Raw genomic sequence first — 288,358 nt, forward strand, 5'->3', positions numbered from 1 at the left:
ACACTGTGCATAAAAAGAATAGTCTGAAAATTTTCTTCAGTAAATGACCGAGTGTCTACAGTCAACACCTATTTAGAACACAGAAAAAAATTACTCATCATTTACCTGTATTTTCAGTTCAATCTGAAGAATTTTCAAGAGAAAGAATTTTCTACATTTTTAATCTGAAGAATCTTTAATTTATAAGACAAAGTTGACTACAATTGAAGACTTTTGTTTAATAAACAGTTAGTATTCAGCTTGCTTCATTTCTACATTATGTAAAAAAGGCTTTCATCAATTTCTACCATTTTGTTAGGCCCTCTGATTTTACTGGAAGCTCTGTTTAGAAAGCTATGAATTATAAATTTTCTGCAGTTAACTGTTCCAGTCTGTTACTGTTTTAACAGCCATATTCAGCTGATCATATTAGGTCGACTGATACACACTTTTTCTTATGGTTAATCTACTGTTTTCTGTTCTGTAAAAAGCAGGTTCAGATTTTAATAAGTTTCTTTTCCAAATACAAGGGGAAAAAATGCAGCAATAATAGTTAATTTATATCCTTCTTTATGGGAACTGGGGGCAGTTATATATTCCAGATTATATACAATTAAATTAGGTACTCTTGTGGATAAAAGCAACTCTCAAATACTATGGCTGCTGGTATCTCTATGAGCTTTTTCTTGTCATATTTTCTGTAGACAGTTTTGTTTTACAACAATGGTTTATGATGGTAATTTTCCTGTCATTCTGCAATAAATAAAATGCACCAACTGGTAGATAAGCAAATGCCAATTAAAAATTTTTGCAATAAAACAGTTTCTAAAAAGTGAATCAACTACAAAAATCGGAATTTTTTTTTTTAAAAATACACTCTTTGGTTATTGATGTGACACTATAACTTCTATTTATTTATTTTTTAGTTTACATCATGTAGTTTTCTATATTTACAAGAGATTCATTTAAGAATTAAAAATGAAACTTATAACAGAAATAAAAATGCATTAAACTAATAACACAATGGCATTAGAATTAATCAGTCATTTATATCATTTATGCATTATCTTAAATGGCTCTACCTCAATTAGTTTGGATTAACAAAAGCTCTTATGCAGTGGTCTCAAACTCAAATTGCATATGGGCTGAATGCATGAGCCAAAAGCAACTGACAGGCCACACTTTTTTTTTTAATAAAATGCAATTTTTAAACTAAAGTTTAAATTTCATATACTAAATCTTTACCAAAACATACATAAACAACAACAAGAATAATTGGAAAATGCAATGGAAAAATTTTAATTTATATTTATTTTCTATACATTGTTATTCAAATGCATCAACAACTAAATTTTCAGACTGACATTAATTTCAAATAATTACAACTAATTAAACTGCTAAGTTATGTATTTAAATTGAAAACAGACTGTGAAAGCTTTCCAGATTTTCAGAGAAAACTTACTACACTTAAGATTAAATTAATTCTCTTTCCTTTATTTATTGGATTTTTTCCCCAATAATAATAATAATAATAATAATAATAAACCCATATATTTGTAAGTAAAATAATTATAATCTTCTTACTACGATACAGTGTTGTTTTGATTCTGATAAAGCATATAAGCTTGGGGGGGGGGGGAATGCTGGAAACTATCATCTTCACAGATTGTAGACCTTCATCAGTCAATTGTTTTCTTATTTGGGGCAATGTAAATTACACTCTTTTGGAACCAATACTTCCTTATTACAAACACCACCACAAAATTACATAATTTCTGATTTATCTTAAAAAACACGTCATTCTTTGTCCACTTTTCTTTTAAAGCCATGGTTTGCAATTTAATCCAGTAATTAAAATTACTGTTACAACTTTATTTAGAATCTTAATCCAATAAGATGAATTTTTGTATGAAAGCAACATTAAAAAAAATATGAACAATAAGCAGATACAATGTAGTTCTTGCAACAAGCACCAACTGTACAGGTTTCATAATCCTAAAATTAGTTTGTCTGCATTTATACAGCAATATTAGTTGCACAGCTTTGCATTCAGATGACTCCGAAAGAAAGTATATATCAGAAATTCCAACTTAAAATCAGAAACACCAGAATACTGAAATGACACTAACTATCAGTTGGTGCACTAAATTTACTGATTGCACAGATGTAGGAAGTTCATTTCACCTTATCCTAATCAAATAGTTTTCCATACCACTGACTGTTGAGCTGATGGTCCCAAGTTTGCATCCCAGAGAGGGCATGCATGTTTGTAAGCGTATTGTGTCTTTGCTACAACAAGGCACTCGTACAGAGGAAGTTAAAAGTCTTTCTGAGGAGTTATGGTAGAAGAAGAGGTGTAGAAGACCTTCTGACAGGCCGCCCAGGGTGTTCTCCCTCAGAACTGGGACAGAAACCTAACAGATAGCTAGGAACAGCAGTACCTTAGTCACCTATGATACTGCAGAGCTGCTGTCCTAGCTTCTACCTATACTACACAAACATACAGTGTATGTACTCTATGCTATATATTAACAAAGCTAAAGTCCCAACTTATCCAATCTACCACTATTTCTTTCAACAGCAATTGCACACATAATCTCAACCATACATCTATCTCTCTAAAATTATAAGGAGTATATTAACAACAAATGCACAAATGAAATGTGTTTACAGACCATGTAAAATTGTTTTGAGGGCCACATGCTGACAGTCTGAGACCACTATTCTAATGTATTTAGTTTTTATGTATACAGATATATAAATATCAACAAAGAGTTAAGTTATATTATGCACTCATGGTAAAGAAAGGCACATAAAAAAGACTAGCAAATAGCATACATATGGGTTACAAAGTATAAACAAGCATGCTCAGAATACTGAGTTCAGCCTTTTCATAGGACCGAAGGCAAATGCCCCTTTTATGAGGGCCAGAGGTAAACTGCACCATTATTTAAAATCAGAGTTAAAGCCACTGTCATCTGTAATGAGAAATGGGCAGACATTTTTGGAGTTTCAGCCTGGACTGCATATCTTGAGCAACATCTGATATACCAGCATCAATCTGTCGTATCTTAGGTTCAAACATATTCACCTCTTTGTGAATCAAGCCTGTGCAAAAGAAAGAAAGGCATTTCTCAGGAATATCTTAAAAAACATTCAATCACATATTCATCAAAATACTCATTTATGAAAATCCTTACCTGCCAATATCACAAACGTAAAAAATCAGCAGAGTTGGAGAGAAAAACAAATTTAAACAAATTAGAATGTTTAACCTTTAAGCACACCCCCAAAACAGTTTTTTTTTATACTTATTATAGAAAATATAGTGGTTATACTACAGTAACTACGACTACCAATCTATTTTTGATGACATTGTAGAAAACAGTTCTTATCATTTAGGCACAGCCCATCATTACAGACTATACACTGTATTTGTGCAATGGAGTTGAACATTTGTACTGCATAAACCACATTGTAAAGATGTCCCATATATTGGTACATGTGCTGTTTCTTGTTGGTGAATGTCGGATAGAACAAAATGTCTGTATTTTTTGGGACAAATGTTAACTGAGGTCTTGAATTTTTATTCCAAATTTTTGCAGTGCTATTAATCATACTGCGACAGAAATCCAACAATCTTTCAATCGTAAGGATTGACCTTCACTCTGCATACAGGAAAAGATGTGTGAACTTATAATTGCATTTATATATATATATTTATTGAATACAGTAGTTGACAAAATTTCAAAATTTTTGAAGGCACAAACATCCAGAAAATTATTTAACCAGCACTTGCATAAAATATATGAAAAGCAAAGTTATGGCACTCTACAAGCATTATCACACTAAAAAAAAATTGCCAACATTGATAAAAAAAAAGCTGCATTTTTGTTAAAATTTCTGTTTTATGCCAAAAGACACCATCCTATATTACCAATTTATTCATATGCTTGAGCAAGAAACTTGCCAGATTACATTCTACAGAATTTTGAATAGGTAGTTTCAGTGTTAGACCACCAGGAGTGAAAAGGTTAATATTTATATGAACAAATTGACACATATATACAGTTTAAAAATTTCAGTTTTCAAGTTATTTTCAGTTTGCCTTAAGGGTTGGGTAAAAATAAATCAAAATAATTTGAGCTTGGTATTTTTTCCTTTAACATCACTAAGCGATGTTTCTTTGTGTGTTTACTAGTATGTAACATTCTTTAATTTATAACTTTGTTATGCAGCATATCACAGAAAAATTTTTACGCTAGTAATTTTTATGTTTTCCTATGACAAAAATACATTATTAATGTTCATATGCAGTTTTACTATTTTAGAATTAATGTAATAATCATACAAAAAGATTCATTAAAGTAGAAACATTTTTCATTTTTTAATTATGCATTTAATGTTTTATTACTAGTAATATTACAAAAGATTTGTACAGAACATAATTTTTATTTATTTATTATTATATAAAATACTATTAAGAAAGAAAACGGTATCCATTTGGAGGAAAGTAAGAATGGAAAAGTCACTTCACCATAGCAAAGCAATAATGAAGATTTCAATACCATTTCAAATAATAAAATTTACTATAGTGCTTTTGCAGGAGGTTAATGCAAAATGTGCGCACAGCTTAGTTTTTGTATGAAACAGGAATAAACTCTGACACACACAGCCTAAGACATGGTAAATTTTAATAAGACAAACACTATCAAGATTCTTCATCTTTTATTAGCCGACTACTCTTCTAAAATATTACTCACAATTTACAAATATACTTAAAAAAATAGATTCTGGTTATTTGCATTTTATAGCAGAAAAAGGTAGAATGCAATTTCTAAGGCACATTAAAAACAAAATAAAATAAACTTAGCATTTCATGGAAAACAATGTACAGGTTAACTTTCTAGAAATTGAGCGATATATAAACCCTTGAGTGACATGACCGCCTTTATGTCATTAGATTTTTTTGTCATTTGATATAATATATAAGCTAATATATTAAATTGGCTTATAAATTTGAACTCATTTGTTTGCTTACTTAATGATATAAATATCATCTTAATGAATAGGGGTTTATGAAAACATAAACTAAAGTAAGTAATTATACAAATTTAGGTAAGAAATGCTTAAAATATAGGTCTTCATGAGCAGACACATAATTTTATGCCACTCAAAGGATTAAAACAAATTTTTACTGAAATTTCAGCAATACTTAATTCTTAATAGTATAACACTACATACTGAATACAGAAGGTAAAAATATTACATGACTCCTATTTACAATATTTAAAAACTTAGAGAGCAATAGCATTTCAGTAAGTTTGAAGGCTGTACAAGTAAATGCCACATCCATTTTTTCACCACTATATGCTTAAACAATGCTACATATGTCACATTATGAGCTGAGCAACAATTTACCACAGCTGAAGCAATGACATTTTATCAGCAGAAATGAATTAATAGATAAAACAATAAAAAGCAAAAGAACTTGAGTTTTTGCTGGTACATGCCATTGCAATGCCAGTAATACCATCTTTTCTAGAGTGCTACAGCAATCTTAGATGTTGTTCCAGATTTTCTGGAAACATGACGGAGGCTAAGAGATGGTGATGATAGCTTTTATTTTTTAACTTCAATCCTAATTTCAAACCAAACAGAGCAAGTACATTTCTTCATTGAATCATTTTTAGTAACATTTTTCCTTCAGAAATTTTTTGGGGCAATGCTTGCTTGTCTAGTGTTAATTCTTACTGCATTTTATGCAATGCTTTTAAAAGATTTATAAAGAGATGACAGACACAATCCATTACTTCCATGCATGTCTATTTTGCTAAAAATCAGAAGCATTCCAATTCTCATAGAACAAAACTATACAAGATGGAAAATATATAATGGAAATATAATATGAACAATAACAGAAAAAGTGATGCAATAAAAACTGGGAAATGATTCGAAGAAAGTCACTTGTCTTCTTATGAAGTCTATACCGAGGCAAAAAGAAACTGCAAAGAATACAATCTGTTCAATATTCTTAAATACAGTACACAAAGTGTGTAATCTGGACATCCAATATCTGGAACCTGAATCACCAGCATCTCTCTCTCTCTCTCTCTCTCTCTTTTTTTTTTTTTTTTGAGAACATTTTATAAAATTTAGGAATAGAGAACATAATTAACAGATTCCTACGTATCACCTTCAAACATCAGTTGGCTAGGGAATCACACATAGCCCATGACAATACACTGACTGATGTTAAATGTAACCACACTTTCAGCTCTTAGTGACTCTGGAGGTATGCCTTTAACTAATATATCATTCTCATATCCTTAACAAATTTGATCCAGTTTAATATTTTTTACAGGCTATTATTATTACAGCTATTTTATAAAAGCTCTTTTTACAACCCCCCCCCAAAAAAAGAAGATTCCTTTTAAGTCATGAATGTTTTATTATTTCATAAAAAAAACGATTTTCTATTTTTAATTTTATAATTTATACATGCCATCTTCATAGATTTAAAATCTTGAAAGATTTCAGAAGATGGACTGCAGAACCGACCTAAAAACAAAAACTCCATTTAATTGATTTGTTAGCATTGAAAATATACTTTACTGCCCAAAGATACCAATAGACAGTTGGCAATGAATTGACAGGTACCAGCTGATGTCTAAGTACCAAAATGTAATTTTTTCATCTAGCGATATAAATGATGATATATACAGTAAACACAAATATTTTATATTTAAAAAACACAGCAAACATTACTAAAGCATGCCAAATTTGAGCTATGATCTTTGGCACAATTGTTTTAGCAGAATAACATTTTACAACCTAAACTGGGTGAGCCAGTTCGTCTAAATTCACATTTACAGAAATGGATCTACACTATAACAAAAAATTATAACAAATAAGTTTCACAGAATTGAAATAGATTCTAAGGGGAAGAAAGCCCCCTTAAAAATATATGCCAAAAAAATTAGTGAAAGAACACACACGAACATATAAAAACAACATGCAAAAATCACAATCAAGGTTTAAGATGCACAAATGCTTGTGCAAATACATGCGAAATACACAACTTAAATACAAACATTTAATTAATGCTACGATAAATAAAATAATTAGTAGGAGGGAAAATTTAAATGTGAAATTCCAAACTTTAATTGAACTACAGAACATTAAAGAGAATATTATATACTTAAATATATAAAAAATTGCAAATACATGGCCACTGAAAAAGAATTCCAGGATTATTTAAAATAATTAATAATAATAAACCACCACCACTTTATTCCAAACTCTCAGCACTTCAAAATGATTCTAGTGTTAAGTCAAAAGAATAAAGATTTCAATAAGTGTTGATTTTTCTTCTTCAGAATGATTCTAGTAATGTATTAAAAGAATTAAATCTTGGACAGTAGTGAAATTTCCTTTTTCAAAATGATTTTCACACTGCATCAAAAGAACGAACATGCACTTTATAGAAAATATTACTTTTGGCAAATCTAAGAAAACTAAAATGAGCTAACAAGATTTTTACAAAAAAAATCTTAAAATAGTCTGTTGGTAATGCTATATAGATATGCATATAAATACATTTGCACGGCAGGATTTTTAATTATGAAAACATTAATGGAAACAGCTTAATAAAAACATTTTAAAGACATTATCTTTTGATTTTTTAAAGAGATTATACATCAATTTTCATAATACAGAATACAAATATTTAATATAAAACAAATTGATATAATTTTATTTAAAAAAATACAAACTGTATCATTAAAATAAATATATATTCCATTTTCTGTACATTTTTAAACATTCACAAAACAAGACTGTGGTAGCTGAAGCTGACCAAATGACCTAGAAAGTTGTAGAAATATTCTGCTCTTAAATATTATCTAAAGATGATATGGGGCATAATTTCTATGGTTTTGAATAATATTTGACTCTGCCTGACTTAGAAAGAAATGTACAGAAAACAATTTTGCAAAATATTTTACTGACTGAATATTTTGAGTTAAAGAAATTCGCATTATCAAGAAAAGTATAATTTCTTAATATTTAGTTTATACAGAATATTCAGTTTTGCTTGCCAAAAATTTTCAATTATTAAAATTTATTTTACTTTATTTTATGTTTTAACCCAAACTGAAGATTTTACAAGGAACAAGAAATCCCTCTCTCTCTTTCCTCACAGTACCAAGAACAAGGAATTTCCAAATGTCTAGAATGACTCCTTGTAGCACTAAAAGTCCAATCTCATAATAATGGTTCTCCTCCCATGATGATGATGTGAGGATTGAAAATTGGTGAAAAATTTCATGATTTCCAGTGTCCATAGTGACAGGCTGGAACAATCAACAGGGTATTTTTCAACTGAGTTCAAATAGAAGCTGTATACAAACTACCACAATAAAACTAAAATTACCGAAACTTACTAAAATTTTTGAAACATCTGGAAATTACTTGGATTTGAAACACGATACAAATTATTTTGGATGCTGTCTATCAACATTAAGATATTCAAATGAGTAATTAAATGATGATGATTAAATGATTCATTTTTCTTTTTGAAGTTATAGATAAAGTTATACAAAATAAAGACAAATTTTAAGATATGTGAATATTTTAAGTTGAAACTGAGTAATATTGAATGACATATTCGGTTGACTAATACTATTTCTAAACTGAAATATTTGTTTTAAATTTATCACTGTATTAGGATATTTGAATATAAAATTCCAAGAATTGTTTATCGTTTATTTAATGAAAGTTTTTGTTAAATTCTTTCAAAAAACTCAGTAATAAAAATGAGCAAAGCTTTAAGACTTGATGTATGATTTTGAAGCGTATATAGATTGACTGGCTCAAGAAAAACAGCATTAAATACAGATATACTCAATCTATATCATGACAATGTTTGATAAAGAAGCCAATGTTCATAGATTATCATGACACATTTCTTGATTTAAAAATAAAAATAGAAAGATGAAATGAATAAATTTAATGAAATATCCATCAACTACTACGATTAATAACATTCGAATCTCACTTCAATATATTTAAAATTTTAGGAATTCATTATTGAAATCTCAGCATTCTTTTTCAATGACTCATACAGACAATTGTGTATCTACAGTTTTAAATTAGTTAAGAAAAATTACAAAAATTTCCCACTACAATGAAATAATTCTCTCCCATGTATATTAAAAAATTCAGACAAAATTACACAGTATTCTTTCACTCGGTTAGAAAAGACTGAAATAGTCTTGTTGCGAATTATGTGAGAGAGGAACATTTCATGATGCCAGACAGCATATAGCCAGTCAAACAAACAAGACAGATATTGTAGTGTGCTAATGCAGAATGAATGATCATCCAACTTCTCATGTTATGAATTTGAGTAAATCTTCATTCAATCGGAGGAGGTTTGAATGTCTGTACTTCTTCATACACTAATCCTAAAGATAGAAGATAAAAAAAAAAGAAAAAGAAAAATCTCAGTCAAGGGTAATTCCACGCTATATTGCAAATACTGGTAATGCTATAAATCCACACAATTTATACCAACATACAGAAAGAAAGAAAAAAAAAAAGAATTTAATTTCTTATTCATTCAAATAAATAATACAAATATTTCAGGTTTTCTTTCTTTCCTTTTCTAAATGAAACATTAGAAAAAGGTAAAAGTACTTTACAATATAAAAAGGAGATTAAAAAATAATACTGACATAGTTTTCATATAGAGTACTGTACATAGATAACTTATAAACCTAATGGCAATTTGGTTTAATAGTAATTTTGAAAACTAGGTATTACATAGCAAAATTCCCTATAAAGTATCATTTTTAATAATATACCAGAAGTTAGTACAAATTACTTTATTTGTACAACGTGGAATTAACCTCAATCAAAAATAAAATAAACATACGGAAATTTGCACAATTTTAAATACTAATATATTTTTGTACATTATATTTTTAGGTAATAACATAAGATATAAACCTAAGGTTTTTAGACACCTTGAAAGGCTTGAAATACTATCATAAATTAAAACATTTTAAGAATGATTCATTGATGGCTTATTCAATATGAAACCCAAAATAAGACTCTTAAATACAAAGAGGTATTTAAAAAGCACACAGTCACAAAAGCAAAAATTCTACATTAAAAAATGTATTATCATTTTTCTCGACCTAATTTTTGAAACACATACGAAATATTTCTTTCAATTTACTTTTCTGATTTACATTAATGCAGCGAACAGAGTCTAATGGAGAGTATGATAAATAATGCTTTTAGGTAGAAACAGTCAAAGGTAACACAGTAAAATTCCTTATAACTGGCAAAGTCAAAATAATGCCACTTTTGAACATCTAAATTTAAATCCAAAAATTAAGCCTATGAGATAAAAAATATGTAATAGACTAACAACCTGAAAACTTAAATGAGAAAAACATTTGTGTTATGTTTCTTTTTATGCTTAGATGTGTGAATTTTGATGATAACATCAAAGACTTTTTGAAACAGTTCACATTGAAAGAAGCCATGTTTATTTTACCTGCAAAAATATTACTTTACATTACTGTAAATTGCACTCTATGACTCTATATTGCACTCTCATGGGCAATGATTTAAATAAACATTCCCTTGCTTTTAAAACACGTCCAGCATATTGTACTTAAGTTATACATTTGGAGAATATAAGTCCAGCAAAAATCCCTTAAGCCGGCAGACATATAAAGTTACGTATATATGTATATATAAGTTATATATTTTTATACATATATTAAGGTTATAAGAAATTCAAAACTTTTAAGTATAATATATCTGGTAATTAAAGAAAAAATAGAAATTCTAAATCATAGTTATGCATTTTAAATATAAATAATCTGTATGATTTTTGATATTATCCCTTTAATAATGGATGACAGATTGAAAAATATGGCCAATAGACTTTGCATGCTGTAACTTTTAAAGACAGCATCACAAAACACGAACAAAGAAAGTTCTAGAAACGTATGCTCAATTGCTCTAAAAAATATTTTATCCAGAATCAGTGAAGTCCCATTTCTGCTGGTTAAGACAGATTCTACTGTATAAAGTATTTCACGAAACTTTTCAGTATGAAAATCAATAATTTCATTCAATTTTTATAACGTTTCATATCCTACATATCAGTGGTCTTAAATTGAGAGCCTGTTGGCTGCATGTGACACCCGAAATAATTTTATGCACCCCACAAATACATTTTCGATTAATTAGATTTATTTTGACAAGAATTTGAAGTAAAAGATTTTAATGGCTCAGAATACAATTTTACATTTGACAGCCCCCTCCCCTAAAACCCTTTTTAAGTTAACATACAGGAAAATCTAGAAATGGAGCTAATTAATTTACAATTCGATATAAATCTTATTCAAAATTTCAAGATACAAATTTTATTAACTTTTATAAGTACTTTTCAAAAGATACATATCCTCTGTTATGAATTTTCACAATAAGAATAATCGTTTTGCTCAGGAGTACATTTAAATGTGAAATTTTTTTTCTGCAATTGAAAATTAATAAGTCTACAAGAAATAGTAGACAGCCAATGAGAATTTTCAATTTATGAGGAAGACACTTTCCAGTAATTTTCCTCCAAGGTTACAAACCTTAGGAAAATCAAAACAAAATGAGGTTTCATTGCTGAAAGGTGTGGTAAGAAAGAAACAAGTTTATAATTGTTGACATATAAGTATTTTTTTCTGCACACATAAAAGAAAAACATAATAAATAAAAGATAGAGAATACATTGCCATTATTTATTTTTAATTTTGTTCCTCTTGAGAAATTTTCATATATTTATTTTTAAGTAAATTATTTAGTGGTTACTTCAATATATTACAATCATTAATAATTATTCTTTGAATAAATACCAAGCTGAAAATTTTAATATTTAGCAGTCAATATGTTTGAATCACAAATTGTGACCAACAAGTATTTCTTGCACATACCAACCTTTAGATTTCAAACAGAAAATAAGTATAAATTTTAATTTTTCTTTCCATCATTTTTATATGTATGTTTAATTAATATGTACTAGTAAATTTTTTTTTTTTTTTAATTTAGTTGACAAAAATCTTTTTTTCCCCCTTAATTGTGGCTCATCAGCTACTTTCAGGCTGTGTATTTGGCCCACATGAAATTCTAGTTTCGGACTACTGCTATATACATTTTACCTTAACTACTCCATTTAGAAACAATTAATGTAAAATAATTTCTGTTTTCTTCAAAATAGTTTGAGTTTTTATTGCCATTTTGGTGGCAACAGCCCTGATGGAAAGAGATAAAATGGCACACTAAAAGCAGTGCAAATATGCAACAATATTATAACAGCTGTCATTTATACTGAATGTGCATTTGACCTCTTAATTTTCAGAACAACTATCACAACAGCAGCCTTTTTTTCTAATTAAAAAATTAGCAGCAATTAAATATTTAAATTATAAATGCAGTCATTTTAAATACTGCTATAGAAACATGCTGATGATACAAAAAGCATACATATTCAAAACAAGCACAGGAATTTTTTTAAAAAAATCTTGCACATAATAAACTGCAAAGGCTGTAATGCCCTGAAAATGAAGTAAAATCCCCAAAAAGAAATACTTTATTTTTGAAGTAAGAAAGGGGATCTAATTCAAATGACAACCCAAATGCTTGTCAAGAGTTGGTGTTTAAAATGCAGAGAGAGAGAGAAAAAATAATTTGCCAAATGAGTACAATTTAAGGACTTTTACAAAAAAATTGCTGACATTGTAAAAAACAAATTTAGTATACAAATACCACAAAACCAAAACAGTTTTTGTAAAAATTAAGATAAATTTATAAAAGTTGGCAGATATGATATTTATGGACAATGTTACAAAATGCAATAGACTGAAAAATTTAATTACTTCCAATCTTCAACTGAAGATTGAAGGTCTGATTTATCAAGGGTAAATAAACAGAATGTTTGTCCAAATCTTTCTATACAGTCAAAAGTCGTTAATTCGGACACCCATAATCCGGAATGATCTATAATCCAGACCTCAAAGCTAAAAACTTTCTGCGCATGTGCCGCGTTAGCACATGCGCACAGGCATTTTACGCGTGCACGTAAGAACTTTACTACTGTGCATATGCGTGTGAGCAAGTGCAGAATACGTTTTCGCCTGCGCGTTTAATGTATAACGGACGGTGTAAGCTAAAATTATCTAATTATCTATTTCAGTTAATGTTAATGATTGCGTTGTTCCTTAATCTTCGAATTGGATCCCGCTTATTATTTTTTGCAGACTGTAAGAGCAATTTTATAAAAGTAAACTTGAACTTTCGATTATGTCAAATAGAATTTCCGATGCTGGAACTTCCAAAGGATCTACAAAACGAAAGTATGTTTCGATGTCCAACAAACAAAAAGTGGAATTGCTGCAAAAAATGGATAAAGACATGAAGAATGTGACAGAGATGTTAGTGAAAACGAAAAAATTTCGATTGACAAGTTAGTCGGTATTCTCGGCACAGCAATTAACGGGACTTGAACAGCGGAACTTTGTAACTGAACAAGAAATTATGTCTGTTTATAGAATTAAAGAGAAAGTATTATCACATAAAACGAAGCAACTTAAACAACTTACATTGAAAGAAATGTTTAATAAAGTAAACAAATAAATATTAAGCTTTTTTTTTTTTTTTTTTTCTAAATTTTAATACCCTTTAGATCATAATTGTTCTTTATTTCATAAATTACAGTTTCATATTTTTAATTTTAGAATTTCTGCATGCCATCTTATGAGATTTAAACTGATGATCTATGATCCGGAAAAGCCGAAGTCCTGCCGAGTCCGGATTAACGACTTTTGACTGTACTATTTAAAACATGTCAAGTTATAAAGATTTTTTCACGAGTTTTTAAATTTCAAAAATACAGTACAAAGTCTGTAATTTGGATATTCATTTTCCGGAATGATCTATAATCCGGACCTCAATGCCACACACTTTTTTTTTTGTATGCTTTACGCATGCGTGTTCAGCACAAAAAACGAAGCAACTTAAACAACTTACATTGAAAGAAATGTTTAATAAAGTAAACAAATAAACATTAAGCCTTTTTTTTTTTTTTTTTTTGTATATTTTGATACCCTTTAGATCATAATTGCTCTTTATTTCATAAATTACAGTTTCATATTTTTGATTGCATAATTTCCGCATGCTATCTTACCAGATTTAAATTGATAATCTATAAATCCGGAAAAACCCCTAATCTGGAATCGCGTATTAAGCTTTTTTTTTTTTTTTTTTGTATATTTTGATACCCTTTAGATCATAATTGCTCTTTATTTCATAAATTACAGTTTCATATTTTTGATTGTATAATTTCCGCATGCTATCTTACCAGATTTAAATTGATGATCTATAAATCCGGAAAAACCCCTAATCCGGAATCGCCAAAGACCCGACGAGTCCGTATTACAGACTTTGTACTGTATATAATTAAAGGCAGAAAAACAGTTGTTTGTGCTTTTCAAAAAGCAAACACTGCATCAATGTCTTGCCAACTGGTATTATTTAGTGAAGTCACAATTTATAACCCAACCTGCATAAAGAATACCTGCTATTGCATTACCACTACATCTGAAGCTAAGGACCTTCCTGCATTACAGCATCCTGTATGTCTTCCACAAGATCCTGTTCATATAAGAACAAATGTTCTCAGGGAGACGAGCCACATGGTGGAGAGCGACTGTTGTATTCTTAACCTGTAACAGGGGAAAATCCTTTCCCTCCATGACCTTCAAAGTGTAACACAACAGAAATAATATGCAGTCTCAAAACAGCACAATCACCAGATAACAATGAAGAAACCTTATTATTGCAGAAGGTGAACAACATGAGGAAGCAATAAGAGTTCCAAAACATACAATCTACATGTTCGGCTTTCAACATTCAAATCCTCATCATCGTGGTCTAAAAAGAAAAGTGTCTCATACTGCTGGTCGGCAGTCTGCGTTGAACCATGGTGTATTAAAGAATAACTTTTTCATCTTTAAGACATTAAGTTTCAGTCCCAAGTCATGTTCAATAAAGATAAAAAAAAATAAAGTTTGAAATGAGATTTATTTCTTTAGAAGTAAAGATTCAAATCTTGGATCATCTTTTCAAAGGAGAAAAAGCATCTCACACTGGAAAAAGTCTTAATTTGAAAGCAGTCTGGACTACATTAAACAGTCTTAACTATTCAGGATCTTCGACATCCACAAAACATGCAGCTTGCCCCTGGATGCCAATAATTGAGAAGATGAAAAAGACATTCAGCATTTGGATGGATGATAGCTGTCAAAAAAGAATTCCATTGGAAGGTAATATTATTTAGAAAAAGCACTCAAAATTTACAAACACCTTAAGGAACATGGAGAATCCTCAGTCAACACTGGGAACAGAATTTAGGAAGAGACTAGGCAGCAGAATTTGAGATCCCAAGAGATTGCATCAAGTGGGAAAACGCCTAGTGCAAACCCTCTGTATGATGCTTTGAGACATACAAGACAAATTTTTTAAACTGTAAAGTTTTCAATTTCTTAATTAATAGAAAATTCCTTTCTATAAATGCCTGTCCATGTGATAAGATTAGAAGCATTTTTGATATTTTCCATGCTTGTGTCTAGTGAAAAGTAGAGAAAATGAAGAGAAGATAAACATGTTAAGAAAAAGACTATAAGAGAAATAAAATATTCGAATAATTATATTTTCATTGTTCTAAAAATTCTCCAAAAAGTAAGAAATTCATCACAAAATTTCTCTAAAATACATCCATTACGTGTTAATACCATGAAGACATTTTTCATTTTGTCACATTTTTCTAGGATCTTCTAGAATCGTGGGTCTCTAAATCTTGCCTTCAAATCCTTCTAAACTGCTACAGTTGCAGTGTGTAAAATCCTAAAGAAAAATTACCCTACAATTCCGTAACAGCAACATGCCAGAAATATTTTGAGAAAAAAAATTTTTTTTTTTTAAATCAGAAAGGGGATAAGAAAAGACTCTTACCATGAAAGAAATTAAAAAGAAAACATTTTTAATTAATTACATCACTATTTTGCTTTTAAGAATTGTTTTGTAAATTGTGCTTTATAGCATTTACTATCTTGTTTGTTTTTTAGATTTGAAATGTAGTATAATAAGTCAACAAAATGGAAAATAATGTCACTTTATCATATGACAGAAAAGAAATATGAATGTTTTACTTTGTTATTTCTTAAATATATTACCATTATTTTAATGAAATTTATTAATGTTACAATGTCTTAGAAAAAGCGAATAATTCCCAGATCTCCAAATTAAAAATCTTCTATAGAACCTGATCTTAAAATCACCAAAATGTTGAGAAGTCAAATTTAGAACAGTTTAATAAAAGAATTCACATCCCCAAAAGTGAAGAGCTCACATCCCCAACAGCTCTTCGTTAGAAAAAATGAAATACAGTCAAAAGTCGTTAATCCGGACTCGTCGGGACTTCGATTCCGGATTATCGATTTTTCCGGATCATAGATCATCAGTTTAAATCTCATAAGATGGCATGCAGAAATTCTAAAATTAAAAATATGAAACCGTAATTTATGAAATAAAGAACAATTATGATCTAAAGGGTATCAAAATTTACAAAAAAAAAAAAAAAAAAAAAAAAAAGCTTAATATTTATTTGTTTACTTTATTAAACATTTCTTTCAATGTAAGTTGTTTAAGTTGCTTCATTTTATGTGATAATACTTTCTCTTTAATTCTATAAACAGACATAATTTCTTGTTCAGTTACAAAGTTCCGCTGTTCAAGTCCCGTTAATTGCTGTGCCGAGAATACCGACTAACTTGTCAATCGAAATTTTTTCGTTTTCACTAACCTCTCTGTCACATTCTTCATGTCTTTATCCATTTTTTGCAGCAATTCCACTTTTTGTTTGTTGGACATCGTAACATACTTTCGTTTTGTAGATACTTTGGAAGTTCCAGCATCGGAAATTCTATTTGACATAATCGAAAGTTCAAGTTTACTTTTATAAAATTGCTCTTACAGTCTGCAAAAAATAATAAGCGGGATCCAATTTGAAGATTATGGAACAACGCAATCATTAACATTAACTGAAATAGATAATTAGATAATTTTAGCTTACACCGTCCGTTATACATTAAACGTGCAGGCGAAATGTATTCTGCACTTGCTCACACGCATGCGCAGTAGTCAAGTTCTTACGCGCACGCATAAAACGCCTGTGCGCATGTGCTAACGCGTCACATGCGCAGAAAGTTTTTAGCTTTGAGGTCCGGATTATGGGTGTCCGAATTAACGACTTTTGACTGTACTTATGTTTCATTTCTTGCCCAGAAACTCGAATAGCCCACCATTTATATTAGAAACAGGAACAAATTTTTTCCCATGAACCCATTTACACAATCATAAGATAACCATATTTGTCAGTGAATCATCAAAAATATTTCTCCAAAGTACTACGGCATAAAGTCCAAGATCCGAACTCATTGGGACATTGGCAATTCCAGATTTGGGATTTTTCTGGATATTAGATCATCAGTTTAAATCTAGTAAGATGGCATGTAGAAATTATAAAATTAAAAATATGAAATCATGATTTATGAAATATTGAAGCAATTATGATCTAAAGGGTATCAAAATTTACCCAAAAAGTTTAATATTTATTTTTTTACTTTATTAAGCATTTTTTCAACGTAAGTTGTTTAAGCTGCTTCATTTTTTGTGCTATTACTTTCTTTTTAATTCTGTAGACAGACATAATTCTTATTCAGTTACAAAGTTCCATTGTTCAAGTCCCTTAATTTCTGTGTCGAAAATTCCTACTAACTTGTCGATTGAATTTTTTTTTTTTTTTCAAAAACCTCTCTGTCACTTTCTTTACTATTGGCAGCTGGCCATAAATTATGCAAGCATACACATCCTCTCGTGATCTTGCAATGCTCTCTCTACACAGAAGACTTTATGCTAAAATATTTAAAAAACTCTTGAATAGTCTTAAATATTCAGCTTTTAAGTTCATTTCTTCATGAAATATTTTGGCTGAAGCCATTTGCATTGGACCCATCAATGGCATATTCTGATGCTATGCTGTCTGACGCATTCAATCATCACTTTGTCATGATTGTCACTTTTAGCATAATGAATTATTTTTCTGTTATTCATTGCGAGTGTGGTGTCGGAATCCACAAAAAAATTCAAAATGCTCCTTTTTTTTTTCTTATGTCATATATTCATTCTTATGTGGCTTTGCAATGCCTACTCTCGCATAATTTTGAGATGAATATGCTGATCCTGTTGCAGCTCCAGAATTAGAAACTCTTTTGGACATAATTGAAAGTTCAAACTTTCATAAAATTGCTTTCATAATAACAGCCTGCAAAAAAATAATAAACTGGATCAAATTAGAAAGTTAAGGAACAGGGCAATCTGCTATATTAACTGATATTCCTTGGAATCAGTAAAGTATAATTTTAGCTAAGCTTAATAATGTCCACTATACATTATTGGCTATGTATCATGAGACTGGCGATGAAAGACAAATTCTTCCGCTAAATTTTGTCTTGCTTCTATTGCGCACTGAAGCAGTTACGCTTGAATTGTACTAATTTAGTTACTTATTATACTTATGCCTATTTTTTGCCCATGCAGTTTATCTGAGTCCTGAATAAATAAATTACTGAGAGATGCATCTTACCAGTTGATGCAGTCTCCACGGGTCCTAAATTCTGCTACCAAGTGCCTCCTTAAGTTCTAAACTTTTGCCACCCCTAAATTTTGGGTCCCAGTGTTTTCCCCTAAATTCTAAAAATTTTGTCACCCCTTAATTTTGTTGCTCGGTGCTTCTTTAAATTCCAAAAAGTTTGTCTTCCCTAAAATCTGCTTCCTGGTGTAGACACATGAGCTCTGGCATAGGTTCTAAATTTATGTGAATAATAAATTAGTTTACTCTTCATTCAAATACCACTAAATGTAACCTTTTGGCCTATGAGTATCATTAACAAAATTCATTTTTAACATCTGGAAATAAATTTTTGTTAAATCTTTCCTCATCAACATTTTTAGCACATTTAATTTAAATCTGTAATCATCACCAACCATTAAGCAATGTCAAACATTTACTATACTCTTTGTTATTTAATTACTAATATAAAAAAAATATTTAGGCATCACTGCATGAGTCATTACTCAAGTTGTCATCATGTGTTGACATACGGTAATGAAAGCAAAATATAATAAGTACTGGTTAGTGTCAGGGATATAAAATATTAGTAGGTGTAATATCAATGATGTTTTTATGCAAAATGTTTCGGTTTGAGATGTATGCCAAGCAAATACGCAGCTATGGAGCCAAATTATTGATCACACAAATTTATGCTAAAATGATCGTTCCTTCAATAACAAGGTATTTTATTTAATGTCAAAGCAAAATTAAGAATTGAGCCTCTCCACATGGTTTTATAATTTTTCTTTCTTTTTTTTGGGGGCGGTCAGAAATCAGATGTGTATGCGTTGAGCATACCAGAAGAAGATAAAAAAGAGAGGGTTGTTGGTGGCTTTGAGGTCCGGATTTTAGATCATTTCAGATATTGGATGTTCAGATCTTGGACTTTATACAGTAATCCATATTTAAAATGGCAGTCATAAAAACACACAGATATCTTAGATGGTTAAAATTAAGGACTATTTGATGATTTTGTCTGAAATTAAAGACGTACCAAAAATCTATTTCAAAAGCCTCGAGACTTTTAAGGACAGTATTAGCTCTGTTAAGTCTTATCTATGTTGTTTGATTAATTTAAATTTGACATAAAATTAATGAGAATTCAATACTTGCAAATTAACGCAACCATCTTGGCACAATCTGGCCATTTTTTACAGATGAAAAAGTAAAAGTTACTTATTGGTTGCAAGATGGTGGCTTTTGTGAGTTTTTTTAAGAAAGACTCCCAAACTGTCAATACTTACTGTATATACATATATGAAAAGAAAACATACTTTAGCAATTTGAAATACAAATTTTAATTATTAAACAAGAATTACATGACACGTTAAAAAAAAATAAAACATCTCCAAATCTTTCTGTGATTTTTTTTTCTTTCTGCTATTCTTCCCAAATATACGGTAACCTGTTTTTGCTTAAAGTAGAGAATTGTAGAGACTTGGCCATCTGCTGCACACATTTCCGTATTGTTCTCTTTCGAGATTTTATGGCAAAATTCAGTATTCTTGCGGAAAGTTTAATACAGTTTTTTCCATTGTTGGCATATTCCGCAAACACATACTTTAAAATTAAGTTTATGGCAAAAAATATGATTTGTTTATAAAAAAAGTGGAATTTGGAATACAGCAAAAAGAACGTATCTGAAAATGGTACATTGTTTATATGAAGGATTACTATGAGTAAGGTTGCCTGAAGAATGTTGGGCAGAGTTTTGTACATTCTGAAAATCTGGTGATTTCTAAGGTAGTTGCGATAACATATAAGTATTGAGAATTCTTAATTTGTCTCGAGCCCAGTTCCCCCCACCAGGAAAAATAAAATGCTGGTGTAAATTTAGATTTTATATAACACATGCTAAACCAAAACCATGAAAATAAAACATACAATAAGGTGAAATATACTTTTTTTATGTAACTTCAAATGAAAAATGGCAAAGTATTACTACAGGGGCTCAAATTCAAATTGCACGTGGGCTGAATGAACAGTTTGAATACGGCTGATGGGCTAAACACTTTTTTTAAACAAAATCATAATTTTTATTAACAAAATAAAAATATTTTATATAAACTCTAAATTTTGTTTACTAAATATTTATTCAAATATACATAATTTATATGTATATTTTAATAAATATTTGTTATACTTTGTTATTCAAATATATTGATAAATAAATATTAAATTTTCAGACATATTTATTGAAAATAATTCTAAATGTTATATTAATCATTAAATAACTTACACTAATTTAAATAAAAATTAACAAACTATGAAAACATTGTAAGTTTTCAGAGAAAATTTACCAAATGGAGAAAAACTTCACAATAATAATGACAACCTAGTCTGTCTCTTATTTATTAAATTTTTCTTCAATACCTAAATAAAAATACATATATTTGTATATAAATTAACTTCATTTCATACTACAAGTTGAAAATCAATGGCATTTTTATTTGAATAAAGTTTGCAGTCTTGGAGAAACATAACTAAGAATTATCTTCATCTCAGATTGTAGATACTCATTGGTTGATTGTGTTCAATTCTTATTAATTTTCAACCATACAAAAAAAAAAAAAAAAAAGAGCTGTCCACATATAAATGTAGTCCCGAAGAAAACAATTATTCTTAGCAAAAAAAAAAAAAAAACTGTCCACATATAAATGTAGTCCCGAAGAAAACAATTATTCTTAGCAAAAAATTTTATAGGCAATCTTGCGTTTTTTTTTCCGGGGGGGGCATGTACGAATAAAAGTTAATGAATGCATCTTCAAATCCTTGAATAAGATTTATAGCACTGTGTAAATTAATCAGCTCTGTTTATAGATTTTCTGTGTATTACTCATGCTTGTTTTTAATGGTAAGAAAAATAATGCTTGAAATAACTAAAATCCTGAAATCTTTACAAAACTGCATTTAAAAAAAAAAAAAAAAAAAAAAGCATCATTGTAATGTATTCACAGGCCATACAAAATTGTTTCTTGGGCCACATGTAGCCGCAAGCCCACCCCCAGACCACTGCTTAATACAATCAGCTCACAGAGATTTAGGGCTTTTCTCAACTGCTTCTACAATCTCCGTGCTATGTGATGTTTCTGAACTTCTTGAATGATGACCCACTAGTATTGTGCTGTTTTTTTAGATTTATTGACCAGTAACCTTATATTGATTCTTGCTATATTTGAATTATGAAATAAAATTACTGACTATCCTTCCTCTACAAATAAATCAATTCTTAATTCTGATCCCAACAAGAATCATTTACTGCACAAACAAAAAAATGCTTTTTTTTTTTTTTTTTTTTAAATCTCAGCAAGGTTAATTTTTTTTGCCAGAAAATAAATCTTTGATGGCTGCAATAAAATGGATCAAGACTTCTGAAATTGTTCTGTTTTATATTTAACACACAGATAGAAAATTTTAATTTTTTTTAATTCTCCCTCGTGCTATTTTCTTTTGGACTTTCAACTGCTCTCTTTACACAAAGAAAGTCCATTAATACAAAAAATATATAAATAAATAAAATAAAAAATAAATACATAACAGAATTAGTTTGAATAATACACAACTAAATCCTAACCAGAATAATTGAGCAAGTTAAAAAGTTGGAAAAAAGAAAGAATGGAAGGGGTTAGAAGTGATCGACTACAACTAAGGGAATTCAACATAAAATGAACATTAAAAAAAAAAAAAAAAAAAAAAAAAAAAAAAAAAATTGAATACTTACGCCTCCATTCAGCAACTGTTAAATCTTTATCTTCAAAGGACTCATCATACGGCTCTGCCGTGGGTTCATCAGACGGATCAGCATATTGAGCTAAGTAGGGATGAGCTAAAGCTTCGGTGGCGGTGGGTCGCTTGTCGGCATCCAATTCTAACATTCGCTCTAACAAATTAATGGCTAGAAATTATGCAGATATTTATTCATTTACTTTTAATTAAACATATACTGTTAAGCTATTAACTTATATTAAGCAATACACAAAGTTTCTATATACACTAAGTAATATATAATAGTTATAGTTGTATAATTGTAATAGTTATAATAATAAGTAACATATAATGAATATATATAAACTGTAAATTTAATGTAATGTAAGTTACTTTTAAAAAACTTAAATACTTATCTCATTTAATTTAAATATTACCTTATACTTTCATATTTAGAAAGAAGTGATTCAGATAACTGGAGTTCTAATTAGGATAATTAAATTTAGAACACATTTAGATTTATTAGGCTTGGAAAGAAACAGTGATTCACATAAGTGAAGTTTCATTGGGCATAAATAAGTTTAGCATAAGTTTAGATTTGACTGGCTTAGAAAGAAGTGCAGATAAATGGAGTTTCAAGAGCATAAAGAAATTTAAAATTAGTTTTACATAATTTAGAAAGAATCTACGATTCAAATACAATAAATTTTGAACATCTTTTCTTACTTAATTTAGAAAGATATGATCAGGGTTCATAGCCACATTTTAGTTCAATGCAATATTTATTAGGAGAATGAGCATTACCTCAACAATGGAAAACAATTAACTTTTTTTTTTTTAAATTTTAAATGACAGTTCAATTTACAGAATTAGTTTACAATGAGAGAAAAAAAACTATGCAGAACTAAACTATATTACAAAATTTACTGATGATATTTCAGCTGAAAATATAGAAAATAAATAATAATAAGCCATATTAATTGTATTCGTTTGGCACCTAATAATAAATACAATTTATTCTTCCACTCATATTAATATTTAAATAATTCAACTTAAATCAAAATTCTGAACATTTTCTAAATTTTCATTCCATAACAGTTTTCCCTTAACATATATCCCAAACAAAGTAATTTAAGTAAAAAAGAGGCACATTTCTGAAATCAGAAGACGGGAAATTGCTTCATGCAGTCATCCTTTAACAGTAAAAGCTTAACTAACCCGCATACTCGGAAATTCCCGAATATTCCGAATAGTAACTGGAAAAAGAGGAGTGGGGGAGATTGTAGCCGTTCTTTAGATTTAAATTTAGGCTAAATAAATGATTTTGACATTTCGATATGTGCATCATATAAAAACAAACGGAACTGAGAAATATTCTGCTTAGAAAGCACAGTAAAACTCTTTTAAGTGTTCATAAACAAATCTCAGACTGAACATCAAAATTAATTATCAATGCAAAATACCGCAAACGTTATTGCGCAATACGTGCGGCGTAATTCTTCCATATGTGATATTACGCAATCGGAATCAACACCTGCTGGTATTCGGAGAATAAAAAACTAAATAAAGGAAAAGAAAGAAACTTACTAATCTGGGGTGTTTCTGATTCTAATTTTCAACACACTGTATTAAATTTCCGGAATAGAATCAATCTTCGCTTGGGTTGGGTAGACCGCAAAAACTTTTAGTCCTATTCAATCCAGATTGGACAGTGACAAAAAAAAGTCTGCTGCTTCAATATTAGAGATTTTGCGGAGAAACTCCCAACCTCCGTACTGTATAATGTATTGGCAAAGAAAATGAAATTATTTTGACTATTCGATTACTTTCCTTTTATTTAAGCCATTCCGAACATTATTCCTTAGAAAGCTAATCTGTGTAAAAACACACCCATTTTTGGAAGTTTATCTATACTTCAGCAGTTACTGCAACTATATTATTACTAGCGAGCTGAAGCCCGCTTTTCATTGTTCAATTTTAATGAGTTCCCATGTTAAATTTCGGCTATATTCGAAAGTTGGACCGAACTACCAGTGTACAGTGATTTTACCTTACAGCGTTACTAACGTACAGTGTCTCACAAAAGTTATGGGACAGTTGTGTTTTACAAGAGGAAACTATAGTAAAATAAATTTAAAAAACATGTAAAAATTTTTTGTGGGTGTGTTTCATACTTAAATTTAGTAACAATTATTACATAACATACATTTTCTCAAAATATTAAAATATTAATTTAATAAAAATACAATTGTTTAGAACGGAGCCAAAAATGGCTCACATAAGTGATGGGACACTTACTTTTCCATCAAATATTTATCCAAAAATTTTAATTTTTAAAAGGTTTTTATATTTTGTTGAATTTCCTTTTACTTTTAAAACATGATTTAATCTTCTTGGGACGGATTCGACTAATTTTTTTGTGATTTTTGGAGTGACTTTACCCCATTCTTCTTGAAGCACTGATTTTAATTGTTGTTTTGAAGAAATGGTGTCATTGCGAATTCTTGATTCCAATTCTTGCCAAATATTCTCTATGGTATTTAAGTCTGGAGATTGTGGTGGTGTTTTTATTATTTCAGGACAGTTATACAGCAGCCAGAGTCTAACATTCAAAGCAGTGTGCTTGGGGTCATTGCCTTGGTAGAATTTAAAATCGTTATGAAAGTTCAATTTTCGTTCTGAAGATTTCAAATTTTGATTTAAAATGTCAATATACTTGTACTGATCCATTACACTGTCAATAAAACCAAGATTACCAACTCCAGCGGACGACATACACCCCCATACCATAACTCCTCCTCCACCATGTTTTACTGTTGGCACCAAGTTCTGTTTGCGAAATTCTTCCCTGGGTTTTCTTCACACCAAGATTCTACAGCCAGAACCAAATATATTAAATTTACTCTCATCAGCAAATATAACTTCATTCTAGTAATCAGAATCCTTATTTATGTTGGATTTTGCGAAAGCCAGTCTGAGGTTTCTATTCTTTTCACGTAAGAAGAATTTTTTCCTGGCTACTCTACTGTGATATCCAGCAGATCGAATTACTCTTCTAATAGTCTCAGGATTAACAATTACTCCATATAATGCTTGTAAATCAGCAGTAACTTTAGGAGCACTCATTCTTAGATTTTTTTTTAATAATTCGAACGATAATTCGCTTTATTCCATTAGATAGCTTTGATGGTCTTCTTTTATCCTGAATCATATGATTCTTTTTATATTGTTTAATGATATTGAAAACTGTTGAATGACTCAAGTTAACTGTTTCAGCAGTTTCTCTAACAGATTTTCCACGTTCAATATGCAAATTAATAACTAATTTTCGAATTTCAGGCAAAGTTTCTTTTCGTTTAGCATTCATGGCTGCACAGAGCTAAAAAACACAAAAATTCCAAAACAAACTGGGCAGAAATACTGCAGACGATTTTATAAATTATTGCCAATTGCTTCTGAGTAAAAATAAAAACAAAAAAAAAAAAAAAAAATATTTTTATTGTAGTACGTAGTAGTATCTAATGGTGTCCCATCACTTATGTGAGCCATTTTTTGATCTGTTCTAAACAATTGTATTTTTATTAAATTAATATTTTGAGAAAATGTATGTTATGTAATAATTGTTACTAAATTTAAGTATGAAACACACCCACAAAAAATTTTTACATTTTTTTAATTAATTTTATTACAGTTTCCTTTTGTAAAGCACGAGTGTCCCATCACTTTTGTGAGACACTGTATGTATCCAGAAGATACTGCATGAATATTACATATGCGTAAAATCACGATAACACACATGCAGCCAACCCGCTCGCCAGGATTCGAAAGTTGCACCGAACTACCAGTGTTAAGAGGATTTGTGCGGGCTGCGCCCGCTTTATTCACGTATGCATCCAGAAAATGCTGCATACATGATACACATGCATAAAATCACGAAAACACCCATGCAGACAACCCTTTCACAAGTATTTGAAAGATAGACTTAACTACCAGGGTTCAATGGCTTTGCGCGGGCTGCGCCTGTAGTATCTGGGTGGGAGGAAAAGAATACCGAATGTACCGGAATTTTCTACCGTTTTCGCAATTCTTTGGCCAATAAAACGACGTGCACCTGTCTGTATTCTCGCGCACACCATAGGTTACGTTAATGCAGAGGAAGGGGGGGAAAAGCAATTTCCGGGAGTATGATTCACCATCTGACGTTGCATATATGGAAGAAAAGTTGTTTATTTAGTTTCGGCTTTGGTACGGGGGAAAATGCGCGTTCATTAAAAACAAAGTATTAAAAGAAGCACTAAAAGCAAAAAATAAGCACTAAAAACAAAAAAAAAAATAAGGGCTCTAAAGAAAAAGTAAGCACCTATAAGGGCCTTTATATTTTATTTTCAAATATAAGGACTTATAAGCACTTGTAAGGACCGCTACGAACCCTGTATGATTCAGATAACTGGAATTTCAACCAACAAAAATTTAAAGCAAGTTGAAGTTTACTTGGCTTAGGAAAGTATCATTTGAATAATTTGAAGTTCTGAACACAGTAGACATAAAAAGGGTTTGAGACAATTTTATTATGTATGATTACCATCAGGATGAGCACCGCTAAATACATCTCTAAAATTCCTTTTCTTCATTACTGGCAATGAACGTATGTAGTTTCGTGCCTAAAAAGGAATAAAAATTACACTTTCCCCATTTTTTTTAAAGTTTTTTTATAAAATGTTATTTGCCATTTAAAATTACAAACAATAATTATTTAATTTATGTCTTATATAAATAAATTAAACTGAGTTTCCTTTTTCAAAATATCACTCTTTAATTAAATTGCTCGTATATTTTTTGCAAAATACATACATGAAATCAAAATTAATTAAAAATTCTTACAAAAGACTAAAAAACATACAAACAAAACTTTTTAAGTCATAGTATTATTTAAATATATTAAATATTAATTAATATTTCTGCCAGATTACTTAGTTGATTGCAAGTTAATTTGCTCTTTCATAACTGACAACAGCAGCTCAAAACAAAGTTAGACAGTACCATTTCAAAAACTGGCATCTTGAAATATATGCTAACCAATCAATGTTCTGATTCATTAGCATATGGTGATTGATACTGCAATATATCACTTTCTCTCTCTCTATATAAAAAAAGACATTTTGCCAAATGAAGAAAAACGTTTATAGTAGTATTAGCCACATGACACAAGAATTAACTACAAGTATGCTAGTATAACTTTTCCATTTTCATTCACATGCAGCATTAAACAGGAAACTAGAAATTACTTTCTACTGTGTGATGCTTAATTTTATAAGCGAGATTTTTGGATGTATACATTACTACAATAAAAATGCCACTTTGTAGATATGGTGGCAAGGAAAACAGCTAATAAGTCTTGGGTCTAGATATGAATCCTGGAAATTTTTTCAGATGTTTGTTAGGATATAGGATTCTTGCCACATAGGGGCACTTAAAAAATTGTGAAGGAGCCAAATCTTCTAGAGCACGGGTTTCCTAAACTATGGGTCGCTGCCCAAATTGGGGTCATGAGACCTGCAGCAGGGTTTGCCAAAAATTTTAGCAATTTTGATAAATTATAATAACTTTGCAATTACCAATTATTTTTACACAATGCATCTGAAAATAGATAAAGATAAGACAATACAGACAAAGAAAAAATGAAAACATTTTGACACAGTTTTTATAACAGAAACGTGCATTTTATTTGCTTTGCACGTGATGCTGTCAATTTGTAAAAGGTCCTGATTTTGCAAGATCTGAGTGTTCTGGTAACACACATGTGCTGGGCCATCTTTGATTTCAACCATCGTGTTCAGCCGTCTCTCCAAAGTCAGAAGGTCAGCCATTGTATGTGGATTGTTTTGATGCCTCTTCACTTCAAATATATATATATATATATATGGCGCTACTGTCCTGATGAAACAAATATTCTGTCTCTTTCGCGATCATTGTTTTGTTCATTTCATCAGCAGTAATTTTATCAGTTATTATCTATTTTAAACAAGCCCCCTTTGTTTTCTCAACAATAATTATTATAAAATATTTTCATGAATTAGGTTGAATTTAGGTAAATGAGATAAAAAACTGAAAACAATGAGTCATCTCCAGTACCTAGCATGAGAGCAGTTAAAATACCAAAGAAATGAAAATATGATGAATCACATTTGAAATTTGGTTTTACTTCATGTAATGATGGAATTTAAAAGACATTATGCTAAATCTGTAAAGAAGTTTTGCCTACAGAAAGCATGAAACATGACAAATTAATGCAGCATCTCGATACAATGCATACTGCACAGGGAAGAATCCCAAAGAATACAGTGAATGACTTTTGAAATTAATTAATTGGAAGTTGATCTGTCAGCACTATCCTTATCTTCAGGGCAGATGTTTTTATTTTATTTGGCTTATAATTCCTTACTAAATGTAGTATTTCATCTCGATGTACTACGTCTTTGATATGATTTAAATCAAATTCCTCGTCATTATAATTCGCTTCCGATAACGAAGAAAGTGACATAGAGGTTATTGAAAACGAAAAAATTTCGCACTTAATAGGAAGTTGATCTGTCAGCACTATCCTTATTTTCAGGGCAGATGTTTTTATTTTACTTGGCTTATAATTCCTTACTAAATGTAGTATTTCATCTTGATGTACTCCGTCTTTGATATGATTTAAATCAAATTCCTCGTCGTTATAATTCGCTTCCAATAACGAAGAAAGTGACACAGAGGTTTTTCAAAACAAAAAAATTTCGATTGACAAATTACTTGGTATTCTCGACACAGCAATTATAGGACTTGAACAGCGGAACTTTGTAACTGAACAAGAAATTATGTCTGTTTATAGAATTAAAGAGAAAGTATTATCACATAAAAAACGAAGAAACTTAAACAATTTACATTGAAAGGAATGTTTAATAAAGTAAACAAATAAATATTAAGCTTTTTTTTTTTTTTTTTTTTTTTTTTTTTTTTTTTTTTTTGTAAATTTTGATACCCTTTAGGTCATAATTGTTCTTTATTTCATAAATTACGGGTTCATATTTTTAATTTTATAATTTCTGCATGCCATCTTACCAGATTTAAACTGATGATCTATAATCCGGAATCACCAAAGTCCTGACGAGTCCGGATTAACGACTTTTGACTGTATCGGGTTTCAGTGTTATTCCTTGTGAAATCAGTATGCCTAAAAAAACATACATTTCTTCTGAACTGGTTAAATGCCACGATTTTATTCTTGATTTTTCGTTTGTAAGGTGTTGATTCATATACTCGTTTACAAAACAGTTAGTTTCAATAACAATATGAAGCACGAGCAGTTTATCAAAAAATAATTCAAAAAAAGATAAATGGGTTTGAAACATCCATTATATATTTTTTTATTCCTGCAACCTACTACAAATGTAAACGAAAACGGAGAACACAGAATAAAAAAAAAAGTTTTACTCAAAAAACACCAGCCAATACGCACAGTCATTACTTTCACTGCTTTAGACACAACCCTCTCTCCAATTTCTCCCCACACTTCTCTGAAATAGTATCCTCCTTCGCATACTTTGTCAAGGTCCTTGTGGTGTTGCATTCCAAAGCTTTGCGAATAATTTTACGGGTAGCAGCGCAAAGCAAATGATACTAGTTTGGAAGGGCATATATATACGCCCGCAGCAGTTAACGCATCGGCTGAGCAAGGTATATATACATGTCCACGGCAGTTAAGGGGTTAATAACTAGGCTCAAAATGAGTCCCAAGTTTGCAATCCACTTAGATGAATCAACTGATATTACCAACTTGGCTCAATTATTAGCACATGTTAGATTTATTTTTGAAGGATGTATTATGAAAAATTTTTGTTTTATCACTCTTTGGGTGAATACACAAGAGGAGAGGACATTTTTGTAAAAGTTGATGAATTTTTTACTGCAGAAAGTTTGCAATAGAAAAATTGTGCCGGCACTTGGACACACATAGTTTAAGCGATGCTTGCTGAAAAAATTGCATTTCTAGCCAAAGTTAAGGATAGTAGTAACAAACATATAACTTTTACTCATTGTTTATGATACATTGAAAGGCCCTGGTGGCCAAGAAATTATCAGTCACCAGATGAGTCAGATGTTGTGCTTCGAGATAGGTGTTAAAGTGGTCAACTTTAGTAAAAGTTGTGCTCTGAACAAAGTCATATTAAAAGTAGTTTGTTTCCAAATCTCTCTAAAGACATTGCTTCTGAATACAAAAGCTTATTATTACATGCTGAGGTATGGTGGCTTTCAATAAGCCACATGTTAAAAAGATTATTAAAATTTAAAAGATGAAGTTCTCAGATCTTTGTCATTATGATCAGATTTTTGCAAAATTTATTCCATAATAAGTTGCAGCTACAAAACTATATTACGAGTGACATATTTGAAAAACTAAATGAACTAAATTTGTCACTTCAAGGACAACATTGCAACATATTCATATTCAAATCAAAAACTTACGCTTTTATTAAGAAAATTACCACATGGAGAACCATGCTGGAAAAAGGATTCATTAGAAACGTTTGTCACAACAAGTGAACTCTTAAGTGAAAATGATGAAACATATCATCAAAAAGATGACTTGTTATAAGTGATATATGAACATCTTCGGTGTCTTGGGAGAAACTTCGAGAAATATTTCCCTTTTCCTTTCAAATCTTAGTGCCAAAGAACTAAAATGGATTGTGAAACCATTCTGAATTAACGTGAAAAATATTATTCATTTGCCATTAAAATCACAAGAAGAATTTACCAAGTTATCAAATGATTCGGGGTTGAAAGGGAATTTTAATATGAAGTCCTTAGAAGATTTTTGGCTAGCAGTTCCAAAAGAATTTTCAACGATTTCAGAAACTGCCATAAACTTTCTTTTACCTTTTCCTACAACATATTTGTGTGAGACATTTTCATCTTTAACCGCCATAAAATCAGTATGTGGATCAAATGAAAAGAATATTGAAGAAGTGCTTCGTCCTGCGGTGAAGACTATTTTGCCAAGATTTGATAATATAATTAAAATTATACAGACACACCCATCCAATAGATACTTAATCCTTGCATATGTGCTGTTAGAAAAAAGTGAGCTTTCTCAGTAGTAGCCTTCTACGTGGCTTCATTTAATGGACAGACTATAGTTAATGTTTGAATTTCCCCAAGTAATTGAATTTATTCTTATTATTGTATTATATTTTTAAGTTTGTTACTTATTTAAAATTTTCACATTGTTTTATGTCTTAATAGTAAAAATTAAAGTTAATGATATAAAACTGCAATAGTATATTATAGTACAAGTGAAGAAACTGGCAGTTTCACTCACGCGTATGTTGGATTTGCATAATGTGCATAGGCTCCCCACACCAGAAAGTTTAAGAAACCCTGCTAAGGTAAAAGTGGGAAACTCTAAGACCTCCCTCCCCCATAAATTATCTATCGAAATTGGGATGAAGCTGGGCAGAGTCATACTGCTCCTTACAAGGTTTCCAAGGTTTTTAACAACACAGTTTAATTTTTAAGTAACCAATATGAGCAATCCTTGCCTTTCGGCTATGAAAAAATTCATGGACCTTATCGAAATGTAAGAGACTGAAGGATCAGAAACAATATATATGTAAAATATAAAAAATACAATGGTTTTGCTCTGCACGAACAGAAAACCTATAATTAACTTTCTGCAATTTTAGGATCTTTCCCTAGGCCAGCACAGAGAACATTCTGGCATGTTACATAACAACTAGTATAAATACAGAGTTTGCGCCACTTTTCGTCAGACTGCTTTCTCTGCTTGCTACTATAACACTTCGCTGCTCCTCGTTCCCATTTTTTCTTTCTTTGAATAGTTATCATGCATATGTAATCTTGGAGAATTTCATTTAAAGTAAAAATGATCAGTGGTGAGTGGAATCAAAACAGCTAACTTCTACTTTGTCGTCATTGGATGCCCCCATACACTCAGCCACAACAATGCCCGGATTCTGATGTAATTATATCATCAAGCTTTGACATTCCGGCGCCTGCCAACCAAAATATTACATACATATACATAAAAACCACATCTGTAAAATCACAGTCATTTAGTGATTCTTCCTTTTTCTATCGGCATGGCAGCCCAAGATGGCCATGATCTTCCTTACAGCCTTCTTCCACTCCGCTCTCCATCTCAGCTATAGTTTTCCAGTTCATAATAAATTACTACAGATAGAGTCTAAACCATCAAATCCAGGGCCTTCCTCTGACCCACTGGTTTAATTACTAAATTAAAGCTTCAAAGCTTATAGGAGAGGGGAGGCATGTCAAGGGCCCTATGGGGGGAACCGAAATAAATGAAAAATGCAATAAAATAGAAAATTAGGCTCGTTTATAGAAACTTTCATAAACTTAATTTCTTTGGTTTCAATAAATAAATTTAGAGGGAAGAAGCAACATTAAATGATACGAATAACATAAAAATAAAGATAATTACTTCAAAATTGAATTAGAATAATCAATGATATTTTAGCAAATATAATTATATTAAATGGTTAGACCGATTACTATTTTTTTTTTATTTTACTGCAAAATGATAAATAAGGCATTTATTAAAAAAAAAAAAAAAAAAAAGTTTAAAAGATTTTGGGGGTAAAATTCTAGTATTCGGTAAGGCCTTGGCACGATTTTGAAAACTGTCGCCAACACCAAAATGACCTGTTTACTGCTCATCATCATGTCCTCAAATTCCGTGTACCGTACATGGAGGTTAGAAGAGAATACATGGAGGTTATTCTAACCAAAGAATGTCTATGTAGAGAAGGAAAGGTTCCATAGACGAAATGCTAGTACACCAAAAGAGGGAAAATTTGCCAAAGGATTTGGCAACAGAACTTGGCGGCCAGAACTTCCCTCTCCGCGATGTGTACAGAAAATTGAGGAACTCGTGTTAAGAAACGTTCTTTAACAAAACGTTTTTTCTTTGACTTTTTGCACTAATTTAAACACGTTTTTTTGCAGAGTGGTTTCCCCCCTTGCTCAAAATAACTAATCCATTAATTAATTTACTTGCACGAAAAAATATTTTCTTTTCCTTTAAAGTTTAAAGAAATTTTAAACGATATTAATTTTATGAACTCTTGATAACGTGACCTTTGAACTTCGACATGGGCTTCGAGCTTTGACGACAGATATTTCGCGCACAGTTGTTTCCCTCTACATTGGAATGAAGACGCTCCCGTTGCAGAAAAGTTTTCCTTCTTAACAATACATATTCTTTGTTTCTGACCTCCATAGTACCATATACTAACACTTGGACTCGATATTATACCCAACTATTGCGAAAAGCAACGTTACCGGTTCATGAATTCAAGCTCTATGACATAATAAATTCTGGACGTGGAAGTGATCTCAGAAGAGAAAACGAAGTAAAGGAGAAGGACAGAAATACCAAGATGAAGGAAGACTGTAGTATCAGACAATTTAAAAATTAGCAATCCCCTTCGCCGGGAATCAAACTGAGGACCTCTGGAATATCGGCCTAGCATGCAGAACCACTACACCATGAAGGCACTGTATACTAGGATTAAACTGATTTTGTTTTATAAGAGAATAAGTATTTTGTTTAGTTCAACATGCACTGCACATGCACATGCGATTCTTGAGGTTACTGGAAAGCAAAGCTGCTGGAAGCCTTTCTAAAAGACAATCTAATTGGAGATGCGAAAATTGGCTTAATGCTAGCTGCCCGAATGACACTTACGCAGTCGAGAAAGTGATCACTTCCAATGTTGATGCAAAATTCACTTTTTTTGGGGGGGGGGATCGCCGTATGATATTCCCTGACCTTTCCAGATTTTGACCAAAATATTTAAATTTCCTGAATTTTTTGGTCAATTTTTGAATTTTCCGCCTTTTTCCGGTTTTCCAGGTAATGTGGCAACCCTTTTTTTTTATTGTGTCTTCTGCTTTTGTTTATTATGTGTAATAGATGCTTTTTTTTTTTTTACAAATATGTATGACAGTGAAATAGATGATTACTTTCCATCATCTTCAGGATCGGATACCTCAGAATATTATATTACGTCAGATAAAAGGATTGCGACTATTCTCTGAAAAATGCTCGATGTTGGGTATGACTTGATATGAAAAACTTGCCTATGCCACCTGCACACTTTCTATTTAGGTATACTGATTTTACAAGGTATAACACTGAAACCTGATATTGCACTTTACTGGTCTAAAAATAAATTGATCAAAAACTCCATTTTAGGTGGTTTTTTTTTTTTTTTTTTTTTTTTAATTTATTATACTTTGACTCTAAACTTTGTATTTTCTTTTTTTTCCTTTTATTCTTTATTTTGTGAAAGTAAACAGTTTTTAGACAGTAAAACTTGCACTTATTTTGCTCCTAATACAAGCATAACTATGTCGGACTGTGTAAAAAAAATGGTGGCATGGGGAGTGAATCTTGTATGTTTTCTGTGACAGTTAAGGGGTTAACACACCTTGTTTGGCTGAATGCTAATTTTACCTTTCTTCAGAAGGTAAAATACTCAAAAGTATTTTTCCATTACTGTAGACTACACTCTTGACATCACATGGTTATATGATGTAGGGCATGTAAATAAAGAAGGCAATCCTGAACATGAGTTCTAAAAAAACTTGCTTGCTGATTCTATTTCATTTTTTCCCCCCTACATAGACTAGACATTTAAGAACTGTTCCAGCTGGTTTATATAGCAATGCTGATAATGTATCAAGTATTTATTCTAACCTAAGAAGTTATCAGGCCATATTTTAGATTGGCTTGGCTCCATTTAAATAAAGTTGTTTTTTTCAGAAAGGATTTGTTAAAACATATTCTGACAAAATCAAAAAAGCAACTTTCACAACAATTATCAAAGCGAATTACAGAAGAGAACATAAGACATGCCATGCTTTATAAGTATAAAAAGAAACTAGTACAGCAAATACAATCAAAAGTGCAGAAGAAATGAATCATAAAAGTATTCTAATATGTGCAAATGTCAATGATGGTTAGGTAAATTTTGACAAAATGACCTTAACTTGAAAGATGCCAGCTGCTGTGGGTACCATATCTTTTCTGATAATATGATGAAAGCTGAAACTAAAAAGAACGTACGAGTTACATGGAACTGTTGAAGAGTTGGCACAGCAGATTAATGCATCATCAATGAAATTTAGAAGAAGCTTGACAAATAGGTTCTAAATGAACTTACAAATGCTAATCACAGAAAATGTGCAAACATCAGCACTGCTTTTGAAACATCTAGTCAATGGTGATAAAAGCTATGCTGTGGTTCGAACCCTGCAAAACTTCACCGAAGGAAAAAATATGATTCTTATGAGATATTTGAAATGGACTTTAAAACTTTATCTAAAAAGTGAATAATTTCTTTAAGAATGGTATAAAAAAACCTGCATAGGAAGAATGATGTAAACTCAAGTGGGGATTATGTGACTGAGCAAATCAGAATGTTGCTTATTCCTTTAAAATCTACTTAAAAATTACTTATGGGATGTCCTACAGCAGTGTATCCCACTGCGCGAGTGAACAGAGCATGGCCTTCATTTGCATTTAAGTTAGTGAGATCCAGTACTGCAGAAATTTTAAATCATTTAATTTAGCAGTGTATCCCACTGTGCGAGTGAACAGAGCATGGCCTTCATTTGCATTTGAAAGAGTTGGCACAGCAGATTGCATTTGAAAGAGTTGCATTTAACTTAGTGAGATCCAGTACTGCAGAAATTTTAGATCATTCTTTATTCTTTCAAAATCAGTTCGGCTTCTTTTTATAATTACATAAACATATATACTCACCTCTTCACTATTAATTTTGTTTAGGAATTCTTCATCAGGTTTACCACACAAAACCATGATGCGTGTTAACTGGTCAATATCTAATGCACTATTAAGGTTATATAAAAATAGCTTAAAGCAAAATATACACATATGCAATTACTTCATTGTATTCAAATGTGGGACAAAGGCATTAATATTAGCATACTTTATGAACATCATATTATTTTAATTCCATACATATATATTATTAATTAAGAGTAAATGAATTTAGCAAAAAAAAAGGGGGGGAGAAGAATCATATCGTTATGCTAGCAATTTTGAACCATGCTTCCTTTTTTTGAAATTATTCTTAAAACCAGCTTAACATGCACCTTTGGACAATGTTCCATAGCTAAACCAGCTTACAACTTCTTGGTGAGAATTTTCTCGTATTGAGAATTCTTTTGCCAGCAAAACATTTACAATGATATTTTCATAACCTTTACATACTATTGTTCAGAATATCTCTTACAAAAATTGACAATTATTACTGAGCTCTTGGGCATGCTATCTTTAATTACTTCCATTCAAGTACTTGCAGAACTGTTCTCAAATATTAAAAAGAAAGTGATGAATGTCATCGACAATTCATTCAGATAATACCATAGAGTTTCCATTTTTTATAACCACATGCAATAGCAAAAATATAACTTTTACAAGCTTTTATATGTATATATTTTATCTTTTGTAAAGTATGCAACTCTTTTGGAATATATTTGAGTTTTCTGAACTGCATTGTTATTTATTTGTGTCTTTGGTGATTACTTTCAATGATTTACTACACGAAAAGAAAAAAAATAACTGTTGGCAAAAAGGTGAACTGAGATAACTGACATGTACCCAATGGACGTGTGCCCACACAATAACCGATATATACCTTTTTCATGTTAGAAGGCAGCAAACAGAAAAATAGTGCACTGCTATCAAAGAAAGAAACTGATGTAAATACACTCATGTCCATAAATTAAGGATAATGCAAAATCAGGCAAAGGAAGAGTTAGAAGCAAAACAAATTTGACTTATTTGTAAAGCTTATTTATTAAACAAAAGGTAAAGAGAAAAAAGATGCTATATGTTTGATATTATTAAAAAAATTAGCGATTTTTTCTCCATGGAGCAAATTATAAAAAAAAAAAAAAAACCTATTCACAAAAAACCAATATTACATGGTTGGTATGATTGCTAATACATTGTATGTCTCCCAGACGATGCAATACAGTCCGTACAATGCCTAGGCATGCTGAGTATCAAATTATCGATTTGATCTGGGGGAATATTACACTACTCAAAAAGCAATGCTCTCCGAAGTTCCGGTAGACATGTAGGAGGAGGTTGCCGGGCTGCAACTCGTCGGTCAAGCATGTCCCACACGTGCTCTAGTGGTTTCAAGTCTATTGAGAATGCTGGCCAGTCCATATGGGTGATATCTTCCAATTAAAGGCATTCGCTTACGATGTTTGCACGGTGAGGACGGGCGTTGTCATCCATAAACACAAATTGTGCGCCCATGGCGCCACGAAACAAACGTACATGTTGTTCCAGAATGACATCCCGATAGATTTGGCTTGTCATGGTTCCAATTTGAACATGCAGGTCAGTTCTGGAACCCAGAATAATTCCACCCCAAATGAGCACTCCTGCACCACCGTAACGGTGTTGTTCAATGATGTTTTCTTGGTGGTAACGGGTACCTGGAGCTCTCCATATGAAAGTCCGGTGAGAATCAGACTGCAAGCTAAACCTGGACTCGTCGGAAAACATCACACAAGCCCACTGTTGTGGTATCCACAATGCATGCTCTCTACTCCAGGCTAACCACAGGCGACAGTGAGTTGCAGTAAGTGGAACGCATCTGACAGGTCTACGAGCATATAGACCAATCTGCCCTAAGCGTCTGTACATGGTCTGCCTTGAAATTGTCGCACCAGTGGCTGAAGAGAGCTGACGAGACGGGTCTAAGGCTGTGCTCCGCCTGTTTTTTTTAACTGCCAAATACCGGTCCTCATTCAGCGTGGTAACTCTGGGGTGACCTGTGCTGTAACGTCTGCTCACATTACCATCATCTTGGAATCGTTGCCAAAGCCTGGAGATGATACTCTGGGCAACTCCAAGTTCGTCTGATACTTCCAGTTGAGTACGCCCACATTCCAGACGGCCGATAATTTTACCACATAAAAAATCATCCAAATGCGTCCTTTGTGTCATATTGTTCGGTTATTGCACTGAAATGCTTATAAAGCGTCTGCGAACAATTTTACTTCTTTGCCTGTATTCCTTATATGTCACTCTCTTACACTCTCGTCATTGTGACGTACCATCCGTGTCATCTGGTTACTTCCTGAAATTTACATATGATTCTTGAAGATGTGTGTAGTGATTTCACAGGTGATATATTTATTTTAGAGTTCGATTTCCGTGTGACTCCGAATTATCCTTAATTTATGGACATGAGTGTAATTCCCATCATTTAGAGAGAAATATGTTACAGACTTAATTATTAGTAAAATAATGTCAATTTAGTGGTAAAAATTTTAGGTATTTTTTTTTTTTTTTTTTGATTTACTGGAAAATTATTTTCTCAGTATTGCAATTCCTAATTACAGCCCTCATAGGAGCACAGAAGTCATTATAATGAGCACTAGCTATATTATTACTTTCAAATTTAGGTAAAATTCATCAAAGTATACCTCTTTAGTCATTATCTTTAAAAGTAAATCATCATCTGGTGTGCCAACTAAAGACATAATTTGAATCAATTGATCGAGGTCTGATATTGGTAAGGAGCAAAATGATTTTAAATAATATGAAAAATTTTGCTTATAATGAAGTAACTATTATTTCTAAAAAATGTCTAATTAAAAAAAAAAATTAAACACAATTTGAATCAATTGATCTACAGCAAGAGTAAAATGGAAGGAAAGAATGACATGATTTAAAGCAATATGAAAAATTATGCATGTAAAAAATGTAAAGTAACATATTTTAAGGAGCATTTTATTATATTTCTAACATCAATTATTGAACATCAGACTAAAACATAACTAATGACATAATTCAGCGTTTCTTGATCTATGGTCCTTGAAACCTGTCCTTGGAGTCTTTCTAAATTCTCCCCCCCCCCAAAAAAAAGACTGAAATTCATATTAACTGCATATATTAAACAATAAATAAAAAGCTTAAAATTTGGAAAATACACATGGTAATTGTCTACCACTTTTTAATCCAAGGTTGAGATTTTATAAACAAAAGCTGATTGAAATAAAAACAAAGTAAATAAATCAAACTGATGTACAGGTCAATCTCAGATTTAAGCTTATGGGCATACATCCAAACATAGAACAGCTGTACAAGAACTGGTAGGCTAAATCCATCTCATTAACCCTTTTGGCGTCCTCTCCTGTCCACGAAAATTTCCCCCCAGCGGCCGTCTGTTTTTCGTAGCGTGTAATGTTGTTTTCTCTGTACATCATAATTTCCGATACATAACTTTCGTAGTGGATGAATGTCAATGAATATTAAGTAAAATTATAACAAAAAAAGCATAATGGAAGAATAATAATATCTCTGCTTATTTCTAAAAGCAGGATAATTTGATAACATCTGATCCAGGCGGTCCACTCCTCCCATCTTGTTGTTGTAATCTTTTACAATTATTGGCTTTTTACAGTTCTTTTCCATGTTCCAACATCAATCATCAAGTTATTATGGACTGTACTCATTAAACGTATATCCTTCTTGTCTTTCCAATTCACAACCACATTTTTTCTCTTTTTCTGCTGAGTAGACGTTGAAGCCATCTCTCAGTGTCTTGTATCTTATGTAAAATGGAGTGAATTTTCATAAAACCCGGGGCAAATTCAATTAAAATTAGAATGCCTGATTAGTGCTACCCTCTAGGAGGTACAATGCAGCAGAACGCTTGAGGTGCATTACAGCCACCCTGCGGAAGTTTCACCTGAACGCGTTAGACGGACGACGAAGAGGTTAATAAGAATACTAATATTTGTTTAATTTTTAGTTCAAAAGATTATTCAAACTATAATAACCTTCAGTTATTAAAATGAGTATAAATTTTCTTCTGTTAACTTAATTATCTAATACCAATATAAAATTAAATAAATTTTGATAAACTTATTTTGAAAATATAAATATGCTGGTAGCTAAAAAATTGCTTCCAAAGGTAAAAAAAAAAGTTAGGTGCACAAGTGTTTTCCACCTTGAAAAAAGTTTGAGAAATGCTGACACAACTGAATCAATTAAGGTCTGGATAACACTAAGCTGGAAAATGATTTTATGTTATATAAAAAAATATAAAGTAACATATATCATTTTTAAAAAATCATCTAATTAGACTTTAATAAAATCACACTCACACTGAATATAGATTAGTAACATTATGTATACGCAATATAAGAAAAGGATACGATCAGTTCCGGGAAACAATGTTTTTGATGTTAACAACTCGGCCATGATGCATCCCACAGACCATATATCAACTGAAATATTTATGACTTTAATATAATAAAAGATAAAAAAATAATCATCTGCTATTTATTATATCACGAGATAAAGAAGTGACTACAATTCATCAGATATCCTTTAACAGTTAATTAAGTTTATTACTGCAAACAAATATTTCTTATCTTTAAAACAAATGAAAATATTATTTCATATTCAAATTTTTTATATGAATTAAAAAGGCTTATAAAGTCTAAAATTAGGTAATTGTATTTTGAAATACATTCCTGCTGGCAACAAAAATAATAATATCTAGCTTTAAGTTCTCATGATAATATGCTGCTAATTACAAAATTTTTATATTTCAGTTAAAAAAAAAAAAAGAACTATGTTCATGTAATGCACATTTAATTTTTGGAAAAATAAAATAGATAAAAATAATGGTATGTTATTAATCTTAATGAATTATCAGCCAGTCTTATCATGAACATGATGGGTGATAACATCTTACATTTACTCATATGTTTCTAAAAAAAATGGCATAAAATCATTCAAAAATATATACAATAAGAGAAAGCTGTTTCTAATCTTTAAATGTAAAAAGAAAAGACTTACCATATGTTATGAATAAATGTTTAATTGCTTTCACAAACATAATAAATAGTGCCATAAATTTTGTTTAATTTTACAGCACAGAAAGACTCATTTAGAATGAGGTATATTCCAATGACCTCAAAGATCACGACTTACACGTACAGCAATAAACAAAAGTAGACGTACAGCAATAAACAAAAGTAGACGAGCTCAGACATCACATGACTAACACATAGCTAATGTAAACAAACAAACAAAACAAAACAAAACAAAAAAGTAACTCTTCTTGATGCAACAACCTCTTCTTCTTTTGCAGAATGTATCATTGTCAAAATGGTTCAAAAAATTACAAAGCACATGTAATAATAGATTAAACTAAATATTGTATTGCAGTCTTGGAAATTATTTTTTGTGGGGTTTATATTAAATTATCTATATTTATAATCAGTTAAAAAAAAAAAAGGGGTAGGGTATTTCACAGGACAAAACTCCTTGTACATAATTTAAATCTGCCCAGCATTTATATTGCATACTAAGAATCAGGAATAAAATGAAATAACACTACAGTGATTATACAGAATTAAATCCATACTATTTAAAATTATTCAGTAATTGCACCAAAATCAAAATGAATGGAATTTTCAGCTGCTTTGGAAATCATTTACAGGGGCCTAGATGACCACTCAGCACGTGCAACCAGGAAAAAAAATCCAATTAACAGCAGCAAATGCTGATGTGCTTACGCAGCAGGACCTTAGTTTCAACCCAAAGTAACTTATCACTTTCAAAGACATGCATCGTCATATTTCCCATTCTTAATAATAGATTGTGCCATAAAATAGCAGCAGCTATGCATGCTAATGTCAGGATGGGACAAACATTAATAGACAAATGATGATAAAATACACTAACAGTAGTCTAATTAGAAAAACACAGAAATTTTCTTCCTAGGAGTTTTATGAAAAATTTACATAATTATTCAAAAATAAATTTTTACCTAAACGGTAATAAACGAGCCCTACTCGTAAGTCAGATTTTTGCTCCAATGCTCATAGATGAAATGAGCTCATTCTTTGAACTAATCCAATGATTTTTAGCATTACAAAAAGGATTATCTAAGTCATAAATTAATCAAATTTACTTGGTATATATTTATTGCTCATTTTAAATGTGCATTATAGCTGGAAATGTCATCAAAGACAAAGCTAAAGCAATTTTTTTGAAGGAGGAATCTGATTCTGAAGTTGAATCTCTTTTGTAAGATAATGGAAGATTCCATAGAGATATTTCTTTTGAAAATTTGGACAATGATTCGAATGGAGAAGAAACTTTTAGCAGTGCAAAATGCCACACTTTGTACCATTCTGAGTTTCAAAGTCAAACAAAAGTGTTTTAGGTAAATAAGTAAATATATATATATATTCATTAAATTGATTAAATAGCATTACATGTCTTAATGATTTGTAAGTTGCTCACACCCAAGTGTTAAGAGGCATCATTAAGATAACAGGAAAGTAGCAAAAGGGAAAACGTGCAAAATATACATCTTCTTATAATAGAATGCAGGCAATTTTTCGCATTATTTATTTAACAATACACCATTACCTACAAATTAGTGCAAAAGTGGTAAAAGTGGGTAGTTAGTGAATTGGTGTCACTAAAATGGATGTACACGCTCATATAAATGTTTTAAATTTTTTAATGAAATATATTTTCTCAACTAATGGATCATACATATGTAGGTAAAAATGAAGTATAAGATTTGAAATTATACAAACTTTATGGATGGGGAAGGAGGGACAAAGAGCAAAAGATATAATGCTCACTTTTGCCATCTTAAAAAATATATATTTTGGCAACAGTGATTTCTTGTTATATTCAAGTAAGGAAAGAAGTTCTAAAAGAGTAGCTTATTAATATTACAGTAGCTTATTAAAATACAATTATCTAACATAAAAAAATGCTATAAAATCCTTCTTCTTATGCTCTATAGTTGATTTCGGGCCAAGGCTGTCTCAGTCAGTATAAAAACATGGTTTTCATTTTCTAATATGTGTATGGATATGACAGTATTAAAATTTTAAATAATGCACCTGCAGAATTATCTTTTAAAACTTAACAAACAAACACTGAAAATAATATTCTCACCTGTCTGATTATAATGCATCCAATTTAGCATAATTTCTGGTGCTCTGTACCATCGTGTGGCAACATAGCCAGTCATTTCAACTTCAGCATGCCTAGCCAAACCAAAATCTAAAATCTAAAATAAGACTTCTCAATGACATACAGCAGCAATACAAAGACATCAAATACCATAAAAAAGAGATCAAAATAATAATGTTACCTTCAATTCACAATCTTCATTGACAGCAATATTACTAGGTTTTAAATCCTAAAAAAAAAAAAAAAAAAAAAAAATATATATATATATATATATATATATATATAACTGGAGATATGAAACAAAAATTCCTGAAGTGTTACAGGAGAATATTAAAATTAATAAACGGGGAACTTTTCAGTTAAGAAGAGAGCATTTGTAGCCAAACCTTAAAACAATAAACAACACTAAAACAAATGAAAAAAGATGGATATATGACTAAAAGAAAACATTACCCAAGATAGTAAATAGAATAATTACCAACTCATATGGATAAAAGCAAAGGGAATAATGGCAAAACATGATGGTCTTCATGAGTTGGTCATTTTAGGGAGAGAGCTGCTTCCATATGAATTTTATTAAAAAAATGTTTTGCCTCTATAGAATATGTACTTAAATCTGATCTAAATCATAACAATAATGCTGACTCCTTCATGAAATCATTATTCATCTTAATCCATTCAAATTCATATGATTTTGCACAAAATTCTTATGTTGTGATCTCTTTGCGTTTTGAAAACATTTATTTGCTTTTCAGGAATATGATTATTATACAATATTTTTAAAATTTACATCTTGCTCTAACAATATTACATATAAGGGGATTCGAATATGACCGGGACTGCTGCTGTCACAAACCACTACCAATGCACAGTGCTGCATGTCTTCGGGTAAGTACAACCACTCCTCCCCAACTTTATCTCCAATACGTGAATTTACATTTTGAAATTTGGCATATTTATTACAAGTGATAACAATGAAAATGTGGTTTACGCACTTTATTAAAATTATTTGAAAGTATGAATGATGACACTTTTTCCGCTCATGGACAATGAAGAAAAAGGATTTGAAAATAGGTTGCTGTAAACTAAGATCGCATAGTGAATTATTCTTGGAGAAAACTGAAAAAAATTTCACCAAGATAAATTTTTGAATTTCTCACCACAAATTACAAAATTCAATATCTTGGCATAATTTGAGTCTGAATTGAAATATGGAAAAAAACTGGTATGTTATTTCAGATAAAGTCTGACTTTTTGTCAAAATACCTATGTTAGAACAAAGCTATATATAAATCTAATATATATCCCAAGTTGTGCTTTCAAGACATGGAAAACGCAATTTGAATTTCATCAATCAACCCAACAGAATGGGAGATATGGAACTTTTTTCTTTCTTTCTTTTTTTAGTGTACATAAATTTCAAATAATATTTTGTCAGTTTAGTAGAAATATCATTGTACATAAAATCATATAACTAGTGACAATGATTTTAAATATTTTTCAATTATACATTTGAAAACACTATGTCAAGGTTTTTGAATAGAGTTAAAAAGTTAAGGCTAATCAAATATATTTTGCTATATTTGTCCAAAAACAAACTACATGCTGTTTCTATCAGATGAAAACATTTATACATTGACAAAGCTGTAACACTGGATTGCATACTAAATGTTTCACAGCACACCACTGAAAATAGTATTTATTGGAGTATTCTGCAAAACTTGATGTTCTGTGAGATATAATGCATACACAAGAAAAGAAAGAACAAATATACACAACTTTCTTTCTGAAATGTTAAAATATGAATGCTAAAAGTTATATATAACTTCTTAGCCTTTTTATTCTGTTTATATGTTCAACTAATATGAATTTTTATTATTATTTTTTTATTTAATATCCTTCACTTTTTGCAGTCATTGCTCAAAAGTAGTAGATTTTTCTTCATCTTATTAACAGTTTGTTTTAAACTGTTAATAAAAAAAAAAATAAAGGTTAATAAAAAAAGGTCTAGTTATTTGTATAATATTGATTAAGTAAGATTTAAAATTTAAATTTTAAACCATATGCATAAATATAATACCAAATTTATACTTTTATAATTATACCTACCAATTATTTAGTTACACAATACTTACAGAATAGCAGGGAATTCTCCAATGTCCCATTTATATAGTCCAGTTTAATTATATATTGTTATAGTTTTTGTATTTATTTAGTTTAGCTATTTTTAGTAGAATTTGCAAATGTGCAATGCAGCATGAGACTTATTTGAAGAGAAAGCTACACAGGAAAAATTAAACACACATCTAACATTCTAATAAGAGGTATCTCATAATTGTACTCTTTTAATATCCAGAAAAATCGAGAAAATACGAGAATTTTCTCGTGCATTTAAAAAGCTTATTGATGCAAAAAACAAAGTTTAAAGTTATAGAAAGTATTTAGCAGAAATAACTATCACAGTAGAAACACCCTAAGGTTATGTATTATGCAGACATGGATGACAAAAGTTTTAAACTTAACCAATTTATTAACAATATATATAGAAATAAAAATACAATAAATAAATTTGATAAATACCAGAAACTTAAAGTTAAGATTGTAACATAATCATTGCCAAAAATTGCACTTAGTTAACTGTTCATTAATCCCCAAGGGTTTTTCTTTTAAGAATATTACACTATTAATGATACAACAAACATATTACCTGTTCTATGAATACTAGCATTCAAAAACTTGCGAAAAACATATCACTGAACAAAAACTACATGATAAACTTGAATTTCACTTGACTAAATAGGTCTATGCTTTTGGCTAAGAAGGCACCTCAAAAAATTAAACCTTGAATATACTTGTGTTTATATATGCCGCTCACCACAGTTGCTCACGGCAAACCACAACTTGAAAAACATAGCCACTAAACCTTAAAAACACTTGTGTTAAAGATGCCGCCCACAAGCAGTTGCTCACAGGAAACCACAAATTGTAATACATCACCGCTTAACCTTGAAAGTGTTAATGATGCCACCCACAGCAGTTATTTACCGGAAACCACAACTTGAAATAAATCGCCGCTTTGCAGAATCCTGGAAAACAAACATGGCTCAGAACTACGGCACTGAAAAGCCACTTAACACTGGACGACACGCATCACAAGAACGTCTCTGAATGTGAGGGGGAACAGCACCCAAAGAGCAATGGAAACAGGAACACCAGAACGATGCAAGATATTTATACATGAAGTAGACATGACGTCATAGCACAGCAGCCAATCAGCTGTCAGCACGACCCTGTTTTCCAGATGACGTAACCTCGAGTTTCGATTTTGCATATTAATAAGGCTGGAACAGTCCATTCGTAATACAAACAGTGGCAGTGAAATTGAAGTAAAAAAAATTGCTATATCTCTTAAAATAGAAACTAAACCTCATGTAAAAGTTAGAATTATTTCAAGGAGAAGAGATGATGCAAAAGTGGTTACAATAAGCCATATTTGCAACACTTATAAAAACCTGGAGGAAAATATCTCAGTTCCAGTTGTTTACTTGCTGTTAATGACTGTAACGAGTTTGTGGTGAAAAAGGATTAGCTTTCTCTGTTTTGAATTAAGTTCTGTTAAACATCTTAGTAGTTTAAAAAAATAACTATTATGAGATACTGCATAAATATCTGAGGAAATTTAAGCATTTTGTTTTATTTGGTGTGATAATTTCACTTTTCATCGGACTTGTGCATTCAATTTATTACGAACCTGGATGCACGTAACACTTTTTGGAGTCAGGAGTAGGATTTCGAATGCCAATTACAAGAGCGATGGAAGAACAATTAAGGCAATTGATAGCAGCCTATGCCTCATTTAAAGAAAAGATGAAATCTGGTCAAGAAAAGATGGAAGCTGGCCAAGCATCCTTTATACAATTCAAGCAATTAATGACTGCATTTGCTGCATTTCAAGAAAAGATGGAAAGGGCTGTCAACTCTGTTAAAGAGGAAGTGAAAGTGCGATAGGAATCTGCCAAAGAAAAAGTTGAAGCTGTTCAAGTATCTGTTTAAGAGGAATGAAAGCAAGTCAAGAGAAAATGAAAAGAGAAATTACCTGTGCAATAGAAAACAAATCTGAGGCTATGGAACACATAATAGACGCTGTTGAAAATAGAGTTGGACACATTGAAGGAAGAGGTTCTTCTGTGAAAAAACAAATAGAAAGAAGAGTTTCTGCCATCCAAAACAACAAATTGATGACAGGGTTTTGGCAGTTGCGAAAGAAGTTGATATTCTAAAGAAGTTCATAAATATGGCAGGGAGCAGTTTATGATGGTTTTCAAATTTTTACCCATACCTGCTCGTTCATCTCTGAAATTATCCACATATGATGGGAAGACCTCCTGGCAAGTATATAAGACACAATTTTCTATAGTGGTGGAAGCGAATGGATGAGATTCCCAAGCTAAAGCCTGTTATCTCACCGCTTCTCTGAGAGCAGAACATTGTGGATATTTTTCAAACTCTTCTAGAAAACCAGAGACTAGACTTCAAAACTCTGTCCGGCGTGTTGTAGCTGCACTTTAGGGAGAAGTGTTTGACAGACTACAGTAGGCTTCAATTAAAATCCCACTAACAGAAGCCCACGGAAACACTCCATAAACTCACCATAGATGTTGAAAGGCTGTCCCATCTCACCTTTTCAGAGTGCCCAACAGAAACAAGGGAAATCCTACTTTACCGACGGCATCCGAGATTCCGAAATACAGAAAGCTCTGCGAATGACGGATGTCAAAGACGTAAAAAGCGCTCTAGTGTACGCCATGAAATTTGAGGCAGCAAGCAACTTGTAGAGATTGCTACGAGTCAGCGGATCAATTAATGGTTCGTTTAGATGATTTATCCAGACAAGTCAATGCTTTGACACGGAGTAGGAGTGAAAACACACTGGTTTAAGGTATTGAAGATGTGGTGCTGAAGGCCACATACAACAGCATTGCAGGACACCCCAGGGTATGGAAAATAAAACGGATGATTTGACAAGACCAGTCAGTGCTTTGAAACAGAGCAGGAGTGAAAAGAAACCAATCCTTAAATGCTGGTACTGTGATGTTGAAGGCCACATACAAAGGAACTGCAGAATACTCCAGAGCACAGAAAATAGGTTAGGTTATTTAATTACGGCAAAGCATCGAGGGCTATCTGCCTAAAGGGAGGGATGCCTTCGTGGAGGACTTTCGAAGGGAAACTGGCTCGTATGCACGTTACACATGGGGAAATCCACGAAAACACCTATGCAGCCAGCACGTTCGCAGGATTCGAACCTCGGACCGAACTACCAGTGTTCAGCGACTTTACCGCTCGGCCGCTGGTAGGCACACAGAAAAATAAGATAGAGAATTTAAACAGACAATTAAATACCATGAGACAGAAAAGGAGTGACAAAAAAACCAAAATGCTGGGAGCTGAAGGTCATGTATGAAGGAACTGCAGAACAACCCAGGGTACGGAAATTAAGACCATTTCCCTGCAATAACACAGAAAACAAATTAATGATCATATCCTGGAGCGGAGTTTGAAGGATAGTGAAAACCCCCGATTTAAAGCGCTCAAGATTTCTGCAGTGAGTGGTAGCAGTAATGGACTATCCATCAATGGGTATATCGATGGAGTTCCTTGCAATATGATCATTGACACAGGAGCTAATGTTAGCATCATCCAGAAAGATTTAGCTCAACAGTCATTTGGACACTATCCTGTAATACCCTCCAGACTGTGTCTAGTGATAAAATCACCATAGATGGGAAGCTAAATGTTAACATCACGTTTGAAAGTGCTGCCTACTAACTATCACACGGCATATGTGGCAGATATTACATATCCCTGCATACTCAGATTGGACGTTTTAAAGAAATACAATTTCTCCTTTGACCTCAAAAACAACAAACTACTTCCAGTATCAGAGGACATAACTATCCATGCTCAGGAGGGATCATCACCTGGAAATGCAGACATCTACTCTGAAAGACCCTGCTCAGAAAGCTGTCGAAATCATACTAGGGTGGAAGAGAAACACCAGACTACCAGCTATTCCCCATCTCAGATGCTCATTGGTCGTGACCTTCGTCTGCCACGTGATCTTTTGTTTGGCTGCCCTCTAGATGCACCTTCATCGCCTGAGGAATACATGCAAGATCTCCAGGCCCGGTTTGAAGCGATGCACGAGAGCGAGTCAACTTGGCGACAGAGAAGATGAAGACCTGATACGACACAAGAGCTACAGGACATCAATTCAATGAAGGAGACAATGTGTGGTTGTGGAACCCTATTCAACAAAAAGGATTCAGTCCTAAATTACAATCACCTGGGAATGGTTCTTATATAGTCCTTTAAACAGACTGACCGACGTCATGGTTCGAATCCGTAAGTCAGCGAACTCTAAACCTAAACTCATTCATTACGACAGGTTGGCTCATTACAATGGTCATAGTACATAGTGTATGTAATTGCAAATAGTATAAGACCATGGTCCTTTTTGTTTCCAAACTTGTAAAATTTATGCATTTACTTGATTTGTATTTAGTATTTGAATTGTTTTAAGTTACTATGGTAATTACTGTTTATGTTGTTTGTTATTGTAATGTAATGTTTATTACTGCATTTACGCCTTAGTTGTAAGTTTGGCTTCCTGTTCAGGGATTGTACCGCCTGGGACATGCAATTGTTGAAAAGGGGGCAGTATTACGGTTTTTGTATTAATTTAGTTTACCTATTTTTAGTAGAATTTGTAATTAAAATTATTTTACACTCCTGTGCAATGCAGCACAAGACTTATTTGAAGAGTCTATGCCGGAAAAATTAAGTACAGAAGCACGCACATCTAACATTTTAATAATAGACATCTCGTAGTTGTACTCTTTTAATATCCAGAAAAATCACAGAAAATATGAGAAATTTCCCATGCATATAAAAAGCTGGAGGGAAACATCTCAGTTCAGTTATTTACTTACTGCTGTTAATGATTGTAGCGAATTTGCAGTGAAATTGGATTAGTTTTCTCTGTTTTGAATTAAGTTCTGTTGAATGTTTTAGTAGATTAAAAAAATAATTATTGTGAGATATTGCACAAATATCTGAGGAAATTTAAGCATTTTGTTTTATTTGCTGTGATAAAAATAAATTTTTATTCACTTTTCATCGGACTTGTGCATTTAATTTATTATGAACCCGTACGCATGTAACAATATTTTGCAATTAAAAATAATTTTTCAGCATGATTAGTGATATTCTGCATGCAAACGAATTTACTTGTAAAGAAACTCAAATTTGTTAAATTCTCCCAATAGCTAATTTACGAGGGTTAAACACAGCCTTTACAAAGACCACTTTCTATATCAAAGATATGAAAACAATTTGTAAACATAAAAATTTACTTACCCTATGAATGATGCCAGCAGAATGAATATACTACAGGGAAAAAAATAATATTTTAAAAAATTACATAAATATAACACAAAATTCTAAAAATAATTGAAAACTTTGCTGACTGAGCATTATGAAAAGAAAGGGAATTTTATGTTCACAGTTGCCACTTCCAGGCTTGATCCAGCAACTCTGGTTTTTGACACAAATCTTTTGGCTTCGGCTTTATGAAACGAATTTCCTGGTTGAATAAAAGTTTTTTTATGCTTGAATTATTTTGTGATTTGATAAATAATTTTTATCTTTTATGATGACACCAGTGACAGTCTTGTAATATCTTTTGCTTGCCTCTGTTTGGAGCTTAATTCATTTCACCTGTTTACTTCATGTAGTAGCTGCAGTGTTTTTCGGCAAATGTGATTGCTAGCATAAGTAATTAAAGTCCCAAAGTAGCATTAACACATGTCGACATTGATAGCTACAGTTAATAGTGAAATTACTCTGCTAGGAGCCATATACAATAAATAACAAACTATACAGTCTCCCACTAAAATATAGGAAATTCTATGACACGAGTAATGCAGAAACAGCAATAATAATATTGAACAGTACTATCCCAGCCATAGAAGTGCTGAGCACACCCAGTATCATGGCATAAAAATATGACAGAGTCACAAACTTCCCATGATCACGGTTTACTGCTCCCCATCCCAAAACATGGATCCAGAGCTTGCCACAATACAGCAGCTTATTAAAGACAATGAGGAGATTCCCGTCTTAGTGAAGGAGACTTTAATGCAAAAAACCTGCTCTGGGGCTACAACACAACAGACCCAAGAGGTCACAAAGTGTGCAAACTGCTAGACTCAGCAAGTCTCATATTATTAAACAAGAAGAGTGATATTCCCACTTTTGTTAAAGCATGTCGGATCTCCTGGATAGATTTAACCCTGTTTCAAAGTGCAGGTATGATTTCAATACAAAACTGGCAGGAAAACTAACTAAACTAGAAAAACTAACGACATGGAGTGACAATTGCAAATTAAAGTTCAGTATAGAAAAAAAGCAACTTGTAAGGATTATGTTAATTTTATTAACAGTTAAATTTTAAATTAAAGTTCCTTTCCTGTCAAATTCTTAACTTCAACTTACTACTGCCGGCCAGAACGTAGTTTTGGAATCTTTCTGAATACTTAATGAGGAGGAGCGGTATTTAAACCGCGAAGTTACTTACAGAGTCAAGAGAGAATCAGAGTTTCTGATTTACGCGCGTCTGCCTTTTGGCCACTCTCAAAGCTGTTATTACGTTTGGCCGTACTTAGGCCCTTGATAAGCTTTGTAGTCAAATAAAGTTAAGGAGCCAACTCAAATTTTAATCTTGATAGCTTCAGCTATATTTCTTTAGTTAATCTTAGTTTTAGTTTAATTCCTAGTCTCTTAAGTTCAAGCCCACATGTCAGCTTTGATTGTACACTCCAAGACGGAGTTTTGTTAAATCTTATTGGAATAATAAAAGGTTAGTTACCCTTCCATCTTGTTGTTTCTTGTCATACGAACTTAAGCAATTATTCGCTAACTCGTTCTTAAGATTCGTTCCTTTCTAAAGTAACTTACACTAGTGAGAATCTTACAAACTTGTTATGTTTCCTAAAGAGCACAAGATCAAAATGAACCCTCCCTGCATCAAATGGCAAGGAGTCCCCCTCAGGTGACAAGATAAAGTACCTAGGCTTCATATTGGACAAAAAGCTAATGTGGGTCTCCCACTTAGGCAGTGTCCGAGAAAAAAACAATGGCATAGTCAATAAGTTGAATAGAATAGTTGACAGTAAATGTTGCCTGAAATGTAAACCGTTGAAAAGAGTTTTACCTGTGAGCTATTGAGCACATGATACTTTATGGTTGTCCAGTTTGAATGACCAACACTGTCAGAGTTTGCCAGAAACTACAACAAATGCAATGCATTGCTCTACGCTAAATTGCCAAGCCTTACTCAACAACCTCTACAGCCATATTCCAAGCACTTGCACATACTCTCCTTCTAGATATCAAAGCCCTAATAGAGAAAACAAAATATCGTCTGTTCCAATGTACGGAAGATGCCATACACTGGTCATATCTTGATTATGCACCAAAGTATCGAATACAGAAGTCATGAAATGCTACATCCAGTGCACTCAATGGACTAAAACAACACTACAAGGTACTCAAACAGAAATCTAGTCGGAGGATTCCAAAGCAGACAGCAGAGTAAAAGTTACTTTTGTAGTTTAGGAAGATACTGACAGTATGAGTGTTTTGCAAGGATTGAACAAGCGAGGCCAACTAGTCGCCCCCCCCACATCGAAACACTACACTAAGTCCTGGCTACTCTTCGGACAAGCCAGAAAATACAGCTAAATTGGGTAAGAGGCCATATGGCCCTGGAAGGAAATGAGAGAGCTGATACCTTAGTAAAAAATGCCATGACAAAAACAGAAATCGATGAAGAAATCCCAGTTTCAGAAGATGTCTGCAAGTGATTAATCAAAGAGGCCTTTATGGCAGATTGGCAAGAAAGATGGAGAAGAAAACACCAAAAGATTTATATTTAATATTTTTTCAGACACCTCCCTCTCAAGGATAAAATACATTCACATCTTCATCCAAGCATGAGCCAACCATGGTCACTTCCCTTCTTACTTACATGTGTTTCTTGCATCGCAACATCAAATGCGGAAGTGGCACCACAGCTTCCGAAGCAGATGCCCTGCACTGCTTGAGATCTTGTCCAGAGACAAAGGAGCATCATTCTAGATTATTCCCTACTAACATCTTGGATGTCACAACTAAACATCTTTTCATCGACTACTAATGTGTAAAAGCTATCCTAGCTATCATGACACAACTCAACACAGGACACTTCATCAAAGGAGAAAAAGATTTACTGTAACAAGCAAAATCTTGGCCAATGTCACGTAAGTGTGTGTGTGTGTATTGAGAATACGGCAAAGCACACTAGGGCTATCTGCCTAAGGGGAAGGATGCCTTTGTGGAGGACTTTCTAAGGGGAACTGGCTCGTATACACGTTACCAATGTCACGTAAGTCAAAAATTCATGTAATGTATATAGTGTAAATACTGTAACCAAATATTAACAACGAGACTTACTAACCTAGCTCGATTATGTTGTAACTGTAACTTTTTTCTTTTGTAAACTGTATTAAATGAAGGACTTAGTCCAAAAAGAGCAAAAATGATTTAGAATGGTGGCCTACTGCATAAAAGATTACTCATGCAATGACAGGGATGATATCCCGAGCCCCTCCTGTCTTCACTAAGAATGGTGGAATGAAGTGTGTAATAACTATTCCTCTATTAGCTATTACATGCTACCATCATACATATATATATATATATATATATATATATATATATATATAAGCCAAGTGCAATTAAAATTAAGTTAAATTTCTTGCTCACATTAATATGAATACAATTAAGTATAATAATGTAATAACAGTTTTATTTAACAATATATAATAATTAACGATTTAACCTTAAAAATAAATTTTGAGGAATACATATTTTTTTATCATTAAATAATTACCACACTCCCAAATATATGTCACTGCTTTCTATAAGAATAAAGCATTTCTCTCCTTTCAGTGCAATATGGCAGCATTCCTAAACTTTTACAATAAAACATGATGGAGAAAAAGCCACCAAAAGTTTGCCGTAATGAATGGCAATGATCATAAAATGTTTTGAAATTTCATTCTCAAAATTATCCAATATCAAATATGCTACTGATTAATTAAAAAAATATACTGCTAATGAATTAATAATTGATAACACCAAAGAAATTATTTATACATATGCATTGCTATTATATTATGTAATACATTATGCTTTTTTGTATCACTTTATTTCTGTGACTATAATTGGTGCTAACATATTTGCAAATATATATGTAATGCTGACAATGAAAAGTAGGCTATCATGAAACCACGAAAGTTGGCGAAGATTCTGCCAATGTTGCACCAATCATACCTGCAGAATTTTGAGGTACACTTTGCAACTCTTGCAATAAAACATTCATTGATTCAGGTGAATGCAATGCACTAAGCAGGCTCTAGCATTCATTAGCACGATCACAGAATAACACGTTAAACAACTTTCAAGCTGTGAGTTTGCTTAGCATGCTTTGATTTATAATAATATTTGTCACTCTCTCTGCACAATCCCCCAAATAGCCAGTGCTGTAGAAATATTCAACCTGTTTTCTTTTCTTTTCTTTTTTTTCTTTTTTTTTTTAATTCTGTAAAAAAGCTTTTTGTTAATTTCTATTATTTTGTTATGCCCTCTGATTTTACCAGAAGCTCTGTTTAGAATGTTACAAATGCAAACTTCCTGCAGATAACTGTTCTAATCTATTACTACTTTAATGCCCAAATCCAGCTATTCAACTATCAAAGAGATGTTGATTCACTTGACCAGCTATAAATGAGGCAGAGTGCAGGCACAAATATGATTCTATAGTCCTTAAACTCATCCCTCCACCCTCCCAAAATGCAAAGAAAGTATACAGCAATTACAGTTAAATTATACTCACATTAAAAAAAATGCAGCTTCTCGGGAATCAATCAGGGTTACATCAAACAAAAGCATGGATAATTTGAGAGTGTTGCAGCACCATACTTATCTTCATAACTGGTGCTAAACTGCCCTGCTCAATAACAGTTTCAGGATGGGCAGGATAATACATTAAGGGGATGTAGGCAAATGTGGCCAAATTGAATGTAACTTTTATCGGTGGATATAAACTAACTATCAAAAACATATTCTTCATCACACATGATGATGGGTGCAATATGCACCCCAGAATTTTACATAGAGTATTTATTACATTTTAGATAATGGATTAGTTAGTAGCACAACAAAGCAAACGGAGTGACATAGTATCTTGACTGCAGGAGAAATGAAACTAAAAAGTGCGCAATTATCCAATATGAAGGCTCACCAAGACAAGGTTTTGGTTCAGGTTAGAAAGGTTTTAGTTCTTGAAAATGTAAGTTTAGGTTCCGAACTAGTTATGCTATCAGCTTTAAGCAACTCATGCAGGATGGACTGATCAAGAAATAACGCAGTTCAATTATTACGATTTTTAGAATAGAGACAGAGAATTAAGGGGTTACCTGTACTTTAAATTATAACTTTGATTTACATTATTTTTTTATCTTATACATACATATGTATGTATGTAAGCTATAAAATATGGGAATTTGGTAATAGCCCTTTTAATCCATTTTAATTTAGATACATTCCCTTCAAAAATCTGTATTGCGTAACTTAAGTCATTAATTCCATGTGCAATGTGAAAGCTCCCTTCCAGTTGCTATTCAGAATTCAAATGAAAGGATTTTGATCTTATTTATAGGTCCTGCTGAAGTGCATATTCACTTTTTTCTTCTCTTCTTGCCTGACTATTTAATATTTCACTATTTTGTTGTCCATTGTTTCAAAACACTATTATGTGCATACAGAATTATGGGGCGCTTTTCACACCCATAGTGATGTGAAGAAATTGTTCTTTAAGAAAAAAAAAAAAATTATGTGTCTCGTTATCAATAAAGTATCCAATTGTCTGCAAGTTTCTTCTTCTATCACACATCCTATTTGTGTGTCAGCCTTATCTATCACCATCCAGCCACAGCTGCAGAGTAAACTGGTACTTTCTCTGGTCAGTCGTCTCATTAAAAATTTAAATCATCACACACATATATATATATGTATAAGGGGTGAAAATAACTGGAGCAATATCTGAGAGGTGGCAAATGTGGTTATGCATATCACTTTATTCAGAAAACTGCCTTTAAAAAGATTTAAAGGACAAAATACAATAACTATAATCAAGTCTGATAAAGGGAATGCTTATGTTAAAAAGGATCAATCATTTAATACAGTTTTTCATAAATTTATTGAGAAATTCTAATATCGGAAGGGATCTCTCCCATCAAAGATCAATTTGTAGCAAACATTTTTTCTAGAAAGGTATACCTGCCAGATGCTTGGAGATAGAAGATATCTCTTTTGTCATCAGTCAATTTCAAATGCAGCAAAATTTTTCTGAACATATATTTCTTACATTAGTTATTTAAATAAACAAAGGAAAAAACATAAAAACAGAATTTAAAACTTTTTATTAACAATACTTACTTTGAAAACCAAAACAGTATTATACCAGAAAAGAAAACACATTTAATTTAACACTGGTGCATGAATCTATCTGCAAAAAATTTTTTGGCATGTGCTATTGCATCATGACGAAATTCCGACAGATGTTCTTTAGACATGAAATGGGAAAAGACTTTTAAATAACTATGATATTTTTATTTCTTCAATTATAATTTGTTTCTGTTATCCAGCTATATACACCAAAGCTACCAACTTTGAAAATGAAATATGAAAATTCTGAAACTTAAAAAACTTAAGGTTTGCATAATGAATAGTGATGCAACTTCAAAAAGACTGGTCACATTGAAAGTCCACTGAAATTTTACTTAAAATCATGTTCTAATACACAATTCATATTACTAAACAAATTATAACATGATTTTTGAAGTAAAACACATTTACATAAACTTTTATTCATCATTCTAACATTAAATTTTACTTTATGCCTTTTTCTCATGTTTTTGTAATTAAAATTTTACACTGATATAATAGACCTTTTGTGGGGGAGGAGTATTTATTTTTACCAGTTAAACATAATGAAAATAAAATTAGCATTTAATATGCATGTAATAGCATAAGCTTCGTTATGTACAAGTTACAGAACTAAAGCAAAACTAAATACTTATCAAGCATTAGTAAAGTCTTCATAAAATGCTTTTACAAATGTAAGGCTGTTTTAAATTTTGGAAAATGAAAGAATAAATGCAGAAAAAAACTGATTTTTAATTTCACTTAGATATGAGATTACTGTTGGTGGAGAAATAATAGGCAAGTACGCCTCTTAATTCACTTTTGTATTTTTTGTTTATTGTTAATAAATAATTTTTTATTACCCTTGTAACCTTTTTCTTGTGGGGGGGGATACATCCTTGTCTATCGTGTTGTAAAAGTGCTGGCAAAATAAAAAGTGAGCACTGTCTACCAGTACAGCTTAACTGAACAAACATAATGGAAAGAAAATCTTTGACAGAGCAATCTACAAGGGATGATCAAATGAAAAGGTACGAAACGACGTAAAAACGTAGCAGTTAAATATTTGCATATTCTGCCATGGAAGAACGTAGCGAGAAATCTTGGGATGCGATTGGAATCTCTGATTGGGATCGGAGCATGCGTGGGCGCCCGCATACGCAGAAGAGAGCAGAGCTCTTATCAAAAGCGGCGTCCAAATGATGCAGCAGTCCGTATGAGGACAGGATGGCGTTCGCGTTGCAAAATTCAACGACTGAGGAGCAGCGAGATGTTATCCGATTTCTGACAGCGGAAGATGAGAAACCGGCAGCTATTCATTGCCGGATGGTGACAGTTTACGGGGAGAAATGTGTCTCTGACAAGTCTGTCAAAAAATGGAATGCCCGTTTTCGTGCAGGCCGTGAGAGTGTGGGTGATGATCCAAGATCAGGCCAGGCAAACACTGTCATCACGAGTGATCTCGACACGGTGGACGACCTAGTGAGAAGTGATCAGCGTGTCACATTGCGAATGGTGAACGTGGATGTCAGCTATGGAACCGTGTGGTCAATTGTTCACGACAGGTTGCGATATCGGAAGGTGTGTGCCGCTTGCGTTCCGAAGCAGCTCACTTCAGCAAAAGGAACTGCATATGGGGCTAACACTGCAACATTTGTTTCGGTAATCAGGAAGACCCCGCTTTCATGGAGCAGATCGTCACAGATGATGAAACCTGGTGCCATCACTACGAGCCCGGGACAGCATGCAGTGGAAGCATGCGTCATCACCTCCCCCAAAGTTCAAAGTCAGCAGGCAAGGTGTTGCTCACGGTCTTTTTCGACATTCAAGGTCGTCCGCTACTTGTAAAATTCTTGAAGAACAGAAAAACCATTACCTCTGTACTGTGAGACACTTCGACACCTACGCAGGTCCATCAAGAACAAAAAAACGGGGCTGCTCACGGAGGGTGTGGTTCTGCTCCATGATAACGCGTGTCCCCACGTCTCAAGAGTCACACACATGGAACTGGCCAAGTTCAAGTGGGAGACTTTGAACCATCCGCCCTACAGTCCGGACATGTTGCCCTGCGATTTCCATGTGTTTGGTCCACTGAAGAAACACCTGAAAGGGAAGCATCTTCAACTCGAACGACATACTCAAGGACGCTGTGAAGGACTGGGTCTCGTCACAGCCACAGGAATTCTGCGGCTTGTTCATCAGTGGGATCGTTGTGCTCAGGCTTATGGTGTATATTTTTTAAAAAGTCTACATTTGTACCCACCGTGTCGTTTTGTACCTTTTCATTTGATCACCCCTTGTATTAACAGCAGGCATGAAATAGTACTCACTTTGATATTTTCAATATGCCCACAACCTCGCAAAACTAAATTAAACTTAAGGGAAAAGTGAAGGAAAACAATCTTTAACAAAACAGTTCTAGAAACAATACTGCAAGCATGACTAAAATTATTCATTTTTGCCTTCACACTTTTAATATGATCACAAATAGGACTTCAAACTAAAGGACAAAAACTTGAACTAAAAACAGTCTAATTAAGCAGTCCTAGTGACTGAATATTACATACATTAGCAAAATTACATTTACTTTCATATCTTTAGTATGAAGATGGAACATTTTTCTGGAAAATACATTAATCTGCAGGTAACATATTTTAACATTTTTATCATAAGAATGCAAGACAGACATTCTTGTCAACTTTATATGAATAAAAATCATATAATTAAAAAAATTAAGATAAAAGTGAATTTTGCAGAGAAAATTTATACTTATCTGAATATCTATACATATTTTGAAACATTTATCATAGAGAGATAAGGGGAAACACAGGAAGAAATGCAGTTATAATTAGAAAATGGAAAATTATACACATGAAATTAATTTTAACACAATCACAACAGCTTTTTTTTTAGCTAAGAAGTAGTTCGGAAACTATGCTGTAAAATATTTATCATTTTGGAGTTCAAAATCAGGATATTCAAAAGTCATCAGATGAAAAATATAGATTTTTAAAATAAAAGAAAAGAAAAGGGAAAATATTAAATTTTTTTTTTTGCAAATGAATCCTAAAATCATTGTAATGTTGTTAAGTTACCATACTTAGTAATATGTAACAAAAGTATTTGTATTCCAAAAATGAAAGAACTTGATTTTGATTTAATAAAGAAGATAAATTTCAGAGGTAACTCAGATGAATGCAGATATGCTGACAAGGTGCACTTTTTTGGCAGCTTAATAAAAAAACTCAAATTGCATTATAAATTAATTAGCACATAAAATTTCAAAACTAGAATTTATTTCACAAATACTACAAATAATTAGTAAAAATTGGCCTATACGGTAAAACAAAAGTTAGAGACACCATGCTATCAACAGGTGTTCTCTCTATTCATTAACCAAAGAACTTGCACCAAAAGAAATTATTACGCAAAGCATCACTTAATTTCAGAACTACTTTTGCACAATCATGGTCTTCAAGAAACAAGGCTATCAAACTCTCTTACTATTTCACCACAAAGTGTGCAAAGAAACCTACCCCATACTAGAATTTGCTCCTAACGAATGGGATCGATTTCTTCAGACACTTCATGGCGATGTCAAAAAAGAATTGGATAGTCTTCCTTCTCAAAGGTCACGGTCCAAACTACAGTACCACTCCTACTAGAGGCACATTATCCATCTGTTCCAGTATCAAAACCTTGGCATGCATTAAATTTTAATTATAGTATGCTGGTACATTTAGCATTAAAAAAATAAAAATATAACACACAATAATAAACATACCTTCAAACCCCGTAAAATCTGGTAAACAAGGAACTGAACATGGTCATTACTCAAGCGCTGAGTTTTGATGATATTATTTAAATCAGCTCCCATTAAGTGAGTAACTAAATATCTACAGAATGGAAAATGCAAATAAATGATTATATAAAACATTTAATCAGTACTTACATATTTTATGAATGCATGTAATAAATAATTTTATGCAATTACAAATCATTATTGTTTTCCTTCTGTAGAAAACTGACACTGGGCCAGATTGGTTTTACTAATATGCAAGTACCATTTAATCTAAAATAATAAGTAAAAATGGGTATTTAGCTAGCCTAGGTTACATTTTAATGCTGATAATTTTTCAGTGTCTAAACATTTTCAATGACATTTCAGCGGCCCTTTCCTATTTATTTTCCGTTAGAGATTCTGGTTCAGTCTACAGAAAATTCTATACGTTATACTCATTTGTCATAATTAATTAAATGCCCAGATGCTTAAGTGAAAAAAAGAAGTGAGCAAAATAGAAAATGCAACTGATTGTCATCTCAAATGTTCTTTTTACAGACAAACTAGATATGAGAAACCGATAAGTATGGCTAAAATGCCACTGCAGATGTTTTGTCACCAAAAAAGTCACAGTAATAATAATAATCAAAACCCCAAAAATGTGAACTTGCATAAATGATAAGTAACAGGAAATGAATTTTATCATCTATTACAGATAGACAGTCTGTCAGTCATCTATTAGAGCTATTAAAATGCACATTAAACAAACTTGAGATTTTACTACAGATAAATACTTCTATAATGAGTTTTAAGGCATAAAAGATTTGGTTTGCTATATTCAATAGCATAAGAAAAATTAATTATCTAAAAAAATGTAAAAATTGACAAATGAATTACAAATGAATTGATTTAGCATTGTCACATTAGCATTCAGTATCAACATACATTAATAATCTTACATTATTAATTACTTAGCATTGAAATTGAAGTTCAGACTCTTTCCTCAAAGCATTTATCTTTATCTAAAACATTGTACGATTTTATGAAAATTAACCAGTTATTATGATTTGAAACTTTATTGTAACTTCTTTTCATAGTCCTCATCAGAATGCAAATTAGTTGTTGAAAATTTAAGATGAAGTTTTGAATGTTTCAGACTTTCTGGCAGCCTCACATTGCAGTTATGTACTATCGACAGCTCTGTCGAAGTTTATTCTGACTTTACGATCTTTTTAGGTGATATTTAAATATGTGTCACTATGATAAGCCAGCTAAGTAATTTATTTTTTGTATAGTCTCTATATCACTTAAATTTAACTTCAGATTATGTTGTTTTAAATACCAACAAGCAGTGAAGTTATATTTTATAGCACAAGTGATACCTTCTGTTAATTTAATGAATTCAATTAAAAGTAATTAAAATAATTCAAATTAATTTTATCTTTTCTAAGACTTTGCCATTATAATTCTAACTAAAGCAAAAACTTGCTTTTTGGTCTAGTAGAGTCCCAAGGACATTAAGCTTCCATACAAACAGTACCCTAGAAAATATTTTTAATTTCTAAAACATACAGTTAATGAAAAAATAATCATTTTCATCACAAAATACATTTGTCAAAGATACACTTATTGAGTATTCTGGTTTTCCAAGAATTGAATGTTACACCTGCTACAAATAGCTTTTGTTTAGAACACAGGAAAATGTTGGGGGGGGAGGGGGAAGAACAGTATTGCAAATATGTTTTCCCTTATTCTAAAAGCCCAAATATAGAGGATTTTGAATGCTAAAAATTTTTCTGTTAAAACTTGAGGAAAAATTATACCCCCCCCCCCCACAAAAATTGCAGTTGAAGATACCAGTAAGTTTATTACACTCAATTTTCACTTTTGCGATTTGCTATAACTGCATAAATAATATTCTAAACATAATTGGGCAGGATTTGACTGTATTCAGACTGACATCAGGATTTGACTCTATTTATAAAATACCGCAATATAAGAAATACAGTTCTTACATATTATCGCAACCACAGGTTGTCAAATTTTCAGAATGTGCTAAACTATAGCAACCATGCGCATACACATTCTTTAGCCAACCATGTTTATAACAATTCTTAAGTCAAGCAATGCCGCCATTTTTTGCATGTATATTTTTCATTGTATTACAAATTCCAACATTTGTTATAGACAAATCGTAATATTTTTTTGCCTTTAACTCGATCTTAAAATATCACTTGTGGAAATAACTAGCAATGGAAACAATTGCAATACGCATGAAGGAATATGATATTTTGCCCCAAAATCGCTAGAGGGAATGATGATGGAATGAGTTTGGTAGTTAACCAGTACACAATGCCACATTTGTGGAATTCTCTAATATTTTTCAAGCAGAAAACAGATAACTGTGTACATGGGCAGAACCACACTAAAAAGACAGAGAAGGATTTCACAAAAAATGCATTTTATTTTATGCATTGTATAATACTTATTTAATAATTAAAATTTACATTTTAAAATGTTTATTTTCCTTTGATATGCTGAAAATGCTTGCTGACTTACGATAACTATCGATAGTTTGGGAATATCTTTAAATAAGTCACGAACTTGTACCCGATAAGTCTTTTTACCTTTTCATTTGTAAATACTGATGAAATGCACCAGTCGCATTAGTACACAAGTATCAGAAATGGTTGTGACAATATATGGATATACAAACAGAGACAAATACTCACACATCTTGAAAATCGTCTAATGTAGTAGAAGGGGTAAACACATCTAAAAGGCCTATGACCTATAATAATTGAAAAATAAATTAACAAATTTCTTTAATAAAAATTTCTTATCATACAATAGAAAGGAAAAGTAACTTTCTACGACATTCCAAATATAAAAATATACTTTTTTGGCATCCTCAAACAAAAAGAATCTTTCCCTAAGGGCTTCAATAAGCTAAGGGTGGAAACAACTGGCTGGTTTTTATTACCCAGACCAGCTGGTTAAACCAGGTTATTTACCCATGTCAGATGGTTTAAGAACGGATTTTTTCATTTAAAATAAATACATTTATTTATTTTTAAATAGTGCAAACCAAAAATGGAAATAGCCTGGAACTGGTCCAGTTAAAATCTGACAGCCCTCTGACTTTTAATTCTTCTTCTACCACAGAGCAGCAGTATTTTTTTTTTTTTTTCCTTCAAGGCAGCTTAAAGCAAACTTCACATATCCCAACAGTTTAATAATTTTCCTAAATATATCCCAAAATTTGGAAACTACTTTCATTCTTGTTAAATTTTTTTAGATTTGATGCCAAAACTTCAAAACTGTTTCCATTTTAGGACAACACATGCCAACCAATTTTCTATCAGATACATGTGGTGAAATTGCTAGTTGGTGATCATTAAACGAAATATAGTATTAAGTCTCAAAATTCAGAATCATAAGGACTTCAGCAATTCTAGATATTTCTAGATTGAAGATCATCAAATTAAGCCTATCAAGATGACATGTGCGCTTGACAACTTGTGGCTTCACTTACTTGTTTAGGTCAGAGAGAAAAATGCTAATCCTCATTACAACTACTAAAGAGTGGTAAGTGTGATCCTAGATCAATACATCAATATATCAATCACTGTATTGTCATTGGATATGATGCCACTTACCTATCAGCAGCTGTTTGAATGTGACATGCAGGAATGTCAGTCAGAAAAAAATTCCAAATCCTTTCGTTGAGAAAACAGTACTTTAATCAATATTCCCGTTCCTAGAATCTGTATGTAGAGAGGAGGTCAATTTTTATATATTGTTACAAAAGAAAATAAGATAGCTTCCATATAAAGCAGTTTTAGGGCTGCCATAAAATGGTAAAGAAGGGCAGGGTTGCCACATTTGGCGAGAAATCGCCCATTTGACGACAAAATTGGCTATATACCATGGACGGTTGGAGAACCTTCTGGAACGAATTCTTACCGGTTTAGCCCAGGATGTTCCCGAACACAAGCCAAAAGCTACATAAGCCCTGCTGGTCCGCAGTCAGTCAGTGAGTGCGTCTCAGAGAGCGTGCCTCGTCTAGCGAGCCGTGTGGAGTCGATCGTGTTGACAGCCGGGCAATGTGTGCCAAGTGGGTTGTCAAGTGCACCGAAGGAGTCTCTTAGTGTATTGTGGTTAGTGCATCGTCGAGAGAGCGTGTTGAGCTCCGGGAACGACTGAACCAAAAAGTCGGAAGCTGTGCTCGTGTGTTGTCGAGTGCATCGCGAGTTGTAGCGTGGAGATTCTTGAGAGTATGTGGAGTTCCGAGAACGACCAAGCAGAGTTAGGAGCTGTACTCCTGAAAGCAGAGTCGGATGCTTTGCAGGAAGCTGTCTCCCCGTGATAGCCTGATAACCTGAAGGCTGTGTCGCTGATCGTGTCAGCGTGTTTATAGTAATTCATCGACGACTGTAAAACGTGTTTTGGAGCTGTCCTAACAATATTGTCTAAATAAAGTGTGTTTCGATACTTCATCAAGTGTCGTCGTTATACACTCCAAATCTACGAACCCCGTACGAATGTGAAGGAAGAAAAAAAACAACCAACAATTGGTGTCAGAAGAAAAAGAAAACGTAACAATATTATTACTATTTTTGACTGGTGGTTCAGAGGTCCAAATATTAGATCACCCAGAGAATAGGACTTTGTAGTGTGTGTTCCGATTTTTTATAAAATTGCTCGTCATCAAAGCAAAGACTGTCAATAAAATGTATGTCATTTTCCCATTAATTTTTCATATGTTTAACACCATATTTGCTGAATTTGGGCTTATTTCTGCCACTGAATCACACTGTTTGGCAAAAGTTTCTGGATTGATAGGATAATGCATATGTACCATAAAATGTAACAGTAATTGATAAGCACTGCATTAAAAAAGGAATCAAATAAGACAATATACCAGACATAAAATTAAAAATGACATTTGGCATATTAGAGAACATTTCTCATTTGGAATGCAAATGATGCCACATTAAGTCAATTAAATAAGCATCTAAATGTTAATGGGCAGTGTGTCTTTGGCATTTATTGAACCATACTTCACTGCCTCATAAACACTCAACAGACTACATGGCACCTTATTGCCCAGATTAAGGAAATGATAAGAATGATTTGCAGTGAAATGTTCCAAATTTTAAAATTCACTGCAATTTAAAAAAAATAATAAATAAAATACAATAATGAAAACATGGTTTTGCAAGCAATGGTTATAAAGACAATTTACAGCCAAGAAAGAAGCCAAATCAAACTAATTAAACATGCCAAAAGAAAAAAAGCTCTAAGTAGTGTGGTTTTAATGGAGAACAAGCATATATTATTATTTAGTAAACATACAGTTAACTAATAAAAGTATACTTACATTTTCATGATTCATATGCTTTAATAACCTCAATTCTCTATAGGTTCTTTTGGCATGAATAGCAGACTGGAAAGGTCTGGCTAGTTTTTTTATTGCAACCTTGAAGTTTCTTAAGGTATCTAATGCCGAGCTATAACAATAAAAACAAAAGGTATCTGAGCTATAACAATAAAAACAAAGAAGCAATTGGAACATACCTTAGAATACTTTTCTGTATTCAAAATCTGCCAAAAAAAATTACTTGTCAAGTGAAACTATGTTGCTAACTCTGAGATATGTTCTCTGTATATCCAAAAAACAAACCATAAAATTTTAATTTCTGTTTCAGGATTGGATTCAGAAATATACATATGTATGCACATGTGTAAATCAGGGCTGTGGAGTCAGAATCGGAGAAGGGCAGATTTTCGGGTAAAAGGAGTCAAAGCTGAAGTCTCTAAAAACAGGTCGACTCCAACTCCAGTTTTTGTTGGACAGTTTGAATTTGAAATGAAATTAAAATGAATTGTAAATATTAATGACAAGCTGAGTTATTATTTTTATTTATGAACTATATACATTAATAAATAGTTATTTTCTATTTTATTGACATATTAATAAATATAAGGGAGGCGGATGGATGCGATATTTGCCATTAGTGATTAAACTGATTCATTTAGTTACAAATCTCACTGGTAAATTTAGGTAAGCAGCAATAGCAGAAAGAACTCCCAAATTGATGCCATTCTTAAGAAGCGAACACGAAAAAGAGCAATTATTGATCAAGCAACGCAATAAGGAAGTCTATATTTGATGATAAAGAGGTTGTTAGAAATAAGAACTTTTTTAGAAGATGTAGATAACCGTAATGTTTCACTAACATTAATTAGGGTGACTAATGTTAGTGACTGTGGAATGATGTCGCAAAATTAGAAACTCTTCTTTCTACACCATGTATAGCCACAAAAAAGCTGCAATCTGGAGAACTGACAGGAGTCGAGAATGAAAGAATGTGATGTTTGTTCTTTCTGAAATTGAGGGTTTATTGCAGAAGGTATCATTTCTTCAATAAAGAAAAGAGAAACTAGTTTGCTAGACAATAAGATCTTGCTGGGTTCAATATATGTAGATTCGAAAAACTGAATTTTCTTGGATGACGAACAAATTAAAAAAGCAAAGAAAGCCACATATGAACTTTCATTAAGAATGAAACTATTCTCAGAACAATTAGAGAATTCGAATCAGGATAGTCAAACTGCAGGCATCACATTTGAGTCTCTATCATCCTCTTCCAGTGATGAATTATTTGAGTCTCTATCATCCTCTTCCAGTGATGAATTAGATTTGAGAAATATTTCTGGATAATATTGAAAAGGCTAAGGCAAAGCAGATGAAAATAAAGAACAAAGAGCATTTAGATATAAAAATTTAAAATACAAACAAGATTCCTACACAGCCTTTGAAGAAATAGAGAAATATGATTGCGCTTGCAGGACACTTCTTTTAGAACTTATAAAAATCTATTCTGAAAAGTTAAAAGAAGCCCTAACAGTAACAGCTCTTCCTCCTACTAAAGTTAGTGTGGACTCTTCTCACCTCTGAAGTTTATCAAACTGGATCTATGGCCCTCCAACAAAGAAGGTCTTGCCGAAGCTATACCGTTTCTTAGAAATATCTAATGCCAGTTTTCCATTTCATAATAAATGCTAATTAATTAATTAATTAGCATTTATTATGCCATCGATTTTTTCTGTAGCATCTATTACTTCTTTTATATTAAAAAAATAAGCTGTAACCCATGTGTATATGTTTATATATATATATATGATGGAGTCGGAGTCTAAAATTCCAGGAGTCGGTCATTTTCCCGACCGGCTCCACAGCCCTGGTGTATAAACACAAACAGATGCACATATATACATGCATACATGAACACATCCATCCATTTACACACGCATATATTTCTGGACCCGGTCCTAATAACAGAACAGCACCAAAATTTCTTTACTGATACTTTTATTATTTCTAAAATATTTTTTAAAAAATCTTAGCATTAGTTTGTCAATTATTTCTAAAACTGTTAAATTCAGTTTGTCATTTGCCAAAAACACTACTTGTCCACCCAAACTACATTGCTAACACTGAAGTATATTGACTGTACATTCTAAAACTTGGCCATTACATTTCTTTATTGAGTTTCATTACTCCCACAATATTTTCTTTAAAAATATCTTTGTCACTGCTTATCAATTAAATTCATAACTGTTAAAAATATCAAATTCAGTTTGTAATTTATCAAGTGAAATTATGTTGTTTAAACCAAAATATGTTACTGGCATATTCTAAAAACAAACCATTAAATTTCCTTTACCATTACGTTTATAAACATCAAATCAGAAGAGAAACAAACTAATACAGCAATCTTACTTCGCATAAATTTTGAATAAAACTCCATCCAAGCTTTATCTACAATTTTTGCCAAAATAAGGTTGCTGCCCACCTAATTTTTACTTTTATTGGCATTTATGTATTATTGCAACCACCTCAGTAGGAGTTACCAAGTTTTCAAAATGTGACAAACACAGGCAATGCCACATATAACAATTCTTCAGTTTTAATAAGCAATACCACTATTTTCATATGCTTTCTATCCATTGCACTCGAAATTTCAATAGTTTTTCTACATAATTTTTTTCCCCTTAAACTCGGTTTTAAAATATGCACTTCTGGGTTTTAGCTGCACGGCTATATTTATCATTAAGCAATATAAGCCCATGCTTGAGGCATCAAGGACAGGGAAAGCATCACAGAAAGATTTTTAAGTATTCAGGAAATGGGCACCAAACAATTCTCTATTGCCAATTTTACCAAGGAATGCAGGGTGTAGCTAAACCAAAACAGATACAGAGAAGAAATTAAAAAAAGCTAGTGTAAACGTATGAGGCAGCATTAAAAACTTTCAAATGCCTCTAAATGCCTTAATCTGGCCTTGTTTAGCTACATGGAAAAATTGCCAGAATATAGCAATTTACTGCAGAATTGTTAAAGAGCTTTATCAACATGAAACTTCCACTGGCAGCAAGAAGATGCAAAAACCTGCCTCTGAGTATAATTAACTGATTTTCAGGCTAAATGCTCACCTAAAATTGTGAAGGATGGAATAAATAATTTTGTGCAATTATATAGCATGATTCTTTTTTTTTTTTTTTTTTTTTTTTTTTTTTTTTCAGCAAAACATTGCTAAACTGTACCAAGGTGTTGCACTAATGCTTAAGTATCCTTTCATAACCTCCAAAATTTTCAAAAAATATCTTGGTATTAGTTTATCAATTATACTTAAAACTGTTATATAAAATGGTTATTATATGGGAAATAGTTTGTAGTAATTATGCACGATGGACATTTTGAAAATCTTCCTATGTAAACATATGAAAATACCAACATTCATATTTTGAATTTTTTTTTTCTTGCACCGGATATGATGCCATACTTTTCTTTTGCATTTATCTAAAAAAAACTATGGGTTGTACAGATACAGTTCTTATTTATCCCAAGCAAGGTATCTGCCTGTACAGAGCTTAGGCATTCTTGCAGGAACATTCTGTATCATAGCAATAATGGAAATGGAAGATAAAAAGGGCTGATGTTCACAAATTTTTTTTAATTAAAATGTTATACTTTTCAGCTATTGTTAATGATAATTAGTAAAAGAGGCTGTACTGAAGTTTTTTCTTAACCTAAGTGCTTTATTTAAACAGAGATTTTTTTTTCATAAATGTTCAATAATTGATTAGTTAAAGCAGGAATCTCCAAATGTTTTAGCCTAAAGGTCATGCTTACATGCTTACTTGTTTTAGCCTAATGGTCATGCTGCACTCAGTTCCAAGGGCCAAGTTCGAGATAGATCATCAGACCAACATTCTGTAGTTTTGAATTATGTACAAATTTTCAGTTTGGAAATAGCGGGCGAGTGAAGTATCTATGGCAGGGGGTTGGACTATGCTCTGTCTGAAGTTTCATTTGATACTTGCAGTCAAGCATCAGAGATGACATTTTGCAATGCAGTATAACACTGCAATCTTGTGGGGAGTAGCACAATTATGCAAAACCATGAATTATGTTTTGTAAGTTGAAGTAAACATGACAGCTGGTTGTGAGCAGCAAAGATAGAGCATATTATAGAAAAGGTCTAGAAAATGACAAAGATTTAACAATATCTTTTTAACACCAATGTAGAAATCCTTGCCCCAGAACTGCAAATGAAAATGACTGATTCACACAGTAGCATTTTAAAGAAAAATATTTAAACTCATCATTGCTCGAATTTTATATGAGTCTTTTACTCGCACAATTGCATAAATTTGCTAGTGGCTTTTCTGCCACTTTTGGAACTATCTTGTATGAAAAAAAAAAAAAAAAAAAAAAAAAAAAACTCTAAAAGTAAATATACAAAAAATATTGGGTAGTCTATATTTGGGGGTACTCCTTGGATTATTGCCAACTTGTTGTTTCATTTATGGTAGCCTGCGTATTTTACTGTGTATATTTTGGAAACCCTATTATGACGTGATTGATTGTAATGTGTGATGGCACTTATTTTGATTTCTCAGGGCTTATTTTTGCATTTATTGTTGGTTAGGAAGTACGAGGGTTGGAATTTTAATAGTGGCAACTATTTATTTACAAGGAATACAAAAGTGATTCATGTCACCATGTTTACTTAATATAGTCGCCAGCATTGTGTACAACCCGTTTCCAACGATGTGGAAGTCGCAGAATACCTGTAGCAGTGCCTGTTTTGTTGATAGTTTGAATGGACCGGTCTACTGCCGCAAGAATCTCAGGAACAGTTTGGAAGCGAGTGCCACGAAGTGGTTCCTTCATCTTAGGAATTAAGTCATAGTCACAAGGGCTTAGATCTGGGGAGTAGGTGGATGGTAAAGCACTTCCCAGCCCCATCGCTTGAACAAATCAGTCACAGCTTGCACTGCATGCGGCCGAGCATTGTCATGCAAAATGAGAGGGGCGTTCTGCAGAAAGTGTCGCCGTTTTTTTCTCAAAGCTGGTCGGAGATTGTGCTCCAAAAATTAGCAGTAATACTGCGCAGTGACGGTCTGCTGTGGGGGAACGGTATGTGTTAGGATGACACCATCACAGTCGTACACGAGAAACACCATAACTTTCACATTGCTGGGGTTCTGACGAAATTTCGAGCGTCGTGGTTACCCGTGATGACGCCATTCGTTTGATTGGCATTTCAGTTCGGGCTGGTACGATCGGGCCCAAGTCTCATCCAGCGTAATGATATGGCGTAAAAAAGCATCTCCTTCGCGCTCATAGCACTCCAAGTGGGTTCGGGCAGCATCGTATCGTAGCCATTTCTGCATTTCCGTCAATTGATGTGGAGCCCATCGTGAAGCAATTTTTCTCATGGACAGGCATTCCTTCAGAATGTGCAGCACAGTCATATGCGCTAATCCTGTTTGTCCGGCCAGCTGATGAATCGTTTGGCGGCTATCACTGTCCATTAGTGCGGCAATAGCTTGCACGTCTGCATGGCTGACACTCGGACGACCTGGCCACAGCATGTCTGCCACGTTTTGGTGTCCTTCATTGAATGCTTTCACTATCTTGCTACGGTTCTGTAAGGCAATGCAGATTCCCCGCTAGCCTCTTGAAGCCCTTGACACTGTCGTGCTGTACGACCACTGGCACATTCAATTTTTATCCAACATCGTTGTTCTTGTTTTGAAAACATCCTGACAACACTTACTTTAGACCGCAAGTTAATACAAGGATCCGTTCTTCCTGTTACTCTGCATGCGCATGACATAGGCAGGACGAGTCTTTTTGCTGAGAGGTAAGGTAGGTATGTAGTTTACGTGTGGTATACGCGATATTCTTTGGTTTTGTTGCATAGCGTTTTTTCAGCTGTGTTGCCACTATTAAAGTTCCAACCCTCGTATATTTTGTGCTTTACACCATAAAATGCCTGCTGCTTGTAAACTGGGTGTTTGGTGGTACAGAACAAGGAAGCAGAAAGTGTTTTTTTGAAGTAGTTGAGGACAGAAGAAAAGAAACTTTGTTGGATGTAATTCAGTGGAATATCTTACCTGGAACAACGATCATATCTGATCACTGGAAGTCGTATGATTGTCTTTCTGACAATGGCTTTACTCATCTCTCAGTAAATCACAAAGTGATATTTAAGGATCGAGAAACTGGAGCTCATATCAACATTATAGTAGATATGTAGGGTATAATAAAAAGGGATTTTCGAAAGAAATGCCACCGGCAGTATGGAGGATACGTTTGTGAATTCATGTGGTGATGGCAGTATGCGGATTCTAGTTCAGGATAATTTCAAACACTTTTTGGATGCCGGTAAGGAATTCTGTGTGCCACACACAGAAGACACAGAAATTTCTAAATAAAGTTAAGTCGATATTTCCTTTTTGTACAGAGCAGATTAGATAACACAGATTTCCATATTTATGTTATTTCCTTGTTTTATTTTGATTTAAAACACAGTTTATTGAGATTGTAATCTTTTTATGTTTTATTGCATAATGTTTTGGATGCCATTTTTTGGGGGAGGGCATTGCACGTTAAAAGGAAAGTGGAAAAAAAAAAAAGTCAATTTTCGCCAAGGGAGGCCATGATTTCCCCCAAACTATTTACAGATCCATATTAACTGATAAACATTTGAAGTTGCTGCTCATAATTTGCATTAGTAAACTTGATCCATACCTGCAAACAATTTTTGGTGCAAAGTTGAAGCTACATAAATCTCATAGTTAATTTTTTGTATAAATCTCATGTCATTAATTATAGTTGAAAAGCTTAGTTTTATAATGTATGTCAGTTACTGTGGCAGTACCAATTTTTACATTTACGGAATGCCTATTGTTCAAAGCCATTTACCTTCACATCAGAAACATATCTAATTAGTGAGCAGAAATAGGCAAAATGCATAACTAGTTATCTTGATACACACTAGGGGAAGCCACGTTGGCTCAGGTTTAGGGATAGAGAGAATTTAAAGTTTTAGTTTCTTTGTATGTTTTGAATTTATATATATATATTGTATTTTTTAATTTTATAATTTTTTGGTATTTTGTAATTTTTTAACATATACAAATCACTAAAGCAAAAAGCAGATAGGAAGGATTTTACAGATTAAGAGGTTTATTGGGATGTGGTGCTAAAACAGAGTGCAGTAAAGTTGTAAAGATGCATGGAAATATCCAAGGAAGAAATAAATTCTGCGGGCACGATGTGATTTTTTTTATGTGAACAGATTGATAACAATGCAGTATAAGCCACTTTTCAGGTACTCAGGAACAGATGGAAGCAATATAGGTGAAGCAATTATATGGCTGCAATGGCATAGGTGCGTTCTTTCATGGCTCGTGGCCTGGAACTGAGAAGAGAAGACATCGTTGGTGGTTCTTGAGGCAACAACCTCTAGTTGGTGATGTGCTCTCACGCCTTCGGCTGGAAATAGAAAAATAAGTGCTTTTGCACAACTTAGATTAGTATCTAAGTTAAACAAATGTGAAGAAGTCGCCTTCTACTTGGAAAATGTAAAAACATGTGGAAAAAAAAAAAAAACTGTAGAAAGTTCGAGCTGGTAAGTTTCGTTCGCCATAGCATGTCTTCCCCTTTTGGCTGGAGGATAAATTCCGTATTCTCACCCAATGTTTGAGCGAGGTCATCACTTTTGTGAGCTGTGAATAGCAAGTTCATAAGATGAGAGTTGTTGAAGTGCACGGTTATCAATCTGTTCAATTTTCAGGAATAGATTTTGACTAAGGTTTTTAATAACTACATCAGTGGGTTTAATGTTAAGGTCCGAATGAGTCACATCAGTACCAATATAATAGGGTGCATTGAGGACTAAATGTAGAGTCTTACTTTGAAAGGTTTGTAATTTTTTGACACAAGATTTTGCAGCAGAGCCTCAAATGGTGCACGCATGCACAAAAATTGGTCAGATGGTTGAAGTGTAAAGAAAAGCTTTGTTTTTAACTTACAGAAAATTTTGAGCTAAGAGAGGGAAAAGTTGGAATCTGACAATCTTAGCTTTATTAAGTGTATAATCAATATAGAGGTGTTAACTTCATTCACGGTTGCCTATTGTAAATCTGTCTTACATAGAGAGTTGAGAAAATTTTCAACATCATGTTAGAAGGAATTTGCAGTATTAGCAAACATTATGGGATATAAATTGTATTTGGAGACTGTCCACAATTAAATATGCTTTCTCTTTGTCTGTATGAGCCATCACTGCACCCTTAACTAAGGACAGAATGTGAATTTTATGTTTGCGAAGTCTGGAAGATAGCCAAAGACTGTTATGTGTGATCGTTAACGACTAAATGTATTCAGAACAACGTCAGTGGTTGAACTAGTCACATGACACCTTGATCTTATTCTGGAGAGTACAAAGTTGTAATTTTAGATCAGGACTTGTAATTCTTTGAAAAAGTCTTCATACTTTATTCTTTTCACGAATTTTGAGTTTAATTTCTGCAAGAGTTTATGAAAGTTAGGGCAAAAGGTGGGTTTGGATACTTTTTAATCTGTTAAGGTAGAAGTTAACTGATCAATTACCTTATCAATATAATCACTGGATTTAATTTCAAGGGAGGATAAACTTTTACTATTAAGTTTAAATAAAAAATTGTCCTAATTTGTAAAAATGAGTGCCGGAGAATTTTGATTAAAAGAACTACAGTTAAGGTCTATGAGTACAGGTTTGTGATTTGAGGATAAACAACTTTCCACAGTCACTTTATAGCCAAAAAGAATATTCTAAAACAGAGCCATATCAATAAAACAGAGAGCTCCCCATACATCATGTTGTGTGGGTAAATCTGATGGGATAATTTCTGCAAAAGAATTTAGATGCACTGAGCCCATTTTAGGAAGCCAAGACCAGCAGGATTGGATCTTCTGCAATGCCAATACTGATGATGACAATTTAGATCGCCAGCAATGATGCTATTGTTTGATAAGAGAGCAGTTTGTTAAAATCTTCCACTGGAAATTTGGCACGTTTCCTTTCTAATGGTGGAAGATAGGCAGAGATCACAATTAGAAAGGGTGAATTTTGAATAAAAATTTTGATAAATGTCGCCTCGAGGCTGCTCAGACTCGGAGTGTCTATTCCACAATGAGGAATATGATTTCTGATGAAGACACATGTACCACCATGATGTATATCACAAGAATCCGGTGCTTGCCTGTCATTTTTATAGGTAACATAATTTGTCTAGAGTCTAGACTCTTGAACAAAAATAATCAGTTATTGTATTTCTTATTTCATACTTGCCAACCTACAACAATCTAAAAGCAGGAGGATTTTTTTAAGAAATCAGGAAAATTTTGTCAATGACAAAAAGATTTTTTAAATATAAGAAATATATATATATATAATATATTTTTTAACAATGAATTAACTTTAAATAGTAATTTATTAATACTTGAAAGTTCAGTTATTATTTCTTAAATGCAAATAAGGCAAAAATACTTACATGTAAAAAACAAAAGGTTTATTACTTGTACCTTCTCGTAATAGAAAAATACTCTAATCAGTTTCCTTAATCATTAAATAATACTTTAACCAGATGATTAATCATTGATTGCAAAACATGAATTATTGTAATTCTGCATTGCAGAATTGCATTACAAGCATTCGAACAATGGCAAAATGGAGCGTAAAAAAGCAAAAAGCTTTATCAAGGTCCGAAGACAGAAAGATTAATATTCATTCTTCACAAGGTAAACTTACAATAATCGGAAAATGTGTTCCTTGTCAAGCAACTTTTTTTTATTATGATTATTTTGGTAGAGCTTTATGCTTATATTTTGTAGTATTATTTTGAGAACTGTCAATTAAATTGCTCGCAGGTGCAGAAATTACTTTTTCTCACCTATTTTTAACAGTGAAAGTAAAAACTACATCTCCATTTACTTAGGTATTTTACTACTTTTAACAAAGCCTTTTATCTTAACTCTAGAAGCATTTACTTCTTTAAAAATGCAAGAAGTGGGTTCCATGGTCGCAGATTCTAGATAAACATTTCTCTAAAGATAACCAGCACGTACATAAATATTTTAAGAGTTTTTCGCATTTCAGTATTATGAAGCTGTTGGAACTGTTTCAATTTTTTCTTCCTTTTAGCAGTCTATCCAAGATAATAAATATCAACAATGTATTCAATCACACTTATTGACAAAGAAGCTGACCCTTTTTCACTGCTAAATTTAAGAGGTGATAGGTGCATTTCATAATTTGCAAAAAAGATTTTTTTTTTTTTTTTTTTTAAGATGGCTGCAATGTCGGTCTTCTAGCACTAAGCAATTATCCTGAAGAACTGCCCTTTCTTTTAAAGTTTTAATAATTAGTTGTGCTCTATATTACAGCCTGTCAAGTCTCCTTCTAAAGTGAGGGAACAGAAAGTAAACTACACTCAATTTCTGAAGACTCTGGATTTAAAAAAAAAGAAAGAAAGAAACAACAACTGAATACAGTTTTGCATTGGTATTATTGCTTCCATTCGTACACAGGTACATTTAATGCAAGCAATAAATAAAGATTTATTTTTCACACCGTTTCTTCTACAATTGCAGCCGTTTTTGTCCTTGCACTGAGTGAAATTACTACTGGAAAACATTTTTCAAAAAATGCTGCAGCATGATTCAATGTGGTCAGTGGCAGGTTGTGCTCCAGTAAAAAGCCACAGAACAGGCATTCTGCATTATTAACTCTTTGGTCTTTTGTTTCCACAGCAATAAAACTCATTTTGTCCTTGTTTACGCACATCGGCCCTTTCACCCCGTGAAATCGAAAAATCACAATGGCATACAATACACATGGCAATACAGTAGAAGTCCAGAAATCCGCAAAGCTTGGGACCAGGATGGTTATTCTACACTACGAGAGTCCACAGCAAGTTCTGAGCCGCCAAATGTCTCTACTAGTGAAAAACAGGTCTGCCCGACATCCTATATTCCCAGAGTATGGAAGTTGTCGAAAGCATGCGAAAATGTGTTGCCGCGTTGTCAATCAGGGTTGTGCAGTTGACGTACTAAGTAGACAATGGCTTTGTATGGTTTTTTTTTTTTTTTCCCCATATTTAAACGAAGAATACGGTTGTAGATCTCTGAATTTTGTTGAAAAATGTTACTGAAATTACTGCTGAAAAATGTTTTCCAGCAGTAATTTCACTAAGAAATACTAAGTGCAAGGAAAAAAACGGCTGCAATTGTAGAAGAAATGGTGTGAAAACTAAATTTTTATTTATTGATTGGTGAATTTATAGAAAATATGTTGATGCTTTTGCTCAGCCAGGAGATGTTTTCATTGCGAATTTCAGATTGCCAGCATTTATAGTTATTTTAATTTGTGATGAACTGGGCGAGTATTTGGAGTTACATTCAAAAAATAAAAAAGCAATTTCTACTGAAAAAAAAGGTTATTTATACTATTCCTGAAATTATAGATATAAATTGCAATTATATGCTTTAAAAATGTAGAAGGTAATAAGTTTATCAAGCACATAAACCTTCTTCATTTTATACAAATACAAACATCTGATAAGCTTCTACTCGATTTATGTACAGCAAGAATTACGTTTATTTTAAAATCTAACAGTTGAATACCTTACGAACAATACTCTGAACACAAAAAGGAATGACGTTCATTATTACGCGAAATTCACACTATTGCAAAATAAAATTTTGTAAAAAAAATTATAAAAACATAAAATAGCTTTACAATATTTTTTTCAGTAGCAGTACTACTAGTGTGATACTTTTAAAAATAAGTTTTAGCCCAGAAGGGCTATTAATTTCGTTTTGTCATTTTGTGGTGTTTCATGATAAATGTTTCAAATCGTTGCCACCAAATATTATCACACTGTATTATACTTAAAAGAAATTAAATTATTATACTTATAAGAAATTAAATAATGCATAAATCTGCATAAATATATGATGTTTCTCGCACTGTGATAAAACAACGGTACCTAGAGCCATGAAATTTTGAATAAAGTAATCCTCCATCCTAATATAGACATCTGGAGGCCTAAATTTGGAACTGCGAATTTGTTTTATTATCTATTTCATATTTTGTAAAGCATTTATGAGTGTTTGATTAAGAAACTCAACTATTTCAAAGCAAGCAATGCAACATTCTACAGGAAAAAAAAAAAGAGAAAAAAAAACATTTTCATCTTTAGCGTGCGAGACTATGTATCGGAAATTCTAAAGATATGCTTTTTTAATTATATGATATTGCTGTTGAATTGAATTTTATGGTTTAAGTGCGAAGAACATGATATTATTAAATAAAGGTAACGTGCAAAACGTTAAAAAAAAAAGGCTCTTTGGCTTTCAGATTTTTTTTTTTTTTTTTTTTTTTTTTTTTGGGTGTGTGTAATTTTATTACGATTTAAAACTGGTTTATAAGGGACGTCTTTCTGAGGGAAACTGGCTTGTATACACGTTATACATGGGGAAAGCCACGAAAAAAACCAATGCGGCCAGCTCGTTCGCGGGATTCCAACCTAACTACCTGCGTTCAGTGACTACCGCTCGGCCGCTGGTGGGCTTATTAGCAGAATTGGTGCTACTTTGGTAGATGGTTGCACAGATTTTGACGATTTTTCTTTTAGTGAGTAATACGACTTACAGTAAAGCCATTGCTGGATAAGTTACTTATGGTAACCGATACTTTGTTGTCATTTTATTTAAAAAATAATGTGTTTTATTATGCATAAATTCCGTGTTTTAAATATTATTTATGGCTTCTAAATATTAAAAATCAATTTAATTTTGCATTTTTATTTGAAATAAAAATTTTGTTGTTTATAATTTTTTATATAATTTTATGTTGTGGATGGTGTAATCAATGACGTCACCTTACTCAAAAAGTAATTAGTTTTATTAATATTTATAAATTTAATCTAATGTTTTAAACATTATTTATGGCTATATTTTAAATAAAATTTAATTTTCATTTGTTTTAAAAATGATTTTATTGTGAATGATTATTTAAATAATTTTAATTCTATACGTGATGTAATCAGCTCCTTGATTGGTTACTGAATACTTGTCCATTACCGCGCCATTTTAAAATTTTATTATTCATCTCTTTGAATTCCTCAGATTTCAAATGGAATGGATATGTCTGTTTCGAAGATGAATGTTGTTATTGGTTAATTACCAAGAATTATTTGTATCGGAATAAAAAAATTGCCCTTTGAGACCTTATTTTGACCAACCTGTCTTTCCTAATCAAAGATTTATTTATAAATTGTTAATAGCGTCAGAGGAAATTTATTAAAAATTTTTGGAGAAAACCTTGCTAATTGCTTCTTCAGTTAAGTGCGAGAGATGTGGATCACAGATGAAGATCATTAAAAGACTTTTTTTTTTGGTGGTACTTATCAATATACAACAGGTAAAATACTTTAAAAAAATTTAAGTACATAATTTTCTTTTACTTTATAATTGTATACTTCAATTTTTATTAAAAAATTAATACAATGTTTTCAAAAATTCCCGAGATATTTATTGCTACATATGTTTTAATCTCTACATATAATAAAAGAAAGAGTCTGTCTGAGTGTGTGTGTCTTTCATTCGCACTACGCGTAAGCTAATAGACCCACGGCTATGAAATTTGGTACATAGGTGCATCTAGACAAGAGCCAGTGCACCTCGAAGCAATTTTTTCGAAATTCGCATATTTTTTATTTTATGTTTTGTGACGAAATCACGTCATTTCGAGACATAATGGGCTATAGGAAAGCGAGATTTTAACTCTATACACTCCATTTTCACATTGTCATGAAACGCAGGCACTTAGCTATTTTACGAACTTAAAATAAATTTCGTGTTTCAATAAATCGATTAAATACGAATTTATTTAACAAAGTGAGCTTAACACCTTTTCAACGGAATACTTTCTAAAAAAGTTCATTTTTAAAAATGTACAGTTTATTTTTCTTTGATTTTTGTACACGTTAAACTTTCATCCTTGTGACTGCTTTTACAAAAAGAATTTTGGAAAAATGATAATATTTTGTAATGTAAAAAAAAAAATAAAATAAATTAAAGGAAGCTTCCGAGTACACTTCTCACATCTTTAAAAATGTGATTTTGGCAATAATTTTCCTTTCTTATTGTTGTTAATAGATTTTTGATGAAATGGCATCATTCTGAATAGTTTCATTCTTTTAGAAATATGGGTTTGGCAACAATTATTCATCGTATTTCTTATGTCACTGTTTTTAAGAGATTGGCCTATTTCATTGTCATTTTTTTATATATATAATACATTTTTATTGAATTTTTTTTGATAAAGTTGTTCTGCAGAGTAAAATTCTGCGCAGAATTTTTTGTTTTTTTTTTTAGTTTCTTTCATGTTATTTTTTGCTTATTTCACTGTTTGTAAGATATTGAAAAGTTTTGCATGATTTTTTTTCTTCAATGGAAAGTTGGTTAATTTTTTTTATTAGGATAATTAATACTTGTATTAAGGGATATAGCTTATTTCATTGTAATTTTTTTCTCTTGAAAATATAAGATAAAATATCATTAATTATACTTTGCTTTTCAGAATTTTTTGTTTTTTGTGTTCTTTTATGTTATTTATTGCTCATTTCATTGTTTTTAAGATATTGAAAAGTTTTGAGTGATTTTTTTAGGAAACAAAGTTTTTAACCTCCTTTATATCATTTGAGTTCTTAAGATTTTGCAAAGGGAAGTTGGTTAATTTATTTATTAGGATAATTAATATTTGTATTAAGGGATATTGCTTATTTCATTGTAATTTTGTTATATGTAATAACTTTTTTTTTTTATGAAGTTGTTCTGCAGAGTAAAATTCTGTGCAGTTTTTAAATTTAACGTTTGGTGTTCCCTTCAGCCATTTTTCTGGGACATTTAAAAGCCAGACGAAGGCTGGCAGCAAATCTGCTAGTGTTAAATAAGCAAATCCTATAGAACTTACTTTAAAGTATTTAAGTAATATTTTAATTCTTGTAAACATTGGTATGATGTTTTTAATTCGATATTCAATTTGAGTAATATTTTAATCCAATTAAATGTTGGTGCAATGTTTTTATAGCGGTGTTTTTATTCTATTATATGAAAGTAATAATTTAACCTTATTTTAGCATTTTATATTCTTAGTAAATGTATTTATTTACATTTGCCAACCACCTTAAAAAACAACGTTTTCAACAAAAAATTAATCCATTATTTTTAACGAAATTTATTTTTTTAAAGTTTTGAATACTTTACTATATGTGTAAAATACGTAAAAACAGCATTTTTCAAGATGGCTGACGACTAAACACCGCGCCAACAATTGTGTCAATGAAAATCGCCAAAAAACCGTGCAACTGTCTAAAAAAGTAGCACCGCAGAATTATACTGCATTATTATTGTACTATGCTGTAAAGTAACAATGCTATAAGACTGAGGGTTTGTTCATGGAATAGTACTTTTGTAATCTATTAGTATTAAAAATCATTGTTTCTTTGCAAATTAAAAAAAAAAAAAAAATCTGTTATAGCAGAGTATGCATTTTTATATTGTAAAAGAGATATTGATTATTATTAGTTTTCTATTTAATGTGTCAAAATGCTGGTTTGACAAGGACTTCTTCAATTGCAGGAGACCTACATCACTTATTTTTACTTTAGTACTTCCATTGTGAAAATAATGTTACGATCTTTTAATTATTTTCACAGAATAAAGTCTTTTGAGAAGGAAGAATATTTAAAATAAGCAGTTCTTATATATATATATGTAAGAAATTAATATAACAGCAATGTAATATTAAAAAAAATATTAGTAATTGTGTGAATATAACAGCAATGTAATATTAAAAAAAATATTAGTAATTGTGTGACAAAAACTGCAATAAGAATTAATCACATATACAGGATAGGTTAATATAATTTTGGTTAGATATTTTATATTGAAAAAATATTTTCTTATTTTTTAAATTATGATGTTAATTATAGAATAAATTATTTAAAATAAAACATTTTGATGTGTGTGTGATAGCTGAATGCAGCAGCAATCGGCCATACTGTAATAGTGAATGAATTTTATTTCTTTTCCTGAAAGAAATAATTTTTATAGAAAAAGATAATAAGAAAAAGGAAGAAAAATTAAGAAAGAAATATTTTCTTTGTAATTTCTTACTTAAGGAAATATTTTTCTTAAATTAACTGCACGGTTAATTGCATGAAAACAGTTTTAATGTAAGCATGAGGAAAAAAAAAAAAAAAAAAAAAAACTTAGTTTACTTTTAGATTGTAATGCAAATTAGTCATATTATAAATTTAAATGATTAAAATTGGTTATTTCTTAAAAGATTTGAAGTAAGCTTAATTCATTTACTCTTATCTATTTACTGTTGCTTTCATGATATCCCACATCACTCTTAGCCCTAAATTCCTGCGTTAACTTGCCCTTAAAAAACGGGATTTTCCTTCACATAACACAGCAGCATATTCTGCTGTGTGTTGGTCATAATACTGTTTTGTGCCATTTTTTTTTTAACTACATATGTTAGTGAAATAATGGGAGAATATTCTTAGAACTTCAGCCAGCGTGCGCTATAAATTTCGTCACTGGTCTGTGCTGCCATTGGTCTAAAGCTCCTTGAAGCTTTGTCCCCTTTCAGAAAAGTCAAATGGACCCACCCGGCCACCAACTGAGGACCACAGAATGGCTTTCTCCGATAAGTTGTGATGGCTGTCCATACCGGTTTTTTTTTAGTCAATATTGTTCGCTCAAGTTATAGACAGATCCAGTGATCATAGAATAGGCATCCAGAGGTTGTGCTGATTTCCGGATAGAAAAGATAAACCTTAATATTCAGACTAAAAGTGCAAAATAAATAAGACGTATTAGATACATTTAATTAAATTATTATATACATTATTGCAATATTTTATTATATGCATTAAATTATTATTACATATATAAATTGATTATATCATTCATTGTATTATATGTACACAGCATCGAGGTTTGCCAATTTCGCCTCATGCAAAGATTTCCAGTTTCGAATTCCAGTGTTAGAATCACTGTTGCTGTAAAATTTCAACAGTTTTTCTTTATTTTTCCATATATCATACACAATCATGTCGCAATTCCATACCATTCTGCTATAAATCGAGGAGCAGCACCTGCCTCCATCTTTTGCACTTTTTGTGTTACCGTCAATGCAATGTGTTTATGTTTTTCAACGTCGCAAGCAGTAAAATCATGAGTGCGTTTCTTATCTGTCATTGTATTTAAAAGGGCTGAAACTAAAAATATTCTTAATTTATCCACAAAATATCGGGATAAAAAAAAAGGCAGCACTCAACAATCTCGTGAAATAACAAAGCTTCAAAAATACAACGTGAATCGTGAACTTAACGAAGAGTTGAGTGAATCGTCTGCTTTTTTACCTCGATGCAGAGATTAGAGGGGAAAAACTTTTATTTTATTTTTTAAAACATTTTTTTATGTCAATAATTTGGTATTTCCGTTACGACTCATTATTATTCGGTAAGTACTTTTTCTTCGATATTTCGCACTCAATGTTGCAGTTTCCGGAACCTATAAACTGAATTTTTGTATTTTGAGAGGCAATGCGGATTTCAGGTATTTGACTGTATTATATTCTTTTGATTAAATAATAGAAGTAATACTTGATTGAATAATAGAAGGAAAGTCATCGGGTAGAGTAGACTTTAAGGTACCCCTTGTATTATGGCGAAGTTGTTTCATTTATGGTAGCCTGAGTAGTTGAATGTTATGGAAACCCTATTGTGACGTAATCGGATGCACGATTCTGGGAAATTTTGAATTATGGGATGTTTTGTAAGCGTTTTTATGGTGTGTGTTGGTTAGACGGTAGAATGGTCGAATGTAGTAAGATTAATTTGAAGTTTCTGTATGATTTGGAGCGAAAGGGGAAAAGAGCTTTAATTGATTGGTGTGTAAATGAAGGTTTACTTAGTAGCCATTATAAGTGTCCTGTATGTAGGAAGGATATGCGTCTAGTCGAAGGTAAAAACCGTTTAGATGAGTTTGTAGGAAGAAAGGTTCAGATGGTCACTATGTGAAGCGTTCTATCAGAACAAGTACCTGGTTTGAAAAAAGTCATTTGAATATGATTGATATTTTGATTTTCACGTGTCTCTGGGTATACGAAGCGAACTAGAAAATCATGGTAAGTGAATATTTGCTTTTGGTAGTGCTTAAGTGTATAACATGTTTTTCCTTTTTTATGTTATTTTATTGCTTGGTTTAAAATGTATTTTTTGTTTGCCTATATTGTAGAATTTGGTGCTCCTTTGACTTTTTAAGTGAAAATATATCGATGTGTACATGGACAATGTAAAGGGAGTGCGCAATGCCATTTTTGTGCAATTGCTTGTCTTGTTATTTTGGCTTTGTGTAGAGGCAATTTTAAAAATCGCCGCTTTGCAAACCAAAATAATGAGTCAAAGAATTGCACAAAATCGGTATCCATGTACTGCCAAAAATTGCCAAGTTTCACCAAGGGGTACCTTAAACTATACTTTTACCAAGTCATCTGTTTACTATTTTTTAAAAGCATATGAGTATTTTACATTTTTTGCAGAAATAACTAAGCCAAAAGATTGCAGTTTCTTAAACTGTTTCTGGGAAGCATGTGAAACTTACGCTGCTCAGTGGAGAGACGAATGACATAAATAACCTCAATCTTGCTTTGTGCTCACTAGCTAATATATGTTAGATGACCCACAGTGGCAATTGATTCGGCTAATCTTTGGAATATGGTAACAGGTAGTTTGGCGACATTTTGGTAAGGCGATAAAGGTTACTAGCTAGGACTTTAGCAGTGTACATGAATAAAGTCAAGAGTGTGCGCAATGCCGTTTTTGTGCAATTCTGAGATGTGTTTTTAAGTGAAAATAGGTCGACGTGTACATGGATACCGTGTATGTGCATCACGGCAAGCAGTTTGCGATTCTACACTTTCTCCCAATTTTGCACCTAATTTTTGTCATGATTAAGCACTTTTGTTCCATAAAAGTTCTAGCATAAGCATAATTTGGCTAGCAGATTGTTGGAAAAAAATGTTGAGTAAAACAAAAAACATGCCTTTACTTCGTGAAAACAAAGTGGCGTCCAAACAAAAACTAGCAGGTTGCTGTAGCAGGGTTGGTCGCCGAAGTTTCGCCAAAAAATCGCCAAGTTACCAAAATCCAAAGATTAACCATTGATTCTCACTAGAGAACTGGAACACGACATTTTCAGACACGTGTTTCGGACTCTCATAAGCAAAGTAAAATACATAGCCATACCCTACTGATGAAACGACGATTTTTTACATGCAACTAGAGAAACACAAACATTTTCACACACCAAAAATCACTTTCTTGCATGCAAAGAATGAAGTATTAAGCCAAGCTACATAAAAATCATGAGAAATTTTAAGAATAAGAGAAAGTCGGGAGAAATATGTTGAAAATAGGATTGGCAGGAGTATGGTCAGAAATCGGGAGTCTCCCACCTAAAATGGTAGAGTTGGCAACTCTTAATTTATCATTACATAAAAAGAACTGATTATTCTTTTTTATCATTTACTTAATATGGCAAGTTTTACAATGTAATCAAAATAAAGTTCAGTGTTAGTTTGGAGACCCTTAAGTTAATGCCTAAGGAAGCCCTTTGCTCGACTCACTTTGTCATTATTGTCCTGTGATGCCATCTTTTCGTCATGCTGTGCCATTGCTGCCTTGACTTTAAGATTGAAGCAAGGTTTGTGGTTTAGGATCCAAACATTTTATCACAAAGCCAATGCATATTCGGACAATGATTGTCTGTCTAATCGTAGAAACACCTTCATGAAAGGTGGTTTTTTTTTTTTTTTTTAGGAAAGCCAGCTTTTATTTATCTAGCACCTGGAAAAAATATTGGCTACTCACGTAGGCAGTCTGTTAGCTTTGATTTGAACCAGGGTTGAATTATGAATGTTTGATGATACTACCCACTTGATCATCTCAGTATCTGAAAACAAATTTTTATGGAAAGAAATGATATAAGTAATTTGGAACCAATAAAATAATAATAAATGGTACCATTCCGTTACGTGCTCCCTGCAGACATTTTGACAATTTTTTAATTCTAAACAAATAATTATAAGAATAGTTTATAGATAGGAATTTATTACTTATAAAGAATTTTTTCCCTTCTTACTTACCCCCCCCCAAAAAAAAAAAAACTGCACGCTGAAATGAACAATACACTAAATGGGAGACATAAATTTACAAACATCTGCTAATATGACAGAAAACATTTCAGTCTTCAGACAAAGCATATTCACATGATTTCTACTACAAAAAAGTCAAATGTTGACATACTGCTTCTTTGTATTTACTCTAATATTTGGAACTGCTCTAAAATGGTCCGACAGATTGGGTATGACAACTTACAAATGCATCATTAAAATTAAATAAATGATTTCACTGTAAAGTAAGCATATTCTGTAGCTTTCAACTCAGATGATTTATAACCTTTCCAGCAGTCAGAAAATATACTTAATTCATCTGCTACATTATTTTCTAGCATGTCCATTATAGTCTTAGCACCGAGATCTGGAGTAGCAACTAGGATTCATTCTCCCGTTTCTCAACACAGACCTCCAAAAACCTACTATGAAGGTAATATATGACTTACATTATGTTTTCTTTTTGTGAACAAGCTTTTATCAATTTCAGTGATTTTGATGACCCCATCAATCTTAGTTTTACAACGAGACACCAAAGAATTGCAGCAAATCTCTTCTACTGACATATTGTGATTTAAATTACGCTGTTGTTTACAATAATCAATGGTAGTCAGCTCTTTATATTACAAATAAATAAACTGTAAACTGGCAAGAAACGGAATGTGTTTCATATTTCCATCTCAAAACATACTCCTTTTCAGATGCCTTTCTCTTCTCTGCAAGACTGAATATAAATTTAACCTCCAGCAAATATTTCACTTTTATCAGACACTTATTTGAACACAGACTTTCTTTATAGACATCCTTTATTGTGAAAGAATATAACTGCCGCTTGTTCAATGCTTGGTAAATCCAAAATTTTCAAATTTACTATGGTAAAATACAAATTGAACACACAAAACAACGAATTAGAAAGAAATGACCTTCACAAGGGAAGCAAATCAACAAATGGTTTGGTCAGCAGGCACTGATGAATAGTTAAATAAAATAAAATTTCAAATGTTACCGTAGCATTCTTTTCCATTATGCACCTGTCATGCTTTTTGATGCCTGGCAGATGATGATCTATTGACAATCATCCGCTTTGTAATGTCTGTATTTGTCATCTATAAACTATTTAAAAACCTTACAAAATACATCGCAGGTAGATAACAGAAAAATACCTAATGAAACAAATACATTTAAATCTAAATAAACCTCACTAACAAAATTATGATCAGACGAAGTTAGTTGATGTTGATGATCTGACAATCAAACAGTTATATGGCTCACACAATAAAATTATTATTCAGTCTACTTACCATACTTGCCCATAGGCTCCAGAGCCCACAGGAGCTAAGGACTGATACCGTTCTGGTACCTCCCATATAGTCTTATTTAATTCTATTTTGATAAAGCCGCTTTTCATTTTTTGAAGCTCTTTTGTGATTTCGTATTATGTACCAATAAAAAGAAACACAGGAGAAACCTCTGACTAATATAGAAATAATAAAAAGACAGACTCGTCGGCTGTCAACTAAGATATTAAATATCGCTTCATATCTATTACCTCTATTCACCACAAAAACACATTCACTACCTTGAACTTTAATACAAGTGTTGCCAATTCTAAATTTCAAATTATGAGTCAACTTGAGACCTTTTAAAGACGTAGAACTCAGTTTCGTGTTCATAATAAGATTCGTGTACCTTTTTAAAATATAAATTCTCTTTTAAAAATTAATTTTGTAAATATAACAAGAACTAAAGGAAATATTAGCAAATAGCCTGAACTCACTTTTCATATATAAACATCAAGGAAGTACTCATTCTATGCATAAAACTGTTTAACAATTTTGATTTTAAAAGTAAAATTTTAAAATGTAGGCATGACTGAAATCTAAGGAAGAATACTGCTCAGTACTAAAATTCAAGTTTTTCCATACAGGGAAATTTTATTTAGGAAAAATTTTACCTTTCGTTAGATTTACCAGAGAGAAAGACTTGACGGATGCAAAACAAGATGTTTGTACATTTTACTCCGTGGTCCGGTAGATCTACCACATGTGTATGTTTCCAAATGTCTGAAATAGGTTCACCTGAATGCAAGTTGGGCCGCAAAGAATAGTAATTGAAGCCTACCATTTGTCTAAATTGTCATGTGTTGATATGTTATTCTGATTATTGTCGTATGTTCATATAAGGGTGATATGAAAGTGACAAATTATTTTCGATTTACATTACTCTGTGTGATCATTTCATCATCATTTGTTTATTCTATTATATTTAAAAATTAATTGTACATGAGAATATGTTTGTACGTTTTAAATGTATAGTATTTTATTATTAAATAACAGTCAACATTTTCTAATTTTATTATTAGTTTTTATTAAAATATGCAATGGCTCCCAAAACTGTTCGTGTTTCAGTGAAATATTGCTTTAGTCATTATTAAAAATTAATATATGAGAATGATTTGGTAATATCCGTAAATTTCTCTTAGCAAAAATACATTAGTTATTTTATGGCCATAGTAAAAGGTTCTTTTGGGGAGGATCAATAAATAAAAAGTAACAGAAAAGTTACCTTAAAAAAGTCTTGGCAAAAGTATATTTCAGAGTACCTCTTGGCGAATTTTTGGCGCCATTTCCTATTTACATCCAACACCCTCCCCAGTAAAATGGCGTCCGAATCATATAATGCAATAAAACATAATTAAAACAATAAATATATAATCTCAATAAACTTCATTTTAAATCAAACAAGGAAGTAACATAAAAATGTAAATACTTGTTACTAATTCTATGCAGTACAAAAAGGAAATATCGACTTATTTAAAATTTCTGCTCCTTTGATAGGTGTGACATGCAGAATTCCTTAACAGCTCCCAAAAACTGTCTATTACCTGAACTAGAATCTGTATCCTGCAGTCACCACATAAATTCACAAAAATAAGAATCAAATTTAACTCGATCTTAATCATTTTAGTATTAGCTTCATACACATACATCCACATAAAAATCAAAATCTTAATAATACTCAAATGACTCTCCTCAAGCCATGATCCCTTTCTAATGGAATGCTTTATATAATGAGCGTTTGAACCTTTCTTGCACAAAGCCATCTGAACGATCTTTTCTTTCGACCATGCACATTTCTTTTGTTAAAGTAGGACACTTATGATTACTGAATAAACCTTCATTTACACACTAGTCAATTAATGCTTCTTGTTACTTTTCTGTTTTACCAGCACAAATCTCGCCAAGCAGACTTTATTGGCGACAACACAGTATACACATAAAAACAATGTTAGTTCTAAGAATTTTTTTAGTTTGAAGGCATAAACATTTTAATATCATTAAAAATTTTGTAAAAAGACAGTTTAAGAATTTACTATGCTTTCATAGTACAACATCCTGATTCACCTGTTCATATCATGCGACTCCAAGTGATCTCATCTCACATAAACTAGGCTACAAAAATCTAATTCTCTCAGTAATTATCTACATTCATTTCAATTTAAATCTTAATATGAAATACAAGTTTAAATGCAAAAATTATTTCAATTTGTACAAATAGCTTACTCAGAAATTATGTAAAACTGCAGTACTTTATGTCACTAGGCCATTCTCATTAGAATTGATGAATTTAACCCTTGACTTTGCCTTTCTTTCGCCTTCGGGTGAGCGGTGTGATTGCATCCTAATTGACGTAATTATCGCGAATGGCCTTGGGGCATAAAATTGAACTATGTGGAAAAAATTATGTGTAATTTTATGCCAGTATTGGAAGAAACAATCAATCTGATAAAAAATGTCTGCAACTTGTTTTGAAAATGAGGCGTAAAAGGTTACCAGTGAGGATATTCCGTTTGGCATTGGTTGTACCATTTTTGGTGACTTTATCACCTACGCCGGCAAAATGGAAAAGTGCCGCTTCTTTTTCCATTCATTCCAAAACGTATAGAAATTTTAGATTAACCTTATCACAGGCAGTCATTTTACAGTGTACAGCACAAAATAAGCAGCGTACTTCCTACGTGACATCCAATGCAGAAATAAGGTCTCAGAAATTTAAATCACCGCAATGACTCATTACAACTAGTCATGTCATAATAGTGTTTCCATAACATTCAACTACTCAGGTTACCGTAAATGAAACAACAACTTGGTAATAATCCAAGGGGTACCCTAAAATCTGGAGTAGCCAAAGTCTTCATATACTTTAAAGCACCATTTTCAAACTGTGGTACATATGTTTAGTGGTATAGTTTTTACAGAAAAAAAATTAAATGAATGTAAAATTGTGCCCCTTTTAACATTTTGTTTTAATCTTTATTATTCAGAAACACATATATTTTTGAAGTTTTTGACTTTTATGACTCTAGCTGTAATATTGAAATGACAACTTTTCCAAGAGCTTCAAACAATTTCCCAACATTACATTTTGCAAGAATTGTAGGTGCACTCCAGTATACTCATAATATACTTATTTATATTTTATTGTAATGTAAAAGTTTCATTTATGAATATAATTAAATAATATAAATTTAAAGGGTTTTTTTTTTTTTTTTTTTTTTTTTTTTTCCTTTGATTACATACACTCCATTTAGGATGCATCGATTTTTAATAGCAAAACACTTTTATGGTGTTGAAAAGTTTGAGAACCCCTGCTTTAAAGAAATCTGCACATATTAGTAAATATTATAGTATTTCTGTTAGTTAGTATTTTGCAGGATATCTTGCAGTGTTTATAACGGCTTTCAAACATCTGCACATAAAGTTCAAGTTTTTTTTAGTCCAAAGAGGCTTTGTTCCTGAAGGATTATTGTTTTCATTTTGCGTTTAATCACTCTGAATGTTTGTTTCACTTTTTAAACTGTTGATATCATGTATTATTGCCCTGTATTATATTTGAAGAAATTAAATAATGAAGAATCTGCATACAAATTATCACTTGAAGATACCATCGCAGATGTGAGTTTTTCAGGTTTTAAAAGTAGTAAATGAATATTCGCGTAATGATTTGCGAGCACAAGAAGGAATGAGGCGTGAGGTTTCAGGCTTTAAAAGTAGTAAATGCATATTTGCATAACGATTTGTGAGCACAAAAACAAACAAGGAATATTTTTACTTTTATATTCCATATTTTTTAATTACTAATACATTTATAAACGTTAAAAAATTTAATAAGCCCAAGAATTCTTAAATTTTTTATTAAAAATATTTTTGGAAAAAAAATGTATGTGTTTCTCGCATTGTGATAAAACAATGGTACCTAGAGCTGTCAAATTTTGCATGACGTAATCCTACTGCGAATATGGGCACCTGGAAGCCCAAATTTGAAATTTGGAATTTGTTTTATTATCAATTTCATATTTTGCAAAACTTTTACGAATTTCTGATTAATGAACTCGAGGATTTCAAAGCGAGTAATGGCAACGTTGTACAGAAAAAATATTTTTATCTCCAGTTCGTAAGACTGTGTATCGGAAATTCTAAAGATATGCTCAATTTAAAATTATTTTGCGATATTGCTCTTGAACTGAATTTTATGGTTTAAGTGCAAAGAACATGATCTCTACTTATAATAAAAGAAAGAGTCTGTCTGCATGTGTGTCTTTTGTTCGCGCTACGCGTAAACTAATAGACCCACGGTTATGAAATTTCGTACATAGGTGCATTTAGACAAGAGCCAGTGCACCTTGAAGCGATTTTTTCGAAATTCGAATTATATTTATTTTATTTTTTGTTTTGTGACGAAATCACATCATTTTAAGACATAATGGGTTATAGGAAAGCGAGATTTTACCCTACACACTCCATTTTTACATCGGCATGAAACATAGGCACTTAGCTATTTTACGAACTTAAAATAAATTTCGTGTTTCAGTAAATCTATTAAATACGAATTTATTTAACAAAGTGAGCTTAACACCTTTTCAACGGAATACTTTCTAAAAAAGTTCATTTTTAAAAATGTACAGTTTATTTTTCTTTGATTTTTGTACACGTTAAACTTTCATCCTTGTGACTGCTTTTACTAAAAGAATTTTGGGAAAATGATAATATTTTGTAATGTAAAAAAAAAAAAAAAAAAAAAATTAAATGAAGCTTCCAAGTACATTTCTCACATCTTTAAAAATGTGATTTTGGCAATAATTTTCCTTTCTTATTGTTGATAGATTTTTTGATGAAATCGCATCATTTTGAATAGTTTCATTCTTTTAGAAATATGGGTTTGGCAACAATTATTCATCGTATTTCTTATGTCACTGTTTTTAAGAGATTGGCATATTTCATTGTCATTTTTTATATATATAATACATTTTTATTGAATTTTTTTCATAAAGTTGTTTTGCAGAGTAAAATTCTGCGCAGAATTTTTTGTTTTTTGAGTTTCTTTCATGTTATTTTTTGCTTATTTCACTATTTGTAAGATATTGAAAAGTTTTGCATGATTTTTTTTTTTCTTCAACGGGAAGTTGTTTAATTTTTTTATTAAATGTTATGCTCTCTTAAGTTAAATGTCTGCAATGTGACTGCTGACACATTTTCTCAGAAGATTCCTAAAGTATCATAACATTTCAATATTTCAGAAAAAGAATCATTCAAACTACTGAGTAAGAAACTGTTTAAAAAACTTTAATTTTATTGTAGAATTTTTATATAATTTTTTATGTGGTTTTGGTGGTGGTTAAGAAGAGGGATATGAATTATGCTTTAACAAATGTTTAATGCACATCTCATGCAATCAGTTTGCTAAAAATTCAAGCTGTATGTGTTTTTCTGGAGATGCATTAGGGCCATATGCAAGGGAGGGTTGGAATTTCAACAAAGAGAAAAAACTTACGCAGCCATCGATCCCAGGTGTGTCTTTTAGGCATTTTTCCGGTATGTTTAAAAGCCAGACAAAGGCTGCCTGCATAGCGGCTAGTATTTAATAAATAAAGGTAACACACAAAATGTTAAAAAACGCCCCTTTGGACGTAATTTAAAATCTGAAACCTTTTGGATTTTTTGTTGTTGTTTTGCATTATCTGCATCAGTATTTCATTATTCTTGTTTTTAATTTGTTTTTTGTTTTTATGTTGTGTCTTCATACTCTAACCGCTGATTCTTTCCAAATGCATTCTATCAAGTTTTAATCTAGTGAGAAGTGTTTTCAGAACTTGTGGGAAGTATTGAGGGTCGTGTGCTTAGTATCGTTATCCTGATAAAAAATAAAGTTGATTTCAATACCAAAATTTTGGATGGATAAATTCAAATTATCTTTTAAAACATTTAAATAAAGATCATGGTTCATTATGACATCAATAAATACTAAATTGCCTAATCCTGATGCTGACATGCATCCCAACACAATGACACCTCAACCACCATGTTTTATTGTTCCAACCAAGTTCTTGGGATTAAGTTCCTCATTTTTTCTTCTTCATACAGTTATATGCCCATGAGAACCAAAAATGTTAAATTTGTTTTTGTCTGCAAATAAGACATGGTTTCAATACACTTTGAGCTTATTTATAATTTATTTTGTGAAGGAAAGAATAAATGTTCTATTTTTTTGCACTTGCAAAAAATTTCCTTTGAGCAGAGCACCCATGTAACCCAGCTGATCCGAGTGCTTATTAAACACTTTCAAGTGAAGTAGAAAATTTTTCAATAAATTCTGTAGAAATCTTTACAGAACTCAAATGTGGATTTTTCACAAATTTTGTAACTATAAATCTCTGATCACATTAACTTTGCCAGACAACCTCTTTTTACTTTGTTTTCAATTCCATTTTCGTTAAAGTGTTTTATCTCATACTACACCATAGAATGGGATAAATTTACTAATTTAGTGATATCCTGGATTGATTTTCCACCCTTATGATGAAAAATGACCTATGTTTCAATGATATATGTTGTTTCATTACAACTACAACTCATTTTTAAATATTAAATAAAATATAACAGAGAAAGTAAAGAATAAAGCCAAGCGAATTTATAATTGTCATCAAAATGCAAAAATAAAAAAAAGTAGCAGATGATAGTCTTATTTATGAAAGTTTCCGAAAATATTTCATTGTACGATCACTTCAGTGCCATGTTTTATCTAAACCTCCTTACATTTTTCAATTTTAGAAAAGTCAGTATTATATTAAAAAAAAATTTAATTGTTTAGTTTTATTCAAAATTGCATGGAGATGATATGAAAAAATATTGGGCTTTATATTCAAACTCGGTTCAGACTACAATGCTTTTTCTACAAATTCTTAAAGTCTACAAATATTTTTGGGAGCCATAGTACTATATGCATTTTTTGAACACCATATTCTATCACTATACTGATATTTCGTGTTTTATAATAAGATCCATGTAAATCTTTGAATGATGATTTCAGTGATTATGATTCATATTGCACATTTATTGAAGAATTTCTGTTAAAAAATTAACCGATATTGATAATCTGTACATAATTTTCACTTGAATTTATTTGGAAATTATAAACATCTTAGAATAATTCTGAGGGCACTTTAAATGACTGTCTTGTATGCTTTTAAAGAAGATCTTTAATTCCATTCAATGTGAATTTCCTCCCAACACTGCGATTTCTTTTCCATTTAATTCAATTCTCTCAAACATCTCAACTATTGAATTCATCATGCGTATTGTTCTAAAAGTTATTACTTATATAAACTTATATTACAATTATATTTAAAAACTTATATTACACAGAGATAAATTAAAACCTCAATTTTTTGTGATTAGCACTTGTATAATATTTCACACTCTATTGCAGTGTGATGATTGCTTTTTATAAAACATATTGTAATATATGTTATTAAAAGTATGCTTCTGTATATCATCTTATATAAGATTTTTCACCTATTATTCATAGCAGCAGACCAGTATTATAGTGGATAAAGCCACAAAGAATAAAAGGGGGCAATTTTGGAGAGTCAGGAAAGTAAGAACAATTGCTGAAAATTCAGACTTTTTTAAAATTTAAGTCGAGAAAAATCAAATTTTCTTAAAATCAAGGAGATTTAAACTGGGTTCAGTTGGTCCTTAAAAGTCCTTAGGTTTTTTTGAAATAATTGTTGGTCCTTAAAAGTCCTTAGTTTAGGCCCATATCTGCAAAAGGTCCTTAGCTGTAGTGATCTGACATTTCTGTTCGTTTTTTATGACTGCAGTTTTGAGTTTGAATTAACATTGGGGAGAAATATTTTTCGATTCATTGATGAATATGTATTCAATTCATTGACGAATATTGCATGTGTAAACGCATAATACGTTTGCACATACGCGTTTAATGTATAACGGACGGTATAAGCTAGGCTAAAATTGTCTAAGCCATTTCAGTTAACATTGCAGATTGCGCTGTTCCTTAATCTTCTAATTTTATCCGTCTTATTATTTTTTGCAGACTGTTACATTTTTATTAATGTAGACAATTTTATAAAAATTGTTCTAACAGTTCAACTTTCGATTATGTCAAAAAGAGTTTCCAATTCTGAGCTGCCAAAGGATCTACAAAGCGAAAGCATGTTTCGATGATTCCATTAAACAAAAAGTGGAATTGCTGCAAAAAATGGATAAAGGCCTATCCGTCTCAAAATACTTTATGGGTGAAGTATGGCATTGGAAAGTCCACTATATATGACGCAAGAAAAAGGAACTTTTTGAATTTTTTGTGGAAGCATCTTTAAACAACTTACATTGAAAGAAATGTTTAATAAAGTAGACAAATAAGTATTAAGCTTTTTTTTTTTTTTTTTTTCTTTTTTTTTTTTTTTTTTTTTTGTAAATTTAGATACGCTTTAGATCATAATTGTTTTTTATTTCATAAATTACAATTTCATATTTTTAATTGTATAATTTCTGCATGCCATCTTACCAGATTTAAATTGATGATCTATAATCCGGAATCGCCGAAGTCCCGATGAGTTTGGATTACGGACTTTGCACTGTATTATGTTCCAAACAAATAAACAAATTTTACCTTTTAGTTAAGTATGCATTTTGAAAAGCATTCAATGAACCTACTTATAAGAGCATATTTGTTTCTTTTTTTCTGATGATAAACTCTCAATAATAACTTATTCAAAACAGCTGTTTTATTTAACAGTTTTGGAACAAGCCAGTGTACAGTTGAAGAAATTTTAGTGCAGATTCTTTCATTAAAAGCAGATCTCATAAGTGCATATTTTAAAATCAATTTAAGTCATTTTTAAGTCAAATATTATTATTTATCAATAAAAATCATTGAAACTTAAAATACGATAAAAAAGAATATGTATAAAGTGGGGAATGTTATTTTTAATAACTAACTGTAATAACTGTACCTTAACGGTGTGGTTGCTTGAGTTTGGTGAATTCTGAAAACATCATGACTTTCATTAAGATATTCCTCTTAATATGTAAGTGCCAAACAGTCCAACTCAACTCCTTTTGTTCATATGAGAAAGCAAAATTAAACATGCTTCTAATTTTTTTATTAATGTCAATTTTTTAAGACAAATTATCTGCTATTTTCTTTTTAGTTGGGATGAATTTTATGCTCAAGAACTGCAAAATTTCCAAGAATTTGGTGACACTGGTGATATATGGTAAAATAATATATTTCAAAGTAAAACTAATTTTCTTGCAAATGCTATTTTGTATAGTAAAAATTTCTTCCTATGCTCTTGATTAGGTTTGGCAAAATAAATTTGGAACGTATTGTTGACTGGTTATTGCAGAGTAAAATAAATAAATCCTCTCCTGTGCTTGATATTGGTTGTGGAAATGGAATGACCTTAATATCATTGGTAAATATTTGAATTTTATTGTGATTTTTTAAAGGTACTTGGATATCAAGTAGTTTTGTTTTGATATCATTAGATAAGCTTTGAGCTATGAAAGTTTTACTCCCTGGCAGGATGATCGCTGATAATAGTACTTTTATAGTATGTCTAATACTTTTCGTAAATATCTGGTTGTAAATGTTGTAATGAAAGTTTTACACCAAAAAACATTCTTAATAAAGTTAGAAAAAAACATGAATGCAGTATCCCAAATTGATGATTTTCTGCCAGTGTTTTGGTAGTTTTGTCAAGCCTTCAGCCCAGAAATTTGGTAGCTGTGAATCCAAAAACAGATCGACCTTATTTTTGATGTCCTGTGCAGAATAGAAGATAGCACCAGCAAGATGTAGCTGTAGGTGTGAAAAAAGGTCCAAAGGAGCGATGTTGGGCTATATGGTGGGTGCGGTAAAAGACCCCATTCGTGTCTGTGCAGAGTCCAGCTGGTGAATGCAGACACATGTGGTCTTGTATTATCTTGATTATATTTAACCTTAGTACCTTATTTCCTTTTTGCACCGGAACTCAGTTTGACGTTTTTCCCTTGATAGCAGCGTCAACTCGTATTAGCATCTCACTGTACCCCTTACTGTCTAGGGTTTTACCTTTTTCTATATGCTCTTCGTGTTTAATACCATGGCAGTCCCACCAGATACAAAGCATATTCTTTCTGTTAGTCAAATTGTGCTTTGCGATGCTGCCAACAGGCTCACCAAGCACAGACCAGCCCCTTTTTCAACCCTGTGTTGTTGAACTAATTTTTTTGTCACACATGACAATCTGTTCTGTTCTTGCATTGATATTTGAGCAAATTAATGCAGGCCTAAAATCATCTTACCTTATCTGCTTGAGTCAGCTCATGCGGCATCCAGTGATTGAACTTGAACATTAAGCTTATGTGATGCATAGCGTGACTAATTGACATGGCACTAACATCTAACTCGTTAACAAGCTCTCGAGTGGTTTTATACTGATCTTCTTCCACAAGTTCTTGCAGGCAGACCTCATCAACATCAGGAGGTCGGTCAGAGCACTGTGCTTCTTGAATGTCATAGTCCTTGTTTTTAAACTTTTGGTACCAAACCTTCACAGTGTCATATGATACAACATTAGTACCTAAAGCAGTATACATGATTTGGTGACATTCTGTAGCTTGCGACAGAACTTAAAGTAAATGACGGTTCTAATCTGATAGCATGATAGTTCCATTTCAGACACCTTGTAGTTAATGATAATGATATATATATATATATATATTTTTTTTTTTTTTAGAAATTCACAACACTATGTTCTAAAGCAAGCCTCTTTCTTTCAAATGCCAGAAATCGTTTGTTAAAGTGCAATTAAACACACCAATATGAACTGTCTGCTCAGATGATGTTTGCAGTGATGGAAAACTTTCATTAAAGTGTGATATTTAGTATTCTAGTACATTAATCATCTGACCTACTGCTTACTGTATTTCTGTGTCAACCGTTTTCAGAAACAAAAGTTGTTGTTAAAGTGTATTTTGCACCAATGATAGACAAGTGTGATGTTAAAACATACTACAACAATGTTATAATATAATATCTTTGTTTTGGCTTCCTGTAACCTTGACTAATTTTCAATAAGCTTCTGAAGTATCTCACCCACCTCATTTTTAATCTACACCATTTTGGTTTTTTGTGATAAAAACTTCCAATAATCAGTAGCATTTAGTGAATTTTCAGCTACAGGATTTAAACATTTTGAAGTTGATCACCAATGTAATTTTATACATCCTAATACTGGTATACATACTCAAGATTCTGAAAGACTAAGAATAAAAAAAATGGGATAATAACCGCATGATACTAATACTAGTGAAATGGAAGCAAAAGATACTATGTAGATTAGTATTGAAGTGGATATGCATGGTGCCAAGTTCACAAAGCAGATGACTAATTTTCTTTTTTTCCACAAATGCCATGAGGAATTTTTAGCCACCGGAATGATTAGCATAAGTTTTAATGAATTTGTTTGTCAGATATTCTAAAATTTTAAGCTCTCTCTCTCTCTTTTTTTTTTTTTTTTTTTTTTTTTTTACAGCCCAAAAGGTGTTAACCCAAAAGATATATTAATTTCGTTTTGGCATTTTGCGTTTGCTTTATTATCAATTTCATATTTTGTAACACTCCAATGAGTTTTTGATTAACAAATTCAACAATTTCAAAGCAAACAATGGCAAAACATTTTTTAAAAAAAATTTCCAGTACGTGAGATTGTGTAATGGAAATTCTAAAGATGTGCTAATTTTAAAAATATTTTGTGATATTGCTGTTGAATTGAATGTTATGGTTTAAGTGAAAAGAACGTTTAATAAATAAAGGTAATGTACAAAAAGTTTAAAAAAAAAAGGTCTAAAAGCTTTCAGATTTTGTTTCCCCCCCAAAAAAGGTGCAATTTGCCTAAAAGGACTATTAATTTCGTTTTGGCAGTTTGCGTTGGTTCATGATAAATGTCAGTTCACTTTTCAAATTGTTGCCACCAAACATTACAGCCCTCTATTATATTTAGAAAAATTAAATAATGAAAAATCTGCATAAATGTATGCATGTTCCTCGTATTGTGATAAAACAACGGTACCTACAGCCATCAAATTTTGAATAACATATGTTTCTTCCTTGAATATGGGCATCTGGAAGCCCAAATTTGGAAATTAGAATTTGTTTTATTACCTTTTTTATATTATGTAAAACTTAAATGAATTTTTGATTAACTAACTCAACAATTTAAAAGTGAGCAATGGCAACACTGTACGAAAAAACATTTTTTTATCTCCAGCGTACGAGACTGTCCATTGGAAATTCTAAGGATATGCTCATTTTAAAATTATTTTGCGATATTGCTCTTGAACTGAATTTTATGGTTTAAGTGCGAAGAATATGATATTTAATAAATAAACGTAACACACAAAACATTAAAAAAACACCCCTTTTGGCATAATGTAAAATCTGAAGGTTTTTAAAAAGTATATTCAAGCACAATTAATATTGAGTATTAGTATATACAAAGAAGGATCGTGCAGAATCTCAGCCAACTTTCATTGTCAGTGAGAAAATACGTAAGTATTGTTTCTTCCTGCAGAGTAATAGTAATAAAAATTATATGAGAGAGTTAAACCTTTAAACGTATACCTCAGCCTGAGGTAAAAACATATACCTCAGGTTGAGTGCAGTAGGATATGTTATTTAGGTAAGCCAGATTGGTTTTACTGTGCTACAGAATCCTTTATTAATGCATTTTTTTTTTGTTTATTTAAATATTCATTCTACCAAAAGTAGTAAATCTAGATTTAAATTAGTAATTTGATTGAATATCACCTTTGTCTTCTAATTTCATCAGTAGAAAATAAAAATAATCATGAAGTATTTTATGAAATCTAAAGGGTTTACTAATTATACAACTAAAACAATAAATACAATGCTTAATTTTTAAACATAGAAAATATGTATACAGGGGATTAGAGCAAAAGCTTTTTGGAAATGAGTGTAGATGACCATTGATTTCAGAAAGTGACACTAGTGAAAACTTGTCCATTCCTCTTAAAAATTCACTGTTAAAAATGTTAGCCATGTAACAAGCTGTTTTTTAACCTCAACCAACATTTCTCAAACTTCTGTTTAGGTGGAGACTCCTTTTATAGATTAAAAAGTTTTGCAAATGACCTTAGTCTTGTCTCTTTCAAAAGCAGTTTTTTTAGCTGCTTTGTGACCAGTGTATTTATATTTCTAAAGTATAGTTCATTAAAATTTATCTAATTTTATGTTGTTATTAGGAAATTAAGTTAGGAAAATTTATATTTATTTTTAATAATTCAAGGATATTCAAGTTGGTATAATTTTTACCTTGTAATGACCATGTTCAGAGCATTTTTTTAAAGCAGTATAGGTATACTATAAACACATTTTTTTCATTTATTTTCTACAGAGATTAATTATGGAATATCAAAATTTAATATATACTATTATTTTCCTGCCAAAAAATATTAAATAAAGTGAAATTTTAGGCAAATTTAAAAACAACTTGAAACATTCTATGTGAAAAAATATTAAAGTTCTTTAAAAAGAAGTCATACACTAAATTACTTACATCTAGAGAAAAATGTATAATTTTAAGGATATCTTAAAAAATAATAAAAAAAAAATCAGCATTTTGAAATTTTTTATGAGATTTTTGATAAATTCATGATGTCATTATTTTAATAACAGGCCACAATTTCAAATATGATAAACATATAAATATTCTGGTATGACATTCTCTAAATCAGGGTTTCTTAAACATTTTTCAGTCATGACCCCTTTTTATCAGTGAGATTTTTTTGCACCCCATAATATTTACAAAAATTTTGTGGGATCCCAGAAGTATTGTGCAAATTGGACACACGCGTGAGTGAAACTGCCAACTTTTTCACTTGTACTGTAATATACTATTGCAGTTTTAGGTCATTAATTTTAATGTCTAATTTTAAGACATAGAACAATGTGAAAATTTGAAATAAGTAACAGATGAAATGACAGCGTCATGGGCAAACCAAGGAAATTTAACGTTTATATTATAAAAAGAATGCCTCGGAATGTTTTCATTTTTTTCTTTGCATGTATTGTCTTATCATTATCTATTCTCAGATATATTGTGTAAAAATATTTGGTAATTGTAAAATTATTATAATAAGTAAAAGAAATAACAAAACTGCTAAAAGTTTTGGTGACCCCCTGCTGCAGGTCCCGCAACCCCTAAGGAGGTCATGACCCACAGTTTAAGAAACTCTGCTCTAGATAACTATATATAGATTAATCATACAATGTTTCATAAAAGTAAAATAATAAGAATGATAAAAATGCATTTAAAGTTTAATATGCTGTATTTTTATTATTAAATCTTCACAAAGATACCTAAAACTTTCCATATCTATAGTTTACACCTTCTTTTTATTCAGCTTTATCTGTTTTACTGTTTATAATCAGTCTAATTTTACTCTGGGTAGTGAGTGATATTTTGATTCACTTATTCGTTCCAAGTCGAACTTACTAAACCTTTCGACTGCATATTCACCATGTTGCATACCTAGTAAGCCTCGAAATCATCTTTTATATTGTACAACAGCCAAATATGTCCCCAATTTAAGAATTGGTAATTCCCCAAAGGCATCCATCGGTATATATTTCTAAAACATGTCATTAAAATTTTGTTTGCACTTTGTGTCTTTCTTTATAAGGACTTTTATATAAGCTTCTGCTCACATAGGTTTATATATACAGGCTTAGGAATACTAATTGCATTCTTTGGCAGTCCTGTGGATTTGTTTGTGTACAACTGATGCAGCTCACTGATATTTACAATAAATGTCTGGTCTATCTGGGCACTGACCATGCATAGGTTATTTTGCTATAGAGAAAGTGTGGAAAAAGATGAAGCAATTACAGCATTTTTCATTAATTGTTCCTGATTGTAAATCCGTGTTGAAGGTTGTCACTAAAGACCTACATTAGTGAGCGACGTTTGACCCCTCCATCAAGATCTTTTTGTTTTCCCTTCAGTTTTCTAACTCTGGAACAGCGCTTCTGAATATAACGTATACGTTCAGACTTGATCACACAATTTAAACATAAATATCTTTCACATCACAAATCACCTTTAAAACCATCTCCTTCTGATTAATTTCAATTTTGGTTCACTTGATGGGAATTATTTTGTTAACATTATTTTCGAATTCCTTTGCAATTCATTTTTTAAATTTGTTCCTTACACATTTACATTTGCAAACATGTCTTTGATTTTTTTTATTACTCTTTACTATACTTTTAACTCGAATGTTATTAAAAATAATCAAAGAAAAAGATAAATCCAATTGCAATATGTAATGTTTCAAATCAAATTCAAACTCATATGCCAGCAAAGACATATGCTTTCAACATGTAAATAATAAAAATACAGTCAAAAGTCTTTAACCCGGATTCGTCGGGACTTCAGCGATTCTGGATTATCGATTTTTCCGAATTATAGGTCATCAGTTTAAATCTGGTAAGATGGCATGCAGAAATTATAAAATTAAAAATATGAAACCGTAATTTATGAAATAAAGAATTATGATCTAAATGGTATCAAAATTTACAAAAAAAATGCTTAATATTTATTTGTTTACTTAATCTTAAACAAATTTCTTTCAACACGTGTATGGGTAAAGCATACATTATGCATAGTTGAAGTTAGGGAATTGCAACCAGAAACTGTATGATGTGTATTCGTGATATTTATAATGACGAGGAATTTGATTTAAATCATATCAAAGATGGAGTACATCGAGATGAAATACTACATTTAGTAAGGAATTATAAGCGGAATAAAATAAAAACATCTGCCCTGAAGATAAGGATAGTGCTGACAGATCAACTTCCAGTTCATTGCGCGTCGCGTCGTTTTCCCCACAGAGCAGCGTGAAATTGATAAACATATTTCAGAATGGACTAGAAGAGAAACACGCTAATGTGACAATCAAAATCGTAAAAAACAACCTTATATTTAGCGTAGGTATAATGAAACACTCAATCGATTTCGAGGGCAGCTAAAGGTCCCTCCTCATCAGGAGAAAGAAATACATAGAAAGAAGAAAATAGGAGAAGGAGTCACAGAAACACGTAGTGCTTATCAGCACTGCACGTGGTTATAACTAGATTTTTAATCAGAGTTGCACTGGCCGCCTACTTTTACTGAGCCAGGCTGTCTGATCAAGCATAAAGAAATATTAGCGAAGTTAAAATAGGGAGCGAGGGGTAAATGCACCTTACGCTCAAAATCTGAACTTCAAATAATGGAAAGCAACCACTGAACGGACCAACCGTTCAGTGGTTGCTTTCCATTATTTGAAGTTCAGATTTTGAGCGTAAGGTGCATTTACCCCTCGCTCCCTATTTTAACTTCGCTAATATTTCTTTATGCTTGATCAGACAGCCTGGCTCAGTAAAAGTAGGCGGCCAGTGCAACTCTGATTAAAAATCTAGTTATAACCACGTGCAGTGCTGATAAGCACTACGTGTTTCTGTGACTCCTTCTCCTATTTTCTTCTTTCTATGTATTTCTTTCTCCTGATGAGGAGGGACCTTTAGCTGCCCTCGAAATCGATTGAGTGTTTCATTATACCTACGCTAAATATAAGGTTGTTTTTTACGATTTTGATATTTCAGAATGGTTAGAGAATCAAAGGATATGCCTTTATCCATTTTTTTGCAGAAATTCCACTTTTTGTTTGGTGGACATCAAAACATGCTTTCGCTTTATAGATCGTTTGGTAGCTCCAGAATCGGAAATTCTTTTTGACATCATCGAAAGTTCAAGCTTACTTTTATAAAATTGCTTTAACAGTCTGCAAAAAATAAGCCGGATCCAATTAGAAGATTAAGGAACAACGCAATCTTCAACATTAACTGAAATAGATAATTAAATAATTTTAGCTTAGCTTATACCGTCCGTTATACATTAAACGCGCATGCGTGAACACATTATGTGTTGATGCATGCGCAGAAAGTTTGTAGCTTTGAGGTCCTGATTATAGATCATTTCGGATTATGGACGTCCGGATTAAAGACTTTTGATTGTATTAAAGACTTGTTGCATTTTATTTGAAATAATTTCATCTTGCCGCACAGATTACAGATAAGATTCCTTTGATTACATCTCTTTAAAACCTTTTTAAATTATATTTAAAGGGGGAAATTTTTTTATGTCCATTTCTGGTTCTTTTCTACCATTTCCGGTTTTTGCGTCTTTATGAAATCCTTACTATATCGGTTTCTAATTAACATAGAAGCAAAAGCAAATCTCTTTTAGAAAGCTAAATAAACAATCTATCCAATGAATGAATAAAAGAAAATTCCCATTTTTTGTCAAAATTGGCCTTTTCAACATGTTCGGATACCTTAACTAAAAATTAAATAAATGTTGATGCTGAAATTAATGAGATGGATAAACTTGTTGATTCTTGAGCTGGTCTATGTGTAAAAGTATGTTGGCAAAAACCACCAGATATAATGCTTCAGATCCTTATTTTGTTGCTAAAACTAGATTGTGAAGCCCTTAAGTAGGATTACTGGTATTGAATGTCATAAAATGTCAGTCTCGGAAGAAAAAATGATAGACGAATTGCTATATGTAATTTTGAGACTCATTTAGTTTGATTAAAATTGATCACACTCATTGAGGTTTTCAGCAATAGATATGCAGAGATTTTTTTTTTTTTTTTTTTTCCTTTTAAGGGAGTCTTTTTTTTTTTTTTTTTTTTTTTTTTTTTTTTTCTAGTTCTAGGAGGCACACAATGCAAGCTTCGGGGATCACAGTTTGAGCTGATGTAGAAAATATGAAAAGTGGTTAGGTTTGCATAAAAGTCAAAGCATCTTATGAATGTCTTATGACATCTGTAACACATTCATAAGACAATGTGTTATGACATCATATGGTCTATGACATCTATAACCCATTCATAAGACAATGTGTTATGACATCATATGACCTCTAAATCACAATGCTTTGCAAGAGTTTTTATTTCTCCAAATGAAGCTATGGGAAATTATGTAAATGCCATTTTTTTATTATTGTAATAATATCTGCAAATTTTCTGTTTCTGTTGTTCATATTTTCTAGCATCTAACTTTTATTTTAAATGTATTATTTAGAACTGTTCTGTGCCAAATCCTTGGTATGTTTAAAAAAAATTAATGTATGCATACAAATAATCAAAAATAATTTTATTCATAGTTTTAACTGCAAGGCTGCAATATCAAAATGAAGATTGCTATTAACCCTCTGACTGCTTATTCCACGATTTCTAGGGCAACATGAAAGTAACAAATTTTGCTCATTCCACGATTTTTGTGGATATGCAGTTTTCCCCTGTACATAAAAGTACATTCAACATTTCCCCCTGTTAAATCATTGATGATTAATTTTCTACAATATTTAGACTAACTCATTTTTCAAGCCATCTCACTGCTCTTATCTTCATCTTCTGTATTCAGAATATGGCTTGCAGGAAATGTTCAGCAAGTGATAGAACCTATGTTCCTGATTGTATTTCTGATACTGAAAGTGATTTTAATTATTTTGAAAATAGCAATAGCAAAACAGATGGTTATTTCTCGGACTCATCTCCAGATAGTGAGGAATCTGAAAATAATTCAATTACCATGAGCTTTACAAAAAGGACAATCGATTTAAAAAATTAAAGCTTCTAGAATTTCATATGCAAATGAATGAGCAAAGTATCCAAAAGTATTCAGATGGAAATATATGTGCCACAGCTGAAAGATGTAGTTCTCCTCTTAACCCTTTGAGATTGACAGCTTGCTATTTTGCAAGCCACATATATCCTAACCCGATTATAAAAGAGCTCTGCAGTTGTATGCTCTTTGTTGCCAAAAAGAAAACTGTAACTTGAAAAAAAAAATCACACACAAAAAAAAAAAAAAAAAATAATAATAAATAAAATAAAAAATAAAATTTGGTGCAAAGAATGTGAAGTAGGACTTAGCCTGTAAGCTTGCTTTGAAATTTTCCACACTAAACTTAATTTCTAGTATAACTTGCATAAGTATTGAATATTTTCATTAATATATATAATTTGCATCTGTATTATGTAAAGTAAATTTTAATTTAATGAAGATTTCTTTTCAGAAATTTTATCATTATATGATTATTCTTAAAACTGATTCTTATGAAAATCTGTTTTTATGTATAAACTCTATATTAAAAAATCTTGGTTACGAAAATATGCTATGTCTTTTAAGTCTGAAATGCATGTAGGTTGGAAATATGTAATAAAAAAATATGCACTTTTTGAAGCGATTTTGATTTTTAAAAAAAATTAAGTGGTTCAGAAGTTTAATTTTCTGAAGAGAGATTCCTTTAACAATTTAATGCTGCTTTTCACTAATTGCCTTGCTTAAATATTCACATCCTTGATTTATCTGAGTGAAATGAACGTATTTCTTAATTCTGCATAATGCCATCTTAAGTAAAATTATAAAATCATCTGTAGGCTAAAGTTGGATTTGAAGATCTGACTGGAGTAGACTATGCTGTTGAAGCCATAGAACTTGCAAAATGCGTTGCTAAAAATAATAATGTTGATATAAAGTTAAAGGTAAGTGTAATATAAAATATTTGCTGCATTTATAACTTTTATTCCACTTTGTGTTAATTCATATTGGGAAAAATTCTATAATTTTACAGTATATGAAATGCTAAAGGGGGAAAAAAAGAAAAAGAGAGTTTGCAGTTCTAAATATCTCTTGAATAAGCTGTATGCCTATGGCTTCAATTTTCGAAGTGAGTCAAAGAAAGTAAGCCTTTCAGAGAGTGACAGCTTTTCATATAAATAAAATCGTAATGAATAAATGAAATTTCATAAGAATTCATTAATTTTTATATGAGTTCTATATAAATAAAGTGACAATTTATAAATTATTTCCCATCCTGCTAATAAAGATTTTTAAGAAGAGGGAAATAAAAAGGCTATACTATACAAAACAGGCTCTAAACAAATTGATTACAATGAGAATCTTTTAATAAAAATATGTGAAACTTAAATTATATGAGTGCTCTGTAGAGCAAGTATCAATTAGCAAATTATCTAATCCTTGTAAATGCGTCATATTGGAAAATAGGCTCTTAAAAAATTGATTGAAATGGTTTAGACATACATGAAATTTATGTGTTTATATGAGTCTTTTTGAAGGAAAATGTCAATTAGTAAACTATCCCCTATCATATTAGAGAGTTTTTTTGGAAGAAATGATGATAATATGCAAAATTAGCTCTGGATTCAGGTAAGATTTAAATCATTCTCACCTAAAAGAAAAGTTAGAAACTTTAATTGGGGGGTTGCAAAGAAATTTATAATGTAAAATTTGGAATACTATCAGGTTTTCTGTAAATTGTAATTTGAACCTTGTGTTCTCTGAATCAATGTTTTGCAACAAGACTTCAAGCTGTTCACAAATGTTCTGTGGTAGATGCATCACCACTCTACTTAGTCATAAGCATATGCTACATATGTATCATCAGTATTACATATTGTCAAATGGCTATAAAACACTTTATATGTAAAAATACAAAGTGCATTTAATAGAATGGACACAAAAACTTTTGTGTTAATTTGAAGTAGAATTTTTAACAAGATAAACCTAAATACTCATTTTCTTTCTTGGCAGAAAGACAAAGTTCACTTTGATTGTTTTATTGCTTGTTTATTCTACGATTCATACTGTAAGGTTTATTTTACTTAGCATGTTTATTCTTATGTTGAAGCTTTCCTGTACTTCTTCTGTTTTCTATAATCCACCAGAAAATGCAGATTAAATGAGTTAATTAACAAGAAAGCATATAAGTTTAGAGAGTAGTAGTTTGCTTACATATTAAAAAATGAAAAAGAAGAGAAATACAAGTTAAACATAAAATTAGCAAAGCAGCAACAATGTGTTTGATATAGATTGAGTCAAGAACTTAATTGATTTCGAAGGTAAGTATGAATAGGTTCCTCTTCATCAGGAGCAAAGAAATCTGCAGGACTAGAAAGCAGTTAACACAGTGGTCATATCTATATGCTACAGAAGTAAAGCGAACAAGAAGGTTGTTGGCAAAAATATTAACAAAAATTAAAAAATTAAGAAATTAATTAAAAAATTTTCAGTTTTCATTCAATATTTAAAAAAATAATACACTTGCATTTTTCTCCAAATCTTTTTATATTTTTGTTTTATGTTTCTTCTTAAGCACACAGCGATCCATTTTTGCTTTAAAAACATCTCAGAATTGCAGAGACTAGGCATAATGCAAACCTTGGCAGCAGTGGCTGTTTGCCAAATGCATGTCCTCGCATTGTTCCCTTTAGAAATTTTGTGACAGAATTCTGTATTTCAGTAGAAGTTTTACCATATTTTCTTCCATTGCCGGCAAATTACAGAAACCCATATTTTAAAATTAAATTTAAAAAAAAATCATGATTTTTTTTTTAATGTTGGAACAAAAAGAATGCACATGAAAATGACAACATTTGTGGATTGAAGATTATTATGAGATGGATGCCTGAATAATGGTTATGTGCAAGGTTGTCAAAGTTTGCACATTTTGAAAATTTGGCAATTTCTACTAAGGTGGTTGCAATAACATGTAAGTACCAAACAGAGGGCTTTGGTAGCTTATATCTGGAATATTGTCTTATGGATTTAGTGCATTGCTGTGATGATTGCTGATGAGTTAGCTTTTCAATTGCAATTACACAAGAAGATGCACTACCATAGGAACCAGTTTCTTAGTCTTTGGTATTTAATTTGTAAATATTATGTTATTAAGTTATCAAACTACAAGCTGTATTTTAGGATACCTTAGTGGAGGATTTTCAAAATGAATGTATCCTATTTATATTACTCTTAGGAAAAACCATGAAAATACCCTAGGGTGCTGATCTCTTCATTACAATTCAAACCCAGGTTGTCTATCAGAGTTAATCACTTGGCCATCGGTAGGCCCACTTTATTTTAACAAAGGTAACAGGAAAAAAATTTTAATTTTATGCAATGATTATGATTTTGAAGCTTTTCTTAAATGAATTGTTTCTTAAATTTTCATCATAAACTTACACTAAGTATTCAAGAGATATTTAATCTTTAACCTGCAATCTTTCCAGACATCCAGTATAACTGTTTATATTGCAACAAAGATTTACAGTAATATTATTTATGAGATTTTATTTGATCATTTTTTTTAGGCCAAAGGGCATTAGCCCAGAAGGGCTATTAATTTTGTTTTGGTGTTTCACTTTTCAAATTGTTGCCACCAAATATTATCGCTCTGTGTTATATTTAAAGAAATTAAATAATGAAGAATCTGCATAAATGTATGTATGTTTCTTGCATTGTGATAAAACAACGGTACCTAGAGCCATCAAATTTTGAATAACATAATCCTCAACCGAATATGGGCATCTGGAAACCCTAATTTGGAATTTGTTTTATTATTTAATTCATATTTTGTCAGACATTAAATAATCTTTGATTAACAAACTCGACAATTTCAAAGCGAGCAATGGGAACACTGTGCAGGATGAAAAAATACTTTTATCTCCAGCACGCAAAACTGTGTATCTGAAATTCTAAAGATATGCTCTTTTAAAAATATTGTGATATTGCTGTTGAATTGAATTTTATGGTTTAAGTGCAAAAAAACATGATATTTAATAAGTAAAGGTAACACACAAAACGTTAAAAAATACCCCTTTGGGGGTAATATATAAATATAAAATCTGAAAGCTTTGGGATTTTTTAAATTAATATTTTTATACTTCTATTGAAGAAATGAATGAAACCAACTCTAGTTGTTTCATTTTAAAATATGCTTCACAGATATGAATTATTCAAGAGATATCTAATCATGCAGTCTCTTGAAATATCCAGTATAACTATTTTCACTGCAGCTGACACATATAGCAAAGTTATTTATCAAGTTTTATTTCATGATTTTTTTTATCATTATTATTATTATTTTTTTTTTTTTTTTTTTTTTTTTTTTGTTTTATTTATTATTAGCTCAAAGGAGCATTAGCCCAGAAAGGCTATTAGTCGTCATTTTCCGCCGAATCAAAAAGCATTGAATGACTTTACAAATTGTTACCACTAAATATTATCATTCTGTATTATATTTAAAGAAATTAAATAATTAAGAATCTTATTGAATGTATATATGCTTCTCGCATTGAAAAAAAAACTGTACTTAGAGCCATCAAATTTTGAATAATGTAGTCCTCCACCCAAATATGGGTACTTGGAAGCCGGAATTTTGAATTTGCTTTATTATCTATTTCATATTTTGTAGAACTTTAACGAATTTTTTATTAAAAAAACTCGATTTCAAAGCGAGCAATGGCAGTACTGTACAGAATAAAACATTTTTATCTCCAGCGTGTGAGATTATCTATCTGAAATTCTAAAAATGTACTGTTTTTAAATACTTTTAGCCCAAATGCTCTCAAAACATGTATGTGTATGTAAATAATAATAACTCTCTTTTGGGTGTAATAAAAATACAAAAGTTTTAGATTTTTTTTTTTTTTAATTTTAATTTTCTAAACTTTTATTGTACCATTATTTAAGGAATAAATCAAGCCAACCTTATGTGATTCATTTTTTTTTTTAAAATTTGCATCACAAATGTACAAATGATTATTCGAAAAACATGTATTTACATCTAGTTTACTTAAACTGCAGCTTACATGTATGGCAATCTTGTTTATTAAATTTTATTTATGTTTTGTTATTCCCATTTTTAAATTAATTTGTTATATTCCTTTTTAAGAAATGAATTAAGCCTAACCCATTGGATATGTTCCTTAAATTTTCATCACAACTTTACAACTAATTATTCATGAGATATTTTGTTACTCAATCTTTTGAAGCATCTATAATTACTTATACTAGTGTTATTTATCAAATTTTATTTCATGCTTTTTTCATTCTCATTTTGTTAATTTTTTTTTTAACTCTTGTTCTATACATTTTATATCAGTGATTAAATGTGTATATTAAAGTTAGTCAGTCAAACTGAAATTAAAGTATGCATTATGTAAGGGTTTAATAATGTTTTTATTTTTACAGGCATTAGATTTTCTTAATTCTTCAGAATCATCCAATTCAGGCATCTTAAACCAGACTTTTGATATTATAATTGACAAAGGTAAGGATTTCATTCTTAAAGCAGAGTAAAATTCTGATAACCCACCATGCATGTATCCAATACAAGTGCTATTTAAGCTGGCTATAAACATGAGGTTAAGAAATAATTGGAAGTGTTTGGCATTTTCTTTGGAGTTAGCATCATTGTGGCTGAATATGGTGGCAAAATTTTGTTTAAGAAAACAAAAATATTGTTTCTTCTATGATTAACATTCTCTATTGCTGGATACTATCTAAGATATTCCTTTGAAAAGTTTAGTCACACTCTCAGAAAATGAAATTTAATAAATAGATTAAGGAAGCCAAAAATCAGCCAGTTCTGGAAAACTTCGTTTTTGGCAAAAAAGGAGAGTAATGAGGAAAAAGGTTTTCATTAATATTACTACAGTTTTCGCCACTTAATGTGATTACTTATGTCCTTGATTATTTTGATAACATTAAATGAAGAGAAAAAATATCCTTCAAATTAGCAATAGAATTTAATTAATTTAACATAAATATGAGTAGAAATATATCAGTACTTACTTTCATGGCATTTTTAATTAGGAAAAAAGTTGTTACTAGTGGATTGTTTGCAAGGCACTATCTAAAAGTTCTTTTATGAATTGTGTCTAATGTTTCTTAAAATTATTTGACCAATGTTGCATCCCTGATTCTCGATTAACCTGACTATAAGGGATGCTGAGTCAATGTTGACTCAGCATCCCTTATATCAGCATTTATAGGAAATTCACAGGTTTCATCTCTTTGTTCTTCAGAAATTTTAATAAGTGATGTACTTGGTTTCTTTCAGAAAGCCACTAAAGGATATCTTATCTTTGAAGAAAAGACACATGTCTGAATGATCTCAAAATCAACAAGTTATTTAAATCTGAAAAATCAAGTTATTCAAATCTGTGACAAACTAAATAAAAGTTTACTATTGTTTAATTTTATATCATTGACTAAAATAAAAACTAAGCAGTTTAGTGGCTTTATCCCATACTTGGTAACATTTTCCAGTCATTTAACCATTCCATAATAACATTTCCCAAATTGTTGATCAAAATAAGTGATGTATTTTCCACGTTTTCATGCACAAATGTACGAGACTTCATCCAAGCATAAGGTTGTTGCTTTGCTAATTTTGTATTTTACCTTGACATGTTTCTCTTCTGTTTTGATTTCTATTTGTAGAGTTGTAATCATTAATGGTGTGTTTAGCTTTGTCTAAAGTTTTGCATTTTTATAATAAGTAAACCTACATTTATTAAATTGTTTCTGCCTTATTATTATGGAAACAGTAGCACATCAAGAACATTTGGCTACTCTTTTCAGTACACACCAAAAAGGCTAGAAAATGTCTAATGTATTATAGTAATGTAATTACTTAAAATAACACATAAGATTAAAAAAAAAAAAAAATCTGAAAGGTTTCAGATTTTAAATTATGTCCAAAGGGACGGTTTTTTAACGTTTTGTGTGTTACCTTTATTTATTAAATATCATGTTCTTTGCACTTAAACCATAAAATTCAGTTCAATAACAATGTTGCAAAATAATTTTGAAATTAGCATATCTATAGAATTTTCGATACACAGTTCCACATGCTGGAGATAAAAAGTTCCCCCCCCCAGTAGAGTGTTGCCATTGCTTGCTTTGAAATCCTTGAGTTTGTTATTAAAAAATTCATTAAAGTTTTACAAAATATGAAGTCGATTGTAAAATAAATTTCAAATTTCAAATTTGGTCTTCCACATGCCCATATTTGTAAGAGGTTTACGTCATTATAAATTCGATGGCTCTATGTACTGTTGTTTTATCACAATGCAAGAAATATGCATACATTTAAGCAGGTTTTTCATTATTTAATTTCTTCAAATATAATGCAGGGCTCTAACATTTGGTGACAACAGTTTCAAAAGTGAAACGGACATTTATAGTGATTCAACACAAAATCGCAAAATGAAAACAATAGTCCTTCCCTTTGGACTAATTATCTTTTTTTTTTTTTTTTAACTCAGATTTGAATTTCTGCATTTTAAAATGTTATTCCACTTGTTTTCTGCTAGAAAAATTGTCAGTGACATTATAGAAGTACAGTCAAAAGTCGTTAATCTGGACTTGTCGGGACTTTGGCGATTCCGGATTATCGATTTTTCTGGATTATTGATCATCAGTTTAAAGATGATCATGCAGAAAGATGGCATGCAGAAATTATAAAATTAAAAATATAAAACCGTAATTTATGAAATAAAGAACAATTATGATCTAAAGGGTATCAAAATTTACAAAAAAAAAAAAAAAAAAAAAAAGCTTAATATTTATTTGTTTACTTTATTAAACATTTCTTTCAATGTAAGTTGTTTAAGTTGCTTCGTTTTTTATGTGATAATACTTTCTCTTTAATTCTATAAACAGACATAATTTCTTGTTCAGTTACAAAGTTCCGCTGTTCAAGTCCTATAATTGCTGTGTCGAGAATACTGACTAATTTGTCAATCAAAATTTTTTCGTTTTCAATAACCTCTGTGTCACTTTCTTCGCTATCGGAAGCGAATTATAATGACGAGGAATTTGATTTAAATCATATCAAAGACGGGGTACATGGAGATGAAATACTACATTTAGTAAGGAATTATAAGCCAAATAAAATAAAAACATCTGCCCTGAAGATAAGGATAGTGCTGACAGATCAACTTCCAATTCATTGTGCACTGCGTCGTTTCCCTCCCCCTGCAGAGCAGCGTGAAATTGATAAACATATTTCGGAATGATTAGATAATCAAACGATGCCTTTATCCATATTTTGCAGCAATTCCACTTTCTGTTTAATGGACTTCGAAACATACTTTCGCTTTGTACATCCTTTACATATTAGTAAATATATATCGGAAATTCTATGTGACATAATCGAAAGTTCAAGCTTACTTTTATAAAATTGCTCTAACAGTCTGCAAAAAATAATAAGCCGGATCCAATTCGAAGATTAAGGAACAACGCAATCTGCAACATTAACTGAATTAGATAATTTTAGCTAAGCTATACCATCTGTTATACATTAAACGTGCATTCGTAAACGTATTTTATGCATGCGCACATGCATATTTGCAGCCGTAAAGGTCTTATGCGCATGCATCAATGAGACACATGCGCAGAAAGTTTGTAGCTTTGAGGACTGGATTATGGGTGTCCGAATTAACGACTTTTGACTGTATATTTTATTACTCTTTTGCTATTTGGTAGATAGTATTGGAAGATTTCATAAATGTAAAGTATTAATTTATAAGCATTAGTTACTTTGTAATTGATTTTAATTTAGAAATATGCTAAAAATAATAATAATGATGCATAATTTAATTTTTAAGTTTTGGCAGCAAATTTTGTTGTCTTTTGGAGTTAACCCAGATATTGTATGAGCAATATAATTATTTTAGTAATTCCAATTAAACTTCGAGCACTTTTTTAAATAATAACACTTACAGCAATTGTCATTAAAATTCATGGTATTATTATTTCAATATCTGAAACTATTTTCTGAAGATTGCATTTTAGAATAAAATGGAAAAAAAGGGGGGGGAATCAAAAGGATTTTTTTATAGAGGTTTTTTTCTCCCTTAGCTTAACAAAAATAAAACTGTGGTATTTTTCTCTAAATGAGGAATTATTCCGTGTTAATATCTTGATGATCATTATTTAAATTGGAATTCTTATTTCTTATACAAAAATTTCTCTGGAATTTTCATTTGCAACTAGATGGCACTGTTTACCCAGCATGTGGCTTGACATATACATGTAAATATATTCTGTTGATAAATAAAAAATTATAGAAATAGAGTTTGTTAAACCTGAAGGGTCAAGCTAGATAATAGCATAACAAAATAATAAACAAGAAAACACAGCAAAATTATAAATCTTATTGAGATGTATTAAAAATAAAAAAATAAATAAAAAAAAATCTGTTTTCAATACAGTTGTGTTAGTTATCAGTTGCATAATTTATTTAGGAACTTATGATGCAGTTTGTCTTAATCCTGCCAATGCAACAGAGAAGAGACAACAATACCTGAAACAAGTACAGCAACTTTTATCTACTGAAGGCTATTTTCTTCTCTTTTCTTGCAACTGGACCAAAGAGGAATTACTATCCAATTTTATTGGTACGTAAAATATATCTATTATTCAGGCCGTGATTAAGTGGTCTGAGATCTTCCCCAATCCTCATTTCCCTAGTTTTCATAACAGAGAAACTAGCTAATGAGGAGTTATACATATTTGGCAACTTTTTTTTATGATTTTGCATGCAAAATTTGGATTACAAATGTGCTCTTGGAAGACATTTGAATTATCACGATTATATCAAAAATAAGTTTCTTTTTTTGAATATGAAATTATTTGTTATATTTCACCAAATTTGGCAACTTATCAAACTTTAAGTAATTTTAAACAATTAATCTATAAAATTTTTATTCTATGATTTGCCGATTAATGAAGAATTTCTAATATATATGTATTAATGTTGTCATGGTATTAAAATAATTATTAAATTATATAATTAATTAACAACTGTTGATCGAAGTTGTCAGCACCCACTAACGTATGCAGGTTCTATTTTATTTAACTGATTTTAAAAAAAATAAGAACAAAATTCATTTACCTTTTCTGATGCATCGTTGAATCTGACGTGATGTTTCAGCTGGCAAGAAGAATCTGTTTTACAGAAAATCCACAATTCTATTTCTTGACATCACATTTTATTCACATAAAACAGGGTTTCTTAAATTTTTTTCAGTTGCATTTCCTTTTTCTCGCAATGCCCAGGACCCCATAATATTTTTAAAAATTTTGTGGGACCACCTAAGTATTGCGCAAATCCAATACATGCATGAGTGAAACTGTCAATTTTTTTTCCATGAACTTCCATTTAATGGGAGCTAGGTCTTCAGAATTTTCTATTTGACTCCAATTTAAAGATTTAAAAAGGTTGTTGGTACCCCTGAAGTTAGTTCCGTTGCTGCTGTGGATTGTTGAAATTCTTCCCCTTCTCGCTATAAATCTCCTGAGGGCATAGATGAAACCTTCTGTTGACAAATTAGTCACTAATTTCAAGTGTAGGGATCGATGCACAGTGTATGTGAAAATGAAAATCCATACCTTGGATATGTTCTTTAGAAACAGAGAACCACGTAAATCGATGCCCACAACTTCAAAAACTTTTGAGTCTTTGATTTGGTCAAATGGAAGATGAATAGGTGGAGTGACAAACAGTTTTGAAGTAAATATTTTGCATTTCATGCATTTTGATAATTCACTTCGGATGTTACGCTTAGCAGAAATAATCCAATAATTTTCTTGCAGGATGGAACTAGCAGCCTGGAGACTAGCATGGCAGTTCTTTAAATTGCAGTCTTGTATTAAAAAATTTACTGCATGATGTTTTGATGGCAACAAAATTGGATATTTGAATGGAAATTCGTCATCACATTCTAACAGCTTGGTTGTCACTTGTATTATGTTATTTTGATCTCTCACAACAACGAGACCTTTGACAGTATCTGAAACATCAAAATTTTCTAACTGAATTCTTGACCAAAGGAACTTCTCTACTCCTTTCTTTTCTTCGATCGAGAGCTCAGATAGGAAAAAATAATTTCTATCTCTACATTTGGCTATGAATCCTTTCATCCAACAAATAATATTTACAAATCTGCAAAATTTCGAAATTCTTTCATAGTTCATGAATTGATGTACTTTTGCACAGGTAAATAATGATATTGCAGTTTTCTTTCTGACATAACTAAATCTTCATTAGGAACCTGTTCCAACTTGGGCCAATTATTTTCTTCATTCTTTAACCATTTTGGTTCCTCCCATCATTTCATCTCGATAAGATGTTTTGGGCTACAACCACAATATGGCAGGTCCGCTGGATTTAGATTGCCTGGGACAAGATACCATTGGTGTGATTCTGTCAGTTTGCATATTTCTCTGATTCTGTTACCCACAAAGTACCCCATTGGTTATTTATTCGTATCCATGCTATAACTGTTGAACAGTCCAGTGATAAATTGGCACTGTAGAAACATCCAGAGCCTCACGAATGTACTATGCTAATCTGGCTCCCAAAACACAAGCAAGAAGTTCTAGACGTGGGATTGTCTTTTTGGAGCAAGTCATGATTTTGCTCCTAGAAGCTGTACCGAAATCCTATTATTATCTTCACGGGGCAGGAAAATGACTGTTGCATATGCATTCTAACTCATGTCGCAAAAAACATGTATGGACCATTTTTCTTTATTTCCAAAACCTATACGTATGTTTACCTTTAAGTTAGATAATTGTTTCAATTCACTATACCATTTCTGAAAATCCTTTTGAATCTTCTCTGGAAGCAGAGAATCCCATTCTGACTTAGCTAACCAGGCCTCCTGAATCATTAGCTTGGCTGGCAACAATGCTGGGACGAGAAAAACCAATGGTATTGTAAATACCTTGTTTTATAGACAAGGTCTTCCATTTAGTAGGATTTTCTAATTCAGGGTCAAAATCATGAAACAATCCTCCTTTCTTTCCTTCTAATCCCCAAAACCAAAACTGAACTTGTAAGTAAGATCTCCTTTAAACAAACTTCTGTTCTCAGATGACAACTTTTCTATTTCTTCTACTGGACCGAATTGCCATAATCTCAAATTTATCTTATCTTCAGCCATAATTTCAGTCTAATAAATTCTTCTAATTCGGATAAATTAAAAATAAATTCTTCTAATTCGGATGCACTGGCTAAGGAGGTTATGCAGTTGTCAATATAGAAGGACTTCAAGAGTTTGTCAGTAACTGTTTTGAGTTCTGGATACTTGTTCAAATGGTACTTTCTAACTACACTGAGTATAAAAGGGCTACAAGTAGCTCCAAATAACACTCTGTTATGTTGATAGACTTTAATTTTATTTGCTTTCTCCCATAAAAATCTCAAAAATCAGCAATCTTCTTCCTTCAATTAGGTGGAAGGCTCTTCTAACGTCGGATACAACACCTATAGCCTTTTCTCAAAATCTCAATAATATAGCTGAAATTTCTCCTATCAAGTTTGGTCCTTTGAAGAGACAGTCATTTACGGATGGTGCTTTTCCAACTTTGCACGAGGCATCAAAAACTGGTCTGATAGACTGGCACTCTCTGGCTTAATAACTGGATGGTGGCACAAGTAATGGCCTCCTACATCTTGTAATTCCTTTTTTGGGACTTCCTGTAGGACATTCTTTTTCTGCCATTCTTTAAACACTAGGTCATAATCTTCAAATTTATTTAACTTCTTTAATCTTCTTGTTGTACTAGCCCACTAGCGGCCGTGCGGTAAAGTCGCTGAACACTGGTAGTTCGGTCCGAGGTTCGAATCCCGCAAACGAGCTGTCTGCATGGGCGTTTTCGTGATTTTGTCCAATTAAAATTTCTGTTTCTGGACACCCAGTACTAATACCTGACATCCATAATCTATGTTTCTTAAGCTTTTCTATAACAAACTCCTTTGGAATGTGTGGAATTTTCCCACATATTTTTCTTTGCTCAAGGAATTTGATTATGAGAACTGATTTGTGACCATTATCCAGTACACTTAATTTAATTTTATATTTACTATGAGGTTTAGCTTCTATTTCTGCACCTCCAAATACCGTGTGGGTAATAGTTGCTGTAGCAAGAGGCTTAAGACCAAGTTCTTTCACAGTACTCTTCAAAATATAACTCCTTTGGTACCCACTGTCCAATAGTGCCCTAAAATTCTTAATTTTCTTATTACCCTTAATTGGTACTTCTAGTGATGTGAGGGCTACTTCTTTTTAATACTGCTGATTTGTGAGTGTGTTCTGGATATTCGCTGAGGGTTTACTTTTTTCACTAGTTTCTTTCGTTTTACCTATTTCAGGACAGAAAAGCTCTGTATGTGGTTTTGAGCAGACATGACAGTATACAAAAACTTTACACATCTCGGCACGGTGGTCAAAGCATAAACATTTCAGACAACAGTTCTTTTCCCTGACTTTCTTTATTATTTTTCCCAGAGAGAATGAGCTGGCTATTATCCAGTCCTTGCTTTTATGTGATTTACCACAGAACAAACACGACATTTTTTAGCAGCAAATAAACCAGCTGCAGTAGGGTACTTGATATCCCTTTTTAGCATTTTCTCTTTTAGGATAATACTTTCAAAGCCTGACCTGGCCAACTGTAATCTTTCTTCACCCGCTACCTCTTTCTTCAAATAGTTCATTAACAATGTTAAACTCGACTTCGGAAAACTCACTTCACTATCAGAATCTTCCTTTTTCCTAATATTGTATCTCTGCCATGCTCGTTCTATCATGGAGTATAGCCAGGCTGAATTACTTTCCATATCTCTCCCTATGGATTCTAAAGACCTTAAATGTGCTTCTACCTTGATAAATAAGTCACACAATGATAATCTGTCTTTATCCCTAGTTTGAATATTTGCTGTAATAATTAATTTCAAAAATTCGTTGATGTACACTTCGATAAGAATATCTTTGCCCACATAACACTTTTAAAAAGCTCGCAAAGCTTTTGACTAATTTTCTGAAGTTATCGGGTAACTTTCTAATAAATGCCTAGCTCGGGTTCCAGGTTCTACAGCTTGTAGCAAATATTGGAACTTATCACAATCATCTAATTCTTTCTCTTCATGTATCTTCTTAAACTGTGCCCAAAATGGCAAATAATTAATTAACTGAGAATAAAACAGTTTTATATTCAATTTAGGTAATTTATACTGTTTAACCACTGACTTACTAAAAACTGTGTCATTTGGAACTTTGTTTACATTTAATAATTCACTAACTTTTCTGTCAATTGTGATAAATTCATCGGAATATTCCTCATAGCTTATAAATTTGGTTTCTAAATCAGCTTCAGTGGCATTGCCCTTAATCAATAAATCTAGTATCTCAGTTATCATTTGTAACTTCACAATTTTATCTTTTAATACATCTTTATCTGCTTGAGCACCTTTACCAATTTCGTTCTTTAGAACCTTAACCGTTCTAGTGAAAGCACTGCGTGCCGTTGCACATTTTTTTTTTTTTTTTATCATATTGACATTCATTTTTACTTTAAACTCGAATACTTTTTTGAGTCTGTAAAATAACTAAGATAATAAATTTTATTGAATGCGATTTTTGAAGTACTTCATAGCACAGGCAAAACAAAACTACTACAATTATGCTAGAATTAATTTCATTTGTCTTATTTTCCTTCTTTTTATGATAAGTATAATTAAATAAAAAAATAAGTGTCAGTTTCCTCTACAAAATTAATTTTATTTGTTTATTTATTTTTCCCCTGAATTTTTTCAATAATCCTCAAATTTTTACTCTCAGGAAATTGGCGGGAATGTTTTAGATGATTTGGAGACCTAAAACCTGGGACCTTATGTTTACTGCGCAAAAATTAAAAAAAAGGACATATCTCCCGTTCTACTGGGCCAATTGACAAAATTAAAATTGCATTTTTCATGTCTCAAAGATGCGACTTAGGCTAAGTATTAGATTTATATATAGCGTTGTTCTAATATAGGTATTTTGTTTTCTGAAATAACATACCATTTTTTTCAATATTTAAAAATTTATGTTGGCACCTTTTTTTCAGTTGTGCCAAGAATAATTTACTTGGCGAACTTCTTAATTTATAGCAACCTATTTTCTTTACTTTTACTCGTTGTACGAGGGTAGAAAAATGGTCATCGTTCATACTTTCAAATAATTTTAACAAAATGCGTAAAGCACGTTTAGCATTATTATCGCTTATGACAAATAGTCCAAATTTCAAAATGCGCCAATATGTAAATTCACGTATAGCTTAGAAAATTCTGAATTAAAAAACTTTAATTTTTTGCAGATGTGCCTAGAAATGCATCTTCTTTAAGATGATGTTAAAAATTTTATAGGTTCTAATATAAAGATTTTTTTTAATTATAAAAAGTATTTTAAAATACAAGTTTAAAAAATAAATCATAAAAAATGTGCAAATTGTATTTGGATTAACCCCTTAACTGTCTCGGAAAACGTGCAAGATTCATTTCCCAGTGCCACACAGGTGCGCGTAATTATGCAATGTATTAGCGGGAAAGTAAGTGCAAGTTCTACTTTCTGAAAACTGTTTACTTTCACAAAATAAAGAATAAAAGAAAAAAAATGAATGTGTTGGAAAATATGACTTATTGTAACCCTTTTACTGCATCATCTCCCCTCCTTGAAATGTTTATTAGGTTTAGTTCTTATTTTAATGTAATATAGTAGTTCTACTTCTTTTTCTTACTGCCACTGTTTGTGTTAAGAACGGACTGTTTCAACCTAATTAACATGCTAAAACGAAATGTGATGTAACGTCACCTGGAAACCCGAATCGTGCCGATAGCTGATTGGTTGAGATGACGTCATGCCTACTTCTGCTATAAGTATCTCGCGTCACTCTGGCTCAGCCCTTCTAGTTCCTGCTTTCCTGGCACTTGGGTGTGCGGTTTCCAGCCCCTTTTGAAGGATGCATGCAGTCCGGTGAATAAGTTCCTTGGTTCCTGTCCACAAGATGACTGTTCCTGAATAAGTTCCTTGGTTCCTGTATACAAGATGACCTTTCCAGAATAAGTTCCTTGGTTCCAGAAGCTACAATGTGAGTGACTGCCGTGGGCGACATCCATGTTCTTCATGAAGGTGGCATTTAAAATAAGTTAGCGGCGATTCCTCGTGTTCAACTAATGTAAGCGGAGTTAGGCCGGATTTAAGTACTTTCAAGGACTTAAATTTAAATTTCAGGTGCTTTCTTGACCATTGATCATGGACTTATTGAATGTGTAGCCAATTTTATTTGAGACCGCGTAATTACTGTTTAGGACATTTTGTTTATATTGAATGCCAGTATTTTTGGAGACCAGGTAAAAATATTATTTGATGAATGATGGTTATATTATATTTTTTCCTAAGACTCTGATATTGTTTAAATTTATTTTTTGTGTTTTTATTCTTTTTTATATTGTTAATAAATTGGTTAAGTTTGAAACTTCTTTATTGTCTTCAATGTCTCCACAACATATCTCAGGGAGCTTTTATTGCTAAATGTTTAATTTTATAAACTTTAAACTTTGTTTTAGCATCAGAATGCACAAAATTTAATGTTTTGAGTAAAAGTATAATAAAAATGATGTTTTTATAATAAAAAAGATCCCTAAAATGGAGTTTTGATCAATTCATTTTTAGACCAGTAAAGTGTATTATCAAGTTTCAGTGTTATACCTTGTGAAATCAGTATGCCCAAAAAAACATATATTTCTTCTGAACTGGTTGAGTGCCACAATTTGGTTCTTGATTTTTCGTTTGCAAGGTGTTGGTTCATATACTCGTCTACAAAACGGTTAGTTTCAGTAACAATATGAAGCATGAGCAGTTCATCAAAAAATAATTCAAAAAAGATAAATGGATTTGAAACATCTGTTATATCTTTCTTTATTCCTGGAACCTACTACAAAAAGTAAACGAAAACGAAGGACACAGAATTTTAAAAAATACGTTTTACTCGAACAACACCAGCCAATACCACGCAGTCATAACTTTCACCACTTTAAACACACCCCTTTCTCCAATTTCTCCCCACACTTCTCTGAAATAGTATCCTCTTTCGCATACATAGTCGATGTCATTGTGGTGTTGCATTCCAAAGCTTTGTGAATAATTTTACGGGTAGCAGCGCAAAGCAAATGATAGTAGTTTAGATGGGCATATATATACACACAGGGCAGTTAACGCATCAACTGAGCAAGGCATATATATATATATGTTACGGTGAAACACCAAAATCTGGAGAATGTCAACATTCACATAGTCTCTTGGTGTATGTCCGAAATATTTTCCAAATACTCTTATTTCTGACTTACACCAGTCAATGTCGACATTCACCATGCACTAATGATGAATGTTGAACATATAACAATATTATATTTTCTTCTCCATAATTCAGTCACGAATAAACGCACTTGAGACTTGAAATAAGAACATGAGAACCTAAAACACACAATACATTCAAAGGGAGAAAGGAAAATAATAGTTAACTTCTATTATTTTCCTTTCTCTCTTTGAATGTATACTTAATTATACAGTACGTTCTAAATGAGAAAATAAAATAACAGTAATAAAAAACTTACTAAATTATGTGATTCAAATCTTATTTATTGCTACAACTTAAACTATTATGGCACTTTATGACCTCCCTTTTCGACTTACACTAGAGCATATCTGTGATTGTCGACATACACTGGTGAGGGTCTGAATATACAAGAATATAGTGCAATATTCGATCTTTCACCAACGTATTTGGTGAATGTTAACATTCTCCAATTTCAGTCCTTCACGGTAACATATAATATATATATGCCCGTGGCAGTTAAGGGGTTAAGCCTAAATTTCGAATTCTGGAAGAAGGAATCAAATCGGTCAATTAAAAAATAAGAGCTTAATAAATATATATCAAATTCAATTAATATTGACAAGCTAAAATTTTGAGAGCTAATTTTTTTAAAACTCCTCGTGCAATTTTTACAAAATTGGCAGTTTGGTATTATTTGAGTTGTAGAATTGAAATGTGGAAAAAAACTGGCATCTCATTTCAGAAAAAGTCCGTTTTTGTGTCAAAATACCTATATTAGTACAATGCTATATATAAATCTAATACATATCCTAAGTCGCGCTTCCGAGACATGAAAAACGCAAGTTGGATTTCCTCATCCAGCCCAGTAGATCAGGAGATACAGTGTCCCCCCTTTTTTTTGGCACAGTGTATCTAAGTAAGGATAACTGGTTGCCAAAAGTTAGCAAATTCTAGTATTTGCCATATACGGCTAATAAAACTCTGATAAATATTAAATGCTGTTTGACTAATATATATATATATATATATATATATATATATATATATAAACAGTATTTAACTAGCATTGTTTTATAATTATAATTCAATTTTAGGCTATATATGTATTTCTCATACATAGCCTAAAATTTTAAGATGAAAGTTAGTATGTCATAAAGTGCTATTACATATTCTTCTAAAACTGTCCAAAATAAACTTAACATATTTTATAAAAATAAGATTGCATTACTTATTTTTTTTTTATTTTAGAATTATAAGTAATAGAAAATGTACATTAAATGTATATTAAGATATGCTATATATGAATTTACTAATTTGTATCATATATGTGTATATTTTGAAGGTTTCAAGCTGTACGATGAAATTAAAATACCTAGTATAGGATTTGGTGGAAAAACTGGCCAGACAGTCACAGCCCTTGTAATGAAGAAAGATGACCAGATTTTATAATATTCTTTGTCACTATTATTACTTTCTGCTGATATTTTTTAATAAATCATTTGATTTCATTTATAACACATTGTTTACAATATCATGATTTCTCAAATATCATTAATCCTTAAACTGTCGAGTGGTCATTCTGAACCGACTTTGTCCTCTAAGCTTTGCCCTTCCCAAAATGAATTGGAAAAAACTGTGTGTGTATTCATCATGACTATAGCAGTTTTAAATGCAGAAATGATCAGTTGCAGTGTGAATCCCATATATTTGATTTTACACTAACAATTACTTGTTCTGAAACTCTGAACAAGACAAAACATGCACTTTGTGCATTTCTCCCCCCTTTCCCAATCTTTTTTTCCTCCAATTGAAATTAATTTTACAGGGAGAAGGGAAGGATGATTTCAGCATTGAACGATTTGAGAGCGAGTATTTTGTCTGATGTGCATTTCCTTTTTTAGTACTAGTGCTGATGTATTCATACTTGCCAACCTATGGCACTCAAAAATCAGGAGATTTTTTTAGAAATCAAAATAATTTTCTGAACAACAAAAAGATTTTTAAATAGAAATATACAGAAAGAAAGTATATTTCTTAATAATGAATTATCTTTAAATAATACCTAATTAATATCTGAAAGTTCAGTTACTATTTCTTAAATGCAAATAATGCAAAAATACATACATGTAAAAAATTTTTTATTACATGTACCTTCTAATAACAGAAAATTCTTCTAATTAGTTTCTTTAATCATTAAATAATACTTTATTCTTCACAAGATAAAACTTGCAATAATCAGAAAATGTGTCCCTTATCAAGCGATTTTTATTTTGGGAGAACTTTATGCTTATATTTTGTAATATTATTTTGAAAACTGTCAAAAATTCTTGCAGGTGCAGAAATTACATTTTCTCAGACCTATTCTTAAAAATGAAAGTAATAACTACATGTCCATTTACTTAAAGTATTTTGCAACTTTTAATAGAGCCTTTTATCTTATCTCTAAAAGCATTTACTTCTTCCTTAAAAAATGTAAGAAGTGGGCTCCATTAGTCAAGAATTCTAGATAAACAGTTCTCTAAAGCTAACCAACATATATATTTGAGATTTTTTTTCTTATTTCAGTATTATGTAGCTGTTGGAATTGTTTTAATTTTTCCTTCTTTTTAGAAATCTTTTCAACATAATAATAAATAACAGTATTTTCATCCACACTTATTAGCAAAGAATCTTATTCTGCTAGAATCTGCTAAATTTAAGAAGTGACAAGTGCACCTCATAATTTGTAAATCTGATTTTTTTTTTTTTTTTTATCATGCTTGCATTATCAGTCTTCAAGCCTAACATTCCTGGTGCATTGTCGGCACTAAGCAATTATTCTGAAGAACTGTACTTGTTTTTAAAGTGTTAATAATTAGCTGTTAGAGCCTATCGAATCTCCTTCTAAAGAGGGGACAGAAAGTAAACTCTGAAGACTTTGGATTAAAAAAGAAATAATGGATACACCTTTGCACTGGTATTATTGCTTCCATCCGTAGACAGGCAGAATGGAACTATTTTAATGCAATAAATAACTGAAGATTTAGTTTTCATACCAATTTCTTGTATCCATTTTCTTCTACAATTGAAGCCTTTTTTTTTTTTTTTCCTTTGCATTTGAGTATTTCTTAGCAATTCACTATCAGGAAGTTGCAGCATGATCCGATGCATTTAATAACAGGTTGCGTTCCAGTAAAAAGGCAGTGAATGGCCATTCTGTATTAATAATTTTTTGGTTGTTTGTTTCCACAGAAAAATTAAGTTCCTTGTGTATGCACATGTTTAAAAACATTAGCCCTTCCACTGTGTGAAATCAAAAAACCACAATGACATATTGTACACATTGCAATATTACATTTCCTAGATGAAATAATAGAAGTCCTTTGTGTATAATTTTTTAAAAGTACATGAATATTTTATATTTTTTGCAGGCATAACTAAAAGATTGCAGTTTCTTAAACTGTTTCCTGAGAGCACATGAAACTTATGCTGCTCACTGGCAAGACGAATGAAATAGCAAATTCGATCTTGATTTGCGCTCTTTTGCTAATATATTGTAGATGACCTACAGTGGCGCTTGATTCTCATTGGAAGACTGGAACATGACGTTTTCAGACTCTGGCACACAAAGCAGAAACTCACCATATCTTATCTTACTGATGAAACAACTTAGGTTTTCTTATATATGTATTTAGAGAGAAAACAAGCATTTTCAGATGCCAAGAATCACTTATGGGTGCAAATAATGAAGTATTAAGCCAAGCTTTATGAAATAAAAATATAAATTATTGACAGCATACATTTTATATACAAATGCATACACTAAAGCATTCCGGCTAATCTTGTATTTAAGAAGGAAACCACAAAACAAAAAGTGAAGGTTATTAATGCTATATAAACGTAAAAATATGCTGTTAATGATACCAATCAATTCAAAATTTTATGAATAATAAATTGGGACAGTGAAAAAATCTGTTTTTTGAAAGAATTCTGTAAAATATTTAAGAGATTAAATAAATTTAAGATACATCTTCATTATTTCATTTTGTAGATGCAGTAAAATTACAATATTGGTATTAAATGTTTATTTTACAAAAATAACATACATATATTTCTGTGGAATGATCCATAAAAATAACAGTGAATGTCCTTTAAAATATAACATATCACAAGTCAAAATTTGAATCCTTTTGCTTTTAAATCTTCCTTTGCCATTTTGATTTCCTGGAAGAATAGTTGCCATTAGTGTATTTGCTTGTATATTTACTAATATGTGTACAATTTTTATTTCAATTACAATTTTAAACATTTATTCACTGAACATAATTTTATAACTTCATTTAAAAGTAAAATTATCTTGAATGAAATAAAACGCAACACAGAGAGAAACTAATGGGAAATTCAATCTTAAAAATGAAATAAATAACTCAAAAATAACAATCAGTATTCTCAAACTTTTGGGGAAAGCAAAATGAAAATAAATAAATAAATAATAAAAAAAAATCTGAAATGTTTCAGATTTTAAATTATGTTCAAAGGGGTGTTTTTTAAACATTTTGTGAGTTACATTTATTTATTAAATATCGCATTCTTTGCACTTAAACCATAAAATTCAGTTCAACAGCAATATCACAAGATAGTTTTAAAATGAGCATATCTTTAGAATATCTGATACAAACTTACGTGCTGGAGATAAAAATGTTTTTTCTGTACAACGTTACCATTGCCATTCAAAATCTTGTATTGGATTTCAGGAGAGGAATTTTGTTTTGCTTGTTTAATCAATTATGGTGAAACACGTGATGGCTATCTGCTTAAGAGGGGTTACCTTCATGTAGGATCCTCCAAGTAAAATTGACTTATTTTCATGCTGGACATGAGAAAAATCGACAAAAATGCATATGCAGCTAGTTCATCTGCTGGGATTCAAGATGTGGTTTGGAATCCAGTGGAATTCTTCTGCACATTCCGGGTTAGATTATTTGGGTATGGAAAAGCACAAGAGGACTCTCAACCTAGAACAAAGATTCTCAACAAGGAGGACGGATATGCAATCAGCCTTTTATTTACCTGTTAAGTATTTAATTTTAGATTATGAATTTAAAAACTAGTTTTACTCAAATTTTGGTATTTATCAACATTTTCTGTAATTTTCTTGTTTAATTTGTGAAATATTAAAAGAATCTAAAACAAATGCATATATTTGAATTTAACAAAAACATTATCTCATTCATATAAAGCTATTTTAATTTTTATTAAATAATGAATTATGAAAATTCAATTGTAAACAAATAAAAGATTAATTATTGCTGCGAATTAATTTGCAATATCATTTATATTCAGTAAATTAAATGTAAGCATCTTAATAAAAAGAGATGTTGCAAACAAAAAATTTTTAATTAAAATTTAGAACAAAGTGTATAAAACGTTTACCAGGAAATTAAAGGAAAAAAAATATTAGAACATGAAAAATTTAGTTACTTATATGAAATGAGAAAATCTAATTAGGTAATTAGCTGCTAAGTACGAACAAGACATTGTTTCATAAGAAACTGACATAAAGTTAAATAATTGTCTTTCGCCATTGCTGCAAGGAATGAAATTTGAATTTAACAAACACACAGTGGCGTAGCTAGGGTGGGGCAAAGGGGGACATCCGTCCCCGGGCGCAGCATCCAGGGGGCGCCAAATTGATGATACACATTACAGAATGAAATGTTTTCCACAATTGGAACACAGAAAGGGGCGCAAAATCTCTAGGTGTCCCCGGGCGCTGAAAACCTTAGCTACGCCACTGCAAACACAAAAACATTATCTCATTCATATAAAGCTATTTTAATTTTTAAAATTATGAAAATTCAATTGTAAACAAATAAAAGATTAATTATTGCTGTGAACTAATTTTGAATATCATTCAAATTCAGAGAGCATATGTGAATTAAGCACCTCAATAAAAACAAATGTAAATAAAAATTTTTGGTACTTTTCCATTTCGCCGGTGCAAATCTCGTCAAGCAGACTTTATTAGCGACAACATATAGAATACACAATAAAAATGTTAACAAATGTTAGTTTTAAGAATTTTTTATTTTGAAGGCATAAACATTTTAATATCATTTAAAATTTTGTAAAAAGCCAATAAATAAGACAATAAATTTGTAAAAAGACATTAATTTAAAAATTTACTATGATTTCATGGTTCAACATCCTGATTCGCCGATTCATATCACGTGACCCCAAGTGATCTCATCTCATGTAGACTGCGCTACAAAAATCTTATTCTCTCAGTAATTATCTACATTAATTTCAAGTTAAATCTTAATTTGGAATACAAGTTTAAATGCAAAAATTATTTCAATTCGGTACGAATAGCTTACTCAGAAATTATGTAAAACCACAGTGCTTTACTTTGCTAGTGCATTCTCATTTGAACTGATGAATTTAACCCTTTGCCTTTTCTATATTTTCACCTTCGGGAGAGCAATGGGATTGCATCCTAATTGACTTAATTACTGCAAATAGCCTTAGGGCATAAAATTGAGCTATCTGGTAAAAATTCTATGTAATTGCATGCCAGTATTGAAAGAAACAATCAATCTGATAAGAAATGGCTGCGACTTGTTTTGAAAATGAGGCGTAAAACGTTACCAGCGAGGATATTCTGTTTGGCATCAGTTGTACCATTATTGGCGACTTTTATCGTCTGCGCCGGCAAAATGGAAAAGTGTCAAATTTTTTAATTAAAAGTTATATATATATTGAAATAATGAACTAAAATTCATTGAAATCGAAATAAATTTCTTAATACTTGCGCAATAGCTGCAAAGTAAGATTATAATAATTTATTTACTAAATAAATATTGATTCTATTATCTCCTAATATATTGGATTGGCAACTAAGTAATTGCGGATTTCACTCATAGATGGCTTCAGTTGAATTTTTAGGGTTGCAGACATAGTACAAATGTAAAACACATTTTTTTATTTGATAGTTGTCAATCAGTAAAAAAAGTTTTTTGATCGGTTGCGTAGTTTTCGTTTAGCGTTCGTTGAAAAATGGAAAATCAAAAGGAACATTTTCGTCATATTTTGCTTTTTTATTTCCGCATAGGGAAAAACGCATCGCAAGCTCATAAAAAGTTATGTGCTGTTTATGGTGATGAAGCCTTAAAAGAATGGCAGTGTCAAAATTGGTTTGCCAAATTTCGTTCTGGTGCTTTTTCACTCAAAGATGAAAAACGTTCTGGTCGTCCAGTTGAAGACGATGACGACCTAATCAAAGCAATAATTGATTTGGATCATCACAGTACAACACGTGAGATTGCAGAGAAGCTTCATGTATCACATACATGCATTGAAAATCACTTAAAACATCTTGGCTATGTTCAAAAACCCGATACATGGTTTTCTCATGAACTGAAAGAAACACATTTAATGCAACACATTAACAGCTACGATTTGCTAAAGAAACGTAATGAAAATGATCCATTTTTAAAACGACTGATAACTGGCGATGAAAAATGGATTGTTTACAACAATATCAAGTGGAAAAGATCGTGGATCAGGTTAGGCGAACCAACTCAAATAACATCAAAAGCTGATATTCATCAAAAGAAGGTTTTGTTATCAGTTTGGTGGGATTACAAAGGAATTGTCTACTTTGAACTCTTACCACCCAACCAAACGATCAATTCTGATGTCTACATTGAACTAACAAAATTAAACAATGCAGTTGAAGAAAAGCGGCCCGAATTGACAAATCGAAAAGGTGTTGTATTCCATCATGACAATGCAAGACCACACACATCTTTGGTCACTCGGCAAAAATTATTGGAGCTTGGTTGGGATGTTATACCACATCCACCATATAGTCCTGACCTTGCACCATCTCATTACTTTTTGTTTCGATTATTACAAAACTCCTTGAATGGTAAAAATTTCAATAATGATGATGATGTCAAATCGTACCCGATTCAGATTTTTGCTAATAAAAACCAGAAGTTTTATGAACGTGGGATTATGATGCTGCCTGAAAGAATGGCAAAAGGTCATTGATCAAAATGGGCAATACATTACAGCAGTGCTCCGCAACCTTTTCTCACCTGCGAAGCACTAAAAATCTTTCTGGAATTTCATGGCACACCAAAGAGTTCCGAGTTATCAAGGAAGTGCCGAAAAAATTCAAATGCTGACACACTTACAATCACACACACAACCACACAACAGTGAAATATATAAAAACATTTAAAATAGACATTATTAAGGAAAAAAATTGCCATTGTGTATTAAATACATGATAAAAAATTGCAAAATGTCAAATACATGTATTTGATTGCAGCACACCTATGTCCTACTCATGGCACACCGGTTGCAGAGCACTGCATTACAGAATAAAGTTATTTAGTTCCATGAAAAAATTTTCTTTGATTTTCTAAAAAAAATCCGCAATTACGTAGTTGCCAACGCAATAAAATTAGTAGAACGCATCTAAATGAAGCCAGAAGTATTAAATTTAATCCTGAAAATATTTTTAAAGGAACTTGAATTTAAATCATGAAAAATAGAAATTCAAACTTTTAATATGAAAATTAATAAACCAAATAATTATCAATATTGATTGAAAATTGGTTGACTTTTCACGGGGAAAAAACCAACCCCTATTCAATTAAAAATAATTAATAAATGAGAAGGTGTTTCATCTTTTACTCAAGTAAGAAATTGGCAATTTAGTTAAGGCCAAAATTATAGTTGAGTTTTAATTCAAATAGTGAGATTAAATTAATTAAAATGAAGTAGTTCTGTTAGGTTAAATAATTTTTAAAAATTCGAGATATAACAGCCAAATTAAGTAGAGTATTATAAAGAATTCAATTTTGAAAGTAGAGTGTTAGGAGATAATATAATCAATATTTTAGTAAATAAATTATATATATATTGTTTTGAGTTAAGGGCATGGCCATACAGCAATGGTAAAAAGGATGCATGAGGCAAAAAAAGACTGAAAATCACTGCCCTAGGCAGGTAGTCATATAGTTGCATTATTTTGCTTTTCAACACAATTGTACATAATATGGTACTTGCATATTATCCCATCAAATTATGAAAGTTGGTGAAGATTCTACCAAATCTGTGCCAGTCATTCCCAACGAGATATATACTGGTAGAGAGCTTATTGCAACCTCCAACCAGTTCCAACATTAGTGTTACGTGACTGCTGGTCAAATTCCGAAAGTCCGGAAATACTTTACATTCATTTCTATGGCACGAAAGACACCTGCTGTGCTTGGTCACATAAAATTTAAGAAAAAATGGTTATCTGCTGCAGCGCCTATGTATGTAAAGAAAGTTTTGTAAAAGGAGGATCTGTAACCTTTTATAGCTAAGTTAAAACTGCATGATTTATTATTTTATTTCCAGTATTTTTATCATTTTATTATCTCTGTTGAATTGGTTGGGAAGTTTTCATATTGTATAAGAAAATTGCCGCTGTATATGACATTTTCAGCATGTATTAATAGCATCAAAATGTATTAAATACTGTAACATTATTTACTGGAATCACCTTATACAAATAATCGAATTTTATGTTCTTTTTCCGTGTACTCCGTTGAAATAGAAAGCTGCGCCAATTAGCGCCAATCGTTTTTCGCCAAGTCGTACGCGTTTTGGTTTTGTAAACAAATAGAGCCTGCGATAAAAAAAAAAAAAAAAAAGAAAGAAAAATGCTATTATTATTAAATTATTGAGATAAGATTATGCGATATGTTTACTTTGTTAAAAAAAAAGCTAATTCAAAATATATAAATGAGCTGAAAATTTGTATACTAGTGTATCTTAGCTAATAATGCATGAATAAATCCTAAATTTTTTTAATTTAAGCTAATGCATATAAATGATCCGGTAAAGCAGGAATAAAGTGGCAGTGAATTCAAACTTATCAAACATTATAAGGAATAAAATGGTATTAACTCGTAATGTCAACAGATTGCCCATACTTAAAAGTGCCACCTATTTATAACTTAATCATTTCAATATTTGATTGCAGAGTTTTTCCTTTCATAGTAATATTTGTTTAATTTAAGATTTTTTTAAAAACCTTTTCCTTTAAGACTATTTTTTAGCAACATAAATATATCATAACTATAGAATTTTCTTTAATTTATAATGAGGATTAAGTGTATATTAAGATTTTTAGTAGGAGTTAAATTAAAAAAAAAAAAAAAAATCCTTGAAAATAGGCCTTAACTTTTTGTTGCATGCAAACAGTATATATATATAGTTTGTCAAAAAAAAAAAATCCTTGAAAACAGGCCTTAACTTTTTGTTGCATACAAACAGTATATATATATATATAGTTTGTCCAAAAAAAAAAAAAAAACTATATCTGAGTGAACTTTTGCAGGTTTGAATGAGGTTTTCATCATTATATCTTTACTAGTTTTCACTTTCTATTCATAAAAGCTTTTTTTTTTTTTTTTCTGTGAAACAGTTAGTTTTATTTAAGCCCTGTATTTGTTAAAATAAAAGCATGTATTTTTAATTTGTAGTTTGTATTTTATTTACACTTTTATTTATTGATTTTTTTAAAAGTAAATATCACATTCTTTATGTATCTATAAAGATTTCCATGGTTTTACAAGCTAATTTTTTTTTTTTTTTAATTTATATACCATCTCCAAAAAAAATGTTTCATAAGTCAAATTTTCCATATTAGAGCCATATATAGGATATTGTATTTCATAAAGTTATTCGTGTAGTATATAATAATGTTTAGTTTCTATATTTAGGCCAAATTGTGTGTTTTTGTTTTAAAAAGCTCATTACTTATTCACAGATCAAAAATAGGAAATTTAGAATATACTTGACTACCAGTTTGAGTAGGTGATTTTTGGTACTTGTTCCTGATATACTTTAGAAAAAAAAATTAATAAATAAAAAATAGCATTAATCCACTTAAAATAAAAATATGCTATTTTGTATGAACACCAGACTGTTAAATATGAGCAGGACATGCTTTTCAAACGAAAAGCTTTATTTCTTCATCAGATGAAAGTTGGATCCTTTGCAGCTGGTGAAAAACGAAAACTTTTTGTTCAAAATGTGCATCCTGCTCGCGTTTAAAAGATTGGTGTTCATACAAAGTAGTATATTTTTGTTTTACTTAATTTTTGAGTGTTTATTTGTAATTAAATCCACTTATGTTATAGTAAATACTAGATTTAAATGCACATTGTCGTAATGTGTTTATTTAATTGAATATAATGAATGTCGTAATGTGTTTATTTAATTTAATTGGGATACAAGAATAAAATAGAATATGTATTGTCATGTTTGAAATTATAATTCAGAAAGAAAATTTTATTTTGGAAATGTACATTTTACAGCTGATGTGCAAAATATGAAATCTTACTAAATTTAATGTATAGCAGCATACAGCTTCCAAGTTTGCATGAAATTATTTTCTGGACATTGCTAAGTTTATAAGCACTTTAATATGCAAGTAACTGAATAAAATGAGCATTTACAATCAGTGAAAGATCTTTTTAAAAATAAAAATTTTATTTACTATCGTACATTTCCAGAATGCAAGTACTATTGGTAATACTGAAAGGTCAAAGGTAAATGAAATTGTTCCAAAAACTATTTCTGACTCAAGTAAAATTATGTTTACTTAAATAAAAGAAAGTAAAATATTTTCCTGTAATAAGATTTCAGTATAATTTATCTTTTTATATCATAAACTATATTATAAGTTTGGACAGTAATAGTTTATAGTTCCAGCTGAAAGTCAACAGTCTGTAAGTATATATTTCATCAATTGCATAAATACATACATTACAATGCAATTTTCTTTTTCTCTTTAGGATGTGATGCATTAAAAATAAACGAGATTTTTTTTACCTTCTCAAATATTATAACAGTAGTGCAATTAATTTTAAACGTTATTCAAAATTAAAGTTTCCACCTCAATTTTGTATTATTTATTTTAGATTTTCTTCCTAAACTTATTTAACCTAAATATCTTAAACAATGGCGCAAATAATTTAAAGCAATTATTAAAAATATAGATAAAATATTTAGGAAAAAAGCGATTAAGTTATATCTAAAAATAATTGTAAAAAATCGAATAACCTAATTCGATGTCGTCTGTTGACTGCCAGCAAATGGAAATAAAAAACACTACCTGCCATATCAATAGCACGCCAAACTGGCGATGAACAGCCTAAGCTATCACTCCCCAAGAGCGCCAAGACCACAAGTCACGTGGTATATGTTGGAGACAGCCTAGCAGACGAATTCTCTGTGGGTGAGCCATCTACCTGTTATATGAAGTCGTTGGTCGTTCCTGCAGAATTCTGAAGAAAGTGTCAGCTCTTTATATAATAAACAATCAATATTCCACCCACTTTATTTTTACACTTGATAAAAAGGCTTTCAATGATTTCTATTTTGTTAGGTCCTATGATTTTTACGAGCACAAACTTAATATGGGTTCCAATTTACAACTGTTTCATATGCCATAGTCAACTGACCACATGTTCATCAATATGCACTTATTTTGGTACTTACATGTTATTACAACCACCTTAGAAGTTGCCAAATTTTCAGAATGTGCCAAACTCTGGCAACCAGGATAATACAATCCTTTGGTCAAGCAGCATCGCCATTTTCACATGCATTCTTTTTTGTCAATTTCCAGTGGCTTTTATAAACAAATCATAATATTTTATGCTTTAAACTTAATTTTAAAATATGTGCTTGTGGATTTTGCCAGCAATGAAATAAACTACAGAAAAATTTCTTCAGGAATACAGATTTTTGATGTAAAATCTCTAAAGGTAACAATGAGGGGATGCATTTGGTAGATAGCCTACGCTGAGTTTACAGTTTGATTTGTTGATAATGTTTGCTGACTTACAATAAATATCAATAGTTTGGGAATCTTTCAAAAAAAAAAAAAAAGGCATGAAAACCACCAGCTTGCACCCAAATAATGTAACCTTTTTGTCTGTAAAAATTTGCCAAGGTCTTAAATTGTAATCTTTTTTTTTCCAAAATGGGGGGGGGGAGATACTGCAGTAAAGGTTAATTAATATCGTTGTTCAGATAAACAAAGCATGGTTTATTGAGGATCAATTGGAGTTATATTAACCCTCCGAGTGGCTCAGGTTTTTGGATCTGTATTTAAAAAGCCTTTTTTAGCTAAATTTGTATATTTACATTTTAGTCTCTATTTTCATAAACTTATCTTCTTAAGATGACACTTATACTGTCAAAGAAAGTCAGAAAGGAAAATACCTTAAATTATAAGTTAATATATACCAAGTGACAAAAAAATCTCATGACCAGATGAAACCGGTCATGGCACTCAGAGGGTTAAACAAAAGTGCAGATGATATGTCTGTGTTATTACATCGTGCTTGTCGACAATTGGGGTTAACTTGTGCTCCTTGGTGAAAATTTAATGAACAATAGGCTCAAATGTAAGTACCCATAACATACACTGAAGGGGCATTACATTATGACCACCCTGTTAATAACATGTAGGACCAGCTTTAGCCCTCAAAACTGCCAGCACCTGGCATGACATTGACTCCATAAGCTGCTGATAGGTAGACTGAAGTATCTGGTACCAAGCAATTCACCTATTGGTCTTGCAATTCCCGCACATTGCGAGGGGGTAGCGTGGTAGCACAAATTTGGTTTTCTAGGTTGGATCACAAATGCTCTATTGGATTAATATCAGGTAATTTGGAGGTCAAGACATGACTTGAAAGTCACTGGAATGTTCCTCAAACCAATCCCTGACGATTTGACCCTTATAACATGGTGGTAAACACCATCCCCCGCTAAAAATACTGTTGTCATGAATGGGTGAACTGGTTTGCAATGATATTCATATGTAGTGCACAGACGTCAGAGATTGTTCTATGGAGATTATGGATCCTAATGTGCTCCTTAACATTTTATACACCATAATACCCCTGCTACCAGTTTGTCTCTGTCCAACTGTTGCATCCAGGAGCCAGGATTTTGTTTGTAAATCAGCATATTGGCACATGCCCATCGATGTGATTAACCAGAAAAACATGATTCGTCGGACCATGAAACTTTCTTCCATTCTTCTAATATCAAATTTTGATGTTTCTTGGCCTATTAAAGATGCAGCTGGCAATGACATGCCATCATTGCAGGGACATGCTTTGGCCTCCGGCTGCATAGGCTCATGCACAGCAATGTACGCTGCACAATGTGTTGAGAAACACTGTCTGGGTTACCACTGTTGTAGCTGGTGGTGATTTCAGCTGTTGTAGCTCTTCGGTTGCAAAGAACAATGCACAGCAATCTCCAATCTCCTCTGGAATCAATGTGCTGTCGACAACACACTGTTGGCTAGTGACTTCTTGTTTCTCCATCCATACTCCAATACCACTTTCGATATGTGTTCACAACAACTGCATGTGAACAGCCAACAAAAAATGCTGTTTCTAATACTGATGTTCCAAGTCACCAAGCCATAACGATTTGACCTTTATCGAAGTCTGATAAATCAGCTGCTTTTCTATTATCGTGCTATATTTGAAAAGACAATGCATAGCTACTTTCTATGCTCCAACATCCGGTGCACACATGCAGTGGTTTTGTACCTGGGCAAGCCCATTGTTATAGATGGAAAGTGGTCATAATGTAATGGCTCTTTGGTGTATAGTGCATTAGCTTTGTTTTTAGTAGCTACAATTTATTACTGCTAGTTAAAACTTCATTTTATTTTTCACATAAACAATTTATTTAATATTTGTATGCTTGTATTTGGTGTTTATTTTATGTACATAAAGTAGAGATTTAAAGCAGATGAAAAGTTACGCAATATGAACATTTAAATGCCAATCAGATATTAACTTACTTCAATGGCTAGAAAGTGATGAAAACATTTTAGACAAATCTCGCACTTTAGTTGGTTATTAACGTAAATTCTCTCACATAAATACCAGCCAGTTAAGTGTTAATCATTTCATACACATATAAAAAATAATAGTAATAATAATAATGTTTTCATACAGATATATATAAACATATATAAAAATGCTTGAATATATTTATAATTTTCCCATAAAATTCTGGAATGTTTTGGACCTAACATAACCCTCTGATTATGAGATCCATGAATAGACATTCAATATTAATGCTGAAAATTGAAAAGACAAAAAAGTGCTAAATGATATTTAAATGTCTGCTGAAATTACAAACGGCAAAATATAACATTTTAACCCTGTGGTTTTGAGATTCATGAATAGGCATTCACTATCAGTGCTGAAAATATTCATAAAGTGTTCTTTTCCCTTCAGTACCTACACTTTGTGGTACATTCAATGTACCAACAACTACTTCTCTGTCTGCTGCCCAGATGTCCCATCTGACGATAGTGGGTAGTGACAATGGCTGCTGTACTGAAGGTCCTGGGTTTAGATCCCGGAGAAGGTATGGATGTTTATAAGCACTTAGTGTCTGTGGGGCAAGGGGGTACTCAAAATACTGGTGAGTCAAATCCTCTCAAGTAGAAGACAGATGAGAGGCCCTCAGAAAGCATCCTCAGGTGTTCTCTTTGGGAAATTTAGCAGTTAGCAATGCCTGACAATTCCTAATACAGTCAAAAGTCGTTAATTCGGACACCCATAATTCGGAATGATCTATAATCCGGACATCAAAACTAAAAACTTTCTGCGCATGCGCCACGTTGACACATGCGCAGAGGCGTTCATGCGTGCGCGTAAGACCTTTTACGACTGCGCATATGAGTGTGCGCAAGTGCAGAATACGTTTTCGCGTGCGCATTTTATGTATAATGGACGTATAAGCTAAAATTATCTAATTATCTATTTCAGTTAATGATGATTGCGTTGTTCCTTAATTTTCGAATTGCATTCGGCTTATTATTTTTTGCAGACTGTAAGAGCAATTTTATAAAAGTAAGCTTAAACTTTCGATTATATCAAATAGAATTTCCGATATATATTTGTTAATATGTAAAGAATCTAAAGCGAAAGTATGTTTTGAAATCCGAAATCTGTTTATCAATTTCACGCTGCTCGGCGGCGGGCGCCTAATGAATTGGAAGTTGATTTGTCAGCACTATCCTTATCTTCAGCGCAGATGTTTTTATTTTATTTGGCTTATAATTCCTTACCAAATGTAGTATTTCATCTCGATATGCTCCGTCTTTGATATGATTTAAAACAAGTTCCTCGTCATTATAATTCACTTCCGATAGCGAAGAAAAGTGAAAGAGGTTATTGAAAACAAAAAAATTCAGATTGACAAATTAGTCGGTGTTCTTGACACAGCAATTATAGGACTTGAACGGCGGAACTTTGTAACTGAACAAGAAATTATGTCTGTTTAATAGAATTAAAGAGAAAGTATTATCACATGAAACGAAGCAAAACTTAAACAACTTACATTGAAAGAAATGCTTAATAAAGTAAACAAATAAATATTAAGCTTTTTCTTTTTGCAAATTTTGATACCCTTTGGATCATAATTGTTCTTTATTTCATAAATTACGGTTTCATATTTTTAATTTTAGAATTTCTGCATGCGCCATCTTACGAGATTTAAACTGATGATCTATAATCCGGAATCGCCGAAGTCCCGACGAGTCCGAATTAACGACTTTTGACTGTATACCAACTTAGATGCACAGGTGCAGGCCTTGCTTTAACTTATACCTGTACCTCTCGTCAAATTATAATTTCATTTAAATCTAATTTTTGCACTTGTAGTCAAAGAGTTAATGGGCATTACTTACAAAAAAAAAAAAAAAAAAAACAGGCTTGATGTTTCTTAAAAGGAGGCGCATATCACCCTTGGTGAAAGGAAAACTTATTTTCTGCAAGTTTATTGCAGATTGATGGAAAAGTTATTACTGCAAGTAATTTTCCCATCATTCTACAATATACTTGCCATATATTGTCATTTCCGACAAAGGATGATATGTGCCTTCTCATATCATTTTGCGATAAACGTTTTTTCATGAAACAGGGTCCAGTTAATCTATCCCAGGATAATTGGGTATTGTGTATATGAGAGGTAGTCAAAAAGTTCCTGGAATTTCATTGTAACTCTTTATCACCACAAACAATCAATTTACATTTCTACTACCACTATGTTTATTTATTACCAGAATTCATAACAGGCAATGTAGCTGAAGGTAAGGGTGTGTGGTGACCAGTTGGCATGACGCCGATGTTAAAGCAAAGGGTGAACGTCAAGTTCATATACAGAGTGGAGAAATCTGAATCAGAGACTTTGTTAGTATTACAAACAGTTTAAGGTTTAAACCCTTTAACAAAAACACCCATTTACAAGTGATTTTTTAAGATTTCTGGGTGGAAAGGAACTGTCCGAACTGCTGGAACAATTACAGCCACAGTGGGGAAAACTTCAACCTCTAGAAATCAAGGAATGGTCTAGCAAGTGGAACAGTTAATCAGATCAGACTGAAGAATGACCATCAACGAGCTGGCACAACAAGTGCAGACATCCTTTCAGATGATCTGAAGATAAAACCTGTCAGTACAAAGTTTGTCCGGCGGCTGCTGAACCTAGATCAGATAAAAACTCAGCAGTTGACTGCAGCTAAATGTTTTGAGCAATGCACACAGGACCCGACATTTCTTGAGGTAATTGTTATTGGTGATGAGACCAGGGTGTAGGTTTACGACTCAGAGACAAAGATGCAGTCATCAGAATGGCACACAGTGTCTTCTCTGGAACCAAAGAAATCACATCATATCAAATCCAAAATGAAAATAATGCTCAATGCGTTTTCTGACAATGAAGGTGCAGTGTACCATAAATTTGTACCAGCTGGACAAACTGTTAATGAACAAGAGGACTTTCATCATCATTTCCAGCAATGGCAGAAGCAGTGGAGCAAGTATGTGTGTTCTGAAGGAGCCTACTTTCATAAAGTAATTGCGTATCTATATTGTGGTATTAAAGGGATCCAACGAAATTCTGGAAACTTTTTGACTACCCATTGTAATTTGTTTTATTTACTGCATCAGTGGTGAATTCATGCATGAAATGCCAAATAATTCCTTATGTCATTTACATAAATTATAAATGATTATATGGAATAATTTTTGTTTTCAATAAGAACGTTTCCAAACATAGTGAACAAAATTCTTAAAATTTTCCTTTTTTTAGAGCTGACATATCTTTACAGCATTCTATTTGGATAAATGTAATTTATTCCCCCCCCCCTAAAAAAATTATAAAAGTTTCTATCTTACTCACTAACCTTTTATTGGGAATGGGGTGGATATTTGACACTTATTCTACACAATTTTCAAATTCTAATAGCTTGTGATCCAAGTCATAAGAGACATATGCATAATTATAACAAGAAGAATGCAAAAATAACATATACATCAATTTCATAACCATTTCTAAATATAAAATCCATTAAATTTGTGCAAACTATAAAATGAAAATACAAGTACTCTTCTGTTATTAAGACCGGATTCAGAAATGTATGTATGTAAGCGCATTATGTGTGTGTGTACACATACGTACATACTTACCTACATATATACATGCACACATGTACACATACATCCATATATACATATTTACATACATACATTTCTGAATCTGGTTCTGATAACAAAAGATTACCAAAACTTCAAAATTTAGGCTTAGAGATATCAAGACTACACATGTTCAAATAAGTGCTTGTCTTTCCACAGTGTAACAATCCCAAATATAGACTTTTATTTCCAACAATTAATATAATTAGGAGGTATTGTTAATAACAAAGATTAAATTATGTTCAAAATGTGCATCACCTATTTCACATGCAATATATATGGATTTTTAAAATGTCCAATTATTGGTTATTATTTTCATTTCTAAAATGTTACATTAATAAAAAATGTTACCATTTTCAGTTCTTCAGCCGCTTCAGGGCAGTCATTGAATGTGTAGACTCGATAAAGTATCACAATTAAGGAATAAATCTAAAGAACACAATTTTTAAAAAAATTAAGCATAATAGAATGGAAATTTCATTTTATTTAAATATTTTAGAAGCTATATATTTGCTCTTTATAATAAAATTATAATCTGCAAGAACTTGAGTCATACAGATTGAAGGATACCATATCTAAGGCAAAGAAAACTACACTTGTTAATTTATTTATGCACTTTAAATGTTTCTTAATTTATTTAAATACAATTGTTCGGTATTTAAATAAAACAGTTATATAGAATATAATAGAATTGATGGTCACAGTCTGTTCTACAGCAGTGGTCTCATTAACGAAATAAAAATTATTTTCTTGACTAAATTTTAAATCTCGTTTAATCAACATTTATTAAAAATACATAAACAATAGTAATTATTATAAAAGAAAAATTCAAATTTATATTTATTTTCTGAAATTTGAAGGTTGAATCCTACAAGAATTTTCTGTTGATTACATTTTTTATTTGTTCAAAAGTTATGCTCAGTTCCAAACACAGGTATTTACATATAACAAATGTAAGGTACATCTAATAAGAAAAAATTTATAAGCAGTACTGTTGGTTTCTACCTATAACAGCAATACAGAATGTGCAGCTGTACAATCAGCCAACCAACTAATGATTGATGAACTGACTAATGAAGTTCAGAAATACCAACTTTATAGGAAAAAAAAAAAAAAACTGGAAACATCAGAACACTGAAGTACCATAAACTATCGATTGGCCAACTGAGTTTAACCGATCATTCTAGTGTGGGAATTTGACCATCTATTCCAGTCACGTAGCTTGACATATCAAGATACAGCAACAAAGTCTCAATCTACTCATTCTGTCTTTTCCATAGAGATAGAATGAATATGTTAATATGAATACATTAATATATTATTTAATAAAATAGCACATTTTTTAAAAAGATATGAAATATCCTACAAATTAAACTGTATAAACAAACTGAGTATAAAACAAATTGAGTGAGGTTTTCTCCCTACAAAGAGAATAATAATATTTCATTCAAATCGAAATCTGCTTACTGGTGACAACTGCAGCAAGACACTGTAAATTTCAATAACAAAAGCAGTGAACATAAATGAACACTGATACTGATATTTCTTAAGATGACCAAAAGACAGAAGTCGTTTAGAACCATGAGATCTGCTATCTGTCCTGTTAGTATGATGTGTGGTTGCAAGTAAGCAGGGCAGTGTCATAGCCTTAGGACACTGCACTGTCTACCTGCAACCTGTTTAAATTGCAGAAAAGGCATAGAAGCTTGTAAGTGTGTACTATCTTTACAGTGCAGGAATACTAAAATATTTCCAAACTGAAGGAATATAGCTTCCTTTTCCTTATGGGTGAAATTTGGTTGCCCTTGTACCCTGAAAAAGTCTTAGTGATGAGATGGCTAAATGACAGATGAGTTTTGGCCATTTCCTACTAATGCATTATGTTGCAAGCATCCAGCTTTGGAAGGAAAAATGAGATCTATTTGGATGGTTTCACTGCAACATGTAAATGTAAAATGAATAAATACAAGTATCTCTCTTATAATGCAGCTTTTCTCTTACACAATAAGAAAATTTCCGAAATCCTCTTACAGCAAAGCAACACTGTAAAAATACATAAATCCTCTTATAATAACACTTCATGTATGCACATGTTTAGGTAACGTGATTTTTATTTGAAACATTTACAAAATTAAGTTATGTAACATGCTATCATAGGCTAAACTTGCATATAATTTTTGAAATAAAATTTCACTGAAAAGAGGTTTCTTTTTAAGTCACTGTAATTATTTTATCTAACAATGGCTTTAAAAAAAAATATAAATCTTTTTAGATCAAGTTTTGCTTCCAAAGTTATGGATTTACAATAAAGCAAAGTTTGGTTTCTTTCTTTTGTCTTTTTTTTAATCACACAAATAATTTATTTGTTAAAGCAATTTATAATAGTTACTTTTCACAGATATTATATAAAGTAAAAAAGAATATAAATATTTACCCCAAAGGCTATAACTGCATAAATAGGAACCTGAAAAAATAAAAATAAAATATTAAATTAGTAATTTTACAGGTTATTATGTATTATCCTATAGCTGGAAATATTGGCACCATCAAATCATGATTTTGTATTAATGATTGTATAATTATGTTCAAGCAAAAAAAATTCAGGCTTTTATATTTAATTTTCCCCCATAAAAGTTATCAGACATTCTGTATTCAATTCGATTCTAGGAAAACATTATTCAAATTTGGAGTTTACTACAAAATGCAAGAAGATACCATGTATTATTTTCTGCAATAGTGAGTCATAGCAATTGAAAAGCAGCATGAAAATGGCTTTAATACAATATTGTATGCAGAATCAGATAAATGACTATGCAATATTTCTAACTGTAAAAAAAGTGTTTATTTCCACAATATTTGTTATAAATTTTGCCGGCTGTAAGAGAAAGTCTATCATATAAGAAATCAGATACAACTCTTATACTAGGCATTATTAAAAATTTTGGTGCAGAAATCAAATCCTTATTTGACAGCCCTAAAATCTGTAAAGACAAACACATAAGTACCTTTTCGAAATTAATAAAAAATGAGAGGCTATATAACCAGTTAGAAGTTAAAACAATACTTGAAGTTTGCAAACTTTAAGTATTGTTTATTATTAAGTATTTTTAAGAATAATAAGTTATAAAACAAGTTAAAACAATAAAGTTTGTAATCTTGCACATTTTACATAGTTAATCATTACTGAGGTTTTCCCTACAGTAATTGGTATCGATGAAGTAAGCAAAAAGCCGTGTGGGAGCATTTAATTAACAAGAGAAGAAGAAAGCAAATACGACATATTCACGATTAAATCTTAGTTTTGAAAGAACTGGTTTCAATTTCGATATCATTTGACTGGTTAATTAGTATTGCTATAAAATTATTATTAGTTGGTAAAATTTCATTTTGCAGAACCATCTAAATTACCAGTATTATGTACTAGCCATGTAAATGATGTAAGCATTACGTAAAAAATGGCAGATGTAATGCAATATGTAAAAGACAGCTATTAATTTTAAAATAATGCAGTTTAGAGAGGTTTATTGGTACTCTTTTGTTATCAGGACCGGATTCAGAAATGTGTGTATCTATGCATGTATGTATGTACGTACATATATATGTATATACACACACATAGGCACATACATACATACATTTCTGAATCCGGCTCCGATAACAGAAGAGTACCGGTTTATTATAAGCAATAACTATTTTAAAACAGAAAGGGGAAGCAGTCATATTAAAATAAACACCTAAGGGGCTACTGCAAATCAAAGTTAGAATTTTGTATTACATATATGTGTATAGTGAAAGAACATTGTGATTGTGAGAAAAATATCACAAAAATAATGTTTTCACACTTATTACTAAACATATCAATTGTTTTGTTAATAACAGATAAGCATAAAAATACATTATAGTTTAATTGAAAAATATTTGTAAACCTACAAGCCATGAATGCCAGTCATTTTCTTTCAAGAAAATATTGTTGATTAGGAGAGAATACCAAACTGAAATGATAAGAGCCACCCCTGCTAACCATTCCAACAATTTTGACATATTTCATAACTTAACCAATTACAGGTAGCGATAAGCATTTATTTTCGTACAACTCATTTAAAAGCTCGTAGTAAAACTAACAGTAACGATTCCACAGAATTTCACTTGTCATCCTGAAACCCTTTAGCCTTGAAAAATAAATTGAAAGCGTTTATATTTTAGATGTTTTTTCATGATATAAAAATTAAAAAATTTTCATTCAAGAAGATTTAAATAATATTTCTTCTAGTTCTGCTGCACTTAATTTAGTACTACAGGTCATCTTCCGCAACATACTTTTCCTTTAAAACACTCTTAAAGTTACCGGCGATGATTACCTTTAACTGTAGCTACCATATTTTTTATAATCAGTCCCGGGCGCTGCGATCACGAAAGCTGGAGGCAGTGTCTAAACATAGCTCCGAAATTTTTTAAATAACTGTTTCAGTAAATATTTTCAACTCTCTAAAAAAGTTTAATGCACCTTTCCTATGCAATGTCTCATTCATCAAATTGAAAAAGGAAACTTCGCTTCTTCGAAACTTCAGGTGTTTTGTTAGCTGTTTACTATCAACACGAGAAATCCAAAAGAGGCCCTGACACGGAATATTCAGACAAGTAACATTCTGTTCTCTATACAATATATGTTTCTCTATCACTAGAGTGCAATTAAATTTTTTTATTTATTATTTTTCATAAGATATAATAGTTAGTAATAGTAGCAAGTCATGTGGTTCTTTTCTTCGTAACTATTCCGTAGAGACGACAAATTCCTTATCAGTAGTCCGTTCTTATCAGCAATTCACACCCTTCGGAGGCCCCCCTCTTCGTGCTTAGGAACGTCTTGAGAGGGAAAAAATGGGGGTCTCTTGACCATCGATGAGTATAGATTGTAATTTTTGTAACTAAGATCCCCGACCTTTTTTTTTTTTTTTTTTTTTTTTCCAGGTATCAAACTTGGAATTATGATCAAATATAAATACAGAGTGACGGAATTTATTGAACTTGCACTATAATAAATTACAACGGTTAAATTAATAAATTAATTTTATATTTAACTAATAATTAAGAAAAATAAACTGTATAATTTATTTTTGTTGATATGCTCTCACACTGTTTATGGATTTATGATTTTGTCAATTACTGTTTTTCTGAAATATACATGAATTTTTTGGAAACGGCAATAGTTAATGTTACTTTAGTTAAAATATTATGTACATCTCTGTGATGATATATGTCTTTTCTAGTTAGGTCTCAAGATAAGGGCATACACATTACCATGTAGGAATTCATTCATTCATTTATTTATTTATTTTATTAAACTTAGCTAAAGTTTGCTTCTTAAAGACACTAATTTTTGCAGATGAACTCCTTAACTACACTCACGGACACAATCGTATTTTAGGATATTTTCTACTTCTTTTCCTTTTCTTTCTTTAGGCCCTTTTTTTTCCTCTATTATTTTTGGGCCATTTATTTTAAATTTTATTTTGTCCCATCTTTACTTTCTGGCCTTTTGAACTCGTAAAAAATGTACGAAGTTCCTTTTTACTCTCCTCAAATACGAAATTGCCCCTCTTTCTATATACCTTTCCTTCGCACCTATGCTTGATTTTTCGCCCATCGGAGCAGAAAGACTTTGCGGGTGCAAAACAAGACATCTGTCTACTTTGTCTGTCTATCTGTCTGGATTTTGTTATCTGACTTCATCAAAATGTAGTTTCAGATCAAATTGAAATAATATTTCATAGATATATTACTAATTCTTGCTAAAACATGATGAAGGCTATAAGAGTTTTGAAATTCGGTTCTCCGAAAGTATTAACACTTCAAAGTGTTGAATTGCCAAAAATTACAGATTCCACGGTATGTTTGCAAATCAGTGAAAAGTATATTAATATTTTATTTCTTCTGTTTACTTATCCATTAACGGTGACATTTGTTCGCTATTTGAATCTGAACTGCCATATAACTGTATAATTAATTTTCAGTTATGTGTATTTAAAAGCAGTAACTGTCAGAAAGTTTATATTTTAATTAGGTAATGCTTCTCAGCAAATTGATATTTGAAATATTCTCTTTCCGTTAATTCATCTGTAATTATTTTCCTGTATTTTCAGTTTTATATTTGATGGGCTAAACTGCTGATTATGGGCCGGTGTCATCAGTGTGATGATAAAATGAGAATTCTGCTCGTTTTCACTACTTTCTTGTAACTTAATTTAAATAATAATCATTTGCAAAAAAATTAATCTAATGTTCGTTTTTTGAGTAGCAATTCAGTTTTCTTGAAATTTTTCTGCGGTTTTTGAGTAGTAATTTGGTTTGCTTGAAATTTTTCTGAAAAGTTCGAATTGTATAAGTTTTCGTTTTAAATCGAAAAATTTACAATATAAAGTAAAATGGCTAACAGGTGCATTAGGTAGATCTTTTGTAGCATTTCTGAGGAAATAATAAAGCAGAAAATAACCTGAATGTTTGCTTCTTAAAAAAGAACTGGATAAAAGAAAACAGTGGTTCTGAAAATTAATTTGCATGCTTATGAATGTGTATATAATCAGTTGATTTGAAGTTGAATGAATAAAGATATAATTATTTCCTTTGCAATAAAAAGTAATCACTTATTACATTGTTTGATGCATCCTGAAATGAAAATGATTTTCATAAATCTCTTGATGGAATGGTATCGTTGATATACTGTAAAGCTGGGTAAAAATATATTTACGATGCCCCTTGGCGTTACATGGACACAAAGTTTGTGCAATTCTTTGACTTGTTATTTTTTGCTTTATTTGCCGCTACACAAATCCAAAATATCAAATCAAAGAATTACACAAACTCATTATCCATATACCAATCGACCTATTTTCATTTCAAAAAACATCAGAGAATTACACAAACTAGACATTGTGCACTCCCTTGAGTTTAGCCATGTACACATCGATCAAAATTCACTTAAAAAGTCAAAGGAGCCGTCAACAAAAAACATATAATCTCAATAAACTACATTTTAAATCAAACATAAAAAAGGAAATTCATCTTAGCACTGCACAAAGGAAATATCCACTTAATTTCCATGTCTTCAGTCAAACAAAATTCCTTAACAGCATCCAAACACTTCCTAAAATTATCTGAACCAGAATCTGTATACTGGCATCGCCACATAAAATCACAAAAATAAGAGTCGAAAATATCCTCCGATGTTCGACCATATGCTTTTTCTTCCTACAAACAGGACACTTAAAATGACAACTAAGTAAACCTTCATTTACACACCAGTCAATTAATACTTTTTCGCCTTTCATTCCAAATTGTACAGAAACTTCAAATTAATCTTGAAACATTCAGCCATTTTACAGTGTAAACCATAAAATAACAATGTACTTCTTATCTAAAATTCATCCTGTCATTCAAATTGACCACAATCATGCAACCATTTACGTCATAATAGGGTTTCCATATGGAATTAAACTACTCAGGTTACCATAAATGAAACAACTTGGCGATAATCCAAGGGGCACCCTTCAATCTACTCTAACCTAAAGCTGTTTTCGGTACTTAAGTATTATCCCATTGACTGTGAAAATTATCATTGAACAGTAAAAGCTGCAGAGAATCCACCAATCATTTCTACAGGATCCCCAATGAACTGACACCTCTTTATTTAATAAACAATCATTATTCTGTCTGCTTCATAAAAAGTTTTGTCAGTTTCTGTTATTTTATTATGTGCAATTTTTTCATTTCAGTTAGTGTTTTGTCAGTATAATCACTGACCATATCATTTCCATTCATAAGCACTTTGTTTTTATGGAAGAATCACATAATTTTGATAATCCATTGTTTGCTATTCTGTAGAAAACCAGTCATAAATTTGATTTTTTTTTTTTTTTTTTTTCAAAATATCAGTTATATCCTTGTTCATAAAAACGTAACATTGTTTCTTGAGAATCGATCAGGGTTACATAAGCAAAAGCGCAAGCATAGTTTAGTATGTTATTACATCATACTTATCCATAACTGAGACAAAATTGCACTGCTTCGCGAGTTTCATTGTCAACATGATAAATATGGAAGTAAAAATTTTTCATTATTTATGTAACCGTAACTGACTTTGAAAGCACCTGGATTAAACACCGGGAAATGTAGTCGCATGAAAACCCAATATAGTTGACTCTATAAAAGCTTAATGTTTTTGCTGTTGTTTTTAAAATGTGTTCATTGGTAATGCTGCACTCATTTTCTTGGTGACAGTTTTTTCCCCTCATTAAACAAAATATTAGAATAAAGTACCTAAAATTAAAATAAATAACAAAATAGCTCAGAAAACTTGAATTTACTCCAAAAAAAAAACTGCATGCTGTTCGAAGAGTATATCCGAAGAAAAAGCCCTTAAAAACTTTCACCGATACTTTTGCAGTGGCCTAGAGGAAAATGTTGATTTGTGTGTTTTCGTGAGAAACGGGCAATTCCTAATCTTCACATATACAAGAAACGAATGTTGTTGGTTGCCAATCTGCACATGCACATTTCTTCTATTTTCAATTTGAAAATCAAACAGTTTTTCATGCATGCTCATAGATCCTGTATCTTTGGTCAATGAAAATTTTCACTTTTAAAACAGACCAGGTTTTCATTGCACATATTTATTATGTTTACTATTTTTAATGCACCATTAATTGAAAAGATGGTATAGTTCTTTTTCTTTTCTCGAAGAAAAATGTATTTTACCAAGTGTGAGAATTTGTGAAAATAGTATGTAATTATATGATGGAAAAGAAACCATTCAATGATGCATTGTTCAGGCTTTGAATCGGCCATGATAATGTGTTGGAGGTGTTATTAGCAGCCATTGCTGAATTGTGGACACCAGAAACAGTTTCTAAAAAGGGAATTTTCCTGTTTGTATGTTATTTTTTGAATAAATTGCTAACAAAATTGTATTAAATAAAATAAGTAGAATTTTACAATTTATTTAATTAAATACTATAATGAATACAATTTTTTATTGAATTCCTTCCATATATATACGTTAAATAACTTAGTCTGTTTAGACATTGAATGAATTACCGTTTAGTTTATTCAGTTTCATTTTATGCATGCTTATAACATTTGAATAACTATAATAATACATAATAAATAACAATTTTTAAGCCTGAATTGTACAAATGCTGTTTTTCTCACCAAAGGTGCTATAAAAGATGAGTCTCTTTTTGTCTTTGTTATTCCATGTAGTGGTATAAAACAGTGGCAAGTTTTCTGCTATGATGGCACCAGTTGTTAAATCAGAGATGCCGCTTCTGTTGATAGCCCTTTTATGCGGCACTGTCATATATTTTTCTTTCTTAAACTTCATGATGAGGCCATTTTTCCCAGTTTTTATTTTATGAAGGATATGAAACTTTTCAAAGACAACTTTAGATTCTGGCTTCACCACAACAAATACTGTAAACTAAACTTATTATTATTAAAATGAGCAAAAAAGGAATGGGTAAAATTGCTATACTTGAAAGATTTGAATGGGAGAATCTCTTACACACAAACCAGAGATAAGAAACTAATACATAAGAATTGCCAAGATGCAACTGAAAATCATTTGTTATCAAAAAGGTTATAACCAAGAAAATGTAACCAGGGATAACTGATGAGTACCAAAAAAATTGGTACTTTGGATACTCTTCTGTTATCAGGATCACATTCAGGAACGTATGTGAGTATATATGTATTTACACTGCATGTAAAAAAAGGGACACTACTATATCTCCCTTTCTACTGGGCTGATTGACGAAATTCAAATTGCATTTTCCATGTATCGATAATATAGAAAAAGCAAAGTCAAGGGTTAAATTCATCAATTTTAATGGGAATGCTCTAGCAAAGTAAAAGCACTGTGGTTTTATATAATTTCTGAGTAAGCTATTCATATGAAATGAAATAATTCTTGCATTTAAATTTGTAATCTATAAGATTTAACTTGAAATTAATGTAGATAATTACTGACAGAATCAGATTTGAAACTACTTTTATATACGCCGACAAATATTTTTGGCGAGAAACTCCACTGTGCCATATTACTATCTGAATTTTTTGTCTTCATTTTAAACTTTAAGCCTAAAATGTCTCCAAAAACTTGGTTTTCGCACGTGCAAAAAACACATTTTTTACACACAATTTAAGCTAAAAATCCGAAACAAAAACAAAAAATTTAGGTAGCAAGAACATAAAGTTTCTAAGCAAAAATATTTCACAAGAATCCATGTACACAGCGATATGTTTTAACTTAAAATACATCTATGAATTGTACAATCTAGACAGCGAAAGAATCTACGAACCATGCACACCTTACTTTAATAAATTAACATAACAATAAATTTCAAAGAATACCATGTACACAGCATTCTGTTTAAACTTAAAAACAGGGTTCGCACGGTTCTTAAGAGTCCTTAAAGTTTTTTGTAATCGATTTTTGGTCCTCAAAAGTCCTTAATTTCAGCCAAAATCGGCAGAAGGTCCTTAATTTTAATCATCTGAAAATTCTGTCTGTTTTTACGACTGCCATTTTGAGTGTGAATTACCATTTTGGAGGAATATTTTTTGCAATTCGCTGACAAATATTGTTATCTTTTAAATGCGTTCATGGCTTATAATTTGTTTCTATTTGTGGGATAGAGATTCTGAGCAAGAAGTGCAACGCAAGCATTTTGAAATTATTTCATTTTTTCAAGTGAAAAGCTCTTAAACAACTTTTCGCTTTTGGGGATGTGAATTCTTTTATTAAATTGCTTTAAAGTTGGTGACTTATCAACATTTTGGTGTTTCTACAGAAATTTTTTAATTCCGAGATCTGGGAATTTTTCGATGATTTTTTTAGAACATTGTAACATTGATAAATTTCATTAAAATAATGGTGATATATTGTAATTACATTTAAGAAGTAACATTAAAATAAAGCATTTTTATTTTTTGCTGTTGTACTGTTATTTTTTACTGTTGTTGTATAAGTTCCATTTTGGCCACTTATTATACAATAATTTTAATCTGAAAAATAAGCAAGGTATAATGCTATAAAGAACAATATACAAAACAGTTCTTAGCAAAAACAAAATAGCTATGTTATTAATTAAAAATGTCTTTTTAATTTTTTCATGGTAAGAATTTTCTCATCTAATTGTCTCAGAATATGCATCTATTTTCCCTATAAACTTAATTTTACACTTTTTTCGTCTGATTTTTTTCTCCCAAAAAATATTTCTGGCGTTTTGCTGTTACCGAATTGGTATGGGTAATTTTTCTTTAGGATTTTAGAAATTGCAGCTTGGAAAGTTTAGAAAGATTTGAAGGCAAGATTTATAGACTCAAGATTCTGGAAGATTCCAGAAAATTGTGGCAAAATGAAAAATGTCTCCATGGTATTAATCCATAATTTCTTATTTTTTGGAGAATGTCTGGAAGAACAATGAAAACATAATAATTGAATATTTTACTTCTGATACTAGAATCTTTTTCTTAACATTTTTATCTCCCTTTTATTTTCTCTACTTTTCACTAGACACAAGCATAAAATATCAAAAATGCTTCTAATCTTATCATATGGACTGGCATTATAGAAAAGAATTTTTTTATTAATAAAGAAATTGAAAACTGTCAATTTAAAAAATTAATCTAATATGGCTTAATGCATCATACTCAGGGATGGCGCTAGACATTTTCCTACCTGATACAATCTCTGTGGATCCTAAATTCATGCCTGGTGCCTTTCTAAATTCTGTTTCCGATGCCTGTTCTAAATTTTAAAATTTTGAAATTTCTAGATTTTGTTGCTCGATGTGTTACTAAATTGTAAAAATTCTGTCACACCAGCTCTGTAACCGGACCTTACCATATTTCTTCTGAATGTTCATATTACTAAAGAAATAAAATTAGAAGCTTTCTCTATACATTCTAAATGCATTTAGTGTTTTTAGAATAGTAGAAATCTTTAGTTAAATCCAAAAATTCTAAAATGGAAAGGAAATGTGGAAGAAAGAAATTGAATACATTAAGAGAAAGGGAAATTATTCTTCAAAGATATGTACAGATATTATTATGTAAATTACCCAGTTGTTTATAATTTCAGCCTTTAGTATAATTTCCCATTTCTATTTTCTCACCAGAATGCAAAGCAGACAGTTTTTAAACTGACATTTGAATTTCTTATGATGATAAAGTTACTGAGCCTGCTTAAAATGAAATTAAATTGTATAGTCTTAGATCACTAGTCCATATTTTTAGTTTGAAATAAATTCTTCTTGTTTAATTACATCATCACGAGCTGTAATTGATTTATTTAGCATAAGAATATGCCTTTATGTTCTGAGTTCTTTTTAAATAAGAAGCTTATTTAAATCTTTGTAGCTACTTTCAGACATAGCGATAGTTTGCTTAACATCTGTCCAGAGGGTTTTGGACTGTTTAACTTCTACCAGATCAAGAAACCCTCATAGGTACATTTTGGAGAGGTTGACAGGTTAGGAGCTAAAACAGGTAGAAGTAGTGAGAACATTGTCTTGCACATTGAGACAGTTCTAACTGTTAGAAAAGATGCTTAAAGAAAAGGAAATGGATATAAATTAGCCAAAATGGCTGGGAAGGCTTCAAATTAAAAATACGCATAAATATTCTGTTGAATGTTGTTGCTACAAAATATAAATATTTTGTTGCTTTTAATGTATAATTATCGTAATATCCTTTAATAATCAATGCCATAAATTACATGTATTTTAAACTGTGAAATTTTATTCGATTGTGATGATTAATAGGGCTTTTGTAACAAATTTTGTTAAAAAATAAATCAAATTTAATAGTGCCCATGTAAATCCATAATGACTGAAGTTATCTAGTACCTAATTTTATTACTTATAACTGGTCACCTTTAAAAATTAAAGTTAAATTTGATTACCTTTAAAAATTATTAAAGTTGCATTTTAAAGCAAGTTAGTGCCTTTCATTAACCCTTATTGTGGTCACAAGATAAAACACAAAAAATAAAAATTTGTGTAAACCTATTCTTAGCATCTAGTGAGACTTAAAAGAATGCAAAACAAGTTGTCACCTCTGGTGCTTTAGTGGATTATTAGGACCTTAAACTATATTAACTGAGTTACAAGCCCTAGAACTCTACAAGAAACTACGACACTAAGTGCGTCAGGCAGAGCCCAGCTAACTTGGAAACTTGTGAACCATGCGTACAGCAGGTCTTTCAGGTTTGTTCTCATCAGCAGGTCTCTCTTTAGGCAAGCAGGAGCGGCGACAACAGTCTTTTGTTTCGAATCATGCTGATTGTGATTTTACTTCTCAGTTTATGCCGCTTGACATAAAATCTACTTACTATTTACTAAACCCCTAGACTGAGCAAGTATGTGACAAAATGAGACCTTAAAAAAAAAAAAAAAAATCAACATAAAGCTCTGTTAGTAAACCCTAAATAAAATGTCACTTATCTTCTTTCAAATATGTCCATTTATTATGAGTGTAAAATATTTAATGCTACTTGATAAATTTCATAAAGTTTATTTTATTCTCAAACTTAATAATAATAATAATGCATCTATTTTATTTTTAGGGTGGTATTACAAAAGTGAAGTTCAGCATAGATAATATTTTTAATTGAATTTATTCAGTTTCTATTTGCTTATAAGTCCTTAATTTTTTCATTAATGGTCCTTAAAAGTACTTAATTTCTGTGTGCAGAAATGTGTATGAACCCTGAAAAAAACATCTACGAATTGCACAATCTAGGCATTGCGCACAAATCAACAAAATAAACTAAAATAACTAGAATTAATTACAACTAATTCAAAAAACAACAATAACAACCAAAATTCATAGCAAAAAAAAACAATGAACATAACATTCTAAGCAAAAAAAAACAATGAACATAACATTCTACAAAATAAAATTCACTTACCATAATGGATGCTTCTTCGGACAGCAGAACGTAGCTTTAACATGCTGCCATGTACTCTCTATGATATTTATATGACAGCCAGACTTGTTATCCACAAAATTCATATTATGTTTCACAAATAAATGTTCAAAACCTTCTTTTCCGAAATCCTTGTAAGATTTCCAGACATCCGAAAAAATAGTTGTACAAAGCTCAATCCACTCTTTAATACACTGCATCAGCGTTTCCTTACTTCTATCATGCACAACCACTAAAAATAATCTCCCAGACCCTCTTGCAACCATGTCTCTCATTGTAACATAAGCCATTTCAAAACACACACGGCACGAACCAAAGAGCAATTAAACCACTCCAGCAAAAGGGTTGCCAAACAAGACGCAATCACACCCGAAACCAGCGCAGAACACATATCGCCACATTTGGTGATCTTAGGACGCATAAAAGAGTAGAGCCTTAGATTTTTTGTAGTGTAGTTTACATGAGAAGAGATCATTTGGGGTCATGTGATATGAACCTCAGAATCAGGATGTTGAACTATGAGATCATAGTAAATTCTTAAATTAATGTCTTTTTACAAAATTTTAAATGGTATTAAAACGTTTATGCTTTCAAAATAAAAAATTCTTATAACTAATATTTGTTATTTATGTGTATACTGTGTGTTGTCGATAATAAAGTCTGCTTGGCGAGATTTGCGCCGGCCAAACGAAAAAGTGCCAGCTAAAGTTTTAGAAACTAATCAGGTGATTTTTTTCAGAACTTGGCAGTTTGGCATGATTTGAGTCATAGAATCAAAATAAAGGGGGGGGAATAGTGTTATTTCAGAAAAAGTCCAGTTTTGTGTCAAAATAGCTATATTAGAAGAATGCTGTACCTAATACATACTGAATCGTGCTTTCGAAACATGAAAAATGCTGATTGAATTTCGCCAATCGGTCTAGTAGAATGGGAGATATAGAACTGTTCCCCCTCCTTTTTTTTCCCTGCAGTGTACATATGTATGCATGTGTATACATGTTACGGTGAAACACCGAAATCTGGAGAATGTCGACTTTCACCGGTGAATGTCAACATTCACATAATCACTTGGTGTATGCCTGAAATATTTTCCTAATACTCTTAGTTCTGACCTACACCATAATACTCTTATTTCTGACCTACACCAGTAAATGTCAGCATTCACCATGTACTAATGGTGAATGTTGAACATATAAGAATATTATATTTTTTTCTCCGTAATTCAGTCGCGAAAAAAATGCACTTGAGACTTAAAATAAGAACTTAAAACACACGGTACATTCAAAATGAGAAAGGAAAATAATAGAAGTTATACGTTCTAAATGAGAAAATAAAATAAAAATAATCATAAACTTACTAAATTATGTGATTCAAATCTTATTTATTGCAACAACTTAAACTATTATGACACTTTGAATTGCACAAGAGGCCCTTGCTTTTACAACTGCATTTATTTGTGGAACACTTCCTTTTGCAATTGATAGCATGTATAGCCTTGCCCACCGCTTCTCGAATTAGCTGCAGCTGCTTCTCTCAGCAACATTTCTTGAAAATAAATCTCATCTATGGAAAGTAACTTTTCTTTACAAATTACGAACTGATTACGTGTATAAAGCTACTTGAGGGTACCATTTTTGTTTGCAAGTTTATAGAAGTCGGAGTCTTCTATTCCAACAATAACTGCTAACACATTTCGGTTATCTGTACGACCACGATCGACATCAGGGACTTGTATTCGTACAGTATCACCAATTTGAGTAGGATGAAATAGTTTTTGTGAGGCTCGTAACATTTTTGTTGCTTGCAGTTGAAGATTCTCTTTTGCAGCCGCTCTTTTTATACAAATTAACTTGTGTTTTTCAGTCAGAACTTGATGTGAAGATATGATAGATTGCAAGTCCTCTTCAATATTTTTTCTTTGGAATATGGTTTTCGATATGACCACCGCTCAAATTGTTTTCAGAAGTATTACCAGTTTCTTCAAACTATTCTTTGGTTTCAAAAGTATTGGCAATTTTTTCAAGTTGTTGTTCATTTTTGATATTTGCGATTTGTTCGCTGGGCAAAAAGGACGAAGCTATGCCTCTTTTTGCTTTAACGCCATAACATGGCTTCACAAGGACTTATTCCTTTGTGGTATGTAGTGTTCTTGACAAATTGAACAAAGGGTAAACCTTCTGTCCAGTTATTTGTATCGTTATCGTTCATTCATGCAATTAGCATATTCTGTATAGCCAGTCGCCTCTTTGTCTACACCTCTCTTTTCAACCTACACTGTAGCATATCTGTGATTATCGACATACACCGGTGAGGGTCCAAATGTACAAGAATGTGTTTATGTAACAGAAAATGAACATCTATACTTAAGGGTTAAATTAATTACGCTGCATTACTGTTTTTAAGATGTTTTTCTCTCAACGCTTAGTATTATCATTTGGTTTATGTTTTTGAAATAGCCAATAACATACATAATCACTTTAAGCGGCACCTATTGTATTTCAAATCAATTATGCAAAAAATACCTGAGCTCATTTTACTCGCTTCAGCTAGAATTCAGCTTTTATGCAAAACCTAAAAGCTGCTGGAGTTGAGCTCGAATTGAATTTGAGCTTTAACTTAAGTTATTACAACTTCTAAGAATATTCCACTATTTAAATCAGGTTGAAATTAAGAAGTGTTTTCATGCTCTAAGTGCTTTTCATAAATAAATTTATTTTTGAGAAAGTTTTTCATTTATGTTCTTTTTTTTATGTCAGAATTTTTTTCATCTATCTCTTCTAGGTTTTAGTCCAAATTGCAGCAGCTGGAGTGAATCCTGTTGACACCTACATACGGGAAGGTGCCTTTGCTACTTTGCCAGATCTTCCATATACTCCAGGAAAAGATGGTTCTGGTGTGGTGCATGCTGTTGGTGAAAAAGTAACAAAAATTAAAGTAAGTTTTACTTGTTTATAGTATTCCCGATTTTCACAACCTTTTAGTTTTTTTGAGACAGACTGTATACCTTCTTCAGAATTCTCAAGAAATTTAATTCAGAATACCGTAGTACTTCAAATTTAAGCCCTGTAATTTTTTTAAATTTGAAAAATAATGAGAAACTTTTGCCTTTAACTTAATTTTTAAAGTATGCGCTTGTGGTATTTATAAGCAATAGAAGAAACTGATAAAATTTCTAAAAGAATACAGAATTTTGCCTCAACATCTGTGAAGGGAACAGTGGAGAGATGCATTTGATAGATGGCTGGCATTGCCCCCCTGCATAATAAAACATGTGGAGAATCTTGATTCTTAATTTCACTTCAGCACTAAATAAAATACCTCATTATTGAACAAACAATCATTTTAGCATAAATTTGTATGATCAATAATTTGGCTCCGCAGCTGCATATCTGCTTGGCATACATCTCAAACCGAAACACTCTACGTAGAAATATCATTGATTTTACATATCTTATATATCTGGAGTCCCGCAAGTCCCAAAGAGTTCAGATTTCGGACTTTGTACTTTAATTGAATAAATTGAGTTATGCATTATAAAGTGATTTTAAATCAGTTCTCGAGTTAATCAGTTCAAAAGTGACTCATTGTGTAGCACTGCTATTTCAAAAATATAAAGCAGCACACCACTATTTTACTATTCCTGTATCGTGCAAACTCCTAGCTTTTTTTTATTTTTTAGTTGGCTGGTAAGATCATTAAATTTTTTGTGAAATAATGTATTTTCATTATCAGATAGCACAACACATGTTATAGCAAATCAAACTTCCGGTACCTGGAAATTCATTATAGTGGGTTTTGACTGTGTATAAATTGATTTGAACATGATGTCTTATTTCAAAACAGATGCTTACTAGACTGATGTTATTTTTAGGTTGGCCAGAGAGTGTTCGTTTGTTCCAGACGAACAGGACAATATGGCACATATGCAGAATATTCTTTGGTCCCAGAAGAGGATGTGTTTCCTTTGGATGATAAGCTCAGTTTTGAGGAGGGAGCTGCACTTGGAGTAGCCTATTTTACTGCATACCGGGCTTTAATGCTGAAGTAGGGTATATATGTGCTTTAAAATTTATTCTTTGTTATTTGCATTGTTTAAATGTATTTTTTATTTTGAAGAGAGAAGCAGCATATTTTGCATGCATATAAATTTTTATGAAAATTTGTCTAGTTTTAATCTTTTCCACAGAATCTCTCTCTCTCTCTTTTTTTTTAAAGGATATTTCAATTTTTGTAAATACATCAAGAATTATGCCAGTCATGCAGTTTGTCATTAAATCTGTATTTATAGTAACACATTGTATAGTTTGTGTATAATTGGTTTCACCAATATTCTTCATTCAAAACTAGACTAATCAAGGAACTAAGCAGATACAAAAATTAGTGAGTGGTTCCAGATTGTTTTCTTTCTGTTATTTAATATATATAATCAATTAATAAATTCAGATTTCTTTATTACAAATAATTTATTTCAATGCTTGTTTTTCATAGCCGATTGTTTATTTTACTAAGACTGCAGATTGACATCTGCACATTTTTCTTCATTGGCGTTTTCTCCTCATACATTTCTTTGTAACAAAAAGTTGTATTGCATATCATTTAGTAAATTGAAAGGCTACATACAGTGTTAGGATCAATTTCCATAATATGGTCTGGAAAGTTTCAACTACAGTAAACACTTTCCATACTCAAGGGTTATGTCATTATCATATTGCACGTATGGCAAAATCGCATTAGTTGTAGTACAGATAAAACGAAACGTATGTATAATTTATACAAACTTAAATATTAGTATAATTAAAAGGGGAAAATGACACAAATATTAATTGAAAGGATTTCCATTACTGCTTGATAAATAGGTACATATACTGTTGCATGCGTATGGGTTCGTAATGGATGAAATGCACACAGAACTGATGATAACGTGATAAAGTTTATTTTCCCAAAAGAAACACTTTACAGTTCTGGAAATTTTTGCAAAAATATTCATACAGCTCTTCTCGGTGTCACAGAGTACGTTAAACACAGTGTAATGCAAAGAGAATCTAAAAGGCAAAACTCACTATACTTTTAACACTCTGAAGTGAACTCTGAACTAAAAACTTAGAAACTGATGCTGTCGCTGATCTAATATAGTTTCATCCTAGCTGCCGACAAGTCTGTAGTACCTTCCACGTCTCAGAATTTTCCAAAGGTGGTATGAGGGCCAGGTATGGTTACAGTTACATATAGAGAACAATTACAGTTACACATACTGACAGACTGGATCAAAATATTCCCAAACGGTCGCCAAGTTTGGTGACTTTTGGTGATTTCTCACCAATTTGGTGCAAAAAATTAATTGCTTGGTCATATCTCACCAATTTAGTGAGTTAGCCATTTACCTCAATATTAACCTTCCAGCACGCACACTATGCGTAAAGTTTACGACAAATTCCATTTTTAATGCACATTTTTCGCATATCACAGTTGAGACATCTAAAGGTGATTTCTATTCCTTCTTTCAACCTTTTCCCACATCATAGAATGTGCCAATAGGAAAGTCATATGATTTTTTTTTTTACTGGGCCTTTGTGCTATGTGACAGTTTCTCCGTAAATGTTACGACACACGCGTGGTCATTGGTGAAAATTCGGAAAATATTTTTTCTCAAATATTTTGCAATTTTTCGTTTATTTTAATTTGTATAAATTCTACTCTATAATTTTGATATCGATTTTCATGACAAAAACAGTTTGCGCAACCAGCTGATTTTGCTCGCATTTTTGCAGAATTATCTGATGAAGGAAAAGAAGATAAGGAAACCTTTGGATGCAAGAATAATAGCGATTTTATCGAGATAAATAATATCAGCAGTGAATCTGAATATTTCGGATGATGATGATGATATTTTCAATGTTGGTAAGAATAAATATTCTAAGTGGCAAAAAGAGAAGTATGCAAACTGCTCAACGACGAAAAGATTAATATTATAAAAGTGTTACCTGGCCTAAAACGCCATGCCAAGGATATAGAGGGTGAAATAGGATCATTTTTAAAAATAATTGATATAAATATGCTTGATGAAATTTTGAATTGTACAATTAAATATTTAATAATTTACTTTCATTTCAATGGTACATCATGTGTATTTTGAAATAATAAGCTTAATATGTTATTTATTAATAAATTCGTTATCAATATTTACTCATTTCTGTCTGGTAAAAACACAGATGCCGTAAAAAATACGACGCATGCATGCTCATGTAAAATTGCGAAGCGTACGTGCTGGAAGGCTAAGTAGGCTTACTTCTGTACTCTTATTTTTCTGGCAGAGCTTCATCTCTTTCAAGTATTTCATGTTACATTTTGCAAAAATAGACTACAATTTCACGTGTAATTTTTCTAAAACTATTTACATACATAAAAAATCTGTAATGATATGATTATTTTTTAAGTAATTAATAATTTTTGCTTGGGACATTGTCTGATGCAACTCATTAAATTTTTCATAGTAAGAAGTGCAGAGTTTTTGAATATCTCTTATTGAGTGTCCTCTTCTTTCTTTATTTGGGTTAGTCTTCATTGCAAAATAAGACACTTCCTATGCCTTTTTCTAAATAATTTAACTTCTTATATGTCAAAGGCTCTGTCTTCTTTAATATCATATAACATGATCCATTCTTCATTTCATAATCCTCATTCTTGATTAATTCTTTTATTTCTCCTTCTTCCATGTCTGAAATCCTTTATTATATATTTCATTTGCAATATCTATAATTTCCTTGACTTCATTTTATTGAAATCCTTTAACATTGCAGACAACTGGCCAGCAGTGCTGCCAGGAAGCCTTGATTGTTGATGAACTCATTGGTTCCCATTCAAGTTTAATCATTTCTGTGTATTGCCTTATGTTTAATTGTTTCCAGAATGCTATTAATGTGTCATGTTTCCCTTCGTGAATTTCTTTATTTGCAGAGGCGTAAATATGGTTGACATAATAGGTATAATGGCTTTGTAATTAAAAAGGCACCACTTAACAAAACAGAATATTTATTAAAATACCATTAGAGCATAAATTTAAACTTATAACAGAATTGCAGCAAACATTCCACTCATTTAAATCTAGCAGTGTGTTGTGAGAAGAGGCGAAATATGCCAAGCATGCTTTGTTGATCACCAGTTGCCAGATACTACATCCCTGTTGCAAGATTGTTGTTGATTTTATTTGCAAATTGATCATCAATCTGAAAACTGAAATCAAGCAACTGTTTGTGATTAAAGAGAAGCGAAAGGAGGGAGAAAAAATCTACATATACAATTAAACATTTTACACTAAAATTCAAGTCTCAGTTAATATAAATATTTGCTTACATAGCATTTTACTTTAGGAACATATACAGGCACAATTTTTTTTAATTTCCGCTAATGATTTCAAATACACTCTTTCGCGAAAAAAATCGAAGTACCATGAAGGAAGTGGTTGTTTTTGATGAAATTGAACATGTATATAGCTCATATACAGATAATAAAATGATTAAAAAGTCAAGGTCATAGTACCTGTTCACGGCTTACAATCGACCATTGAGTGTGCAAATTAGTAGTTGGTTGAACCGTCCCTGATAGCAATGCATGCTTGAATTCGTCAAGGCAAGGAGTGGTAAAGATTCCTAATGTCATCCTGTGACACATTCTGCCAGGCATTCATCAGTTGTCGCTCCAGATCTGCGATATTTTGTGGTGCCCAAATGTGGCGGCCTACCATGTGCTAGACATGCTTGATTGGTGAAAGGTCTGGTGACCTTGCTGGCCAAGGAAGAGTACCAAAATACACGGAGACAGTACAAAGATATGCGAGCAGTACGTGGCCTAGCATTATCTTGTTGGAAAATGGCCCCAGGATGACGTGCCATGAAGGGTAATGCAACCGGCTACAGGATGGTATCAACATATCGTTGAGCTGTTAAAGGAGGATGATTAAAGATGACCTGCTGTCATAAGAAATAGTGCCCTACACCACCACACCAGGGTTTATGGCCATATGCCTTTGTAAAACAAACGCTGATTGGGATCGCCAGCCCCGTCCTCTCCAGACATGAACACGGTGGTCATCTACTTCAAGAGTGAAGCGGGATTCATCGCTAAACACTATATGATGCCAGTCTGATGACAGCCATGATGATTGGCCGCGACACCACTCCAGACGACTCCGCCAGTGTTGTGGAGTCAAAGGCAAATGTCTTAAAGGCCTCTGTGAGCATACCGTTGGGGCAGTTCAGACCTGGCAAACAATCATCCTATCTTGCCTTGTATTTGTGATCCTTGGCCTTCCAGAGACTTCATTTTGTCAGCAGTTTCCTTGTAACAACCATTGCTGTCAACATCTTTGCACAGCAGTGTCTATACGCAGCAGGTGGCGGCCTATTGCTCGGTATGACCACCCAGCTTCACGCAACCCTACAATGCGACCACGTTCGAAATAGTTTAGTTGTCTGTAAGGTCTTCGATATCATCGTAATGGCATTTTTAGTTGCCTCTTTACAGAATTGCAATGCCAGCAACAAAAAAAAAAAAAAAAAAGATAAATTTTCTGCCTCTGTTACTGTTTTTATACTTTGCGAATTGCACACTAGAAATGCGCACTATGATCTCAATTCCTGTTCATTTGTCTTCAAACTTGATGCTGCGCATGTTCGATCAAGATATTTTTGCATACCAAATTTTGTCACAAATGCAAAATTCCTTTTTGGTGCTTCAGTTTTTTTTGCAAAAGAGTGTATAATTGTTCTTATAATGATATCTTACTTCTTAACAGAATGGAAAGTTGATATTCTCTGTAAACATGTTAAATTATACGCATGAAATATTACATCAATAAGGAAAGTAAAATTGAGCTTTATACTTATCTATGAAGATCATTAATAAAAAGGTTATCAAAATTTTTCTATTCATACTACTTAAATAAGTATGTGATTCTTTTCTTTTCAGTTACATGAATTTTAAAAAAGTATATAATTCAGAGTTTTTATTATTATTTTCTTTCTCCTAATACAGATTCTGTTAAACATTTCTTCGTTTAATGGTGTTGCAACACTTTTTATCCTTGAAAGAATATCCAAACAAATTTACCACTTGCCTTTAAATGTCTGTTACACAATATATTTTTTCTGTTATTTCAAATAATATAAATACCTTATTTTGCACAAAATTGTAAAAATATTAAGAAAAGAACCACTTAATCACTGACTGATAATACGAGGGTTAGAACTTTAATAGTGGCAACACAGCTGAAAAAATGCTACGCAACAAAACCAAAGAATATCGTGTATACCACACGTAAACTACATACCTACCTTACCTCTCAGCAAAAAGACTCGTCCTGCCTACGTCACGCGCATGCGGAGTGACGTGAAGAACGGATCCTTGTATTAGCTCGCGGTCTAAAGTAAGTGTTGTCAGGATGTTTTCAAAACAAGAACAACGGTGTTGGATAAAAATTAAATGTGCCAGAGGTCGTACAGCATGACAGTGTCATCAAGGGCTTCAGTGGGCTTGCGGGAATCTGCATTGCCTTACAGAACCGTAGCAAGATGGGTGAAAGCATTCAATGAAGGACGCCAAAACATGGAAGACATGCTGCAGCCAGGTCGTCCGAGTGTCAGCGATGCAGACGTGCAAGCTGTTGCCGCACTAATGGACAGTAATCGCCACCAAACGATTCGTCAGCTGGCCGGACAAACAGGATTAGCGCATACAACTGTGTTGCACATTCTGAAGGAACGCCATGAGAAAAATTGCTTCACGATGGGTTCCAATTCAATTGACGGACATGCAGAAATGGCTACAATACGATGCTGCCCGAACCCACCTGGAGCGCTATGAGCGCGAAGGAGATGCTTTTTTATGCCGTATCATTATGCTGGATGAGACTTGGGCCCGATCGTACCAGCCAGAACTGAAATGCCAATCAAACGAATGGCGTCACCACGACGTTCGAAATTTCGTCAGAACCCCAGCAATGTGAAAGTTATGGTGATTCTCGTGTACGACTGTGATGGTGTCATCCTAGCGCATACCGTACCCCCACAGCAGACTGTCACTGCGCAGTATTACTGCTCATTTTTGGAGCACAATTTTCGACCAGCTTTGAGGAAAAAACAGCGACACTTTCTGCAGAATGCTCCTCTCATTTTGCATGACAGTGCTCGGCTGCATGCAGCGCAAGCTGTGACTGATTTGTTCAAGCGAAGGGGCTGGGAAGTGCTTTACCATCCACCATACTCCCCAGTGACTATGACTTAATTCCTAAGATGAAGGAACCACTTCATGGCACTCGCTTCCAAACTGTTCCTGAGATTCTTGCGGCAGTAGACCGGTCCATTCAAACTATCAACAAAACAGACGCTGCTACAGGTATTCTGCGACTTCCACATCGTTGGAAACGGGTTGTACACAATGCTGTCGACTATATTGAAGGACTGTTAAACATGGTGACATGAATAACTTTTGTATTCCTCGTAAATAAATAGTTGCCACTATCAAAGTTCCAACCCTCGTAGTAAATGTTGGGCAAATATGAACAGTAAGTAAAATTCAAAGTTCACTGGTGGGGAGTCTGGGTAATGCATCTGCATTAGACAGGTTTGTTCCCAGGCAGTGCTGTATTTTAAATTATATTTCTGCAACTCTGTGGTGCATTGTTCCAATTTGGAGACTGCAAAGCATTTCTCACAATGAATGCTAATTAATTCTTATATTACAGCTGAACCAAATATCCATGGTTCGAACTTTTTCAATGCCCATACTATAGCATAAGCTTCATGCTCTATAGTCGGCCAGTTTTGTTGGGGTTTCAATATTCTTTACTCATGTAGCATATGAGAACTTCCTTCTCTCCCCTCTGTAATAAACATGCATCTACTCCGACTTCCTCTGCATCTGAATGGATGACAAATGACCCTTGCAGCGTTGAGATGATCAATTCCATCTATTTTACTAATTGCTCATTCATTTGTTGAAATGGCTGACTCATAAATTAGTCTCCATTTGAGTATTTCAGGTTGCTCTTTTAGTTATTTATTTATTTTTTAAATTATGTGAGAGGATAAGTGATCTCTGCATACCCTGATTATAATCGTGATAGTAATCCTAAAAGGTTTTTGAGATGGGCCTTTGTTTTCGGCGTTTTCAGTTTTTTAATTGCTTCTATTTTCTCAGGATCTGGTTGATGTTTCCCTGATCTGATAGCGTGTCCTAAATATTTAATTTTTGGTTTTACAAATGAAAATTTTTTCGAGTTATAGTAAATCCAAGTGACTCTAGTTCGGTGAAAAAACTTTAAAAATGCTTAAAAGATCCTGTAGATCTAAGGTTTCTTTCATTCTATATTTGTTATTAATCTAATTTTATGTCAACTTCTACTGTTTTCAGTTTTCTGATGAATAATGCTTGGTGTTGATTGATGACAGTGATTAGTTTTCGTCATTGTTGGGCATTTAAATTTTATAAATTCATATTCTCATCCATTTTGAAATTTTCCAGGGGCTTCAGAAATCTTTTCTTGGCAAAGTTATAATTTCTGTGAATTTTTTTTTCATTTTCAAATATATCTCCAAATCTGTTGACAATAGTTTGAAATTTTCAAATTTAACTTTATTTTTAAATGCTGTAAGTAATTCACTGCTGATTTGTTTAGTGTAGGTAGGATAGGTATTTCTCCAGACCATGAATATTTCAGTACTACTAAAGGACATCTTGGTTATTTTCCATACATCGGCTGAAATGGTGAGATTCCATTGGTGAAGTTCAGTACTTCTCGATAAGCAAAGAGGAAATATGATATGTGCTTATCCCAATTTGAAGGATCATTTCTGATGACATGATGTAACATTTGCCTGAGAGACTTATTCCATCTTTCTACCAAATCATTTGAAGTACTGTAAGCAGGGGGGGGGAGAATCTAGGGTGAGAACCTGGTCTTTTCTGAAATTCTTTAGTTAATGTTAAAACAAAGTTGCTTCCGTTGTCACATGCTATTGTATTAGGAATTTTTGTTCTCATAAATATCTTCAAAGTATATTACAAGTGGCTTTTTGTGTCAAGCTTCTCCGTGGGATTGCTTCTGGACATTGGGAATGTTGGATCTACTAGACATAACACATATTTACGTTTTCTAGCAAGAAGAGGTTCAACAATTACATCAATATTCACTACTTTGAAAGGTAATTCTGATATTCTGACAGATGTGATGGGAATCTTGTCAGATCTCTTTTCTGTATGCTTAAACTGATAAATTTTGCATGTTTTGCAAAAGGTTTCAAAGTCTTGAGCTAATCCAGACTAAACAAATGAATGTCGGATCCTCTTCTTTTATTTCCTCATTCCAAGATGTGCTCTGAAAATGAAAATTTTGCACTAATCCCAACACCTGTGATTTTCTGCTAATAGGAGGCACCAACTAGAAAGCAGTCTATCCCAGTATTCTTTCTTGATCATTTAAAAGATGTTCAATAAATAAATAATTATCCTTTTCCCCTTCAGCTAACTTCGATGTCTCTCTCAGCGATGAGTAATTCCCCTGTTCTCTTCACGGGTTCTCAGCTGCCCAAAAGTCTCTGATTCTGTCAGTGCTCCCCTTCCTCCTCTTTGGTTCTCTTCTTCAAAATTATATCTTTTTAAAAGGCAATGTTTGATTCTTCTGTAGAATTAATCATTATTTCTTGTATTTCCGAAGTTATTAAAAAAAGGCACATTTAGCATATCTGTCATGGCAATTAATGTATCCTCAAAACTAAATAAGCTATTTCCATAATTCTTATAATAAATAGGTACATGAGAAACTTTTCAGTCAGGTGTCTAAAAGCCGAGGTAAGCATGATTTTACTTCCTTTTCGATCTTCAAAAACTGGAATGAATGGAAAATGTACAATCATTATCTGCATTCTGGGGTCTACGATAGCTTCAGTTTTCTCAGAATTGTAAAAAACATTTACTTTTTGCTTTTTTTTTATATTTGGATGATACTTTCTTCAAATTTGGGTCATAGATGAGATTAGTCTATTTTAGCCACTATGCCTTTTTGGTGTTCTGTTTGAATTTCTAGAAGTTCTGGGATCATCCCTTCTCTTCTTCTTTACTGTAGTTTTTTTCTTTCTTCTTTTGACTGGGCAATCTCTTATAATGTGTTGATAGCATCCACAAGTATAGCATTCCTTTCTTCTCGTGAAAAATCCTTCTTGTCTTAAGTATTCTCTTATATGTAGGGGAAATATATTTATCTTGTTTACATATTAAATCCATGAGTCTCGACAGCTATTTAATTTCACTTCTGACTTCACTGAAAGATTTTCATTTCACTGTGAAATAGATATCTCATTCTCTAATTAATTATTGTGGCTTCAATCATTTATTTCCTTGGTATATTGTGACATGTGATGTTGTTTCAAAATCTTCTACTTCTCTTGATTTACAGCAATAGTCCCACATGGCTGCCAGTGGTGAATTAAACTGGATATGCATTTTATCAGAATAATGTTTAGCTTTTCTAAAATTTTCTGAGTAGGAATGGGTTGATATTCCTTTAGAGTATGAGTTTTTACTTTTTTCTAATCTAGTCAGTGGCAAATATTTCATTCACTTAAATCTAGCAATTCCTCAGGAGAAGAGGCAAAGTGTTCCTTGTTAATCGTTAAATAGTCACCATATACTACGGTAGACTTCAAATGTTTTTATCATTTCTTGATCCATTTCAGGAACTGGTGTTGAGCAGAATGAATAAAATTTGTATATTTGGATGGAATGTCTTGGAGCATTATTGAGAATTAGGAGAATTTTAAAGCTCAGGTTTTACTGATCTAAGCAGTGTTTTTAAGCTGTGAATGAATTTTCAAACCAGTCTTTAAAGAGAACTATAGTGATGTGGCCAGTGCTGTGCAGTGTACCACATATAATTGAAATTCATGTGCAAATAAGCTAACATTGAAATTCTGCTAAGATGTTGATATCACTTCTAATGCTGGAAATGATAACTAAAGTTAGAAATTTATGCCTCAAAGCTCATTTATCTCATAATATCTTAAAACTAACATCCAAACCATTTGCAGAATGCAAATCATAAAATTAGATCATAATAATAAAGCTTATAACATCTTATTGAATGCATTATTGGAATCTTAAAACTTCACAATTTTGATATATAAATAACATCTTGCCATTTTTCAAAAATAAACATCTTAAATCTCAGGTTTCCTTTTTAAATTTCTCTACAAATTGTCTTCATACTGTCATCAAAACAAAGAATAATTTAACTAAGCATTGTGATATTTTCCAGTGTTTTCAAATTCTGAGTAAGTTTTTTTGGGTGTTAACAATTTGTATAAACTTCGTAAACAAATGTGTCAGAAAGGAGAAAAAATTAATAAAAAATGTTGAACATATTTTGCAATTCGAAGCAATAACAGCTTTTACAGATGAAGAAGTCTAGAGCAAGTTTGGATATCTTCATTAATTTACATCCCAATCATAATTATTATAGTGTATATTAAAAAAAAAGTATGGTAACATTTAACCCTCTGTTTCTATCTGTGCCACACACATTTTTTTTCTCTTTATCTTTTCTAATGTAAAATATTTGAAGAAGCATTTATGCAAAAATTTTATTTTCTTAATCAATGGCAAGAATCTTTTGTTTACATTTAAAAGTAGTGAAATTATAAAAACTGCATCAGTGGTACACTGTAATATGGGAATTAACTCATTTTTATTCTTTTCTTTTATTACTTGTGATTCAATGGATGTAAAAAAATAATAATAATGTTATTTTTAGAGCAAAGTGTGTGGCTGGAGAAACTGTTCTTATTCATGGTGCCAGTGGAGCAGTAGGTTTAGCATGTGTTCAGTTAGCAAAGAAACAAGGTCTAAAAGTGATTGGTACGGCTGGAACACCAGAAGGCATTGACCTGGTTAAAGATGAAGGAGCTGATATTGCTGTGAATCATAAGGCAAAGGGTTATGAACAAGAAATCTTAGTAATTAGCTTTTTTATTAAAATATTTTTTAACTGTTGCTTTAAATTAATGCTTCTTTTATCCATTAAAGTACTTTTGTGAAAAGTAAAAAATTCAAAAAAAGTTTTCACAAGTTCAGTAAATTTTAGAGATGTGCATATTATGAAGTCTAATTAACCATGGACAGATCATAACTAGGCCTTTTAAAATTAGACAAAAAGAAACCTTAGTCTGATATACATTTAATTAGGCCTTGTCTTAAAAAATGTTTGGGTACTTGCATGTTAACAGAGATGGTTTGACTAGCTTTGGCTATAATTTGATGTAATTAATTTTTCTTTAATTTATTTGAAAAATATTTGGCAATAGCTTAAATGGTTTTTTACAGAGCTACAACTTTCTGCTGCTGCATGAGCTCTGTTAAGTACAACTTGAAATAGTATCTTGCTGTACCCCTATATTTCTTGTTTTCCCATTTTGAGGAACCCTATACCTGCTCAATGTGCATATTGGAATATTGATGGTTACTCGACAATTATTGCAAAGGAAAACAGTTTATACAGTACAAAGTCCGTAATCCGAACGTCCATTATCCAGAATGATCTATAATCCGGACCTCAAAGCCACAAACTTTTTTTTTTTTTTTTTTTTTTGTATGCTTTGCGCATGTGCGTTTAATGTATAATGGACGGTATAAGCTAGGCTAAAATTATCTTTACCGAATTTGAAGGTTTTCGGGCATCGCAAACTAAAGATGAAATTTTCCAGTTATTGGATTTTGTAAAGAAATGTGGAGAAGCGATAATAAATGAAGATTGATATAACAGAAGTTTTTCATTGCGACAACAATGCCCCAAACCATCAATCAATTAAAAGATGTCAAAATTTGTAGTATGGTCCTAGATCCAGAAAATACCGCTTCCAATAGTGAAGAAAGTGACAGAGAGGTTATTGAAAACGAAAAAATTTCGATTGACAAGTTAGTCGGTATTCTTGACACAACAATTACAGGACTTGAGCAGTGGAACTTTGAGACTGAACAAGAATTAAAGCGAAAGTATTAGCACAAAAAACGAAGCAACATAAACAACTTACGTTGAAAGAAATGTTTAATAAAGTAAACAAATAAATATTAAGCTTTTTTTTTTTTTTGTAAATTTTGATACCTTTTAGATCATAATTGCTTTTTATTTTATAAATTATGGTTTCATATTTTTAATTTTATAATTTCTGCATGCCATCTTACCAGATTTAAATTTGATGATCTATAATCTGGAATTGCCAAAGTCCCTACGAGTCCAGATTACGGACTTCGCACTGTATTTATTTTCTATCTGAAATCTAAAGTTTGGTACACATTGCACCAAAAAAAATTTAAAAGGAGGGACAGTTTTGTATCTGAAGTTCTGCAGAGCTAATTGGTGAAATTTTCATGTCTCGAAAGCGTGAATTAGGGTATATGTTAGATTTATATATAGCATTGTTCTAACATAGGTATTTTGACACAAGATTTTGTTTTTTCTGAGATGACATACCAATTTTTTTTCCGTATTTCAATTCTACAATTCAAATTTTGCCTGAATATTTAATTTTGTAAAACTTCCCAAGAAATTTTTTAAAAATTCTTGATGCTCTTCTTTTTTCAGTTTGCGCCAAGAAATAATTCACTTGGTGCATTTATAGCAACCTATTTTCCTTTCACTTTTTTTGTTGTGCATGAGTGGAAAAATATGTGCATCGTTCATACTTTCAAGTAATTTTAACAAAGTGTCTAAGCCACATTTGGCATTAGTATCACTTATAACAAATATGCCAAATTTTAAAACATGACAGCATATAAATTCTCGTATATGTTTAGAAATTTCGAATAAAAAGCTAATTTTTGCAAGTATGCCTAGACATACATATACTTTAAGGACGAAGGCAAAAATTTAATAGTACTGTAATTTTATAATAAGCATTATTTAATAGTTGTTATAGTAATTAATAAGCAAACATTTATTAGTTGTAATTCGAAAATTTTTTCAAAAAATTTATAGAAATTACTAAAAAAATACAAATTTTAAAATCAAATCGGAAAATAGCTGCAAGTTTTATTTTGTAAAACTTGGCACTTCAGCAAAATTTCTGTCTTAGTATCAAAAATATGGAAAAAATCATCGGTGTGTCATTTCAGGAAAAGTCCAATTTTATGTCAGAATACCTATGTTAGAACAATGCTATATATAAACCAAATATGTATCGTAAGTCGCACTTTTGAGATATTAAAAACACAAGCTAAATTTTGTCAATCGGTTCAGCAGAATGGGAAATATAGAACTGTCCCCCTTTTTTTGTGCAAGGTGTATATCCCAAAATCTCTCTTCTTAAAATTGCAGCTTAAAAGCATTCTTAAAATTTAGCCACTTCATATTGTTGCAGTAGCAATTCATTTGTGTTATGATGCCAAAGTTGGCAATTATTCACTTTTTTAATGAAGTTTGGCTTTTTCTTTTATTAACATGTGAGTACCAAAGTTTGTTCATTACAGAATGGTAGAAAAATTACTTTAAATATTACTGTGACAAACTGTTGGCATTAAAAAAAAAACTGTCTATGGAAAATATAAAAAAGAAAACTGTGTGGAATAGTAACATTAGTAGCAGATGATATCTTAATCATTTATGTTTTAGCTTCTTTATTTCTTATGATGTCTTTATCCCTCCATTATTAACTGTGCGTTCTTTGGGTTATGAGTATGTTTACAAGAGAATTTGAACAATGTCATTGAGATCAAAATTGCAGTAAAAAGTCACTTAGAGCTTTTTGTTCAATTGTGTAATTTTTATATATTCTGAAACACTTGCAAATGAATTACATACTATTGTAATTGTAAACAATTCTTAGATAGAATAGAAGAGAAACACGCCAATGTGACAATTAAAATCACAATAACAACCTTGTATTTAGCGTATGTATATTAAAACACACAATCGATTTCAAGGACAGCTAAAGGTCCCTCCTCATCAGGAGAACGAAATTACTAGAAAAGGGAAAAGAAGAAAAATAAAGCGTTGGCGAAGTAATCTCAGAAACACGTGGTCGTAACCGGATTTTGAATCAGATTTACGCTGGCCGCCTACTTTTACTGAGCCAGGCTATCTGATCAAGCATATAAAACATAGACTAAAAAGCAAACAAATCAGTCAAGTCAAAAAATAGGGAGCGAGGGGCAACTGTGCCTTCACACACCAAGTCTGCACCTCAAATATAGGAAAAGCAACCTCTGTAACAGCATTTTATACCCTCCGGTAAGTACCAAACGCGAGGAGGCAATGCCATCTATCAGCAAAAATAATAAAGAATTATGATAATAGAATTTAAAGGCATTAGGAAGGACTGGATTGGACATAAAATCATTCACTAAACATGTTAAATTCTTGTGAATATGAAACGCCTCAAGCAAATTCAATTCACCAACGGAAGAAGCCTTTTGGATAATTTTTGCAGAACCAAAGTCAAAATTATGATTAAATTTCCAATTATGATACGCTATTGAAGACTTGTTAATTTCGCCTTTTCGGACATAAGATTCATGTTCCTTGATATGAAACTTTAACGTTCTTTTTGTTTAGCCAATATATCTCAAGCCACACTGATGCAATATATCATAAATTCTCCAAGAATTAAAGTCAGAAACGCAATCTTTTAGAATCGAACTGTGATTTTTATTAATAGGGAAGTATACGACTTAAAATTGAATTTCTGGAGAATCTGTGCAACTTTATAACTAAAAGAACGATAAAATGAAAGCAGGACAAGGTCATTAATATTATTTTTAACAGTGGAATGTCCTCTTTGATGGGAATCTGAAAATTTTTTAATGGCTTTATCAATGATCATGGGAGAAAATCCTTGGTCAATAGCAACTGCTCTCAAATAATTAAGTTCATTGGTAAGCAAAGATTCTGAAGAGCAAACTTTGAGCGTATGAAATACATAATAGTAAAAAGAAGCCATTTTTTGCTTAACAGGGTGGTATGACTTAGCATGGGGTGGTAAACAAACTGCAAAAGGTTTACGATACACAGTACAGTCAAAAGTCGTTAATTCGGACACCCATAATCTGGAATGATCTATAATCCGGACCTCAAAGCTAAAAACTTTCTGCGCATGCGCCTCATTGGCACATGCGCACAGGCGTTTTACGTGTGCGCGTAAAACCTTGACTACTGCGCATATGCGTGTGCGCAAGTGCAGAATACGTTTTCGCCTGCGCGTTTAATGTATAACGGACGGTGTAAGCTAAAATTATCTAATTATCTATTTCAGTTTATGTTAATGATTGCGTTGTTCCTTAATCTTCGAATTGGATCCCGCTTATTATTTTTTGCAGGCTGTAAGAGCAATTTTATAAAAGTAAACTTGAACTTTCGATTATGTCAAATAGAATTTCCGATGCTGGAACTTCCAAAGGATCTACAAAACGAAAGTATGTTTCGATGTCCAACAAACAAAAAGTGGAATTACTGCAAAAAATGGATAAAGACATGAAGAATGTGACAGAGAGGTTAGTGAAAATGAAAAAAATTCGATTGACAAGTTAGTCGGTATTCTCGGCACAGCAATTAAGGAGACTTGAACAGCGGAACTTTGTAACTGAACAAGAAATTATGTCTTTTTATAGAATTAAAGAGAAAGTATTATGACATAAAATGAAGCAACTTAAACAACTTACATTGAGAGAAATGTTTAATAAAGTAAACAAATAAATATTAAGCTTTTTTTTTTTTTTTTTTTTGTAAATTTTGATACCCTTTAGATCATAATTGTTCTTTATTTCATAAATTACGGTTTCATATTTATAATTTTAGAATTTCTGCATGCCATCTTACGAGATTTAAACTGATGATCTATAATCCGGAATCGCCAAAGTCCCGACGAGTCCAGATTAACGACTTTTGACTGTAGTGCTGAAATCAATTTCATTGCGGATTATAAGAATATCAGGGGAGGGAATTGTTGGATTCAATTTCAAAAGTGAATTGGATGGCTAGATCAGTTGAATTTATAATAGATAAAATCTCTGATAAATCATCTTTATTACTATCAATAAGCGCTAAAGTGTCGTCTACATGCCGAATCCAGAGACGAAAAGATAGTTTATCAAATAATTTCACCTCAAAATAGTGCATATAAATGTCAGCAAGTACAGGACTGAGAGGATTACCCATAGCCAATCCTTTAATTTTACGAAAATATTCATTTTGGAAAACAAAGTGTGTTTGACTCAGAGAGACTTTAGTAAGCGAAACCAACTCATCAATTTCAGTATGTGTGAAATGGAATTCCCATTTGTGTGAAATGGAAGCCTAGTTTCAAGACATTTTAGTGATCCTTCGACCGGAACATTAGTAAACAGTGATTTGATATCAAATGAAACCATAATGGAACGCAGTGGAGAAATACATTCAAGTTTATCGATGACTTCAAAAGAATTTTTTATGGTGTGAATATTGTTAGCAAGTAAAGGAGAAAATCTGGAAACTAAATATTTGTCCAAAGGATATGAAGCTGTACCTATGTTGGAAACAATTGGTCGAAAAGGAATACCAGTTTTGTGGACTTGTGAGAGAGCATAAAGCCTAGCGCAGTTAGTAAAGGATCTTTAGGGATCGAGCAGTATGGGCCTTCATTTATCAATTTAGAGACTCCAGTAATATAAGTGTGTTTGTCCATAACAAGGATCTGCCCCCCTTTATCAGCCTTAGAAATAATATCAGCTTTAATTCTTAGATACACTGACATCTTCAACTGTTACCTCTGTTATCACATGCATCCCCCCCTCGGTCTGTTTGCATGATAACCACTTTCGCATCATTAAAATTATATCGCTTCAAATGCATACTGCTATCTTCTCTGTAATCAGTTTGGAAGATTTCTACTCACTGGTAAAGGTGAGAAAATAAAGCATTTTTAAGAAGTTAAGAAAATTTGGGACTTTTTGTAAGAGATGAAGAACAAATCATTCTAAAAAGTCATCATCGGTGCATAGCTTTCCTTTCTATCTGCTAATATGTTCCTGAGTCTTTTCTTTAGAACCATCTAACTAGCTGCCTCTGCAAACTCTTTGAAAAGATGGTCAACACTCGTCTGGTCTATTATTTAGAGACAAATAATTGTATCTCCGCTTATCAGAACGGTTTTAGAAAAGGAAGAGCAACTATCGATAATATCCTACTCTTAGAAACAGGTATCCGTAGAGCGTTCGTTAGAAGAAATCATTATGTTTCCATTTTTTTTTTATACAGAGAAAGCCTATGAAACCACCTGGAGATACGGTATCCTTTGTGACCTATATAACAATGGTTTACAAGGAAACATGCCAATATTCATCAAACATTTCCTACAGGATCGGAAGTTTCATGTGAAGATAGGCGATACACTTTCTGATATGTTCCATCAAGAAGAGGGCGTTCCGCAAGGAAGTGTATTAAGTGTTACATTATTTAGTATAAAAATTAACTCTATTTTAAAACAACTGCCTCCAGCAGTTCAGGGTATGCTCTATGTCGATGACCTGCAAGTTAGTTGCCAAGGAGAAGACCTGAAAGACATTGAGTGTAAACTGCAGACATCTCTCAATAGAATTGTTAAATGGTCACAGGAAAATGGTTTTAGATTCTCTACTCAAAAGACTGTGAGTGTACATTTCTGGCGAAAGAAAATTCCTCACCCTGACCCCGAACTTTATCTGCCAGATGTGCTGATTCCTGTAGAAAAGGAAATAAAATTCCTAGGAATGATATTTGACCATAAGCTTACGTTCCTGCCCCATATTACCTATCTAAAAAAGAAATGTTTAAAAACTATGAATATTCTGAAAGTACTGTCAAATACTTCTTGGGGTGCTGATCGAGGCTCAATGCTTCTTATATATAGAGCTCTCATTCGTTCGAAATTAGATTATGGATCAATCATTTATGGGTCGGCAAGGCCTTCAGTATTAGCCAAACTTGATCCGATACATCACCAAGCACTTCGGATATGCACTGGTGCCTTTAGAACTTCTCCAGTGGAAAGCTTATATGTGGAAAGTAATGAGACCTCCCTGCGGTTAAAACGTGAAAATCTTTGTTTTAAGCATTATTTCAAAGTCTTATCACAAACCAAAAATTCTACATGGTCAAAATTGCTTAATGACCAATACTTCCGTTTATATCAGGCACGACCATCATGTGTCCTATCTTTCGGCTTGCGGATGAGTGCTTTGGTGGAGGAGTATAATTTGTCTAATGTAGATATACAGATGGAGGATTTTTTTGGAATTCCTCCCTGGGAGGATTGGAGAATTCATTCTCTGGATACTTTTCGACACTGGAGTAAATTACAAACTAATGAAATCATCTACAAGCAGATAATTTTTTAACATAGAAACAAATATAGGAAATATATCCCTCTATATACAGACGGATCAAAATCCCAGGATCATGTTGGCGCCGCTGTCATCACAGAGAAAACAATAGTAGGGGTTCCATTACATACAGTTTGCTCTGTGCTTACTTCTGAGCTTACTGCAATCCATCTGGCTTTTGACTTACCTTTCAAAACAAAAGTACATAAAATTTATTATCTACACAGATTCCATGAGTGCCTTAATGTCATTGAAAAATCACGCTCAATGTACTCATCCAGTTGCAATCAGAATCCTGAAGTTGAATCATTCTTTAAAAATTCGGGGATACCAGATTCTTTATTCGTGGATCCCTGGACACGTTGCCATTGGAATGAATTGGCGGATATTGCAGCTAAAACTGCAACCACAATGTACAATGTTCAGATTCCACTAGCAGACATCAAAGGGTTTGTCAAAAGCAAAATTCTCAGCAAATGGCAGAAGCAATGGGATGACAAAGTATATAACAAGCTGAGAAATGTAAAACCCACCATTGGATACTAGCCATGTATGGCTAATAGAAAGGAAGATGTCCTCTTGACTCGACTGAGAATTGGCCATTGTCGCCTGACCCATGAGTATCTTCTGAAGGGTGAAGAGAATCCCAGCTGCCCAAACTGCAATGCAGAACTGACAGTCCATCGTATCTTGGTGGAATGCCAGAGTTTTAATTATTTTCGCCAAAAACATTTTAATTGTTCAGAACTGGACTTAGTAAATTTAATTGGAAAAACACATCATCGTAATTTGTTTCTGTTTTTAAAAGATATTGGCTTTTATAATAGACTTTAACCTGTTTTTTTAAAAGATATCAGCTCTTATCATAGATTGTAATCTGTCTCTTTTTACCTAAGCTGGAAATTTTTACAAATGACTAATTGCATTGTTACCATTTGTCTGGCGCAGATGACCTTGACAGGTTTTGTGCCAAATTACAATAATCCAATCCAATCTTTAGAACCATATACAGTCAAAAGTCGTTAATTCGGACACCTATAATCCGGACCTCAAAGCTAAAATCTTTCTGCGCATGCGCCGCATTGACGCATGCGCATAGGCGTTTTACTTGTGCGCATATGCGTCTGCGCAAGTACAGAATACGTTTTCGCGTGCGCGTTTAATATATAACGGACGGTATAAGCTAAAATTATCTAATTATCTATTTCAGTTAATATTGATGATTGCGTTGTTCTTTAATCTTCGAATTGGATCCGGCTTATTATTTTTTGCAGACTGTAAGAGCAATTTTCTAAAAGTAAGCTTGAACTTTCGATTATGTCAAATAGAATTTCCGATGCTGGAGCTCCCAAAGGATCTAGAAAACGAAAGTATGTTTCGATGTCCATCAAACAAAAAACGAATTGCTACAAAAAATGGATAAAGGCATATTCTTTGTTTATCTATCCGAAATCTGTTTATCAATTTCACGCTGCTCTGCGCGGGGACGTCGCGGCGCGCAATGAACTGGAAGTTGATTTGTCAACACTATCGTTATCTTCAGGGCAGATGTTTTTATTTTATTCGGCTTATAATTCCTTACTAAATGTAGTATTTAATTTCGGTGTACTCTGTCTTTGATATGATTTAAATCAAATTCCTCGTCATTATAAATATCACGAATACAAATCAAATAGTTTTCTGGTTGCAATTTTCTAATTTCGGCTATGCTTTACGCATCCGCACGTTGAAAGAAATGTTTAATAAAGTAAACAAATAAATATTAGGCTTCTTTTTTGGTAAATTTTAATACCCTTTAGATCATAATTGCTCATTATTTTATAAATTATGGTTTCATATTTTTAATTTTATAATTTCTGCATGCCATCTTACCAGATTTAAACTGATGATCTATAATCCGGAAAAATCGATAATCCGGAATTGCCGAAGTCCCGACGAGTCCGGATTAAAGACTTTTGACTGTATACTTTTTGAAAATGACTAGTGTAGTGTAGTGATACCATAGTTCTTGAACTTAATTCATTTTTGAAAGCCATTCCTCTCAACAAAATGTTTGTAAATTAAAACAATTTTCTCCATAGGAATTAATGTAAAATAGATCATTCCTGAACCACTGATGATTGCTTATTTTAACTTTACAACAATACTTTGTACTCAAGTTTATAACCGAAAATTTACTGTAATCATTAAAAACAAAAAATATAAATACAACATTAAGCAGATAGAATAGATAGAAATTTAATTTTTCTGTGCCCATACAAAGGAAAGAGCATGAAACAAAAGGTATGAGTGGAAAATAAGATGTTTGTATTTTGATGTGAAATTTACTTCCAAAAATGTCAGGTATTTCTCTCAGCACCTTCTTTTATCTTTTCTTTTATCCAAGTGCGCTTCCACTCTTGTTTTACTCAAATTTGTCCAATGTGATGTTTCTGAAGTGAGACATTGCATCATCATTTCAAATATTTATCCTCTGGCTTGCAACTGCTTTATCAGGGTGACATTATTACATGAAAATTTTGGATATTACTCTGTTTAGCATAAATTTTATGAATCGGAGAACTAGGGTCTTTCTTCAGGAGCAGCAATAAGAGGTGATTATAGAAGACTTTAATTACCTCTTATTGCTTCTCCCTGAAGTTGTAATTCTTTCTTATTAAGCTCATTTTTATGATCTGTAGTAACTTCTTCATGCCTTTATTGTTAACTTCTTAGTCTATGGTTTTGTGTACGCACAATATCATATTCTAACCAAAAAAAAAAAAAAAAACTTAAGTCCAAGTATGAGAGTACTCAAAGTCTTTGCTTGCATTTCCAATGTGGCTGTAGTTTCTTCCAGGTTGAATTCATTGCCCTGTAAGTCACTGCTGCTAGCCTTTGTTCATGAGAGTTAAACAACAGAAAATATATAAAGTCATTTTTCCAGCAGAAGGACCTAACTATTCATTATATGGCATAGGTTACCTCAAAATACTTTTGAAAATCATATGTTACCGACTTGAATATTCATAATTCGACATAGTGTTTTTTGTTCATAAGTAAAGGCATTCTTGATCCAAGATTCCACTGTAATTAATAATTGTTTGCATATTATGATAAATATCTATATTAAGTAAACTTTTGTTCACTTCTTAACTCTGATTTCATTTTGAATGCTGTACTATTATAAATTTCTTTTGCAAAATAAAAATTTGTTTCAGATATTTGAAATTTTTCTTGAAAATCTTACCCTTTTTTGATGCATATTACCTATATATTTCTTTCCCTGAAAGGTTTTATTTTATTACTTTAAATTAATTTAACTGCATGCTGCCTTCAAAAATAAAATATATTTTGAGTATATCAAATAAATTAAAAGCGAAAACACTATATTACTCTGAAATTAAGCCATACTTTTGTTCAAAATTTTAAGACTTATATTAAGTTGCAGCTTAAATTCAAAATGAATATTCTTACAACTTATTTCTGGCAATCTTATAAGGCTCCTGTGATCAGGGCAAATAAAAAAGTTGTTATAAATCAAAATGTTTTTATAATAAATATTTTTAATACCTATTTGACTGGTGTATTGCAAAATAACATTCTTAAATTTTCAGGAAAAAAATGGAAACAAGGGTGCAGATATTATTATAGAAATGCTTGCTAACGTAAATCTTGATAAAGATTTTGATCTTCTTAGTCCTAGAGGACGTATTGCTGTAAGTATAAGAGAGTTATTTGATTGTAAAGTCAGTTTATCGGCTTACTGTGTGCAGAAAAGTAAAGCCTAATGGACTGTGTTTTTAAATTGTAATACATTATAGTAAATTATTTATACTGAATAAGGAAAAAAAATAGATTGTAATTACATTTTGATTTAATCCAAATGAGCATTTTATCACAAACAGCATCATTTTTGATAAGCTGTTTTATAGCAGGTTAACTCATAATTTTTAACAGAATACACGTTTATAAATAATTTGATCTAAGAAATTAATTTATTAATTAACTACTATATATAAAAAGTAAAGCTTAGTGAGATATGTCTTTTTAACACTGCAATAAATTAGTTGTAATTAACAGAAAAATAACTTTTTTGGATAAAAACAAACTAAATTTTGATTTAATAAAATGAATTTGCCAAATTTAACCAAATATTTTCATATTGATTAACGTTTTAATGAAAATGCACTTTATAACATAATTTTATAGAAAAAATGAAGTTATGTTATGGTGAAATTAACATTTTCTGCGTGCCAATCAGAGCTGTAGTTCTCTAGTAAACCAGGTTTATTAATTTCTGCAAATTTTTCGTTTTACATAAATTCCACCGATTACATATATAATGAATTGTCTTTTAAAATTCAATTTTGAGATTATGTGGTTAGCACATGTTCAGAATTTATTCATCTACTATTCTTCAGTCACTGAGTAGCAATTTACATGGACCTCATAATTGATTTGTTTATGTCGGCTTCAAATAAGAAAAAATTATTAAAAATAGCAGTTGCAGAATTTTTCTGTCATTCATTCATTGAAAAACATTCATTTCTCTTGTGAAAAATGAGCTACAAACATTAATATAGGCGAGATTTCATTTTAGCACTTAAATTAATTGCTAATAACGTTAATACTCAACTTGCATGAGCATAGAATGTTATGACACAATTAGTGTGGGAATTAAATTCTGAGAAGACCTCATGGCAGAGATTTTGATAAACAGTGTATTGATTGTTATTTTCTTTAAGAGTAGGAAAATTATGCTTATAAATTTATCAGTTTTTGTTTTTGCATAAAATATTTTGGCCCATTTTTACACAAGATTTCCTTACTTTCTCAAGATACTTTTCTCTCATTTATTCTTTTTTCTTTGTAATACTTTATATTCACATTATTTTATTTTGTATATTTAAAGAAAAAAAGGTAACCATTTCTTATTGTATAAATCTGAAATAAATTTTGAGCTGGTGGATATATCTTTATAGGTGTTTGTGCAAACAATCCAAATATAAAAATTAGAGTGGAAGATATGTAAACAAAACTCAGGAAAACATGGCATATAATCCATAAAATTCTACAATACTTTAACTTTCTCCAATACTCCAACTCTTTAGTTTATACAACAATATTTTAAAAATAATTGTTTAATTAAACATGAACCATAAGCATTATATAAAAGTTATGAGACTAGGATTAATTTTGAAATGAGGCAAGTTTAGACAGATTTATTACCTGCATATTACTATTTTTATGATAGGAAGAGAAATAGACAAATTAATTAAGAGACTTGAGGGATTGTTGTAAATAAAGTTAGGATTTTATTTTATATACTCTTTGTTGTACATATGTATGTGCATCTATAATGTATATATCAGGTTGGCAAAAAAATAATTTCAATTTTTTGGTGTCAAATAAAACTCAGTTTTTTTCTATACAAAAAATAAACTTTAATTAGTCAGATATCTTCCATTCTGTTTCATGACCTTTGCCGTCTTCCTAGTAACTTCATGAGTCTGTGTTCATTGAACTTCTGGTCTTTATCAACAAAAAACTCACCTAAGTACAATCTGAGGTCATCATTCATGCTGAAATTTTTGCCATTTAACCTTTTCATCATCCGAAACGCGTCTAGCGCATTCAAGTGAAACTTCTGCAGGGCGGCCGTAACATGCTTCTAGCATTCTTCTACATTTTAAAACTTTTAAATGTTTAAAACGCTTTTACTTGAGTTTAACGTTTACTTGAGTTTTTATTTTTGTTTGTTCTAATACCTTCTAGAGAGCAGTACTAATCAGGCATTCTATTTCTAATTGAACCCCCCCCCCCCCCGAGTTTTATGAATATTTACACCATTTTACATAAGATACCAAGACAGAGATCTTCAATGTTTACTCAGCAGAAAAAGAGAAAAAATGAGGTTGTGAATTGGAAAGACAAGAAGGATATACGTTTGATGAGTACAGTCCATAATAACTCTATGATTGATGTTAAAACACGGAAAAGAACTGTAAAAAAGCCAATAATTGTAAAAGATTACAATAACAAAATAGAAAGAGTAGACTGCCTGGATCAGATGTTATCAAATTAGTCCTGCTGTTAGAAATAAGCAGAGATATTATTACTTTTCCATTATGCTTTATTTCCTTATAATTTTACTTAATATTCATTTACATTCATTCACTACGAAAGTTATGTATGTACAGAGAAAACAACATTACATGCTGCGAAAAACAAAGGGCCGCTGTGGAGAAATTTTCGTGGACAGGAGAGGATTGTTAAGGGTTAAGAAGTTTTGTAAACTTCGAAATAAATTATAATCCAGTGGTGCAAGGTCGGGGCTATTTGGGAGATGCAATATCACTTCCTAGCCAAGCTCCAGTAATTTTATACAAGTTGTTAAATATGTGCGAGTGCTCGGAAGCAGCTGAAAATGCACAACATCTTTGTAATACTACCAAATTGGTGGCATGAAATTTAACTTTCGATATGATTTGTGCTGATTCATAATGCTCGGACTATGATCTTTTTTGATTAATGTTATTGTAGACTATCCATTTTTCATCACCAGTGATAATTAATTTTAAAAAGTATCGATTGCATTATGTTCAAAATGTGTATCGCAAATATTGATTCGTTGTGTTATGTGAATTTCTTTAAAGTCATAGGGAACCCAAGTATTAAGGTTCTTAGCGAGTCCAAGATATTCTATGTGATTTTCAGTTCTTGTGTGTGACACATTTAAGCTTTTTGTAGTCTCTTGCACAGTTATATAATGATTCTATTCAGTTATGCCTTTGATTTTGACATCATCAAATTCAGAAGGTCAGCCAGGACATCAGTTATCTTCAAGTGAAAAATCTCTGGAACAAAATTTAAGATATGTCAAAAATATTTGTTTTGCACAGCATGTCAAAACTCACCATAAGTTATAAAAGTTTTCAACAAAAATATACAGAATTTGTTTATGTGGCAACCTAAAAATGTGAGCTGCCAACTCTCAAAAGAATATATATATATATAAGATTGACAGAACATTTAAAAAAACAAAGATACCGCTATCTAATTCAGAAATCAAACAACAAAAATCAGCGTTATATTTTCAAAATTTTCACAGGACTAGTTTCAATGGTTTTACCGAACCACCATCCTCAGCTGCAAAAGCGCAAATGAACAATATAGGTAATAATGATTAGATAAGATAAGAAAGCCTTGATGTTTCATCAACAGATGGCGCCACTTGCTTATTCTTGTCCATACTTTCTTATCTTATCTAATCATTATTTCTTATCTTGTTCATTTGCCGTTTTGCAGCTGAGGATGGTGGTTCGGTAAAACCATCGAAACTAGTCCTTTGAAAATTTTGAAAATATAATGCTGATTTTTGTTGTTTGATTTCTGAATTAGTATTTGTTCAGCGTGTTATTGTGTCTTAAATACCGCTATCTATTTCTGCTAACCAAAATTACTTTCTTGCCAACCCAGTATATTGTATATATATATATATATAAATATAAATACAAAGTAAAAAGCAGTTCAAAACCTAATCCAGTTACACAGTGAAAGTAGAAACAAGTGGTGATAATAATGCAGAATAAATTAAAATATATATTTTTTTACTTCGTGTGTTGCATCAACTCCATGATGATGATGCAGCAAAAGATGTAAATTTCTTTTTTCTGTTTTGGTTTTGGCATTTTTTGCCTTTTTTCATGCAGTTTGCGAGCATGCTTTTAGTTTTTGTTTTTTTGCATATGGTTTATTCTGAATTGAATATGAGATGGATTTTAAATTTATTTTGCACACTAATAATTACCTTGTTTACTTATATATATGTTACCAGCAAAATATGAAATACAGAATGCTGTACATTTTTAGTCAAAGTATGAAATATGAGAATTATTACATACTTTCTCTAGGCATTATATAGATTTATTCTGAAAAAGTAATGAGAGTGCCATAACAAAATTATTCAAAATACGTAAAGAAAAACAAAAGTTGTATTAAAAAATGTATGCCTTTCTTATTAAGGGGAACAAAATTTTCATATAAAAAAATAAGAAATTAAAATTAACCTACTTGTTGCAACATAGGCTTGAATTACATTTCATTATGTTTTGTGCATACAGTTGATGAATCTTTGGGTTCTTTCACTGGATCTAATGATTCTCGACCTTTTTAAAACTGTCGCCCCCTAAGGAGTGAAACATTTTTCAATGCAACTTATGCAAAAATCCTATAATTTAGGGTATGAGAAAGGGGGGTACCTGAATTATAAAAGGCAAAAATGTTAAGTAATTTTTTTACAGGAGACTTGCACACCAAATTTATTTGTTTGTTTGTATTTTAACTCGATAGCTTTGTCCTGGAAGGTAATTACATTCCAATACACTAAACAAGTAATGTCAATGAAAAAATCAAGGGTGATCAGTGGGTTGGTTATGCTAAATGTTTCAAAGCCAGTTTCTGAACATTCGGTTCAATATTTTTATTGAGATGAAGTTGCAAATCCCCTTTTTCCACGATTTGGAGTCGGCTCTCTTTTTGTAATTACATCAGTTGCAGCACTGAATCCTTGCTTGACCATGTAGTAGGAAAGGAAGGCAATTAAAAATTCTTTGACAATAGAATGCAATCCATGGTAGAGGTGACTTATACTACTTTAAAGCCAAAAAGACTGGGAGAGAATTACCATTCTGAAAGCTGGCTTTCATAGTTTCATTAGTTGAAAGTTCAACTAGTTCCTCCTGAATCTGAACCTGTGCTTTCTCAATATTCATAAAAGGGTTCATGATCCATTGAGGAAATTCCAGGGACAAAATATCCTCAAAACGCTCAGAAAAGTCCTTGTGAAAAGACTCAAAGTGTTGACAGTAAACTTGTGTTTTATTGAATTGGATTTCACTGCTCTTATGCAGATCCGACAAGATCGAAAACTGGTTGAATTTGTTGCAACCAAAATTTTAAATCCATTGAATTTTGTGAATAAATCTGTCATGTAAGCAACATCAATCTTAAATTGTAGCAATCTGTCTTTCAGAGCTACATCTTTCTCTTTGAGAACTAAAGTATGGAGTTGAAAAGGTTCCAGAACTTACTGAGGCAGGCGTCTTTGGAGATCTAGCGAACCTCAGTGTGTAAAAGCAAATGATTGAATTCTTCATCTTTGTCCTTACACAGCTGCCTGAATAATCGATCATTAAGAGAATTACTGAGAATTTTGTTCACAGCAGAGATGACACATTGTAACGATTGATGCAAAAACGGTTGCTGAGGTTTTTTGCAACTAAATGCTGCTAGTGAATTATGCAGGGAACAGCTAAAATACTCGGTACCTCTATCTTCAAAAAGAGTGATGAACCCATAATGATGGCCCACCATTGCAGGAGCTCCATCGGTGGCAACAGGCATAATGTTCGCAAGAGGAATATTTTTCTCTTTAAAATAATCTTTGACATTTCGATTGCAGATACTAAAAGTGAATCTATTTTAGTATCTGCAATCCAGCTTTTTGCAAAACGCATCTCTTGAATAATTTTTTCTTCCTTCACAAGCTGCACATATGCTAACAGTAAAGCCTCATTATTTGGCAAAGTTGCTTCAACAACCTGAAGAGAAAATTTGGTGAGTTTCAAAAGTTTGCATAGGGAAACTTTAATGTCTTCTGCCATCTCATCAATTCATTGTTGCATTGTATCATTGCATAGTGGTACATTTTATATAATATTGGATGTGGCTGGATGGTGTAAAACCGTTTCTAAAACTTTCTTGACAGCTGACAGTATCAACTCTTCTCCGATGGTATGAGCTTTCCTTGGTTTAGCAATTAATTTTGATATTTTGTAAGAGATTTGATATTTTATCAAACCATCTTCACATTGTTTTGATGACACTACTAGTAAGCCTGAGACTGACGATGCTTTCAGGAACTTGTCTCTGATCGCGAAAAACGACAAATCTTTATTTTGTTTGTTAGGATGAATTTTTTGCAGATGCTTATGCAAACGAGAGAGTTTCATTGCCTCATTAGGATAACACTTTGTTACAAAATAAGCACATGGGCAGTTGCAAGTTCAACGGCAAAGGAATGAATCCAAACTTCAAATACATAGAACTGTATTGATGACATTTCTGTTTATTAAATGACATCATTGGTGGCAGCAAAATATGATGAGAGAAAGATAAATTCACAATTGTGATAATAATTCACAATTGTGATAAGGAACTCCTGGGCAACTGGTCAAATAAACAATGAAAGTAAATCAAAACTGAGAGAGGGACAGAAATGAAGCAAATGAAAAGCAACACAAGAAAGACGGGTCAAATCCAACATTCATGTTGAAAGGATGCTCAACACATGCACTGTGATTAATGGCACATGGAAATAGCTGACGCATAAGCTGTGCTGGTTGGGATCACAGAAAAACCATGGTGTCGAGTTCTTCAAGGTCATCCTACCGAGAATATAAATTCGCCTCACCATTCTTAGGAGAATCGTCTAAGTTAATTTTATTGCTGGTACAAATGGTATAAACCGGATAATCGATTTAATAAATTTTGAATGAGTTTTAAAATTTTGTTTGAATGCCAAAACATGCTTACTGCCCTCCCTACCACCCAAAATATGCTCATCGCCCCTCAGCATCCTCTCAATGCCCTAATTGAGAACCAATGCACTGGACTGAGCAATCGCAACTGACCAGAGAGAAATTTCATGGTCAGGAATATCTTCAATTCTAAGCAAGTTCTTAGGACATAAGTGAATTGTAATCTCACATATACTTGTTTTAAAATTCCTTCAGAAGTTCCAAGTCTGTAAAAACCATCCTCTGTCACACTCATTACTACTGGCAATGTATTGTGCAAATCACTTCATCACTTGTTGGTGTCAGGAATAGTAACTCGCACAGTAGTTCCCAAAGAAGCAGTGGGAAATTTTTTGGCTTATATTTTCAGATTGATTTTAGAATTTATTTTACCTTCAATAGCATTTTCAATTTTAAAACAAAGGGTGCACAAAATATCATTTCATCATCTTTGCTAGCATGGCCACAGAAGTTATGAATTTTTTTACGACACTTTTTGCATGCAATTGCATCACTTGTTTTCTTTAAATACCACACAACAGGTATCAGAAACAGAAATCTCTTTGGTAAGCACATCTTCATCATGTTGGTTTGATCGACTATAATATCATCCATGTTTTTTTAAACAGGCTCTTTTTCTTGCATAATCTGATTAATTTCACCTTTTTCTATTACTTTTTCTAGCTGCTCCTCTGTATTTATGTCTTTTAAAGCATCTTCAAATAGAAAAGGCATTTTAAGCCCTACTTTAAGTTCACAGCTGAAAAGAGCTTTTTATGATGTTCTTTTGATCCTAGAATGATAAGCTCTATTTTTCATAAATTGAACAAAATGCAGTCCTTCATTCCAGCAGTCAGATTTGTTGTCTTACATCCAAGTACAGAGCACATTTTCAATATCTTGATTAGCTCTTTTGACACTGGCCTGGCTTTGTGAATGGCGAGGCTTCTCATGGACAATCTTCAAAACTCCATCAAGCTGGTCACTACATTATTGGCAAATTCCCTACCATTGTCAGACTGTAATATAGATGGCACTCCAAGCAACGAGAATATGTTCACTAGGTTGCAGGCTACTTCTTCAGTTCTTTTTGGTTTTCTCAGATCATAGCAATGCAGCAACCAATAGTCCCTGAATTCCTTCTTAGTAGTCATTTTGCCTTTTTGCACATCATTTATTAACTTCTGGTAAGTAGTTTTGGTTAAGAAAAAACTGTTTTTTATAGCATTACTCAAATTTTGGACAGTTCGTCAAATCGTTGTTTCATATTTATAGACCACGACTCCTCCTCCAATACTACTACTTTCTCCTCCATTTTCGTGCAGCACAGTAAAAAAACTAATTTTTTGTTGAACAAATTTAGGTAAAATAGCGTATTTTGACACTTCCGAACAAACCACAGACAAATTCTGAGTCTGAGGCGAACGTTAAATGCCATGTGCCTCGCCATGTGATATATGAAACAAATCGAAGATGTATTTCATACTTTGCCGGTTTCACATTTGGCATTCTATAGAATGTGGGAAATATGAATTGTTTCATACACTGCTGGCTAGTTTTAGGCATATATGCAATGCCTAAGCATTCTACAGAATACCAGATTTCAAACTTTGCTGGTAACATATATATAAGAATAAAAAAGGAAAAGTATTTTTAATTTACGAGGGCATCTCAAAAAGTAAAGATACACCATATGCCAGGGATAAAGAAAAGTTTTGGTGAGCAAGTTGGCAACACAGGTATTAATCTTGAACTGTTAGCTTTCTCCTCGCGGTCGTTCGGCATTTCAACGTTGATTTTGGTTGGAGTAGGTCGTGTTTAAAATGGCTGCGCTGATTCAAAATCCCGCCAAATGCGATGTGCGCTCCGTCATACGTTTTCTTCATGCAAAAGGTCAGCGACCAGTGGATATTCATAAAGAACATCATGAATCGACAAAATGTAATGAAATGGTGTCGTCATTTCTCTGAAGGTAGAACCGATGTTCATGACGAACAAAGAACAGGTCGGCTATCTGTGATCTCTGATGATCTTCAGAGAACAGAGGAAGCAATTCGTGTGCCTGGACATCTCAAATTGAAAGAATTTCATCAGATCATACCGGAAGTGTCAATGACAACTCTTTATGAAGTTGTGACTGTCAAGTTAGGGTACAGGAAATTGTGTGCGCACTGGGTTCCGACAGGTGGCAACCTTCTATGACTGTGGGATACAAAAGCTTGTGCACCGACTTAAAAATGTTTGATAACGAGGGTGATTATGTCGAAAAATAATAAATAATCCAGTTAATAAGATGTAACCGACCTTTTCTAAATAAATTTTTTTTTTTTTTTCCTTTAAGGAATGCGAGCCATTGTATCTTTACTTTTCGAAATGCTCCCATATATTCATTCTTACATTACAGTAATTAATGTATAAAAATAATGCATTTTGTGGACCACAATGAATGTTTTTATTAGTCCAAAGGGATTTCAGTCCCGAAGGACTATTGCTTTCGTTTTGGCATTTTGCGTCGGACTCATAAACGTCGGTTCACTTTTCAAACTGTTGCCACAAAATGTTAGAGTCCTGCATTATATTTGAAGAAATTAAATAATGAAAAATCTGCATAAATGATTGTCTATTTCTCGCATTGTGATAAAACAATGGTACATAGAGCCATCGAATTTTGAATGACGAAATCCTACTGTGAATATGGGCATCTGAAATCCCAAATTTGGAATTTGTTTTATTATAGATTTTATATTTTGTAAAACTTTAACGAATTTTTGATTTACAAACTCAATGCTTTAAAAGCGAGAAATGGCAACGTTATATAGAAAAAAAAATACTTTTATCTCCAGTTCGCGAGACTGTGTATATCGGAAATTCTAAAGATATGCTTAATTTAACATTATTTTGCGATATTACTCTTGAACTGAATTTTATGATTTAAGTGCAAAGAACGTGATATTTAATAAATAAAGGTAACACTCAAAACGTTAAAAAAAAACGCCCCTTTGGACGTAATTTAAAATCTGAAAAAAATTCTTTTTTTTTTTTTTTTTTATTATTATTATTATTATTATTATTATTATTATTATTATAAGTGTAAAATCTTTTCTGAAGATTATATACATATGTATAATATTGAATTATTTAGATTGTTGGAAGTCGAGGAAGTATTAAAATTGATCCACGCAAAATGATGGGACGTGAATTACAAGTTGTTGGTGTTGCTTTATTGAATAGCATTAATGTAAGTTTTTTTCCCCTGAAAAATTTTGTAAATTTACAAATATGTGTTAAATGTAAATAAATAGTTATATTTGTTTTGTGGAAATCTGATAATAGATTGTTTAAGATAAACTAGTAGCATTTCATTTGTTTGTTGATATAGGATGAATGGAATTTGATATCGCAAGGTATTTTAGATGGCATTAAGGATGGTTGGGTTAAACCAGTTATCGAGAAGAAATATTCACTTGAAGAATGTGCTGCAGCTCATGAAGATGTAATACATAAAAAAAGTTCCAAAGGCAAACTAATCCTTTCAGTGGCGCAGCTGTAATAGTGTATCTTTTGTTTTGTTTGAAATGATTATTTTGTATAATTCCTGCAGATTTCATTAATATTTTTATACTGTTGTATGTTTACACAAGAATTTTCTTTATTTTTATGTATATATAAAAAGATTTGTTATACTGATCTGTGGCTACTTTTTGGTACCCTTATTTGAAATAATATATAATTAAATACCATTGGATTTAAATAAATGATTATAAGAGAATTCTGTTTGTAGATTTCCATTCTTTTGGGGGGGGAACTTAAGGAGACTCCAATCAAGCATTCTTCATGCAAGAATAAATCAACTTCTGGATAACTAACACACATTTAATGAAGGGTCATTATTTGAAACAATGTGTATTTGATTCTGTATCATTAAGCTGCGTGAACTTGCATGAAAATGAATTTTGGTAATTTTGTATTCAAAGAAAGATATGATTCCACACTCAGATAATAAAAGTTTGCCACTGCTTTGTATATTTGTATATGGGAGTGATTGTGGTCCGAATGTCGCTGAATTTTCAGATTTTCTATTTTCTCAAATTCGAAATTTTCAGATTTACGAGATATAGACTCTGTAAACAGTAAATCTGTTAAAATCTGCCTAAAATTCTGTTTAACAACAAATACATTATCCACAGACTACTATAAAAAAAACTTTATACAATGAGTAGTCAAACTTTTTGTCTGAGCATACTAAGTTTGCCTTATAAGAAAAATGTATTGTTGCTGTTTATCTTATATAGAAACAGCAAAAACTGATATTCTAAAGTTTTAGCTGAAGTATTCAGACTAAAAAAAGATGGCAATCAATATATATACTATTTTTTGAATATAATGATTGACTTTCTAGTGTCATACACCTCGTGTAATTTTGAGATTGATATACCTTTATCCATTTTTTGCAGCAGTTTCAGTTTTTGTTTAATGGACATCGAAACTTGCTTTCGCTTTGTAGATCATGTTGCAGCTCCAGAATTAAAAACTCTTTTCGACATAATCGAAAGTTAAAACTTTAATTTTCATAAAATTGCTGTGATAATAACAGCCTGCAAAAAAATAATAAGCTGGATCAAATAAGAAAGTTAAGGAACAATGCAATCAGCTATATTAACTGAAATTCCTTGGAATCAATAAAGTATAATTTTAGCCTAGCTTAACAGCATCTGCTATACATTGTAGTCTATGTACCATGAGATTGTTGACCAAAGACAAGTTTTATCCTTAAATTATGTCTTGCTTCTATCGTGCACTGAGACAACTAAGCCTAAATTGTATTATTTTAGTTATTTATTATACTAACATCTATTTCTTGCACATGCTTAAGGCTTATCTTATCGAGGGCACAGCACTAGATATGGTGTACTGCCTGATGCAATCTCTATGGGTCCTAAATTCTGCTATGAAGTGCCTCTCTAAAATCTGCATTTTTGCTGCCCCTAAATTTTGGATCTCTGTGCTTTCCCTCAATTCTAAAAAAAATTCTCACATAAAAATTTTGTCATCCCTTAATTTCGTTGCTCGGTGCTTCTCTAAATTCCAAAAATTTTGTCTTCCCTAAATTCTGCTGCCTCGTGCGGTCATATGAGTTCAGGGTTTATGTGAATAACAAATCAGTTATTCTTAATTCAAATAGCACAAAATTTATTCTTTTGGTCTATGAGCATCATTAACAAAATCTACTTTTAAAATATAGAAAGAAATTTTTGTTAAATCTGTCCTCGTCAACATTTTTTAGCACATTTAACTTAATCTGTAATCATCGTCAAGCGTAATGTCAACATAAAAGGTCATTATGAACTTTGTTATTTAATTACTTCTAAAAAAAAAGTTTAGGCATCGCTGCATGAGTCATTACTCAAGTTGTCATGTGTTGATAAATATGCAGTGATAAAAGCAAAATATAATAAATAATGGTTCTCCAGGTTGGTATCAGGGATATAAAATATTAGTAAGTGTAAAATCAACAGTGTTTTTATGTACAGAATGTTTCTGTTTGAGATGTATGCCAAGAACATACGCAGCTACAGGACCAAATTAGTGATCATACAAATTTATGCTAAAATGATTGTTTCTTCAATAACAAGGTATTTTATTTAGTGCCAAAGTGAAATTAAGTATCAGGACTCTTCGCATGTTTTATTAAAGAGGGGGAAAATGAAATGCGCATGCGTAAAGCATTAAAAAAAGTACTTGGTGGCTTTGAGGTACGGATTTTAGATTATTCTGGATATTGGATTTTTGGATCTTGGATTTTGTACTGTACCTTCCATTACTGGGATAAATGTAGCACAAGTGATGTGATTTACATGCAGGCCTTTGCGTAACATAGACATAAATATAGAAACTATATCCCTCTCTATACAGATTGTTCAAAATCCGAGATCATGTTGGTGCAGCCTTCATAGTAGAAAAAACAATTGTGGGGCTTCTCTTACACCCAGCTCGTTCTATTTTTACCTCTGAACTTACTGCAGTTTCTCAGGCTTTAACGTTTCAGTCAAAACAATGTTACAGGAATTTCATTATCTATACAGATTCCTTGAGTATCCTAATATCATTCAAAGAGCCTAGGTATAATCTGCAGAACATTACCAGAATTCTGAAGCTTAATCATACTCTAAAATGTTGGGGATATCGGACTTGCTGTTCCTGGATCCCTGGCCGCACTAGCCTCAAAGAAAATGAACTGGCAGACATTACAACTAAAACTGCTGTTACGATGTCTGATTTCCAGATCCCACTCACAGATATCAGGGCGATGATTAAATATAAAAATTTTAATAAATGGCAGAGACATTGTGATGGCCGAACAAACGACAAATTGAGAAATGTTAAAACCATAATTGAATGCTAGCTATCTATGGCAAATAGAAAGGAAGAGTTTTCTTAATCTGGTTGAAAAGAGGCATTGTTGACTGACTCACGAATATTTTCTTAAAGGCGAGAAGAATCTCCATTGCGCAAACTGTAATGCAGATCTGAGAGTCCGCCATATTATATTAGAATGTCATAGTTAGTTATTTTCGTAAAAATATTTTGTTTAAAATTAGATCTAAAAAAACTTAATATAGAATTCCACCGTTACATATTGTTCCAGTTTTTAAGGGATATTGACTTTTATACTAAATTGTAGTCTGTTTCTACCCTTCTGTTTGGCGCAGATAACCTCATAAGGTTTGGTGCGAGAAATTACGATAAAACATCAAATTAGATTAAATCTGTTTTAACTTGCTTCTGCAAACCCATTGTTTAATGTTTATCTAATTATATGGGTGATAATAAATCAGAAATCTCTAAAGAACATCATTGAACAGTAACAGCTTGGATACTACACAGACTGAAAAGTTTAATCTCAATACACAAAACTACACATGAAATCTTCGGATCAGGAAATCTTTCTGATGACTATTGGTAAAAGTTATAGAGATAATTTATTGCATAACTGGACAATTTATCAAAATTCTCTACATTCTATAAACCATTCTCTTTTTACGGCTGTCCTTCATACTCCAAAACTTGCTGATGTGCATACTGCAAATTCTAATCTAAAAGGGTTAAGTGAAAAGCAATTGTCTGCATCAAAATTCCATGCTGGAGTTTTTAATTGTTAGAAAAGAAAAATATAAGCATAGTAGCTCCCAGAAGTAAGCCCTTTCCTTCAAAAGGCAAGTTTAGCTTTAAAAATGTTGAGAAACTAAACAGATGGGAAATTATGTGAATTAATGTAGTGAATCATAAATGAGTTTTAAATCAATTTTAAAAAAATATATTACATTGTTAATAAAATAGTTTTGAAATGTGTGTATGCATGTAAGTATATGTACTTCACAAAAATATTCAGATTTGAAATAGTGGGATTTTTTAAATGGGGTTGCAATGAGCTGTGCATATGTTTCAGGAAATGTAGAAAATAACATTCTCATAGTGGATTGTAGTCAATTCTGGGTGATTCAAAAAAGTATTTTATGACATCTGTTGGGAAATAGCTCTAACATTCATGGAAAGAATTCGTTTAAGGATTGATTTAATTTAGCTAGGCATTCAGTCTGTAAAAATTTGAGTCACATAATACCATTTACTAAACAACTATTATACAGGCTTTTTAGCGGAAATAAAATGCTCATTAGTAAAAGTGTTTCATTACCAGATTAATCTTTTTGTCCCAACCCCAAAAAAAGTACCATCATGTAGCTAAAGTTACCCAAGATAACCAATCTTCAGAATTTTGAGGAACTCTTTACAAATGCTATTAAAGCATTGATGTTAAGATTTCAAATTGTAAGTTTCTTAGAAATGCCTTCTATGTTGGAAAGGATTGATTTCAGATAGCCAGTTATAAAATTGTTGCAATTTGAAATTTTGTATATTAAATTCAGCTTGATATATTACTTACATCAGTTTTTTTAAGTGAAAATAGTTTGTGTTATATAATTTTGAGAATGTTTCGCATTTGTTTCATCCCCTGAGTTTGGGTCTTATAATGTTTAACACGAGTCTCGAGACCACCTTTATCTAACTAGGAGTTTTTTTGTTTTGTTTTGTCTTGCTATATATTAGCTTCTAATTTAAAATATTTTTTATTATTGTTTCTTTAATGATGTAAATATCTTAATGGTTCTAGGAAAAAAACACACAGAAAGAAAGCCCACACAGACATATGCTCACACGGGAAAAAGCTCACATATATATATGCTCACATGGAAATAAGCCCACTGATAAATAAAATACGTAGAAATATCCTTACATTAATTAATCAATTTGAACATTGTACACATACTTGAACTTTTTTAACAAAAATTATTTGATCATTTGAAAAAATTATTGGACAAATGCTCATATTAACCTTTTCAGAGGCTGTATATAAAAGAATGAAAACTATAGTAAAATTTTGCATGTACAGTACAAAGTCCGTAATCCGGACCTCAAAGTCACAAACTTACGCATGCGCGTAAAGCGTTTATCCATGTGCGCTTCCGACAGTGAAGAAACCGATCGTTATTGAAAACGAAAAAATTTCAATTCACAAGTTAGTCGGTATTCTCGACACAGCAATTACAGGACTTGAACAGTGGAACTTTGTAACTGAAGAAGAAATTTCTGTTTATAGAATTAAAGAGAAAGTATTAGAACAAAAAATGAAGCAACTTAAACAACTTACATTGAAAGAAATGTTTAATAAAGCAAACAAATAAATATTAAGATTTTTTTTTTGTAAATTTTGATACCCTTTAGATCATAATTGCTCTTTATTTCATAAATTACGGTTTCATATATTTAATTATATAATTTTTGCATGCCATCTTACCAGATTTAAATTGATGATCTATAATCTGGAATCGCCGAAGTCCCAACGAGTCCGGATTACGGACTTTGTACCGTACTGTAATATTTTATACCACTTAAGTTTGGAGCCAAAAAAAGTTCTAGAAGACCACAGTGTGGAATCATTATGAAGCAGCTTTCGTAATTAGTGCTTTTTTTTAATCCTTTTTTTTTTTTTAATGAACGCGCATTTTTTTCCCGTACTAAAGCCGAAACTAAATAAACAACTTTTGTTCTTTAAATGCAACGTCAGATGGTGAATTATGCTCCCGGAAATTGCTTTTCCCCCTTTCATTTCATAGCTGTAACATAAGGTGCGCGCGAGAGTACAGACAGGTGCACGTCGTTCTATTGGTCAAAGAATTGGGAAAATGGTAGAAAATTCCGGTACATTCGGTATTCTTTTCCTCCCAACCAAATACTACAGATGTTTGAATTTCTATCAAGATTTTAATAATTTACATTCTCGTTCCGCGTGGTGAGTTCATATTCGTGTTTATTATGATCGCTATGCTTATATTATGAGCATATGCATGAATATTTCTAATAATATAGTTGCAGTAACTGCTGAAGTATAGATAAACTTCCAAAAATTGGGTGTGTTTTTACACAGATTAGCTTTCTAGGGAATAATATTCGGAATGGCTTAAATAAAAGGAAAGTAATCGAATAGTAAAAAAATTTTTTTTTTTTTTTCCCCCAATACATTTTACAGTACGGAGGTATGGAGGTTCTCCCCTTTCTTCGCAAAATCTCTAATATTGAAGCACCGGACTTATTTTTTGTCACTGTCCAATCTGGATTGAATAGGACTAAAAGTTCTTGCGGTCTACTCAACCCAAGCGAAGATTGATTCTATTCCGGAAATTTAACGCAGTCTGAAAATTAGAATCAGAAACATCCCAGATTAGTAAGTCTCTTTTTTTTCCTTTATTTAGTTCTTTATTCTCCGAATACCGGCAGCTGTTGAATCTGATTGCGTAATATCACATGTGAAAGAATACAAATGCGCAATACACCGCACGTATTGCGCAATAACGTTTGCGGTATTTTGCAGATAATTAATTTTGATGTTCAGTCTGAGATTTGTTTATAAACACTCAACAGAGTTTCACTGTGCTTTCTAAGCAGAATATATCTCAGTTCCGTTGGTCTATTTTTATATGATGCACATATCGAAATGTCAAAATAATTTATTTAGCCGAGAAATCTAAAGAACGGCTACAATCTCCCCCACTCCTCTTTTTCCAGTTACTATCCGGAATATTCGGCAATTTCCGAGTATGCGGGTTAGTTAAGCTTTTACTGTTAAAAGAGACTGCATGAAGCAATTTCCCGTCTTCTGATTTCAGAAATGTGCTTCTTTTTTACTTAAATTAATTTGCTTGAAATATATGTAAAGGGAAAACTGTTATGCAATGAAAATTTAGAAAATGTTCAGAATTTTGATTTAAATTATTTAAATATTAATATGAGTAAAAAAATAAATTGTATTTATTATTAGGTGCCAAACGAATACAATTAATATGGCTTATTATTATTTATTTTCTATATTTTGAACTGAAATTTCATCTTTAAATCTTGTAATATAGTTTAGTTCTGCATAGTTTTTTTTCTCTCATTGTAAACTAATTCTGTAAATTGAACTGTCATTTAAAATTAAAAAAAAAAAAAAAAGTTAATTGTTTTCCGTGGTTGAGGTAATGCTCATTTTCTTAATAAATATTGCATTGCTCATATTTTAAATTACAAGTCTAATTTTTCTTTTAAGGTTATGCAGTTGTGTATAATGTAATTAGACAGGTGCTTATTTTTTCCTTAAAATATGCTTGAAAAGTGCTTATTTTTTTAACTAAAATGTGGTTATGAACCCTGAGTTGTTCGTATGGAAACAAATACATTTGTGACATGGGTCTTATGCGTCTATTATGTGGCCATCTATGATGGTAAAAAGCATGTGACCATACAATCTAGTCTAACAGCATGATAATTCAAATGACACCAACTACTCACAGACTTCAATACAGTCAAAAGTCGTTAATCTGGACTCGTCGGGACTTCGGCAATTCCGGATTATAGATCATCAGTTTAAATCTAGTAAGATGGCATGCAGAAATTATAAAATTAAAAATATGAAACCGTAATTTCTGAAATAAAGAACAATTATGATCTAAAAGGTATCAAAATTTACAAAAAAAAAAAAAAAAAAGCTTAATATTTATTTGTTTACTTTATTAAACATTTCTTTCAATGCAAGTTGTTTAAGTTGCTTCGTTTTATGTGATAATACTTTCTCTTTAATTCTATAAACAGACATAATTTCTTCTTCAGTTACAAAGTTCCGCTGTTAAAGTCCTATAATTGCTGTGTCGAGAATACCGACTAATTTGTCAAACAAAATTTTTTCGTTTTCAATAACCTCTGTATCACTTTCTTCTTTATCGGAAGCGAATTATAATGACAGGAATTTGATTTAAATCATATCAAAGACGGAGTACATCGAATGAAATACTACATTTAATAAGGAATTATAAGCGAAATAAAATAAAAACATCTGCCCTGAAGATAAGGATAGTGCTGACAGATTAACTTCCAATTCATTGTGCGCCGCGTCGTTTCTCCCCCCCCCCCGCGGGTCGCGGAGCAGCGTGAAATTGATAAACATATTTCAGAATGGTTTGAGAAACAAAGGATATGCTTTTATCCATTTTTTTGCAGCAATTCCACTTTTTGTTTAATGGACTTCTAAATATACTTTCGCTTTGTAGATCCTTTACATATTAGTAAATATATATCGGAAATTCTATTTGACATAATCGAAAGTTCAAGCTTACTTTTATAAAATTGCTCTAACAGTCTGCAAAAAATAATAAGCCGGATCCAATTCGAAGATTCAGGAACAACGGAATCTGCAAAATTAACTGAATTAAATAATTTTAGCTTAGCTTATACCGTCCGTTATACATTAAACGCGCAAGCGTAAACGTATTACGTGCATGCGCACATGCATATTCGCAGCCGTAAAAGTCTTACGCGCATGCGTCAACGCGGCACATGCGCAGAAAGTTTGTAGCTTTGATGTCCGGATTATGGGTGTCCGAATTAACGACTTTTGACTGTATAAAGAAAGTTAGAAACTGCCAATGTTTCTCTTTCTAACCATTCTCATAGTCTGCTGACTTACAGTTAAGAGCCAAACTGTCACAAATCTTTTGTATTTGACATAGGTTATTTTTCTTTATATTGATTCTTTTGGAGTTTTATTAAAAAGATCTGTATTTAAACATATGTTAGTAGCTAAATTTGTATAGTAACTTATTTTAATGTCTTTCATAAACTTCCATTCATTAAAATAATATTTACATCATTAAAGGAAGCAAGAATGTAAAATATTTTAAATCAGAAGCTAATACATACCAAGTGACAAAAAATCTCCTGATCAAAAAAAGGTAGTTTTGTCACTTGGGGTTATTTTAGTATTTTTCTTAAATTTCCATTCATTAAGATGGGTAGCTAGAAAAATGCTCACAGAATAATACTCACAGGAAGAAAGCTCACACAGAAATATGTACACAAAAGAAAAAACCTGACATGGAAAAATGCTCACACGGAAAAAAGCTCACATAGATATATGCTCACATGGAAATAAGTTCACTGATAAATAAAATATGTAGAAATATCCTTACATTAATCAATCAATAATTAATCGATTTGAACATCGTACACCTACTTGAATTTTTCAAAGAAAACGTATTTAAATTACCAAAACATCTATGGTATATATGTATATAGAGTGGTGACCAAAATTGTGGACACTTTTGGAAATTTTTATGTTTTTGAAGTTTGTATGCTTATAGAAAATGTTACGTTTCGCAAAATGCAAACTTGTATATATCGTTTTAAAGAGAATTTATTACTGAATTCAATAGAAAACACAAAATTCAATTATTTGCAATACAAAAAAAGTTATATGTACTTTAATATAAATAAAAAACACAGTTATGAAGTGGGTTTGTAATGTCTAGCTTTCCTGGCCAATCACTGTTCTTGTTCTGAGAACTAGTCAAATGTTAGTAACTGCCAGTAGAAGCTGACATCATGTTTACACTTGAAACAATTCATTATTTTGCTTTGTTCTGTAGAAGGAGGACCTGTTTCTTATACACTGCAATTACAAGTAGGAATTTTTGTAAAAATTTTTAATATTTAGTCAAGAAGTAATGACATCAAATAAAGGAGTAGATTCGACACCTAGAAAGAGATGTAATATTATTGTGTTATGAGAAAGTGGTCTTTCCTATGCTGAAATTGCAAGACAGGTGGGTGGTTCAGTGACTACATCTGGAGTCCGAAAGTTTTGTGTACGATATCAGGAGACAAATTCAATAAAAAATGCACCACATCTATTGATGACAGAAGAATAAAAAGACTATGTATCCAAGATAGAAAAATGTCATCAGCGGCCATCAGAAGTGATCTGAATGATGCTGGTGTTTCTGTCAGTTCAAAAACAATCAAGAGAAGATTAACAGATGTTGGACTGAGAGGTAGAATTCCACGAAAAAAGCCTTATCTTAATTTTCAGAAACGAAAAAAAAAAAAAAAAAAGACTACAGTGGGCAAAGGAACACAATTGGACAGATGATCAGTGGTCACAAGTTATATGGAGTGATGAAACTAAGATATTGTTATTCGGTAGTGATGGGCGAAAGTACGTAAGACGTAGAATAGGAGAAGAGATACATTCATCAGAGATCTCTTTCCGAACAATGCTTCGTTTATTTTTCAGCAGGATTCTGCTCCTTGCCACACGGCCAAAATATCAAAAGAGTGGTTTCGTACAAAAAGCATTAAATTGTCATGGCCAGGAAACAGTCCTGACCTCAATCCTATCGAAAATTTGTGGCACCGTTTGAAAACTCTTGTCCGAACGGGGCGTCCATCAAATAAAGGGAACTAATTGAGGCTATAATTGTTTCCTGGCATCATGTAATAACGAAAGAAGGGCTTAAAACCCTTCTCAGCTCAATGAAACGTGGATGTGAAGCTGTAACCAAAAATAAAGGGTACCCTACTAAGTACTGATAACTCACTGCAATCATCACTATCTAATGTATATCAATAACTATTATCGTTTAACTTTTTTGTATTGCAAATAATTGAATTTTGTGTTTTGTATTGAATTCAGTAATAAATTCTCTTTAAAATGATATATACAAGTTTGTATTTTGTGAAACGTAACGTTTTCTATAAGCATACAAAGTTCAAAAACATAAAAATTTCCAAAAGTGTCCACAATTTTGGCCACCACTGTATATCAAAAACGGTATAACTTATGTGTAGATTTAGTTGCTATATAAGATTAATAAATGGGTCCTTTTGAATTAGGAAAAATAGAGGAGGAAGAAAGAAAAATGAAACACAATATACAGCAAAAAATTATTACAATTTTAATTGTTAAAAAAATAAAATAATAGTAAGTATAAGTTACACATTTTATAATATAAACATTTAAAGAATAAGCAAATAGAAATAATTATTTAATTATTTTGTTTAAATTACATAAAATACCTTGTTATATATAAATCATGTATATTTCACATAAACTTATAAGGTATTTTTCCTGCCTTCTTAGTATGTTTTCATGGTGTGGTGGTCTGCACGCTGGGCGCATATTCCAGAGATTCGTGGTTCGATTTCCGGCGAAGGCTTTGCTTATTTTTCACATCTCCTGCTTCCAAAATACCTAATGTCTCTACAAACTTACTGAATATTAACTAATAGATGTAAATATCTAATTTTATCATAGTTTTTTTTACATGATTCACGATTACCAAATGTAAGTTTTATTTTTTTTACTTCAGTACGCTCTGTACTTAAAATAGCTTAGCTAGTAATAAACGCTGACAGGCTAAATCTTTCTCAGTCCGTCAAACAAAAACCACATACTAAGATGGCTACAAGTAAATAATGAATTTAGTACCTTATGAAAGCTTTCATAATATTGTGCTTTTGCATATTGTGGTCTGTGATTAGATAATAGCTTTAGTTAAGTTTTTCATTAATACAGAAGTAATTTAAATCATTTCTAAGTAGTTTCATTAGTTATGTTATATAATTGTTATACAGGACAAAGTTTGAAATCCAGACGTCTAATATCGGAAATGATCTTTGTAACTGGACCTGCAGACCCCCAGCACACACACACACAAAAAAGTACCTATTGAAAGATTTTGAAATAAAGAATATAGTACTAAAAAAAAAAAAAAAAGCATAATGCAGTTTTTGTTATCTGTACCAATGGTATTTACCATACAAATCAGAACCAGAAAGGTTGAGGCACTTGCCTCATGTGAATAGTTAGAAAGCGTGAAATTAGCTATCAGAATTTTGGAACACATCAAGAAGTAGCCAAAAGAATTTTGTTATAAAACAATTCAGCTAAATCATGACAAGATAAAGTTAATTTTTTTCAGAATTGTTGATGTTTAATAGCACAATATATATAATTTTCTAACATTAAAATTTATTTTTGAAACTAATGTATTGAAGCTAATTTGTGCTCCTTTACAGCAATGTATTGGGATGTATAGTCTAAACCTTCCTAGAAAGCATCATGTTGCTGACATCAGGCAATCTGTATTATCTCCCTTTTAATTTGAACTATAGGTCTAATTGCTCTTAGTTCGCCGTAATAATATTTCTTAAATCTGCTAACTGAATATGGACAGCAATGCAACTGCCTACAGTTTTTGCTGCAGACTTACCACATAAAAGCTTATTAGAATAGTATTCAGGAAGCTAAATAAGGATGTATACAAATAAAATGTGTCATTCAACAAAATGCATAGTTTGAGATTTTGTCTTCTTGTATTCATACTTAATTTGCATGGAACTGAACAATACATCTCAAATTTCATTAAAATCTGTTCATTAGTTTTTCAGAAATTTGACATACTGAACTTAATTTTGCTCACAAGTGTAAATTGATGTTGGCTGCAATTATTCTTTCAGCCCACTAGTTGTGGGGGGGGGGTTAGCATTATTCTATCTGACCCAAACAATAAATGAAACATCAATGTTGCCATGTTTATAAGTCATCTTACTAGATTTAAACTGATGGCATAAAATTAAAAAATTTCTGGAATTGCCAAAGTCCCAACTATTCTGGATCTTGGACTTTGTATTGTTCATATATTAAAGAAGATTTTTATGACCACTCTGTAATATAAACTAATTGTAGAAACTAAATATTGTCTATGTATTAAAAAAGAAAAAAAAAAAAAAAGATAAAGGTGCTCAGAATTTTAAAATGCTAAGCTTGATTGGCCATATTTTCAAAAAATTTTCTAGATGCTTGCTGATTTAGCAATACAAAGGAATGTACATACAAATTAAGTTGTAGTACCAAGTTGTAGAAAATTTAAGAGTAAATATAGTAAATTTTGAAATACTGGTCTATCATAAAATGTCTGGATATGTTTTTATCCAGACAGTAAATGACTAATTTGTAAAGTTTTAATAAATGTGTGTATTTGCATTTATAATAGAGTGCACAATTATGACTAGGTAAAATTGTTTTCCCACGTATTCCTTAGTAATTCATCAACACTGCAATTTAGAGAAAATTGTCCCTTTCTAATTTTTTAAGAACATTCAGCTATTTCTGATTAATATGCTTCACCAGATTCTGTAGTTAGATGAACAGGAATGTTGGAATTTCTCAAAGTTTAACTAGTAAACTGGGGAATTGGTTAGAAAAAATATGGAGACAGTTGAAAAATCTAGATATGATTTAAAGACCAAGAGAAAATAAATAAATGACCATTTTATTATTTCATAAAATATTTGTGCTATATACAAAAAAAAAAAAAAAAAAAAAAAAGCAATCCGCTGCTAAGAATCCAGAGATATTGTCCCTTTAAGGTAAAAAAAACCAGATTTGTAAACACAGTAATCCTGAAAGAAAAAAAAAAGGTGGCTTAATAATTAAACAAAATAATTAATGATTACCTGCTATTCTTTTAACTGCATCATTGTAATGCATTATATAAATAAAACCATCAAAATAGAATTATTTCCACAGATATAAGCAGAAATTTAAAAAAATAAAATTTGATAATAAATATGGCAAATAAACATGTCTGTATAATCTGAAAATAAATATTCTTATGTTTCCTTGAGATGTTTAGCAGCATTAAATATTAGTTTAACAGAGACTAAAATGTTTGAAGAAAAACAGATATGATCTTACATAAATTTCAACAGTTATCAAACAAATGGCTGAAAACAAGAAACTTGTAATATGATTAACGGGGGATGGGGGGGGATCTTTAAATTTTGGTTTCAACATAAATTTAATGATAAACACAGGAAAAAGTTCTCAAGCTGACCAAATAGCAGATTAATGTAAGTACTGAAATGCTTAGCTAATTAAAATGCTAACTGGTAATCAGGGGTGTTTGTGGGACCCCCAAAACATCCCCTGAAACTTTTACGGACTTACTACCGACATTTTGGAGTTTCGAGAAGGGGTGGGAGAGATGAAAAATTACAATTATGAAGTATTGAATGACCTAATTATAAAAGTTCAATGAATTACTTTTTTTGCAAAATTAATAACCATAAATTTTCAAACATATAAACTACTACATTTTATGTAAATATTTTAAATTACCTGAATTAATTCTTTAAAAAAAATTATCTAATTTCTGCTGCTTTTTTTTATTTTCTGATGTTTGTGGGCTTGTCTTTCTTTTGTGGTGAACTTCATAATTGCAGGAAGGTTGACTTTTATTTTCCTCATTTACAGTTGAAGAAATTTCCTCGAGAACTGCACATGCAGAGGTAGAAGCAGTTTGCTTTTTCTGCTAATGTAGAAGGTTTTTCAGAGACTTTTATAGGTGACTCATCTGAAATACATGTTTTTAAGTCCTCTTGATATGTTTTCCAACTTCTGTTCATATTCAGTAAGAGATCTTTGTGAATTGGATCAATTATTGGATTTTTTGAGCCATATTTTTCACATGAGATTTCCTTAGAAGCCATTAAATCATATTTAATAGTCTGCACTGCATCTAGGGAATCAATCTTAAGAGAGGTTCTATAGTCAGTGACAAGTGTATCCATTAAGTTGAATGCACTTTCCACTAATGGGCCATGGAAGCAGTTAAGGCAGGCTTTGACCAATTTAGCCAATGTAGGATACTTATAATCATTTGTGAAATCATCTTTTAAATTAAAAACTTTAGACCAATATTTATCAATTGTACACTTAACTTGATTTCCACTTTCATCAGATGTGTAGAGCATTTCTTTGGTGATATCAATATCACTCTGGTATAACTTTATTTCAGCTTCTACTTTTGACTTTTCATTATCATTAAAAATATGAGACATAAAAGATGATAATTTTTCAAAAGCTAATATTGTACTGGTTTTACCTCTTAGCTCTGGATCTAATGCTGTAAAACTAATTAGATATGAATTTTTAAGGGGTAATTTTTGTTTCATATGCTGTGGCTGTATTAGTATAAGCTTTCATCAGAGAAATTTGGAATTCTTTTGCTATTGGATGATTTTTTGATAATTTCTTCAGGAGAGTGGAAGCTTCTGCACCAGTAAATATTACTTTGCTAGGTAGATGGAATTCTGGATTTGTGACATCAACCTTTAATAAATCATTATAAAATGTGCACTCTATATTTTCTGGCTTCATAAAAAAAGAGAAAAATTTTGCCATCAATTTATAAATACTGGAATGTATTAAATGAAGCATTGGTTTTTTTGTTTCAAATAATTTAATATATGTGTTGAACTCTGGTAATACTGCTGAATATAATGATGCCATATGCAATAAAGTTTTGTTTTGCATAACAAATAACCCATTTAGTATTCTTTTTTTCCGAGCTAAAGCATCCTTTGTGAGTTGTTGGGAATGCAAGCAAGAATACACCCCTTCAACAATTTTTTTCTGAGCTGCAGAAATATTTTTTATTGTATACAGTTTCAACATAAGAAAAATAATCCCCTTTATCAGTTTTATCCAAGTAGTGAAAATAAAATGCAATAAGAGCATCCCACAGATCTTTGATTCTTTCTAAAAACACCTAAAATGTACACCCACCTATGGTCTGGTTTCTTCAAGGGCTTAAGTTTTTTAATGGCAAGGGATTCACAGATTTTGAAAAAATTTTCTCTTTTACTGCAGCTTTTCATATCAAAATAGATGTCATCAAATAAATCTTCTAAGTATCTATCAAAACATGAAGCAAATTTTTTTGCATAGTTATTAGCTGTGTGACATGTGTCACCATCAATATCTAATAAGTGAGGTGCTTTATTTGATCGTAGTCTGGTTTCAACACCCTTTTTTTTCCCACGCATGGTGTTACATGAGTCTATTAATACACTAATTAAGTTTGCCCATGGAATATCAATAGTATTAACAACTGCTATTCAATAGTATTAACAACTGCTTTAAAAACAGCTTTTTAATTGCAAGATTCCATCTTTAGAGATGCAAAATGATGAGCTACAACTTCATTTTGACTGTTGTCATAAAACTGCACCAATATTGCCAGTATACTTTCTTGAGCATTGCTAGTACTTTCATCCAAATTTAGAGAAAATGGAGTCTCCTTTAAAGTTTTAATGATGTTTTCCTTAATAGTTTTTGCGAGCCCATATTTCATCTTATAACATGCAGTAGTCCTGGACATTTCCAATCAGTTTAGTGCCGTCTGATCGCGGCTCAACTGTTTGCAGAGTTCAATTAAATTGGGAGCTACAATGAAAGAAAGAGAATTCTCGGCGATAAACGAAGTTATTAATACCTCTTGGCGTGCTTTTCTTGTCACTATATCCAATGGCCGAGCATCAGTCTCCAGTAAGTCATCAGTATTTTTTGAATTAGCATAATTACTTAAAGTCATTGAATGTCTAATGCACTTTGAATATTTTATGTGCGTCACAGTTTTAGAATGATTTGTGAAAGCCTTGAATCCTTCCCCACCATACTTCAGCAGTGAGTTACAAAAAACACAATATGCTTGTCCAGCAACATTTATTTTCTTGCACCATGTGCCGACGGTATCCCCATTACCATCTCTCCGTTCAATCCAATTCCACCTAAATGCATTCCGGACACCTTCTTCTAATTGTATAATATCACTATTTATATCGAGAAACTTCATACTGAAATTCTCTTGCGTACATAAATAAAAAAATATTTCAATAAACGAAACGAAAAATTTACACGTGCATCAATAAATGAAACGAAAATTTTACACAACGGAGGAAAAAAAGTTGAGAAGCGATCAATGACAAATAGCTAATATGGCGAAAAATCCCCCTTCTCTACTTATTGGCGCCACGCCAGGAGAGATAAGACCTTTGATCCCAGAGTCACGTGATCGCACATCTGGTCGAACGAAGTCTCTCCCCTTTTTTTCTGCCGCACCTACTTGCCGAAAAGAATCCAGAAGAGAATGTCCGAGAACCGGGGGAATGAGTCATAACTCGCAATAAGGAAAGACCAAAAAAGAAGTTTTTCCCCCTTTTCACGCATTATCGCTGCCTTTGGAGAAAGAAAGGAAAAGTTTTCACCACACACACTGACCTTGTGTTTTCTGCTTTCAAAGCAAACAAAATTACCCAGATCAAAATAAATAATTCATTATTATTCCTACTTCCTTTTGAACAACGATCCCCGGAATTTCCGGGTATCGAAGTTCAAAATCCCCGGAGCACAAACACCCCTGGATAATGATGCAATTTAATAAACTAAAGCTTATGTATGTCCTTTTTTATCTGGGAGACATTGATGTGCAATTCAACTAATTACATTTTCAAAGGAATATACAAAATAAAGGAAATAATAAGTTTAAAAATGCCAATTTTGCTTTTGTTGACAAAAGATCAAAATACAAATTTTTTTGCCAAATTTTAGTATAAACATCTTACATTCTCAAGGTTATGTTCAAAACTGTTATAACTCGAGGTTTGCAAAAATTAATTCAAGATGAAGACAAAATGAATAATTTTAGAATTTCCAAGATGGCTAGTTTTTAGTATTGTTCACAGGAAGAAATGATCTTAGACACATGATTAGGGAAAGAAACTTGCTGACAAAACTATACTAAAGGAGATATAATAAACTAGAGGACTATTACCTCAAATTACCAGTCATAGTTCTTAGAAACAACCTTCACACTGTTTTCCAACTTTGGAAACATATATGTGCAGAAACTGTAAAGATGCTTATAACCCAAACTTTTGTAAAGCACGATAAAGATTCTGCAATGTTTTGGACTACTAAATCATGAGTTTTTAGCAAGTCTCATTATATCCTTGAAAGAAAGGTAACTAGTAATGAACAATTAACCATTTTGAATGGTTGTGACTACTCAACGGGTACAGATATTTTTCTCCAGACAGGGACTGCCACCTTTAAAATGATAATACTTCAGTTCTTAGAATTGATAATGTTCTATCATGGTTTGAAGAATGTAAGAATAAAGCTGAATACCATCCCTAGCTGAATACCTCAGTGATGCTCAAGCCTCTGATTACAATCACTAGGCTTGAGCATCAATGAGCTGCTGTACCTGAAAAAGAATAACATTTCCAGCCTAGCTAGAAGAATATCAGCAGTTTTTGTCATGTCATTGACAGAATTTGTAGACATACATTTAAACAAGAATCCAATCTATTTCAAAATATGGAAAACTTCCTTATGCAGTACTTTTTTCAAGTGTTCTCGTTATTTTGTACACCTATACCTCTTGCCTACAGAATTAACTGCATAGGTTAACCTAAATTATTTTCTGAAATTATACTTCAATATTAGTCACAATTGCATTCTATAGTTTAGAAGTGAAATTTCTTCAGCTTGCTGTGAACCTGCATTTATTTGGAAACTTCACACAGAAATACAGAAGATTTAAGAGTTAAACCATTTTGCCAGGATTAAAACAGGAAGGATTTTTGAAAAGAAAAACTAAAACAGAGGGTGGGGTAATACCACAAATTAAAACAAAAAGCTACTTACATAAATTTGATATAATTAATTAAGGACTGATTTAAAATGAACCAAAGTTACTAAATGTCTGATACATAGATGATCATGATACAAAGATAAAAATATCATCAATTAAAATACGATATCAACATGCTTCAGAAAAAACATGACAGGCATTTGATCTGAAACATGATCAAAATATCAACTTTTCGCAGAAAACATAACAGGCATCTTTAGAAAATATACGTTCCTGCAGCATCAAATGGCAATTCATTCTGCATTTGAGAGTTGTTTAAAGCAACACTGTTATTAATTACGTGATTCTTATAATTCTAATGAAATATTACAGAATGATCATACTCATTTAAAAGTTAGAAAGAAAGGATTCTGAGAATTTAACATGTAACACACACACATATATGTATTAATGCAGAAATAGATTTAATGATGTAGAAAAATTGATTGCATTGTTAAGATCCATACAGTAAAGTAACTTGGCAACTGAGGCAGATGAAATATTTATTTTTTGTTTCAACTGACAGTTGTACACAATTCACTTGGCCCTCTAATCATGACCGTTTCCAGAATATTTATATTTTTGATGTTGTTAAACCAGAAAAAAAGCAGCAGTCTATTTTTGCTAAGGAGCAGAAAGTGTGTAGTTATTTCAATATGGAAGCTTATAATAAGGAAAAAGGTTCTGGTTCAAAGTAGTTACGTCATCATTGTTATGTCAAAGCCATGATGAGTTAATCTAGAAATGAACAGTCTAGAAAAAGTTATTATTATTTTTAGAACAGTGAGAAAAAAATACCAAAATTAAAATGAGGAATTAAGACGCTACTGCTAATTCAAGTTATAATTTTCATTTACATATTTTTTATCTTATAAATATTCCCCTATTTCAAAGGGGAAAAGGCTTGATGACAGAAAAGTCTTTTTTAGAGAGAAAGCATTAATAAATGAAGAAAAACATAATTTGAAAAATACAAATCATAAAATTCTAACCAAAATAATTATTTAAATAGTTGTAAAATATAAACTTTGATAATACTGAGTCCTATTAACGTTATCAGTCCAAAATTCTTCATGTTTTAGAGTCCACATAATTACATTGATTCAGAGAAGTCTTTTCAAAAGTTTTCATGCAATGTCACAATTATAAAAATTTTATACACCCATTACTTATTTTGAATAATCACAACAAATTCAAAATTTTATACTATAACTAATTTTTATTATTACAACTTGCATTTTAACATCACTTGTAATAGTATTATTATGGTTTTTACTGCTATTATAACATTTCAAATTTTCTTATTTACACACACCAGAAGACCTCAAAACTTTCTCCATATACTTATTCATTAATTTGGATATATCCAATTTGGCTGATCAGTGTGTTTAGCACCAGTGGCCCACAGATGCTCAGAGAGTTACTTAAAAAGGCATCTGTTCCTAACATCCTGTTATGGTAACTGGCCTTTGTGAGCTGCAGTTAAACATTTCATTTCCTTTTATACAAAAAAACAGCATTTTATCATAAGGTGGGGGACTTCAAAGTTTATATTGTATGAGGAGGGTAAAAGGAAAAATTACACAGAGACAAAAATAGGCCTCTGTTTTGAACCATTACTCCCTCAATATCCTCTATCTACAAACAATTATGCAATTATTAATTAACCATAACATTCATTTAACATAATTTCAAATTTAGTTAATTACTTTAATCATAAAATATCACAATCATTCATAATTTTTTAAATTTTAAGGATTTCTTTATTCATTATAACAATATTCACTGTCAAAATATGTATTAAATAGTTTCTATATTATACTCAAAACACAACTTTTATATCCATTTTCTGTAGTAATATCCAAAATTACTTTATTCATTTTTTACACTTACCACAACCTTAAAACAATTCAAAATTCTTAACATTCAGATTTTTAAAAATAATCTTGTTCTTAAAAAACTATTCAAAATTTTTAAACAGTAAGACAATTTTCTAAATATCAATCAGCAATTTTTAATAACCTTCTCTAAATAAAATAATTACAAAACTTTTAATTACTGAGTTCTATTAAATATAATTAAGAAAAATTAAATCTTTTGATACCATAAAATTTTAATCATTTTCATCAAATAATGATAAATTATTAAAATCCAATACAATAAGAAAACAGCATTAATGTTTAAATTTCAAACTAATAACAAATAGAAATTTCTGTATGATTACATTCCTAGCTACACTGATTAAAACCATACTTTCATAAAACATTTGATGTAAAGTTTTAAAATCCATAGCAGTATTTGAGTTTGGTTTCACTAAAGTGACCTCAATTTAATACTTTATGAATAAAAAAAAATAATTATAAAGTTCTGTTATGGATAACAGCTGTTGGATTTATGACACACAAATTTGAAGCACTTAATGACCTTCAAAAGCATTAGGAATGCATAGCTGAAATCATTTGGAACATCCCTCGCTCCTAATATAAACACTGTCCTATATTAATTTTGAAAGCACAGATTTCTTCCACTTCTGGATATAGAATAGATCAAGAGTGATGTTTCATATGGATGTGGAATAAAATAAAATTGGTTGCCATAGCAAAGCTTCAATTCTTATCATTAACATTCTTATTTGAATTTTGTAGATAAACTAAATTTGAAGATAGGACTCATTCTGCACAGATAAATTTAACTTTCAGGCAAGAATTTCTGAGATACGTATACTGTATTTTAACTGAAAAGTTTTACATGATGCACTACTTTTAATTTATATTCTTATGACATTTTTCATTTTTTGCTCCAAAACTGTAATAATTTACTTTTCATACGAAGCAATGTAAAAATGCAATCAAGACAAACATCCAAATTATTTGTGAAAAACTACAAAAGAAAAAAAAATCTTAACTACAACAAAAAAATTACAAGCTTGCTTACTTCAAATATTTGTCTACAGTCTGACTCTGAAATTATTTCTCTTAATTCATCTTCAACTTTCTTAACAAATAAGTTCATTCTTGTTCTAGCAGTAGTAGAAAATAAATCTAATAAAGTATTCCGATACTGTAAAAATTAAAGAAGAAAATATGAGGCCAAGATTATATATAAAATTCAAATAAATAAAGTGATATATAAAATGTGATTATGAGAGTGTGCTTATATATATGGCTATATTATTTAAAAAGAAAAACATTTACCCTGTCTAATTTGTTTCCCAACCTAGTAATAGCATATAAGGATTCTGGTATGGTATTCTGAGGCCACTGTAAAGAGATAATACAGATAAGAAGCAAAAAAAGAATAAACATAATTTTTTAACAAAATCCAATTAAAAATACATATTTTAGAGCATGTAAAATAATTTTTAAGGCAAAGAAAAGTTACATCCCTCCTATTCTTAATTCATTAGCTCTCAGTCAAAATTAACTTAATTTCCACACATTATTTCTATAGATTCTTTTAATATAAAATGTAACATATGTTTAGTAGGTCAGGCATTGACCGCAGTACAAAATTTACATATCAGCAGTTATGCTACCTTAGAAATAATAAATATGATTATTTTTAACAGAATTTATATATCAGCAGTAATACTACCTTAGAAATAATAAATATGATTATTTTTAAAGATGTAATATCTTAAGAAATAGTTTTTAAAAAAATATATACATATGTAAATTATCCCAAATAAAAGTATACTTAAACTATAAACTGGAAAACACATAAGTTACATTTTGTGCTAATACTGTTAATGATACCTTTTTTTAGTTACAGTACACACATAAAGGCAGTGCTGCAATGAAACTAGATCTGGATTGATTTTACTTGATTGGGTAACCTATACTTACAGCAACCAATATGCTAAACTAAACGACATCTCTAGCTCCGAATGATAATTATCAGTGAGTGTATTCTCAGTTTGAAGAAACACAAGCAAATTTTTATATATTAAATATTTTTCTGATAAAATTATAATGCTGTTCAAATGATAAAAAAGGGGGGCAAACACTTAATTATTATTTACTCACACTAGTATATTTTTGACACCACTGGAGTTTTATAAGATGCAATTTTATTTCTGTTTTATTCTTGAATACTGCTCCCAGCCTCCAATCTATGTACAACTTTTATTAATTGATACAGGTAAACTGTTGTCTACATCTAACCTTTGGAAGCTGAACAAAACATTTTGTGGGTCAAATATCTCTGGAGTATAGAATACACTGTACAAGAGATTAATGTAATTGAAATACACCACATGATAAAATTTTCTGTCTAGAAAACACTGCCTAGAGAAAATGTAAGTCCTATTTATTTTCATGTTTTTATTAGTTACTTGTTCATTTTTCTGTTTTTAATTGAAATAGATAAATTTTGATTTTGTTTATTTTTCTAACTTTAGGTCTCGAATTGTGATTAAAAAAACTCTTAAAGTTGTTTCCAAACAAAATAAATCAGTCACATTATCTTCATTACATAACCTCCCCACAACTGATCTAGAATATTTGTTTTTATTTTAGTTCATATTTTGTAATGATTAACAATATTTACTTAAAAATAAGACCCCAGTTACATTTTACAGTAAATTTAAAAAACAGATAAAACTGCATGTGAAAATACGATGAGAACAGCATTGATTCTGATTAGAATTCATTTACTTATGATTTAAATGAATGACAAGTTACTAATTAAATACAATACTTTAAAGAAGAGAACAAAAAAATTAATGAGGCATATCTGTAACTAATAATAGCTGATCCAAGCCTAAACTGATATCGCTTAGATTGATATGGCTATTATAATTAGTTATGAAGTTTACATATACAATCTGGTTTATTTAGCATTTAAACAATGTAACTATTCTAACTTCTACTCATCATTCTGAAATTTTATATATAAAAAATACTCGACACTACAAAATTTTATAACAAAAATGTAACAGAAAAAAAAAAAAAAAAAAAGAAGTCTTTCTAAGTAAAATAATACTAGCCCTACCTACAGCACAAGTCCTATACATACTTTGTAAACCATACAAAGTACCTACAGGAATTGTGCTAGACCAGAAAAAGAAAGCACAATCACTGAGCTCTAAAAAAATATGCATATATCATGTATCATAAAGTACTGAACTTTATGCTCTAGAACAGGGGTTCTCAACCGGTGGTACGCAGAGAAATACAGTATTTTTAACTATTAAATTCAAAAATTAAAACCTCCAATATCCTGACAGAGTTTTTCTTTAACACTCGTAAATTTATGCGATCTGAGCTTTGTTCAAGAGTGGTGGTAGTACTAGTACTTTGTAGTGATAGTACTAAAGGTTTTCAATTTTTGCTTAGATGGTATGCATTAGTCAAAAGGTTAAGAATCGCTGCTATGGCTGTCCTCTTAATGGCATTATATTATAACTATTGTTATTTTACAAAAGTACTTTTCTTTAAAGGAATGTTTAATAATTTGCTAGTTTTAATATTAATTATTTTTAACTTGTCAGAGATTACACAGAGTGATAGGTCACTTAAATTATATGAAATATTTTTACAAAATACAAGTGCTAATTAGGAACTTGTTAGATACATCAAAATGCAAATCAATTCACTTTCCCTAATACACCAATTCTCTGTAATGATAGTTATAGGGCATATAAATCTTATTTAACAATGTATGATATTTAATTTATATTTTAAAAAATACTAAATTTATATTAAATATACTCTACACAGTGGAACTTTGATCTGTCATTTTTCAATGATATTAAGATAAAAGAAAAAAATATTATAAAATTATTAATTATTATAAATTATTATAAAATTCTATATTATTAAAAAAATAAGAAGAAGAAGTCAGAAAATTTACATTTCATCAATTTAATAATATGATATAAATAAATAACATTTATTACTTTCAGCATCAACAGATTGCATTAAAAAACTGTCTTTCAACCAAAATAGTCACACACTGGCTTTTGCCTTTTGGCTGAATTTTGCCTTAATTGAAAATAAAAGCTTTTACAGGCTTATAAAGTACAGGCTTTATAATGCTTTTAACTTTATGTAAGTTTTGTAAATCTATGTGAAACTCAACATCATGTGTAAAATCCCAGAAAATGAACAAAAGTTCATAAAAATGAAGTTATTACAACTAGAAATAATTGAAGTTACAAAGTAACATTTGGAAATGATGCTAATATTGTGAATGCAGAGTTCAGGGCCAGTGTAAAGCAACATTATATTACATTGTTGCCAAATTTACACTCCATACAGTAGGTATTGCAATAATAAATATATACTTCACATTTTTTCAGAAAATCCACATGGGAAATGTTGTGCCTGGAACTTCAATTTATAAATGATTAATGCCCCAAAATAAATGATTAAAGCTGGGGCTTCCAACAGGGTTGGCATCGACTCTGGGAGATAAAATTTTAAAGAATATCAATGATGATCAAAGGACTATAACCAAATATGTGCAGGCAGTTGATCAGTATAATCAAATCCCACTACATACACATACACACACACACACACACACACACACATAAAGAAAAAAAGAAAAGAAAAGAAAGTAAAATAAAATTGATGATTCGTTTCTAATAATATAAAATCATATGATATAGAAAAGAAGAATTTATATAAAATAAATATAAGGGGGACAATATACAGATGCAATTTTCTGTTATTGAGAAAGATTATATATCCTCAGAAGATATACAGCTATATATATATATATAAATGTATAGCTGTATATATATATACAGCTATACATTTGCAAAATTTAAAAGATTATTTTAATATTTGTTTTAAGACATTGAAAATATGAATGTGCCAGTATGGCTCATAGAATTGCAATACATTTCTTGATATGGCCCACCAGCGGCCGAGCGGTAAAATCACTGAACACTGGTAGTTTGATCCGAGGTTCGAATCCCGCGAACGGGCTGGCTGCATGGGCATTCTCGTGGTTTTCCCCATGTGTAATGTGCATACGAGCCAGTTTCCCTTAGAAAGTCCTCCATGAAGGCATTCCTTCTCTTAGGCAGATAGCCCTAATGTGCTTTGCTGTATTCTCAATACAAGATTTCTTGATATTACGGTGGAAGAAGAGTTGATTGCATTGAAGGAAGATGTTCAAGAACAAGTCTTATTCAAAACATAGGGTTATGCCAAATTTTGGAATTTAAAAGTTATTCTCTAGAAATATCCCAATAAGTTGTTATCCAACAAACATTATTGATTTTTCCTCTTCTTATTTAATGGAAATAGGTTTTAGCCAAGTCATTAATTTAATATGAAAAAAAAAAAAAAAAAAAAAAAAAACAAGAAACAGGTTATATATTTTAGAATGAGGTGATTTAAGTTAAGCAATTTTATGTGAAATATTAAAAAAAAACTGCATCAACATATTAAGCATAGCTATCACATAAATTACAACTGATCTCTTCTGAGCAATTACAGCCTGTGATTTTGGTTCTAAAAAAACTTATATTTGTAAAATTAAATATAATAAGACATAAATCTAATACACAATTTTTTCTTAACATTTTTTCCTATTTGTAATCTAATTGTTAAGTTATTTATATGCAATCACTTGTATTATGATTATGTTGTATGCTGTAGATTATAGAGAAAAATGTAAGAGAATTGATGAAGAAAACCATTCTTTTAAAAGGCAGTAAAAGCTAAAAAAGGGGGTTGAGAACCTCTAGTTTAGAGAAGAATGGCTATGGAATACCATTTTGTCTTAAAAGTAAGATCCTTTATTGGGGGGGGGAGAGCTATATTTTTGTTCAAAAACTTGGTAAAGTTTTACAAACGGGTATCTAGTAAAATTACAAGGCAACAGGAAGGAGTTTAATTATCATACTATGTAGAATAATTACACTGTTTTGTTAATACATAAATTGCACAGGTAATTACCACACATATAAAATGCCACTAATTATGATAGCCACCTCTAGATGAACGATTTCATTTTAGCCCTCCATCCATTATACTGGTTACCAGTACTTTGCAAAGTAATATAATATTGCAGACTAATATATTACACTTAATTATGTAGTTTACTGCATTCCAATTAAATATTCATCTACATTTTTATTTCTTAAAATTTATGCTAAAATGTAAGGAGGATCCTCTATTTGAGGAAGGGGTCTTATCTTTGAGTAAATACGATATTTATTATAGATCTTGATTCAGAATCAAAAATTAGAAACAATGCATGCAGGAATCACAGAGATTCTATTGTACTTTTTAAAATATCTTGAATTTTAATACCTTTAAAAATCTGGCATTTAATATAAAAATACAAAGTTGACAAATTTGTTACATTCAATTAATTGTTCTCTGTATCAATACACAGATTCATATTTATTTAAAAAATATGCACTGATGTTTTTAGTTACATAAATGTCTCTCTAAAATATTACCTTATTCTTTAGTTTCTGGGCACCTAAATTCATGAGAATTTCATCCAGCAATTTTTCAAAGTCACTTCTGTTAACAAGGACACTTAAATGGCTTTCTGCTATAAGCTCTTTCAATTCACTGTAAGTCATGCAAAATTGTGCACGTATAGCTTCACCAACAAGATCCCGCAAATCCGTTTTCACATCTTCGGGAAGAGAAGTTTCCAGAAATGTGGGCGAAACATCTAACGTTGCTATCTGAAACTGCTTAGCTTTCCCAGCCTTTGTTGGACTCTGGCCTGAGCGTTTTTTGGGAGAATATGCTCTTTTGCTTTTGGTGTCTTTAGATCCACTCATACTATCAGTACCACTTTCCTCTCCTTCCTCACTCATCGAGCTTCGAGAATGTCGCTTCTGTCTTGGTCGAGATGTGGAAGGGGAGATAGATTTTTGAGGGGCAGCTGAAAGTAATTAAAAAATATTAAATCAAGGATCCAGGGTCTTGTACAAGGGATCTTTTTTTTAACCTCTGATGGCTCATAAAATAAGACAAAAGTAAAGAACAAAACGAACTTAATACTAAAAGTTACATGTATGAACACGGTTACAATTCAACAAAACTGCAGTGAAGATTTAATAATTTGTCATAACAGTGAATGAGCTTTCTGATCTCCTCTTCAAAGAATATTGCCAGTGATTTTTCTAAATCACTTTTATTAACAAGGACACTTAAATGGCTTTCTGCTATAAACTCTTTCAATTCATTGTAAGTCATGCAAAACTGTGCACGTATAGCTTCACCAACAAGATCCCGGAAATCCATTTTCACATCTTCGGGAAAAGAAGTTACCAGAAATGTAGGTGAAACATTTAATGTTGCTATCTGAAACTGCTTAGCTTTCCCAGCCTTTTGTTTGAAATGCTCAAGCCTATCTCTCTGTCTGGGAGAATTGTTTAGCTTTCCCAGCCAGGGAAATGGGCTTGAGCATTCAAACAAAAGAAGATGAATACAGATTTCTAGAGACAGCCTTCTCTTTGACAATGCTCATCCTCATACTGCTGCTATAACCGAACAGCTTCGAGTTATTCTGAAGCAATTTCAATGGGACATGTTTAATAAACTAGCATATTGTACTGACTTAGTCAAGTGATTTTCATGGCAATGACTCCAGACTAATAAGGAGCTTCAAAACAATATTTAGGCCCCTCTCATATCACTGGCAACAGCGTTCTTTATAGCTGTGATTAGAGGCATTAATAAAATGTAACTCATTTAATAAAATATTCTTTCATTAACAGAACACTTTAGGCAATAAAACAACCTGGCATAGACTTTAAACAAGACTCTACCATTTCTGAGAGCTGTTACACCTAGGTTCTTCTTCTTCAGAAGTAAAAGTTTAAGGAATGGAAGGGTAAAATTTTTCAGCTTCTGAAGAAGTTTGTACTGTATTTCCAAAATAAATTTTTAATTTTACATCTGCAAAAATTTTGATCACAGGTTAATAATATTTATAAGGCTTTTTTTATAATAAAAGGCTTAAACAAATTATTTGCACTGTCAACTTTAAATCAATGCCAATTATTCTAACATTATCAAAACCAAACTGCTTTTGGCATCACTTCAACAATGATTTATTATATAATACTACTGCTCAAAAAGAGAAATAAAAAAGTTAAACGATACAGAAAAATGAGAAATCATTTAAAGAAAACAATTTTATACATTGAGGCAAGTCTATGTCACAAATTATGTGTTCATTTAGTGTGTTTTACCGTAGTTAATCAAAAAAAAATTAACATCAAATTAACTACTTTTTTTTATAAACATGATTTTGCAGCTACAATACGTCATAAATTATGTGCTCATGCACTTTTCAATTAAATACAAGAGAAAACAAATTATAATAAATTGATAATTAACTATTTTGTTTCATAATTATTTTTTGGCTAAAAATAAGGACCAGAAATATAATGCCATCATTTAAGTAGATCATAAAGCACTTAAAATTTGATAGTAAAGTTAAGTATTTTGATGGTTGCCGTACTGATATTCAATGGTATTAGTCAGAGAGGAGAATGCTATTACAATTACAAGACTTACTTTTTTTTTTTTTTTTTTTTTTTTTTATGTCCTCCAAGCTACTGATCATTCAGAGAGGGGGCAAACTATAAGAAAAGTTCACCAGAAGAAGGTTCATTGTATTTTAAAAGATGATGGAAATAGTGTTTTATGTTTTATAAGAGTTTCAAATTTTAATGCAAAAACTACAATTAATTCAGAATTAAAATTAAAAAACAGCTCTTACATTGACAGCTATTTTTTTTTTTTTAACACAGAAGCTCATTAATTTCCTCATGGTACTAAGTAATTTTAATTTGATAAATACAATGGAGAAAAATGCCATAGTAACTTTTATGGTAATCCAGCAATAACTCATTAATGAAATGCAGTATCTTAATCTGTGGATATTATTACATAAGATGAAGACAATTGTCAAAATATATTCTAAATAAAAACAAATAAATTTAATAGTGAAAGTACATCAGATACATAGCTTACCTTCTGGATCAGACAATCCTAAACTGAGTTCCTTTACCAACTTTTTATACCTCAAATTCCATTTTATTTCTTGACTTTGCTCAGTACCTCGATGACTGAAATAACATAACATGATTTGAAATATACAATGTAAGAAACAAAATTCAAAAGCTGTTGGTTACAATACTTTGAAATATTTAGAACAAGTACTTTTAATTATTTAAATCTTTTACATATATCAAGTAACAAATTGGTAAGGTATTCATAATATAAAGCATAATACTTTATTTTTGCATAACATCTCCAACAGAATTAAAATTTATAGCTATATATATATAAAAATTTCAATAATCAGAAAAAATTTTAGCAAGTATAAGAAATTATGTATGAATGCTAAAATATATACTTAATAACTCTCAACTTCACCAGTCAAGACTTACTTTTTTCACTGGTTGACAATTATTTATTTAAATTAAAATTTCTTCCCTTCAAATCACATTTTACACACAATTAATTTAAAATGAATGATCACATACTTTTAAAATATACGGATGAGATTAGTCATCACTATTCCGCTTTAAGGACCGTAAAAAAATTGCAGCGAAAATGTATGCGTAAAAGCGCCAAATCTAGCAAACGTACCCATTTAACCATTGTGGCACAGTGTGTCCGGTCTGGACACACCTAAAAATTTCCTTCTGTACGCACAGAAAAACTGAATGAAAAAGGAAATATAGGTTACTATAGGTTACCTTGAATCTTCTTTATTTATAGTAGATGGCAGCTCAACACAAACCAGTCCATATATTTTAGCCATGTTTAGTTTTTTAAGACTTTCATTTTTCAAAGAAATCTTCCACATTTTTTTTAGGGTATAAAAGGAATAGTTTGAAAAAAAATTCCTATGCTATTTTTTTGGCTGTATGTTAATCTCCTTATTCTATATTAGTTTTAAATTTTTACCTTGAAATCTTACCTAAAATCAAACGGCGAATCCTAGGTGTGCTTAGACCGGGCTCACCGATAATCTAGGACAACTGAGAGTCTGTATTCTTTGTTTCTCCACATCTCATCGGTCAGTTCATTGACAACGATGCTCGTTTCAGCACTCTTTTCGAAGCTCTATTCAATCAGCGTGCCCACTTTGGGCACACCCACAGAATTAAACGATAAGTGCTATCTTCACAAAATTTTACTTGTGTACTCCTGTAGGCCTAATTAGACTGCCTAACTTTTTTTTTTTTTTTATCTAAACTCCAAATTTAAAAGGTAGTGTGCCGGAAAGGGTTAACAGCACGCCAAATTTAGCTTACGCGCTGATTTCAAATTGCGTAAGTTTAGATAGTTCTCTATATTTCTTAAGATGCCACTGAAATACTACTTTAATTTTTAAATCCTTTTTTGATTTTATTGAGAATTGCCCATGACGAAAAGTCTGCAATAGAATTTTTTCTAAGAAAAGGCATCATTCATTATAGAAAATTATGTTTGAACAACCAACGAGATGAAATTATGCTTTAGCAATAACTCGGTAGTGTAATAGCAATGCAGGAATCCACTCAGTTATGTTTAACCTTTTTTATATAAATTATAATCATAAAAAAGTATTATATGATATTAACCGTTCATCTAAATTAAAACAATAATCTTTAGATAGTTATTTTCTATTATACTTCCTTTCTTGCATTAGGGTTGCCACAATTATTTTTGGCAGCACTAGCATCAACAATAGTTTGGCGATTTTTTACAATCCTCAAAACGGAATAGTACCTCATTTTATTTATAAAATAATACCAGATTAGTTCATATTTTTTTATAAAATATATTGAATAACAGTAGAAAATAGTAAAAGTCCTATTCAGTTAAGAGAAAAGACACAAAATCCATGCTCATGTATAATCTATCAACAAAAAAAGATTTTTTGCTTCAGTTGTGAAAAATAAAAATAATAAAATTTTTTAATAACATAAACATAGCCTGTACATTGAAACACAAAATAACTTATGTCTACATTTGCAGCATTAATGATTTATAAAAAAAATAAAAACAGCAACAATAACTTGTCACATAGCAAAAGTTAAAGATTTAGTAATTAAATTTATTATTATTATGATAATTCATGTTAATAATTTCTTGTTCCAGTGCTTTTCTAAAAAAGTATGAAAAATAAATGAATACTTAAAAACAAAAGTTCTAACAAATGTATGTCTTTATAGTTAGTAAAAAGTATTGTTCAATTATTCTCATTTATCTTGAAATTTAAGAAAATAGCAAAACAAAGAAACAGTCAAAAAATATAATTGTTAAAAATGACTACAGAATATGCACAAAAGATACTTTAATCCATCATTTACACAGTGTCCGTAATTACTTATTAAGGGCCAAGCAAAACATCTAAATTTTAATTTGATTGATAAATTTTCTATAATGCGAGTTAAATAAAGCAAACTTTTACTTTAACTTGCTGTAACACATTGTAGCAAAAGTTCAAAGTACAATAAAAAAGAAGCAACAATTTTAATTTTTTCCTACATTATAATTATATTCCTTATTATAATTTAAAATAAAACAACAACAAAAAAACTTTTTTCACTGAACTACATTTATTTGAAAGCTTAAATATTTATATCCATAGGGTTACAGCTATTTCATTAATAGCATTAAGAAAAAAAAATAGTTTTTCCATATTAATTATATTTCATTGATCTATCAAGTGCAAACCCTAAAATGCAAATAGCTATCCAAAAACATTTTTACAACTACAAAGATATGCAAATCAAGGGATTTATTCACCTTTCAACAAATTCTGCATCAAAAGGGAATTTGAACTCCCACACTTTGTTGGATTTAACAGCAATCTGACTAATCATACAAGTAAGATCTTCATTAGGTACCTGAAACAAAAAGTTTAAAAGAAAAAGACCTTTAATTTCAAAAATGTATTTGATGTATCACATAAATTAGTAAAACATTCAACACACTGCAGATGAGAAAAAAGTTTTATTCACATAACTATAAGGATGGAGATTCTTATAAAATGATGTCACTCTCTACGACAGCACAATTTCGTTGCTGACCATAAATATTAGAAAGAAAATAAAGAAGATTTTGAAATGTGAAATACTTATTTTAATTACTCTATTAATATATGCAAAAGGTTTCCCTTACTCCCATCACTAAAATTGAAAGATTCCAAAAAAATCACTACTGCTTATCAGAAATGAAATATATTCAATTTTAGCTATAGCTTAATGTGATCATGCTTGTCCAAGGCTATTTTCACAATATTAAATGGTCAGAATAAATACCCTTTGAAACAACAATAGAATTTAATTCATTTAATATAAAAATATCAAGAATATATAAATAGCTTTTTACACCGCATTTTAATATGAAAATGCAAAAGCTTCTTTAAGAAATGTTCATAACATTTACGTAACATTTCTAGAAATAATTTGACCAATGATGTACTTCTATTCTTAATATTTGGAAGACATTCTTCATTGAAAAAGAATATGCCAATGCAACATTTAAAATTAAGCGAAAATCAACATTAGTTTGTTATACATGCTTTCAACCCCCCCCCCCACACACACACACAAAAGAAGGAAAGAATTCTGCCCTTTTTTTTTTAAAAGCTCAAAAGGAACTATTAGTCTCAAAATGGGATTTTGTGCCAGTTCACTATAAAGGGAGTATCACTTTTCAAATTATTGCACCCAAATGTTATCGGCCTATATTATTTTTTAAAAAAAATTAAATAATGAAGAATCTACATGTATGTTCCTCGCATACTGAAAAAAATTACTTTTCCTCATCAAATTTTGAATAATGTAGCCTCCACTCGAACATGTGCACCTGGAGGCCTGAATTTTGAATTCATTTTATTTCATATTTTGTAAATCTTTAATGAAATTTTTAATGACAAACTCAATGATCAGAAAGACAGCAGTGGCAACACTGTTCAAAATGAAACATTTTTATCTCCAGGACACAAAACTGTTACTATTCCGAAAAAGATACAATATTTATCTTTCAATTTTAATTAACAAACTCAGCTCTATGAAAGGAATAAGTTGCCATGGCTAGAACTAAAATACCAAGCGGCATACCTTCCAAGCGGCAGCATGTTGCAATTCGGTAAAGCCTAAGATGCTTTAAATTGAATATGGAAGGTTATTGAGTAATAATATAATAAGCGATTTAAAAGCAATAAAGACAGGTTTTAAGAATTTTTGTTCTAGTTTTTAATGTGATTAATTTAAATAATCATGAGATATATAGTTACTTTTTTGGTACTGTTCTATTATTGGGATCGGATTCAGATATTGCCAAAAGCTGATGATTTGGCAAAAAATTCGATATGAATAAATGTAATCAGCATAAGCATAAATATAATCACCAAAATATTTTAATTACGATAAATAAAGTAATAAAATACCATATGGTTAAGTTGAAGAAAAATCCAAGGAGGGGGGACAACGGACAGTTGTTAAATTAGAAATTTTTAATGTCAATTAAACAACTTGCTGAAGAAATCCCCCCCAATTCATTTATGTTTTTGTGCCCTTTTTTTTTTCAGACATTAATTCCTTGTTCCTGAAGAAATTGTATGGAAGATATAAGCCCTAATTCCAATATTTAAAGCTGTTTAACATTGTAAAAAAAAGAGGAAATTTTCTATAGAAAAAACCAAAATAGAATAAAATGTGTGGGAAAACAGTACTGATGTAAAATAAAGTCATAATATTTAAAAGTAATTTTTATTCACAACAGTACACATTGGAATATAAAAGCACTGTTAAATCATTCATTAAAATTAAATTGCTAAATCAGAAAAATAAATTAAGTGCAGAACCTTCTTCTGCTTCCCGTCAATTCTTATTGAAAGACAAGAGTAATATAAGCAAAAACATTATTCTTTGTGCGAAAGCTGATTTAATTTACACAATGAAAATAACTTATTCTCCAAATCAAACTGCTTAAAAATAGAGGTGAATCATTAATACTTTTCTATAATTATGTTAGGAGTTATTTTTATTCCGATTTTTTTTTTACTACTACTGAGTCATATTAACCATAATTTTGGGTTAATTATATTTAATTAAGAGTCCATTGTACTTATTACAAACATATACTATTTCCTTATGCTATAATATAATAGGAATTACAAATCTATTCTATCAGGCAATATATAAATATTTCTATGATTTTGTGTTATACATCATGAATCTGACAACTTCAAACTTGAACGATAATATGAAACAGAAAAACTTAAAAACTAAAGTAAAATGACTGATTATGTGTGTTTTGGGGTGAATATGTATAAAGAAATTCCAAATTTTTTTTCCTTTTTCCACTACTCCATAATTACCAAAATAATATAACTAAAAAATTAAGAAAGGTATAGGAAAATTTTCTTACATAAATTGCAGACAGAACTTCACTGCGGGTAATGCACCTTGATTTTGTGAACATCCACACCTAAAAGAAATTAAGGTAAAATTAAAAGTTACTTTCTTGGAATAATCTCTAAATATAATAAAAGAAAGAGTCTGTCTGAGTGTGTCTTTCGTTTGTGCTGCACGTAAGCTAATAGACCCAGGGCTATGAAATTTAATACACAGGTGCATCTAGACAAGTGCCAGTGCACCTCGAAGCAATTTTTTCAAATTTTGAATCAGATTTTTTTATTTTATCTTTTTTGATGAAATCGCATCATTTTGAATAGATTCATTCTTTTAGAAATATGGTTTTGGCAACAGTTTTTCATTCAATGCTTTGTATACTGGACTGCTGACTGTTGAAAATATGAGATAAAATATTATTAATTACACTTTCCTTTTCTGAATCTTTTGTTTTTTGTTTCTTTCATGTTATTTATTGCTTAGTTTACTGTTTTTAAAATACTGAAAAAGTTTAATACGATTTTTTTTCCAATAGGAATTTGGTTAAGTTATTAGGATAATTATTAATATTTGTATTAAGGAATATTGCTCATTTCATGCTGCTTATTTTCTTTTTATTTTTGAACACGCAACACACACATCGCAAAACTTCTTATTCTGACGCGCATGTGCCTCACGAGGAACAACAGAAAGAATTTCCTTTTTTCTTTCTCTCTCTTTATTAGCTAATGGCAAAGAGGTTTGTATATTTTGAATTATGTCATCCACAAAGTTCAATTTTGATTGGTTACTGCTTTCTGATGATAGTTTCATTCTTAAAGAAATAAGGTTTCGGCAACAGTTTTTCATTAATTGCTTTGGATACTGGACTGCTGAGTGTTTTCTCTTGAAAATATGAGATAAAATATTAATAATTATACTTTCTTTTTCAGAACTTTTTTCATGTTATTTATTGCTTGTTTCACTCTTTTTAAGATACTGAAAAGTTTTGCATGGTTTTTTTTTAGGAAACAAAATTTTTAGCTGCCTTTCTACCACTTGAATTTCCGACAGGAAGTTGTTTAGTTTATTTATTAGGATAATTAATGTTTGTATTAAGGAATAATGCTTATTTCATTGTAATGTTTTTGTACATAATACATTTTTATTGAATTTTTTTTTTTTTTTTTTTTTGTTTCTTTTGTTCTGTTTTTTTTGATCAAGTTGTTCTGCAGAGTAAGTTTTTTAATTTAATGTTTAGTGATCCCTTTCGGCATTTTTCCAGTACATTTAAAAGACAGATGAAGGTTGGCCACATAGTGGCTAGTTCATAATAAAATAAAGATAAAAAATAGTACTATCCTATTTTAAATATTTATACGTAATTGATATTTTTTTATATTTAATGAAAGAATTAAACATTCAATTATACTACAAACTATTAGCAAAATATTTTCAGAATTAAACAGTGATTTAGCATTGTAATAAATTATATAAGACATGTAACTACGGCCAACTCCAAGCATAGGCTACTCAGGCAGCCACTTTGGTGCCCCTACATTGTTCTCACAAGTGACAATTAAATAAAAGTCAATTTCATTTATTATTGTTATATAATTAATGTTAATTTATTTAATTTATACAATATACAAGCTGTACTAATTGCCTCGAGTACAGCTTCTTAATCTTTTTTCAATCGCTACCCCTTTTTATCAATTTTTTTTTTTTTTTTTTTTTTTTTTGTGACACCCAGATATTAAATATAAAGTAAAGATATAAAAATAATATCCTCCCGTAAATAATTTACTTCTTTTGTAAACAATATACATATAAAAAGAAGTATTTTAAGCAAACAAAAATTAAAGAAAATTCTAATGAGACAGATGTGTTTTTTTTCTGCTGCATAACAAATTAAATGTTGGTGCGATATTTGACATTGCTGGACATAAAGCACCTTCAACATGTTTCAACATTGAACGATATTTGGTTTTAATTAGCATTAAAGCTGAAAAAGTAGTTTTATAAAAATATGCAGTGCTGAATGAGAGAAGAACATTTAATTCCATTTTAAAAAATAATGAGAAATCTAGTTCTAACTCCAATCCAGATTTTGTCAAGGATTTTTGTGAAAACTCATGTTTTAGGTTTGAATCACTACATAGCTTTATACAACAAGTAATTAATCTCAAAAACTACAATTAATGTAATGTCTTTATAAGTCTAATATCATAACTGTCAATTAATGTAATTTCTTTAAAAGCCTTACGAATGCAGTTTCTTTAAATTCAACTATCAAATTGAAGTTTCATGGCTGCAAAATTTTGATTTGCAACCCTATTTGGTGTCACGACCCACAGTTTAAGAAACACTGGTCTAGAATGTTGAAAATGCTGAAACCTGGCCTGCACATACATATAGAATCATATGATAAGTCAGTGTGACACAGAACTAGATGACTACATTAATCTCGTAATCATTCAGTAGTTTAGCTCTGAAACCCCAAAGCTGAGATATTTTCTTATTACAATTCTAAAATACCTCTTCTTCTTTATTTAGAGATTCCTATTCTATTATCCTATCTTAATTGTTTGAATACATTTCAGGATCCCGCATATGTTCTAACTTAAAGGGATTCGGAAAAATATTTTATGACATATACTGTATTTCCTCTCATATTTCCCTCCCAGCTTTTCAACACTAGGTTGTGAAAATGTAAAAAAAAAAATACTTGCAGCATTTTACCTTTCATTTATTGTACATATTGTTTCCTTCTGAGGGCTAGCTTATAGTTAAACTGTATCCTCTTGATTACTTTTATTCAGTGTATTACACTTGTATTTGCACTTTTGTATTAGCATTTCATCTATTTTATTTTCCATGGCATTTATTATTTGAACATATTTTGTGTGAATTCTTCATCAAGTTACCCAGACATGATAGGAGACTTTCATTAAGTTACCCAGACAGGCACTTTTAAGATACTTTCCTAGCATGCATTTTCACCCTTATCTCTATTATTTATGTTCCAACTCCCTGTGCCTTTATCCACTGCTGATACGTTTGATCTTTGAAAACCCAGCTCTTTTGTTTGCCCTCCTTCTTCTTCCTTCCTTCTATGTCCCTCTTGAGACCTGCAGTCAAGACTCCTTTGTGTGAGGTTCCTTCTATGTCCCTCTTGAAGCTGCAGTCAAGACTCATTCATATAAGGGGCCCACAGAGCTTTACAAAGTAACTGAGATGCAGCATGATGTGTTAGGCTCAACACCCATCAGATATTGTAACATTAATATTATTATGTACTTTTATTAGAATGCAGGTTTCTTGTAAAGAAATAATATTGTGATAGTTAATCAGTATATTATCCATGGCAACTTTTCATGTTCTTACTGTAATCTGATTTTTCAGACACTAAAATATTGCATAATTTTCCCCCTCATGATTTTTAGACAATAAAATTAATTAAGAAAAGGAAAAATGCACAAGGAAATACAATGTATCAGTTTGGCTGGCTGGTGAATTAATATTTGATAGACTATACTTAAATGAAACATACAACTAATTAATTTTTCTAAGACATACAATATTAACCATGACTTTCAGTACTGCAAAGTCAAAAAAAGGTACATTCAAAAATACTTGTTTGAAATTTTAGAGAATAAAAGATTACAAGAGTTCATTTTATGCTGCTATTGTGATATTTTTGATAATAAAATACATCAGTTTGAAAGAATGGTGGAAAACTGGAAATATATACAGTATTTTGGCTTCATAGATTTTGATACATGAATCTAAATATGTTTTGAATGACCCGCATATATAATAACAGAAAATAAAAAAATTACAAACTGTAAGCATACCACATAGTCTCTTGCACTGATAAGCAATTTAGAACTTAATCCAGTCAGTGGGCTTACAGAATTTTCATCATATAATAGCTCACTGAAAAGAATAATCTGTTTTAAATATTTTCCCACAACTCAAAAGTTAATACTAATAGTAAAATCAAAGTTAGCCTTAAACATACAGAAAATCTTAATAATAATAATCACAAAGAATTTATACAGAAAGACAGCATCAAATAATAATGTAACATTCAAAAAGACATAAAAAATTTATTAGCTTAAACATTACACATTAAAAGTAAAACTAGATTAAGTATTATATATAGTAGAAAATGGAAGAAAATTATCCAGAAGTACACAAAGTGCACATTAACATTTCTTACAAAAAAAAAAAAAAAAAAAAAAAAAAAAAAGAGAGAGAGAGAGAACTTAAAAGTATTCAAGTTATATACAGTATTTATATACAGTATTTTGGCTTTAAAAAAATAAAGAAAATATTAAATAGAAATATTTCTTAAAAGAAAGAAAGAAGAAATATTTCTTAAAAGAAAGAAAATTATCAGCAAGTATAAATAATATACAGATACACTTCTTTAAAAACTTGTCTCTAAGTACACAAGCTATAAAGAAGCATTTCTTAAAAAATCATCAAAATTCTCCTATAAGTGAATAACACCCACTGTACTTTCTTTTTATATACTAAATATCGAAAAAAATTGCTTCCAGCTCAAATATTTTCTCTGAGATTTTAAAATCACTGCACAATTAAAATCTGGCTATCGAAGCCATGCACAACTCTTCTGACTATTTAATGCTTATTTATTTTTAATCTAACTGCAGAAGTATGAAAAATATTAAACGTTTAATAGACTCTTACTATCACTAGGTAACAAATGGCAAAGTGAATAACGTTATAAGGTATTTCTCCCACTATCTTAGCATGCCTTCATGGTGTAGTGGTTCTGCACACTGGGCCGGTATTCTAGAGGTCCGTGGTTTGATTCCCGGTGAAAGCGATTGCTAATTTTTCATCTTGCTTGCTCTCTCAAAAAAAAAAAAAAAAAAACCTAACGTCTCTACAAGGTCATTAATAACAATAGCTTGTCCTCACTTTGATTCCTGGTGACTGAACAGGCTTTAAATTTTATAAAAACAGTTAACAAATAATGTCTTATCATAAGGGCCTGAGTAGATAAAGTCACTGAAAACTGATATCTGGTTTCAGGTTAATTTGCCAGAAACTGAACAAGTTGATTACATGGGGTTTTCATGTTTTTTTATTGCATGCAATATGAAAAACAGGAAATACCTTTACAAAGTCTTCCATGAAGGCATCACCTCTCATAAGATTCATCATAATACATAAACTAATTTAATATTTTACCAATATGATTATACGAAAGCTTAGTATTATAAGTAGCACACACAGCATACCATATAATTCAACATTTTCCCTTCCTTCCATAATTAGTTAAAACACATACTTTCAAGTATTCAAGTCACATACTTCTGGATTAAATTTAATACATACAGATAGTGTGGAATTCTAAAAAATTAAATCTTTTCTTATAATAAGTTTTGCTCACGTACTAAGTAATCAAAATGCTGGATTAAGATACGCTGCTATACTAAAAGAATGAAATACCATTCTAAGAATTCATCAAGTTTCTCTTCTAAGAAATTACTGCATTCTCCCAATGTTAGAAAAAGTGAAAATGTTAAGACACCAAATAAGACTGGCCAACAAGGACACAACACTCAGAAATTTGTTATTCTTCCCTTAGCAGCAGTAAATGGAAATTTTGTTCACGTAATAATCGCAAAGAAAAATTACTGGCTGGACAATGACTCTGATACTCATAAATCCATTCTCACAGAAATAGGTGTTGCTCATGTTGTTTTCACTCAACATCTAATGTAAAGCAGATATGAGCATTGAAGACTGGTGGCTTGACTTAAGGAAATTTTCATTGCCCCCCCCCCCCATGTTTAACATAAATATGAGGTAGTTTCTTTCCAGAAAGTCCTCTAAAATGCCATCCCTTGCTTTAGGCAAAAAAAAAAAAAAAAAACTTTCATCTGCTTTGGTATTCAAACACAGGGAGAAATAGGAAGTTTTCATTACATCGTTCCTCAAAGAAAACAATCAATGTAGACCATTACTGACAAATAGTGCAAGAAACAACATAAATTTTAATACATAGAATTGCTCTTTTACACAATAGCATATGCCTTACAAAAGACTGGGTATATAGCCTATGGAATAGATACTGCACATACTCCAGATTTATGTTACAGACTTTCTTAAGCATTAATACAGTAGATAAAAGGCTCTCTAGAAATAATTTTTGCCCTTCAGATGATATCTTGACATCACATGCAAATATGCTTTTTCATCAGAAGATCAATGGTTTGGCAAAACAATAGCAAAAATATATAAATGCAGGGATAAGATTATTTGACCATACTGTCATATTAAAGAAGTCTGAATTTTTTTTTTTCCCCAATGTTAAACCACTCACTCACTTTAAATCTGTCATTGACATATTCAATTCAGATTATTAACATCTCACCAGAATACAATGATAAGTAAATGAACCAAAAAATTTACACACACACACAAACACATGCAAATACATAGTGTGGCAATCAAATGATGTGAATGTACTCAAAAAACCAGAAACGTTATGAAATGTGCACTGATGTATATTGCTTGAAATGTTACTGCTCTGCATAAATACAAAAATACACCCAGGGGGAGGACTTATAAGGTATGGCTCAAACAGCAACATTACAGTTTTTTAGATCTCTTCAACGTCAAAAAGGAAAATGAAAAAAAAAAAAACTTTCTTTCATAAAAATTTTAATTTGGGAAGAGAAAGCAATCACAAGAGGGCAATTCAAGAATAAGCATACAATTAAGAACACACACAAGTCAGAAATTGCTCTACAAACACTGATGCATATGAAAGTTTATGATTACACAATTAAAACAGATGATATAAATTTTCTTCTCAATGATGTAAAATACAGCATTATAAAATTACCGGCTGGATTCTCAACATTAAAAATTGTCAGTTTTGCTGGGTATACTTTTGTCAAATTCTGCAATTCTCAACAATCAACTTTAGAGTTACTTTTTTTAAAAACATTCCCATTATTTTTTGCTACACAGTGTACAATAATTGAATTAAAAATATCAGCAGTGATTAAAGTCAGCAATGAGTTGCTGACTCTCCTTGGGTGTGAATAACCAGAAAGTACCAAAACTTTTTTAAAGAAAGAATATGTTAATTTTATATACAGTTATTTTTTAAACATCTACAGACATGAAAAAGTACAAATTAAAACTAAAAAAAAAATAATAATAATAATTTATCACTGCATTTACAGACCTTTTGACAACCCAACATCCTTGCACCAAAACAGCAATCTGCTGGATCAACCTCTCGACACTAACAGGATCTACATCAGGAGAAAGTTTCTCCAGTAATGTGGAAAATCTTAATACATGAGCTGCAAATGTTAAATTTTGTTAGCATTTTTAATTTATATACATTTCAGAACAGACAGATATAATATTTAATTATCATTCATTTATCACCTTTCAATCACTTAAAAGTTTTCCTACCATTTATCATGAGATGTTTAATTTGGTCAGAAAGAGGTTTATCTAAGAGAATTGCACTTTCTTCATCTCTCAAAGAATGATAGCCGGAACTGAAAAAAATTAAGCGTCATAATATTATGAAAATACCTTAAAAAAGAAACTAGCAATGTATTACAAACAAGCAGCAACTCAAAGTTTTTGCTCTTATAATACAGAGATTTAAATATTTTTTATCAAGCAACAATAATTTAACAATCATTTATCGATGCAAAGTTATTATTTAAATTCATTTAAAATAATTTACATTTTAAATATAATTTATTTAATTATAACAATATTTATAATTTACTTATTTTCATAATTATATTTAAAATAGTTCAGCATTTAAAAACTTGAAAATTTATTTACTCAGAAAAGATTTAAGAGTTATTTAAAATATATGTTGCATTTGTATGTTTCATATACATAAATTAGCATGTATATTGTTTAATACATATAACTTACTAACTGAACTTTGATATTTGAGGGTGACTCGCGAAATTTTAAAATTTGTGTTACTAACTTATATACGTATAGGTACCGCTCTGGTACCTCCTAAACAACTCTGTTTTGTGAAAATTTAAATAGCTATTTTCAATCAAAAAGAAATTATTATAGCACAACTTTCTCTGAGCAAAATGGATATTAAATTATTAATAAATTAAAAAGTTACTTTTGGATTATTGATTTAACTTGAGAGTTATAATTCTCTTACTTTTTTTCCCCTTTTTCTTCTAGCAATAATTGGAAGGAAGGCAACTAGTCCATACTATGTAATCAAATTAACACATTTTAAAATAATTTAAACCTATTTTCTCTACAGCAGATTCACTTATTTTACTTTACATAAAAATTGTGTTAATTCATAATAGGCATCAATCTATAATTAATAATATATAAAAGCAATACAATTAGAATGCATGTTATAGTTTAACATTTAATTATTAATCAAATCAAAAAATTAAATTTTTTAATAATCAATTTCAAGAAAATCAGCAAAGCTTAAGAGCATCTTCTGAAATATAACTATGTTATACACTGTAACACTTTTATGCATAAACAGCATTTTTTTCTTTTTTTCGATATTGAATGGAAATATTTCAGCTATTTTTTAAATTTATTTTTCCTTTTTAAAAATAATCAAATTAGGATTTGTAATACCGGTACACAGCTTTTTAAACAAAGATATAATAAATGAATATATACAAATTTATTTTCATAATGTGTTTCACTTTCTTGCAGTTAATTGATAACAATCAAATCAATATTTCTTAATCAAAACTTCTTCTATGTAAAATCTTCTTAAGAATAAAATAAAGTTATCTGAATGCTATAAGGCTGTCTATAAAACATCTAAAACAACAGTCTTTGATGTCTAAAAGCAGTTATTCAGTAGGGTCAAACGAAAAAACTTTTTTCTTTTAAAAAAAAATTCATATTGCCCAAGTTATTATATGGTTTCAAATGAGCTAGAACGAATTGTGTTCAAATCTCAGCCCAAAATACTGACATCCTGAGGTTCCAGACATCAAATGAATATCTGTACTGACTTTTTTAACAGTTACGCTTTTTTCATGAACTGCTTTGTCAAAAACCCCATTATTAGCACAAGAAATTGCTTTCCACATTCAATGTCAAATTTAATGCCAAAATATGCTACTAGATGGCAGAACTGGCTCTAATCTGACTATTGGTTCTAGCTTAGGTAAGCAGTCACATGGCTTCCATAATTTTTCAAGGACATTTTATTGTTAATTAGTTGGTTGTTCGGTGAGTTTTGTCAATCTTGCTTTATCAGTCATTGCTTATGTTGGACTAAAACGACGTCAACTAAAAGTACATCTTTTTTTGTAATGTTTTGGGAACTCCAGTACAACTTAAAGAGACAGTTTTACCCACGTATGCTGATGTAACAAAGCATTTCCTTTGGGTAATTAATGTGGCAAGGGAACAAGAAAGACCCACTGGTCAAAGACATCAAAGAAATTGTTTCCTGTGACATTTCAAGAATTTGGAAGAAATGCTCCATACCTCAGGTAAATTAACGAGAAAGTATTTATTATTATTATAAGAAATTACAATGAAAAGTACAAAAACATAAAATAAATACCAAAATCTTAGAAGAGGGATAATAAAATTGAGAAAGATTTCTTGGATCATGGAAACAGTACTCTGATATTTCTGCATGTAAATGTTTGAATTGTGAATAATGTAAATGCTAAATGAAGATTCCAAGCATAAAACAAAATTTCTTAACAGACCAACAGCATGAAAGAAAAATATCCATTGGGTTGATTGGCGTTTCTGAAAGCTGAAAATTGTAATGTATAAGAGAAAGACAACAAAGAAGAAAAATCAGGAATCTAAAGCAAGAGCATATACAGACAATGCGTGTTTGATGATTACAAATTTAGAAGCGAATACCATTTTATTGAAGATACAATAGCATGTCAAACAAATATTAATTTAGAAGTCAAATAACAAAAATCAGCATTATATTTTCAAATTTTCACAGGACTAGTTTCGATGGTTTAGTACAGAAGCATCATTGGTAACATCTAGTGCAAAAGACAAGGATTGATTCATATGCAGTCGAATCAAGTGCTGGAATGAAGTTATGAAGTTTGACAAGATGAATTTCTTCGGTTTCCTTGTGTAACCTGAAGATAACAAGTAATTAAACTGAAACCTTTTTACTGGCATTTTTTACCAATTACAACCATATGTTGGATCAGGAAACAAAAATGTTGTAAAAAAATCATTAAAAAAATATTGTTAAAAATTGTTTGATATTTTCATTACCATTTTTTTTATTTAGTACCTCATGTGGAACCTGAAGATGATCAGCGATTCAGCTGCAATTTTTTACTGTTTCCCCCCCTCTATTGAACATTCTTGTTCAGAGAATAAAATTTGGGAAAAAAAAAAAAAAAGGCTTTTTCACTTCACCCTATTGTTTAGTAGTTATTCTAAAAAACAGAAGGGTGCTATTTTCGCAACAGATTATTAAAATTTCTACACTGTAGTACTTAATATTTTTTATTTTCAAATCTTTTTATGTTCATTTAACTTATTAACAATATTGAGTATGGTGTTTACTACATGTCCTGCTCTAGGAAGGAAGAGTAACTCATCCCTATGATTTCAGCTGGTCTATTTACCAAACAATGCAAAGTATAAAACTAATATAAAACTGTAAAAATACATATATTAATTTAGAGTTTTTTTACTTTTTTTCAAATACATGGTACTCTTGCCATACATTTTTAGCTAAAACAAAATTAGTATATCCACATAATCATATGCTCATAACAAACTATGATTTTTTTTAAAAAAAGTGTTTGATATCAAAACTGTTCAAAATTAATGTCCCACCAATTTATACTTTCCTAATATGGAACATTTTAAAGAAACTACACATTTAATATCTTAACTAAAAAAAAAAAAAAAAAAAAAAAATACATAAGCATTTGTTTAAAAGGTGAAATTCAAATTCTATAATTGACTTTTCTTTATTCATTTTATTATTTCAAAATATAAAATGTATGAAATCAAAATTATCTCATACATAAAAATGTCATCAGAAATAGAAAGGCCAATGTATTTTCTTGGGGAAGGGAATAACTTCTTCTATTATAGATACACAATAATTATATACAAAGAGATATATAGACTGGTTGATAGATAGAGAGGTAGATAATATTTATATGATGCAAAAACTGTACAACTTGAACTACCAAGAAGATAAAATACTAACAAGATTTTCAAGTTACATATATATTCAACTGAAAATTCTATTTATATTTTTTAAATGCACATTACTTACAGACGTAAACATTCAGGAACAAGGTCCTTCAAATAGTCTTCAGGTGAGACACAATTCACAGTAACCTTTTTGCTCATTTCAGAGCATGAAAGTAATTCAAATTCTGATTTTGAAAGTGTAGACTAAAAAAAAAAAAAAATTTAAAAAGTAATTCAAATTTTGATTTTGATAGTGTAGACTAATAATAATAATAATAATTAAACTACAAATATTTCCTTGAAAAAATATTTCCTTGAAAAAAAATTTAAAAAGTAATTCAAATTTTGATTTTGATAGTGTAGACTAATAATAATAATAATAATTAAACTACAAATATTTCCTTGAAAAAATTTAACATTGTTATTTTTAGTTCACATATACCCCTAATGGATGGTATGCAACATCTATCCAAGGTTCAGTAGCACTTTTCTGTTGTAGGTATTTATATGACTTCTGCTGTATCTGACGATCTCTTTCAGCATTTGGACCTTCAAAACGTACAGTGACAGGTACAGCTTCTTCTTCTTCCTCTTCTTCTTCTATTTATGAAAAGAAAATGCCAAATACAGTATGTGCCGCTAAATATGATCATGTTTGTCCTCGGCTATTTTGATAACATTAAACAACAAGGAAAAATATACCTCAAAACAGCAGTGGAATTTAACTAATTTAATACAAAAATATCAAGAAACACATAAATAGGTATTTTAATTCAAAAAATGCAAAAAGGCATCCTTCAGTGAAAGAGAACATACAATGTAAAATTTTAAACCAAGCAAAAAAGCAACCTTAGTTTATTGCAGATGTTATCTGAAAAAAATTTTTTCAAGGAAAAAGCAAAATACATATATATATATATATATATGTTGCATGATCTTAAATTCATTTAGTGTGAAAACAAGTTACTACTACTTACTTACGCAATTGCTGCATAGTTAATAATAATTTATTTCCTAAACAATATTGATTAATTGATTATATTATCTCCTAAGTTTAATTAAAGTAGAATTATTTAAAAAGAGTGAATCCATACTGGTAAGTTATATTTTGAAGATGTTTTGAAATAACTTGAAAGTAAAATGTTAATAATGTTTTAACAGGGACTGGAATTAAATCATCATGAAGAACAAAATTTCAATTGTAAAAGGAAAAATTAAAAACATGTAATCATTGTCATTGATCGGAAATTAGTTGACTTTTCAAGGGGAACAAACCAACTCCCGTTCAATGAACAATAATTAATAAAAATACGTAAATACGAAGGTGTTTCGTCTTTACTCGAGTTATAAGGTAAAGCCAAATCGGCAATTCTAGTCAGGCCAAATATTTCTGCGAATAGAAGGGATTACGAACCAATGCTGATACTCAAAGAACTCATTCTTATGAAACATTTCAGCCAATTCAATTTGGAGTAAAAAGCAGTTTCTCTAGAGAAATCCGAAAAAACTCGAGTAACCGTCCCCAACACCCTAATGTTTATGCATTTAAGTTCTATATTATTTGTAAAAATTAAACATTGGAAATAGTCATTATGAAATAGAGTTCAAAGTAAAGTTGAAATAAACATAGAAGATTACAAAATAAGATAATATAATGATTGTAAAAACAAATCAAAAAATAATATAAAAAATATAATAAGAACAGTGAATGTACATGAAGATATTAAGGCCAGAAAAGGTATTAAGTAACTTACATTCTTTCTAGTGGGGAGTTGGCAAAGTGTTCTCTTCGTGTCTGACTCATAAGTGTAGGGTGTCCGAAAATTCTTAGCGGCAGTGGGGGCTTTGAATAATATCAGTCGGTAAGACTTGAGTGAAGTAATTTATGGTAGTGGGTGGGACTCAGAATTCTTGAGGGATGTATTATGTGGAGAACTACCAGTGTTCTGACTTTACCGCTCAGCTACTGGCGCGCCTTCTCAAAATAAATAATTATTCAAAATCTACATCAAACTAAAGTGTCATTTAGCAATTTTTATAATATATTTTGACCTCATTTGACAAATTTATCTTTTATTTAGTGAATTTAGCTTAAAAAAATTACCTTATAATAATTTGATCCTATTAACTAAACTGCTGATCACATTAAATGTTGTATTTTCAATGTTTTTCAAACAGGCTGGAATTCGGCAAATGAATAAAAATATTGAATGATAACAATCATTGCAATTACATTAACCCTTTAAGCGGCAAGGCCATATATACACGACCTTGTGATATCTGTAAGAACATATATATACTTGCATATAATTATATGTTAATGAAATTAAGGCAATATATCAAAAGCACATAAATCCAAGTATGAAATACCAGGAGAGTTTTTACATTAAAATCAAAAAAATTATTTGTTCTTACAGTACATTTGGGAAATTTGTGCTTTCTTAGTGAAAACCCTGGCTGCTTGGAGGGTTAAGCAGCATCCGTGCATAATCTAAATTATACCATTTTTAAAAGCTGCATTAAGAAAAATTTAGGTATTTGCTATTATAGGACAAAACACACCAAATAAATTTTTCCAGAGAAAATATATCTGACAACTTTATACTTCCAGCAAGATGACTGTAGTAAAATGCCTCTAAACTTAAGTGATCATATCTCTTGGGTTAGTTATTTCAAGAAACAACAAAACTAACCCAAGAGATATGATCACTTAAGTAGCACACTTGAGTAGCACAGTTTAAAAGTGTTTTACTGGCAGTACTTAACTTGAAAACAAGTACGTGTCATAAGAGATAGGAACAGAGCATTTACATAGCTGCCAACCTTAAAATATTAAAAAGTTGAAGATTTCTGTGAAAAAAAGAGGAAGAAACTGGGAGGTTTTCACGCTGTGCAGCAACACCATACTGAAAAACTCCAGACTGACTTTAATTCACTTTATAATGCATTGGTCAGGTCACTGAAGTATTTATAATTCAATTCTGATGCAAAATATATTAGCATATAATTGGGATATTCTAAATTTTGTGTTCTTTAATTTCTTAATTTAATTACATTTTTATGTGGAATATATATTGAGTAATGAAAGAAAGCTTTTGTTTATCAAAGTACTTCTAAATATGATGAAAATAAAATTGATAATTAATGTGTAAGAGTATGTACGTGTACAAACTTGATAATGTACATTATATTGAAGTAATTTAAGCAAACAAAATTACATGCAACTATTAATTTATTAAACATTGCTTCGATCTTCATATAAAAATCTACAAATGTCTACAGTAAATTACAAAAACTCAGTTTAAGTGAAATTTAATATGACAAAGATTAATAAAATGTAATAATTAAAATGAAGTAGAATTTAACAAGAAAATTTATTCTGAAAATCATCAATCAGCGGCCAATAGGCAATATTGGTTCATATAATCTTTCAGTAGAAAATTGTTTATGCATGTTGTCCTATAATAGAAAAGATGCCAAAACTCAATTTCAGGTAAATACTGGGAGTAAAAATAAGTCTCTGCTGTTTGACAAAAAAATGGCACCGCCAGTAAGTTATGGTTAAAATTGTCTGATGTAAAATGACATGTAGTAAGGTTGGTAAAAGAAATCATGTAGTGTATAATGGTGGGATCAACTTGGTGTCATGAAATATGAGCTGCTCAAACCGAACGAAACCATTACTGCTAACTACATACCCTTGAAATATTAATGATTTTGTATCAGCATCATACATTTTTTCATGAGAAAATTTTGAGTTTTGAGCCGAATGAATGTCATTTGCAAGAATTTATTTATTTCTTTAATTTGAAGAAATCTGCAGCTGATGCACATTGATTGCTTGTAGAAGCATATGCTGAGCCTGCCTTAAGTGAGAGAAGTTGTTGTGAGTGGTTTCAAAAGTGTAAGAATGGTGAATCTGATGACACAGACAAAGAACATAGGAGACATGAAAGTATATAAAGATGAGGAATTAGAAGCATTATTAGATGAAACTTTGCACCAAAAGCAAGTAGAACTTGTACTTACATTATGATTGATTCAACAAGCAATTTCACATCATTTAAAATCATTGGGAATGATTCAAAAGCAAGGAAATTGGGTTCCATATGAACTGAAGCTGAGAAGCATTGATGCCGATTTTTTACACGTGAAATACTGTTTGCCAGGCAGAAACAAAAAATGTTTTCACATCGTATAGTCACTGCAGATGAAAAATGGATCCACTATGATAATCCGAAGAAGAAATCCTGGGGACCACTTGGCCATGCCTCAACATCAACAGCCAAGACAAATATTCATGGAAAAGAAATCATGTAGGGTATATGGTGGGATCAACTTGGTGTCATGAAATAAGAGCTGCTCAAACCGAACAAAACCATTACTGGGGCTCTCTACCAAACACAACTGATGAGACTGAGCTGAGCACCAAAGAAAAATACGTCCACTTTTACTCCAGACATCCCAAAATTATTCTCCTACATGATAATGCTCGTTCACCTGCTGCGGCATCAGTAAAAACCTATTCGGAAATATTCAACTGAGAAGTTTTCTCCCTCGGCTGCATTCACCAAACATTGCTCCTTCAGATTTTTTTCAATTGATGATGTCTGAGCAGTGCTTCACATCATATGAAAATACCAAAAATTGGGTTGCTTTGTAGATAGCCTCGAAAGATGAAGCATTCTTTTGACACGTTATTCATATGCTGTCAGAAAGATGGGAAAAAATAGTGGCTAGATATGGACGATATTTCGAATAAAATATAATGTACCATTCTTTCCCAATAAATTCTCAATTTTTGATTTAAAAAAAAAGGCAGAGGCTCCTGATATTACTGACTACTTCATACTCCTGATATTATTGAATACACCTACATACTTCAGTTATTTGAAACATACTGTGTATCAGGGATTCCTGGCTGAAAATAATATGCCCTTTAGAGGCACATCTGATATTGTAGGAGCTATAAGAACAATATTTATAAATTTGGAACAACAGATATATATTTACACTTTGACAATTTTATTTGTAGTGTTAATTACAAACATGGCTGACAAAGAGAAGAATGAGAGAAAAAAATTATAAAGCACTTGAATTTAGAATATCATTTTTAGATTCTTTCTGATAATTTGCCTGCTCTCTTGAAAAGTATTCCTGTGGCAGTGAATTATGTCATCAAAATAAACAACCCATAATGTCACCCAAATGTCTCTATAAAGCAGCAACCCAGCTATGTGAACACATGGCAGATGAATGTAGACTTCCACCTTCAAATTCGACATCATTTTTCAGAGTGGTGTTTATTTCTGCATTGACTACACTTTTTTTTTTTTTTTTTTTTTCTTCTAAGGAATTACAATGGAATTGTTAAGTCTGCCGCCTGATGAAAAAGGAAGCACTGCATTTCTTCAAAAATATGATATTTTGTCTAACAGTAGATAGCACAAAAAACAGCATTATGTAAAGGATGGAAAGGGAAAATATCCAAATTAAATTAGAGTGTTAGGATACTATTGCAAATAAAAGTTAGTATTTTGACTTACATATTTTTTATGTTACATATGTATGCATATGAAATTTAAGCTCATCTTAAGACTTGCATTAATATTGTTAAAATATAACTAATTTTTAATTGCCTGTTTTATACTGAAATAACTATTTTAAATTAGCAACAAAAATTTTGACACCTTAATAATAACATCCATTAATTTTTCAAACACCACATAAAAATTCATTTTAATTAAATCATTTTCAGAATAGAATTTATTAAAGATTAAGAACAACTTTCACAGCATATAAACTGTATCTTTCAGAAAGAAGGCATGAATCAGTGCAATCATAATTCTACCTAAATTTTCGAAATGATTTTACTAATACTACTAGAATATTAAAAGATTAGCACCACGGATTCAAAGATGAATACTATTATTATGCTCAATGTATTAACCACCATTTTTTGTAAAATAGTATATTCATTTAGTGCAGCATCACTAAAAGAGTGGTATAATTCAAGTCTGTCATTAACTGTAATTTAAATCAGACAATGAAATGAGATTAAAACTATGTAATCACAAAAAATTTACCAAGAAAATTATCTGAGCATTATTACAAGTCAAATATACTATTTGTGATCGATGAATTACACAAATAATTCTAAAAAATTCACCATTTCATATATAAATTGATAAATAAAATGGCTAACTTACCATTGCCCTTCTTTGCTTGAGCCTCCATTTTATCCATATAAGTAAAACTAGGTCGAAATTCCACAACAGAATGCAAAGGAGTTATATGTAGTTCACCTAGATAAAAACACTAAACACCATAAATAGTATGTAGTAAGTTACATTTTATTTCATTTCATAGTAAAATACATTCCTTAATCTAGGGAGATGCATTCAGCATCATATGCTAAAGGCATTTTGATCCACTTAATTGATAATTTAATGGCCAATTAAAATAATCAAGAACCACATTATAAAAAGTAGCTGATGTCACACTTATAGATTTTAAAAATAATTTTTTTAGACTTCAACACTAAGAGTATAAACCTTTCCAGTCAATTATAATTTTATTCAGATGTCAGATATCAATTATTACAGTCAAACTTACAAAATGCCAAAAATAGTAACTTTTCTTTTTCAAAACTCCCTCCCCCCTTTTTTTAAAAAAATGTTTACCATCATTGTCCAGATTAACTCTGGCTCTAACACTAATTCCCAGTTTTTCCTTAATTATTTAGCAGAAACACTTATTAATTATCACCATTCTGTATGTGTTAAACCTTTGTCATTTCAACACCCTATGGAATTCTAAAAGCAGTTATTTTTGCTTATCATGGAAGTAAATAAATATCTCAGTGTGACACTGAATTTGGCTTCTTTTACCTCTTTAAAAATATAAGTGCAAATTACCTTTGATAATTCTTGGCTCTTGATATAATAATGTACCTGCAGTTGCAGAACTTGAGTTACATAATAAAACACGTTGTTTCATTGTTTCATAATAAAACACGAATTGTTATTTATATGATTTCATGCAAATAAATGTAGTTACATATTTCAAACCAACACTGATTTGGAAAATTAAATATACTTTTGCATCTTTGCTTATATAGGAAACATCTTCTGCTTGTATAGAACAAAAATAAATGTAAACATGAAAATCAAGGATTTTATCAAGAACATGTAAAACTAGTACAGAATTTGTCAAATTAATGCAACATAAAAATACAGAACATGATGTGATAGTTAAAATTTCATGCTCATTATTAACATTAATGGAACAGCTGAGAAATACTAAATAATTTCTAAATATTCTTTATTTCACACATATACGGAAGCATGAAAACATCTCCATTACTGTTAGCAATATATCAAAGAGCAGAAAAGCATTACTATATTGTTTACATTTAAATTCAAGCCATAATGAAAAATCTTGAAACAGTCAAGTTTCAACAATAAAAACAAACACTATGGAAACATGGTCCATAAAATTGCTAAGAAGTGTTTCATAGAAACCGCATTAAGATAACACTCCTCATATATATTTTACAGCATTTTAAATTCTCCTTTTCGTGGCTGTAAGCATTTGGCTGATTTATAAAACTGCAGCTAGTGAAGTAAATATAGCCTTGGCCAAAAATATTAGACATCCCACATTTTAAAGATGCCTTTGAAAATATTAGTCGGATACAAAAATGTTTATTTTTACACAATTGTTAACTTCTTTTTAAAGTTATTAAAATTTATTAAAAAAAATAAAAGCAAACAAACAAGTCAACTTTTAATTCATTGTTATTGTTTCCTGGGTATTTGTTTTTTGTTTTAATAGAAGTTCTGGAATTGTGTTGTACTAGTTAGGCGATAATTTTGAAACTAAAGCAATTTGATATTAGAAAAGGCAAAGAGAAAAATATTTGTGTGGCATGGATGCACTCAACTGATGTTTATTAATGTTCAAAAATGTTTTTACCTAAAACATTGTGTCCAGTGAAGCTTCTGGTTAATTTTATTATCTGATTTATTTTGGTAACTTTACTGCTCATGTTATGAAACATAAATTTGTTGGTTTTAATTTGTTTTAAATTTTATTTAATATTATTTATTTATTGTATAAAATTAATTTAATCTTATTGCTGAGTCTCAAAATGAATATACAATTTTTTTTTTTTTTTTTTAAGTTGAATTCATTCTCTACTCTTTAATTCTCCTATTCTCATTCCTATGTCGAGTTTTAAGCATTCGCTTTACCTGATTTGTTAAGAGAATCGAAGGTTACTAGTTCTTACAGAAAATGGCGAGATAAAGAAAGACAACACTGTCAAATTGTCAAATCTAGTTTTGAAAAATCTCCAGATGAGACAGCCCCAAAATTTTAAATTTTAATATACTTTAAACGCGTTGGATGTTCTGCATTCATGTATTTAACAACAATAAACAAACCTTTAGCATAAATATCAAAGAAATTTGTAAAAACAAATTTTAAATTCTACAAGAGTTATTGGGAACTATCAATATCAAAAATTTCAATTGTAATTCAACTGTGTTTTTAAAAAAATCTTTTTTAAGGTACTAATAAAATGTAATCCTAATGTTTTTAACATCACTACTAAAAATATTAGAACTTTTTAACAAATATTAGAGAATTTAAGGCACTCATTTGCATTAAATTTGTTTTGCTTAGTATTTTGTTACATTAGTAAATATCAAAACCATGGCAAGATTATGGCCATGTTCAAATGACTCACATATACATCGTGGCTGCAATAACTCCACAATTGCTTTTAATATGCATCAAAAGGCTTATCTTTTTCAATGGATTTCCACCACATGAATTTAGAATGATATTACTCTGGATCATTGGTTTACAACAAGGGTGGTACTGCCCATGATGCTGAGGGGTGGTGAACTTGTTTTAGGTGGTAGGGGGGTAGGTATGTTCTGGGCAGTAGGGAGCATGTTTTAGCATTCGAACATAATTTTAAAACTCACACAAAATTTATTAAATCACTTATCCAATTTACACCATTTGTACCAGCAATAAAACAAACTTAGGCGACTGCTCATGCTGAGGAGAATTTATATTCTAGGGAGGATAACATTGAAGAACTTGACGCAATGTTTTTTCTGCGATCCCAACCAGCACAGCACATGTATCAGCTATTTCCACATGCCATTAATCACAGCATATTCATTCAGCGTCCTTTCAATGTTGCTTTCAATTAGCGTTGGATTTGACTATTGTTTCTTGTGCTGCTTTTCATTCACTTCATTTCTGGTATTGTCCCTCAGTTTTGACTTACTTTCATTGTTTATTTGGGCAGCTACCTAGGTAATTGCACTTACTAGTTCTTTATCGTGATCATGAATTATTAATTTTGAGAAACAGTTATCCTTCCCTCATCACATTTTGTCACCAATACAGTTCCACGTATTTGAAGTTTGGATTCATTCCTTTGCCATTCACAAAATTCAATGGAATTAATTTGCAGTTTAAAGATGAAGAGCTCAATTTAGTCACAACAAAATCTGTTATTTCTGCCTTCCTAAAAAATCTCACTTAGTGGAAGCAGAATTTTGGTAGAATGAACCAAAATTCAGCCTGTTCCCGATCTGGTCGGATCTACACAAGAGCAGTGAAATCCCATTCCATGAAACACAAACTTATTGTCAACACCTTGAGTCTTTGCACAAAGACTTGAGTGTTTTGAGGATATCTTGTTCCTGAAAGTCCCTCAATGGATCATGAACCCTTTTATGAATATTGAGAAAGCAGAATTTCAGTTTCAGAAAGAACTAGTCAAACTTAAAACTAATGAAACTTTGAAAGCCAGTTTCCAATATGGTGATTGTCTCACGGAATTTTGGCTTCAAAAGTAGCATCAGTCACCTGTACACAGGACTGTGGACTAGCGACAAAATATTTTTAATTGCCTTCCCTTCTTCCTATCTTATCGAGCGACGATTCAATGCTGTGGCCGACGTAATTACAAAAAAGAGAAGTCAACTCCAAATCGTGAAAAAAGGGGACTTGCACTTCATCTCCCTAAAAATATTGAACTGAATGTTGAGAAACTGGCTCTGAAACATCAAGCACAAACATCCCACTGATCAAACTCGATTTTTTCATTGATATTACTCGTATTGTTTATTTTTTTATTACTTTATACAAAATAAAAAATTTTTAAACATGAAAGAGCATTTAAGAATTAATTTTTGGTATTAGTCATTTCAGTTTTAAACCTCTGACTGCTCAATTTGTGGACTGAAATAGCTTCCAATTTTTTTTTTTTTCATATTTTAAATCTATCTCTCTATATATAGGAGAGCTGAAAAATGCACTTTTACTTTCTATATTTTTTATATAGATTTATATCATGAGAAACTAAGTTGCCAGAAAAACCAAGCTCAGATATCACCAAAAAAAACCTTTTTTTAAATAAATTTCAGTCAAATTACAGTTAATTTCTATTTATTGTATAATATAAAAACATAAAATGTATAAAATTTAAGAAAATATAAAGCGCTGAAAGCAAAATACCTCAGAAATGCAGTTTAGTAGAGTTGAAAACACGGTTCAAGGCAAAGTCCAACTTCACAGTTTTTGCACCAGATTCAATAAATCTAATTAATAATCAATCTAATTATTAATCTAATTAATAATTCAATAATTTAATTAAATAATCAAGATAATCGCTGAACGTTTTCTAGCAGCCATTTCTGTAAGAAAAAAGCGGCAAAAAGTGACGTTTGAGCACTAATACCACGTGCCTTCAAAATGCCACAATTTAGTGGACAACTAATGATATCTGTTGGCCAAAGCGCAAACTAAATGCCTAATACTGTATATAATTTATTTCAATGGTTAAACGGGAAAAAAATGGGATGCGCTCTTCAATAAAGGAAGAAAAACATATGCCCGTGGTAATCGTGGGATAAGCAAATTTTGCTACATTTGAGTTGCCCATGGAAATTGCAGGATGATCAGCCAGAGGGTTACTTTCCACAGCAAAAGTATCGAGATAACAAATTTGGTGTGCAAGTTTATTGAAAAAAAAATTGCTTAAAATTTTTGCCTTTTATAATTTAGGAACCCTTTCTTTCCCATACCCTAAAGTACAGGATATTCAATAGTAGATAGTGTTGAAAAATTATTCACTCCTTAGGGGACAGCAGCTTTAAAAAGGTTGAGAAACACTGCTCTAGATGATGTTTGAACTGTTACCTTTTTGCTTTTTGTTCAGCCATTTAACTGAGCCCCACAATTTTTCCACATTTGGGGTATGAGCTCCCGTTGTTGGATAAATAAAATTAAACATGTGATTTACAGTTAAATGGCTGGAACCAGGCTTTTCAAGCTCATCTGTTTTATAGGCTCACCAACAATCTGACTATACTGTCAATCTTTCTACAAGTGGTCTACAATCGTTGATATAAGAATGCTTGTTTCCCAATATGAAACCTGAAAATATTAAACATTCTCACATCTTAAAGAAGAAGAAAGTACTCACCACTTTCACAGCATAGTCCACTAAATATCCACTGCTGTGAAGTACCCTACCAGTGTTGTTTTTCATCACATGAACAAACTTTTGTGAATTTCGACTATCTTCCCAGGGCATCTATACATCCTTTAGGTTGTGAAAGTAAATTTAGAAAACAAACCTCGCTCATAAATTTATTCCAATCAACTGTGGTATTTTGACACATGTTGAGCTGTTTATTGCTCCACTTAAACAATGTTAGTTCCTCTGCACAACTGTAGCTGAAATGCAGTGCAGTTAGCAATGATATTCTGGAACAACTAAACTAGCTGTCAACTTTACATTTTGCACATCCACATACTTTCATTTCATTTTGCAGCCATTTACAGATATTCCGTTGTGAGGTAATACATCTTTTTCCTGGAAAAATGAAATGGCATCTTCCTCACTCGTCAGTAAATTAAAAATTGTCAACACCTTTTTACAATGTTTGCACTAAAAAGGACTATAACAGTATCAGGTGGTTCATCAAACAGAAGTCAAATGTAAAAGTAAAACTTTTTTTTACATAGATTAGAAGTTTATCATGGGGGCCGAGAAAATCAAGTAGTATCAAGACATTATTTCTACTTTGCATCATAATTACAATAAATAAAATTAAAATTATTTAAAGAAAGATATTAAATTTAACATAATCTAACCTTTTCTGAGGTAGCCAACTGCATAGCTTTCTATAGCAGAACCAGCTTTGGTTGCAGAAAGAGTATATTTATCCATAAGAGAGCTGTTAATGAAAATCTAATTTGAAATTACAAAAAACAAAGCAATGGAAAAAAAAATAACAAGCACACGCAGAAAAATTAAAAAATTCAGCAAAACACAGATTAAAAATCTGATGTGAAAATCACATGACACTTGCATGAAGTATTTATTAAATTACATGCATTTTTTGCTGCACTTCACTTAAGCCTTTTTCCTCGAATTATTCTGACTTAATTAATCTGACTTAAAGATTGCAAATTTTTTTAATTACATATCCTGGTAAATTTTTGTCACACTCATTTCTTGAACATTTTACGATATTAGAAACTCAAATTTAAATAATTATTTTGAATAAAGTAAAGAACATTATTTTTTCAGGGAAAATTATGAAATCATAATCTGATTAATTCTTATATTTTTTAATTATTTTTAAAATGTTAAGAATTTTAAAATTATATTGAGAAAGAAGTGAATATAAAAAATAAGGGAAAATAATTTTGAATACTAGGACAGAAAATGGATATAATAATTGTGTTTGGAGTATAATGTAGATATATTTAATATTTTGATAGTGAATATTGTTATAATGGATATAGATATATGACAAATTTTAAAAATTGAATTGATTATGAGGAACGTCAAAAAAGTAGTTTGAAATTATGTTAAATAATGTTAAAATTTATAGATAATTGTATGTTAAATACAAAGTATGTTGAGGAAGTACTGGTTCAGAAATAGAGACCTACTGTTCCCTTTTCCCTCTTCATACAAGATAATGTTGAATGCTCTCATTTTATGATTAAGAGCAATTTTTTTATATATCATTATATTTTTATTGGAATATATTAGTGCAGTTCTCAAAGGCCAGTTACCTTGTACAAGGAGTAAAGGTTTTTGTTCAAGTAACTGCCATAGCAACCCTTGGCCAATGGTGCAGAACATACCAATTGGTTCAAGTAGATATGATGACAGAAATGTTTATTTTGAAGTACTGCAGGGCTTTCCAGTTTAGTAAAATAAGGAACTCAAAATGAAAAATAATAGCATACAATTTCAGCAAAAATTAAATTAAATTAATGTTAAATACAAAGTATGTTGAGGAAGTACTGGTTCAGAAATAGAGACCTACTGTTCCCTTTTCCCTCTTCATACAAGATAATGTTGAATGCTCTCATTTTATGATTAAGAGCAATTTTTTTATATATCATTATATTTTTATTGGAATATATTAGTGCAGTTCTCAAAGGCCAGTTACCTTGTACAAGGAGTAAAGGTTTTTGTTCAAGTAACTGCCATAGCAACCCTTGGCCAATGGTGCAGAACATACCAATTGGTTCAAGTAGATATGATGACAGAAATGTTTATTTTGAAGTACTGCAGGGCTTTCCAGTTTAGTAAAATAAGGAACTCAAAATGAAAAATAATAGCATACAATTTCAGCAATACTAAAACTATATTTATCATGTTAAAAAGTACATTTTTAAACATGGGAATTGGTTACGTTATAAAATTTTGAAATTTGTTGTGATTATTTAAACTAAGTAATGGTTTTCAAAATTTTCATATTTGTGATATTGTGTGAAAGGTTTAGAAATGCCTTTACTGAATAAATATGACTATGTGCCTCTAAAAAAATGACTTTTGGACTTGAAAATTTAACACAGCTCTAAAATCTTAATCAGCTCTTTTTCAATCACTTAAATAATTATATTGGTCAAAATTTTATTATTTGTACTTTCCAAGATTATATTTCTCTTCATCTACTACTTACTGTTTTAATGCTTTTCCTTTAAAAATGCTTCTCTATCATCAAGCCATTTTCTCTTTTAACAGGAAGGGAATACGAAAGATAAAAAATATGAAAATATAAATTGTAATTTAAATTATCAATATCCCATTAATGCCTAATTTTAATTTTTCCCCTTCTCTATTCTAAAAAAGTAATCATTTTTAATGAATGATGCTATTTTAAGACTAATCCACATCATACGACTCTTACATAATGCTGGTGATATAAATGGAACTAAAACTCTGCCAATAATAATTTCATAGTATTTATTATTAGCTATCTAATCAAGTGCACTGATACCAAAACTAACTCATTCTGAATTACGATTTCATTGTGAACAGAACCAACATCCTTAACAGGAATTTGTTTAAGTCAAACACTCTGTTAACCCATTAGCGGCTGGTGTTGCGTTGATGCAACGGTCAAAATAAATGCTTATATAAATATAACTACCAGCAGATGATTTTGTGTAGGGAATATTATGAAGATTATTTCTGTAAAAAAATATTTGCCTTCAACAATCATTTTGTTTATAATAATTAATCTCATACTTTAAGCAAAATTTTCGACCGGGTATTTTTGCTGAAAATATTTAACGAAAGAATCGCAGTCTTTATGAGTGATTTATTTTTATTCAAGGTCACCATTTACCAAAACATTACGTCAATCAGATGTTTTTATTTGTGTTGGGAAGGAAGAGAAAACAGGTGTTGTGCTGATGCAACGTTAGCAGGAAACAGGTAATTTATCTCCTTTTTTAGTCATTCCTTTTGATGCTCTGGTTCATGTTTTGGTTGCTTTAAAAATGCCTAGAAGGAGGTATCTTTCATTAGAAGAAGCACTTCAAAGATTTTTTGATGATGAAACAGATGATGATAATGTTAATAATGACCAGAATGAAACTGATATTGTTGTTTCCCTAGAAGTTGCAGAAGCTAGTGATGGAGAAGAAGGAATGACAATGTTTTAAATAATAATAGTGATATTTTACCAAAAGTTGAAATTCACGTAAGAAGTAAGTTTCAGCCTTCTAAAAGCAGTTGTAGTCATACTAAAAAATTTAAAAAGCAGAAGACTGAAAACTTGAAGTGGATATAAAAGGAACGATCAGTTATGTCTCAGGAAGAACATGAAGAAAGAGATAGAAGAGACTATAAAAGACAAAATACAAGGTAAAACTAATGGACAGATTTTTTATTTTCTTTTTGGTTTAGACATTTACTCTCTTCTCGTTGAACAGACAAATATATATGCTCAGCAAAAAATTTGCCCAGAATTTATTGCATCTGAAGCCTATATGCGAAGATTTATTGGAATATTATTGCTTACGGGATATCATTCTTTACCTCAAGAAAAAATGTATTGGTCTTTTGATAAGGACATTTCTATTCCTGTTGTACGAGAATCGATATCACGTTTGCAGTACAGGAATATGAAGCAGAATTTGCATTTGACAATAATCAAATTGACAATACTAATAAATTATATAACGTGAGACCGTATCTAAACTTACTAAATATCACCACTTTTTACTACTGGAAATATAAAGTCTCTTTTAGATTTCAGACGTGAAATTGTATTATTCCTTTTGCAATCTCCTATTGAGAGTGTAGAATTAGCCAGAAATAGATCAGCAACAGGAAGACCTAGTAAATACAGCATTCAAAAACCACTGCATGGAGATGGTAGACATTTTATCGTAAAATCCGATGATAGCAAAAGACTTTGTTGTAGAGTGCCATAGCCAGACTGTTTATAGATGCAAAGTATGTAATGTAGCTTCACATCATGATTGTAATGAAGCTTTTTATGCCTGAATCTTTCAATTGAAATAATCTGTATTTGTAAAAGAAATATAATGTATACTTTAATATTAAATTAATTACAAGTAAAGTGATTTGTAGATTTATAAAACGTTATACAACTAAAAGGTAAACCTGCGCTCCACTCAAAGGAAACATCACACGAGTACAATCCTACTCACTAAACATCTGTAGTCTTATTCTGCTGACGTTGCGCGAACACAACACTCACTTTTTCCACAGTTAAGAGCATTTTTTTCCAATGTAAATTTATGTCATAAATGCTTAATTTAATATTTGTTATTTTTTTCATGAGAAAAGAATCATTCCTTGTAGTTTTGGTGGTTAATAAGTTATCATGAACAAAATTTTGATCCTGGCAGTTGTGTACATGATCTTATAGGAAGTTTAATTGATTAATGCATATTCCAGTTATCACGAGCTATGAATTATTATTCAGTCATCAGAATTTTTCATTTAACACAAAAACTTACTAACTTATATATATATATATATACTTGTGTATATAATCTTTGGGTCTATGAGTATCATCAACAAAATCTATTTTACCATAAGGAAAGAAATTTTGGTAAATTTTTCTCGTCAATAATTTTTAGTGCATTTAACTTAAATCTGTAATCATCGCCAAGCATAATGTTAACAGGAAAGGTTACCATACTCCTTTATTATTTAATTACTAACATAAAAAAATTGTTTAGGCATCACTACATAAGTCATTAGTCAAGTTTTTTATGTTTTGATAAACATGCGGTGATAAAAGGAAAGTACAATAAATAATGATCCACCAGGCTGGCGTCAGATCTATGATGTATCTGCATATGATGCTTATTATGCACAGAGGGGGGGGGGATCAAATGCGCATGCATAATTGTTGGTGGTGGTTTTGAGATCCGGATTTTAGATCATTCTGGATAATGGACGTCCGGATTTTGGATTTTGTACTGTATAAGACAGTAAGATAGTAATTTGACAAGAATAATACATTAAATAAAAAAAAAAAATACTTCCATGCTTGCAGTTACCTCTTGAAATATGTCTCACCAGACGCATTATAACCATCAACATTGAAAGCGATGCTTTCTCCTCTATCTTTATCATAATTTGGAGAAACAGTGTTAATGGCCATTTCAAATTCCACCTGAAATAAATATATTTATCAAAAACCTCTTGAAATCATAATATAATTCAATAAAAAATAGTACTTTCTTATTATTACATTCCAAATTATTTAAAAATACTAAGATATTTTGCAAACCATTGCCAAATGGCCACTAGTCCTAACCAGTGTCACTTTTAGTTTGTGAATCACAAGAACAGCTTGGATTACAGTTGCTACTTTGGCACAGTCCACTACAAATGAGATAATATGTTTGAAATTGTAAATTTATTGGTAATAGAAGAAATGGTGCATACATATTATCCTGTCGACCATGAAAGTTGGTTACCATGGAATCATGAAAGCTGGTGGAGATCCCGCCAAAGTTGTACCAATTGCTTATGTGGAATTCGGCTCTATTCTTATATGCGCCCTAAGATCACCAAATGTGGCGATATGCGTTCTACGCTGGTTTTTGGCATGATTGCGTGTTGTATGGCAACCCTTTTGACATTGAATACTCTTTTGCTGGAGTGTTTTAATTGCTCGTTGGTTTGTGTTGTGCGTGTTTTGAAATGGTCTATGCTGCAATGAGAGACGTGGTTGCAAGAGGGTCTGGGAGATTATTTATAATGGCTGTGCATGAAAGAAGTAAGGAAACGCTGATGCAGTGTATTATAGAGTGGATTGAGCCTTCTATAGTTAATTTTTTGGATGGCTGGAAATCTTATAAGGATTTGGGAAAAGAAGGTTTTGAACATTTATTTGTGAACCATAGTATGAATATTCTGGATAGTGTGTCTGGATGTCATATAAATACGATAGTCATTAGGTTGCAGCATGAAATTGGTATTTCTGCTGTTCGAAAAAGCATTCATTCATGGTAAGTGCATTTTATTTTATTCTTGTTCTTATTTTGTAGAATGTCATGTCCATTGTTTTTTAGTATGAATTTCTGTCGCTATTGTTGTTTTTTCTTAATTGTTTGAAATTTATTTTAGTTATTTAGTTTATTTTGTTGATTAGTGCATAGTGCCTAGATTGTGGAATTTGTAAACGTTTTTTAAAGTTGAAACAGAATGTTGTGTACATGGTATTCTTTGAAATTTATTGTTATGTTAATTTATTAAAGCGAGGTATGCGTAGTTCGTAGATTCTTTCGCTGCCTAGATTGTGCAATTCGTAGATGTTTTTAAAGTTGAAACAGAACACTATGTACATGGTATTCTTTGAAATTTATTGTTGTTATGTTAATTTATTAAAGTGAGCTGTGCGTAGTTCGTAGATTCTTTCGCTGCCTAAATTGTGCAATTCGTAGATTTTTTTTAATTAAAACATATTGCTGTGTACATGGATTCCTGTCAAATATTTTTGGTTAGAAACTTTATTTTTTTGCTATCTAAATTTTTTGTCAGATTTTTAGCTTAAATTGTGTGTTCAAAACGTGCTTTTTGCATGTGGGAAAACCACATTTTTGGAGACATTTTAGGCTTGAAGTTCAAAATGTAGACAAAAAATTTAGATAGTAATATGGCAACGTGGAGTTTCCCGCCAAAGCGCATACAAGAGTAGTTCCCGGAATTCTTGAATAATTTACGCCTCTTTATTTAATAAACAATCAATATTCAACCCACTTCGTGTTTGCACTTCATAAAATCTCTTTCATTGATTTCTACTACAATATAAAATCTTTAATCCGAACGTCCATAATCCGGACCTCAAAGCTACAAACTTTCTGCACATGCGCATATGCTTCTGGCTGTTCTCTGGATGATCTTATGTACCTGGGTATGGTTGGTATTCTTGATCCTTGTTGGTCCGGTGTAGCTGAAGCTATTCAGACTTTAAGTGGAAATGGTGCTTCTGTGAAAACGCTTACTGGGGATTCAGAAGATACTGCTTGTGCTATTGGTAAGTGATAATTTATAATACAGTCAAAAGTCTAATTCGAACGTCCATAATCCGGAATGATCTATAATCTGGATCTCAAAGCTACAAACTTTCTGTGCATGTGTAAACGCATAATGCATTTATACATGCGCATAATATGTTTATGCATGCGCATTTAATGTATAACGGACAGTATAAGCTAAGCTAAAATTATCTAAATATCTATTTCAGTTAATGTTGCAGATTGTGTTGTTCCTTAATCTTTTAATTGGATGTGGCATATTATTTTTTGCAGACTGTTAGAGCAATTTTATAAAAAGTAAGCTTGAACTTTCATTATGTCAAAAACAGTTTCCAATTCTAGAGCTGCCAAAGGATCTGCAAAGCGAAAGCATGTTTCGATGTCCATTAAACAAAAAGTGGAATTGCTGCAAAAAATGGATAAAGGCTTGAAGAAAGTGACAGAGAGATGATTTCTCTAACCATTCCGAAATCTGTTTCTCAATTTCACGCTGCTCCGTGGGGAGGGGGGGGGGAGTCACAGCGCGCAATGAACTGGAAGTTGATCTGTCAGCACTATCCTCATCTTCAAGGCAGATGTTTTTATTTTATTTGGCTTATAATTCCTTACTAAATGTAGTATTTCATCTCGATGTATTCCATCTTTGATATGATTTAAATCAAATTCATCATCATTATAAATATCACGAATACACATCAAATAATTTTCTGGTTGCAATTTTCTAATTTCGACTATGCATAATATATGCTTTACACATACGTGCATTAAAAGAAATGTTTAATAAAGTAAACAAATAAATATTAAGCTATTTTTGTAAATTTTGATACCCTTTAGATCATAATTGCTCTTTATTTCATAAATTATGGTTTCATATTTTTAATTGTATAATTTCTGCATGCCATCTTACCAGATTTAAATTAATGATCTATAATCCGGAAAAACCCCTAATCCAGAATCGCCGAAGTCCCGACAAGTCCGGATTAAAGACTCTGTACTGTATTTTGTTATGCCTACAATTTTAACAGAAGATATTTTTAGAATGCTATGAGTGCCAACTTCCATTCTATTACTGTTTTGTCAGCCACATGCTGCTGACCATATCATGTCCATTAATACACACTTTTTTATGGTATGATCCCATAATTTGAAAATTCCTTGCTGTTCTGTAGAATGTAGGTTCCCAGTTCCCCCCCCCTCCATGTTTTTTTTAATACAAGAAAAAATAAACAGCAATAATAATTTATATCCTCGTTCATAAAAATGAAACATGGCTTCAAGAATTGGAATCAATTGGGGTTTACTTCAAACAAAAGCATATATGATACAAGTGCGTTGTTATTTCCCATTTACCCATAAATGATGCTAGATAGTGCTGCCTGGAGACAGCTTCACAGTCAACAGGATAATATATAAGTACCTCGGAAGTCCTCAGATTAAGCTTAGATTATTTGAATTGGATATGACAACAGCTGCGCCTATGAGAAAATGTAACTTTGTGAAAAATGTTCAAAAAGAAAAACTGGCTTACATTTATGTTACACACAGAAGAAACTGCAAAACGCCAAGCCATTTACCTCAAATCAAATTTGGGTTAAACTACTAATATTCAGTGCTTGAGACAAGAATAAGTTTTTAGTTCATTAAAAGCAATCACAGAAATATGACAACTTCAAAATGTATACAAAAAGTAATGTTTTTGCTATAAAATTCTTTTTCTTTAATTAGTAATAATATTGACATGTTTAAATAACAGGAGCCATAAAAATAAAGCACCTTCAATTGATGGTAATCATCTGATTGTTAATGAAGTAATTCATCTAAGTTCTAAAAAAAAAAAAGTATTCATTTTATAGTCAGTTAATGCATATACACGTACAGCTGGCCCTCTATTATATGCTCATTTAAAGTTCAAGCCATACTAGTTTTAAATGTGTGTTTAGGGAAATGCATACTCATGCAGCATGTGATAATGCATTTAGTCTAAGATGAGGATTTCACACAATAATAAAAGCTGTAAAATGAAAAAAAAAATATAATAATAAAATAAATATGAAGTATTTGTACAGAAAATGGTTGGTTATAAAAGGGGTATAAAAATCATGCACTAGGTATTATTACAATCACCTTAGAAGAATACAGAAAGTTTCAGAATTCTCCAAACTCTGGCAGGCAACCAGAAAAAAATTATTCAGGTTTGACAACCAACATCACCATTTTCATATATGTTTTGTTGTACTTATGTATAAGTAAAAAAATTCATTACAAATTTTTGTGATTAAAAAATACCATATACATTATTGCTTACCAAATTATTCTGCTTGCATAATTTCAGGTAAAACTGAAGCTTTTTTAAGTAATTTCATAACAATCACATGGGGAAACTACAGTAATATTTTAAGTATTTATATATATATATTTTAAGTATTTTAAGTACAATATATTTTAAGTACAGTTATATTAGTACATTTAAAATAACAAATTTTTCCCCATTGGTTTTGAAACAAATTTCAATTTCTTTCTAGCACATGCAAGCATCAATGAAGAATGCAGAATGATATATCTTAAAACCAATAATTTTATTTAATCTGATGACAACATTTAACAGTATGTTTTCATTTTTCATATTAGAAGGCAGCATTCTATAAAATCAAAAATTCTGTTATTGTGAAAAATATCAACATAAGAATTAATTAGATTTATTGAAGTCAGAGGCCCTGAAAAATACTAATTTTAGAAAAAATTTACTTAAGAAAACATCTTTTCATAAAACTTCAGAAAATTGCATACAGAATTAAAATATGTGATTTTAATTATTCTTTTCATCAACTTATATTTTTTATCGAAAAACTTATTTCCATGACTAAAAAAACAGAATCCCTCCTTCATGCAGTTAAGAATTAATAGTTTTTGTAAAAGCAATTGGTATAAAAAAATGCAAAACCCTTTTTATCGCAATTTTAATTTATGTTCTTTTAACAGTTATAATACCATTACAATGAACTACCAATTTACAGGATGTAGATTACCTCAGCTGCAAATCAACTTCAGCTAATATTCCTTTGGACTAAAAATTTTAAAAACAGCCTAGCTTTAGAATTTCCGATAAATAGTTTCACATGGTGGAGGTAATTTTTTTTTTTTTTCGTACCAGTGTTGCCATTGCTCGCTTTGAAATCATTGAGTCTATTAATCAAAAATTCTTTAAAGTTTTACAAAATCTGAAATACACAATAAAATATTTAAACACTACATATCTTTAGAATTTCTGATAGACAGTCTTGTGCATTATAGATAAAAATGTTTTTCTTTTACAGTGTTACCATTGCTCACATTGAAATCACCCCGTTTGTTAATAAAAAATTCGTTAAAGTTTCACAAAATGTGAAATACACAATAAAACAAGGTCAAAATTCGCATGCTGATAAAGTTAAGACTGAATTATATTAATTTAGTTATTGACTATACTTACGACTATTTCCCGCACATATTCAAGACTTATCCAAGTCTCAAATAATTTAAATTCCCACATATACTTAAGGCTACATATTTTGCCGCCTAGTACAGTTTCTAAAATTCAGAAATTCTGATGCCAAGTGCCTCGCTAAGTTCTAAAAATTTTGCCACCCTTAGATTTTATGTCCTAGTGCCTTCCCTACATTTTAAAGATTTTAGCATCCCTTAATTTTGTTCTCTGTTCTCTAAAGTCTAAAAATCTTGCCTCCCTAAATCCTGTTGCCTGTTGTAGCTGCAATTCTGACACCAGTCAAAGGCTCAACTGAATAACAAAGCAGTTGTTCTCAATTCAAACAGCACTAAATATTATCTTTTGGCCTACGAATATCATTCATAAAATCTAATTTTTGCATAATGAAAGAAATTTTTATTAAAGTTCTCCTCATCAATAAATTCAACACTTTGCAGTTGGGTTAGCTCAAGTCTGTCATCATAACCAAGCATAATGCCAATATAAAAGGTTACAAAGCTCTTTGGTATTCAATTACTAGTATTAAAAACAAAACATAAGACAAAGATAAAAAATATTTAAAATTGTTTAGCCGTTGCTGCATGAGTCATTTCTCAAACTAGAGTGTACTGACAGTCATGTAGTGATGAAAGCAAAAAATAATAAACAATGATTCACCAGGCTGGCATCAATACCAAAGTGGAATTAAGAAATGGGACTTTCCACACATTTTATTATGAAAAAATATCAAATGCACAAACATAAAACATTTCTCAAAAAGGGGAGAAAAAGTTGCTAAAAATACAAAGGTCTGTACTTTAAATCATTCCAGATACTGCATGTCTGACTTTTGGATTTTGTACTGTATTTGCTCTCTTTTGGTGAATTTTTTTTTCCTTCGTTAACACCTTAAGTATCTTTACAAATTAATAACATTTTAAAAGTAATAAAACACAAATTTGGTTAGAGTAGATTGAAATGTGTCCCTTGTATAATTGCAAAGATTTTGTTTCATTTATGGCAACCTAAGTAGTTGAATGTTATAGAAACTCTATTATGACGTACTCTGTTGCGTGATTGCTGTAAATTTTAAATGACAGGGAAAAGATTTGTAAGGGCTTATGGTGTGTGTTCGTTAGGAAGTACATTGCTTGTTTTGTGGTTTAGATGGAAGAATGGCTGAATGTGGTAAGATCAATTTGAAGTTTCTGTATGATTTGGAATGAAGGGTGAAAAGTGTATTAATTGACTGGTGTGTAAATGAAGGTTTACTGGCTAATCTTTAGAATATGGTAACAGGTAGTTTGGCGACATTTTGGTAAGGCGATAAAGGTTACTAGCTAGGACTTTAGCAATAATTTCAGAAGTACACAGTTCGAATCACAGATTATTTTTTCTCAGAGAAATGAGAGATCATGAGACATGTCGTGTGACATTTTCCGGAAAATTCCGATCGTGATTTTAGCTAATAAGCACTTAGAAACAATTTCGCTGCTAAAGTGCAGAATCGCCCACTTATTTGTTTGGAGCTTTATACAAAAAGTAAGAAGAATTGGATTTTTGTCAATTTTCTTTTACCTTTTTAAGTGAAAATAGGTTAATGTGTACATAGATAAAGTCAAGAGTGTGCGCAATGCCATTTTTGTGCAATTCTGGGATTTTTTTTAAAGTGAAAATAGGTCGACGTGTACATGGATAACGTGTATGTGCGATTCTTAAAAACGCGGCAAGGAGTTTGCGATTCTACACTTTCTCCTAATTTCGCACCTAACCTTGGTCATGATTAAGTATTTTTGTTACATAAAAGTTTTAGTATCTAGTACAAGCGTAATTCGGCTAGCAGATTGTTGAAAAAAAATGTTGAAGAAGGAAAAAAAAAAAAAAGTGCCTTTACTTCACGAACACAAAATGGCGTCCAAACAAAAACTAGCAGGTTGCTGTAGGGTTGGTCGCCAAATTTTCGCCAAAAAATCGTGAAGTTACCATAATCCAAAGATTAACCGGTTTACTTAGTAGCCATTATAATGTCCTGTTTGTAGAAAGGAATTGTGTATGGTTGAACATCGGAGGATACCGGCACTACAGACGAGACTTTTTACTCTTATTTTTGTGAATTTATATGGCAATACCGACATACAGATTCTACTTCAGATAATTTTTGGAAGTCTTTGGATATTGTTAAGGAATTTTGTGTGCCACAGACTGAAAAACTCAGAAATTTCTAAATAAGGTAAGTGGATATTTGCTTTGCATAGTGGGCAGTTTTCGGATAACCGGCTCTTGGCGACCTCGCTACGGCGCCGGTGGTGGCGATTTCCGCCAAACCCGGCTACCGACCCCGACAACTTTCTGCTGACGTTTAGGTTATTGGAGAATCCGGAGTATCGGGAGGGATTTAGGGAAAACTTCTGTGTGCTCATATTGAAGGTCACATGACCATTTTTCTTCCCTTCTGCTGCGTGGTTAGAAGTTGTTAGAAGTTGAGAAGTTTGTCTCCTACTTGATCGGAGCGTAGGTAAATAAATAATAGTGTTAAATGCGAATTAAAACTGATAATTATAAATAAATAATAATGTTAAATGGGAATTAAAACCGATAATTATAAATAAATAATAATGTTAAATGGGAATTAAAACCGATAATTATAAATAAATAATAATGTTAAATGGGAATTAAAACCGATAATTATAAATAAATAATAATGTTAAATGGGAATTAAAACCGATAATTATAAATAAATAATAATGTTAAATGGGAATTAAAACCGATAATTATAAATAAATAATAATGTTAAATGGGAATTAAAACCGATAATTATAAATAAATAATAATGTTAAATGGGAATTAAAACCGATAATTATAAATAAATAATAATGTGGTTGATCTTTACAATATGGTAACTGGTAGTTTGGCGACATTTTGGAGGCGATAAAGGTTACTACCTGGGACTTTGGTAATAATGTGAGCAGTACTCAGTTCCGATTACGCATTGTTTTGTGTGAGGGAAATGAGAGATCATGGGACATGTCATGTGATATTAATGGACGAATTACGGTTCTTTAATCGGAAAAGGGGGGAAATCGGGAAAAAATCTGGAAGTTTTGTATTTGGCTTTATTCTGTGTTGTGTGAAACAGTGTTCGTGAATTTTTGGATCCCATGGCCGTAACTAAAGTGAATTCGAAATGGGTATTTATGTATGTATTAATTTAATGTATGTGCTCATTTATATTTTAAGTAGTGTTTTTGAATTTAATTATATTTTAATTAAATGATAGTTATTTTGTGAATTTTATGTTTGTAGGAATTTGGTATACGTTTTAGTTGAAGTAAACGTGCATGGAAATAATTTAAATTTTTGATACTAAGTATTTGTAATGCTTGTGGTATGAATTCGTTGGTGACGTGTATAATGTAATAGATGATTTAGAGGTTTTTGGATATTTTATTTATTTTATATGTGGAAATGTTCATATTTGGAAAGGGTAAATACTTTTTCGCGATCAGGTAATTTCATATATGTTCTTTTTACCGGGTTTAAAGATTGAGAAAATTGTCATGTATTTTCGTGAAATTTTTCTAATTTATGAGAAAAAAGCAGTGTACATGGATATAGTGAAGAGTGTGCGCAATGCCATTTTTGTGCAATTCTGGGATGTTTTTTTAAGTAAAAATAAGTCGACGTGTACATGGTTTAGTGATATTTTAATTAAATGATAGTTATTTTGTGAATTTTATGTTTGTAGGAATTTGGTACACGTTTAAGTTGAAGTAAACGTGCATGGAAATAATTTAAATTTTTGATACTAAGTATTTGTAATGCTTGCGGTATGAATTCGTTGGTGACGTGTATAATGTAATAGATGATTTAGAGGTTTTTGGATATTTTATTTATTTTATATGTGGAAATGTTCATATTTGGAAAGGGTAAATACTTTTTCGCGATCAGGTAATTTCATACATGTTCTTTTTACCGGGTTTAAAGATTGAGAAAATTGTCATGTATTTTCGTGAAATTTTTCTAATTTATGAGAAAAAAGCAGTGTACATGGATATAGTGAAGAGTGTGAGCAATGCCATTTTTGTGCAATTCTGGAATGTTTTTTTAAGTAAAAATACGTTGGCGTGTACATGGTTTATGTGTATGTGTTATTTTGAAAAACGCGTAAGGAGTATGGTATTGTGCACTTTTTCCCAATTTTGCAGTGAATATTTGTCATGATTAAGCAGTTTTGTTAGATAAAATTTCTAGCATAAGTGTAATTCGGCTAGTAGATTGTTGGAAGAAGTGTTCAGTAGATAAAAAGAAAAGAAACATGTCATTACTTCATGAAGACAAAATGGCGGCGGGGAAAAAAAATAGAGGGTTGCTGTAGGAGAGTTGGTCGCCAAATTTTCGCCAAAAAAGCGCTAAGTTACCATAATGTAAAGATCAACCAATAATGTTAAATGGGAATTAAAACCGATAATTATAAATAAATAATAATGTTAAATGCGAATTAAAACCGATAATTATAAATAAATAATAATGGTAAATGCGAATTAAAACCGATAAGCATAAGTACTTCCTCGCCCTATAGCGTTTCATGCAAAACATTTCACTCGTTAAAGTACACGTTAATTAAAATTTCTTGTTCTATTACTTTAGACTGAATTACAATTAGTAAGTTATCATATCATGCTTAGTAATATAACATTAACTATGTTGTACAACATTGAAGAAATAGGGAATGTCAGGCGTCATCATGTCAACATGAACAAGGGTAAGTTCAATTTTTCCTTTTGGCAGTTCAGAATTGTTTTCCCTGTCCACTTCCCTCGGATAGGGAAAACAATATTTGGCCGCCATCTTGGATTTCGAAATGCGCTTTTTGGCGCATTTCTGAAATCCAAGATGGCGGCCAAAAACTCGCCAAGAGCCAGGTATCCGAAATGAGCCGCGTAGTGCTTAGATGCATATGATGAATTTTCTTTTTTATGTTATTGTTTGATTTCAAATGCAGTTTATTGAGATTATGTATTTTTTGTTTGGCTCTACTGTAAAATTGGGAGCTCCTTTGAATTTTTAAGTGAAAAATTGATCAATGTGTACATGGACAAAATGTAGGGAGTGCACAATGCCGTGTTTGTGCAATTCTCTGAAGTTTTTTTAAGCGAAAATAGGTCAATGTGTCCATGGATAAAGTTAAGAGAGTGCATAATGCCAAGTTTGTGCAATTCTCTGATGTTTTTTAAGCGAAAATAGGTCGGTGTGTACATGGATACCGCGTTTGTGCAATCTTGTTATTTTGTCTTTTGTAGCTACACAAAGACAAAATAACAAGTCAAAGAATTGTACAAAGTCAGTATCCATATACTGCCAAAAATATTAATGAGAGTTTTGCTCTTCTCATTTAATTAATGTGGCAATTTTATATTAATAATATTTTACAGACACATGCATAACACATACTTGATAATGCGACACTGTCTACTCACAGTCATTCTTCAAAGAAACCAAAATTGCCTAGAACCATAGTGGGTTTGCTGTATTTAATTCTACATTAAGTACACGTTTTATACCTAAATTTTATATCACGTTTTATACATTAAGTAAACGTTTATACCTAAGTTCTAAAATGCAGTAACAGAATCCATAATTTATTTCCTAAAAGAGTATGTCATACACACATGAAAAGCGCGAGATGCCTATGGGGGTAAGAAGATCAATTTCTTTCCTTATTTCAAATGATTAGGTTAATGATATTATGTACAGTACTATCCCACGGTGTTTAGCACACAGAAATATTAAGCAAGGCATAATCAAAAAAGACTTATCACACACATAGTTCCAAACAAGTACACATATTCTACAAGAAATTTAGAACTCTGAAATTTATGGCGCAGGTTATATTCAATGGCTTAATCCTAGTATCCGGTGCACACGGGATTTGGCTACTTTTATGATGAGCAGTAAAAACGGGACATATACGATGAGTAGTTAACGGGTTAACGGGTCATTCAAAGAATATATATAGTTATACATATTATATACTATGTATATAGTGATAGTATATAATGTATAGTATATACATAGACGTTCTTTGGGTCATTTTTGGTGTTGGCGATAATTTTCAAAATCGCGCTAAGGCTGCACCGTATACTAGGATTTTACCTATTCAATAAATATATTTATTACCTTCTGTTGTTTGGGTTTGATTTTAGCAGATAAACATTCATCTTGAACTTCAATAGAAGAACTTTTCGTAGGGTAATGGAATAAATAAAGATTCCCAGCCAGAGTTTTCGATAAATACACATCTGTCTACATAGAGGGAAAAAATTTCTTTTTTTAGTAATACGTAAGAGTAAAACCTATTCATATTATCAGTAGTAAAATAATTTCTCACTGACAGACATAATACTTAATAACTGCCAAAATTAATCACTTCTCATTTAAACTAATTTTTACTAACTTCAAACACGACTTCGTCTACTTCAGCAGCTGAAGTAATGCCCTCACTTGCTTCCATGTGCAAAAGATTATTTTTAGAAAGTAATCTTCGTGTTATGAAATGTATAAGACGAATACAGTTTTAGTAAACAACAACTCACATGGCAATCGTCAGTAAAGCGTATTCACGTAACTGTTGCCATATTCACTTTAAAATTCCCTACTTAAAGAGCTTTTGCTATGAATACTAATAATCAGCTGTCCACTACTTTTTATTTCCAATTTTCTCCCACAAAACGCTACAATTTCACTCAAATTCTAGATCCTCAGTTGGTGGCTGTAATTTCTTTCATTTTATCTGATGAAGACAGTGCTGTACTCTAAGTTGTTTGGATTAGATAGTGTGATGTTTAATGATTTTCTGTTGTATGGGTTGAATTTGTGTAGTTATGTAGTAGTATTGAACTTTTGTTATTGTTATATAGTATTTTGAACCATGTTTTGCATTTGTCGTTTCTCTGTATTGTCAAGGATCCATTCGGATTTTCTTCATCTTGTCAGGTTCCGTCAAGGCCAACTGTTCCGTTCACCTGCCAGATGCCTTCGGCCTTTATCCCTCTCACTTTTCCATTCTCCGTTTTCTCTTCCGAGATGTTTTCCATTTCCAGAATTCATTATGTCATGTGCCCTTTGGCTTTATTTAAGTAACAGGCAACGTTGCACCTGCAATAGCTCTGTAATATAGATCTGCGCAGGGGCTAATCGCACCGACAGTAATAGTTCTTTCAAGAAAGAGAAATAGTTCTTCAATCCCCGCCCAGGATATGATAATTACTCTTTATTAACTAGCTATGCCGATGATACGGAATTACCGCGAAGTCAATAAACGTAAACCTCAAACTTTAAAAGCTGACTCAAGATAGTAAAGAATGGTGCAAACATGGACAGTAAAGTTCCATGCTAGCAAATGAGTACAACTACTCATCATCAGGAAGACGAGAAAATCCAAGCCAATTCATAGAAATTTGATTTTATTCAATGAAATTGTACATTTATTATATAACGCCGAATACTTACCTTGTATAAAAATCTTACCTGGGCAATTATATTGACAGTATTAGAAGTAAAGCTTTGTGAATAATAAATGAATTTCTCCCAGTAATAGGCAGGTTTTCGATATTCTTCCTGAAAACAAAAAAGCACATTTACATAGCTTGCATCGGGGTGATTCTTTGCTATGCTTCGCAAGCTTAAAACACGGCGACAAACAGTAAATACATAAATTACAAGTTGCGAAAAATAATTTTTAAGAATTAAGACTGACACCCATTATTTGATCCAGGAACTCCTTATTATATAAAGATCTTAGGACTGACGATACTTAAAACTCATTTGCACGAAATGAATGTAAACTTTTTAATAAAAGCAACCACCTGCGACTTTGTTAATTACGCTCAAACTACGAGATATTGCAAGAGGTCTATATACATTACATGAGGCTACTTGCGGCTCACTTACAACACATCAGGCCACTTGTGGCTCACTTAATCACAAATCGTGATAGTAATCGTTTTACTTAAGATATTTCTACACGGGAGTCTGTAAATATGTAATTAGTGTATGTAATTTTGATTTCTGATTTATCTTCATGTCATTTCAGCATTTATTTTGTTTTATTCATATTTTTTCTTATCTTCATTTCATTGTAATGAAATGAAGTTTGGAAAAATGTTGTTTCTCTGTTTGGAAAATGTACTTTCTCCGTAACTTTTTCACTAGACCATTCAGAATTATGTTCATGTATCATGTGACTTTTTAGTCTTCTGAAAGTTTGTCTTTCACCCTGGGGCCACCCCTTGCCTTCTTTCCTCTGATTTTTCTTAAGTGAGATAGCCATGACCACGATTCTCCATAGTCATATGCCATTACGGCATACGTTCACGGGGCCGGCCAAATAGCCCCTTTGTACGGTAATTCGGACACAATCAGCTCAAGTCCAAAAATGTCCTTTAAAATAGCAATGGAATTTAGCTAATTGAGAAAATATCAAGAATTATACAGCTAGGTAGTTTAACAGCATATTAAATAGGAAAATTTTGTTTATGAAAACAAAAGTTTGTTATGAACGTTCATAACATTTCTGGAAATTATTTGACTGACGCTATACCCCTAATCTTAATATTCAGAAAACATCCCTCATAACGAGAGAATATGTCAATATAAAGTTTTAAATTAAGCAGAAAAGCAACTTTAGTTTTTCTCAAATATTCTCAGAGAATGTTTTTAGTGCTTATGTATTATTCCACCGATCGTAAAAGATGGCTACCATCGTACTATGAAAGTTGCTGAAGAACCACCAAAACTGTGCCAATCGTTCCTACGGTATTTTGAAGAAACTGGCGCCTCTTTATTTTACGACAATCAGGCTTCGATTCGCTTTATTTTGGGGCTTCCTAAAAAGAGCTTCCACTTATTTGTAATATTTATAAAGCCCTCCGTTTTTGCCGAAAATTTTGTTTGGAAAACTATGAGTGCAACCGAAGGTAACCGAAGATAATTGTTCCAATATATGCTGTTTTGTCGGGCATATTCAACTGGCTATATCGTGTCCATTAATACACACTTTTTTGCGATAGAATCACATAACTGTGAAAATAATCCCCTGTTTGCAGTTCTGTAAAAAGCAAACCCCAAATTTTAATAATTTCTTTCAGAACGCAAGAGAAAGTACAGCAATAACATCATTACTATAAAATTAATGCATTAAAAGAAAGCATAGATGTTATAAGTGTGTTGTTACTTCACTCTTATTATTAACTGGAGCGAGATTGCGATGCCTGAAGAAAATTTCCCGATCGACGGCATAATACATAAGTACCTTGTTTTAAAAGGAAAAAAATTCTTCAGATTTTTTATTCCTTCTAAAGAAAAATTTGCATCTGATCGCCCTCAGAGTCGATAGAGTTATTCAAAATTTATGTCTAAGGTTACTTTTGTGTCTAATTGTTGTTTTTGTGTTGATTGAAATCGAAACCAACCTGTTTACTGATTTAATCTTTCATTTGGCAGCATTTCTGTGCAATTTAGCATTGTTTGAAATCGATTGATAGTTGGAGGCGGTGGATTGGTGTAGGCATCGAAGTGCTCAAATCTGATGACCAAACTTCCGTCGAAGCTGATATTCAGTTACGGAATGTGGATGATCAAAGTTGAATTTGTGGTTGGTACACTAGTCCACTTTGTGAACCAACCACATCAGCGTGAGTCACCAGAAAATTTGCAGGTTACTGGTGAGAGACAGCATTCGTAAGCACTGGTATGATTCTATACAATTTTAGTTTAAACGTCATCATATGGTTCTAATAACGATTCTTTTGTATTATGATGCCAAAATTGACACCTATTCTCACTTTTTTTCACAAATTTTGGCCTTTTTCTCTGTTAATATGTAAGTACCTTTTATTCTTATTACATAGATTTGTATTGAAATTGTGCGTCAGATGGACGTAATAGTGTACAATTTTGAATTTCTCGTAGATTCGTATATATCTTGGACTATTAGAAATTTGCCGTAAAATACAGTCAGTTTTTTGCAGGGCTTTTCTGTAGTCCGACAGAAATAAGATTAAACAGACAGATAAGTTCAAACCCCAGAAGTAATACCCAAAATTTTTGTTCAGGCACATTGATGATGCCAATCAAATAAAACTGTGATTGAAAAGTATTTGTTTTTTATAATTACGCCCAGTGTTTCAGGCATCCTTCGGAGGTAAAAATATTTAACGTCTATGAAAAATTCAGATATTCTTATATACTGTTGTTAAAGTGTTTTTAGCTAAGACTTTCTAAAATGGTGTTTTGTTGTATGTTATGCTTATGCTATTTTACATTAAGATATCAAGTGTTTATCATCCACTGCTTTGGCAAGCGTTGTAGTTCCAATAATATTGCACCTCTTTCGCACGGTAACTGAAATCTCACAGGCCTTTAGTAACCAAGGACCTTAAAGCTCATCAGTCTCCTTATTAGTCATAGCTAGCGGTATCCTACAGTTTCATTTAATTTTAACAATTTACCTAAATTTTCTTTTCCATTGTTAGTTTTCATATCATCACTAAAGAATAACATTGAAGGACACTGCTATGTTTCAACTTCATTCTACTTGAAAATCTAAATTCACTTAATTGCTCATAGCGATGACCTATTGGTTACTGGTGTGGCGTAGAGACCATCAACGTGTGTAAGTCACCAGAAAATGATATACAATTTCCAGGTCAACGGTGACCGACAGCATTCGTAAGCACTGGTACGCTTCTATTCAATTTTAGTTTTAAAATGCATCTAAAATTGCTGATTCACCAAGCGGATGTTGCTTGCGAGTTGACTGTTAGTGACCATCAACAGGTAAGGCAAACCAACTTGATGGACATCCATGTTCTAAGATTTAATTTTAATATTTAAAAGCGTCTAAATTTACTTCAGTGAATCGCAATTGGGACATAACTTGAGGACTCTTAAACTTTAGGTCACCTGTGGCCAGTAGTTTTAGCTGGAACTGGCGACCACGAACAACTTGAACAGCAGTAGTTTGTGCGTTTAACTATTTTGATGGATATCAGTGCGCTTCTATTTAATCTTAGTTTAAAAAAATCTATCTAAATTAGCTGCACTGTCTCATGCCGGTGATCGGACTAATGACTGACCAACCGTGACCGTTCATCTGTAAGGTTACCGGAGATCAGTCCATAAATGAATAGTGATCACATGCTTTGACGGGTTCTTGTATCTTTCAGCTTTACTTTACAAATTTATATATTGCACTTCGTCATGTATTTTCCTCCCTAGCTTTTTAGAGCTAGGTTCTGAAAATTTTAAAAATATTCACATAATTCCCTCCTTCCTCTACTAGTTCTTCTCTATGAGGCCTAGTTTATTGGTAAATTGTATTCTCTTAATTATTTTTATTTTCATTTAATGTACTCAATTTGTATTTGCATTTTGGTATTAGCATTTCAACCATTTTAGTATTTTTTTTTAAACATATTTTATGCAGCTATGCAGATTCTTGGTTAAAGTACATGGACGTGGCAGGTGTCTCACGCTTAATAAACTTTCCAAGCATCTGATTTCACCTTACTTCTATTATTTATATTCCAGCTCATTGTAGCCATATCTGCTGCTGATGTGTTTGATCCTTTAATAACCGAATCTTTTGTGCGCTCCCTTCTCCTTCGTATCTTCGATCTCTTTGTCATGAATTGCAGTCATAACTCATAAAATTCCACCAGTGTTTAATCAATTAATAATATCTGTGTTTAATTGTATTTTATTTCAATGTATGGTACATTACTAAATTTATCCACATACATAAATACTATGTACATTAATTATTAATTTTATTTCCATCATATTTAAAAGTACTTTGACAAATAAAAGCTTTCTTTCACTAAGGGAGATTTTCTCCATATAAAAGTGTAAGAAATTTTAAAATTAAATTAGTCAAAAATACAAAATTTAGAATCCCTAATTGAATACTAATATACCATTTTTAGATTAGAATTGCATAACAAATAGTTGAATAACGTGAAATAATCGTTTTAAATGAATTACAGTCAGTTTGCAGTTCTTTCGAAATGGTGTCGCAACGCAACGTGAAACCCTTCCGCTTTCTCCCGGGTCTCTTGCAAAAATCTCCCATTTTTAAGATATCAAGGTGGCAGCTTTAATGTGTATTTTTATTGGAATATACGTTTCCTTTAAATAACAATATTGTGATAGTTACCAGTAGCTTATCCGCGACTACTTTTCATTATGTTCTTATTGTAACCGCGTCTTTTGAAAATTAAATTACTCGCATAATATTCCCTTCTCGATTTTTGGATGACAAAACTAATTTAAAATAATCTGATGTGGACATCACATGACTTCCTTGTACGTTTATTAAATTATACACATTTTACTGCACTTAAATTAAACTCCTTTCTTAGAACCATTCTGACTTAATTAACCGATTTCTCAAGGCAAGTTGAAAACGACATCGAAAATTGCAAATTTTGAAAGTAGATATCTCTTTCAATGAGTCAAACCTGTTATAGTAACATTATTTTTTCATAAGGAATATAAAACTTTCTCAAATTATTAGTAACTGATGGACCACATTAAAAGTTATATTTTGTTACTTGTCAAAATTAATTTTATTTTTCAAATTTGACATTGCCAAAACATGAATATTTTCGTCATATGAAACTTTCGGTAACTAGAAGCATAAGATTATCTCCTACAATTGCAGAAATAAAGGCTGGGTAAGGACCTTTTAAAGCCGGGTAAAGGGGGCTGGTTATATAGCATATTATACATACTTTTAATATTGCCAATTGCAATAAAAAAGGAAGATATACAACTATAGGTCACTGCAGTCCCATATACAAAATTTCAACGTTCTACGGGTGCTCGTTTTTGAGTTATGCGAGATATATACGCACAGATGTTACGAAAAAATGTCTTCTAAATCCATTTTAAACAATTTTGCAATCCGTTTTGGAAAAGAGTCCTTTAATTAAAGCTCCGAATTATTTATTCAATCCGTATGTACAGATGTAGAGAAAAAAAATTGTCCAAATGGATTCGTGAACGATCAAAATGAATTTTTCAGTAAAATATGGTACGGAAATTTTTCACGATTACAGTACTTCCTTTACTTCATACAAAGGAGTAAAAATAATTTCAGAAATGATACTCAAAATACAATTACAGATTAAAACTTCTATAAAAGTTAAATGCGTAAGAAATTTTCTCCTTCCTTATTGCGTGTATTCATGGTGCAACTGAAAGTGCGTCCGGCTGGCAATCGAAAGTTGCGGAGCTCGGAATTCAGCGAGGGCATCGCTGATTTTTTTCATGTTCCTTGCTCTGACAAATACATTATGACTCTATACGCACATTTATTTGAAGCTATTGAAGTTGAAAATGTGGGCTTGATCCGCTGTTAACGCATAAAATATACAAATAAGCATAACGCAAGCGAAAATGAGGTCCGAATGATCTGTAGAACTTATGTTCGTTCTAAAACATTTTGGGGATAATGAGTATTAAAATGCTGTTAAATATATTTCCCAGAAGATAACTGAAACGAATGTCAATGATGGAGAATGGCTAGTAGATTGTGAATTGGTTTTTTGTTATCGAATTTTTTAACTTACCAACGGCTGAGTGGTTAAGACCGTTGAATACTGTTGGTTCGACTCGGTGAATGTGTTCGCTGCATGGTTGGGTTTTCTCCATGCTGTAATGTAAATTTCATTAGAAACTTCTTCACGAAGACATCCCTCTCTTTAGGCAGATTGTGTTTTTGCCGTGTTCCAACAATGTTATCCAATCCAATATCTTTAAACTTCATCTCAAGAATACAGAAGTGAAATGTGGGTTATTCAGTAAAGACATGGTTGCCCAATATCTGTTACTGCGTGTTATGTCCGTACTAGCGAAGCAACTTGATTACACAAAACTACAACTCACATTTGCACCATTGAGCAGAGCTGGATTAAGATTTTTAAAGACTGTAAGTATTTAAAAGGTTTTAGTACTCCTACCTATGTTTACACCAGTGTTTTCTTCATTATTTCTCTCCGTCCGTTTTGGTTTAGTTGCACAGTGCTTTCCATGGTAAAATCACCAAAGGCAATTTTTTTAGGCCTCCTTTACTGAATACCTGAGGAACGTTTTGTAGTTTTCCCTTTCCTCGACGCCTTAAACACATGCTTAATAATTAGTTCAGCCTTGTCATCAATACAAGAATGAGCAAATATACTGCTTACCCAAACCTATGAGAAAGCGACCTTTGTGCAAAATAATCTAAGTACATTGTGCTAAGTTGTTAGACGGAAAATAATATTTCTCCATTTTTCACAATAAAATTTAATAAAAAATTTCTTTAGTTGACCAGCTAAATTCCCTGCAAGCTTCTCCTCTTCATAAAATATTTCTGTTTTAATTAAAGCTCCGAATGCTAATCTAAAAATTGTCCCGCCCTTAAATTCTGCCGCCCAATGCCTTCCGTGAATTCTAAGAATTTTGCCATCTCTAGCGACCGCACCAACTTCCCTACTCTTTTATTTTACTTATCTTAACCCTTAAAGAAATAGATTCTGTAGTTCAATGGTTTCAAACCGGCGGTCCCGAAACAGATTTACTTATCTAGCGAATACATTTTTCGTAAACTAATTAAGATTATTATGACATTAATTATTAATTTAAGAATCTGAAGAAAGATTTAAGATTTTGGATCCAAACTTTATATTTTCATTACCATTAGAAACGAACGTGAGTAACACCCCAGAAAATCTACAAAGGAAGATAATTAATTTATACGTTTCATTATATTAATTAGCTAATTAATTCTTTGAATAAGATAAAAATCTTATTAAAAGATTAGAAAATAGGATTTGAGTAGCTTTTTTTTTTTTTTTTTTTTTTTTTTTTTGTACTTGTCAAAAGACAAATACTCTGAGTTATGAATTTTTAGAATAATAAGAACAATCACTTTGTTTGGGAATAGATTTAGATGCAATTCACCCTCCCCCGTGGTTTCGTAAAGAAGAATCAGATAATTTTTTAGTCATTTTTCTCTAAGGTTACAAATTTTATCAAAATCGGATCACCATAAGACCTTGTAGATGAAAGTTGTAATGAAAAATAAAGAAGTTCATAAAGTATTTACATACAAATATATGTATTTTTACTTCCTTGTACAACATAAACGAAGTATTGTAATCGTGAAAGATGTCGGTTTTCAGATTTCAATGGAAATATCCATTTGGCCCTTCCTGAATTCATTTTGACTACTTTTTACGTGACGTCTGTGCTTACGGACAGAGAATAAAGAACTCTTTTCTTCCCAAAATGGATTGTAAAATGAATTCAAATGGAATTTTTCGTGACGTACGTTTTTCGCATAATTCAAAAACGATAAGGCGTAGAACGTTGAAATTTTGTATATGGAATTTTTATAACATTTAGTTGTGCACCTCCTATTTTTCTTACAATCGACAGGACTAAGTTTATTTTCACAATCGTAGGTCGTAGTCATATACTTTCAATTACAGAAGTGTTTCAAATGACGAAAATATTCATGTTTTGGCAATATCAAACTTGACAAAAATTAATTTTGGATAAATAACGAAACATAGCTTTTAATGCAGTCCACCAGTTCTTATATTTATATTTGAGAGAGTTTTATATTTCTCAAATTTCTCTAGTTTATAAGTTATGAAAAAATGAAAAACACAAATTTGAATCCTGTAGGACAAAAACTGACAGGAATACTTAATTTTAAAATTTGCAGTTTTTATGTCATTTTCAACTTGCTTTGAGGGATTGGTTAATTAATTAGAATAATTAGAGGAAGTAAGTTTAAATGAAGTGCAGCAAAAGGGTCTATAATTTAATAGGCCGTACAAAGAAGTCATGGGGTTTCCACATCAGATTTTTTTCTGTGTGAGTCAAAGAAAATGCAATAATTAAAAGACAGCTAATAGGTTGTCATTACTTAAGTTTTCTCCACTAGGAAAGTTTTCGTAATTTTTTTTTTATTTTTTATTTTTAATATAAGTAAGTTATTTAGTGGTTAATTGGACATTAGAATTATCTGAAGTAAATGCCAGGCTGAAAAATTAATATTTATCTATCTAACAAGTGTGCCTTACAAAATGTGACCGATAGAAATATCTTGCAGGTATCAAACTTTAGACTTCAGACAGAAAATTAATATAAATTGGAAATACTCCTTTGCATCATTAATATTATTTTTCATATGATACATATTGTATGTTTTCACAAATATTTTGTTAATAAAATTTAAAATTTAATTTAAAAAATTTGTTTTGAGAAAAATTCATCTTGCCTAAAAAAAAATTGGTCTGACACCTGCTTTCAGATCGTGGTTTCGTCTCGCATGACTTTGGGTTTGAGACCTCTACTTTAGTTATTTCATGTTCGATTTTCCATCAACAGATGGCGCTGAATATTTCATTCCATGTACTGCTCATTATTTCAGATTCTTCAATGTTTTGTATCGCTATTTGTTTATTGTCGCATGCTAATCTCATTTTCTTTCTAGCAGTTTAAGAAAGCCTTCGAATCGAATCATGCACTTTTACGTATCTTGCGCTTATTCTACACCAGTGTACAAAATTTAAACAACACATTTATTTTTCAACATGCAAAACATGAAAAAATTGTAGAAACGTTTTTTTCTTTCCTTCTTCTTTCCCTTCCCCCGATCAGTATAACGAAAGGCCAACTCAGTAGAAAGGTAATACATATGCGAATAATACGGTCCATCAGAAAAGGGGAAAAAAGGCGCATTTCCAGGCAGTTTGCTACAAGTGAAGTGAGACTGTACGTGCGGTTTGACTACAAGAAAACATCGGAAAGCCTTTACACATAGCAGAATGACTGGCAAGCTTAAGGAGGGACATAGTTTGACATCTGTCGTCCAAGAGTTTGGAACTGATAAAAGTTTTGTTTCATGAGCTTGATAGGTAAAACTGTAATAACGGTTGCTGATTGTTGCCCAAGGAAAACAACGATAACTGATGACAGCTATATCGCTCTACAGACGAAAAGAGATCAGCAGTAACAATACTCAGCCGCTGCACACAGCAACTGAACGACATGTGTCGTACTAGTTTACTGTGGCCGGAAGACTTCATAATGATGGTCTATTCGCCCATTTCCTAAACGTTGCATACCACTGACAGCAGCCCATAAGTGTCACTGTTTAAAGTAGTGTAGAGAACACAAAGACAGGACACCTCATCAATGGCGTTACGTCTTCTTTACCTATGAAAGTCATTTCAGTTTGACAAACGATTCTCGGAGTCATTGAGATAGACACAGGTAGGGACATTCTTTTATACCACTAAAATCAGGGAAAGAGACAACAGGCGTGATCCTGGCGTGCTTTTATGAGGAAACATTGTAATGACAAAAATCCACATTTTCTGCAGAAGGATACTGGGGATTTACCGGAGATTGTTACTGTGACGAAGTTATCCTCCTCCACGTGCACCTTTTCAGGAATGTCACTGGCCTCGATTTTGTTTTTATAGAAGAAAATGCACCACCACACAATAATCATGCTGTTAAGGATTTAGTAGAAAGTAAGGATATTCACAGAATGGATTGGTCAGCGAGCTTCTTTGATTTAAATCCCGTTGAACATGCGATGCGTGACGACACGATCTTATCCTCAGGAAAACACTAAATAACTGAAACAGATGCTCCTTGAAGAATGGGGACTCTTACCCCAAGAACCATTAGATATTCTGGAGTTGAATATTGAGAGATAGTGCAATGCAACTATTGCAGTTAGGGTATTCCCTTGCGAAAGCTCTTTAGTTTTTTGTTATTCCTCTTGGTCATATAATTTTTTTGTACCAACGCCTTTCTGTCAATAAAGCCTTTTTCTGTTCGTTCTACACTGTATGCGTACTCTTAAATTTGTAACCAAAGGAGCATTAGCCCAGAAGGGCTATAAGTCTCGAAACCGCATTTTGCATAGAATCACTTAAATGCAATGGATTTAATTTTAATTGCTGTATTTTTAAATTGTTTCCACCAAATATTATCGCCCGGTATTACATTTAAAGAAACTAAATAATGAAGAATTTGCACAAGTGTATGTAAGTTTCTCGCATTGAGAAAAAACAACAGTACCTAGAATCATGAAATTTTGAATAACACAATCCTCCACCAGCACATGGGCACCTGGAAGCCCGAATTTGAAATTTGTTTTATTGGTCTATTTTCATATTTTGTAAAACTCTAAGGAATTTTTTATTAAAAAACTCAACAATTTCAAAGCGAGCAGTGGCAGAGAATAAAACACTTTTATCTCAAGCACGCGAGACCAGCACAAATTCTAAAGATATGCTGTTTTTATTGAATATTTTTAGCCTAAAGTGGCGTTAACCCAAACGCCCTCGAAACGTTTATGTGTCTGTAAATGTAAAAAAAAACTCCTGTTTGGGCGTAATATATGTAAAATCTGAAAAAGCTTTCAGATTTTATTTACTTATTTATTTTTCTCGCTACTACACTTTTTCATTTTTTAAGTACTACATTGTAACTCTGTAGTATGAATTTCCTGTCTCCCAGTTAAATTTTTGCGAAACTACAGCCAAAATCCGAAAAGTTGCTTAAGTTTTTGGACACTAGAATTTGCTAATTTTTGCCAAGTTTTTTTATTGAGCATGCTTGGTATATCTTAAGATTCTGAATTGCATAACGTTCGCTTTCTCCTCAGAGATCGATTGAAAAATTCTAGTAAATTTTACAGAATGGAAATTGCAGTCTAATTAATATCACAGCACGATACTGCAATGCCTGTATGTCACACTAAAATGACAACACACTGTACTATCCAGGATAATCGACCAGTGGCGACTACAGTATTTCCCGCTTCTCTCGATATACAAACAAATAACTAATAAATGTAAAAATGACATATAAGAAAATGGATTTGAACTCTTTGTGGATTTTAAAGAAAATTTTTAAATCGGGCATTTTAAAATTATAGCATTGTTTTGCTTGTTTTTTTATTATTATTCCAAAACCGATGATATGTACTGGATTGCTCCAGCTGCTGTAATTTAGACAGTATAGAAAAATTTCTTAAATGCAAAATAAACATTTACATTTCTCAAATAATTTTTTAAATTTTAACTAGTAGTACTTACAGCAAATGCGAGGAAAGTTCGCACTAGTATTACAATATCTGGAACTTTGTTCTGGAGGTTTGCATTTCAGAATAAAATGCAAAAATTCAAAAGGTCCACCCTTTTAAGTTCCTATTTTGTTTTTCCAGCAATAACGAAATTTAAACTTTGAAACACTTCTCTTAGCGAAACATTATGCCTTATTACGCGATCATAATTTAGTTGACATTTGTAATTTTCATTCAAAAGTTTTGTTGAAATGAAAAAGATACAACAAGAGTATGTGGATATTGAAAATTTCTTGATTTCTTTGAAAATTTTATGTTAGAATAAAAACTTTTTTCCCCCTTATTTTAATTCCGGATGATAATTCAGAATCTCGGTATTATTTACGTGCCTCGATTATACATATGATGAATCCCTATAAAATAATGTTTCACACGAAAAATGCTGCCCTCTAAAGCGTTCAGTCCGGGGATGACCACCCTCCTTTTAGCTACGCCACTGTAATCAACATACCAGAATTTGTCTTTTTTGTAATAGTACACATTTCCTTTACAAATTTGTATTGGGAAAATCTATGGCACGTGAATTGTGCATTATTTGTGTGTTAACGTTTGTTTGTTACTTTGTAATTTTCCAGTTGACCTTAAAATTTGGCAGAAATCCCCTCCCCCCAAACTGCGTCAATGATTCCGATGGAATTTTGAGAAAGCGCATCTTTTCTTTTCCTTTTTTCTTTTTTTTTTTTTTTTTTTTTTTTTTTTTCTTAGTTAATAACAATTCGAATTTTATTTCATTAGAAGATCAATAGATGTAAGTTATAAATGTACAGTATGGAAATTAATAAACTACGAGCTCAAGCTTTCAGATTATATGCCAAATAAATTCATTAAAACTAGCTCCACCTTTCCGACAATCAAATATCTCTAATCTTATCTAAAAAACGAGAAAACTATGTGGCATGGACGCATTCAAGAAGAGTTGTAACATCGGAGGTTAAAATAATCTTATTTGGCCATTTATCTCCCTTTTCGTGTTTTTAATTTAAGAGGTACTTAATTTCAGGATTGCGTCCAATAAAACTGAAATTTGGTTGTTTTTTATTTAAATATTTTTTTCTTATTGAACCCCTTTTCCCTGAAGAGAGTGGTCTCTAAATTAGAGGAGCAATTATTGGAATGTGCGGAATAGTCTAGTTCAGTTTTAAATTGTAAACCGATTTAATTGTCAAAAATGGTAAAATAAAAATTAATTTGTTGTATATCTTAATAAATAAATATTTTATGAAATTATTTTTTTGTAAAAGTTTATTAACAGGACCAGTAACAAAAGTTTTAATTTCCTCCGTGTGTAGAAATTTATGCAGTTTATGAGCGCAAAAATATAAAACTAAATCCGAATTGTAAGAACGCCATCTTCTTATTTTGCTTGTAGACATAAAATTGTGTAGTTAATGGCGGGAAATACAATATTCTCTTCGAATACGTTATTCATTGAAATATTTTCGCGTCTCCACATACTGTTTTCTGAAATAATGCGAGGTATGTGGCGAAGAGCCGTGTAAAATAATGCTTCATCACGACGAAAACTGTCATATACTGTCAGTCAGCTAATTAGAGCTGACTGCCGCGTCAAGCAAACGTGTGCTTGAGAAAAGAGAATTCCCGTTATTTCACACGAAATATTCGAGATTGTCTCGCGCATTGCAATTATCTTCCGTTAGTTCTTGGATCGAACAAGACAGTTCTGGCTTATCGCTGAAGAAGGAATGACCTTACAGTGAAGGGGGTCAGCCGTTACTGTAGCAGCGAGAGACAAAGATTCTGTCCAGTCATCCATCTCAGCGACACGAGAAACTATCGATCTATACCCGCATGGAACAAAGGGTTGCCACCGTCGTGAAAACGCTGCCACGATGTCGACGTCATCCCTCTTACAAGATATATGTACCATAAACGAGTGTAGTTATCATTCCTGGCAATAAAATCGATGGTCTTCAAACTGTTTTCTGCGAAACACTCTTTCATGAACCACCTGCCGGGGTACTGCAAGCATAAAACCAAAATTCGATATTATTTTTTTAATACGATCACAAAAACACATAAAAAGTTACTTGAATTATCTCTACTATTAAATAATAAAGAATTTGTTTCCATGTATGTATTTACTTATGAACGTTCTTCCTACTGTGGAAAAACGGCGACACCGAGAGCTACAAGATTTTGAACGCAGGTAGTCTTTAACCGGAGCATGAGTACCTCGAAGCCAAAATAAAATATTTCTGATACATTTTTGTTGCATTTCCTATTTTGTACGAATGTAATGAATTATATATTAACATACTCTATGATTTCAAAGCGAGTAGTTGCAACACTTTTCGAAATGAAACATTTTCATCTCCAATGCGCGAGACTGCTACGTTCAGAAAAAATATTAGTCTTTCAGTTTTAAAAAAAATAACTCCGCTATTTAAAAGCGTGGGCTGCCACTGCCAAAAGTAAAATACTTTTATCTTCCACGCGCTAGCGTGTTGCCATTTACTAGTAAAGCATAAGATATTTAATCTGTCTGTTCCTGAGTAACAAACCAAGCAATATAAAAACAATGATCACAATTCTTCATATATTTCTTCTTTGTAGTCTCACTAATTTAAATAAAAATGCATTTAAATGTCAGATGTCTAATTAGAAATATAAAATACTTTTATAAAGTGACATTAATTGAATTCGCTAAAATTATTATATAATTTTTTTATATCTTTTTTATAACTGCTGAAGCCTAGTACTTTTAATTTTTATCGCGTCGGTTGTTTAAAATGATGGACTTAAAATTAAACTGCATACGGACCAAATGCACGATCTGAAAACAACCGACGGGTCAGAATTCCCCTCCCCCCCAACAAAATGAAAAATTTTTTACTTATAAAGCATAAAATAGATTTTAAATGTCACTTACTGAATATTCATCAAAACAGACAAAAGCAATAATGATAATAATATGACAACGAGAAAAAATTCAAATTTATATTCATTTTCTTTTTGAAATCTAAAGTTTGATACTTTCAAGACATTTGTGTTAGCTCTACTTGGTAAGTTAAATATATTGACAGCTGTATCCTATCCGTAAATGGACACAGTAAGAAAAAGTTTTAAAAGAAAACGGTTTTTTAAAAAACTAACAATTCAACCTTTAGTTCGAGATTCGACGGATTTTCGCATGGCCTTAACTTTTACTCTTGCCCCCAAATAAATTTCTTAATGCTACTTTTTATTAATTTTGGCATGTTACTTTTATGTATTGTTTGTATTTTAACTAAATTTATTTGTTAAATGTACAAAGTTTATTCAAATTTAAATTTTGTCAGTAACTTACAATTTCCAGCTAGCCCGTAAAACAATGCAATGAAGATAAATGTTTTAAACTTTCAGACTGGCATTAAAATCGATTAATTTTAGTATCTTCAAATAATCATTATGCTTTATTTATATTAAACTAAAAATAAACAAATCATGAAAATTTCCTATGCTTTCGGAAATAATTCTCCAAATGGAACGTAAGTTGAGAATAATTAATAACGACTGTTGTGAAATTGTCGAGAACCTTGAATAAGACAACTCTATTTTAACCAAAATAAATAAATAACACATGCATTGTCTCTTTCTCGCCTCATTCAGTTTAACAACTGAATATTCGTAACAGAATGTCTTCGCCGTTTGGCTGACATCACCACTTCTGTTGCTATTTCCTACAAACAGAATTCTTAGGAGACGAGTTCCTGGACGTGTGAACGAATCTAGAACCTCTGTAAAGGCTTCAACAGGCTGATAAGAACCATTTCCAAGTAGACGAGCTGTTCTGAGCTGAACTAAAGTTTGTTCAATCGAATCCTTAAAGCATCGGGCTCAGACTGGCGGCGCGGACAGCATAAGACTCCCGAAGCAATTTTATGTGGCTCAAGGATACATATTTCGCCAATTAATTAGTATTATTATGAAAAACATTACCTCCCGACTGGGATAGTAGTTAGCGACGCTGATTGCCGTACCGAAGAGCCCTAGTTCGAATCCCGGAAAAAGCATGAATGCTTGTTAAATGTATAATGCGTGTGCGACGTGGGGGCACTTTAAATTTGCGGCGAGTCGAAAGTCCTTTCGAGAGGTTGTTAGTAAAAGAAGAGGAGTGTGGGACCCGCGGATCATTCTCCCCCTCCGAGGTGCTCTCAAAAATAGGGGACGGAGCTGAGCCAAATTTAGGTGAAGTCGGGCTGGCACCTAAATGGTACTCAAGGTTCTTGTCAACGACAGATGCATTTGACTCTTTACCACGACGAATGTTTTGTACTTGTGCTGACAATTGCCAGACACGTGAGACTGGTAACAACAACCACAACTTGAACAGAATCTGAAGAAACAGTTTAAGATTTTAAGGTTTTAGAATGCAATTTTACACCATTTTCATTACCAAAAAAGAATGTGAGTAACGCTTCGGAAAATCTATAAATGGAGGTAATTAATTTACGCTGTGATACGAATCTTATTCGAAACTTTGAAGATACAAATTTGATTAACTTTTATCAGTACATGTCAAAAGATAAACATCCTCAGTTGAGAATTTTACAATTAGAATAATCGCTTTGTTTGGAAGAACATTTACATGTGAACAGTTTTTTTTTTTTTTTTTTTTCCCGTACTTGCAAATAAATAAGTCTACGAAAAGAACCGACTGTTGATGAGTATCTGCAAATTAGTGTTTCCTCCAAGGTTACAAACTTTATGAAAATCGAAACGCCAAGAAGTATTGTAGCTAAAAGATGTATTAAGAAATAAAGAAGTTTATAATTAATGACATACAGATATGTGTATTTTCCGTATGCTTTATGTGAAAATGCTTCATAGAAAGAGAATAGTCTGTCATTATTTGTTCTAAGGTTTGTCTCCCCAAGAGAGTTTTTGCATATTTCGTTCTAGTTTAAATTAAAAGTAATGTTACGTTCTCCGTAATGAATTGAATTTATGCAGAACCGATGATAACGTGATAAATTTATTTTCCAAAAAGAAACACTTTACAGTTTTGGAACTTTTCACAAAAGTACTCGTACAGCTCTTCTCAGTATATGACAGTGCATAATCAGTAGTTACCACTTCAACTAAGAAGATTAAACAAAAGATAATATACAAAGCCTCAATGCGTAGGCTTGCAGAGTAATCTTTCGATACTCTCAATGTTCTGAACAAATATGAACTAAAATGTAAACTGATGTTCTGTTATTGCAGTACTTTCTACTTCTCGAAATTGCTGAAAGATATACAGTTATAGTTATATTGTGATAGGATCAGTTACAGTTACACCAGGGTTCGGAGGAAAATGTCGCCAAATAGTCGATCGCCAGCTTGGAAAGAGATAGTCATTTACCTCAGTATTAAATGGACGTATTCCCGTAACTTTACTGTTCCGGCGAAGTTTCTCTCTTTTGAGGCTTTCTCTGTTACATTATATAAGAAATAACTACAATTTTACATATAATTCTATTACAATTATTTAAATATATGCAACATTAGTAACAGTAAGTTATTTAGCAGTTACTTCAATCTATTAAAATTATATATGCAAAATTAGTAACAGTTAAGTTATTTAGCAGTTATTTCAATATATTACAATAATCTGAATAAATGTCAATCCGAAAATTTTAGTATTTAGCTGTCAATACGTTTGAAGTACAAACTGTGCCCAATAAAAATTTCTTTCAAGTATCATCTCTTTAGATTTCAGGTAGAAAATATGAATAAATTTGGTTTTTGATTTGTGAATTTTAGATGTATTTTTTGACAAATATCCAATATTTTTTTAATTGATCCGTTAGCAGTTTTTTATAACTGCAGCCCGTTTGCTACTTTCAGGTATAAGGTATTTCTCCTACCTTCTTAGCATGCATTCGTAGTATAGTGGTCAGCACGTTCGGTACGTGTTCCAGAAGCCCGTGGTTCGAGTCCCTGCGAGGGCATTACTTCTTTTTCACATCTTCTGCTTCAAAATAACCTAATGTCTTTACAGTGGCGCCATAACTAAAAGGGGGTGAATGATTACTCGAGTATATAAGGTATTTCTCCCACCTTCTTAGAATGCCTTCGTAGTGTAGTGGTCAGCACGCTCGGCGCGTATTCGAGAGGCCCGTAGTTCGAGTCTCGGCGAAAGCATTGCTCATTTTTCATGTCTCCTGCTTCCTAATAATAACCTAACGTCTCTACACAGGTTGTGCATTTGGCCTGTATGTAAGCTGAATTTGAGACCATTGTCCGAAAGGACTTGGCATTGAGTATTTCATGAACCTAGATTTTCTAAAACAAGTAAAGAGCTAGGATTTGACGAATGAAGAAAAAGGTAGATATCTAAAAGAAATACGTAGAAACAATTTACATTTGTTGCCCTCTACAACAGCTTATCTAAAACTGTGATACGCGTACCCCTAGGAGTACGTAATGAGATAGTCAGGTGTATGCGGGAAAATTATCAGTTATCAGTAATGGGGGAAAATATTCAGAAAATTTAAAATTGATATTTGATTAGGAAGAAAATTAATTTAACTAATTTCGATGTGAACTATTCAAGATGTGTTTAAAAGCAATGTGATAAACCGTCGACCAATACTTGTCATATTATTCAATTACGTATGCATCATATCTAATCGTTTACTTCCTTATTCTGTCACAACGTATCGTATACGGTGACTGTATTTTCACTATTTACTGAATAATCATGTCAGCTACGTAGCTCTCTTTTTAAAATTGTGATATGCAAACCTGTTTGCTTTAACCTTGTGTTGTTTTAAAACTACGAACTGTAAAGTTTTGTTTATATAAAGGTGGATAAGTAATCTTTGCCCAGAAAGGGAACTACTACTTATGACACATAGTTCCGATTTGGCGTTTGCGCGAAGCAAGTGTTAGGAGATTAACATTTTTAAATGAGCTCAAAAATTCAATTCACATTGATGAATGCCTTCAAACACTTGCATAACTATCCGATATTTTTTCAAAAGTAAGTAAACTGAACTTAGGATTACCAAACAATTCCGTAACTGCTTTCAAAGTATCTGATAAAACTTTTTCTATGCTAATAGGCTCAAAAATTTAGATTTCTTAGAATCATGCATTGAAAACAAAAGTAAGACAAAAATTTCGAGAAACTTCAGAAATTCTTGTCAGAAAATTAAGCTAAAGTTTACGTATGAAGTCAAAGACAGCATAAGAACCCGTTTAAAAGGCATTGAAGAGTCGTTCAAATATTACTTCCCAAATGAAGTGAGAAAGAGAATTGGATTTCAAATTCTCTCAATGAAAGTTCTTTTAAAACAGCCTCAAAATTAACTTTCTCTGAAAAAGAACATCTTATGCCCTTCTGACTTTATTCAATGCGATTTATAAATTTTATGATTTTAAAATATGAGCATTGTGAGTCATTTTATCGAGGGATTACTGTAAGAATGTTTGGAGGTTACAGGTTCTTAAAGAAGAGATTAGGGATACTTTATAATTACAGTTTGTCTCATTAAGGGGTATGTGAAATAATTAAGTCTAATTAAACCATTTTTAAAGTAAAAGGTTGGGAACTGCTACTCTACAATCATGACGAAATGAGCACAGAATTTACTTGAGGGTGAGATCTCTGATCATGTGTATACCATATGGCCTGAACAATAGTCAGCTAGTAGTATCCCATAGTCGTAATACTGTTACTGTAAATATTGAAGCTACGCTTCCAAAGAAAGAAATCTCAGCTTAACACAGGTACGTTCTGATTTCGGCAACTTTTAAGATTTTCTTTTACAAATATCTTTATGTTTAGGAA

The 288,358-nt window shown here is 31.4% G+C and overlaps 5 protein-coding genes across 12 annotated transcripts; 2 read left to right on the plus strand and 3 right to left on the minus strand.

Moving 5' to 3' along the window:
* Positions 1-1,269: 1,269 nt before the first annotated feature.
* Positions 1,270-88,201, minus strand: p38b (p38b MAP kinase). Of its 6 annotated transcripts, XM_085824974.1 has the most exons (13): positions 87,911-88,201; positions 86,308-86,389; positions 66,329-66,458; positions 63,678-63,736; positions 60,949-61,060; positions 50,994-51,023; positions 43,756-43,803; positions 43,557-43,671; positions 40,781-40,852; positions 36,336-36,415; positions 27,066-27,144; positions 22,500-22,673; positions 1,270-3,087 (listed from the first exon to the last, which is right to left on the minus strand). In XM_085824974.1, the coding sequence occupies exons 1-13, from the start codon at positions 87,921-87,923 to the stop codon at positions 2,954-2,956; spliced, it is 1,128 nt and encodes a 375-aa protein (XP_085681100.1). In that variant the 5' UTR covers positions 87,924-88,201; the 3' UTR covers positions 1,270-2,953. The 6 variants fall into 6 exon arrangements, with proteins under 6 accessions (XP_085681100.1, XP_085681101.1, XP_085681098.1 ...); XM_085824975.1 differs by lacking the exon at positions 86,308-86,389 and having other exon boundaries at positions 22,500-22,658; XM_085824972.1 differs by lacking the exon at positions 86,308-86,389.
* Positions 88,202-88,576: 375 nt separating this feature from the next.
* On the plus strand, positions 88,577-125,579 carry LOC118204268 (EEF1A lysine methyltransferase 2). The gene is made up of 7 exons (XM_035376605.2): positions 88,577-88,715; positions 97,120-97,185; positions 97,272-97,386; positions 107,471-107,575; positions 112,083-112,161; positions 116,147-116,299; positions 125,407-125,579. The coding sequence occupies exons 1-7, from the start codon at positions 88,600-88,602 to the stop codon at positions 125,511-125,513; spliced, it is 741 nt and encodes a 246-aa protein (XP_035232496.1). The 5' UTR covers positions 88,577-88,599; the 3' UTR covers positions 125,514-125,579.
* A 2,534-nt stretch (positions 125,580-128,113) lies between these two features.
* Dpm3 (Dolichyl-phosphate mannosyltransferase subunit 3) lies at positions 128,114-146,965 on the minus strand. 2 transcript variants are annotated; one of them, XR_015043408.1, is made up of 5 exons: positions 146,567-146,965; positions 145,071-145,100; positions 142,988-143,065; positions 128,727-129,058; positions 128,114-128,267 (listed from the first exon to the last, which is right to left on the minus strand). XR_015043408.1 is itself a non-coding variant. In XM_085824978.1 (4 exons), the coding sequence occupies exons 1-4, from the start codon at positions 146,675-146,677 to the stop codon at positions 128,217-128,219; spliced, it is 270 nt and encodes an 89-aa protein (XP_085681104.1). In that variant the 5' UTR covers positions 146,678-146,951; the 3' UTR covers positions 128,114-128,216. The 2 variants fall into 2 exon arrangements, 1 of the variants encoding a protein (XP_085681104.1); XM_085824978.1 differs by lacking the exon at positions 128,727-129,058 and having other exon boundaries at positions 146,567-146,951.
* A 1,366-nt stretch (positions 146,966-148,331) lies between these two features.
* Positions 148,332-193,325, plus strand: LOC118179773 (zeta-crystallin-like). Its single transcript, XM_035348936.1, has 7 exons — positions 148,332-148,522; positions 159,402-159,554; positions 160,492-160,664; positions 171,421-171,622; positions 182,591-182,692; positions 192,699-192,794; positions 192,936-193,325. The coding sequence occupies exons 1-7, from the start codon at positions 148,433-148,435 to the stop codon at positions 193,104-193,106; spliced, it is 987 nt and encodes a 328-aa protein (XP_035204827.1). The 5' UTR covers positions 148,332-148,432; the 3' UTR covers positions 193,107-193,325.
* On the minus strand, positions 184,309-267,976 carry Polr3E (RNA polymerase III subunit E). 2 transcript variants are annotated; one of them, XM_035348929.2, is made up of 17 exons: positions 267,817-267,976; positions 267,540-267,665; positions 255,914-256,029; positions 251,219-251,301; positions 245,239-245,334; positions 239,472-239,629; positions 239,112-239,233; positions 235,268-235,356; positions 235,032-235,152; positions 231,652-231,733; positions 227,832-227,891; positions 225,201-225,301; positions 222,429-222,523; positions 219,887-220,326; positions 214,659-214,724; positions 214,399-214,524; positions 184,309-185,833 (listed from the first exon to the last, which is right to left on the minus strand). In XM_035348929.2, the coding sequence occupies exons 1-17, from the start codon at positions 267,871-267,873 to the stop codon at positions 185,819-185,821; spliced, it is 1,953 nt and encodes a 650-aa protein (XP_035204820.1). In that variant the 5' UTR covers positions 267,874-267,976; the 3' UTR covers positions 184,309-185,818. The 2 variants fall into 2 exon arrangements, with proteins under 2 accessions (XP_035204820.1, XP_035204815.1); XM_035348924.2 differs by lacking the exon at positions 184,309-185,833 and adding an exon at positions 206,241-206,386 and having other exon boundaries at positions 267,817-267,975.
* Positions 267,977-288,358: the final 20,382 nt, after the last annotated feature.

The sequence above is a fragment of the Stegodyphus dumicola genome, chromosome 10, assembly GCF_044657685.1.
Source record: "Stegodyphus dumicola isolate Sdum_Otavi_A_Nest chromosome 10, ASM4465768v1".
NCBI classification, from domain to species: Eukaryota; Metazoa; Arthropoda; class Arachnida; order Araneae; family Eresidae; genus Stegodyphus; species Stegodyphus dumicola.

Bases quoted from the DNA above. Each gene is read 5' to 3' on its own strand.
- p38b (XM_085824972.1), bottom strand. From the start codon at position 88,017: ATGAAAAGCGGCTTTATCAAAATAGAATTAAATAAGACTATATGGGAG. The intron at 51,024-60,948 runs GTATGTTTATTA...TTTTCCCTGTAG, and splicing joins AGATTTTACGGGGTTTGAAG to TATATTCATTCTGCTGGCAT. The intron at 40,853-43,556 runs GTGAGAATATTA...TAAATATTTCAG, and splicing joins GATGCATTATAATCAGACAG to TTGATATATGGTCTGTGGGA.
- LOC118204268 (XM_035376605.2), top strand. From the start codon at position 88,600: ATGCAAAACAAGATGTTTGTACATTTTACTCCGTGGTCCGGTAGATCT. The intron at 97,186-97,271 runs GTAAAATAATAT...GCTCTTGATTAG, and splicing joins GGTGACACTGGTGATATATG to GTTTGGCAAAATAAATTTGG. The intron at 97,387-107,470 runs GTAAATATTTGA...AATCATCTGTAG, and splicing joins GAATGACCTTAATATCATTG to GCTAAAGTTGGATTTGAAGA.
- Dpm3 (XM_085824978.1), bottom strand. From the start codon at position 146,677: ATGTCAAAATTGTTGGAATGGTTAGCAGGGGTGGCTCTTATCATTTCA. The intron at 145,101-146,566 runs GTAGGTTTACAA...TTATTTTTTCAG, and splicing joins ATGACTGGCATTCATGGCTT to GTTCCTATTTATGCAGTTAT. The intron at 143,066-145,070 runs GTAAATATTTAT...TGTGTTCTTTAG, and splicing joins ATGCAGTTATAGCCTTTGGG to ATTTATTCCTTAATTGTGAT.
- LOC118179773 (XM_035348936.1), top strand. From the start codon at position 148,433: ATGATGAAGGCTATAAGAGTTTTGAAATTCGGTTCTCCGAAAGTATTA. The intron at 159,555-160,491 runs GTAAGTTTTACT...TGTTATTTTTAG, and splicing joins AAAAAGTAACAAAAATTAAA to GTTGGCCAGAGAGTGTTCGT. The intron at 192,795-192,935 runs GTAAGTTTTTTT...TTGTTGATATAG, and splicing joins CTTTATTGAATAGCATTAAT to GATGAATGGAATTTGATATC.
- Polr3E (XM_035348924.2), bottom strand. From the start codon at position 267,873: ATGGAAGCAAGTGAGGGCATTACTTCAGCTGCTGAAGTAGACGAAGTC. The intron at 220,327-222,428 runs GTAAGCTATGTA...AATTACTTTCAG, and splicing joins AGGATTGTCTGATCCAGAAG to CTGCCCCTCAAAAATCTATC. The intron at 214,725-219,886 runs GTAATATTTTAG...ATCTCTTTACAG, and splicing joins CCCAGAAACTAAAGAATAAG to TGGCCTCAGAATACCATACC.